At 35.9% G+C, this 288358-nt stretch overlaps 1 protein-coding gene, 1 long non-coding RNA gene and 1 pseudogene across 4 annotated transcripts; 1 reads left to right on the forward strand and 2 right to left on the reverse strand.

The window, feature by feature from the left end:
* Positions 1-10109: 10109 nt before the first annotated feature.
* Positions 10110-211957, reverse strand: LOC106979725 (uncharacterized). Of its 2 annotated transcripts, none has more exons than XR_008295483.1 (8): positions 211814-211957; positions 206676-206902; positions 123224-123269; positions 120757-120808; positions 116388-116487; positions 23602-23797; positions 18536-18669; positions 10110-15383 (listed from the first exon to the last, which is right to left on the reverse strand). It is a non-coding gene; the product is annotated as an uncharacterized LOC106979725 (long non-coding RNA). The 2 variants fall into 2 exon arrangements; XR_008295484.1 differs by lacking the exon at positions 211814-211957 and adding an exon at positions 211551-211806.
* Positions 211433-242201, forward strand: WDR75 (WD repeat domain 75). Of its 2 annotated transcripts, XM_015077656.3 has the most exons (22): positions 211433-211652; positions 217437-217566; positions 217779-217941; positions 220335-220400; positions 221276-221366; positions 224496-224620; positions 226178-226248; positions 227475-227594; positions 228100-228188; positions 230103-230261; positions 231063-231122; positions 231208-231323; positions 232363-232538; positions 233681-233838; positions 234226-234406; positions 235235-235329; positions 236144-236239; positions 236797-236966; positions 237500-237559; positions 240420-240566; positions 240889-240980; positions 241864-242201. In XM_015077656.3, the coding sequence occupies exons 3-22, from the start codon at positions 217930-217932 to the stop codon at positions 242066-242068; spliced, it is 2289 nt and encodes a 762-aa protein (XP_014933142.1). In that variant the 5' UTR covers positions 211433-211652; positions 217437-217566; positions 217779-217929; the 3' UTR covers positions 242069-242201. The 2 variants fall into 2 exon arrangements, with proteins under 2 accessions (XP_014933142.1, XP_014933141.1); XM_015077655.3 differs by lacking the exons at positions 211433-211652; positions 217779-217941 and adding an exon at positions 211967-212096.
* Positions 242202-264466: 22265 nt separating this feature from the next.
* LOC113595074 (lysine-specific demethylase 3A-like) lies at positions 264467-266391 on the reverse strand (annotated as a pseudogene).
* Between the last annotated feature and the right edge of the window lie 21967 nt (positions 266392-288358).

A 288358-nucleotide genomic window follows, 5' to 3' on the forward strand; every position in this document is an offset into this window, starting at 1 on the left:
GTACTAATTTTCACATCTTCCATCACTAAAAGTCATTACATACTATCTCAAAATGAATTTCAGAACAAAAGGGCATCTCACTTCTAGGTAGGAAGTAGAAAGCTAACAAGTGCATTGCTCCCATTCTAATAATAAATAAAAGCCAGATAACCTTCACAATCATAGTTTTCTTTAACCCAACAGAAGCCTGAGGTTACAGGGCAGCCAAGCAGGCAGCATTCCAACACTATGAAAAGAAGATGGGGTTGTAACACAAATTGAAGAAGAAAGAGATAATGGGCAAAAGTAATGCTTGGGGAGAGAGTGGATGAGAGTTTCTCCAAAACAATAAAATATATTAAAAATATTGATTCAAGAAACTCAGAGAACACCAAGCAGGATAAATACCAAAGAGGAAAAACAAGACACCTAGCTATATTACATTCAAGCTTCTGAAAACCAAAGGTAAAAGAGAAAATACTTAAGGCAACTAGACTAAAAACACAGAAGACAATAGAATATCATTTTTAAAGTAGTGAAAGAAATAAAAAATTCTTTACCTAGTATAAACATCTTTCAAAATAAAAAAGAAATAAAGATCTTTTTTTAGACAAACAACAACTGATAATTCATTACTGGAAGCCCATTACTGGAAGCCCTACACTATAAGAAAAGTTAAAAAGAATTATTCAAGCAAAGCAATAGAATAGAAATATTGTGTGGGTCCACACAAAGAAATAAATATCTCTGGAAAAGGTTAAAATAAAAGTAAATACAGAAGATATTTTAGTATTGTTTTTTACTCTAAAATACAACTGAATGTCTAAAGCAACAAAAATAGCAATTATAACATATGAAAAAGTAAACTATATGATAAAATAGTATAAAAATGGGAATGAGAGAGTGGAATTATAGTGTTGTAAAGTTTAACACTGCATGTGAAGGTTGACTTTGATTCAAAAATGTATATTATAAACCCTAGAGCAACCACTAGCAAAGTATTAAAAAGAGGTATTATTCATAAGTTCATAATGGAGATAAAATGGAATCATACAAAATATTATAATCCAAAAGCAAACTAGACATAGCTAAGGAGAGAATTTGTGAATTGGAAGACATAATTTAAGAAAATATCCAGAATGCAACATAAAAAAAACATAAAATAAGAAAAATAAAAGGGACATTAAGAGGTATAGAGGTTAGGGGAACCTGGGTGGCTCACTTGGTTTAGCATCTGACTCTCTTTTATTTTAAATATTTATTTATTTTTGAGAGAGAGAGAGAGAGAGAGAGAGAGAGAGCGCGCACAAGTGGGAGAAGGCTGAGAGAGAGGGAGACACAGAATCCGAAGTAGGCTCCAGGCTCTGAGCTGTCTGCACAGAGCCCAGGATGGGGCTTAAACTCACAAACCATGTGATCATGATCTGAGCTGAAGTTGGATGCTTAACTGACTGAGCCACCCAGGCGCCCCAAGCATCGGACTCTTGATATAGTCTAAAGTCATGATCCCAGGGTATGCGATCAAGCCCCACCTAGGGCTCTGTGCTAAGCATGGAGCCTGCTTAAGATGCTCTCTGTCTCTCTGTCTCTCTGTCTCTCTCTTTCTCTCTCCCTCTGCCCCTCCCCCACTCATGCATGCTCTTTATCTCAAATTAAAAAAAAAAAAAAGGATATACATGTTAGAGTAAGAAACTATAACATATATCTAATTAAAATTCCAAAAGAAGAAAATCAAGAAAATGGGAAAGGGGCAAGAGTTTAAAAAGATAATGGCTAATAATTTTCAAAATTGAAAATTAACCTGATCCTTAAAGTTAGAAAATGTTAAATAAATAAATAAATAGATAGATAAATAAATAGATAAATAAATAAATAAAGGAAAAGAAAAGAAAAACTGAAGCACATTATATTAAAACAGCAGCACACCAAAGACAAAATACTATAAAGGCAGCATTAGAAAAAGAAAGGCAAATAACTGTGAAAGGAACAATAAATAAACTAAAAGCTGCTTTCTCTACAATATAAGGAACCAGAAGTCAGTGTAGTTACTTTAGGAATACACTTTAGGGAGAAAACAAAAGTTATCTCAGAAAAGAAGTCTGAGATGCAAGCAAAGAAAATTTTATATGTATGGGAAAATCTAAACAATTATTCACCATATAAAACAATTTCTAAAAAGTCAGATGGGTTAATAAAAATAAATCAAAACGAAAACTGTATATACCTGCTGGGATTGGGAAGTAAAGCATTTTAAGCTCCTGGTTTAGTTGGTAAGAAGTTAAAAATATTAATTTTAGATTATTAATTTTAATGTGTGTGAAAATATCTAGGATAACAATTAAAAGAGGAAATAAATTAATGTATAAAATACATTATAATTGGGGATGGAGGATTAAAATGTGAATAAAAACTAAACTCTATTAACCTCTTCCCTGAAAAAGCAAGAATGGAAAAAACAGAAAAAGTAGGGTAATCAGAAGAATAAAATGCAATGTTAAAAATTAAGTTGTAGTAAATGTAAATAAACTGAATTATGCAGTTAAAAGCTATACGTTATCAGACTGGGTCATGAGGAAAGGTAGGGTTTGAATAAAGGGGAAAGAGGTGAGAAAAATAAGTGCAAGGAAAGTGTGGAGGATGGAATAACTTTGACTTAGTCAAGAGGCAATAAGTGAACTGGCCAGAACTAGGCAGAGGTTTCATATTCAGAAGCAGGAGAAGTTAATTTTTCCAGGTTTAGAATTCATGTGGTAGAAAAGAGAGCTGCTGAGCAAAATAAAGAAATGATACAAGTAGTATATAAGCATGTAGCATAAATGAAGGAGATAGATTAGAATATGAGATTCCACCATTCACTTTGAGGAATGATTCGCTTTAAGGAAGATTCACTGTGGGCATAATGAATTTGAGAATCATTAAAATCATTATCTTTGTTGGACAATTTGGCCAGAAGTATGAATGAGAATGAGGATAAGGGAATTTGGGATCAGAGACATAATGGTCATTCATTAACCTTTCCTAGAGAACAATTTCAATAACTCATATTTCACTGCTTGTTATACTTAAATTTACCAATGTTTAAATAAAATCATTTACTCTTTAAAGAGTTTTGTTTAAGAGCTCAGTTGTTTCCAGAACCATAGTATTACAGATACACTCTAAGCTTCTCATCTGCTAAATATTTTTTTCTCCAGTAGCATGGAAATATGTTAAAATGCTAAGAAAGAAATTTAAGTTCAGTAACTTTGCACCAGTACAAATAAAGTATAAATCTGAAATGGAGTTTTTAAAGTATATTTTGGAAACAAGAGAAAAGATGTCCTTCAAACATACATACAAGTCAAGGAAATAAAATGAGGATATATCATGACTATAATATAATTATTCTGCCTTATTTTTTTGCACCCTCCCAAATCTAAAAGTGGCATTGCTTTCAAGTTCTAACCAAAGGAGAAAAAAAAAAAAGAATGAACTTAAGTACAACGTAGTCAAGAACCAAACACCAGAACTCTAACTTACAATCAACACACCCATCCCATAAATACAGGAGAAACTCTGGTGGCACAGTAGAATTACAGGGAGCAGACCAGTATTTGCTTTGGCAGATGTGGGGTCTGTGCAAATAGGAACACAGCTGTATGAGGAGTATTTTAGTGTTTCTAAAACTGCTGAATCAGACATAAAAGAATATCCAAAGTTGCAATGTATCAGCAAGTTTAGAGAACAGAGTGCCATTCTGAGTATTTTTTTTTTAATTTTTGTAGATTAAGTGACCTACATTAAGCATTTTGTCACCATGTCAGTCGTAACATAGTACTTCCAGGTTCAATATTGAGGGCCACACCTTACATGACTATAGTTCTTGTTCCAAGTTAGATATGTTACTATTTGCCACAAATGTAGCACAGGCAAACTTCAGAAGAGCTGGTGATCTTTTAACCTAAGAGAGACTTAACTGAATGCATAATCAGTTACATATGTCTGAGAATTTTAATAAAAGTGAAATATCTCACGTTGAAATTCTGAAGAGCAATGATGGAAAATTATTGAGAATAGAATTGGAGAACTTGGTCCACAGCTCTCCCTGTCAACCTTAATTCCACATAAACATTATTTCTCCAATTTAATAATTTATGCTATTTTATGGAGAAGTTTAGGTCTTTAGCATTTCAAAATGGAAATAAAAAAAAGAAGTACCTTTTCATTTACCAAGCAGGGCTTTGCCCAAAGACATTTGCTGAGTGAATAATGACCAAATGGTCCCTTAGTGCTTTACTTGTCCCATTTTTGGAAATCTTTAGGACTTCTTTCTGGACTAATTAACCACAACCTATTACACCTTACCTTGTTTCTAAATTACATGTTCATGTGTGTCTGACTTCCCTACTGATTCAGTTTTAGACCTATTTGCACTTCAGTAATTGTCGAATTGGCTTAAACTTACTTTCAAATTATCAAATCCATTTAATCTTTAAACTTGAATCTCAGCACCCTAGAATATTTCCCTACTTTATTTTTCCCTTTATATTTCGCGTCCCAATACTATTTTCTTTAATGAACATTTCACAAAGACTACAAATAGACTTCAAAAGACTTCATCCTGTGGGCTGACTCCTGATTGATGGATAGTGACCACCTGGAACATTTTTCTAGGAAAAGCTTTAGGACAAATCTCTGCATTAAGCAGGAAATAATATTGCGCTGGGTTAATTATGTCTGCTAGGACTCGGAATGGTGGGGTGAAAGTGATAGAATACTTGCCATTCATTTTCTTTTTTTATGGAAATCAGTTTCCTTTTTATTGAATTATGTTTGACATAAAACATATAAATTTAAGGTATGCATGTTGACTTGATAAATTTACAAATTTTAATATGATTACCTTTGTAGTGATAGTTAGCACCTCCATCACAACACATAATTGCCATTTCTTTTTATGGTGGGAATAACCAAGATCTAGTCTCTTACCAAGTTTAATGACTACAATACAATATCGTTGTCCATATGCTGTATATACTATGCATTGGAGTTCCAGGACTTATCTGATTACTAGTTGCAAATTTGAACCTTTAAACAATATCTCTCCTTTTCCCTCACACCCTGGACCATGGTGACCATCATGTTACTTTAGGTTTTTGTGAGTTTAGCTCCTTTATACTCCATATATAAGTGATGTCATGTAGTATTTGTCTTTCATTGCCTGACGTATCTCACTTTGCATAATGTCTTCAAGGTTTATCCATGTTGTCACAGATTGAAGAATTTCCTTCTATTTCATGTATTCTTTTTAAAATTTATCTTGTTTTTATCTTGTACTTTAATTCCAGTATAGTTCACATATAGTGTTAGTTCCAGGTGTAAAATAATACCTATTCAACAATGCCATGCATCACCCAGCGCTTATCATGACAAGTGCACTCCTTAATCCCCATCACCTATTTCACCCATCCTCCTACCCACCTCCCCTCTGGTGACCATCAGTTTGTTTGTTCTCAATAGTTATGAGTCTGTTCTTGGCTTATCTCTCATTACATCTTTCTCTCTCTCTCTCTTTTTTCCTTTGCTCATTTGTTTTGTTTCCTAAATTCCACATAGAAGTGAAATCATATGGTATTTGTCTTTCTCTGACTGACTTATTCACTTAGCATTATTCTCTATAGCTCCATCCATGCCATTGCACATGGCAAGATTTCATTCTTTTTTTTGGCTGAATAATATTCCATACACACACACACACACACACACACACACACACACACACACCACATCTTCCAATATATATTCCAATATATATGGAATATATGTATATATATACCACAATCTTTATTCATTCATCTGTTGACAGACACTTGGGCTGATAGACCATAATTTGGCTATTATAGACAATGCTTCTATAAACACAGAGGTGCATGTATCCCTTTGAATTAGTGTTCTTGTATTTTTTGGGTAAATACCCAGAAGGGCAATTCCTGGATTATAGGGTAGTTCTATTTTTAACTTTTTGAGGAAACTCACAGGAAGCTTGAGATCCCTGCCTTGGACAAATAGCTTTTTCTATTTCCTATTTTCTATTTCTGTTTTCTATTTCCTATTTTGTTAGCCAAAAGAGAAGAAAGCTATTTTTAAGTCAAAATATCTGAATTAATAAAAGTACAACTCTTTTGTGTTTAGTTTATACCAGTCAGCACCATGCTTTGCATGGATCATCTCCTTTAGCACAAACAATTCTAGAAGGAAAACCTACTTCCATATTTACCATCATCATCTCTAATTTAGAAATGATGAAATTGAGTTTGGGGATGTTAAGTAATGTGCTCAGAGCCTCAGCACAGTGAATAGCAGAGAAAAGTTATGAAACCCAGGAAATCTAATTCCAAATCCTATATTCTTAATTACTATGAGGGCTATGTCTCTAAATGAGAAAATAGGCCATCTCTAAGTCTTACTAAAATTATTGAACTGAATATTAATGTTTAGAAACAGCACAGTATTTGGCCTTGGGTTAGATTCCTATGTCCATGTTGTACTTATGACCTAACCCCATCTCTATGAGCCATTCTTGCCTGTGTGTAAAATGGATATAACGTTCCCTAAATGGTGAAGTAATTATAAAGATTAGTAAAATAATTGCATTATAAGATATTTGACCAATAGTAGATGTCAATAATTATTGGCTGTCTACACTCCTATTTTAATTTCCTATAATTCCTGTAAGTGATCAGATCATAAGGGTTTTTTTAAAAAGGGATATGTAATTTACTAGAGAAGCAAAAGTAACGAACATTCTTAACTATGAATTTGTGTAACACACCAGAATCAAGATATCACATAAAGAAAAACTGGTGGAGTTTTTAAGTAACTACAGGACCAAACTCATACTACCCTGTCAAAATCCTTATTTCCTAAAATGATCTGTTTCAAGTAGAAGAGCAATTACTCCCCTCCCCTGCTACAAACTACTCTTAGCCTCTCCTAAGTCTACAAAAAAAACTTTTAAAATGATTATTAGGTGTGTATGTCACACCATGGCCTAGGAGTGGAGGAACTGAGTATGGAGTGGGAGAAGATAAGAGGAGATATGTGGAGATAATGGGCCCCTGACATCACTGATTAGGAATAGAGAAAGAGATGATTCAAGTGAGTTCAGGCTCATTGATGGACCCCATAAGATGGACAAGTGGTTAGAAATATGTCAAAGTCAGGTTATATGACTATAACCACACAAAAGATGGCAAGAGCAAGAATATCCTACCTCAACCCAAATGCTGAAAGGAGCCTCAGGGGAGTAAATTCAACAAAGGAGGACAAGTACAGCACTCAGAATCTTAAGGACATACAACACTCAGATTGCACAGAGAACACAAGTGGATTCACAGTGGGTGTATATGCCCTCCAGGACAGCTACATTCAGAGGCAGAAATAGTAGTTGTCTGTACATTGTGATTTGAGGGGAAATAAGAAGTTTCTTCTCCAAAAATATATCTTGTGATGAATAAAAGTCCTTTGAGCTAAGGAGTAGTTCCTTGTTAACTGAAGTGTTAGAGCCAAGCCTGAATACCATTGAAAAGGAAGGAAAATCCACTAACCTTTGTCATTTACAACACACCTGAAACAGTATTTGCCCAGCATATTCACCCTGACAGCAATTTTGTGGAAGTTGTTAGAGATTAATAAAATGTGGGAGGTGGAGAGGGGAAGAGCTGCCACAGGGGCCCACACAGCTTTGAAAGGTGACATTAGATGGCTTTGATAAGAATGTCACCTACTTGTAAAGTTTGTAGAATTATTTTCAACTATATTGTGAGTAGCAATTCACATATGAAACTTGGAAGCCTAAATTAAGATTCCTTGATTGGAAATATTCAAGATAATTTTTACACATAGTTTAATTTATACTTTTAAAAGTAGCAAAAGTGATTTTGTAAACATAACATTGGATTTGTGCAATTAAGGACTGAAAAATTGGCCATGTGTGCTCCTACAAGATTGGAGTATATTTAAAAGAAACTAGCAACACCATTGCAGATCAAACAAAAACTTAGTTTTCTTCTGTAGTAGATGTTAAAATGGAATCAAACAAGGGTACATGTATGACTTTTCAAACTTAAACAAGAGAATATAGGGGTGCCTGGGGGGCTCAGTTGGTTAAGTGTCTGACTTTGGCTCCGGTCAGGAACTCACAGTCTGTGAGTTTGACCCCGGCGTCGGGCTCTGTGCTGAAAGCCCAGAGCCTGAAGCCTGCTCCAGATTCTGTGTCTCCCTCTCTCTCTGCCCCTCCCCTACTCACGTTCTGTCTTTCTCTGTCTCTCAAAAATAAACATTAAAAATTAAAAAAAAAAGAATGTAGACTAGAGTTGTGAAGTTATATTTTGAAAAATTGGCTATATTTTCTAATTGGTTTCTGCAACCCCTATTGTTAACTTTAAGTATACAAAGTATTTTTGCATCATTGAAACACATCTTCAAAATTAGGCCAATAGTAACTCAGGGAAAAAAATTAATAAACATTTCAGCTTCCATTCTGTTAAACTTAAACCACAAAGAGCTTGCTCTGTGCTATGGGCTGAATGTCTGTATTACCCCCAAATTCATATGTTAAAATCCTAATCCCTATTTATTTATTTATTTATTTACCCTGAGCAATTTTATTTTATTTTCTTTTTTTATGCTACTACTGGGTATTTTATTATTATTAGTCCCATTACAATACCCTTTGCATTGATGCAACTATTTTCCCTCTCTTATAAATACATTGTGACATAAATCTAGGTCAGTTTCATCCTAGTGCCATAAATCAACAATGTATTTTAAAATACTAAGTAAAATGCATGACAAATTGAGACATAATAGAATTATCCCTATGTAAACACAAATTGATTATCAACAGACTTACAAAAGGTTAAGTAAATCCAATAATAAGCAACTTGTTGACTATCAAATGATTTTTGTAATTACAAAACATTTGATTTCTCAAAAAATTGTTTCATAACATTTTAATCTAATGATCATTCTGTTTTTAATTTTAAAATAATAAAGCCTCTCCATATATCAAAAATAATTTTAATATATGAACTTCATACTCATTTGACATGTAATTACTTTGATTAATACATTAAAACTAAAATAAATGTAGCACCTACACTAATTCAATTTATTTATTTTATTTTATTTTTTTAATTTACATCCAAATTAGTTAGCGTATAGTGCAACAATGATTTCAGGAGTAGATTCCTTAATGCCCCTTACCCATTTAGCCCATCCCCCCTCCCCACCTCCTCCAGTAACCCTCTATCTGTTCTCCATATTTATGAGTCTCTTATGCTTGTCCCCCTCCCTGTTTTTTATATTATTTTTGCTTCCTTTCCCTTATGTTCATCTGTTTTGTAATTTAAAGTCCTCATATGAGTGAAGTCATATGATACTTGTCTTTCTCTGACTGACTCATTTCACTTAGCATAATACCCTCCAGTTCCATCCAAGTAGTTGCAAATGGCAAGATTTTATTCTTTTCGATTGCCGAGTAATACTCCATTGTGTGTGTGTATATATATACACCACATCTTCTTTATCCAGTCATCCATCGATGGACATTTGGGCTCTTTCCATACTTTGGCTATTGTTGATAGTGCTGCTATAAACATGGGGGTGCATGTGTCCCTTCGAAACAGCACACCTGTATCCCTTGGATAAATACCTAGTAGTGCAATTGCTGGGTCGTAGGGTAGTTCTATTTTTAGGTTTTTGAGGAACCTCCATACTGTTTTCCAGAGTGGCTGCACCAGCTTGCATTCCCATCTTAATCCCTTTTTAAAAGGTATCACTAGTTGGAGCTTTGGGGAGGTGTTTAAATCATGAGGGTAGAACTCTCATGAATGGAACCTCCTTAGTAAAGAACCTCCAAGGGTGCCTGGGTGGCTCAGTCAGTCAAACACAGATTCTTGCTTTCTGCTCAGGCCATGATTTCATGGTCCTGGGATCGAGCCCTGTATCAGGCTCAGCATGGAGCCTGCTTGGGATTTTTTCTCTTTCCCTCTCTCTCTGCCCCTCCCCCGCTCATGTTGTCTGTCTGTCTGTCTCTTTTTCAAAATAAATAAATAAACTTAAAAAAAAGAGAGAGAGAGCCTCTAGAGAGATCCTTAGTCCCTTCCATCATGTGAGGATACAATGAGAAGTCTGCAATGCAGAGGAGGGCTTTCCCCAGAACCTGACCATGCTAGCACCCTGAACTTGGACTTCCATCTTCCAAAGCTGTGAGAAATAAAGGTCTGTTGTTTATAACCACCAAATTTGTGGTATTCTGTAATAGTAGCCCAAACAGACTGAGACATGCAGTTATTTTACAGTTTCAATGAATCTGCTTTACTGACCTTCAACAGTCATACAACTTTTTTTTTTCAAGTTTCCAGTAGGTGCCAGTTTCTGGTCTAAGCGCTAAGATTACAAAGATCAATAAGCTGCCCACAGGAAGCGCACATTCTAGCAGCTTAGAAAAGCTGATAAATAAGTATAATAGAAGGAAATAAGTGCCCTGGGTCACTGCTTTTTCTGGCCAAATTTCTTGAACAAGTTCTCTACATTAGCTGTCTTCACTTTCACTTCCTCATTCTTTGCTCTACTCTGTGCAGCAGGACCACCTTCCCACTGAAGAGGGTCCCCCTGTGATCACTAAGTCCCATGCAGAAGTCCACATGTTACCTTATCAAACCCTGGGAGCATTCAACACTGTTGCTACTCCATTTGTTTACAATTTTTCCTGTTTCTGTTTTTACTCCTGCTTCTCTGATCACTCTCTCCTTTTGGTGTCATTTTCCCTCTCTCAACCTTTACTTGTTGCAGTTATTAAAAACTTAACTATCACCTTCTTTTCTTTACTCTCCTCTCTCTCCAAAATCTTAATTGGAATGTGTATGCTAGAGAGTCTCAATATACTTTTCTCTTACTTTTGAGCTATACACTCATTTATACAACAGTTCTCTTAATTCTCCTCTTGGTTGTTTTAAAGGAGTGTCAAACTCAGCTTATCTGAAACCAAATCCATTAGTGTTCTCCTCCAATCCACCCTTCTTTTCCTACTTATTTTCAATACCAGTTCAAAAGCCACTTCCTCAGGAAATTCCATGCAGCAGAGACCAAGGGCATTTGGTTCACCATGTATGCACAATGCTTTGCATAATATCTGTAACATAATAAGGGATTAATGCATACTTGATTTGAATGAATGGACAATCTATGGGAGTACAGAGGAATCAGTCATTAATTTTATCTGGAAGTCAGTTTGATGGAACAGTTTACTCTTGAAGAATGAACAGGATTTTGTCAAAATATAAAGGAAGCAGAAGAGGCAACAGAAGTAAAACAATGGAAGTATTAAATGTTTCAGGAGAATGAACTGAGGACTATAGAGCAAAGGGCATGGGAAGCAGGGACTAGAAATTAGGAGGTGGGGTGGGGGTAGTCAGTCATAACGGAGGAGAGGGAAGATTAGAAAAAGTGATGAAAAAAGTAGATTGTGACCAGAGTATGAAGAGTCTGAACTTCATCCCACAGTCAATGAGGACCCACTGGGGATTTCCAAGCTGAGGAGGAGAGACGATCTGTGTTTAAGAAAGCATACTGTATTGGTTATTAAGCTATTGATACTCATCTCCAATCCATCCATCTATACTTTGTTCTAGAATGCTAATGCTGAGACTGCAAATCACTGTCTTGCCAGCTGTTTCTGTTAGAATCTGCCAGTAGGGGACTGGAAAGGGACACTAGAAGACTCGTAAAAGGGAAAGTGAACTCTCTCCTTCCTGTTTGCTTCGTATTTCTGTCAGAGTCGCCCTGCCATGGTACTTGGGCTTCTTGTGGCCTTCCCAAAGCCAGTCTTTTCAGGCCCCCATGGAGGTACCAGTAACTTCCAGGCACTGCCCGTTCCCCCAAGTCTGAGTTTCCATCCATAAAGCCATTCCTCTAATTTTCTAGTTTCTGAATACTCCAGCCTCATGTCTCTTTCTGTCTTCTAATAACTTATTGTTCAATATGTCTCCAATTGTCCACATGTGGCTTCTGTTGTTCTTACTGGACCCTGATTGACATAAACACTTCCCTATGGGTTGCAAAATACAGTGATAAGAACCAAAGTTAGAAGACCAATTAAAAAACAATTTTAATATTCTAGATAAGAGATAAAGTAAATCAAAAAAGCTGGGAGAAGTGAAGATGATGATGAAAATAATAGTCAACATTTATGGAGCACTTACAATACACCAAGCACTGTGTATATACACAATCCCTATGATATAAGATACTATACTTATTTCCATTTTATAGACAAGAAAACTGTGAGGTTTTAAGTAACAGGCACCAGGGCACACAGATACTAATGGTGGAGACAGGATTTAAACCCCAGTCTTCTGGTTCCAAAGTCTTTCCTTTTAACAACTAAAAAGGGATTGAATTCTTGAATTCAAGGAATCATAGAGAGGGAGAAGTGAAAAAAAATTAAATTCAAAGACATACTTTGGTGACTGGGTGGATGATAAAACTATTAATGATAATGGAAATTTTTTTTAAATATCAAGTTTGGGTACCTGGTATGAATAATTAATTCAGTTTTGAATATTTTGAATTAAAGGAGCCTGTGGGACATGTGAGGAGTGATGTCAGTTGAAAGCTGAATTTGAGTCAGATCATTTAAATGGTTGACATAAAGATACAAATTTCAGAGCTCTCAGAACAGAGTTCTTAGAACAAAGATAAAGTCATGAAAGCAGATGGTAATGCCTGCTCTGAAAGGGAGACTACAGAAAGAGAGTGAGCAGAGTTTTCGAGCTGTTAAGTATAAATCCTATGGCTCTTTTTTCTACATAAAGCATAGCAAACAGTCTTCAGAAGAAATATATATTAAGCAGTGAAATGGAGACACAGAGAATGAAAGGAAATATATGTGCTATGACACAGAAGAAAAGTATGAAACTATTCAAGAGGTTTTTTTTTCTTTGAAAGGAAACATGAAGCAGAGGGAAAAGGGAGATAAAGACAGTTCAGAACAAAATGCTTTAGTTCCTACACTAAAATGCAGGATCCCCTAGATTGATCTTAAGCCTTAGAATGATTTGGCGGCAGAAACTAGGATGACATCAGCAAACCAATCCTCAGCCGAGTAGAATGAGTCACATTTTTGTCTGTTTCCACTTGATTAAAATATTTTACATTTGTTGAGCTTGAAAAAAAAGGACAGAGGAAGCCATTGAAAGTGGAAAACTGAAAGTCCAAATATGGTTTGTTTCTGACTCACCAAAATTGCAGCATCATAGGAACTAACTTTGACTTAAACGGACTTTAACAAAAACAAAACAAGCCAAAAAAAAAAAAAAAAAACCCTCTATTCAAGAAATAATTCCCCAAATCACATAAAAGTGTTATATGGTTTTCTTTAACTTTTAACTTAATACCAAACAGAGAAAACCTTAAAAAGTATAATCTTCTGTAATTTTTTTAAATATAGATATCAACTGTAGAAAAAAGGGGTAATATTTAAATATCATCTGGTCTTTATAACTTATCTTGGTCAGTTTAGTATAAACACTTAGTTGGGAGGATTCAAATATACCTAAACATTTGCTTCTGTGGAACAGAGCAGGCAGGAAAAGCAGAGTAAAGAAGTGGGAACAGATTTGCTTCTCTACAGGGATTCATGCCAAATAATCTGCAAACAATCCATTTCCTGGCAAATGTCTGCTAACTAGTTTGCTCATGATTTTTTTTTTTTTACTATAGTTGCTAATACTGACCTTCAGATCTTTTAACAACAAGAAAGATTTAGAATTAGTCAGAATTCACTTGGAAAGAAATCATTGCTGCTGACTTCAGGCAGTTATTTTTCTATTGTAAGGCCCAAATTTTGTAAGTGAAAGAAGTCTTTAAATTATAAGGCACTGAATAAACCTTAGTTATTATTTATTTAATACACTAGAGCATGTAGAGATCATCTATGAATGGGAACAACACTTTGGTATCATTTCATATTAAGACAATAGGCTGTTTCCAAGACTTCATTGTTCTTTGCCCTGTAGTGACATTAGTTAAATATTTTTCATCAGTAAAACTTATTAAATTCTTCAACAACCAGTAGGCAGGTCTCTCTAAATATAACCAAAAACCACAAAGAAAAAATACTGAGACATTGATTCAGCTAAAGTTCAAAACTATATTATTTCAAAATAAATTTAGATGACAAGTGCCACACCATTACAAATTATTATTACTGTTGTTGTTGTTGTTGTTACCATAAGTTGTGATAGACAAAGAATTAAGATTGACATTTTAAGAAGAGTTCTTACATATCATTAAGAAAAAGGCAGACTCCAGTAAAAAAAAAGGGGGGGGGGCAAAACTATGAATAGGCAAACTACAAAAAAAAAGGCCAATAATAAATAAATACATATGAAAATAATTATCAGGCTTACTAAAAATCAAGTAATGAAAAGTTAAAAACAGTAAGCTACCATTCTCATGTCATACTGACAAAGATTAAAAATTAAAATACCCAGGGGGATTCTGGGAAAATGACAAAAGTAGAAACAGTACAGTTTTTAGGTCTTCCAGGAAACCTGCCCAAAAATGGAAGGAAGAGCAAAACTAAAACCCATTGACTACATTTACAACAAAATTAGATGGCTAATATCCAAATGTATGGGGACAAACCACCAACAGCCTCAAACCTGCATGGGATAGAAAGTGGTGCACAAGAAAGTCAAGGGAAGCCAAGAGGCATCTGATTACTTGAGAGACAAGATAATCCCCAAATAGTTGCCAGCAAATATTCACTGAAAAATCCAGTACCCTGATTTGAGATCAATTGCTTGGAGGGGGAGGTGGCACAGTGAGAGTGATCCACCCAGGTGGATAGGATTATTTTGTTACTGACATTGTTTAGAATTGCCAGTGGAGGCTGATAACATAAAGCAGATCATCACTCAGTAGTTTAGTTTTTAAAAATTCTCTATAGACAATGTGACCCCTTTGAGTCAAGCCACTAATCTCTACTGGCTGTTGTTAGATTCATTCATCAGTTCACTAACTCACTTATTCATGCAGTATTCTTTTCTCTAGGTTATAGAACATGAGAATTCAAAGATACAAAAACTATCTGCTGCCTTCAGATCTCAACATCTAGATGTAAACAAACAAAAAATATTATATTGTTACTAGTGCTAGAGATTGTATATTCACTAGGATGTATTAATAAGATTAAATAAGTCATATTACAGAGTAGCTAGCAGGATTCTAAAGAAAAAATAGCATAATAAAATGGTCAAGATCACAAACTGGGGTCAAGCAACTCTAAATTCTATTCTGGACATTTGTACTCACTAGCTGTGTGAAATTGGGCTTCTGGGCTTTCTCAGTCTCCATTCCTTCAAACAGAGAAAATAGAAATACCACCTCAGAATGTTATTAGGGAATAAATAAGCTCAGTAATACTCTGAGCCCTTAGCATTGTTTCTGACGTATTATGTATATTCAAAAAATGTACATATTTTTATTATTGAATAGATCTAATAAAATCTAAACTTGTTGGAGAAAAAGGTATGGACCAAGCCATGAATATTTAATTGATCAGTGAGGACCAACATTAAGAAATTGCAAAAGTTTACTTTGAAAGAACACTAAAAAGAAAGGGGAGGGGGGGAGGCAAGAGTAAATTTCCATGTGACAATATTGTAATGGGCCTGCCTCCTTTAATAAAAAAAAATAATAATAATTCTTTTTTTTAAACTATAAAGCTTCTTCTTTTTTTAAATGTTTATGTATTTATTTTGAGAGAGAGAGAGAGCACGTGCACATGAGTGGGGGAGGGATAGAGAGAGAAGGAGAGAGAATCCCAACCAGGCTCCATGCCATCAGCCCCTGCGGAGGGGCTCAATCCCACAGTTCGTGGGATCATGATCTGAGCCAAAATCAGACATTTAACCAACTGAGCCACCCAGGTGCCCTGAATTTAATAAAATAATTATTTAAAAAATTAACACTGGTTCATTATTTAAGAATGAAGATTCATTAGTTACAAATAATATTGAATAGCTCCCTACAGTCTTTGCATTTATTTACTTCCTGAAAAAAGACGGGCATCAGCATCTTATTGTCATAGAAAAATATCAACTGTGGAGGTCAGAAATTCCTTAAAGAGGATCAGGTCTGTAATCAGTGTAAACAAGTTGAGTATATTTACTCTTCTGAATTCTTGCATGTGCCCTAACAATGTGTGCACATAATCATATCTTTTCAAAATCTCAAAAACATAAGATATTATAACTGTAATCAATTAAGGTCACTTTCCATGCTGACTTCTTTGTCACACTTTCCCTTATGATCCAGTAGTGTTGGAGCAGCCATAGGCATACTGAGAATTCAACAAAGGAGTTGAGTTGGGGATACATTTATTGTTGATTTAGTGGGATATATTTATTTTTTCACAGTCCCTTCCACATATAGTTAAGATATTGCTAGCAGACCCAGTATAGGGATGACTTCCAGAAATACTCCTGCCCATTGTGCTCACAGGCCCAGCAATTAACACAAAGGCTCAGGGCTAGAATATATATGTTAACATGAACATGTCCTATGGTGCCTTGCAATGAAATAGTGGAGAAAATATAAGCTTTGAAATGCATGAAAGCAGAAAGTAGTCTGAAAAATTCTTCCAATCATCAGCTGTGTACAAGTGAGTTGAACTATCAGTTTGGTATATTTTTCACAATTATTAGTTATACCAAAATTCACATATAACAAGAAGGAAGTATCCTAGTAGAAGCCAAAAACATTAACTTAAAAAGATTGGTTAAAGCTCAGTCAGAAAACTCCTATATACATGGCATTTGTCTGGTTTTTAAATTCATATTTACTATTATTTCTTTTCTCATTTTAAGCAAATATTAATTTGCATACCAAATTTGTATTTGTAATTTCATACTGTTTTTCTTATAGAAGCCTTCTCTCAAATTGAGTAAGAATCTGGAGGTACCTCTGTGTAAGGGCAAAAATGAACTGGATGAATAAAAGCATCATATTCATGATGACTTAGGTAGGAAGGCAGAGATTACACTGTAAAACATTAGGATATAACATATAAAACAGAATTATAGATACCAGAGTTGTTCATATCATGTTAGTTAGAGCTATAAGTGAACCAGCAGAAGTATAGTTTATATTTTTTAGGATAAGGTAATTGGTTGGTTACACAAGACTTGGCTTGGAATCCAGGTTGAACTACAATGCAAGCCTCACAGCACCTTGGCCAAGCAACCAGGGATGCTGTGGAGCCAGGGTCAGCTTTACAAGCTGTGTAGGTGCAATAGAAGTGCCCTGTGCTTGTTCATTACTCCACTGTCATCTCCTTGAACTTCTTAGTAAGTTTTGAATAAAGTGGTCCACATTTTCATTTTGCATTGAGCCCTGAAAATTATGTGGTCAGTTGTCTGTAGAATACACATGGCCCATCACAACAGTCCATGTGGGGCTGAAATAGTAGACTTTTAATGTCTGCCTGGCTGTCGTGAGTTGTGGCCTTCTATAAGAAGGACATGACATCAGGTAAGGAGACACTCTGCAATGGAGGCCCACCCTGAAGGAGTTGATAGCTGGGCAACAGTCTCCTGGAGGGGGACATAGGTAGCCTATTTTCATGTCCATTATTGGCCCAAAGCCCATTTACTCGATGTTGTATTCAGATCTTACTGCAAGCACTTTAAAGATAACTTAAGTTGCCCAATTTTCTCCTTCCTCATTCTAAGTATGAGTCTAAGCCATTTTTCAAACTCTTAATAACTTAGAAAATTTTTCACTGAAATTTATTTCTTAGTGAGAAGAAAATTCTTTAGTGAGAGAACTCATTATTTTAAATGCATTTTAAATTTACAACTTTAACATAAATTCAGTGCACTAAAAAAAAAAAAAGACAAGTACTAATTTTCTACTGGGGTTTAATATGCCAACTGGTCCCACTTTAACCAATAGAGACAATTTTAAGTGTCTGTCTTTTTAAATAAAACTTCACTTAGGGACACTTGGGTGGCTCAGTCAGTGAAGCATCTGACTTCGGTTCAGGTCGTGATCTCTGGGTTCTTGAGTTTAAGCCCTGTGTCGGGCTTTGTGCTGACAGCTCAGAGCCTGGAGTCTGCTTTGGACTCTGTGTCTCCTCTCCTGGCCCCTCCCCTGCTGGCGCTCTGTCTATCTCAAAAATAAATAAGCATTAAAAAAATTTTTTTAACTTCACTTAGCTATACTTTCCAAGTAGACTATCCAGATAAGGCCATATTTTAGGAAAATTTTAAATTCAGGGGATTCTTGAAACACATCAGTAATCCCAGTTATAAATTAGAAAATAAAACACAGGTATCTACACTATATGAAGTAAAAGACCCAATGTAAATAATATTTAGCATCCCAATGTTAATTCTGATGCTCTGTGGTATGTAAGCAAGATCATAAGCATGAAGGTCATCACCAACCTTTCCCACCCCTCTTACCCCACTCTTTTTACCCCATAGCAATATTTTTTTTAACTTACAGTTCATATTTGCTATTTTCATTGCCTATCTCCTCCCTCTACAAAAAGCTCTATGAGATCAGGGTTTTTTTGCCAATTTTGTCCTCCGTTGTATCTCCAGTACAAAGAAGAGTGGCTGACCAACAATCAGTACTCTAAAATAAATTGTTGAAAGAATGAATAAATGAGTACATAGTAATTTATAAAAACCTTCCTAAAATTGTAATTAAAAATATAAAGTCCATAAATCCACATTTACACAATTAACAAAGGCAAAGTGCTATTACACTATAGCTCAGCAGAAATCAAATGGAGATGGTAAAGTAATACTCAAACTCTTAAACACTCCAAATTATAAAAAGTTACAGCATAAACCAGTTTGAAGTTCAGTTTGTGGATGATTATGCTTTTGGTGCTGTCTAAAAGTTATCTTAAATAGCTGAGAGACATTATTCTGATTCTTTTTTTTAAATAGAGAAAAATTTAGGGTATAGTATCTGGTACTAGTAATTAAGCTTGGTTTATATTTTGTCAATCAGGATATAATTAAGATTTTACCATTCACAGAGACATGGAAAACTTAAATCCTCAGGGTAGGAAGTGACAGCAAGGAAAGAAATGTTAAAAAGGAAATAATACTGCTAAGATTAACACTGAAAGCACATGTTTGGTATGAAGCCAAATCCAAACATTATAACTTCTTTTTTTTTTTTAAATGTTTATTTATTTATTTTGAGACAGAGTGTGTGAGTGCATGTGAGCAGGGGAGGGGCAGAGACAGAGGGAGAACAAGGCTCCCTGCCAGCAGCACAAAGTCTGGCTGGCATGGGGCTTAATCCCACAAACTGTAATCATGACCTGAGCTGAAATCAAGATTCAGACGTTCAACCAACAGAGCACCCCTAACTTCTTTATGAAAAGATACTGTTTTTAACAGTATTAGTATTATACTGTTATATATATATATATATATATATATATATATATATATATATATACTATATATATGTATATAGTTATATATGGAAGTATATATAGAAGTATTATAACTTCTTTATGAAAAGATACTGTTTTTAAAAATCCTAATTACTTAACATATAGTGTAGTATTGGTTTCAGGAGTAGAATTTAGTGATTTATCACTTACATGTAAAACCTGGTATTCATCCCAACATGTGCCCTCCTTAATGCCCATCACCCATTTAGCCCATCCCCCCATCCACCTCCCTTCCATAACCCTCAGTTTGTTCTCTGTATTTAAGAGTTTCTTATAGCGGCTGCCTCCCTCTTTGTTTTTATCTTATTTTTTCCTTACCTCTTCTATGTTCATCTGTTTTGTTTCTTAAATACCACATATAAGTGAAATTATATGATGTATTTATCATTTATATTTATTTACTACTTATTATTTGTCTTTCTCTGACTAATTTCACTTAGCATAATACACCCTAGTTCATCCAAATTGTTGCAAATGGCAAGGTTTCATTCTTTTTGATTGGCAAGTAATATTCCATTGTATATACATATATGTACCGCATCTTCCTTATCCATTCAACAATAGCCAAATTATGGAAAGAGCCCGATGTCCATCAACTGATGAATGGGTACAAAAAGATAATTATTTAAGAAATGTAAACAGATAAGCTTACATATATGTTACTAAAAAAAAAAGAAGGCACATGGAATTTAGACACGAGCTCCTCTTAACTCTTGTAGACCAGGTTTCCCATTTAATAGATTAAAAAAAATTCATTCACTTTTGTCTTTCTCTTCTCTCCTCATCTGCTCCTCTATGGCAACAAGAGTGAAGAACAGTTCATGGCAATGTTATAAAAGTTGAACTAAAATGTGACAAAGTAATGACGCTAGACAAAAAAGTGCATCCTGGAGAAGACCTCAGCAGCCTAGCTCCATGTGCACCATGTGTCTACCATAACCTTACTGTCTACAGAATGGAATTGTCTATAATGAAGGTCTATTCAAGATCAAATTGAAAAGCATTTAGCTTCTGATAAATGAATGTGTTCATGAGACAGTTACACCACACAGAGTCCATTCTAAGTTATATCTCTGAAGCCTTACAAAAAAATTCTAGGGCATGACTAAAATTAAACAATTAAAATAATGCTTAACTATTTCAATTGATCCAGGTAAATTGGTATCATTTTGTTGTCACTTAAATTTCCTCCTATTCTCAAACAGATTTTAGCTAGTAAATTCAGCTGAGTGTGCTTTGGAGTTTAAGCCATATGTCTTCATATGTTAGTGTATATCAAAATTACCTGAGATGACTGATAAAAATGGAAATTCTTAGGCCCCTTTCCCAAAGACTAGTCCCAAGGACTAGGGCTTTGGTCCATATACTAAGAAACATTGGAACAGATACCTGTAAATTTCAAGCTTTTGCTAGAGTTTTGTGGGAGTTTCTAACACTGTTATGTGAAACAGACAAGGAACACTTGGATAAAAATATTATCGAGTATTATTTTTCATAATATATTCTCTAATACATCTAGGTCAATACAAAATATTTTATATCTCCTACCAGTTGTATCCTCCTCTCCAGGAAAAGTGCCAGTTCAAGTTTGTTCTCCTACAAAATCAAAAGAAACATCTGTGTACTGGTAAATGCCAGAACAGAAATGACTGGGTAATTTCCTTCTTGGGCTACCAAACAGACCGATCCTGGGCACTTGAAAAAGCACTTAAGGGCTTGACTCTGGGCCATTAGACTTTGGCCAAGGCAAACCTGTCTGCTTTCCTCCACAGAAGGGGCAGTTGTGTTTGCAGTTTAGGAAAGGAAATCACTGATGCCCAGTAGAAAGCCTCCCAGAATTAAGTGGTACGGCTCTGCCGCAGGCTGAATGCAGAACATCACTGAACATATGAAAAACAGATCTCAGGGCAAGAGTCAGTCACACTGGTCCTGAGAGTGACTTCACATGAGGTTGTTCTAGTCTCCTGTGCTGAGAAATTCTCATTCACTCAACACAAGTGTTCCCAGGATGTATGTCACAATAACCCATGGATAACACTCAAGAACTATAAATAAATTAATTCTACAGTTCCATCAAAAAGGACAAATATCTGGGTTTTATCTAAGTGAAACCAGCTAAAAATGTGCTCCTGTATGAATTAGTTTTATACTAAAATATCTTACTAGCTTATGTGCATTAGGAAATAAATTTCCCCAAATGACTTAGTACATAAGAAACCTCAGCCAAAACAACTTCCAAATGAAGCCGTGTCAGAAAAGGCACCTCTCTCATCCAAATTTAAAGTTTTTTTCCTTATCCAGACTATTTCACACACAAGATTTAGTGCAAAAAACTATATGTTTGAACAGTATTATATGCATATAACCAGGCTGGCCTACATTTGCCTAATCCATAGTCCTGTTTTTCAAAATTCAAATTTGGGTCTTCAATCACTGGGTTTCTGGGAATAGTAGACCAATCTAGGCAGTCAGAAGGTCAAAATTAAGCCAGGAAATCTAAGAAAAGCTAATCAGGTTGTAATGATATGTACATGTTCCCCTAAAGACATGTATTGGAATATTCATAGCAAAATGATTATTTATAGCCAAAAATCAGTAACCACCCAAATGTGTACCAAAAACAAAATGGATAAATTTGTGGTTATAATCACATAGCAATGAGAATGAATGATCTATAATTATGGAAAATTATGCAAAAATAAGCATAATGCTGAGCAAAAAACCAATATTATGTTGTTGGTACATACTGTATATTTCTATTTATATAACACTCAGAAAAAATTAATCTATGGTATATCAGAACAATGGTTAATTTGAGGGAAGAGTAAAGATACTGATTGGGTGTTGGCAAAGGGGGGATTTCTGGGTTGTTCACAAGACTCTTTAATTATTAGGGTGCTAACTACATGCGTTTTTTGAGAAAATATATGTACACTTTTCTGCATATAATACTCCCATAAAAAGTTTATTAAAAATCCTATGAGATTGGGGGCGCCTGGGTGGCGCAGTCGGTTAAGCGTCCGACTTCAGCCAGGTCACGATCTCGCGGTCCGTGAGTTCAAGCCCCGCATCAGGCTCTGGGCTGATGGCTCGGAGCCTGGAGCCTGTTTCCGATTCTGTGTCTCCCTCTCTCTCTGCCCCTCCCCCGTTCATGCTCTGTCTCTCTCTGTCCCAAAAATAAATAAAAACGTTGAAAAAAAATTTTTTTTTTAAAAATCCTATGAGATTGGGATACTTCTGAGGAAAATTACATGAAAGTGAATTATAAGTGAGAGTCAAGAGCAAGGAAAGGTGGTGCCAAGGAGAGCTAAGAGAGAAAAGGAAGACGGTGGAAGAACTATCTCATAAAGTAACTGCCAGTCTCCTGAAGGGGGAAGATATGGGGATTGAGAATAAAATGTAAACCAAAATGCTTACAGAACATCAAAGATCAAACCAAAAACCAGTTTTTCCCTTAATGAGAAAATACAAAAATCAAATGTATTCAAGAAAAATAAATGGCACTGGGTTCTCCAACTCACAGTTAAAAATATAGAGTTCCCTAGCTCATACAATGTAATCTCCCCAGAAATCAGTTGTCCTCTTAATTTAGATGAGATAGATAAAATATACAATGGGAGATAGATAAAATATAACAGAAGGATCATTTTTATAAAACTAAGAAATATAAGCTTGAAGCATGAGCTACTTTAAGCATAATGTGAACTTGATAAATCAAAACCATCGATGCGCCCAAAAACCATATCTGGAAGTGAGACAATTTTAGAGATGTGGGAAAATATTTACAAATTATTTGAAAAGCAAAGAGTTAATATAGTCAATTTGCTAGGAATTTTTACAAACCACAAAACAAATGTTAACAGAAAAGCAAAGGACACAGACATATCACAAAAGAATACAAGTAAATGAAAAGTCAGTCAATCTCAGTGTGTATCAAAACAATTATAGCATTTTGAAATCACAAAACTGACAAAAATTCTTATAAATATTAATGACCAGGGTTGATATAATAAAGAAATATGATGGAGATATTTATGCTAAAACCTCTTGGAGGACAATTAAGCTGAATCAAAACACTTGACTGTACCTACCAGCAGCTCAAGTCTGATCCCCAGCTATCTTCACAGAAAATCGGGAAGAGGTAGTTGTGTGGGAACAGGGACAACAGGACTTCAGGATCCAAGTTAGGAAGCTTGCTGGGCTGCTGTAAGGTATAGCAGATAAAGGAACAGGTGGCTCGACTTCCAGGACCTTTGCTATGACAGGAGCTGTTTCACAAGGAGGAGGCTAGAAATGAAGAAAAATATTCATGACAATCTGACCCGACAGGACCAGCTGCAAAATAACAAAAATCTCTTTCATCTTAAAAATAATTTCTAATATTATTTCAATCTAAAAAACCCTTACTATATCTTAATTATCACAGACTCTCAGGGAGATCCATATTTGAATTTGGCAAAACACCAATTGTATTCTCTTTTAATTATTTTTCTAGAAGATAAAGCTGTTATTTTTTTCTTATTTACAACAAAAGGAATATGAGGAGTGTTTTGAAACTGCTTGTTTTTAAACAAAAAAAAATACTTTTCAACTATGAAAAATAAAAATAACTTTAAAAACAGAACCAGAACAACAGCAAAAACAAATTACAACAAAAACCCCTCCACCTATAATGTATGTTCCAAGTTGGACACTGAATTTTGAGGATTTTCTGAGTTTTCTTCTATTTTTATGTTCTTGTATTGTTTTTTCCTATTGTTTTCTACTTCTCGAACAACGACCGACCAAGGTAAGCTACACAAGTGTGACAATTACCATGTACTGTCGCTGGCTCCCGGGCATGGGCTCTGGAGTTAAACTTCCTGCTTCCCTTCCCAGTTCTTCTACTAATAAGCTGCATAATTTGGGGCAAGTTAAATATGTTCTCTGTGAATATGTTTCCTCTTCTATAAAATTGGGAAAATATGAGTAACATATCCACAATGTTTTTTTGTGAAAATTAAATATCACTGTCTAAAGACTCAGGATAACTGTTGATGCAGTACAAGTGCTCAATAAATAGTGTCTATCATTACATCTTTATCTCTTAACTGTTTCCTTCAATACAGATAAAAAGCACAGAGCATGATTTGTTGGCAATCACATTCTCAAGTACTCAAACCATAAAAGCCTCTGTGGGTAACAAGAACAAGTACTAAACAGAGGAATGACAGAGGAGTAATGACAGCAATTTGGTGGCATAGGATGCCACAGACCCTCTTTCCTCCGACAGAATCACTGATTCAACAATATGCAGACCAATTCCCTTTATGAGAAATCCAGACAGGTAATAGGATCCTGCTCCCCAGGAGAGCACACAGCCACACTGAAGCTGGTGGGAAAATTCACGGCACTGTCTTGCCATGATCCCTCTCCCTGGCACAACATCACACAATGGAGAGGAAATTCCTACCTCCTGGCTTCTCCTTGGGAAGGAAAAGAGAAGAGCAGACCATACATACATCTAACATTCTGTGCTTATAGTTATTAATATTGTACTTCTCACTTAAAAATTTAAGAGGGTGTATTTCATGTTATGTGCTTTTTACCACAATGATGATGATAAATAATAATAATGATAATAATAATAATTCTACCAGAGATAAAGAAATAATAATTTTACCAGAAAGAATAGGAACCTAAGAGGATGGAGGAAAGAAAGAGAGAGGAGAGCCTCTTCTGAAAGAAAACCTCACAAAAACTTGAAATGCTCATCCACACGCAACATTTTTGATCCCCTCTCTAAAAAATGTTCACTTTGTGGAAAAAACACATTTACAAGGGATGCCTGGGTAGCTCAATAGGTTAAGTATCTGACTCTTGACTTTGACTCCGGTTATGATCTCACACTTTGTGAGTTTGAGCCCTACATCAGACTCTGCACTGGCAGTGAGGAGTCTGCTTGAGATTCTCTCTTTTTTTCTCTCTCTACCCCTCCTTGCTTTCCCTCTCAAAAATCAATAAATAAACATTAAAAAAAATCTATGAAATTGTGTTTAAGATAGCCATGCACTCATTAATGTGGATGCCTATTATGTGCATACACAACTGGCTTGACTCCCTAGCTACCTGAAATGAGTCTTCCATTTTGTTTGATAACATCTTTTTTCAATTTTTTATTACGATAAAATGCACATAACATTAAATTCACCATCTCAACCATCTTTTTTTTAATTTTATTTAATTTACATCCAAATTATTTAGCATATAGTGCAACAATGATTTCAAGAGTAGATTCATTAGTGCCCATGACCCATTTAGCCCATCCCCCCTCCCACAACCCCTCCAGTAACCCTCTGTTTGTTCTCCATATTTAAGAGTCTCTTATGTTTTGTCCCTCTCCCTGTTTTTATATTATTTTTGCTTCCCTTCCCTTATGTTCATCTGTTCTATGTCTTAAAGTCCTCATATGAGTGAAGTCATATTTGTCTTTCTCTAATTTGTATGCTGTTTCGAAGGGACGCAAGTACCCCAATGTTTATAGCAGCATTAACAACAATAGCCAAAGTATGGAAAGAGCCCAAATGTCCATCGATGGATGAATGGATAAAGAAGATGTGGCATATATATACAATGGAGTATTACTCAGCCATCAAAAAGAATGAAATCTTGCCATTTGCAACTACCTGGATGGAACTAGAAGGTACTATGCTCACCATGTCAACCATCTTTAAATGTACAGTTATGTGGTATTAAGTATATTCATAATGTTGTGAAATCATTACCACCATCCATCTCCATAGCCTTTTTCATCTTGTAAAACTGAAATGCTATGTCCATTAAACAATAACTCTTCTTTCCCCTCTCCCACCAGCCCCTGGCAACCACATTACACTTTCTGTCTCTAGGATTTTGACTGCGTTTAAGTATCTCATCTAAGTAGAATCATGCAGTATTTGTCTTTTTTTGACTGGCTTACATCACTTACCATAATGTCCTCCAGGTTCATCCATGTTGTAGCATATATCAGCATTTCTTTTTTTTAAAGGCTGAATAATATTCCTCTGTATGTACAATACCACATTTTGCTTTTCCATTTTGCTTGTCCATAGATGGACACTTGGGTTGCTTCCACGTTTTAGCTATTATGAATAATACAGAAATAAACATGGATGTACAAATATCTCTTTGATACTGGGTTTTCAGTTATTTTGGTTATATCCCTGGAAGTGGAACTGCTGGATCATATGGTAATTCTATTTTTAACTTTTTGAGGAACCACTTACTGTTTTCCATAGTGGCTAGACCAGATTACATTCCCACTAATACAGCACAAGCATTCCAATTTCTCCACATCCTCAAGAACATTTTTTATTTTGTTTTTTTTATAGTAGCCATCATATTGGGTTTGTAGGATGGTATGTCATTGTAGTTTTGATTTGCATTTCCCTAATGATGAGGGATATTGAGTGTCTTTTCATGAACTTCTTGGCCATTTGTATATCTTTTTTGGAGAAATGTCTATTCAAGCCCATCTTTGAATTGGGTTGTTTGGGGTTTTTTTGTTGTTGTTGTTGCTGAGTTTTAGGAATTCTTTCTAAATTCCAGATATTAATCCCTTACTAGATACATGATCTTCATATATTTTCTCCACTTCTTTGGGTTGCCTTTTTACTCTGTTTTACTCTGTTGACATTTTTTGGTGCACAAAAATCTTCAGTTTGCTTGAAGTCCAATTTGTCTTTTTTTTTTTTTCATTTGTTGCCTGTCCCTTTTTTGTCAGATCCAAGAAATCATTGTCAAATCCAATGTCATGCAGCTTTTGCCCTATGTTTTGCCCTAGGAGTTTTATAGCTTTAGGTCTTAAACTTAGGTACTTGATTCATTTCAAGTTAATTTTTGTATATCATACAAGGTAAGGGTCTAACTTCATTTTCTTGCATGTGGGCACCCAGTTTTCTCAGCACCATTTGTGCAAAAGACTGCCCTTTCTCCAGTGAATGGTCTTGGCACTCTGGTTAAAAATCATTTAACCACATATGGAAGGGTTTATTTCTGGGCTCTCTATTCTATTGCATTGATCTGTATGTTTGTCTTTATGCCAGTGCCACATTGCTTTGATAAATAGTTGATCTGAAATGGAAGGAAGAGTTAAGTGACAGAGATTTGGTTCAAGGATATGCTATTGACTGACATAAGAAAGAGATGATTCTTAATTATCATGTGCCTGTCCAAAAAAAGTACTAATTTACTCCAACTTGCATCTTAAAGCAAGGGCCTATGATAAAAGAGTGAGTAAATATCAAAACTCAAATAACTATAAATTTTATAGATTTTCAATAAATCACTATATATATATAGTCTTTATAGATTTTCAATGATATATATATACCATTCAAAATGCAAGGCATTAGAGACATTGTTGTCGACAGCTTCAGCAGTGATGGAAGACAGAGCCAGTGGCTTTGGTAGCAGTAAAAAAAGATGGGGATGATTCACCTATCAGTGCCCTCAACATCGGACACAGGCAACAGATCACATGTAGACCGCAGCAAATCAGTAGTAAAATCATGATGTAGCTGTAAGCACTCAACTCCAGAGAGCAATAAAAACTCTTGCATGCATCCACAGCAATATCTTGAATGAGCATGAATGACAAAATTCCCTGTTGGGAACACAGGAAACATTATCACAATGAAGTAAGGCAGGAAAAAAAAATAGGTGATTCTCTTGCAGTTGATTGGAGGCTTTGTGTCTGAAGTAGAGAGGAAAAAATATCTGAAGAACAATAGGAGTCAATGGTGAAAGAGCGCTGGCATTTCTAAAGAATGGATGGGTTTGATTTGTATTTCCCTGATGATGAGTGATGTTGAGCATTTTTTCATGTGTCTGTTAGCCATCTGGATGTCTTCTTTGGAGAAATGCCTGTTTATGTCTTCTGCCCATTTCTTAACTGGATTATTTGCTTTTTGGGTATTGAGTTTGATAAGTTCTTTATAGATTTTGGACACTAGCCCTTTATCTGATATGTCATTTGCAAATATCACCTCCCATTCTGCTGGCTGCCTTTTGGTTTCGTTGATTGTTTTCTTCATTGTGCAGATGGTTTTTATCTTAATGAAGTCTCTAGTTCATTTTTGCTTTCATTTCCCTTGCCTCCAGAGACATCTAGTAAGAATTTGCGACAGCCGAGGTCAAAGAGGTTGCTGCCTGTGTTCTCCTCTAGGATTTTGATGGTTTCCTGTCTCACATTTAGGTCTTTCATCCATTTTGAATTTATTTTTGTGTATGGTATAAGAAAGTGGTCCAGTTTTCCCAACAACATTTGTTGAAGACACTGTCTTTTTCCCTATTAGATATTCTTTCCTGCTTTGTTGAAGATGAGTTGATTATGTAGTTGTGGGTCCATTTCTGGGTCCTCTATTCTGTTCCATTGATCTATGTGTCTGTTTTTGTGCCAGTACATATTGTCTTGATTACTACAGCTTTATAATACAGCTTATAGTCTGGAATTGTGATGCCTCCCACTTTGTTTTTCTTTTTCAACATTACTTTAGCTATTTGGGGTCTTTTCTGATTCCATACAAATTTTAAGATTGTTTGTTCTGGCTCTGTGAAAAATGCTGGTGATATTTTGATAGGGATTGCACTGAATATGTGGATTGCTTTGGGTAGTATAGACATTTTAACAATGTTTATTCTTCCAATCCATGAACAGGGATTTTTTTTCCATTTGTTTGAGTCCTCTTCAATTTCTTTCATAAGTGTTCTACAGTTTTCAGAGTACATCTCTTCTACCTCTTTGGTTAGATTTATTCCTAGGTATCTTATGGTTTTTGGTGCAATTGGAAATGGGATCTATTCCTTGATTTCTCTTTCTGTTGCTTCATTATTGGTGTATAGAAATGCAACAGAATGAGATATGACCTCACAGCAGTCACAATGGCTAAAATTAACAACTCAGGAAACAACAGATGTTGGTGAGGATGCAGAGAAAGGGGAAACTTTTTACACTGTTGGTGGGAATGCAAACTAGTGTAGCCACTCTGGAAAACAGTGTGTAGGTTCCTCAAAAAGTTAAAGATAGAGCTACCCTACGACCAGCAATTGCACTACTAGGTATTTGCCCAAAGGATACAAAAATACAGATTTGAAGGCATACATACACCCTGATGTTTATAGCAGCAAAATCAACAATAGCCAAGTTATGGAAAGAAACCCAATGTCCATCAACTGACGAATGGATAAAGAAGATGTGGTATATATTCATACAATGAAATATTACTCAGCCATCAAATCTTACCATTTGTAACAATGTAAATGGAACTAGAGTGTATCATGCTAAGTGAAATAAGTCAGTCAGAGAAAGACAAATAGCATATGATTTCACTCACATGTGGAAATTAAGAAATAAAACAGCTGAACACAGGGGAAGGGAAGGAAAAACAAAATAAGATAAAAAACAAAGCGGGAGGCAAACCCAAGAGACTTAACTATAGAGAACAAACAGAGGGTTGCTTGAGGGGAGGTGGGTGATGGGATGGGCTAAATGGAGATGGACATTAAAGAGGGCACTAAGTGGGATGAGCACTGGGTGTTATATACAAGTGATGAATTACTAAATTCTACTCCTGAAACCGATACTACACTATATGTTAACTAACTTGAATTTAAATAAAATCTTGGAAGGAAAAAATACAGAATGGATGGGATCACACCTGAAAAAAATGCATTCTATTGTGTGACTATAATTGAGAATGAGTTTATGCCTCAAAACTGCTATGGCTTGGGAATACTGATGTATCAATAATATTTAAGAGAATAAGCAGATAGATTTCTGGTACACCAAATTTGCTATTTCAGAATTTTCTCCAAAAAAGGCAAGAAATTTTAGTCTAAAGAAAATATGTAGAAACAATAGTCTCCAAATCAAAGATATATATAATCATTATACTGAGGGTACAAATTATTGTTTTCCTGTTGGTATCTGTACCTGTATTCTTACTGCCTTCATTTTGTTTCCAGGTAATTAGAGGCTGAGATCTAGGAAAGATAAAGTGTTTAAAATGCTTCCACTTAAGAATGTTATTGCTACATTCTAAAGCAAAACTACATGTAGTCACAAGTTAAACAGAGATGGTTAAAAATGAGACGTTAACATTTCTAAATTGTGCTGCTGCTTGTCAATGAATATAAACATTAAATAGTCAACAAGATTTGAGACTTAAGAACTATGAGAAGTAGAAATGAGAAAAGCATATGGAAATAGATGCCTTGGAGTCTTTAAACATAACTCTGCTACTACAGCATTACTTTTGTATTCAGAAAATAAAATCTAAGACTATATTTGTTATATAATATTTCTGCTCTTAATCTTTCTATCTCTATCAGTGCAGAGCCTGCTTGGGATCCTCTCTCTCCTCTCTCTGCCTCTCCTTTCTCAAAATATATAAATAAATAAACAAAAAGATTCTGTTTTATTTCTGATTCTGTGCTATTTTCTTTCTTTTCTCTCTTTTATTTTATGGTCTATTTTTCTATGATACCTATTCTCAGGATATTGTAAGTTGTGAATTCTGTTTTTAGTTCCATTAGTGTTTACTTTTGTATCTTTTAATGACATAAGGGTATAGTTGACAGCTTAACAGGTTCAGTAATTAAATAAATTCTATTTATTACCTCTGAAGAAATTATTAAATTATTATTAAATTAAATTATTAAATTTAATAATATTTATTTATTTAATATAATAATATAATATATTATAATATATATATATAATATATATTATATTATATTATATATTATATCATATTATATTATATTAATTATATTATATTATATATTATATTATATTAATATAATAAATATAATAATATTTATTTATTTAATATTTAATAATAATTATTAAATTACATACTTTCTTTTTTGCACCTCTCTACACACACCCTGGTTTTTGCTTTTATGCTCTGGGATTTTGAAATCACAAAAAATTGTCACATTTAAAAAAATTATTTAAAATTATAATACATATTATTCAAGGGATTACATTTATCTTTTATAATTCTACTTATGATAATAATTAGACTCAATTAAATGCTTAAATAGACTCAAAACCCACTACCACTCCCTTCATACCATGGACTTGCCATTCGACAATTCTTTTTTTTTCCCCCCTAACTAGCTGAATTGAGTGTTTAGATGGAGATTTTGGTATGATAGATATGTAAGTAATGTATTTCTGAGCCTTTGGATACATAAGAAAATTTTTTGTTGCATTTATATGGGAATAATAGCTTGGTGAAACATAGAATTCTTGAATCACTCACTCTTTCGTAAAATTCTGGTAAATCATGCCCCGTGTATTCTGAGAATATAGCAGAGAGGTAAACAGCACAGTACCAATAATATATATACATATTATATATATGTATTATATATATATATAATATATATATATATATATAATTTGTCTCTGCTAATTACTTGTTATGTGATATTTAAAAATTACATAACCTTTTCTTTGTATTCTAAATCTGTGTTCTCATCTGTAAAATGGGACTATTATCTCTCAGGTCAGATGTAAGAAATTAATGACATGTACTGTATTAGTGCTATCTAATAGAGACATAACATGAGCCACATGTTATAAATTTAAATTTTCTAGCACTCACATTTAAAGGGGAAAAACAAAAAAATATATTAAATTTGGGGCGCCTGGGTGGCTCAGTCCATTAAGCGTCTGACTTCGGCTCAAGTCATGATCTCACAGATCGTGAGTTTGAGACCCACGTCAGGCTCTGTGCTGACAGCTCAGAGCCTGGAGCCTGCTTCACATTCTGTGTCTCCCTCTCTCTCTGCCCCTTCCCTGCTCATGCTGTGTCTCTGTCTCAAAAATAAACATTAAAAAATATATATTAAATTTAAAAATATATTTACTTAACCCAGTATATTCAATAATACATTGTCATTTCAATATGTAAACAATATAAAAATATCAATGGGATATTGCATTATTTTTATACTAAGTCTTCAAAATGTGGTGTATATTTTGTACTTATACCTTATAGCTAAACATATAGCATATATAAAATTTGGACATGCCACATTTCAAGTGCTCAGTGAGCACATGTATCTAGTGGCTATCATACTGAAGAATATAGAGCAATATAATGCAACTCATTAGAATACCTGGTATAAACATTCAATAAATTATATATATTTTTATTGTCTTAATATTATAAAGAAGTTTTATTTATTTTATTTTACTCAGAAAACTCTTTTACTTGCTTTCTAAATAACTTGTTTCTTCTGCCTAAATATATGCAGGAGTCTACTTTTTTAGCTTAAAAACTTTCTAAGTAAAGTCTTTATTGAAATATAATACAGAAAAGAGCACAAATTATAAGTGTTGACCCAAAGGATATTTACACAGTGAACATGTAACTACCACTGAAATCAATAAACAAAACAGTATCAATATCTCAGAAGCTCCCCTATAATAGTTATAACTTCCCAGGTGGCTTCAATCACTATGATGTCTAATTTTACCTATTACTAAACTTTATACAAATAGAAACATATGATGTCTATCCTTTTATGTCTGGTTTCTCTTGCTCAGCATTATGTTTCATACATATTGTTGCATGAGAGTTTGGATTATAATTCTTTATTATATAGTATTCCATTGTATGAATATACATTTATTTATGCATTCTTCCATTCTACTGTTGATACACTTTTGAATTAAATCCACTTTGAAGCTTGTGCAAAAACAACCAACTATAGCAGGACTGACTGTCATCCTTAGACTGGATTGCACACACTGTTGGCCCTTAGCCGGTAGCTGAGAACTTGCATTTGGAAAGGGTTCCTGCCACCCTAATTTTAAAAGGGTCATTGTATCTAGACTGTTTATAAAAACAATATGGTTTATGTGAACATTGCTTTCCTTCTGGAAGACTGGCATTCTGGTGCATGCCATGTAAAGGCTGCATACTTGACCAGCCCCAACAAAAACCTGAAGTACTGACCTCTACAGAGGTTCCCTGGTAGACAGCATTTCACAGATGTTATTTATACCTTCTTATTGGAATAATTAAGCATGTCCTGTGTGACTCCATTGGGATAGAATTCTGGAAGCTTTTCAGGCTTCCTCAGGACTTTGCTCCATAAGCTTTGCCCTGTGCTGATTTTGCCTTGCTTTGTTACCCTTTTGCTACAAGAAATTATGCTGTGAACATGACTTTAGGCTTGTTGAGTCCTGTGAGTCCTCTAGTGAATCATCAAACTTGGGGGTTGGTCTTGGCAATCCCTGACACAGGGCTATTACAAATAGCACTACTACGATAATCTTGGCCATTCCTTTTGGTAAGCATATGTTGAATATATATATATACAAAGGAATGAAATTGTTGGATCATAGGATATATATTCAGCTTTACTAAATACTGAAAAGTAGGTTTCCAAAGTGGTTATACCAATTCACACTCCTATCAATAGTTTATGAGAGTTCTAGTTACTCCACATCCTGTCCGACACTTGGTATTTTCAGTTTAGACAATTTGGTGACTGCAAAGGGACCTATCATTTTGGTTTTAATTTGCAATTTCCTTGATGACTAACAAAAGTTGAGCACCTTTTCATGTTTATAGGCTTCTTGTATGTCCTTCATTGTGATGTGTCTGTTCAAGGTCTTTGCAATTTTTCTACTGTGTTGTCTCACTTTTTCTTATTTTGTAGGCATTCTTCATGTATTCCATAAATAAGACATTTATTATTTATATATGCATGTGTGTATATTTATAATATGACAAATATCTTCTCCCACCCACTCTCTTAATGTTATAATAAGCAGACGTTCCTAACTTTAGTTTAATTTATCAATTTTCCCTTTATATCTAGCAGTTTGTGTGTCTTATTTAAAAAATATTTACTACTCCCAAAGTCATAAAGATGTCCTCCTATTCTTCTTCGAAATAATTTACTCCTTTAACTCTTACATTTAAGTCCACAATTCACTAGAAATGATTCTTTGTAAGTGTTGAGGTTTTTCTTTTTTCTTAAAGTCCAATAACATCGCCAGGATTGATTCACAATTCATTACTATTTATTTTTTCTGTAATAAGTTGTACGCTTTTGATCGTTTACATCAGTTCAAGAAAGTTTTTCTTTGGGGCACCTGAGTAGGTCAGTCAGTCAAGTGTCCAACTCTTGACTTTGGCTCAGGTCTCATGCTCCGTGGGTTCAAGCCCCACATTGGGCTCTGCACTGGTAGAATGGAGCCTGCTTGGGATTCCCTCTCTCTCTTCCTCTCTCTCTGCCCCTCCCCACACATGTTCATGATCTCTTTCAAAACGAATAAACTTAAATTTTTTTTTCTTTGTAATTATATTCCTAGATATTTTACTGTTCCATTTCTTCTGTCTTTCCTCTGGTAACACTATTGCTTCCCATTCCAATATGCTCTATTTGTGATAATTTCTCTAAAAATTATGTTATCCTTCTGTTTCATTCTCTTTTATTTTCTTTCAACTTTATCTCTTATTTTATAGAGTTCACAAAAGAGGATGAGAGTAAGATCATAGAAATGTTTACCACTACCACACAATAGCAGCAAACAAGGCACATGGGCTCGAGAAGTGAAATAGAAGTCAATATTATAGTAAAAAAAAGCTTTTTTAATTACATATAAAATAACACACATAATAAGTAGCACAGAATTCAAAGGAGTGAGGAATCACATTGGCCCAGTGTTAAAAAGGAATGTACCCCAGAGAAGTTGATGAGTTTGAGGACATGATAATAAGAACATTACTGTGGGAAGAACCAAACTATGTATAATAGCTGGTATTTTAGTTATCTTGGTAATATATCTAACCACTATGGACCATACAAATTTGCAATGACAAAGTGTGTATTTTTAATAATGAACCAAAGTCTATATTTTTATTTGGCACAAATTTTCCATTTGTTCATGGAAGTTTATGAAAGTCAAAAAATAATAATTAAATGTGACAAAGAAAGTATAATTCTACATTTGATGGGCTTTTGATTTCCTTGGCACTGAATATCTCAAGGTCTAGTTATGAATCAAATAAATGTAAATGTCATCATGTTATTTAAGATTAGGTGTTAGAGCTATTAGATCCATTCTGAAGCTTTCATTGAGCCAAATGAAAATAAGAACTGACCTTAGTCAAGCTTTTCACTGAAATTAAATATCCTCATCATAACTAAAATTATCAATGGGATTCAGGAAGAAAATATACTCTTTGCAAGCTATTATCTTCTGCATTCAAAAGAGTTGAAACATATATGCATGTAATAAAAGTTCATGCTAATTTTACAGAATATTTCCAGTTATACTTCTTTTCTGCTTGAGAATTTGCACTGTTCCAATATCATTAGATCTTTTCAGCTGCTCTGTCATAAACATGATTTTTTTTCCTTGTGCTAATGTTTCAAAATGCAAATAAGGTAGCCAGAAGAACATGTCCAAAGGTGTCTTACTGAGCATTACCATCTCGATGAGTTAATTGCTGGCCAGGAACTGGGCCTCCCATTTTGCAGCTTCACAGACCTGATTTTTCTTGTACATTGACAATGAATCATACACCTGAAGTATGAATTCAAAGTTCAAATGGATACATATTCAGTGAGAAATAAGATTCTAAACAGAACTAGAATATTTGTATCTCTTGCTAGGAAAATGTACGCAAGAAACCAAACATAATTAGAGATCACTTTTTTAAAAATTAACTACTTAGAAAAATTAAATATTTGCTAGATACTGCTGAAAGTAGCATTATGTATCCTTTAGCAACAGAGATCAAAAGTTCAAATGCCCTAGGGTTCAGGAAGTTAATATCCATTAGCAAAGGGATCCCAAATGAAGACTGCTGAATTGAAGGACTGCAGGACTTTGACAAAAGCGTTACCAGATACTCACGTCTAGTTGTTCACTGTAATGAGGGAGTATAGATCCAGAGTTGACAGATATTCTGGTTTTTAAATTTTTTTTCCAGTTTAATTGAGAAATAATTGACATACATCACTGTATAAATTTAAGACACGTGGCATAATGGTTTTACATATATCGTGAAAATGATTTCCACAATAGGTTCAAATAACATCAATCTTCTCATATATTGATACAATAAAAAGAAAAGAAAGAAGAAAAAAAGAGAGGAAAAACTTTTTTCTTCTTGGAATGAGTACTCAGGATTTATTCTCTTAACAACTCTCCTATATATCATACAGCAGTGTTAGCTACAGTCATCAGTTACATTGCATCCCTTGTACTTATTTATCTTATAACTGGAAGTTTCTGCCTCTTAACAACCTTCCTCCAATTCCCCCTACCCCTCTCCCCACCTCTGGTAACCACAAGTTTGTTTTTGTTTTTGTGTTTAGACTCCACATATAAGTGAGATCACACAGTATTTTGTCTTTCTCTGTCTGACTTATGTCACTTAGCATAATGCCTTCAAGGTCCATCCATGTAGTTGCAAATGACAGGATTTTCTCATTTTTTTATGACTCAATATTTCAGAGGGTGTGTGTGTGTGTGTGTGTGTGTGTGTGTGTACGCACAACTTCTTTATCCAATCACTCATTGATAGACACTAAATTGTTTCCATGTTTTGGCGATTATATACAATGCTGCTATGAACATGGGCATGCAGATACCTTTTCAAGTTAGTGTTTTCATTATTTTGAAAATATTCCCAGAAGTGAAATTGCTGAATCATATTGTAGTTCTATTTTTAATTTTTTGAGAATTCTCCATACTGTCTTCCATAGTGGCTACACCAATTTACAAACCCACCAATAATGAACATTCCTTTTCTCCACATCCACACCAGCATTTGTTGTCTCTAGTCTATTTGACAATGGTCATTCTAACAGGCATGAGGTGATATCTCTTTGTGGCTTTCATTTGCATTTCCCTAATGACAAGTGGTGTCATTTTGATTTTTAGTTTTATGCCATAGTGGTTAGAGAAGATATTTGGTACGATTTCAATCTTCTCGAATTTGATAAGACTTGTTTTATGGCCTAATATTTAGTCTAACCTAGAAAATGTTCCATGTGTGCTTGAGAAGATTTTGCATTGTGAAGTTGCTGGAAAGAATGTTCTGTAGTCTATCAGATCCATTTGGTCTACAGCATGGTTCAAATCTATTGTTTCCTTATTGATTCTGTATCAGATGATCTATCCATTGTGGAGAGTGGGGTATTAAAGTCGCCAATAATTATTGTATTACCATTTATTTTTCCTTTTACCTCTCTTATTTTTTGCTTTATATATTTAGGTACTCCAATGTTAAGTGTGTAAATGTTTACAATTGTTATCTCTTCTTGATGCATTGACCCCTTTATCATGATATAATTAGCTTGTCTCTTTTTTACCATTTTTAATTTATTTATTTATTTTTTATTTATTTATTTATTTATTTTTGTAAATATATATTTTTTTATTTTTTTTTTAATATATGAAATTTATTGTCAAATTGGTTTCCATACAACACCCAGTGCTCATCCCAAAAGGTGCCCTCCTCAATACCCATCACCCACCCTCCCCTCCCTCCCACCCCCCATCAACCCTCAGTTTGTTCTCAGTTTTTAACAGTCTCTTATGCTTTGGCTCTCTCCCACTCTAACCTCTTTTTTTTTTTGTTCTTTTTTCCTCCCCCTCCCCCATGGGTTCCTGTTAAGTTTCTCAGGATCCACATAAGAGTGAAACCATATGGTATCTGTCTTTCTCTGTATGGCTTATTTCACTTAGCATCACACTCTCCAGTTCCATCCACGTTGCTACAAAAGGCCATATTTCATTTTTTCTCATTGCCACGTAGTACTCCATTGTGTATATAAACCACAATTTCTTTATCCATTCATCAGTTGATGGACATTTAGGTTCTTTCCATAATTTGGCTAATGTTGAGAGTGCTGCTATAAACATTGGGGTACAAGTGCCCCTATGCATCAGTACTCCTGTATCCCTTGGATAAATTCCTAGCAGTGCTATTGCTGGGTCATAGGGTAGGTCTATTTTTAATTTTCTGAGGAACCTCCACACTGCTTTCCAGAGCGGCTGCACCAATTTGCATTCCCACCAACAGTGCAAGAGGGTTCCCGTTTCTCCACATCCTCTCTAGCATCTATAGTCTCCTAATTTGTTCATTTTGGCCACTCTGACTGGCGTGAGGTGATACCTGAGTGTGGTTTTGATTTGTATTTCCCTGATAAGGAGCTACGCTGAACATCTTTTCATGTGCCTGTTGGCCATCCGGATGTCTTCTTTAGAGAAGTGTCTATTCATGTTTTCTGCCCATTTCTTCACTGGGTTATTTGTTTTTCAGGTGTGGAGTTTGGTGAGCTCTTTATAGATTTTGGATACTAGCCCTTTGTCCGATATGTCATTTGCAAATATCTTTTCCCATTCCGTTGGTTGCCTTTTAGTTTTGTTGGTTGTTTCCTTTGCTGTGCAGAAGCTTTTTATCTTCATAAGGTCCCAGTAATTCACTTTTGCTTTTAATTCCCTTGCCTTTGGGGATGTGTCGAGTAAGAGATTGCTACGGCTGAGGTCAGAGAGGTCTTTTCCTGCTTTCTCCTCTAAGGTTTTGATGGTTTCCTGTCTCACATTCAGGTCCTTTATCCATTTTGAGTTTATTTTTTGTGAATGGTGTGAGAAAGTGGTCTAGTTTCAACCTTCTGCATGTTGCTGTCCAGTTCTCCCAGCACCATTTGTTAAAGAGGCTATCTTTTTTCCATTGGATGTTCCTTCCTGCTTTGTCAAAGATGAGTTGGCCATACGTTTGTGGGTCTAGTTCTGGGGTTTCTATTCTATTCCATTGGTCTATGTGTCTGTTTTTGTGCCAATACCATGCTGTCTTGATGATGACAGCTTTGTAGTAGAGGCTAAAGTGTGGGATTGTGATGCCTCCTGCTTTGGTCTTCTTCTTCAAAATTACTTTGGCTATTCGGGGCCTTTTGTGGTTCCATATGAATTTTAGGATTGCTTGTTCTAGTTTCGAGAAGAATGCTGGTGCAATTTTGATTGGGATTGCATTGAATGTGTAGATAGCTTTGGGTAGTATTGACATTTTGACAATATTTATTTTTCCAATCCATGAGCAGGGAATGTCTTTCCATTTCTTTAAATCTTCTTCAATTACCTTCATAAGCTTTCTATAGTTTTCAGCATACAGATCCTTTACGTCTTTGGTTAGATTTATTCCTAGGTATTTTATGCTTCTTGGTGCAATTGTGAATGGGATCAGTCTCTTTATTTGTCTTTCTGTTGCTTCATTGTTAGTGTATAAGAATGCAACTGATTTCTGTACATTGATTTTGTATCCTGCAACTTTGCTGAATTCATGTATCAATTCTAGCAGACTTTTGGTGGAGTCTATCGGATTTTCCATGTATAATATCAAGTCATCTGCAAAAAGCGAAAGCTTGACTTCATCTTTGCCAATTTTGATGCCTTTGATATCCTTTTGTTGTCTGATTGCTGATGCTAGCACTTCCAGCACTATGTTAAACAACAGCGGTGAGAGTGGGTATCCCTGTCGTGTTCCTGATCTCAGGGAAAAAGCTCTCAGTTTTTCCCCGTTGAGGATGATGTTAGCTGTGGGCTTTTCATAAATGGCTTTGATGATCTTTAAGTATGTTCCTTCTATCCCGACTTTCTCAAGGGTTTTTATTAAGAAAGGGTGCTGGATTTTGTCAAAGGCCTTTTCTGCATCGATTGACAGGATCATATGGTTCTTCTCTTTTTTTTTTTGTTAATGTGATGTATCACGTTGATTGATTTGCGAATGTTGAACCAGCCCTGCATCCCAGGAATGAATCCCACTTGATCATGGTGAATAATTCTTTTTATATGCTGTTGAATTCGATTTGCTAGTATCTTATTGAGAATTTTTGCATCCATATTCATCAGGGATATTGGCCTGTAGTTCTCTTTTTTTACTGGGTCTCTGTCTGGTTTAGGAATCAAAGTAATACTGGCTTCATAGAATGAGTCTGGAAGTTTTCCTTCCCTTTCTATTTCTTGGAATAGCTTGAGAAGGATAGGCATTATCTCTGCTTTAAACGTCTGGTAGAACTCCCCTGGGAAGCCATCTGGTCCTGGACTCTTATTTGTTGGGAGATTTTTGATAACCGATTCAATTTCTTCGCTGGTTATGGGTCTGTTCAAGCTTTCTATTTCCTCCTGATTGAGTTTTGGAAGAGTGTGGGTGTTCAGGAATTTGTCCATTTCTTCCAGGTTGTCCAATTTGTTGGCATATAATTTTTCATAGTATTCCCTGATAATTGTATCTCTGAGGGATTGGTTGTAATAATTCCATTTTCATTCATGATTTTATCTATTTGGGTCATCTCCCTTTTCTTTTTGAGAAGCCTGGCTAGAGGTTTGTCAATTTTGTTTATTTTTTCAAAAAACCAACTCTTGGTTTCGTTGGTCTGCTCTACAGTTTTTTTAGATTCTATATTGTTTATTTCTGCTCTGATCTTTATTATTTCTCTTCTTCTGCTGGGTTTAGGCTGCCTTTGCTGTTCTGCTTCTATTTCCTTTAGGTGTGCTGTTAGATTTTGTATTTGGGATTTTTCTTGTTTCTTGAGATAGGCCTGGATTGCAATGTATTTTCCTCTCAGGACTGCCTTCGCTGCGTCCCAAAGCGTTTGGATTGTTGTATTTTCATTTTCGTTTGTTTCCATATATTTTTGAATTTCTTCTCTAATTGCCTGGTTGACCCACTCATTCGTTAGTAGGGTGTTCTTTAACCTCCATGCTTTTGGAGGTTTTCCAGACATTTTTCTGTGGTTGATTTCAAGCTTCATAGCATTGTGGTCTGAAAGTATGCATGGTATAATTTCAATTCTTGTAAACTTATGAAAGGCTGTTTTGTGACCCACTATATGATCTATCTTGGAGAATGTTCCATGTGCACTCGAGAAGAAAGTATATTCTGTTGCTTTGGGATGCAGAGTTCTAAATATATCCGTCAAGTCCATCTGATCCAATGTCTCACTCAGGGCCCTTGTTTCTTTATTGACCGTGTGTCTAGATGATCTATCCATTTCTGTAAGTGGGGTGTTAAAGTCCCCTGCAATTACCACATTCTTATCAATAAGGTTGCTTATGTTTATGAGTAGTTGTTTTATATATTTGGGGGCTCCGGTATTCGGCGCATAGACATTTATAATTGTTAGCTCTTCCTGATGGATAGACCCTGTAACTATTATATAATGTCCTTCTTCATCTCTGGTTACAGCCTTTAATTTAAAGTCTAGTTTGTCTGATATAAGTATGGCTACTCCAGCTTTCTTTTGGCTTCCAGTAGCATGATAAATAGTTCTCCATCCCCTCACTCTCAATCTAAAGGTGTCCTCAGGTCTAAAATGAGTCTCTTGTAGACAGCAAATAGATGGGTCTTGTTTTTTTATCCATTCTGATACCCTATGTCTTTTGGTTGGCGCATTTAATCCATTTACATTCAGTGTTATTATACAAAGATACGGGTTTAGAGTCATTGTGATGTCTGTATGTTTTATGCTTGTAGTGATGTCTCTGGTACTTTGTCTCACAGGGTCCCCCTTAGGATCTCTTGTAGGGCTGGTTTAGTGGTGACAAATTCCTTCAGTTTTTGTTTGTTTGGGAAGACCTTTATCTCTCCTTCTATTCTAAATGACAGACTTGCTGGATAAAGGATTCTTGGCTGCATATTTTTTCTGTCTAGCACTCTGAAAATCTCGTGCCAATTCTTTCTGGCCTGCCAAGTTTCAAAAGAGAGATCAGTCACGAGTCTTATAGGTCTCCCTTTATATGTGAGGGCACGTTTACCCCTTGCTGCTTTCAGAATTTTCTCTTTATCCTTGTATTTTGCCAGTTTCACTATGATATGTCATGCAGAATATCGATTCAAGTTACGTCTGAAGGGAGTTCTCTGTGCCTCTTGGATTTCAATGCCTTTTTCCTTCCCCAGTTCAGGGAAGTTCTCAGCTATTATTTCTTCAAGTACCCCTTCAGCACCTTTCCCTCTCTCTTCCTCCTCTGGGATACCAATTATGCGTATATTATTTCTTTTTAGTGTATCACGTAGTTCTCTAATTTTCCCCTCATACTCCTGGATTTTTTATCTCTCTTTTTCTCAGCTTCCTCTTTTTCCATAACTTTATCTTCTAGTTCACCTATTCTCTCCTCTGCCTCTTCAATCCGAGCCGTGGTGGTTTCCATTTTGTTTTGCATTTCATTTAAAGAGTTTTTCAGCTCCTCATAACTGTTCCTTAGTCCCTTGATCTCTGTAGCAAGAGATTCTCTGCTGTCCTCTATACTGTTTTCAAGCCCAGCGATTAATTTTATGACTATTATTCTAAATTCACTTTCTGTTATATTATTTAAATCCTTTTTGATCAGCTCATTAGCTGTTGTTATTTCCTGGAGATTCTTCTGAGGGGAATTCTTCCGCTTGGTCATTTTGTATAGTCCCTGGAGTGGTGAGGACCTGCAGGGCACTTCCCCTGTGCTGTGGTGTATAACTGGAGTTGGTGGGCGGGGCCGCAGTCCGACCTGATGTCTGCGCCCAGCCCACTGCTGGGGCCACAGTCAGACTGGTGTGTGCCTTCTCCTCCCCTCTCCTAGGGGCGGGATTCACTGTGGGGTGGCGTGGCCTGTCTGGGCTACTTGCACACTGCCAGGCTTGTGATGCTGGGGATCTGGCGTATTAGCTGGGGTGGGTCGGCAAGGTGCACAGGGGCAGGAGGCGCAGGCTTAGCTCGCTTCTCCTTAGGTGATCCACTTCAGGAGGGGCCCTGTGGCAGTGGGCAGCAGATCCACTGCCGGAGGTTTGGCTCCGCAGAAGCACAGAGTTGGGTGTTTGCGCGGAGCGAGCAAGTTCCCTGGCAGGAACCGGTTCCCTTTGGGATTTTGGCTGGGGGATGGGCGGGGGAGATGGCGCTGGCGAGCGCCTTTGTTCCCCACCGAACTTAGCTCTGTCGTCTGGGGGCTCAGCAGCTCTTCCTCCCTTTGTCCTCCAGCCTTCCCGCTTTCTGAGCAGAGCTGTTAACTTAGGATCTCCCAGACGCTAAGTCGAGCTTGCTGTCGGAACCCACTCCTGTCTGTCCGGCCCCTCCGCTTTTGCAAGCTAGACTCGGGGGCTCTGCTCGGCCGGAGGGCCGCCCCTCCGCCCTGGCTCCCTCCCGCCAGTCCGTGGAGCGCACCGCCTCGCCGCCCTTCCTACCCTCTTCCGTGGGCCTCTCGTCTGCACTTGGCTCCGGAGACTCCGTACTGCTAATCCTCTGGCGGTTTTCTGGGTTATTTAGGCAGGTGTAGGTGGAATCTAAGTGATCAGCAGGACGCGCGGTGAGCCCAGCGTCCTCCTACGCCGCCATCTTCCCTCTAGTCTATATCTACCATTTTTAATTTAAACTATTTTGTCTGCTATAAGCATAGGTACTCCCTGCTTTTTTTTTTTTTTTTGGTTGCCATTTGCTTAAAGTGTCTTTTTCATCTTTTCATTCTGTCTATGAGTGTCTCTAAGGCTAAAATGAGTCTCTTACAGGCAGCATATTGTTGGATCTCTTTTTGATGTTGTTTTTTGTTTGGTTGTTTGTTTTACCCTTAAGTCATTCTATGCCTTTTGATTGGAGAATTTAATCCATTTATGCATAACATAATTTTAAATAGGTAAGGACTTACTACTGTTATTTTTTTTATTGTTTTCTAGTTGTTTTGTAGATCCATTTTTCCTTGTTTCTTATCCTACTATCTGTTTTCTGTTTTGATGTCTTTTGGTATCAGTATGCTTTCACTTTATTGTGTTCTTTTGTGTAATTAGTAATTACACAAAATCTGGTAGTACCAGATTTTCCCTTGTGATTTCCATGAAGCTTACATAAAATATCTTAAACTTATAACACCCTATTTTAAACTGGTAACAACTTAAATTCAGTAGAATTATATACTTGACACTTTCACTACTCTTCCTCTCATATTTGTTATTGTTGCTACAATTTATATGCTTTTTATATTGTGTAACTAATAACAGATTATGTATTTGTGTTATTTTTGTTACATTCTTTTTCTTAACTTTTAAACTGAAGTTGTGAGTTATGCACCACTATTTCTATATTGCAGTCTAATTATGACTATGTATTACAATTATCAGTGAGATTTTTGCTACCTTTTTGTGTTTTTATGATGCTAATTGGCATTCTTTTACTTACACTCAAAAACTCCCTTTAGCATTTCTTGTAAGGCAGATCTTGTAGTAATGAACTCCCACAGGCCTTCTTCACTCTTTTTCATTCTCTTCTCTCTCTCTTTTTTTCCTGCTCCTCTTACTGGATAATTTCCAATTTCTAATTTCCAGGGTCACTGACTCTTCCACATGGTCAAGTCTACTTTTGAAACTCTATTGAATAACACATAAACATTAGTGACATACGATAGGGGATTAATGGATCAATGAATCAGTCAATAAATCTGTGGAGGAAAAATATAAGACATCAAAATATGCTCAGAAATACACATCATGAACAAACCCATGTTCATTAAATTTTGATTTTCCTATCCATTGGTACGTGTTCCCTAAAACTGGACTTCAAACTTCCAACTCTAGTCACGTATTGTTTTATCATCAAAACCAAAATACAGTTGATCCTTGAATAACACAGGTTTGAATTGTGCAACTCCACTGACACATAGATTCTTTCCCCACAAATACAGCACAGTACTGTAATGCATTTTGTCTTCTATATGATTTTCTTAAAGCATTTTCTTTTCTTTAGCTTACTTTATTATAAGAATACAATATGTAATACATATAACATTTAAAATATGTGTTAATTGTCTATGTTATTAGTAAGGCTTCCAGTCAATAGTAGGCTATCAGTAGTTTCGTTTTTGGATAGCCAAAAGTTATATGCAGATTTTCAACTACATGAGGCTGGGGTGGGCAGACAGTGCCCCTAACCCCCGTGTTGTTCAAGGATCAACTGTAGCTTGACACTCAGACAAAAAAGATCCATTAATCCCTCATTGTATACTAAAATTGTTTTATATAACTTTAATTTTCATTCTTCAACCTTCTGTAATGTTCACTGGTGCCTTATTTTCTTCTACATCAAATATAATCATCACCTCACCCCACCATATATCCTCATTTATCTCTGACACAAGTGACAGAAGAACACAGTTCTTGAAACTGAAGCTTCAAGAGGGGCATTGTCTTGCCCAAGGCTATATAATCAGCAGCAGCAGCAGCAGCAGCAGCAACAGCAGCAGATCTAGGGTTCAAATACAGCTCTAGCCAGCACCAAGCCCTCCGTCTTTTCACTGTATCCCTCACAGACAAATATACCCTATTGGATCCTACTTTACTGTGATCACTTCTAACTGAAACCCTATCTGTTCGCATTGTACCCATCCTTTATGTCCAATTCAAATTTTGCTGCCTTCCATTTAAATATACATATTTTTTGTGATAAACATCATTACTATAATGCTGAAAATGTCAGATTGAAATATGTTAACTTTAAAATATGCTTTCAAAAATAAAATATAAAGTAGAAAATTTGAAAACCATACAGCAGGTTGAACTTCATGGTGGAAAGAATAAACAATGGATAAGGGAAGGGGTTGCAGAGAGGAAACTGCCAGATGATACTGCAGAAGCTGAAAAAGTAAGACACAGACCTCTCAGTTCCCAGCAGCTTTCAGATATAGGATGGAGCACCCTGGCCAGTCCAAATCCCTCCAACCTTATACTCATGGTGTCCAAGACTAAATGGAGACACCAAAATAGATGAGCCAAGGGTCTCATGATATGAGACCCTGCCCTGTTTTGATGGAGGATACAGGATCAATTCATAGGAATGCAGTGAGCCCCTGAATGGATCAGGAAGATATAACCACTCAGGAAGAAAAGGGCAAAGAAAAAAGCAAACTAGGAATACTAAAGCCAAGTGAGTGATGATCAATCCTTTTCCATTTGATAAAAGGATGGAGGGCAGAAGAATACCAGAAGCTTACAGGAAGGAGAGGAAAGTGAGGTAGATATATCAGAGAATAAACATAGCCTTATTTGATAGGCCAGATTTAACTTCATTAGATTTTAAGGGGGAAAACAGGAAGGTAGAAAGAAAAGGAAAGAAAGAAAGAAAGAAGAGGAAATGAAAACAGCAAAAGGGAAAGGCAGAAGGAAGCAAGGAAAAAAGAAAGGATGGAAGAAAGAAGGAGAAGATATTTGTCTTTTGCAATTATGTTCAATCTAGCAAAAATCTAGCATCAAACTGTGGGATTTATGACTATGGTTTCTTATAATTTATAAAAATTCCAGGTTTCATGAGAGTAGCATCCATGCCTCTTTTTTTTCTATTCAAATAATTCAATAGACCACAACAGAAACACAACAGAACAATATTTTATAAAAGAACTACTTCCTTGCTATCACTCACTCTAGGCACACAAACTTAATTGCAACAATTAGATAAATTTAATACATGGAAGAGATGCTTTAGGTAAAAACTAAATTGATTATTTGAGATGATGAAGCTCAAACTATGGTATGCATACTATATGTGTTTTACTCTAAAGTTAATTTAAGCATATTTAAAATTTCTTAAATTAAATAATATACTGTTGGGATCCAATATGAACTTCCATCTTCCTCCTCACCAATCAAGACAGTTTCAACTTTTAGCCAAGACAGAATTTTCTTTAGGAGGTCTAAAGAGAATGCCTCTTCCTGGGTTTCCCGAACACCTCCTCTGTGTGACAACTCTGTCCTGTGCAATATGGACCTTGCAGAATGCCATTTGTGCCACTAAACTTGATTTTTTAGTCTCAGACATTCTTTAAGACATTTCTGAAACTTAAATCTTTATCAGTTGATCTCTTACATTAGCTTTGTCCAAAAATATAGTGTCCAGAAGACTTGTGCATTTTCCCTAATTTCTCCACAGATGAATTCTTTCTCTTATTATTCTTTCCTTTGACTTCCTTCCATTGGTATGTTTTTTATCCTTCATATTCTTAATTGCAGTGTGGTAATGGGACATTTTTAGAGTTAATCTTGCTTGGAAGAACAGTTTACCATTTGGGTAGAGTTAGAGTTGAAACATGTTTTCCATATCATTACCATTACAACTTGTGTTTAGTATGATTCTTCTAACTGGAGAAGCTGTGGTATGTGCTGTTGAACCATTTCATGGCTAATATTATGGAAATCACAAAAGCATTTTGCCTGTGATGAAAATGAATTATATTTTAACAAAAAGAGATTTGTTGATATTGTCAATTTTACTCATGGACCATTATAAATATTTATGATAATATATTTGGTTATTTTAAACAGACATATGGAAAAAATCAATCTTCCTAGGAAAATAAAGTATATTATATGAAATTTTCCAACGATTCACAAATAATGGAAAAACCTAGTTCTACTCCAGAAATATAATTCAAATTATGACAGGTCACACATCAGTTAATTTCTCATTAGTTCTAGTTTGATATCTTTATTTCATAGAATAATTTATCAAAAGAGTTGTCCCAGCTATGTCAAAACTAAGGCTGGGAATTGTAGCAAATAAAATTGGTGACATCCTCAATAGCACTTAGCTAATCTTCCTTGACCACATGAGACTAGGGAACCACATAGAAAGAAACTGAATCTGTCCACATTTGGGCTTTGGTTATATGTAGACGTGTGATATACTGCAATGTGGGGATAGGTAAATGTAACTAAAGCCAAATAATAGGCTGATAGTGAGGCTCTCCTAAAAGAAAAATCATTAAGTGTGGAATATGGAATATATCGAATATGGAATAGAGAATATGGAATAATGGAAAAAAGCATAAATGGAGAATAATTTCAGTCCAGTGGGCCAGATTTAGCAAAATATCTTCTTAGTAAAAGATACTGGTGGTTGAAGATAGAGCCTAAAGAGATATTTGAAGAAATCAGATCCAGCCTTCCGGACTGGAAAGTGCTACCTGCGGTCCTTGAGAAAGAGAAGACTATGGGGTAACTGTGAAACAACTCTATTGCTTCCTACCCAAAGAACTTCAAGCCAACTTTTCTGAGGAATAATAATTGCCCTTCCACTTGTAAACAAAACAAAAAGCAAGACTGAGATGAAGGAAATGTTTCTCTGCTGGTCAAATAAAAGAGGTCACTCTTGATCTAACACAGGTCAAATAGTGAGAAGGTTCAAACACAGGTAGCAGAGAAGCTGGTTGTCTTTGAACCTTAACAAGGGATCTGGGCAGGTCATGGTTCCAGTGCAGATAGGTCAAGATTATGCTGACAACATCAAAGATGGTACAAGAAGCATCAAAGTGAAGAGCAGAGTATTGGACAACAGCCCAGAGAGTTGGCATGTACAAAGGTAAAGGTGGAGGACTATGAAGTGAATTAAAGAAGAGGTAAGAAATTAACCTTTCCTTGGGAAATCCCAGAGAGCCAAATAAAAGACAGAGAACCATTTGACAGCTGGGGACTGTTTACCCAGCAGTCTTATTTAGTGTTCGTAAATCAGTGGGTAATGATTTAAAGGGGCTGTGTACCCCATCCTCTCTCCCCAAAGAGGTTCTGTGGTTAAATAGGATTGTGAAATATGCTCCCATACCCCCCTTCCAGATTCATAATACATATTAGAGTCTGAAAAGCTCTGCTGTAGAGAAACCCAAAATGATCAATGATCAATGTATCTGCCTATAGGGAATCCTTTTTTTTTCAACATCTCTATTGTCACACTGACGTTTACATGGCACATTAGTTTAGAAAGGCTAGTTCAATTTTTTTTTTTAGTTTCTAAACTAACACAACATAGCATATAACCCAATGCATTGAACAATGATAAGTTCTAAAGATATATTTATTTGATGAATGTTCAAAACCTTTAAAATCAATACATATTCTTACTTTCTAGGAGTAAAATTAACTGTTATAATTCATTTGGAAATATTCCCCAAATAATTTAGCTGCACTTAAAAAAAACATTAGTTTTAGTTAGTTGTTACTATTAGCTCCCTAACATTATAAAAAGGGAATGTATATATTTAATCTACAAAATGTCACAGTTTTTATCCTAATAGCATGTGCTTTTATCAATGTCCAAATTAGTAGTTTTCATTCCCAGGATACAGCTTTGTATGTCATAATTTATGTTTGTACAATAAAGTCTGACATTTCAGAGAAATTTCCTTTATCTACATGTTTTAAAAAATTGGAGAAGAAACAGATGTTGAATTGTGATACATATTTCAAACTATTTCAAAAATATTTGGCAGCAAGTGCTGGAGCACTAATGGAAGAACAGCTCTGTATAAATGGTGAGTTTATTTTGCATGCACTTTTCCTGAAAGAAAAACTAATTTGAAATGAGACAAAGGAGAAATATTAATGTGTATTATATAAACATTTATTAATATGGAAAACAACTTTTAGAGAATATTGTATTTCATCATAATTTTCAGTCTCTATAAAACCATATAGATCTACTCATACATGTAATATATTGAAAATATTTCAAGTACTTTCCTCTTACTATAATCTGTGATTTAAAAAATTAATCCTGATGATTTTACCCATCCTTTCTACCTTTTAATTTCTACTACAGCTTTTAAACTAACACTTTCTTGAGAAAATAGACTAATCCATTATCCACTACTCTTCTACAATAATTTCTGAGAAATTCTTGTGGTTGAGTAACAATTCAAGTTCCTGTGCATATCTGGTCACTTTGCATAATATGGTCAAGCTATGTTTCCACATCATTAAAATACCTTTAAAGTATTGTTAGACTTCTTTGGTAGATAGATTAAAAGATTAGTCCACTAAAAAGAAGGTTATTATAATATTTCAAAGGATCTGGGGGGGGAATGCATTAGTTGGCTTAATTCAAAATTTGCAGTGAATGTTTTTAACCATTTGTCACAGGGGTAGCCAATTCTGTAGTTTTCTTTGGCATACCAAGAAAGATTATACCAAAACACAGTTCTGGGGATGAAGTTAGCAATATATAGGATAGACATGCATTATATCAGATTATTTTTTCCTTTGCTAAAATCCTCTCTGAGGGCCGCTGAAATGCAATACCATTGGTAACACTAGTTGCAATCATATACCAAAATAGTGAAAATTCAGAGACTGTCTACATGTCACATCAAAAGAAGGTAGCAGTTTTAAAGAAATGAACCTGTCGTTAATGCAAAGTTTATATTCTTTTCCAGTTGGCTTTGAACTTTAAGCTTTCCTATATATGCTATGGCCAAATTCCAGCAACTTGCTAATTTATAACTAAGGAGTAGATTGGTTATAGTTTCCTATGGTAATTCAGGATCCAAAATTTCTGTATTTAAAAATAATCCAGAATTTATTAGGTGTTTTAGCATACTTGAAGTACAATAGTTATCTTTGTCATTTTATTACAGAATTCCAAATAAAGGTTTTAAAAGCAGTCCTTTTATCTATGGTCACTTTAGATTAGATACTCCTGCTTAATTATTTAATTAAAAATAAAATATTCAAAGAACAAAGACACCACTCAGTCACAGATCTCAGCTGGATTAAGTGTTCTTATCCATATATCATTCCATGTACATGGGTATGGTTGTAAAGTGGAGGAAAGAATAGCATATTTGACATCTGGTCTACAGCTAAGCTATACCTTCCAAATAAAATACACATTATATGAAAAGGATAAACAATATTCAAGATCCTTAAGGTTGTAGGGGACTAGAACAGCAGCTCCCATGTATTTTAAGGCTTACTGTATAAAGAATACCATTCCTACAGCTTTACATATATTAACTCATTTAATTAACAAGACAAACCTATGAAGTTAGTACTGTATTATCCCATTTTATAGATGGTGACTAAAGCATAGAGTGATTAAGTAACTGCTAAGATCTTGCAGTTGGTAAATAGAGGAAGCATGGTTAAAACTCAGCCAATTTGACTTCATAATCCATGCTCTTTATCAAGTAATGAAGTTTAATAAGGCTCTTTTGCATTTCTAGAGACAAATATTTTAGCCAGTTGCTCCAAATGTTCTATGTTCAACCAATTTGGGGTCACTTTAGCTAGAATCTTCAAAAGAGTGTCTAAACTTACTGATGTGATTTCCTGCAACCCCTTCCCTCTCCTACTTGAAAATTCATCTTAGTGCACTACTATTTTCTCTATTTTCTTCCTTCATCTAAGGAATAAATATGCCTATTCCTTTCCAAAACTAATTAAAGGTTCCACTTTAGTGCGCTTAATTTCATTCCCTACCATACCCTATAAATTATCTTGGTGCAGAAGTATCCCCATACTACTTACTGCACGCTATTTCTTCCCTCACCCAAGACTAACATATTCACATCCCTAGTTGCCTCAACCCTACTCCACTCCAGAGCCATCATCCCATCTTCACTCCTTTACCTCTTGCAATTTTTATTTTAATTTAAAAAGGGTGGCTAAACCAGTCACCATAATTTAGTCAGAGACCAAAAAGAAATCAAAATATGCATTGTTCAATTGCTTTGGTGTAAAGAGATCAAGACTTGGATCCAAAAATCTATCCTGGTTAATGGTGTGGATTCTTGGCATCAATAAGTTTCAAAATGTGAGCGATAACACCTATCTCATTGGGTTCCTGTGAGAATTACATGTGATCAAGTGTGAAAATACCTCTCAAACTCATCTTGGAACACAATAGATAATCACGAAATATTTGCTGAATATGAATTATGATGGTTATAGTAATAAAGTTAGAAATTATCCTTTATTAACAAACGAAGAAAGAGATCAGAATGGATAAAAAGGGAGAGAGCACATTTGTGTGAAGGAGAGAGACAGAGGTCAAAATGGAGAAAGAGAGAACAAGATTGTATAAGCACTAATTCCAAGGAGATGCTCTGGAATTCATTTTATAGAGCCACCTACTGTGTTCCGGCAGTGTTCTTGGCACCTGGGATTCATCAGTGAACTAAGCAGAAAAAACATCTTTCTACTGTCTAATTTTGCCTACTCCAACAAATTAATCCTTCTAAAGAGCCACCATGATGGGTTCTTTCCTTGTTTGAAAGTCTTCAGCAGTTCTTCATTGTCTATTTGAATAAAGTTCAAACCCCTTAGTCTTGTCACTCAGTGTCTTTTTTATTTTTATTTTTGAACTTCAATCTATTTTTTCCATCTATTTCTTACTATTTTAACTTTTCCCATATGTGAATTCTCAGGAGACTTAAGAAACAGTATTTTGAAGGGACTCTAGAGCTCCTTTAGAGTTTCAGAGTTGAAGATATTTGAGTATGACTAGGATATTTGAGAGGCTTGAGGAGAGGGTGGAGTTGCAGATGATGGGGCTGTGAAGAAAAACCGGACTAGGGCTCGATTATAAAGGAAATGACACTAAGAAGTCTGAGCTTGCTCTTAAAGGCAACCAGACATTATCCGTTTAACAAAGGAGTGATATGATCAAGTCTGTATTCTTCAAAGGTAATTCTGGAGGCAATGTTAGAGTAAACTTGAAGAGGAGAGGTCTAGTGGCATGGAAGAAAGCTGACAGTATTACAGTAATGATGAGAGGTGGCGATAGCTAAATAAGGCAGTGGAGCTGAAGTGGAGTGAAGGATCTCATTCCTAAGAAACCTTTCAGTTATTACCAATGAGTTTCACAAAGAGGTTTAATGGTTATGTGCCTCTGGAGTCAGACTTCCTTTGTCCCAGTCCTGTCTTTCCCGCTTACTGTCTGATTTACGTCATTTCCTTATATCCTTTTTTCTCATCTGTAAAGTGTAAATAATCACAATGTCTACCTCCAAAGATGCTGTGAGAATTAAATTCAATTATCTATGCCAAGTATTGGCATTGTGACTGGGTAATTAAGTGTTCTATAAATGTTAGCTATAAAATTATATCCCTAAAATGTGGAAAATCAGATGCATCATTCAGACTTTAGGTCTCCCTCCCAGCTTTGTGTGTCTTCAAATTTGTTAAATGTTCCTTATATTCTACACATACTGCATTTTTAACCTCTGGTGGATCACACTTCCATCTGCCCAAATCCAAGCTAATACCACAGTCCACAGTTTAGTCACCTTTAAAATTCCCAGAACTTAATAAGGTTTGAATTAAATTTGATCAAAGTTCTCTAAAAACCTTACCAAAGAAGCCCCTGAACTTCCATAGGACTTTGAGTCATCCTGAACCTTACCACATACAATCTTGCATTTGAGGGCTTGCTGTATATAACTCATCTCCCCTCACTACTCCACGAATCACTTCCCCACTGCAATTCTTCTGGTGCTTTACCCCTGATCGGAGTTTATACCTGATCAGAATTCTTAGAAGAATAAATCCAATGCATAACTATTTATTGAATCACTCACTCATGCAGTGAGAAATAATTCAAATGAAAGCCACCAAATAGATTATAAATTTCTTATTGCCATAAACTGACTGTCCTTGTAGTCAATAATAACCTTTCATGTGTCATCGCCGTGGAACCTGTTGCTAGGAAGTAATCTGAAAGGTGCTCATTAAGTAATCTTGAGTTCATACAATTTGGTCTTCTGTTGATTGCCCTTGAATATTTTATTATTCTCACAAAGTCTTTCCAACAAGTGAAACTTAAATCTTCTCAATTAAGATAATTTTAAGTTTTAAGCATATGCTGTGCTATAATTTAACAGAGATGATAGTTGTTTATCCTGGTTGGGTCACATTACATTTCATCCTGTGGGCAGGCATCTAAATGTTTCGCAAATAGCAGTTATGAGGGGTGTAAATATTGGTTGGCTTATACTTAGTTTAGAAACTCAAGGTTTCTATGGCCAATGATTTAAACCGATATCACTGTTCCACTAAAAGATCTTGGGCAAGGCTTTATAATGTCTTGGGAGGGCAGCCAGGCAAACACATGTGTCCTCCAGATTTCCAAGCCTGAGACTGAGAAGGGAAAAAAACCTGCCTGAGCACGCGCAGGGCAGACCGCATCCTCATGGCCACTTCTCCTGGCCTCCGGTGTTGTGTTCCTGCCTGGGCCCTTGACAACACTCCCACACTAACGGCTGCCACTCGAGGCCCTGTGTGACATATAACATTTCCCCTGAAATTACACTGACATTACAGAATCAGGCTACCTCTGCTTGTCACCAGACGCCAAAAGACAGTATTTCACTGCATTAAAAGCAAATGCTGCTGAGGGATGCCAGGAAAAATGTGAACCTCTGGCCAATTTGGGAAGTAAACCAACTCACAGATTCTTGCTTAACCTAGCAACAAAACTCCTATCATTTGCAAGCATCAGGACATGCTTCTTTCATTCTAAAGGCATCATAATCATTCTGTACCTTATGAACTCTATCCTGCTACCCGCAACAGCTGTTATGCTTATTAATAAACTATACAAAGAAAGCATTTGCACACTCCATTTTACTTCCCTTCCCAAGGAATAAACTTAAAGTCATAGAAGGTAAAAGTGATATGTCATTCCCCCTTCCGCCAATAGAAAATAGGCTGGCCAGGTTCTTTCCCACATTATCAGAACGATGTGCTCTGATCCAAACACTTTGGTTGATATGAGTCTAAGAATCCAAACATAAATTTCAAATGCTGATTAGGTGAATATGTGATTAAGTTAATTTAAAAATAGTTAAAATCCAAAATATTAAAAGTCTAGTTCAAATACAAATTCCATGTGAGTCAAAAATTTGCACTCCCCAATTAATTATTAAAACAGTCAAATTTGTGTAGTCATTTGACATTCTTTCCAGTGTGCAATAAAATTTATAGGGTAATTTTAATGCCATCTGTACTCTTACTTTTTCTCCACCTTCTTTTCCCCAACCCCAACTCCCAAAATCTCTGTTCTGAAACCCACTATTATTTGGACAAATGTTTGAAAAATGATAATATTTTCACAAAACAAACTAAATTTATGCTGCCCATGATATAATAATTCTTTGTGCATCAAAACGGTCACTGTCAAATACATATTTTATTTTTTTTTAATTTTGACATGATTCAATTTGATAAAAAGTTATTGATTCTTACAGGCTGTTTCCAATGTTAGACACTTTATACAATAAAATAAGCTCCCTCAAAGACTATAATCTAATTGGTAAAATAGCTATAAAAATATGTACTTATAACATGTGGGGGGGGAATGATGTAAGAACTAAAGTGAATTGCAAACATGTTGCAAGAGCAAAGTAGGAGAAACTATTCATCTTGTTGAGGGAAATCAGATAATGTTTCATAAAGGAAGTGGCACTCAAGCACCTTGAAACATGAGACTGTGATAGAAAAGAACTGGCAGAATATTTTATTCTCTGGAACATCAGCCTTAAAAGTACAAGGAGGATGAAGGGACTGACAGATAATGTGGAGTGGACAGAGTATATGGAGGGTTGGAAGAGGGAGGTGGGGTTTTATAGGTGATTAGAGAATGGTTTTGACCTTCAGCATTTACTTATTTATTTATTTACTATACACTCGGATGTATCTAGTGCATGTCTGCTATATCCCAAGCAGACCACTTGGTACTGAGGGTTCATTCAGTGAGCGTTAAAATTCAGTCCACACCTTCCTGTCTAGAAAATCTGGAAGGCATATTTAAAATTTTTTTGTTTCATTTTTGAAGGCAACAAGAAGCTTCAGAAGGTCTTTGTGGAAACAGTAAATGAGACTGTATTGCGAGAGCACTCTATGGTAACATGTTACATAGATTGGAGGGACAAAAGATTGAAAGTGGGAAGATGGGTTTGTCTTGAGGGACACTTATTTCCCTCCTGTCTACAGAATGAGACAGAATGAGGGCAAACAGCAGTACTATCCAAGGCTCCTCTTCTCACAGTGAGGTAGAAAAATGACTAACCAAACTGATGAATTTCAAAGGATAAACAAGGCATAGAGCCGTGAGCATTTCTCTTCCTGCCCTCTTGGGAGAGCTTCAGAGAACTTATGCTCCCCTCAGGTTCTCCAGGCTTCCAGTTATCCACACTTAAATGCAACTGGGTGGGTAAGGCTGGCTAATTCAGGACTTTTAATTAGGAAAGTAAATTTGGAGATCTTTCCAAATCAACACAGTGCCATCAATATTTTTTGCATACTTTTTTGAATGTATCATATCCACTATTATTGGAATTTAAATTACTTATAAATGTTTCTGTTACAAACAATACTGCAGTTGGTGAAATGCACATTACTCATGTTACACACCTTTGAGTTTATCTTTAGGATAAGTACCCAGAATCAAAGGTTATCTACAGTCATAATTTTAGTAGACATTGCTAAATTGTCCTTCATAGGAGCTGCACTAATTTAGGTACAGCAACATATGAAAGAACCAATTTGCCCCCACCATGTTTACCAAAATATTATTTAGATTTTTATGCAAGGTTCCTTCATTTTTAGATGATGTCTCGTATAGACCATTTTTTAATTGTGGCACACTGAAATTTTTCATTTTTGCTATATTTGCTATTTCATTTTGCTATTTTTGCTATTTCCATCATATGATGCTTGTAAACTTAAATAATCCATGAGATTCTGATATACAAAAACTGTGCAAACATCAAGGTTTGTGAGTTCCTTTGATTATTTGATTTTAATGTTTTATTATGTCATTTATCTCATAATATACAGAAAACATTATCTAACTCTCAATGTAATGAAATTTAATTCTAGCATATGACCATAAAACAGATTTTGCTTTTTGAACTGGAATTTGAAATACAAAAATATCTGTATCCTATTTAGATTTAGTGTTTATTACCACAGGTACAGTAATTAATGTCATCATTGTCAATTAAACACTTTAAACATGCATGATATGTAGGTAAATGGATCAGATCTTAGGAATAGAGAGAAAAGTAAGATAATGGCTGCCCCTGCCAGTTAACAATTATCATAAAATATATTTTTAAAACAATTCTTCCAGGTATAATATAACCTCAAATGGAGATGTATATATTTTATCTTACCCATTTAAGTCTTTTTAGCTATAAGCGTACTACATCACTTTTTTTAGTTTATTTATTTTGAGAGACAGACAGAGTGAGCAGGGGAAGGACAGAGAGAGAGGGAGAGAGAGAGGATACCAAGCAGGCTCCACACTCAGTGTGAAGTCCAACGTAGGGTTTGAACTCATGAACCATGAGATCATGTTCTGAGCCCAAACCAAGAGTTGGATGCTGAACTGACTAAGCCACCCAGGTGCCCCTACAATATCTCTTCTAAAATACACCTAATCCCTTTTGTTGTGAAATAAGCATATTTAAGTTTATTGTAAAAATAAGTTCTGTTTGGTTAATTCCTGTCATTTCTGCTGTGAATTTAATTTCTGTCAATGTTAAGAGTATAGTTCCAGATGATTAAACAGATAATACCACAAACTTCGGCAGAGTGACCATCTGCCCCATATTTTCTTCCACTGTTCCACAAAAACTAAAATATTTGGGCCAATAACTACCCTAATGGTATCTAATTCTGTGGCCAAAATAATTCATTGTATTGTTGCTTTTTCTCTATAATTTTAAATTATCATCATTTTCTGAACAGATATCTTGACTAATAACACCCTATCATCTTATTGGGAATAGAAGATAATAACTAATTCAGTAAAAAATGAAAGTGTCCAATTTTTGTTTAACATAGTAATTCTGGGCCCAGTACTGCTTAAAGAGCAATATGGAGTTTCTTAATTAAATCCTATCTGCAAGTGGAAGATTGTAAGGGGAGGCGATATGTGTTTGAGTTTGTGTGCAAAATGGGAGGCATGCAATATTAAAAGGATTCTTTTTCTTTCATATTGGGATTTTATTTCTCTCACCTGAAAGAAGGACAGGGAACTGCAGCAGCTCAGAAAATATCCTGGTGGTTAGGGGGGCAAGAATGGTGACACAAGAAGAACATACAGGAGAATGGATGTTAACCTCCGCCCCGACAGCCAAATGCGTCTAGGCAAATTACCTGCCAAACCTCCATCTGTTTGTTCAACTGAAAAGGCTGACCATATGGTCTCTAAGATCCCTTCCTGGTCCAATATTCTAGTGATGTTCTGATAATTTCAACCTTATCCAACCATGACTCTCACCATCAAAACACAGCAGATTAGAGAAGTAAAGCTTATCTGAGTAGGAAATCTGAGTAGGAAAGTAGTGAATTGTGACTGCTTTTACACACATCAGTCAAGTAATCTGTAATGAACCCGTGGTCCATTTTAGCTGAGAAATGGCTTTGGTGGCAGAACAGTTGCTATTCAAAGAAAAATTTCCTTCTCAAAATGTGAAAAAATATATAACTGAAAGTGGTAAGCCATTCTAAGATTTTCCATTTATAAAGTCCTAGAGTAATATTCATTCAAGTCTAATTTTCCAAGGTTATTTTTAACTTCACACAGTAAAAATGTGATTGTTCTCCTTCACTATGGCAACCATATGTCACTAATGTTCCAAGGCAGTCTCAATTCCGATCATTTTGTTCCAAATTTAGACCAAGCTTTAGACTTTTATCTCTTTTTTAAGTGTAGGGAATATGATTACTCATATACTTAATTACTCCCTTTTTGTGTCTTTCTTCCCTGATTATAATAAAAAAAACTTGACATGAGAAGACTAGACTAAGAGATCCAGATTTTCATATTTCATATCTTTGCACTTGGCTGATGCCTACACAGACTGATGTAGTGACTAAAGAGGCTGGATGGACCCTGACATAAGATTTACCCTTTAGGTAGACACAGATATTGGGAGATATTTGGCTATAGTAACTGACCACATAGAGTTAAGAAGCCTGGGAAGGAAGGCAAAGTCAGGACTGCTCTATTGTTGATGACATTTACAAATGGAGATATTAGGGTCCTTAACAGAAAAAAGAAGCCAAATAAGTTTAGGTAGCTAAACAAACTGGTAGTTGTCTTCTAGGCAGAATATACAAGGCCCAAAGAACCTTGGCAACTGGGCTGAGATCCCAGTTACTACTAAAAATCCACACAGGGAGGAGATAGATAAGGGCAAAGTGGGTTATCAAGTTCCAAAGGAAACACCCAATATTAGGCACAAGGACATATGGAAGTAAGTAAAGTGTTTATTTCTTTAATTTTATTTTATATTGCCCATAGATATGATATTGCATCCTTAAATCCAGCATACATCTCTAAAATATAAGTTATTTATAAATTTTGTTGTATTACAGGCCTCTTTGAGAAACTGCTGAAAGGTACAATGTCAGGAAAAAAATACATACACATATGATGTCTTATGGAAATTTCAGGGGATTCACAGCTTCTTAGAAAGTTACCCACAGACTTCAATTTTAAACCTTTAGCATAGAGAGTTGTGACTTTGTTGGGTGATCTAGGAGTGCAGTGACCAGCAAATACCAAGTCTAACAGATAGCTAAGGCTATTTAGATAGACTACTGACCAGTGAGGATGTCCCAGTTTCTAGAATTAGGAGAATAATTAAGAGTCAGCTTCCATGGGAAGCTAATGCTATTTATTACCACCATCTGAGTGCCCTATTTGGTTTAGAAAGTGGAGCAAAGCTGACTTGTGATGTGAAAATCAGTGGACCCAGCTAATGGGAGCTGAGTCTAACAAAGGTTGAAAAATAAGGTCTCCAATGAGGTTGAGGCAATCAAAGAATCTGCTGCCTGTGGACCATGCCTGTGGACACAGACAAAAATAGTGGTATTTTAAGGGTCAGACTTGAATAGTAAAGGTCAGAGGACAGGGTTCTGCTAATGGTTTTGGCAAAAGGTAAAAGGAAGGAAGGAAGGAAGGAAGGAAGGAAGGAAGGAAGGAAGGAAGGAAGGAAGGAAGGAAGGAAGGAAGGGAGGGAGGAAGGGAGGGAGAAAGAAAGATGGTGACCAGATGTTCTCCATTTAAAATCTGTAAAAGGGAAATTACATTACAGTAGGAGGAATTCAGGTTATATAAAAGGAAAATCTTCCATCCAATGAACTTTGTAAAGCATTAGATCTAGTAACTGATGAACACTGTTATTCTCCTTCCATGAAATGTTAAAAAATAGAACAGATATTTGTGTGTTTTCAGTGATTTGACAATAAGGTTGTCAGAAACAAGTGATCTGGTCAGACATATTCAACATATTCAAACTCTCTGAAAGACTGGCACATCTATATTTGACATTTATTTGACAATTTTTATAATTACTTCTGAAATCCATTGAATTCCTCTTCTCTGACAGTTCACCCAAACCTTTCTATCCAGAATTTTGAGGATAAAATTATGCTTAATATAATTCAGTCAACATAATCACACAGAATCCATTCATCATCTTCAGTATTCCTATTAATTCAAATTAGTACACATTAATAAAAATTAATAGCTAAAATATCAAAATACAGCAGTCCAGTTATAACTTTTGAAGTTCCATTTTTAAGCAAAATAACTCTCATATCTACATATGCATATATGTGGAAAATAGTATCTTAAGTAAAGTACACTCTGGAAAACTATGCAGAAAATAATGGAAAAGTAAATACAAAAGAAATTCTGGAAAGACTGTTAGAAAAGTAATGAGATTTACAGATTGACCAAAAAAACCACGAAACCTCCAAAGGATAGTTGACATTTGGTCAGTCAGTCAGAAAAGAGAATTGGCTGCTGGTCAGGAGAAAATGTGACTCATAAAAATCTATCTCCTTCATCATACAATGCATAGGAAGCAGACGTCCTGCTAGCTAGTTTTTGGTCTTAATTCTAAGAGACAGTAACTACTTTATATATTCGGCTTTGTGACCAAGCTTAGATTTCCTATTCTTTCAACTTGTGATATACATAGCTCAGACTCACACAGAATTTGGGGTAAACTGTCACAATCCTCCCATCCATTCACACCATCCTTTATTTTGGCCAATTGCTGAAGCAAAATTGCCATGTCTACCACCTCCAGCTGAAGTTTGACTTTTTAGCCAAACATTAGGAAGCATAGTAGTGACTGCTATAGCAACAGACTAAACAGACAATCTAAAAGGCAGAGTTAGAGGAAAAGGTAAGCAATTCCAAATACAGAGAGGTATGAAAGCAGTTAAAGAATTTTCAAACACAACCCCAAGGCATAACAAGTAAAAGAATCCACATCAGCTAATAGTATTCTTCATAAAAATGTAACTATTTTCTATCAGTTTTTGATAAAAATTGATATTTTTATCAATATTACCATCTAAGAATTTATTAAATGGTTTAATCTCAATTTCTAATGAACTACAAATTAAAGGAACAGTTTCAAAATAAGAATTCTAATCCAAATTCTAACTTTTTAAATAAGATTATATACAAATAATTTGAAATTATTCCATTCCTTTAAAGTTACTTCCAGCTAGCTTTCCAGTTGAAAAGGAAAATATTAGCAGCACCAAATGTAAGCCACAAAGGAAAAAAAAGATACCACCTGTGCAGACTCTACCTCCTTCAGTTTTTGTCTCTAAAAGTTTTTAGTTTCCTCAGTCCTTCCATTATTAACTCACACACACACACAACAAAAAACTCCTAGAACTAATAAGTGATAGGATATTTGCAGGATACAAAGTTAATATACAAAACTCAATTGTTTTCCCATGTACCAGCAATGATCAATGGATAAAATTAAAAACACAATACCATGTACATTAGCATCTCCCAAAATGAAATACTTTGGTAGAAATACTTTGGTAACAGAACATGTATAAGATCTGTATGAGGAAAACTGAAAACTGATGAATGAAAAAAAAAAAAAAAACAACTAAATAGAGATATATTGCATGGTCATAGATAGAAAAACTCAATATTATCAAAATATCACTTCTCCCAACTTGATCTATAAATTCCATGAAGTCCCAATCAAAACCCCAGCAAGTTTTTTTGAGGATATTGAGAAACTGCTTCTAAAGTTTACATGGAGGGCACCTTTTGGGATGAGCACTGGGTCTTGTATGGAAACCAATTTGACAATAAATTTCATATATTAAAAAAAAACAAATAAAAAATAAAATAAAATAAAATAAAATAAAATAAATAAATAAAGTTTACATGGAGGAGCAAAAGATTCACAATAGTCAACACAATATTGAAAGAGAAGAACAAAGGGTACTGATACTAGCTGATTTTAAGATTTACTATAAGGCTACAGTAATGAAAACAATGTGGTATTGGTGAAAAACTAGACAGAACAATGGAGCAGAATAGAGTCCAGAAATATATAGATAGATAGATATAGATTACATTGATATAGATAGATATAGATACAGATACAGATACAGATATATAGATATAGATATAGATATAGATATAGATATAGATACAGATATAGATACATAGATACAGATGATATAGAGCCAACTGATCTTTGACAAAGGAGCAAAGGCAATACAATAGAGAAAAGACAGACTTTTCGTTAAATGGTACTGGAACAATTAGACATCCATATGCAAAAAAATTAATCTAGAAACAGACCTCACATCCTTTACAAAAATTAATTCAATGTGGATCACAGACCTAAACGCAAAATTCAAAATTATAAAACTTCTAGAAGATAACATAGTAGAAAATCTAGATGATCTTGGGTTTGCTGATGACTTTTTAGATACAGCACCAAACATGTGATGCATGAAAGAAATAATTAATAAATTTAACTTCATTAAAATTAAAGATTTCCATTCTGTGAAATACACTGCTAATAGAATGAAAGGACAATCCACAAAAATAGAAAATATATGCAAAAAAAAATCTGATAAATAAAATACTATTACACATTCCTTCAAATGTATTATATAAAATCCATACCAAAAAAAATGTCATGGGACTATTTTCTCTATAACAAGTTAATTCTAAAATTCATACAAAATGATAAATAAGATGGGTTGTATTGGTTCAGCAAAAGACAAATGATGCAATGGAACAAAATTAAGAACCCAATGACAAATGCATGCATATATAAACACTTTACAGGGGCACCTGGGTGGCTCAGTAAGTGAAGCATCCAACTCTTGATTTTGGCTGTGGTCATGATCTCACGATTCCTGGGATCAAGCCCTGTCTTGGGCTCTGCACTGTCAGATACTCTCTCTCTCTCCCTCACTCTCTCTCTCTCTCTCTCTGCACCCTCTCCCTCAAAATAAATAAACTTAAAAAAAAAAAAAAAAAAAAAACAACTTTGCCAGGATCCTGGGTGGCTCAGTTGGTTAAGCATCCAACTTCAGCTCAGGTCCTGATCTCACGATTCATGATTCAAGCCCCGCATCAGGCTCTGTGCTGACTGCTCAGAATCTGAAACCTGCTTCAAATTCTGTGTCTTCCTCTCTCTCTGCCCTCCTCTGATCACACTCTGTCTCTCTCTCTCAAAAATAAATATACATCAAAAATATAAAAAAATAAAAATAAATAACTTTGCATATAAAATATGGAGCATTGCAAAGCAGTGAGGAAAAAGATGAACTATTTAATATGAATTGAGGATTTAAACAAGAAAAACATTTTTTAATTACAGAAAAATATAGAACATATTTCTGATTTCACTTTTTTTTTAATCAAACACAAAAATGTAAATCATAAGGATGACTGGGTGGCTCAGTGGGTTGAGCTTGATCTTGGTTTCAGCTCAGGTCATGATCTCATGGTTCCTGAGATTAAGCTCCATGTCAGGCTCTGCAGCACAGAGCCTGCTTGGATTCTCTCTCTCCCTCTCTCTCTGCCCCTCTCCTGGTCACATGCACACGCATGCTCTCTCTTTCTCTGTCTCTCAAAGTAAATAAATAAATTTAAATATATATATAAATCAATCAAAAAATTAATTATGAGAGTATGAGTGGGGAAGGGGGGGAGAGAGAGAGAGAGAGAGAGAGAGAGAGAAAGAGAGAGAAAATCTTAAGTAAGCTCCACACCCAGTGTAGAGCCTGATACAGGACTTGATCTCACACCCTGAGATCATGACCTGAGCCAAAATCAACAGTCCAATGCTTGATGACTAAGCCACCCAGGAGGATATATTTGAAAAGCATGTAACTGACAAAGGGTTTGTGTACTATAAAGTCTATACCAGGATACATGTACAAGAATGTTCCAAACCAGCAATAATTTAATAAGCCCAAATTCAGAAATAACTCAAATGCCCATTAATAGTAAAATGGATAAATAACTACTGGCATATCTATACAAAGTAATACTATGCAGTGGTGAAAGTGAAAAAACTACAACTATTTGCATTAGCATAGATAAATCTTAAAAATGTAAATTTAATAAAGGGAAGGTAGACTAAAAAGTACATTTACTATATGATTATATTTATAATAAGTTCAAAAACAGAAAAAAACTAAACTATTGTTTAGAGATACATAAATTAGTGGTATATTTATAAGAAAAGCAAGGAGATATATACAGTAAATATCAGAATAATCATTAACGCTAGAGGAAAGCAGGTTATAAGCAGGAATGTCCATGCTAAGGGTTTGAATATGATAAATATATATATAACCCAATAAAAAACAATCCTCAGACTCAAAAAGAAACAACAATAAAATTGAAATTCTGATTGTATGCCTCATAGTAGAGCCGAAAGAAGATCTTAAAAGCAATTGAAAAAAGACAGATGACCTAAAAAAAAAAGACCATTTCTCACAAGATAACATCTTCAAATTTCGGAGAAAAAATACTGTCTAAAAAGAATTCTTTACTTAGCTAAAATATTGTACAAGTTGAAGAGGGAAAGAAAGATTGCAGAAGTAGACCTAGTAGAAAAGTGATCTTCCATTTAAGCAATCACAGTTGTGGAGAGGAACATACTGAATTGGTACCAATTGTTTGAACATTTTGAGGGGCAGATAGATTCTTCAGGACAGTTATAAAGGGCCAAATGTTATTTTAAAAATCCCTGGTAGACTAACACCATGTATAAAGACTAATTCAAAATAAATCATAGATCTAAATGTAAGAACAAAAAAATAAAATTCTTAGAAGAAAGCAGAGGAGTAAATCTTGGTGACTTTGGATAGGCAATGGCTTCTTGTATGACACCAAAAGAATAATCAAAAGAAAATAATAGACCCCATTTCCAAATGAGGTCACATTCAAAGTATCAGGGAGTCAGGGCTTCAACAAATCTTTTTAAGACACAATTTGATCCACAGCAGATGTGAATAGACATTTCTCAAAAGAAGATATACAAAAGGCTGCTAAGTATATGAAAAGATGTTCAACATCATTAGCTATCAGGGAAATGAAAATCAAAACCACAATGAAATACCACTTCACATCCACTAACATGCCTAGAATCAAAAGATAATAGCAATTGTTACAATGAAGAATCCCTACAGCATAAAAGATAATAACAAATGCTGGCAAAGAAGTTGAAAAACTGAAATCTTCATATACTACCAGTAGGAATGTGAAATGATGCTGCCACTTTAAAAAACACTCTGACAGCTCTTCACAAAGTTAAACAGAGTTACCATATGACCCAGCAATTCCACTTGTAGGTATATAAATAGAACTGAAAACATATGTCCACATAAAAAATCTGTACACCAATATTTATACCTCCATTGTTAATAATAGCCAAAAGACGAAAACCACCCAAGTGTCCATCAACTGATGAGTGGATAAACATTTATATGGTAAGTCCATACAATAGAATATTATTCAGCCATAAAGAGAAATGAAGTACTGATATATGCTAGCACATGGATGAACCCTGCAAACTTTATGCTGAGTGAAAGAAACCCGACACAAAAAGACATATTCTAAAATTAAATACTATTACTGTTTGCATCTGTGAATATACTATAAAACAGTGAATTGTACACTTTAAAAGGTTGAATTTATAGTATATGACCTATAGCACAGTAAAACTGTTATAAAAAGAAAGAAACTAAAATATTGCCTCAAAAGAGTTTTCTGTCACGAGTCAAATGAAATATACAGATAACCTATGACCCAGCCATTCTACTCTTAGGTGTGTGTTTATAGTTTTTATCCAACAATTCTTGGGTGGTTACATAATAAAGTCTCTGAAAATGTTTATTATGGTGCAATATGTAGTCCTGGGGAGTTGGAGGCAACCTGCATGTCCATCAGTAGAAAAGTACAGGTAAAATACAGTAGATACATACTGTGTAGTATTAGGCAACCACTCAAATGAGACAGATTAGATGCACATATTTCAATGTTGCCATGTGAGGGAATCTCAACAATATGATGCTTGGACCAAAAGAAAGGGTATACACTCATTATTTAAAATTTATGCACAAAAATAATTCATTTTGCAGAAACATACAAATGAAAATATACACATTAAATGCATTTAAATGGTTGTCTAAGGGCTAAGGAATAAAATAAGAGTAATGTATATAGAAATAAAAGGGAATTAATTCCTATGTCATGTGCATATCATTTTAAAATAGCAATAAAATAAGAATGCCAGGGAACTGAGGAGCCACGATAGCAAATGCAGAGTAGAATGGAGATTGTTGCCCAAGGCTGGGCTTTTAGAAGTTCCTAGAGACATGATTCACATGAGCAGGCTGACTCCATTGAATGGACCAGCACTAATTAGAGCAAATATAGATAATGTATCTTACATTATATTTATGTTTACAGAAATGCTTTTAGGGTCAAGAATAAGGGATTTACTAAAAGTCATTTGGCTGACTATGAAAATGACTCTAGCAAATCAAACTCATCCTAAGAGTCTTGGCATATATATTTTAGTTGGTTTCATAGCTCAGTGCTTTTAATCAATCCGTTTGTTGTTGTTTTTTTAATATTTTCATATATATTACAATTCCTCCTATATTTTTTTTATTTACTAGCACAAAAATATATCTCCATATATTTAGGTTTCATTTGTCTCCCTACCTCCAAACTGACATTAAAAAAAATTCCACTATTTTTTTATATTCAGTAAATATTCAGATAGACTTCTGGTTTATTTTTTCCCACACCCTTTGGGTCACAGAGGTGGTTTTTTTTTCTTTTATCATTTAAAACGGAAGTTCTTCATTACTATGGTCTTTTCATTTACTCAGTCTTATGAGAACCAAACTAAAAATTCTAAGAAAATTGTCATTATTTCCACAAGAACAAAAGTTATCATTTCACTTCTTAGATATAACATTCTCTTCTCTTTGAATAAAACTTCATTTTGTTGCCTAAAATTGTCAGTTCCAGCACCATTTCTCTGGCTTACTGAATATGTGGCAGAAGTTTAAATTATTTCCAGACCTCATGCTATTTTTATGTTAGTCATCTGAGCAAATTCTATTCAACATACTCTTCACTTAGAAACAACTTTTCAGACAAACACCCTACCTCCAAATAGTAATAAGCAATGAGAATTACTGTGTCTGAGGTTCAGAGAAAATCCATGTCTGACAAGTATAGATTTACCTATTACTTAATGGTTTAAAATAAAAGAAATTTCTCAACTTTGAGTGAGCATATAGAAAACAATAGGCTTTTTTCTGGGAATAAACTTTAAAGAATACACAAAGTTCACTTTACCAGTTGGCCAAAAGATGAATCATCTCTTTTTAACAAACAAAACTTAGAGGGCACATACACGCAACTACTAGTGGCTACTTCGTATAAATTTAATTCACCATTAAAACAATACCATTTTGCACAGACCTATACATTAGGGAAGAAAACAATGTGTAGCTTTTGGTTAAGACAATTTTCTATACATGAGACTTGAGTGTTAGCAACTTCTGAGCAGTTGCTTAACCCCTTAGAGCCTTAGTAAAAGAAGGATATTAAATAAGATGATCACTCATGTCCCTAAAATTGTATAATTCTCTGAAACAAAAAGTCTAGCCTCATCTTAGTGGAATGAAATGAGAGATTCCAAACATTTGGTCGGTTACCAACTGCAATACTTAACCATTTTCATGATCAGGAAATTCTTCTTGAATAACCTAAATCTTAAGCCTTTCCAATAATTCTTTCTATAACGTGGCTAGGAAATAGATGATTACTTTCCCTTGTATGGAAAAAATTTAATTCCATACTAGAATAGAGCTAATAAATCACACCTCACATTTTCTTTTCCAGGCTGAATAGCCCCCAACTTTCCTTAAAAATTTCAATTTCCAACTATTTAATCATACAGTGGCTTTCCTGCGATTCTACTCCAAGTTTTCTAGATTTTAGCTATGGATCTCAAACCCAGACAACAAAATCCATAGAGGGTCTGAAAAGAGCTGAGTGTAATTCTCTACCAGTTGTGGACATGGACAAGCAGCACAGATATTCAGGACCACCAATTTTGTGAAATGATTATAACCTGCTTTTGGCCAAGAATGCCAGTGTAAATCACTGGGTGGTTCTCCTCTACCATCCACAAACCAGAAGAACGTACAAATAGCTTTACTTTACAGTATTCTATGGAATGATAGATTTCAAATTAGGTGGACCAGAACACTGGCTATTTTCTGATCTCAAACAATAGCAATGTGGACATGTGTTGTGCTTTTGTACTGAAGTCTCAGATAAAATTACCTTGCCATGATGAAAGGCAGTATGATGACAGAAAGTATAAAACGTTTTGAATGTGAGCTCTGATTCAAAATTGTATCACTTATTAGCACTTGACAGCCTATGTCCTTCCATAGGCTACCATTTAATTTCTCTGGGCCTTCGTTTCCTCAAACACCATTGAAAATACCAATATGTACCTCCTAGGATTGTTGTGAGATTTTAATAAGATAATTAAGGTATAATCCTGATGTATGTTACCCTCCTGTCCATTCAGGCTAACTCTGGCACAACACCAATACAAAATTAGAATTCTTGACAAGCATCAACAGGAAATCCATTTATAGCAAGCATATTATAATTTGAATATTTTTGCTGAAGATTTACAAGGTCTCAGGGGGTGCACATACATTTCATTCACTCATAGCTCTCTTTAATTTTCCCCAGATTTTGGCCACAAGGTCTGTTTTTTCCTAAAGTTCAGTCTTGCAGGTACCATCTCCTTTCTCTTGTATCATTGTCACCACTTTGACCGTCCTGCTCTTTGTTATTGTGAACAATTAGGCTCAGCCCAAGGTTCTGCATAAAAACATAGACCTTCCCCTAGAAAGTGCTCAGCAAATGACAGAAATCACTAGAGAATTATAGGTACCTGTTTTTCCTACTACAAAAGCAAAGGCCTTTCTTGATAAGGTGCTTGATGGCCACCTTCCTTCCTTCATTCATCTTTGTGGGAAACTGCAGTAAAGGGAGTTATTATGTCATGCCAAAAACTAAAAATAATAAATACTGAATCATGATAAGTATGTTAATCTCAAAAATACTGCTGTTTCCTGTTTTACAATTTATAGTTTCAAATATTTCTAGTGTCCATGGTCAACCACTGTAGTTAAAAAGTCAAAACCAAATGCATTGATACTCTTCTAAGCAAGAACTGGAGGTAGTGATTGAATAGGCATTATTATTTTTTTAAGCCTGTGTATAATTATTTTTATCTTACTTAACCCATGTCTTATCTCTAGTTATGGTATTCCAGTTTTGCTCTGCTAAATGAATTATTTCTAGAAGAATAGGCCTTGGCTGGGGAAGCTCTTCTAGGATTTAAATTTTTTTGGCTATAGTTAATCAAACTTTGACCACACAACAGTGGATTTTACTGAGGCTCTGAGCCAATTAACAGGAAAATAATATTTAAGACTACTTACTATTCCATTACAAATCTTTCTTACTTTTGCATAGAATTTATTTAATCATGTGACACTTGTTTTCTAAACTTCATAATTTTTAAATTATGTTAGCAAAGTATTTTTACTAGGATTATATTATTCTCATTAAAGAAACAAAATATTGGCTTCTAAATATCTGCAGCATATTTTTCTAATTCACCATTTAACAACTTTTTTCAAAATATTATTTATATAGTAAATTAATGAATATATAATAGTTGAAACATGGAATATTCCTTTAATTTTGTATATATTTTTTTTCAAATAAAAGAGAATGCTTTCTTTAAAAATTTCAACCTCTTGGAATTAATGCTACTGCTCATAATTTAGAGGCAAATCTTACAGATTACCATTAATTTGCTTTGCATTATATTTTAAGCCTTTCCTTCTAAATACCACCAACTAATCTATTAACTGCACGTATGTAAGACTACAGAAAGCTTTTTTATTTCTAAAAAATAATATTATTTTTAATTACTTACAATAAGCCAACATGATAGACCAGTTGATTTAGTACTTGTATTAGGTTGAGCCTTATGAAATTGACACTTTTTAGGTAAAAAATGCCCAAATATCACCAATTTCCTACAGCTCAAACTAATAATTATCTTTCTGGCCCAGAAGAAAAATACTGACACATATTCCTTCCTATTGGTCACACATTAAGCCACTAGGAAATTGTGGTTATCTGTCATATGCACTACACAGACAGCTTAGGATTTCAAATTTTTATCTCAAACAAAACCAACTTTTGTATTTCTTTTCTCCAAATTAAGCAGTCCGCATGTTAAAGGCAGAGTTGAAGTTGGCCAAGTTTGGGAACTTTTATTCATTGCATGTAATGATCACCACACACTATTTAATGCCATGTATTTCCTGGATTTTGTCTGCTGAGATGTCTTACCCACTGGCTTACTCATGGTAAACTGTTTCCTTTGAGGTTAAGGACATAGAAAAACCTGGGAAATTTTTTCTGATTTCACCAATGACATCAGACTTCCAAGATACTGCTAAATATGTACTAGATTTTAAAAGTGAATGTTCACCATATTGCATACAATTATTGTCTTATTGCCACATTTAAATTCTGCTTAGGAATTGCTCACTTATGAGTCATATTACACAAGTTTTAGTCACTTAAGGCTCTTAGCATTTTAGAAAAGTATATATAAAAATATATTTAAACAGAAGTTGGCATGTTTTTATATTATTTCTGGAAAATAGCATCATAATTTAGATTTAATATATTTTAAAAATACAAGATTTATTTTTCCTATGCAATAATATATTCACTTATTTCCTACTTTTTGGTAGTTTTCCAATATTTTTTAGTTATTTCCATTACTTCTGTTATTTTGAACTTCCCATTCAATTGCCTAAATCATGTCTAAAAATTCAATTCTTAATTTGGTTGCATTTTAATTTTCATATTTTTCTAATGTAGAAAACGTGTATTTCATGAATGCAGATCATTAAGGGGTTGAAAACCCAGGGGCTGGGTTAATTATTACCTGTGAATTTAAATCAATCATCATAAATCCTTGCCCCTCTCTATGTCCCATAAAAGCAAAACATTACAGACATTACAAAGGCCTACCTAGCCATTTTTCCTAGACTTAAGAATCACAGGGCAGAGTCCTTTGCAGGCTATAGTTTGGGAAGACACTAGGTTTCAGAAACAAGAAAAGCCTTGCTAGCCTCAAGGTATACACAAATCCTATGGAAACAATATATGTTAAAATAAAACCAAAGTAGATCACCCTGTATTGTAATTACATATAGTTAATCACAGATCCAGCATCTTCATCACAGGCTTATTTAAAATATTTTTAAAAATTGGCCAGTTGTCAGTGTCTATTTATTACTTTACCAAATACATTGGAGAAAACAATGGTGATTTTCCAGTCCCCACTGGCAGTATTTGAGTAGGGGTTAGGAAATTTCTTTCCCCTATAGGGAAAATCAGAATATTTTTAGGTTTCCAAAGTGAATGAGTCTTAGGGAGGTCCAAGTAACATTCCCCGGAAACACTACTTTTACTGCTAAAAATAGGGAGTTTCCTCCAGGAATATAAATCACCCCCACTCCCAATACGCTAGCAGCAGACACCTGAGAGATGTTCAAATGAGAGCAAGAAATCATAGAAACTGTAGATATGTACTGTGGTGCAGTCAGTACTAGCCATAATGCCAGAAGAGACAGGGTACAGTCAGTGCAGGAGATAAAGCCAAACTGATCAGTGTATCCAGGGTGTTCAATATGAAAAATAATCTATATGAAAAAGTACATAATTAAGTCTGTGGTCATGGGGCTAAAGCAGGATCCCCTGGTAAAACAGGAGACATGATTTCCAATCCTAGTGGTTCAAACAAAAAGATAATCAGTACTGAGAATGAGCGATGAGCACACAAGGGAAATTAAGCACTACAGGGCCCAGTGTATCACCTTCAACAACGTAGTGTAGCAAACAAAGCCTGGGTCTAAAATTATGCTTGAATCAAAGTAGATGACTTACTTGAAGCTAAGTGGAAGTATCTGAGAAACCCTGCCGCCAACTGGTAAGTCTTGGCTTGAAATTTTTGACCAGAACCACATGACACAGAGGAATAAGGGATGACTCAAAGGTGAATTAGGACCTTGACTATAGACAACCATGCCTACATAGATGTAAATGCTTAGAAGAGAAACTCACTTTAAGCTAAATATAAAGAATTATATTTATTCCTAAGTTAGTTGTTGGACAGAATTTACCTTAGGCGTTTTTTCAAATAATCCTTTGATGTGATTTCAAGTTATCTCTTAGATATTATAACTTGATAATCTGAAGGTTGTTATACACATAGCCAGGAATTGCTGTGCAAATGACATCCTTACGGTTAGAGAAATGTTAGTTCCAGAAATGTGACCCAAACAGGAAAAACTTGGGGTGACTAGATATTATGAGGAACATAAAGTTTACATACATGTGTGTGCACAAATATTTGTATTTCAGTTAAAGTTCTGCTTAATAAATAGGAAAGTATCTTAGAAAATATTTTCTGCCACATTTTTAAATCACAATTGATTGTGTCTTTATTGTATTCTTCCCATTTGTAAGCTGAATTAGATATTCTCCTCCTGGCCAGATACTGGGGCAAGAATAGCTAAAGTTAGAAAAAAAAAAAAATTTAAGTTCCCATGAAGAATCAAATACTTTTTTAATTTCTGGAAAATTAATTAACAAAGTCATTTCTCAGTGACAGTAGAGTTTTCCACCTTGGCTTTTATTCAGGAAATTTTCCTGGAGGATAGCAGATGGCATTACCTTTTTGTTTGGTTAATAATTAAAGAGAACATACAGGTCTGTCAAAATAATTTATTGTATATCAACAACCTGCAAAGCACACTTCTGGGGAGAAATAGAAAATAAAACATTAGAGGGCATGAGCCCTGATTTCAAACAGCTTTTAGAAATTTTTCTTTGCTTTCACTCTTAAAATGCATTATAAAGGATCTCTTGCAGGGTTTTTCTTATATATCATTTGGCATATTCTGAGCTCTTTCAGTCTGAAGTCTTCCATTTTTCTTCAGTTCTTAAAAATCCTATGTTATTATTTCTTGAAATACTTTTATTTCTTTTTAAAATTTTTCTCTTTTTCTGGAACTGCTATTAGATACTGATACTTCTTTTAATTCTCCATATTTCTTAACTATTTTCTCAATCTATCACATTTTCCCATTCTAATGCCTTCTAGGAGAGTGTATTGACCTTAAATTTAAAATCATTAATGAGCTTTTGAGCTGAATCTTTTCCTTGTAGTTCAATTTAATGCATTATCTTAATAATCATGTGTTCATAGCCATCACCTCCAACTGGTTCCTCTCCATAAGAGTCTGTTTCTGCCTCATGTTTTATTATACTCCCTTAGCTCTCAGAAAAAATTTTTATGCTTATTTTAAATTCTTCTGTTTAATTTGTCCTTCTTTTGAAATGTGTTATTCCATATACTTACAACATTAAGGAGATGGGAGTAACTTACGTTCAATGCATCACTGAAGGAAAACAGTGGTAGGAAGATAAAAAGAAATAAAAAATGAAAAAAAAACCCAGACATACACTACTATATAAAGGAAAAATGACACAGATTGGAGAGAAGAGGGTAAGCTTTCAAAATAAAAGGAAAAACAAGCAAATAAGATAAAAGTAAAAAACACAGATTCCTAGACAACAGTGAAGAGAAATATCTAAAGACTTAAATGACAGATTCTTTTAAAAAACAAACATATAATAATGGATAGGAAAATAGAACCATTTTGAATAGGTTGACATATATAAGAGTTGGCTACTGTCAAATCTTTAGTATGTGTAGTTAAGATATAATGAATATAGCACTTTTGTAAGGAAGTCAGAAAGCCACAAACACTTTTAGACCAGATATCAAAACCTAATTTTTAAAAGGCTAATAAAAACAAAATTTTAAAGATAAGGATTTGTTATTTTTGTAGCTAGTGTTTTGTAAGATAGTTTATTAAAAAGAGTTTATAAAAATTGCTGAATTGAAGTATAAGTATATAAGTATCAGGTACAAATATAAGTATCAGGTACAATATGTCTAAAGTATTTCACAAGCAGAGTAAGAAGTTGGAAAGATACCACTGGGAAAGAGAAAAGTTTCAAGTTTTCAAGTTTCAAACTTATGTAATGCAAAAGGGTTTATTCAAATGGAAAGTTAAAATTAGTTCTTTTTAATTTAAACTTATCATCCCAACATAGATTTCCTTTTTCCCTGGAATTTCATGAGCCATGTATTCTTCCCTACAATAATTTAAAGAATTCTTTTCAACATTTTTGCAGCATTTATTTTGAGATAGTATAACTACCTGTTGGGATCATTCTTGTAGGTATAGGTGCTGTTGCTTCCTACTATGCTTGAAATTACTGTGCAAACTCTATTCTTCATGTAATTATTTTAAAATCAATTTTGGGTTTTATTTGTCAAAAATTCAGAAATGGCAAAATTAAAACCACCAAAGCAATCAATAGTAGTGAGTAAGAGTTTATTTGTCATATAAGAAAAGTTCCCAAACCAGGAGCTCTCAAATTTAAAAGTGATATGAAACTCAGGCATGGTATCACAGGATGACTTAAGGAGCGAAAATCAGGAAGTTGTTTAACCATTACAGTGATTTACTAGGACTATGGAGTTTTCCAGGTAGCTGGGGATTGGCTAACCGTGATTATCTTATACCATGTTTAGGGAGACAACTTAAGTTTCTTTTATGTTTATCAGGGCATTTATAAGAAATAAACTAAGTTAAGTTTCTCTTACATTCATAAAATAAGTTAGATTTGGTTTTGCTTACATGGCTTTAATGGTTATGTCTGCTGAGGGGATTTGCAAGTCTGGTCTCCATTTCAAGTCAATTTTAACAATTTCTTACACTTTTTGCTTAATATCAGATAGTATACAATAAGAATTAACATTATACAGGTATTCAACAATAAACTATAAAAGAAGAAAATAAGAGATCTGGAATATGGTTTGTTTCAGAGAATTTTTCTAATCCATTCCAGCCCCCAAATGAATTTCTTGACAATTTATTTCAATTATTTCTGCATTGTCAGGATAGAGTATATACATTTTACATTTGGGCAAATATCGTGAAATATTTCTTATCTGTTTGATAAATTAAAGCTCACAGTCTGAAGGATTTCTATGTATCTGTAGGGATAAAATCCAAGCAATTACCCAGCAATAAATCAATTTTCAGTCAAAAAGAAGGAAATAATTGACTTTGAATCGATCTGCAGCTTCCCACTCAAGAAAGCACAAGATTATAATTTATTAACCAATAATTCTAACACTATTTAATAAGTATACAATTTTTTCTTGTTGGAATGTATAAAAGTGAATTTAAAACAATGTATATGTACATCTTATAATAAATTAGCTTTATAATAACCTTGAATATTTATTATATCACTTAACCTTATAAAACCCCTGTGAGATTGCCAGCATGGATATTTTTATTATTATTGCTTTGATTCTATAAATAAAAACTAATGAGTTCAACTAAATCAGCAGACATGTTCATTTCATAAAACTGATATAAAGTGGAACTGTACATCTAAACATAAATTGAACTGAAAGCCAAACTAGTTCATCATATTCAGTAATAGTAAAAGGAGCTTTATGCATCAAACCACTGACCTAAAATGCCACATGGTTATGAATAACTAGGAAAGAACTACAGCTGGGCAGCCTACCTCATGTAAAATTGCAATGAATGGCATGGTTTACATGAGTAAATACTTTGAGTTTACTGGATATTTAGCAGACAGTGTCTCAAAAAATCAGACTCTCCAAGTAGTGACTAAAGGATAAAAATGTGGTTTTCACCAACCCATCTTTATGTTTGTTTAATGAGGCAAAGAATCTCAGTCCCATATTAATTTTTTGATTACCAACTACACTGAATGATCAGAATGGCTGCCAGTAATATCATCTCTAAGAACAATTAAATTCAGCTGTCTACAAAAAAACTTATTCATTCAACGAATATTTACTGAGTGTGTACTATATCTATGGAGATACAGCAATGTACAAAACAAAGCTCCTGGTTTTGGGAACTTAGATTCCTCTGAAAAGATCAAACAATAAAGAAACTACTAAGTAAGTAAGTGCCATTAAAAAGAATAAAGAAGGTGAAGGGGTGATCAGGGGTGATTTGGGCAGACACCTGAAGGGAGTGAGGGAATGAGGTTGAGGATATACATGTGAAAAGAGTTTCCTAAGCAGAGTATCAGCAACTAACTGCAGAGGCTCTGAGTGTGCCTGGCATATAAAAATGGAAATCCTTCTCTCATCAGGCCAAGTGAGGCAATGGGACAAGGCTGGCAAGTGGAGGACAGTAATGAGAGATGGTTGACTAGAGCATCTGGAAGGAATCTGTGTATTAAAATTTCATAAGTTGCCAAGGGATCAAAAAGGAGCAAGGTCTAAAACACAGAATATCACAGCAGAGAGCAGTGAGTCTCTAAGCATATGTAGTCAAGGTACAAAATGTTGAAAATGGTAAGGGTAGGTTCTCACTTAGCCTCAGTCCTTTAAACATGCACATCTCATCCACACATCACCAGTCAGACCTCAGGAACTTCCGGAATATGAACTGCCCCCTGCCACCACTACCATAACCAAGGGGAAGTAATATATGTTGAGAATAACATTCAGATATATGTCAGAAATCCAACTGCAATGTCTTATCAAAAAAAAAATTTTGCTTCCCTCACTTTCAAATTTAGAGGTTAGCAGTCTTGTGCCAATGTATCAACAACATAGAATCATCAGCATCTTCCATTACTTCAGGGTTATGAGATGGTTATTCCATATCCAGCAACCCCCATCCCAAAGAGGTTCAACTCCCCACAAATCCTCAGTTAATTCTTCAAAAATACCCGTTAAACTTTCATTTCTCACTCAGTGGCCATAACTGTGTTAGCTGCAAGGGAGTCTGGGAGTTAGTTTTTATAGAGACACCTAATGCTACCTCCAACAATGTTGGAATATGAAGCGTTGAGGGGTTATGATACAAACAACCATAATTCAGAAGTCAAGTAAAGGAAAGATCCACATTCTACTTAATCAGCAAGTAGACCCACTAGGGCCAGTGACAAATCAAGTGTTCTTTGACCTAAAAATCCTTTGCATATCAGCAGTAGGAAGTGGGACCCCACAATGTGAACATATTAACATTGCCATTATTAATAATCAAAAGGTGAAAATGAAATAAATAAAGATAAAATAAAACTTGATAACATATAATTCTCTACCTCCATACTAGCTCTTTATTCAGCTCTGGAAATATATAGATTTGATAATGTATTTAAAATATTTATGTGTTTCTCTGGAATGTTAGTGCAAAGATAAAATGATACTAAACATTTCAAAAAAAAGCATGATATTATAAAACAAATATAAATGTTGGTAATATAAGAATCAGCAATTCCACTCCTAATCCTTCTGGTTTCTTGTCTGATATAGTCACTGCCAACTATTGCACTTGTAATATAAAAATAATAAAACTATGACCAGAGCAAAGAAAATTATTAGACAGAGAAGCTAGTAGAAGGCATATATTAACTCTAAGAAATGTCACATAACAGAATGTAAAATTCTGTTTGTTTTTATCTATACAGAAATCTATATAGAAATAAGATGGATTGATTTCTAGCACATTATTTGTACACATGTTGCCTTCCACTCTTGAGTTATATGTCTGACTATGTGGATCCTTGATTCCTCTATCCTACATCAGTGATTTTGCTATCTGAGTGGGATACGGAGACAAAAGACGTTAGTACATGTGGGCAGGATCAAAGTAAATTGCTTGATTCAGAAGAGTTTTTGTGTTTGATGATCTTTGAATACTTTTAAAAGATCTAAATCATAGAATAAATACAAAATTGCTATTAGATACTACAAATAATATGCATCATATTTTCTGTTAAAATCAATCTGAAGAGGGGCGCCTGGGTGGCTCGGTCAGTTAAGTGTCGGACTTCGGCTCAGGTCATGATCTCGTGGTACGTTGAGTTCGAGCCCCACGTCGGGCTCTGTGCTGACAGCTCAGAGCCTGGAGCCTGTTTCAGATTCTGTGTCTCCCTCTCTCTCTGCCCCTCCCCTGTTCATGGTCTGTCTCTCTCTGTCTCAAAAATAAATAAACGTTAAAAAAATTTTTTTTAATTAAAAAATAAAATAAAATCAATCTGAAGAGAAACAACTAAAAATCTATGATGGTTATTGAACAAATCAAGCATATATAGTTTTCTACATCCTAAAGTATAAAACTGAGAAATAATATTCAAGGGCTGCCTATTCAACTTCACCAGTGTATATATTTGCCTCCTATGTCATCAAAATAGTTAAGGGTTTTTAGTTAAATGCAAGGAAGTAAAGAGCTATGGAACCTTTGTGTAGAGAAATATACTACTAACATTTAAAAAGTAAATCCGGACTTGTTTGAAAATGAAGAGGAAGGAAAGAAGATCAGAAGGAAGGAGAAGGATGGAAAGGAGAGAAAAAAATAGGGAAGAGAGAGAGGAAAAGAGAAAGGGAACCAGAAAAGTAAAAGGAAGATAAGAGAAAGCAAAGCAAAGCAGAGAAAATTCAAAGAAAGGAAAAAAATTAGTCTATGAAGTTTTTGAAAGAGCAAAATGTGGGCCGAACTTAATCCCCATGTTCCTCCTCCAAGAACCCATAACCTCAGACTAATCCTGAGACAAACACACAAATATCAATGGAAGGATTCTACAAATTCCTGACCAGTACTCCTCAAAACTGTCAAGATTATCAGAAATAAGAAAAATCTGAGGAACTGTCACAGATAAGAGGAACCTAAGAAAACATGATGACTACACATAAAGTACCCTAAGTGAGATCTGGAACAGAAAAAAAAAAAAAGATATTACATAAAAACTAAGGAAATCTGAATAAAGTATGGACTTTACTTAATAATAATGTATCAATATTGGTATCAATATTGGTTCATTAATTGTGCCCAATCTGCCAAAGTAATGTAAAATATTAACACTATGGGAAATTAGGTGTGGGAATATGGAAGCTCTCCATATTATCTTCATATTTTTTTCTGTAAATAAAATAGGACTATCCTAAAATTAAGTTTATTTCTAAAAATTTGGGCTTGAAAATCATTCTAGCAACTTCAAAACTTAACCATATGAATCCAAAGTCAGTCACTAATCTGAACCATATTCACCATTAATCTAGAAAAATGTTCTAAAATTACATGTTACAAAGAATAATGCTGCTTAGCTTAACTTAGTGAGAACCGGAATCCTTAGAATATATGGTGCTCTTCCAGTTCTCTCAGGATAAACATCTTCAGCCAACAGGTTGGTTTTTCCTCATTAGGCTCCTCTTTTCAAACAGAAAAGAGTGAAATTGTCATGGGTAGCACAGGAAATATATAGATCTCCATCATGATGTCCATCACCTTAAATCTAAACACTGACGACTGTGGATGTTTTTAAAACGTGAAGCATAACAATTGCTACCTCTGGGGTCAGGAAGACCTGACTGGCTATTCACTGTCTCTGTTTCATTGAACAATTTACTTAAACTGTTCTCATCTCTTTTCCCAGTTTTAAAATAGATATAATAATACAACTCACCTCATAGGCTCGTTATATGATTTACACGGAAGAATGTATGGAAATCATTTAGCACAGAAATTGACACATAGTTAGCTCTCAAAAAAGATCAGCCAGGTTTTTAATTTCTTCAGAACTTGTCCTCACTTGTTGTGGCAGTCACTAGCACTATTTGCCAAATATTTCTGGGTCTACCTCCATTCAAGGCATTTGATGAGTTACTCTTTGTGATCCTCTTTTGGTTTGGAGGGCATGAGACATTCTGAGATGCATGTCTCTTCTAAGTCAATGGGAGATCCTGCAGATGTCCTTCCCTTTGGCAAGGGGACCACTCATGGTCAGGCAGATATCTGACTACTCTGTCACCCTCGGCCTCTGACTAATATCAATCAGTAAAGCTCTACTGTGTGACCCACAATGGACACACAGTAGAAGTAAACCTTCCAGGTCCTAAGCCACTCAGATTTGATAAGCATAACCTAGCTTGTCCTGCCTAACATACGTTCTCAAGATTAGTAACAAGTTTCTTATAACCTACAATTCAAATTAATATGTCATGTTGAAACAGGCTTTTATACAGACCTGGCTCTGTTAACAGAATAGGTAAAAATACCAAGAATGCCTCATACAAAGAGAATGAAGTATTTCTTGTGTTAGATAAAAACAGAACTCTTTAAGCACTGTAAAAGAGGGAAAGGAAATACTTACTGAATAGATTTACCACAGTTTTCTCTGACCCAAGGATCTTATCAAAACTCACTCGATGTTCAAAGGTTTTTTTCAAAGTAGAAATAGTAATAAATTCTTTGGAAGAGTCTTTTAATTCTATTTTTTTGAGTGTTCCTAATCAATGACCACTTTTTTTTGTTTTAATGTGGCAGCCAAATACAGCTGATTCTTGCAAACCGAGGGATTGACAAGAAGAATATAAGGCATGCTTGAGTAACAAAAACTTTACCAGGGTGTTTTATTGTTCAGAGATGGGAGTTGTTCTTGTTAATTTTGTTTATGAAGCCACTTCCTCTATGATATCCATATTGACACTTCTGAGGTAGCCTCCAGTTTACTATTGTGTAAACATACACATGTGTGTGTGTGAGAGAGAAAAACAGAGACAGATAATGAGAGAGCACAAGTGGGAAGAGTTCTTCTGAAACTATATCCTTCAAGGAGAGAGAAAAATTGAAACACAGAGCAAGGCCTGGTAAACCCCTCTGCTGACTGCTATGCTTGAATATGAACATCTGTCTTCTGAAATAGGCCACCGACAAAAATTCGCACTGTTCCCCCTAATGCTAGAGCACATGTCAAAATTTCCCCAAGGTTTGAAAAATCACAACTGTATTTTACTTATTATAGTCTGGGACCCATCCACGCCTGAACACTGCTTGTAATTCCAGGTCCTGCACCTCTAGAGAGAGTTAAAACAATTTGAAAAGATCTCTTGAGTTCTAATAACCTACATTCATAGTGCAGTTTCTCATGTGTATCATTTCAATTGGTGCTCACAAAAATCCTAGAAGATAGGGAAGGCAAGAAATATTATCTTCATTTTATAGAAAGAAAAGCTGAAATTGAGATAAAATAATTCTCAGAAGGTCACATACCACAACTACAAGGCAGGACTAGAATGCACCTGGGTAATCTAACATGACATCATCCCACTAGCAATAATGCTTCCAACCAAGCACAGCGTCAAAGACATAGTTTCAGAGTTAGTGGTAAAAGCGGTCTCTTAAAGTAAAAGGGGAAAGATTTTTAAAGATAAAGTGTCCCTGGGGAAATTCCTTTGATGAATTAGAATGTCCTTTAGAGGTTAATTTCTTTATTATAATATTTTTTAAAACTTTTCTCTTATTAAGTATAACCAGAGAATCTTTCTGTGAAGCAAATGAATGGCCAGCTGAGGCATGAACATTTCTGATTGAACAGATCATTTAATTAGGACATCACCCATTTCCTCAAGGAACACCAGATGAACACATTTTGTATCAGTATCATAATACTCCATAACATCTCACTGGCATATGTTTCAATACTACCTTATTTCCCCAGGCAGCCATTTATTTAATTTAATTACACTTCAAGATTTAGTACCTGGATTCTTTGGGTGGCCTAAAGGTGCCTCCACAGAAGCTCACATGTGGTAAAACAAATGACTGAGGACAGAGAGAGCACTTAAATGGCACAGGCTGGTCAGATTGCACAGTTTGGCACTGCATTTAGTAAATTATAGTCAAGCAGCTTTTAGTTGCATCCTAACTGTCCATTTTCAGATGGTACTTTTGCCAAACACCAGATCACTAGGGCTCATTAAAAAGCTCAAATAGCACATTCAAATTTGGAACTATAGGTCTTATTTATTTCTAGTTTTTCAGCTGGCAGACATGAAAAGCACTTTTGAGCAGCAAAAAAAGATGAAGAAATAACTTACAGTGAATGGAAAATGTTAGGAAAGCGAGGGCTAGACAATCCTATGAGTCACTACTGAGATATCTAAAGGCATAGGGATTCCAGTCCACTCATTAAAGTGTGGGCTGAAATGTTGCTTTATTTTTCAAGAATTTCCATGGGAGGCACTTGGAGGGAAAAACAGGCGGTGGTCACACTTGACTACAGCCAGAAAAGGCGTATCTTGAGAGTGGTGAGACACTGGCACAACCTGAAGACACTCCAGAACACAGACAAGATTTCTACTTTTAAATGATTTTAAGAGTCTTTATAGTACTATTTCAAAAGTGAACACAATGTTTAAAAAGAATTGTTCTAAATGAATGCACGTAGCTTCTAAAATTATTTTTAATTTACTTCTGGGTTCATAAATACAACATAGAGTTAGTTTTGTCTAATGTTTAAAATCTCATCAGGGTGCCTGGGTGGCTCAGTCAATTAAGCATCCAACTTCGGCTCAGGTCATGATCTCACAGTTGGTGGGTTCGAGACCCCTGTTGGGCTCTGTGCTGACAGCTCAGAGCCTGGAGCCTGCTTTAGATTCTGTGTCTCCCTCTCCCTCTGCCCCTCCCCTACTTTTTCTCTGTTAAACCTTCCAAAGTTTTAAAATAATAAAATAGGGGTGCCTGGGTGGCTCAGTCAGTTGGGCATCTGACTTTGGCTCAGGTCATGATCTCATGGTTCGTGAGTTAGAGCCCTAATTGGGTTCTGTGCTGACAGTTCAGAGCCTGGAGCCTGCTTCAGATTCTGTCTCCTCCTCTCTCTGCCCCTCCCCCACTCATGCTCTGTCTCTCTGTATCTCAAAGATAAATAAACATTTAAAAAAAACATTTAAAATATAATAAAATAAAATCTCAGAATGCCTATTTCTAGCAAAGGAAAAAAATAAGACAAGAACTAATTTTAGATTCAAAGTTTTCTTTGTAGGAAGAAATTGTCATCTACTATTTTTTCACAACAGGAACAAAACGAAGAATAAAGCTGAGAAAAAAATGTTACCTTGTAGATATTAATGTAGAGTGAATACTATAATACTTATTACCTACTTCCTAGAAAAAAAATTAGTTTATGCCTTTGAGACAATCTGCCTAAGTTTGAGAAGTGTCAGTTCCATCCCTGAGCATCCATGGTAGCCAGGAATTAGAACACAGTGCAATCCCAGCTCTCTCACTTATCAGCTGAAAGTTTCAGTGTCTTCTGTAAAGGTGAAAAAAATAATAGTACCTAATTCAGGGAGTTATTGTGAATTTAATTAAATAACATCAGCAAAGTACTTGGCACATAATAAATGGTACTTGCTACTATCATTAAATTTTTAAGAAATATTTTTCCACAAAAAGTTAAAGAACAGCTGAATACATAATGTTATTTGCCTTTCTAGTTTTGTTAGTGACCACTGAGATTCGGTACAGATGTGTCACAAGCACACTGAACACAGGACCAGTGACTCAAGTAAGGATAAAGGGAGTGCTGGGGGAGATATAATGATGTATATGTGTGGAAAAGCCCCACTTTCAGGCCTCTCTTCCATTCTGCTTGACAAGTATTTGATGAACTCCCACTCCTCCAACAGATTCCTTATGCCCACCTTCAAAAACTACTCTCGATGATAGGAAATGATTTGCACACACAGAACAATGAAATATATGATTAGATGCTAAAATCAGTGGTATCATAAAGGTTATAAAGTGGATATTAAACAAATCATGTCAATTTATAAGATTTAGAGCCATACACGTGCAAAGCCAGCTGCAAATTCATATATATATGTATATATATGATGATTAATCTTAACATATCTCCAAATTCCATACTCTACTAATCTGCAAAAAAAAAAAAAGTAAAATTCCAACAACTTTTGGACATCTAGTTTACTTATGATTTCTAAATTAAACTGGAAATCCACTAACTTGGGTTTCATCTATCTGAATTTTAAATGTAATTTACCTAATTATTTCTCAAACATATCAAAGATAAAAAAAATTATGATTGTCTCACCTGTATGAGATCAAGCCATTCAAGGATTTTTAAAATTGTGTATTATACACGTGCAAGAGCGAAGAGCAAAGGCAGTGTTCAACAGATGTCAACATCTCCATAGAAAAAAGATCAGAAAAGAAAGTATGCCCCCTGGTGTTTATGGAATGAACAGATGTCCAACAGTTTCTGAACAGGAGTCATAGCTGAGAAAAAATTGATTTGCTTCCCTCTGATTTTCTAGATCTTGATTCCAGCATGTTGTAACAAGTTTATGACCATGCATATGTAACTAAAGCTATTGCAGACAAGTCCAGTCCTTGCCTCTCTCCTCTGCAAAATACAGAGGTGTTAGATTGTTTATCTGCTTGTGCTGATCTTCCTACTGAAATTTTTAGTACCTGAAAGTAAAAGAAAATGTGTTTTCCTCAGTATGATTATGTAGTTATTAAAAATCTCTATATGCAAGATCAAACAGTCAATAATAAAACTCTCTGGGGGTAAAGTCAAAGGAATTATATTGAATTGTCATCATTCCTTCAGCCGTTAGCCCCAATCAGAAACCACAGTAAATCACCATTAAGAATCTTAGTGAGTTGATAGGAACTCCAGCACTTAGAAACTGCCTCTTGACCTACTTGTTTCATATAGTTCTATTAGCTCACAAATACTTTTGACATTAATCATTCACAGCCATTTTTGCTACATGATCTTAAGGATTCAAGGCACAGTTATAATTAAAAAGCAGTATAATACAGCGGTTCTGAGCACAGACCCTGGGGCCCAGACTGCTTGATTTCAGCCAGCTGTACCGATGACCAATTAGTTGCACAAGCTTTGGATAGTTTATGTCTTTGCCTCCCTTCTCTCACCCATAAAATTGGGATCATATTTAGAGCTACCTCATGAGATTATATATACCAATATATAATAGAACTGTGCCTAGATCATAGTATTACTATACAAGAGATTACCAGCATCAACATTATTTGTTATTTTATCACTATTTATTTCTTCACTTTAGTCTCATGTATTGCTATAATGCTTTATACAAAATAAGGTTTTGAGGTTGGAGTAATTTAAAATGTACTAGAGCATCCAGAAATAATTAAATGTGTGTCGAAGAAAATAATACAATTTTCCTGACATATACAAAAGAAATCTTAAGGAAATTGAGTCATACCATGTTTATGATATGGAAAAAGAATATTATAATGATGTAGTGTCAACATAAATATTTTCATTTAAAAGTAACAATAAATCTAATTAAAGCTGACTTTAAAACGTAATGAGAACTTGGTGGATCTCAAACTAAAAAAATCCAGACATATCAAATGAAGTCTGATCCAGTGGTCCAACAATAACATAACATATAAATTCTTTCTATCTCAGTTCTTTGCCTATATCTTCCATCCAAAGCCACAAGTATGGGCTTCTTTCCCCAGCATCCCCTGGGAGTACTGAGATTCCCTGTAATTGGATTACTTAGGTGACTAGCCCACCATCCATGTGACAAGAAAGATGGAATGTACTGATCAGCTCATCTTCCCTGAAATACTATGGGTCTCTAAATGAAGAAAAAGGTCTGATGGAAATGGGGTAGGTGGGAAACATACTTTAAGAGGACACACAGCAAACACTGATCCACATAAAATTAATTTGTAGGGAAATGGAATACAATTAAAATTCCAATGTGGTTTTGGAGGGTCTTTTAAGAATTTTAATCAGTAAGGGGTGCCTGGACAGCTCAGTCAATTAAGCTTCCGACTTCAGCTGTCATAATCTCACAGTCATGGGTTTGAGACGCGTCAGGCTCTGTACCGACAGCATGGAGCCTGGAGCCTGGAGCCTGGAGCCTGCTTTGGATTCTGTGGCTCCCTCTCTCTGCCTCTCCCCAACTCGCACTGTCTCTGTCTCTCAAAAATAAAAAATGTTTTAAAAAGTTTTAGAAAAAAATAATCAAAGAAATTAAACTTCTAAGAGATCAATTAAAACAATAAAAATGTACAAGCAAATTGGTAAATGATTTAAATGTATACTTCATAATAAAAGAATATGAATAATTAACAAGAAAACATTGTAAATCTCATAAATTAGCAAAGAAATAAATATTAAAGCAATGAAGTATAGCCTTTAAGGCATAAAAATAGGAAAAATTAAAATATATGTAACAATATCTTAGTCAGTTTGGTCTACTATAAAGGAGTGCCATAGACTGGATGGCTTATAAACAACAGAAATTTATTTCTCACAGTTTAGGATGTTGGAAGTCTGAGATCAGAAGCTAACATGGCCAAGTTCAGGCAAGAGCCCTCTTTCTTCCAGGTTGTAGACTGCAGACTTCTTATATCCTCGCATAGTGGAAAGAGAGTAAGCTAGCTCCCTGGACTCTCATAAGGGCACTAATCTCATTCATGAGGGCTCCATCCTCATGACCTAATTACTGCCCACAGGCCCCTCTTCCAACCATATTCTGGATTGAATTTCAATATATGAATGGGGGACATTTAGTTCATAATAATTGGCATACAATAAGGAAGTATTGTCAATACATACATAACAAAATTATATTGATTAAATTTCCTACAGAAAATAGTTAACAATCTCTCTCAAAAATCTCAAATATATTTTAGTCTTTTGACACAATAATTTCTATTTTAAGACTCTATCCTAATGATGTTATTTAAAAACACAAAGATTTATACATGAAAACATTCAATGTACAATTATCAAATAAAAATAAAACAATAAAAATTGTTCTATAATAAGGGAACTAGAGAATAAATTAAGGCTCTATCAATACTAAGCAACCTTTTATGCAAAAGCTCCAACCTTTTATGCAACAGCTAAATATACATATAAGGAATATCTACAGGTGTGAGAAAATTCTAAAATTTGAGAGAAAAAAACAGTATACAAAATGTGTGTGTGTGTGTGTGTGTGTGTGTGTGTGTAATCTCACTGAAGGAAATTGGGGAAAATTAAACAAAAATTATTAATGAAATCCCTGGCTGTAATACAGGTGCCTTTATTTTCTTATTTATAAAAACTTTCTACAGTACCTATTTTAAAATGATATAATGAAATCAAAAGCAATCAATGTATTAGAAAACCTTTCATTTGCAGTTAGATTATTATGCGTTATTTGCAAAATAATCCTTTTATAAAGAAAACATTTAATCATTAATCTATATTATGTATAAATTCCTATTTTCATGTATCAGGTTTGTTTACAATGATGTACATTTGCAAAATACAGTAAGGAAGTATGTTTTGGTCATTATTAATCCCAGAAAAAAAAAATGACCAAAAACAAGTTCCTCAAAATACTTCCCAAATACAATCCATAGTCCTTTACTAGTTTTAACATTACTTTTTGGTCACGTTTATAATGCTAAAGAAATAAAAATTGTTAAAAAATGAGTTCTGTAATTGAGGAATTGGAGATAACTACCAGCTAAATACTGAGGCCTTTTTGCATAACAGAAATAATGTGCATCAGATTTTTATTCTAAAATAATATATAATATTAATGTAATAATACTAATGTGTAGTATTCAGATTTGAACAAGTTGAACATGTATCAGTGTATCTTCTAGAATTTCCAACATCCCATTTGAATATTTTGAGAACTAGCATTGAGTCTAGTGCTCAAAGGATTTGGACTGAATAAATGAATTTGAGATTCCATCTTCTAGATAGTTATTGAAAACACACACAGATGCACACACTTTATTATACATAGGACACCTCAAATCCCTTTTAGAAGGAGGTATGCTAGAAGGAATGAGTACATGGATATTATTAAACCTCAAAACCAGGGAAAATGTCTTTGCATATAAGGACCCTTGGTTGAATTAGGCAGGCCATGAAAAATGTGCAAATTCATAGATAATGGCATCGTTGTAGATTCTAAAGTACTGGACTTCATCCTTGATGATAAGCACATTTTAGTAAATAAAAAGTGTTTCTAAATTTTATATGCTGTTCTTCTTTTATGCTGATAAAATACATTATGTCAAAGAAACATGCAATTAAACTTTCAAAATATTTAATGAAGTCACTTAAGAACTCTCATTTAAAGGAAGGCATAACTGTTGTTGGGAATGCAAATTGGTGCACCCACTCTGGAAAACAGTGTGGAGGTTCCTCAAAAAATTAAAAATAGACCTACCCTATGACCCAGCAGTAGCACTGCTAGGAATTTACCCAAGGGATACAGGAGGGCTGATGCAGAGGGGCACTTGTACCCCAATGTTTATAGCAGCACTCTCAACAACAGCCAAATTATGGAAAGAACCTAAATGTCCATCAACTGATGAATGGAGAAAGAAATTGTGGTTTATATACACAATGGAGTACTACGTGGCAATGAGAAAGAATGAAATATGGCCCTTTGTAGCAACATGAATGGAACTGGAGAGTGTTATGCTAAGTGAAATAAGCCATACAGAGAAAGACAGATACCATATGGTTTCACTCTTATGTGGATCCTGAGAAACTTAACAGAAACCCATGGGGGAGGGGAAGGAAAAAAAAAAAGAGGTTAGAGTGGAAGAAAGCCAAAGCATAAGAGACTCTTAAAAACTGAGAACAAACTGAGGGTTGATGGGGGGTGGGAGGGAGAGGAGGGTGGGTGATGGGTATTGAGGAGGGCACCTTTTGGGATGAGCACTGGGTGTCGTCTGGAAACCAATTTGACAATAAACTTCATATATTGAAAAATAAAAAATAAAGGAAGGCATAGTGATTCTTAACTAAATTCCATGGATTGAGTCCATAAATCTGAATAAACATTTTGATTTCACACACTTTGGATATAGATAGTCTTCTCTCTGAAAGGTTTAAAGAAATGCAAGTGTCCTAGTGGTTATCTTTGTACTCACTCGAGACAGAAGACTGGAAGATTTAAGTTTCCAATCAGAGGAATTAGCTCTGGTCTCTGGATCAGAAAAACTAGCTCTATACTCTTAACTACATTCTAGCAGTAAATAGAAAGCAGTTTTTCTCATTTTGCCACACATGCTATTTCAAACATTCATTAATTCCTACAACTGCTTAAGAACAAAATGACAAAATCCATAAAATTTTGAATTCATTTTCATTTTCTGTTTTAATTTCTTATACTTGAAATCTATTATTTCATTCCTGGCATCTTCCCCCCATAACTGTATTATTACATTTGATTAAAATTAAATTTAAATTTAATGATGGATAAACTCTTTCAGAGTAGCTGTTATTCTCATTCTAGAAATACTTCAGACATACCATTCAATGTGATTATAAGCCACATTCACAAAGAAACTCACTTGGAAATTGTGTCTCATTGTGTGGACAAGGTCATTTCTCTTCATCATAGCTTGAATTTTCATATCTTGGTAAAATTTTCCTCATTCTGTACTACGGATAAGTTTTCTGTTTTTTTCCCCCTCTATGAACAATTAATGATTTTTGGTTTAAAAAGAGAGCTTGCTATATCCTATAATGTTTTGTTTCAAATCTTGGATTATATAAAATAGTATTTTTAATAATATTTATAAAAGAAAACACAAAGTATTCTAGTATCTTAAAGAATGATGGCTTTCACCTTAATTTCAATTTCAATTATTTTTCTAGATAAATCTATAACACAGATTTTTATTTTTATCTAATAAATAAATAAAATTTTATTTAATAAATGCTTATTTTTACTACTATATTTTTATCCAAGGGCCTTAAAATGCCCAAAGAATTCTCCTAATTTGACTGATACATAAATAATTATTGACAACTGACAATAATTGACAATTGTTAAATGACAATTATTATCCCATTTTGAAAGAAGCAACTATAGCCAGGTTCAATTTTGACAGCTGATTACATCTACTCAGCATTAGCCCTATGTTTTCTGGCTTCCAGATAAATTTCATGAACAATACCCTAAGTGAAACTAAATTCTAGTCTTTTTTAAAAAAATTTTTTAATGTTTATGTTTTGAGAGAGAGAGAGAGAGACAGAGACAGAAAGTTCAAGCTGGGGAGGGGCAGAGAGAGGGAGACACAGAATCTGAAGCAGGCTCCAGGCTCTAAGCTGTCACCACAGAGCCTGATGCAGGGCTCAAACTCATGAACTGTGAGGTCATGACCTCAGGTGAAGTTGGACGCTGAACCAACTGAGCCACCCAGACACCCTGAAACTAAATTCTAGTCTTAAACCTGTGGTTTAAGCATTTAATCTCGGAGTCTTAACTTCCTCAACAATACAAGGAAGAGACCTAACTAGACTATTTTAAATACTTGTTTTCGGTTCTAAAATAATATGATCCCAATATGAAAATCCAGTCATATTACCACAAAAATTGCTTTTCTCTGGTTTAAGTCATTTCATTGAAATAAACCTCTAAAACATTTCACTAGGTAGAATCTGAGTTTGCTGTTGTTGTTATTGTTGTTATTGTTGCTTTGTTTTGTTTCATTCTTTCTGTCTTAGATTGGTTTTTAGCTTAATCAAATTAATCAAGTAATCAATTTCTTCTTTTCCTTCCCCATTTCTACTATTTTTTGTTATAGGTCTATTTCCATTCTTAATAGTTACCCTGAAAAACCTTCACTTATCTATCTAGGAAAAATCATCAACATCTTTATCCATATGCAATACACAAGAACTATAAAATATGGGGCACCTGGGTGACTCAGTTGGTTAAGCCTCCAACTTTGGCTGAGGTCAGATCTCACAGCTTGTGAGTTTGAACCCCATATCAGGCTCTGTGCTGGCAGCTCAGAGCCTGGAGCCTGCTTCAAATTCCGTGTCTCCCTCTCTCTCTGCCCCTCCCCTGCTCACATTCTGTGTCTCTCTCTCAAAAATAAATAAACATTAAAAAAATTTTTTTTTAAAAAGAACTATAAAACAGTTAGTTCTGAACTCTTTTGCCATCTTCCATGTTATTTTTATCTGGTATTTTAGTTCTACCTTGTTTTTAAGCTCTCCAAAATGTAACCACTTTACACAGTTAATTATTTAGGTTAACCCACATCTTTATTGCCTATTTGTCTCCATTTGCTTCATTCATTCCCTTCTTCCTTCTAGGTTGTCATCTAATAATTCTTTCCTCAGTAATCTGTGGGAAGTATCCCCCCAATTCTTATTTATCTCAAAATGTCTTTATTTTGTCCCCCACACTTGAATGATTGTTCCTTCACACTTTGTCCATAGTAGTCCTTCTCTCTGCTAGCTTTTAAGATTTTTTTGCCCTTTGTATTCTACAATTTCATTCTGATATTTCTAGGTGAGTATTTTATTTTATTTTATTTTATTTTATTTTGATAGCTTGTCTTCTTTACCTCTGGTTCTCAGCCAATAACTTATTGTACTATAGCTATTTTTTCATTTTCCCTATTTTCACCACTGAGATTCCCATCAGATATACATTTAACATCTATGTTCTATCCTTTATATCTATTGACTGTGTTTTATTATTTTCTATCTCTTAATTTCTCTGTGCTATAGTCTAGATGATTCTCTCAGGTTTCCACAAATTCTCTCCTGAACTATGTCTCTTTATATATTATTCTATTTTCTTATGTTTTATTTCATACTGTCCTCTTACTTCATTGTGGATTCTGCTCCACCTTTATCTTTTTTAACAATTTAACTACACTTAAGGATGCATTGAGATTGTTTATTATTTTCTATTGTTGAGAGTGCTAATCTTCCTGTTTGCTATGCCTGCTTACTCTCCCTCACAGTGGTTCATTTGCTAATGTAGTTTATGATTTTTAATTTCTTCAGTGGGTCTGTGTTTTCCACAGAGTCCTCTATTTCTTGAGTTGTCCTGACAGATCAATTTTATACTTTTTTTGCTCACAGAACACACTAGATTTTAATAGTTTTTGACTGGTTTTTATTCCAATTTCTCAGCCTGTATTTCCCATACCATTCAGGAAATATTCATTGTAACCCCATTTGGAACAGACCCAGGGTTTCAGTTTCTCACTAGTATCTTTTTTTTTCCACTTGAAGCCCAAAACAGAGAGCAAATTATTAGGCTGCCTCCCAAGGTCTGTGTTTCTAGTTCCATTTTTGCAAGCAGACCACTACTTTAAAGCACTGAGTACTCAATACCAGCTCCCCAGTTCATGTGGATCAAATGACATGGCTCTCATCCTTCTATGGGTATTAAATTCTCATCCCAAAGAGCCTATATCAAACGTAACACCCTTGTGAGCTTTCATTGTCCCAGCTACCATTTGGCACTCTGTCTTTATTTCTCTCACTTCCTGGCACTTGTAGATTACCTTTTCTCTCATTGACAATACTGTATTTTAAATTATTTTAAATGTAGCCTCAAATTATTCAAGAAAATTATTTTTCTAAAATAGTTTTTTGATAATATTTTCAGATCATGATCTGCATTGGTTTAGTTCATCATGTTCTATAAGTATTAAAATATAAACCTAAAGACATACACCTATGTCTTTGACCTATTGTGTCAAATAGCACTTCCACAAGAAACAACTACTTTAGTGGTTAGAAGAGTGAAGATGAATCACAAATTCAAGTATTAGGATGGGGCCACCTGGGTGGCTCAGCCGGTTGAGTGTCTAACTTGATTTCAGCTCAGGTCATGGGGTTGTGAGGTGGAGACCTGTATAGGGCTGTGCACTGACAGTGTGGAACCTGCTTGAAATTTTCTCTTGCTCTCTCTCTCTCAAATTAAATAAATAAACATTCAAAAAAATATTTGGTTGTTTTATATATATATATATATATATATATATATATATATATATATATCTCCTTAGTCTCCAAATCATACTAAATAGGTTTGTATGAAATGGAAAGTTAGAGAGGTCTAATCAAAGAATGAATTAAGACAGTACATGCTACTATAAGACAAAGAGTTACAAGATCATAAAACTTACTGAGATGAGAAAAAACAAGGCAGGCACACTGATAAAGATATCATAATAACTCAGGTGACAAATAACTGGAATTTGGATAATTAATTTGGTAGCAAAGACGGAGAGGAAACACTGTATCCAAGAGATGTCATGCAGGAGGAAGCAAAAGCAGCATTTGTCAAGGTGCTGGGATTTGTGGAGAAAAGAGTGAAGAAATGCCTCCAGGGTAATGAATTTCTAAAAATGCCAAGAATGCAATTCAGATTCTATGAAGTTACAATATCCCACAAAACTCATATGTGAAAAAATGTAGTTTATTTTCTTTTAATTTAATTTTTTGACTCTGAGGCCCCATGCTGCCAAATGTAAAAACCTAATTGAGTCACCTTATAGTAAATGTAATCCACCTGAGTGATTTTCAGTTACCTCAGTTTAAAATGCAATCATAGGGGCGCCTAGGTGGCGCAGTCGGTTAAGCGTCCGACTTCAGCCAGGTCACGATCTCGCGGTCCGTGAGTCCCAGCCCCGCGTTGGGCTCTGGGCTGATGGCTCGGAGCCTGGAGCCTGTTTCCGATTCTGTGTCTCCCTCTCTCTCTGCCCCTCCCCCGTTCATGCTCTGTCTCTCTCTGTCCCAAAAATAAATACACGTTGAAAAAAAAATAAATAAATAAAATGCAATCATAGTCTCTTTGTCTCCATTTCCTCTTCCCTGAGGCTGATGCTATCTTCCAGGAATGTGTATAAAATCCATGCCATAATAATTCTTAGGTTCTCAGTTCTATCCCTTGTCCTCAGGGCCTCCTCTGAAAGGTCCAAGTCCTACCATGACCTCAGGTGGCAGAGGAAAGATCTTGCATCCTGCTGAAACTTTATGGTTCCTGCTGGAACTTTATGGGTGAGTGCAGTGTTTGCTGTTCCCCTTACCATTTTTGTGAAGTTGCAACCATTATTGACCCAAGTGGGACAAGACCCTTTTGTTCTCTTATCCTTGACACATGGTGAGGAACATAAGCCAGGTTCAATGACTGCCCTCTTTCCTCTTCTTTACCCCCAAAATATTCCTTATCCCCAATCAGGAGATTTCTCTGACCACAGGACTGTGCTACATATAGAGGGTACAGAGCTTATCTGTGGTTTGCCACTGCCATTCAAAACATCCCTTCATGCCACTTAGGAGAATCTGGTATCTTTGTTTGCTGTCCATGTCCTACAACAACATTACCCTCCTTCCCCCTGTACAAATGATGGCTCTATTTCCCTCTTTTTTTTTTTTAAATTTTTTTTTTCAACGTTTATTTATCTTTGGGACAGAGAGAGACAGAGCATGAACAGGGGAGGGGCAGAGAGAGAGGGAGACACAGAATCGGAAACAGGCTCCAGGCTCCGAGCCATCAGCCCAGAGCCCGACGCGGGGCTCAAACTCACGGACCGTGAGATCGTGACCTGGCTGAAGTCGGACGCTTAACCGACTGCGCCACCCAGGCGCCCCTCTATTTCCCTCTTTGAACAGAGATGGAGAATGGGGTTAGAACTTTGGGTAAGAAAGCACATCGGTAGTTTCACTTATTCTATCACATAGGATTTCCCAAGGTGCAGAAGGAACTGAATAAATGGAAATATATTTAAAGAAAGACAAAGAGATGTATTATAACCAGAACATGTTGAGTCATCTCTCACAAGACAGAAAATTTAAACTTGGCAAAGGCAAAGAAGGTGTAAATAGAAACTAAAATTAGAAGCCAAAACTATTTACTAAAAGAAAAGAAAAATCCCCAGGAAATAGTAAGGAAAAAAGACAAAAAATAATAATAATAAAAACAAATGTAATAATTCCTTTGATGAATAATAAAAATTAAAGAGGTCACGGAAGAAATTAAAAGTGGAAAGAAGTTTATTAGTCAAACATAAAAAAGGTTTCTAAAAACTCCAATAAATTACATTCCATAGTACAAAAGTTTTGTACTAAAATAACTATTTTCAAATTAATATTTATCAGTTACAATGCTTTTGGCTGCAAGTAACAGAAACCCTGTCTTTTTATTTTTGAGAGAGAGCTAGTGCTCATGAGTGAGAGAGAGGTGGGGGGGAGGGAGAGTAGGGAGAGAGGGGGAGGGGGAGAGAGAGAGAGAGAGAGAGAGAGAGAGAGAGAGAGAGAGAATATCCCATGCAGGCTACATGCTCAATATGGAGCCAGATGTGGGGCTCAATCCCACAACCCTAGGATCATGACCTGAGCCAAAATTGAGAGTTGTACGCTCAACCAACTGAGGCAGACAGGCACCCTAACAGCAACCATGTCTTAAGATAGTTTAAATGTTAAGGAAATAATTATTATCTCTCATCAGGAGGTCTAGAGGCTCTGTGGATCTCAGGATAGGACTTCATTGGACCTCTGGACTCCCTACTGTGCCAATCATTACTCTTTTCATGGCTAAACTTTATCTTCAAAGGCTTAGGTTCTTTCTATTTCTCCACTCTTCTTTATTCTTGGTTTTATTTTCAGGCTAGTGCACTGCTGGTTATATACAATCTCAAAAAATGGAGAAGAAAATAGAGAATGTCCCTTCCTGTAGTGTAAGATGTAAAGAAACTTACATCTCCCAAAAGACCCCATCAGTTCTCAACTTATTCCTCCTGGTGTGGAACCACCAACTTTTGAGCTGGGACAAGGGCAGTCAGGGTCCCAGCATTCTCAACAATGACACACACATGGAAGAACCTCCAACTCATGAGCTGGAGGCAGGAGGAAGAAGACACCCCCCCACACACACACACCTCTCAGCCATGGTCATCAAGAATTTACCCTCATCAAGCAGCTGGGGTCAGGATAAGAAATGGTAAAGTTAACCCCACTTTTAATTCCCTCTCTGTCATTGGTTTCTTATCTATTTTCCCTCACAACATCTCTCAATTAACTTTTCTGTCAGTTGCATTTCTCTTAAAATCCTATATCCCCATCTTCACACCTACATAATAACAACTAACATTACAGTGTGTTCACTCTGTGCTAGACAACTAAACATATCATATTATTGTTGTTTAGTATTCACACAACTCTTCAAGATACTTTGTGTTCTTATCTCATTTTACAGATGAGAAAACAGCACAGAGAGGTTAGGTAGCACTCCCAAACTCACAAAGCTAATAAGAGACTATTAACGTCTAAAATCAATCCACTATACTACCCTTCTCAAAAATAATCCTATAATATTGCAAAGTTGGATTTAGTTCATTAATTACAAATGGACAAAAGGACAAATGTAAAACAGAAACATGTTGGAAAACAAGACTTAAAATAATGATACCATTTAACTAATTTGTCTTTTTAATTTTCAATATTTTTTCCATAATGAAAAGTAAGCCTCTTTGATTAGGTTATGATTAGCTTTTTGCCACAGCAGAATACATAGGCTATCTTAAGTATATAGTTCTTGCCCTTCATTTTTATTTGGGAGTATATTTGCAGAGTAGGGGTGGAAAGAGGTTGTTTGGTCTGAAGAGTTTCAAGCTTCATTTTTTATATTAATAGGTTAGGATGAAATTTATATTCCATTTTATTTTTTGTAAGATGATGGTAATATCAAGAGGAGAAAACTTCAGTATATTTTAACAGTGTAAGGTGACTCTTGGGATCAAATCCATGAAACATATCTTAAAAACATATGAGAAACATCTGTATTTTTAGCATAAAATGGGGACTCCTTAAATAATAATACAGAGTGTCATTATTTAAAAACACAGGTGTCTGGGGCTCTCCGGGAAGCTCCAATTTCTCAGAGGCTGCCCGCTTTCCCATCTGTATTCCTTCGGAATCATTAATGCAAACTGGCATCTCCTAGATGTGTCTATTTCAAAAACTGATTCATGGAGACTTGCCTTTGAACTCACACAACTGACAATTTATTTGTTATTTGATGAAGAAAATCAAGACTTTTTTTATACTATGTAAGATGTTCTTTTAAACATTCTTCATAGAAGTCTAATACCATATAAAACCACAATCACAAAAATGCCATTCATGTCGTTGATTGTAACTTAATACCCAAAGTCTTAAAATTCTTACTTTTTCCAGAAGCTGAAGTGTAAAAGAGGTGGCCTCTCAGTGCACATCTCTCCCATTATTTCTCTATTCTATTTGCCAATACAATGAAATATATTTTATCAAATGAAGACCACTGCAATCTCTAACAGTTGGAATATAAACATGAAATCACTTGTTTTTTCAATCACTGGTTTCAATAATGCTTTGTCAAATCTCTTTTTCCCATCCCATGGTATCATACTTAGTAGATTCCATAATTTTCTAGTCATTTTTGGTTATAAAATTAAGTCCAATATAAAACTTCAAGCTCAAACTCAATCTAAATCTCATCAAACCCAAGCATGAGAATGTATCTGGACTGCTGGGGTAGTGATAGGGTAGGGACTAAAGGGAAATCTATACATCCCTATTCTCCTTTTGTTGCCCTTTTCCTTCAAGGCCTACCTCCTTCACTTGTAAGCATTGGGAGAAGGGAAAGGGAGAGGAGCAAGTGCCTCTTTATTTAACTGGCTGCTATTCTAGCCTTCTCTGTATTGGCTGGGCATTGATGCCCTATGGATAGCAGCCATCCAAATGCTTAACTCTCCTGGGAAGGGTGTACAAGTTCTTGGAAAATCTTAAGAGGGCCTCTTAAACTACAGTTCTCTGATAAAATAGGATAAGCTGCAGGTCAGCCTCATTTTCCAATCCCAACTGCTTTCCCTGGCAATTCATCCACCACCTCTTCCTGTTGGGACCTCCCTCTCTAGCAAGAAGCCCTATAGTGTGAGTGCCTTAGCTCAGGCTGCTATAACAAACACCATAGACTGTGTGGCTTGAACAACAAACATTTATTTCTCACAGTTCTGGAAGCTAGAAGTCTAAGATCAGGGTACTAGCACCATTGGGTTCTTGGTGAGGGCCCTCTTCCTGTCCATGTCATCACAAGGCCTTTCCTTGGCATGTGCATATACACAGAAATCTTGTGCCTCTGCCTTTTTTTATAAGAGGATGGGGGCATTAATCTCATCATGGGAGCTCTACCCTCATGACTTCATCTAAACCCAATTACCTCAAAAATCAAATATGATCGCTGGGGATTAGGGTTTCAACATACAAATCTTGGGAGGGACCCAAACATTCAGTCCATATTAGTGAGCAAGCAGGCCTAAGCTTGCTTGCCTTCCTTGTTATACACCTGGTCTCATCTTTACACCAGATAATAAGAATACAGGTTCTTTTCATTCTGCAAACAATCTCTCATTGTGTTTTTCCTTTGTGCAATAGGCCAAGAAATAGACTAGCAAGTTTGCTGGCTAAGCAGACATCCAATCAAGAAACACAATGCCAACTGGTAAGAACTCCCATTCTTTATGAGCGATTCTCTTGGAGCACTTTTACTCCCATTTTGGCCTTAGAAAAGAAAGCATCTCTATTCTTCCCCAAGGAGGGGAAAGAGTGAAGCCTCTCATATAATAACTATATTCATGATGACTCCTGTCTCCCCAGTCTAACCATTTCACATAAAAAGGAGGGAGGTGGGGATGGCTGATGCAAAAGTGTTAGTTCTGACATTTATTTATTTATTCCCAGCTCTGAAGGGGAGTGTTAATAATTCCTTCTTGGGGCAGTTCTCTTTAAATTGTTTAAATTTAAGCCTCAGATTTTTCATCCCTGACCTTAGACACTGAACATAGAATTGCCACTGAGTATCCTGTTGCAGAAACAAAATTTCACATTTTTAATGTTACTCCATAGCTTTTGGCTACCATTTTCTGAAGTTTTTTGTTTTTTGTGTTCTTTTTCTCTAAAAGTAGTCAGGAAAATATCATACTGAACCCATGGTTATTTGCATAGAATTAATAGTTGGAATTTTCTAGATTAATACCCAAGAAGGTATATCTTTAAGCTAAAGTTTTAAGCTAAAGTTCTAAAATAATTAGTTTTTAATATTCACTTTGATATGTAATTCCATTAGTTTTCAAAACATAATAATTTGGAAACTCCATTAGTTCACTAATGTCCTCAAATTGCTTTGAGGTAATCACTTAAGCTCATGCTGCATTTTTGTCAGGCAGAGATAGCATCAAGTTTAGGAAATCTCTGTATCCTGAACCCATGAGCCCACATTGATATACATCTCAATTCTATCTAATCTGCACGGATGAACTGCCAAAACTTGATATTAACATTCTGCCTATTACTTGTAGAACAAACATATTTCAGCATTTTAGGAGTGCGTTTCACAAATGGCACAATATAGTTTTTGGCTATTAAATATGATGAGCTCATAATAAATATTGCTTGAAGATACCTACATGTTATAAGGAAGGCATCATTTTCACTGACAAATAACTCATGCTTGGGAAGATAGCAATGCCTTCTGAAATTATCAGTCTGATCTAAACTCCAAGTCAGTCCTTGTGCTTCCATATTCTATTGAAGTACATGCTTAAGCAAAAACTTAATAAAAAGTGGCTCTTAATCAAGAAGTTCTTTCTGAACATAGATCCAACTACATGACATCTTAGGGGAAAAAAAAGGAACACCCAGAATTTTTAAGGACTAACTGTGGGAGCAAGGTAGAACTAGAGAATTATATAAGGATGTCCTCTATGGCCTTTACAGTTCATCATACATAAGGATATATTGACAACAGTTCTCATGGAAAACTATAGGATTACCCTGTACTTCAAATCCCTCCATGGGGTGCACAAATCTTCAAGTTAGATAACCCTTAAGTATTGTTATACAAAGATACTTGAAGCAAGTAAGGTCAAGGTTCTGATGCTTTAATAATACCACTCACAATCTTCTGACTTAAAATACATATTCCTTGCTACGTTATATGTTATACTTCCTTTACAGTTTGTCTTTTTTCTCTGCATGCAAATATGTGTGGAAATATATTTCTGCACATTTCTGTCTTTTCTTCTGTGGCTGGATATTTTTAAAAATCTACTGTCTACATTCTCAGAAGACAGTCAGAAACTACATAAGAGCCTATTCATCTAGAGATGTCATAAAATTAAGAAACTTTGAATGTTCCCAGATTTTCTTTATTTTCTCCACTCTATTTAGAGGTATAGAAATAAAATAGCTTCTTCATTAGCCAACTTGGAGAAATAAAAATAACTCTGTTTGGGAGCAAGAAATAAAAAGAGAATAAATGTATTTCACTTTTCAGTCAGTCCCTAGAGGAGAAGAACCCCCCAAAAATAAGGTTATGACCTTCCTCAGAGAAAAGAAGTAGACATGTCTCCAGGAGCCATAGCAAGAAGAAGGGAGATCTCTGAAAAGAGGTTAAATCTCAGAAGCAGTGATTGGGTTAATGGTATATGCCTAAGATGGTTCTAGAACACACAAAGTAAATCCAAATGGAAACAGGCATATGTTTTGGTGTCAGACATGTTGTGGGGGTGGGGGGGGTCATCTTTGTGATGCCACCATAAAGACTACAAAGGTGACTTTGGAGAAGTCATATATTCTTTCTAAACACTATTTCCTTTCCAGGAAAATGGGCACCTCAAAGGATTTTTTATGAGGATGAAAAAAGATAATCACTTTTTTAACTTTATTTATTCTGAGAGAAAGAGAAAGAGAGCATGCCCACGTGGAGGAGGGGCAAAGAGAGAAGCAAGGGCATAGAGAGAGTCCCAAGTAGGCTCTTCACTGTCAGCATGGAGCCTGAAGCAGGGCTCAAACTCATAAACCATGAGATTATTACCTGAGCCAAAATCAAGTCAGACACTTAACCAACTCAAGCATCCAGGTGCCCCTAAAAAAGATAATCTGTGAGAGCATCTAGCTCAATGTTTAGAACATTAAATGCTCGTGGAATAAAAGACAAACATAAATGTGACACTATTAATTACACTGGAATAATAACATGCTTAAAATACACCTTTTAATGCCCTACCCAGCTCATGGGGCCTGTTTAAATAACATATTATCTCCTAGAATTAGGATCATTAAAGACTTGAGAAATAAGAATCCCTGTAGTTTTATATTTGAAGTTATAACATTTTTATGTCTTTATTTATGTTTATATTCTAAAGAAAAGAAATTGACTAATTATTTGTATTATTTCTTTTTTTAATATATATATATTATTTTTTTGCGAGAGAGAGAAAAAAAAACATGCATGAGTGGGAGAGGGGCAGAGAGAAAGAGAGAGAGAGAGAATCTCAAGCATGCTCAACACTGTCAGCTCACAGCCTGATGCGGGGCTCAATTCCATGAACCATAAGATCATGACTGGAGGCAAAATCAAGAGTCAGACACTTAACCAACTGAGCTACCCAGGATGTTTAACCAAGGACGCCACCTCATCATCTGTAATATTTCTAAAAGTGCAGTAAATAACAATGGATTTATATATCTACTAGAGATTGCTGAAATTATATCAACTATCACTTTATATCAAAGACTGTCACTGAAGAAATAACATGGTTAATTTGGTTAACAATCTGGTTTTACTGTAGAAGTAACCTAGACAGAAATTCTTTGAGATTTAATTTATTCATTAAGGCTAAATATAACATTCTTCAAATTCAGAAGAAACAAAACATAAGGTATTCTCCATAAGATATTTATTTTATTGCATCTTTTTTTCATGAAAAATCTAAGAAAATGCCTAAAAGTACATGGAGAAGGTATTTCTGGAGGAAAGAGTTTTATGCTGTATGTAACCCATAGAAAGCATTTGTCTGTATCTAAATCACAGAAAATTAGAAACTAAAACACAAATAAGATTTTGTTTCTATATATGACAAAACTTATATTGTGATTGAACTAAAATTGAAGTTTATGACATTATGTTCCACTGATTGAGAAAATTATTTTATTTGAATAAAGTTTGGTACTAAATTCTTCACCTAACCTGGTAATTTTATAATGGACTTCCTATTTCCCTATATCCTAAACTTTAGAGTCCACTGAAAATCCACTTTAATTTAATTTAGTTAGTTGCTATTAATTAACAGCATATTTTAGAGGTATTTGCCTATTCAAATGATTAAATGTTGAAATTGCCCAGGGACTTTACCATAATCACGATTATAAGATTTAAACTTTTGCACTGAAATCTCCCAAAATATTATATACTATTATTTAGAACTTTAAAGTTTCCCTAAAGTCAATAGAAACCATTTTCATACCAGCATTTTAGGATAATGAGCAACACGTAATGATACCAAAAGTCTTAGCTTCAGGAGCCAGCAACCCACTCAACATCCTTATCTATTTCATCTCAAGAAACACATAAAATACCAAATGATTTCACTAAAATCTAAAACAGCACAAATCAACAACAACAATAACAACAAAAGAGAAATAGACTCATAAATACAGAAAAAAAAATGGTGGTTGCTAAAGAGAAGGAGATGAGGAAATGGATGAAATAGATGACAGGGATTAAGAGCTATAAGCTTCCAGTTATAAAATAAATCAGAGGGATGAAAAATACAACAAAGGATATATAGTCAATAATATTGTAATAATTTTTATGGTGACAGAAATATGATATGTACAGTTATAACTACACTTACTGGTGAGCATTTCAAAATCTATTAATTGTCAAATCACTGTTTTATACTTGAAACTAATAATATTATTTATAATAATATATGCAAACTATACATCAATTACTAAGAAAAGTGAAAGAAAAGAAAAAGAAAGGGAAGGGAAGGGAAGGAAGAAAGAAAGAAAGAAAAAGGAAGAAAAGAAGGGGAAATTTAGTACACAAAACAAAAACAAAACTAATAAATTCCTATCACTGCACATTTTTAACACTCTGGTTGCCAAGGTATATGCCAGGTACTATATAACAAACAATAAAAAAAAAAAATCTCTCAGCAGTCTAGGACCAATACATGATTGGAGTGGGGCGGGGGGTCTTTTTAGTTTTGGTGTTATTGTTTTGTCATGCTAAATCCAATGTGTATATTTCTGGTTGGGTAACTCTTCAGGACATCTTTCCTTCAAGCAGTGTCTTAGTGATCAGAATTCTTTTCATCTTGTGATAAGACCATATTCCAGACCCTTCCTTAGAAAGGGTCTTTCTGCCAGATCCTCTGCATTTAACCAGCTCACAAGCGTAGAGAAAGCATGTGGAAATTTGAAGAGGTTTTGGAGGCCAAACCTAGAACTGGCATATATTCATTCATACTCTATTGACCAGAACTAGTCATACACTCCCACCCAGACACAAGGTGATTGGAAGAAAAGAGCATTTCTCTATGACTAGAAAGAAAAGAAAGTTCTTTGAACTCACTGCCATTTCTGTGCCTTACCATGCACAAAAATAAAAACAACGGTCTTACTATTCTTGTTTCTTAATAAAAGGAAGCAGAGAAGTTTGTCAGGCAAAAGAAACATTTCCCTATTTTAACATTTATTTATTTTTGAGAGACAGAGAGAGAGCATGAGTGGGGGCCAGAGAGAGAAGGAGACACAGAATCCAAAGTAGGCTCCAGGCTATGAGCTGTCAGCACAGAACCCGACACGGGGCTTGAACCCACGAACAGTGAGATCATGACCTGAGCCAAAGTTGGACGCTCAACCAACTGAGCCAGGTGCCCCAGAAACATTTCCCTATTAATAAATTATTTTTTAAAGGGATGTATCAAGTGATTGTTTACACATGGAATAATGGATGGTGGTTTTCCAGAAAATATAAAGAGTATTTATAATCTTATTTTTATTAGCCTTTATATGAAGTCCAAGGTATATTATTTTTAAAAAAAGAACTTGTGAAGTCATTTCTGCAGAATGGTACACTAATCTGCATGGTGTTCTATAGTAATTAAAATGCCACAGAGTTCAAGTCATTAATATTATTTTGTGGATAGTATATACCTACTGGCAAAGTCTCAAATATCAATTTTCCTAGCTAGAATTTTAGTAGGAATGAGATTTTTAAGTGATTTTGATTATTCTAGCATTATTTTCTCCATATAAATTATAAGAAATATTCATTTGGTTTTGATGTTATTTCATGTTATTGCTTTTAAATATATTTTGTTCTTTGATAGCAATAAAAAATGACACATATAGACTACTTCCTGTATTTCAGGTAATATTATAAACATTTTTCATGTACTATTAGGTCCTAAGATTGAACCAAGATTGTGTAGTTCAAGAAGCCACATTCTTAATGACTAGCAATGACTCTTAATAATATTCTTGACTTTAAAGAACATATAAAATTTTTCAATAATTTGTTTCTACGTATTACCAAATTTTCCAAACCATTTAATCTGCCAGTTTGATTACTTAAGCCAAGAACCCATTTTCACCCACATTGATGGAGGGGGGAAAGTATATATAAAACCCAAAAGTAGGTAATCCAAAACTTAGGTGACTTTAAGTTAATGAGAATCATTTCTATGTTTAAAGTGCAGACCCAGTAAAATTACATTAGAGGTACACTTATTTGCAGGTGACAAAAGCAGTTGTGTGTCAACATGCAAAACGTCTCAAACTGAAATTTAAAAATTGTAAAATTGATTAGCTGGTGTCCAAGAGTATCTGATTGACCAAGATATAGGAGAGTAAGTGTGATTGTAATTCTAATGAAATAAAAACATAAGCACTCACTCGTCCCTAACAAATGTTTTCTCTTTAGTATTAAATTTAGAAGTGTTTTGTAACTCAGAGCTCCTGAATTCTCTAGACCAATGCATGATACACAGAACTGAGATACCATCATGTTGTTTCTTTTTCTAGACTATATATCTGACCCACAGTAGTGCACTTGTGTCTGCAACCACTGATATGAGCAGTCCCAGCCAGGGCTGAATTCAAACTGCATTAATATTTCATCTCATCCCAGTGTCTGAAAGGAGAGTTGGTGCAAAACTAACTTATAAAATGAAGTTAAAGTATAAATAAATATATTGGAGGTTGAATTGTGTCACACACACCCCCGCCCCCCACCATCCTGCCCATGTTGAAGTCCTAACCCCCAGGAACTCAAGAATGTGACCTTTTTGGAGAAAGGATCTTTACAAAGGTAATTACAGTGAGTAAAATGTGGGCTTTAACCCAATTAGTTAGTATCCTTATAAAAAGGAGGAATTTGCTCACAGAAGTAGTCATATAGGGAGAATGCCATGTGAACATACTGATGATCATCTACAAGACAGAGAGGAACAGATCCTTCCCTCACAGCCTTCAGAAGGTACTAATCCTGTCGACACCTTGATCTTGGACTTCCAGCCTCTGACCTGTGAGACAATAAATTTCTGCTGTTTAAGTCACCCAGTTTGTGGTACTTTGTCACTGCAGCCCTAGCAAACTAATATAAGGGCAAAAAAATACCAATTAAGTTTCCCTCACCAGTAGTGTCAACCTATGTGACACTACTTATGGCCTAATCAAAATGTTTAGGGAGTTCCCCTGTCTCGACTACCTATTTTTACTAAATTCTCCACTTCTCTCACTATCTTCTGGCCTTTGATTTCTATGTCGGTCTTGAATTAGTTGATTCCCTCTGTACACCTCCTTCTTCTAGTTATTTAATTCAATTTTTCAAAAGGAGGATTAATTGTCATGAGCTTATCAAATCGGCCCAACAAGAAGCTCTTTAAACTTATTCTACACCACAGCATATTCTTTCTAAAGTTTTTCTTTCTCTATTAACTTCTTCAAGTAATAGTACCTAACAGGTAAATGATATTTTGATGAAGTTATTTTGACAAGGTGTTATTTTAAAGTAGCTAAAAATCAAACCATTAAATTTTTACCACCTACTTTTACTTTCAATTAATTTGTGAAACAAATATCACTCTATCTCCTCCCCCAATCCTAGGAGATGGGATTGAAGAGAAGCCAAAGACAGTGAAGTTTGGGGGCATCTGTGTATTCAGCCTCTTTGAATGGGCTGGAATTTTGACAGAGCTGCTTTAGCTGCTGACAAGCAAACCTCTGTCAGAATCAGAATGCTGCCTCCAAATACACAAGCTGCACCAGACTATGATTCATTTATTCATCATTATACATCTGTGTTCCTCAAATAAAAGTATGCAAATCCCCAACATATGATTTACTGTGCCAAGAGATGCTCAAGAGCAAAGCTAGACATGACATAGCTCCTTCAGGTGTCTATTTTAATCATATTTGAGAATAAAATAACTGTACCTATTATTGTCTTTATATTAAGATAAAAATGAATATGGCATGAAATAAAATGAAAATTACATAAACTTTTCAATTAAAACATGACATGAAGAAAAGCCTGCACCTCATTACTCCTCTCTTACTCCCTACCATCCATGTTTCTTCTTTTTTGTCTTTAGTGGTCCTTCAACAGAAATGTTTGAAAAGCACTGCCGTAAACAATTACATACCTCTCCAACACACACATGCATCTTCTTTCACATGTTTTCCACCTACTTAGCACTTAATCATTCGTATGTATAAGTTTGTGTGTGTGATCTGCAATGATTTTTCCTAAATTATTTACTCTTATACATTTGCATATATTTGAGAGTTTCAAGTTTATCCCACTGAAAGATTAAAAGAAAAGAAATGAAAATACAACCTAAGAATGGGAGAAGATATTTGCAAATAACATATCTGATAAAGAGTTAGTGTCCAAAATATATAAAGAAAACTTATAAAACTCAACACCCAAAAATGAATAATCTAATTAAAACATGGGCAGAGGACATGAATAGACATTTTTCCAAAGAAGACATACAGATAACAGACACTTTAAAAGAGGTACAACATCACTGATCATTAGAGAAATACAAATCAAAACTACAATGAGATACCACCTCACCCCTGTCAGAAATACAACAATACAAGAAACAACATGTGTAGGCAAGGATGTGGAGAAAGGGGGATCCTCTTAAACTGCTGGGAATGCAAAATGGTGCAATCACTCTGGAAAACAGTATGGGGGTTCCTCAGAAAGTTAAAAATAAAACCACCCTATGATCCAGCAATGGCACTAAAATGTTTTTACCCCAAAGAATACAAAAACCTTAATTCAAATGGATACATGCACCCCAATGTTTATAGCAGCATTATCTACAATAGCCAAACTATGGAAACAGCCAAACCTCCATCAACTGATGAGTGGAAAAAGAAAATGTGATATAGATAGACAGATAGATAGATAGATAGATAGATAGATAGATAGATAGATAGACAGACATGAATATATATAGATACATATATATATGTTAATATTACTTAGCCATAAAAACGAATGAAATCTTGCAATCTGCACAACATGGATGGACCTGGAAAGTATTATGCTAAGCAAATAAAGTCAATCAAAGAGAGACAAATACCATGTGATTTCATTCATAGGTGGAATTTAAAAAACAAAACAAATAAATAGAGTGGGAAAAAAGAGAGAGCGCGGCAAAGCAAGAAACAGACCCTTAACTATAAAGAAGAAACTGTTACCAAAATATATAAAAAAACTTATAAACTCAACACCCAAAAATTAACAATCCCATTAAAACATGGGCAGAAGACATGAATAGATATTTTTCTAATAGTTAACAGAAGAGAGGTGAGTGGGGAGATGGGTAAATTCGTTGATGGGGATTAGGGAGTGCACTTGCTGTGATGAGAACTGGATTTTCTTTTCTTTTTTTTTTTTGATATAAAGAATAGAATTTATTGATTCATCACTTACATATAATACCCAGTGCCCATCCCAATAAGTGCACTCCTTAATATGCATCACCCATTTAGCTCATCCCCCCACTCACCTCCCCTCCATCAACCTCAGTTTGTTCTCTGGAGTTAAGAGTCTCTTATAGTTTATCTCCCCCTTTATTTTTATCTCATTTTTCCTTCCCTTCACCTATGTTCATTTATTGGAGCACTGGATTTTCTACGAAAGTGTTGAATCACTATACTGTACATTTGAAACTATTATTACACTGTGTGTTAACTAACTGGAATTTAAATAAGAACTTTAAAAAAAAGCAATTAGAGCAAGTCAAAATTTACAAAGCATCATTAAGCTTAAAAAGCAGGTTGCAAGGGCCACCTGGCTGGCTCAGTCAGTGAAGTATGCAACTCTAGATCTCGAAGTTGTGAGTTTGAGCCCCGTGCTGGACATAGAGATTACTTTAAAATAAAACCTTTAGGCAGAGGAGTTAAGATGGTGGAGTAGTAGGGGAACCCTATACTTTCCTCGTCCCTCAAACACATCCAGAAAAATATCAAATCATTGTGAACAGCCAAAAAACAATATGAGGACTGAGAGAACAAACCGCACATCGAGAGGGAGACAAATGGCCAGATGGTGGAAAGTAGGAGCTTCAGAGTTGATTGGAAGAAGAACTGCAGATGCTGTGGAGAGGAAGAGCCCTGATCACAGACAGAGGAGCAAGAGAGAAAGAGAGGAGAGGGAAAGACTGAAAGCAGTGCACAGGGGATTGCACAAGAAAAACTCTTCCCCAAAAACGTTAGGCAAAGGAGAGGGGCTGACTATCGCAAGTTTTTATAAGCAGTAAAGCTCAAATTGTAGCTTTAGAAGTCTACACCATTGCTGGGGTTGTGTCTGGTGGGCTTAGTGGTGATGGGGCTGGGGTTGTGTCTGGTGGGCTTACTATGATGAAGGAGGGCAGATCCCAGGAATGGACAGTGTGCTCTTAGGATCTCCTGGGTCACATGGGGAGAAACAGTTCACCTTCTTGGAGTGTATTTGGGAGAGGTGGCACGGTCTCTCAGGGGACAAAAAAGAAGGGGATGTCATTGAGTGGTCCTTTTAATTAGCATAAAAGCAGAGGCACCTAGTGAAAGGAGCTAACCTAGAAGCCAGCTTTACACTCCACTTTACTGCATACTCAGCCCCACACAATCATGCAACTACTCTTCTGGGACAAACTGGCACTCTCCACAGTGTAGTGAGACACCCCCCCCCAGAGAATTAGCTTGGGTCTAAGCCCTGCCTGGTCCCTAAAATTTGGAACTTTGAAACCCAGTCACACACCTGAAATAAAATACAGGAGTACTGTACCACCAGAGAGCTGGATGGCTCAGACACAGAAAGGATGAAGGCAAGGTTCTGACAGAAGCCTGGGACAGAGAGGGGAGATTGTTCACTCTTCTGTGAGGGCTTCCTGAATGGTGGTGGGTGCAAACTCCCCTCTCAGGGGATGAGACAGTGGGATGACACCATTTTCCCCTTGCCCATCAGCATAGACTTCAGTGATCAATAAAGCACCCCCAATGGAGGCTGGAGTGGCTTGCACCAAGCCCTATCACTGCACCCTGCAGGTGCATCTTTACAAGGGCAAGTCTGCCTGAGAACCAGTGCAGCAGGCTTCTCCCAGAGAAGATGAGCACAAACCCCCAACATGTACCAAGTCTACTGATCATAAAGTGCTGGTCCAGGGAAAATAGAATCTAGCCTTTTCTAACAAGCAGACCAAAACACACCTAGTTAGAATGCACCACACACTAGAACAGGTCCAAACACTCCAGGCAAGGAGAAGCTCTACAGAGTACTGATCTGAGGGAAAGAGCAGCCAAAACACAGTAGCTGGGTGAACACAGCATACACCATAAAATCTTCTTGAAGTGCCAGGCCCTGGACAGTGTATGACCTCTTCTTAACATGGCCATTACTCTCGGGAGCAGGAAACATAACAGGCTCTCCTAAAATACACAGAAGACAGAGACCTGGACAAAATACCAAGACAGGGGAATCCATACAAACAAAAGAGAACTGGAAGATGTTGCAGCCAGGAATCTAATCAGAATAGATATAAGTAATAACTCCGAACCAGAATTTAAAACAACAATCATAAGGAAACAATCTGGGCTTGAGAAAATCATAGAAGACACTAAAGAATCCCTTTCTGTGGAGATAAGAGACCTAAAAACTAGTTAGTCCTAAACAAACAAAAAAAAAAATGCTATTAACTGAGATCCAAAACTGACTAGTTGCAATGACAATGACGATGGACAAAGCAGACGAACAAATCAGAGATACAGAAGATAAAATTATGGAAAATAATGAAGCTGAAAAGAAGAGGGAAAGAAAAGTATTAGATAATGAGTGTAGACTGAGGGAACTCAGGGACTCCATAAAGCATAATAACATTTATGTCAACAGAGTCCCAGTAGAAGAGAGGGGGGAAGGGGCAGAGGTTTATTTAAGCAAATTATAGCTAAAAACTTCCCTAATCTGGGGAAGAAAACAGTCATCCACAATCAGGAAGTACAGAGAATCCCCATCAAATTCGACAAAAGCCAGCCAATGCTAAGACATATCATAGTACAAATTGCAAAATAAAGAGCAAAGGAAAGAATCCTGAAAGTAGCAAGGGAAAATAAATCCTTAACCTACAAGGGAGGATGAATCAGGTCAGCAGCAGATCTCTCTACAAAAACCTGGCAGGTCAGAAGGCAAGTAGCATGATATATTGAACACGATGAAGAGAAAAAATATGCAGCCAAGAATATTTTATCCAACAAGGCTGTCATTCAGAACAGAAGGAGAGGTAAAGACTTTCCCAGATAAAAACTAAAGGAATTTGTGACCACTACACCAGCCCTACAAGAAATATTAAAAGGAACTCTTTAAATGGGAAAGACCAAAAGCAACAAAGACTGGAAAAGAACACAGAAAATCTCTCAGAAACAGCAACTCTACAGGTAATACAATGACACTAAATTCTTATCTACCAATAATTACTCTGATTATACATGGACTAAATTCTCGCATCGAAAGATACAGGGTATCAGAATTGATTTTAAAAAAATGAGACTCATTTTAGACCTAAAGACACCTCCATATTGAAAGTGAGGGGATGGAGAACGATCTATCATGCTAAGGGACATCAAAAGAAAGCCACAGCTATATCAGACAAACTAGATTTTAAACCAAAGACTGTAACAAGAGATGAAAAAGGGTATTATATCATAAGTAAGGGGTCTATCCAACAAGAAAATCTAACAATTGTAAATATTTATGCCCCCAATTTGAAATAACTCAAATAGATAAATCAATAACAAACATAAAGAAACTCATTGATAATAATACAATAATAGCAGGGGGCTTTCACACCCCACTTACAGCAATGGATAGATCATCTAAGCAGAAAATCAACAAGAAAACAATGGCTTTGAATGACACACTGGACTTAACAGACACGTTCAGAATATTCATCCTAAAGCAACAGAATGCACATTTTTTTCGAGGGCACATGGAACATTCTCCAGAATAGATCACACACTGGGTCATAAATCAGACCTCAACAAGTACAAAAAGATTGAGATCATACCATGCATAATTTCAGACCACAATACTATGAAACTTGAAGTCAGTCACAAGAAAAAATTTGGAAAACCCACAAATACATGGAGGTTAAAGAACATTCTACTAAATAATGAATGGGTTAACCAGGAAATTAAAGAAGAAAATTTAAAATATAGGGAAGAAAATAAAAATGACAACATGACAGTCCAAAACCTCTGAGATACAGCAAAAGTGGTCATAAGAGGGAAGTATATAGCAATACATGTCTACCTGATAAGGAAGAAAAGTTTCAAATACACAACCTAACCTTACACCTAAAGGAGCTAGAAAAGGAATAGCAAATAAAGCCTAAAGCCTTCAGAAGAAGGAAAATAATAAAGATTAGAGGAGAAATAAACATTATAGAAACAGACAAATAACAAAAAACAAACAAACAAAAAAACAGTAGAACAGATCAACAACACTAAGAGCTGGTTCTTTGAAAGAATTAATAAAGTTGATAAACCCCTAGCCAGACTTATCAAAAAGAGAAGACCCAAATAAATAAAAGCATAAATGAAAGAGGAGAGATCGTAACTAACACCACAGAAACACCAACAATTATAAGAGAATATTATGAAAAATTATATGCCAAAAAACTGAGCAATCTGGAAGAAAGGGACAAATTCCTAGAAATTCACAAACTACCAAAACTGAAACAGGAAGAAGTAGAAAATTTCAACAGATCCATAAACACGAAATTGAATCAAAAATCCCCCAACAAAAAAATGACCAGAGCCATATGTCTTTCCAGGGTAATTCTACCAGACATTTAAAGAAGAGTTAAAACCTATCTTCTCAAATTGTTCCAAAAAATAGAAATGGAAGGAAAACTTCCAAACTCATTCTACAAGGCCAGCATTACCTTGATTCTAAAACCAGACAAAGACCCCACTAAAAAGTAGAATTACAGGCCAATACCCCTAATGAACATGGATGCAAAAATTCTCAACAAGATACTAGCAAGTCTAATCTAACAATACTTTAAAGAATTATTCACTATCAAGTGGGATTTATTCCTGGGTTACAGGGTGGTTCAATATTTGCAAATCAATCAGTGTGACATACAGTAACATAAGAAAGGATAAGAACCTCTCAGTAGGTGCAGAAAAAGAATCTGACAAAATACAGCACTCATTCTTGACAAAAAACCCGAACAAAGTACGGCTAGAGGGAACATACATCAACAGCCACATATGAAAGACTCACAACTATTATCATCCTCAATGGGGAAAAACTTAAAGCTTTTCCTCTATAGTCATGAGTAAGACTGGATGTCCATTTTCACCATTGTTATTTAACACAGTACTGGAAATCCTAGCCTCAACAATCAGACAACAAAAAGAAATAAAAGGCATCCAAAGTAGCAAGGAAGAAGTCAAACTTTCACTCTTGGCAGTTGGCATGATACTCTATATAGAATACTCAAAAGACTTTACCAAAATATTGCCAGAACAAAGTCATAGGATGTAAAATCAACACACAGAAATCTGTTGCAATTCTATACGCCAATAATGAAATAGCAGAAAAAAAAAAAAATCAAGGAATCTATCCTATTTACAATTGCACCAAAAACAGTAAGATACCTAGGAATAAACCAAACCATAGATGTAAAAGATCTGTACTCTGAAAATTATAGAGCACTTAGAAAAGAAGTTGAAAAGGACACAGAAATGGAAAAATATCCCATGCTCATGGATTGGAAGAACAAACATTGTTAAAATGTCTATACTACCCAAAGCAATCTACACATTTAACATACTCCCTATCAAAATACCATCAGTTGGGGCGCCTGGGTGGCGCAGTCGGTTAAGCGTCCGACTTCAGCCAGGTCACGATCTCGCGGTCCGTGAGTTCAAGCCCCGAGTCAGGCTCTGGGCTGATGGCTCGGAGCCTGGAGCCTGTTTCCGATTCTGTGTCTCCCTCTCTCTCTGCCCCTCCCCCGTTCATGCTCTGTCTCTCTCTGTCCCAAAAATAAATAAAAACGTTGAAAAAAAATTTTTTTCAAAATACCATCAGCATTTCACAGAGCTAGAAAAAACAATCCTAAAATTTGTATGGAACCACAAAAGACCCTGAATAGCCAAAGCAATCCTGAAAAAGAAAACCAAAGTTGGAGGCATTACAATTCTGGACTTCAAGCTATATTACAAAGCTGTAGTCATCAAGATAGTATAGTACTGGCACAAAGCAGACACATAGATCAATGGAACATACTAGAAAACCAAGCAATGGACCCACAACTATATGGTCAACTAATCTTCAACAAAGCAGGAAAGAATGTCCAATGGAAAAGACAATCTCTTCAACAAATGTTGAGAAAACTGGACAGTAACATATAGAATGAAACTGGACCACTTCCTTACACCATACACAAAAATTAGTTCAGAATAGATGAAATACCTATATGTGATATAGGAAACCATCAAAATCCTAGAGAAGCACAGGCAGCAACCTCTTTGTCCTTGGCCTAGCAAGTTCTTACTAGACATATCTCTGGAGGCAAGGGAAATAAAAGCAAAAATGAATTATTGGGACTTCATGAAGATAAAAAGCTTCTTCTGTACAGCAAAGGAAACAATCAACAAAAGTAAAGGCAGTCTTTGGAATGGGAGAAAATATTTGCAAATTACATATCTGACAAAGGGTCAGTATCCAAAATCTATAAAAAATTTATCAAACTCAACACCCAAAAAACAAAGAACCCAGTTAAGAAATGGGCAAAAGACATGAACAGACATTTTTCCAAAGAAGACATTAAGATGACTAACAGACAAATGAAAAGATGCTCAACATCATTCATCATCAGGGAAATACAAATGAAAACCACAATGAGATACCACCCACACCTGTCAGAATTACTAAAATTAACAACACCAGAAACAACAGGTGTTGGTGAGGATGTGGAGAAATGGGAACCCTCTTATAGTGTTGGTGGGAATGCAAACTGGTGCAGCCACTGTGGAAAACAGTATGCAGTTTCCTCAAAAAGTTAAAAATAGATTTACCCCACGACCCAGTGATGGCAGTACCAGTACATTTTTTAATATGTAAAAAAATTTGAAGAGATACTTCATAAAGCAAGACATAGAGATGGTCAAAAAACACACAAAAAGTTCCTCAACATCATTAGTAATCAGAGAAATGCAAAAAAAAAAAAAAACCACAAAAAACATAATGTACTAATGTTTCAATCTCGCTTGAGAGGTTAAAACAAAAAGACTAATAATACTAAAGATGACAAGGATATGGAACTCCATTCATTGCTGGTAAGATTGTAAAATTGTATAATCAACTGTTTGGCAATTTCTTATAAAATCTTATGATGCAGGAATCCCATTCCTAGGTATTTACCTAAGGGATATTAAAACGTACATTACAAAATGACTTTTACATCCCTATTTATAATAGCCAAAATTGGGAACAGCGTAAATGTTTATCATCAAAAGAACTGACAGTGGTATATACTTATACAATGGAATACTACTGAGCAGTTTAAAGGAATGAACAACTTAAACACACAATTTGGATGAATCTTAAAAACATGCTGAGCCAAAGAAGCCAAACCCAAGAAAGTATATACTCTATGATTCAGCTTTTATGAAGTCCAAGAACATGCAAGACCAATCCCTGCTGTTTCTAATGTGTGGAGGAGAGGGGTGGTGGAAGAATGACTAGAAGGGTCACATGGGAACTTTCTAGGTTATGGAAATGTTCTACATAATGATTTGGGTGGTGACTGCACAGTTGTGTACAATAATCAAAACCTTTTGAACCTCTGCTTTAAAAACTAAATAAAAATAGAAAAAATCTGTAAACAATAAATTGAGAAATTATTCACACTCAAAGAATTTATGATTGGGTATTCTTTTTTCTGGCCCACTTTTTGGTCCATTCTTAACATTGATAGCTATGTTCATCAGATATGCATTTGTGTCTATATTTCTCCAAATTCAAGCACTAATATTTAAACTAGATTAAATGACCCCAGTGCATTCAGACACACCACACTTAGAAATACCCTTTTCTGACAGAATTATGAAGTGCTTTTTGACATGTTTTTTTAATTAAAAGAAAACGTATGTCTTCAATTACCAGTACTATAAGCTTTCAAAATTGTGGGAGTAATCCAAACTACTTCCTTCAAAGACAACTGAATTAAACATACTCACAGAGGAAGCATAGATTAGGATCATTATTTGTATTTCTTTTAAGAGACCAGAAGAACAGAAGGGGTTACAATCTTGTCATTCTATGCAAGTCTTCTGTTCTAATATATCAAAAACTTGATAAACCAAGGTCATGAAGGACAGCTGAATAGGAATCAAAGTAAACAGTGTACCTTGTGGCCAACAGAGCCTGCCAATATGAGATTAGAACTCTCCATCCTAGCAAGAAAACGTTTTGGAAAGTTCCTTACAACATTTTATGACTCACTGATATTCCCAGAGGTTCCTGTTTCCATCCTGCAGTAGACAGTGTTTGAAGACGTGCAGTTCTCATCAACTGTTGTTCTTAGGCAACTTGGCTGAAAGGTCTGTTTAAAAAACATTTGTTGGAAAGATGATATGTTTGGATGTTTTAATTTTTTTAACCAAAATTCCAGATTTTAAATCTAGTTTAACTCTTAATTCAACATTGACTTAAAGAATAGCCTAAGAAGACTTATTATGTTACATAATATGTATTACGAACTCAGCAATTTTCCCACTTGAAAACTCCCAAACCAGGGGGTACATATTGTTGGCACAGTCCCCCTTGCAGATCTTTCCAAACTGCCTCCAGATCCCTGGCTCTGTATTCAATAGTTCTGGCTCTGATCTTGGCCACCCAGTTCAGTACCTCACCTTGGCTTCTGCTTTGACCAACACTGCCAAAACACCTCCCAGCCCACCAGGACTTGATTCCTGGCTATTCTCCACTTTTGTCTAATCCCAGTTCTCTCTTTCCACTCTAAATATTGAATATCATTCCTGGGGTACATTTTCTCCTCATATTCATCTAGCCCTATTCCACTCTACTTACAGACAGAACTCCAAGGCCTATCCTCCACTCCTAGACAGTTCCCCTACTCTTTCCTTTTCTACTCCCTAAAGTCCTGAATAATAAACCACCTGGTTCTTAACAGTTCCCATCATCTACATATGATGTTATTTGTTTTCCTGAAAATAACTATAAAGATACAGACATGAGAGAAAATATAATATTATAAAATATTTTGGCATCTTCCCAATAAAACTTATTTAATAGAAATGTAAATGGAAGAACTGATCTCTTTTGACTCCTTAAATGACTCATTACTGCTCTATTCCCTAGCCCAGTGCTCCATCTCTCTTATACTCCTGTCATTTCCCTCACACACGCTTTCTTTGGCAAAGTCATTCCTCTCCCAGATTCCACACCCAACCCTGTCTTGATTCTGTAATGGCTCAGACTCTCCACAGATGCAGTAAACTGGGTCCAGCCCAGACGCATGTTTAGTTTGACTTACACAGCATTTAATTTTTTTTCAGTTAGTTGGCAATATTTAAAAATTGGAAGAATAAGCCTAAAAGTAGAGATTTCAAAAAAAAAATTAAAATGGAATATTGAAGAGATATTTGCACTCCCAAGTTCATTGCACCATTATTTACAATAGCCAAGATAAGGAAACAACCTAGGTGTCCATCAACAGATGAGTGGATAAAGATGTGAGATATAGATAGATATAGATGATATAGAGATAGAAACAAAGATACATCTACACACACACACACACACACACACACACACACACACACACCATGGAATATTATTCAGCCATGAGAAAGAAGTAAATCCTGCCATTTGTGACAACACAGATGGACCTTGGGGACATTATGCTAAGTGAAATAAGCCAGACAGAGAAAGACGAATACTGCATCACTTATATGTAAAATCCAGGGGTGGGGGATTCAAATTCATAGAAACAGAGACTAGAAAATTTGTTGCCAGATAAAACATAGTGATTAAAGTTGATAACATTTATACAATTGAAATTTGCAAATAGATTTGAACTTAAAAGTTCTCACCAAAAAAAGAAAAAAAGATAAATACATGAAGCAATGGTATGTTAATTAACTAGATGGGGAGGGGATCTTTTCACAACATATATGTATATCAATTCACCACAATGTACACTTTAAATATCTAACAATTGTCCATGCCAATCTTATCCCAATAAAGTTGAAAATTTTTAAAATTAGGTGTTGTTTGTTCAAGTTCAAGGGTCAGAAAACTATAGTTTCAAATTTGTGCTCATACATAAAGTTTTATTACAACATGAGCATTTTTCATCTGTTTATGTCTTATTTATGGCTACTTCTGTGCTACAACAGCAGAGTTGAGTAATGGGACCGAGACCATGTGGCCAATAATATTTCAAATACCAAAGCCAAAAATATTTAGTCTGCCCCTTTACAGAAACCATTTGCAAACTTCTGTTCAAGATGGTTCTCACCAGTGGATGCTCCACCCACAGAAATTCTAATATTATTAGTCTGCAGTGGGTGCCGGTGACTGATACCCAGGGATTCTGATGTCATTGTTCTGCAGTAGGTACTGACATTGGTATTTTCAAACTCCCAGACAATTCTGATTTGCATACAGGTTTGTGAACCCCTTGTTTAGTTAATCTAGATGCCTTCACCAGTCTATTATTCTTGTCTCTTTCTCTGGGAGTACATATTTCCTCTGTTTAAATAGAAAAAGACTATCTTCTATCCACCTTCACAAGTGTTCTGAACAATCCAAAACAGCCCTTTGTATCATCAGAAATATATCTTGTAGATAATAGCTTAGTGCTTTTTAAAATACATAATATTATCCTCAGTTTGAAGGTGGAGAAATTGAAACTCAAAAATGTGAAGAGCCTTTCCTAATTTCTTTTCTTTTAATTATTTTTAGTAATCTCTACACCCAACATGGGGCTCAAACTCACAAAGCTGAGATCAAGAGTCACATACTCCTTGGACTGAATGAGCCAGGTACCCCGTAGTTTAGTGTTTTTTAAAAACAGATTTGGGCTACAGCACAGACCTATCAAATAAAAGCCTCCAAGAGGCAATAATTTTTAAAGCTCCCCAGATGATTCTGATAAGGAAGTAGACTTGAGAGCAACTACTCAGTTTTGAAGAGGTCATTCGTATAGCTACATTCATTGGAAGCTTAACTAGGGTTAGAATGTCCATAATAGCCTTCATTCTTCAGGGTGTCTCTGTGACGTCTGATCATTCAGATGTCTAACTTGAATATCTTTAAAGCATGGCAATTAGGATGCAAAAGGTAAAGACAAGAAAGCTGCAAGCCCCTTGGGGCCTGCACTAAGAAATCTCAGAATGTTACTTCTGCCAAACTCTGTTGGCTAAAGCAAGTCAAAAGTCCAGTGCACATTCAAGAAGAGGGGAAAGAGCCTCCCTCTCTTTATGTGAGAAGCAGCATACATGTACAGGAAGATGAGATATTGATGGCATTCATCTTTGGAGACTACCAAAAGAAACTAGTAAGGGAGAAAAGCAAAGCAATGGTAACAGTCAAGCATTAGGATTGTGGTCTGAGTAAAAGAAAAGTATAAAACAAGAAAAGAAGTATGAACAATGGAGTATCAGGCAGGAATGTTTCTCAAAGAAATATTTTAACTAAGGGAGCTGTTTTAAATAAGGCATTTAAACTGAGATATTTGAAATGAGGTTGTTGGGCTTTCAAAAAAATTTAACTATATGAAGAAAGTGAACAAGAAGTGAAGCATTCCAAATAGGGGTAAGATTTGAAATACAGAGATATGGAACATGATAATAACAAAAGCTGCAAGTGCTTTGGTATGGATGGAACAAAGCTATTTGTGGATGGAGTGGCTTTCCAGCAAACAGATGTACAGTGGAGATTATGAAAGAGGTCTAGGTTAGAGACACGGATTTGGGAATCTTGAGATTCCCAGAAATTATGGTAGAAGGTCAGAAAGTGAGACAAAATGGGGTCATGTGGGGGAGAAAATATAATGAGAAGGGCACAAGACCAAGAACAGAGATCTGGAGGTCACTGATATCTGAGATCCTACATAGGAGATGTGAGAACTAGCAATAGGAAACAGAGAACAACTTAGTAGAGAAATATCTAGGAAGAAAGGGAGAGTTTTCAGGAAGGATAGTGGTGGTCAACAATGTCAATTGCAACAGAAAGTGGGTCAAGACAAAAGCAGGAAAGTGTTTATTGGATTGGGTGATATGTAGGTCATTGGCGAATTCAAAGACTGTTTCAACAGAAAAGGAGCAGAACCTACATTGTAGGGGGTTTAATAGAAAAGAATTGAGGAAGTAGAATAAGTTAATGTAGCCCAATTTATGCAAGCACTGCTGTGAACAGAAAGAGGGGATGTTGACAGATCTAAAACAGTCAAAATGATACTAATACCCAGACACATGTACATTAGTACATATTAATAAGTGTACATTAATACATATTAATAATAGCACATATTAATTAAGTAGTACATATTCACTGAATGTGAATGAATGAATAAACATGTAGTATAAAGAAGTAATTGACTTTCATAGAAAGCAACAACTTCTTTAATTATCTCTTCCAAATTAAAGTTCTCAGCATGGCACATTAATGTAACTATGATTAGTCCAAAGAAACCCTGGATTATTACATTATTTATGTTCATTGCTTACCAAATGCTAACAAATCCTGGCACTGGATATATGTTAAATCATGAGCAACTAAAGGCAGCTTGAGGCAAAAGAAAGAAAACTAGATTGAGTTCTGCTTTAGGTTTCTAACAACTCACTTGTATGACCTTAAGGAAGCCCCTTCATCTCTCCAAGGCCTTGGTTTGCTTTCTGTAAAATGAAGTATAAATTAGATCACGGATAGAAAACAGGCATCAAGTGATTTTAGTAATTGTAAAACCTAACTAGAACCCCATAGGCAAAAATTTTGAGATGAGAAATTACTAACAATGTTCACATCAGTTTTCGCTTTGATCCTATCAATAGGTATATACACATTTCACAAAACATATTCCATATCAAGTAGTCAAAATAATCACATACATATCTCATGCTGAAGACTCAAATCAGGGAAGCATTTTTTAAATATAAATCAGAAACACAATGCAATGGGATGGTTGGGTGGCTCAGTCAGTTAAGCAACCAGCTCAGGTATGATCTCACAGTTCGTGAGACCAAGCCCAGTGTTAGTCTCTGCACTAACAGCGTGAAGCCAGCCTGGCATTCTCTCTCTCTCCCTCTCTCTCTGCCCCTTCCCACTTGCACGCTCACTCTCACTCTCAAAATAAATAAATAAACTTTAAAGTCAGGGGCACTGGGTGGCTACAGTCAGTTAAGCATCCGACTTCAGCTCAGGTTAGGATTTCACGGTTTGTGAGTTGAAACCCCACATCAGGCTCTGTGCTGACATCTCAGAGCCTGGAGCCTGCTTCCAATTCTGTCTCTCTCTCTCTCTCTGTCTCTCTCTCTCTCTGTCTCTCTCTCTCTCTGCCCTTCCCCTGCTTGTTTCTGTTTTTTGTTTCTCTCTCTCTCTCTCTCTCTCTCTCTCTCTCTCTCTCTCATAAATAAATAAATAAATAGTAAAAAAAAAAACAACAATGCAATGAATTTGCCTCTTGCTTTTTTCCTACTTTTCACATTAAATATAATTTGAAATATATATGACTAGAGAGAGAGAAGAGAGAGAGATTTTACAAGTTAAGAAAATAGAAACCCACACTTAACAGAGGGAACTTATTGGAGGGAATTGGTTCTGCAGGTGTTAAGATGGCTGCATATGCAAAAATAGGACACTCAGTGAACAGCCACAATGCCTGAGGTTAAAGTACCAAAGGGAAAAGATGGAGAAAACCAGAACCTAGAAGCTACAAGATCAAGGCCCCAGAGTGGATGCTTTAAAAAAGGGACTTGGGCCGGCTGTTGCTGGAACTTCTAAGGGAACACAATGAGACTTGTTCTAGAAGTGCCAAAAGCATCTGGAGGCTGGAGTCACTTCCATAGCTGGGGCCACCAGCAGAATCTCAGGAGAACTGCCATTTTGGAATTGAGGCCAAGAAGAATGGTACAAATTTTAAAACCGTAAAAGTCTATACCCTCTCTCATTATATAGAAAGCCCACTCTCCAATACCTTCCAGACCCACTCTAAAACCTCCAAGAATCTGGCAAGAAAACCTGAGGAATGAAATTTGCAGGGTCCTAGTACCACAGAATAGAGTCAAAAAGGAGGACCTGAAACTGAGAGACAATAGGCAGACAACTGGCACAAATTATTTACTCAGAAAAGTGAAAGTTGACTGCATCATAGTTAACAGCAAAAAAATTAATGTTGAAGAAAGTACCTTAGAGAATGTAAGAATTCTGGAAATTTATACATGAACTCAGGAAATCTATACATGAATAAATAAGCATGTCCTAGCAGAAAAAAAAGAAAGCTGTTCTATGCTTAGGAAATGACACACAGAAAGAGGAAAGAAACAAAGACAATTTGAGCCTCGAGGAAAAGATCCCTATTTTAAAAAGGCAAATGACATTAGAATGAGAATCATAATCATAATATTAAAAGTTCTATGTAGTTAAATTGGGCCCCAGGGGTAAGAAATTGGCCCTCACATTAGTGCTACAGACCATCGTGAAATGTCCCACAAGACACTGCTGCCTAACACTTAGGATTCTGGGGCTCATAGGCTCAGAGCAAACACTGCTCAAGAAGTGCCCTAAAGTTAAGATGGACCAACAGTGACATCTGCTGCCATGGGCTTATTTTTAAAAGGGCCAATTTCAACATTTTAAAATTAAGTCTCCTGCCAAACCACTGGACTTCTGCTGCGATGAGTCAGCACTTCTGGAACTCCTGTTTGTCCTCTGTGCTATTAGAAGATTGTCTAAGTGAATGCAGAACATGGGAAAATGAGAGAATATTTGAAAATGTAACTAAAACAAACAAAAAACAGTGGGGGTGGAGGCATAAGTGATGAGAAAAGAGACTTTGCATTGTCTTTTCTCATCCTGTTTTTCCTTTGGCTAAGGAAGTCCAAATTAATTTTGTAGTTGTTAGCAAGCATGAGCATGTTCTCAGTAAAAAGGATTAATTTAACTGCTGCCAGCTTCAGAGGATTCAAACCCAAAATTTCAGCATAATATAACAGACCAGAAAAAAAAAAAAAGTCAAATGATCAAAGAAGATGTGGAAAATGTTTAGAGTTAGTCTTCCTTAGGAAACTTCTTCTATTTATCTAATTGTTTACCTTGATTATACCTCCTTCAACATCTGCTGACCCTCGGGCTTCTTTTCTGAAAGCCAATAGAACAGAAAGTTTGAATCAAACACCATGGCTTTTAAAAAAATACATATAATCACTAGTGTAAAGTGGTCAGTAGGGTTCATTTATATAAACCAGTAGATATCAATTAAAAAAAAAATCATGGGTTAATTTATTTGCTTGAGAAAAAATGGCAAGTGATAATGAGTCTCGGCTCTGGTTATTATGAAAGAAGGTGCACAAGTCTGACCAATATTGCAATGAAAGAGATCTGAATTAACAGTTCTGACTTTAGTACAGGTTCTGACCACTCACTAAATGCATACCGCCTTGAGGAAATCATGTAACTTCTCTAGGCCTCAGGTTTCTCTCCTATAATATGAAAGGATTGGACTCTATGAGGGATGAAAAAACAGTTTCAACTCATTTTTCTTCTTTGGTTACCTGGCATTGGCTACTTATAAGTAATCCTAGAGCTGCACGCAGAAACAATGAAAAAGTTACTGACCCATTAGCAGGGCCACATGGAGTGGCAGCATGCATGTCACATATATACCAAGCTCAGAAAGATTATTTCTCCCAGGATTTTTTGCAGCTTTAAATTCTATTAGCTGTCATTTTTAGTGCCTACTATGTATCAGCTACACAAGACACTCAACAGGATCATTTACAACCTTCATCATATTTTAAAGACAAGGAAGGAAACTTGGAAATACTACATAATTTTCTCAAAGCTACACAACATAGCTTGACTCTATTATTAACATATATCCCAACATTCTCTATTGTAAATAAAATCTTGACTTTCATATTTTGAATCACATCCCTTAGTCCTTTTGAAACAGAAAAGGTATATAATAACATCATTGTGTCTTGCCTGATGATACCTTAATGCACCTATATTCCTACAAAAGAAAGAACAAAGGTTTGACATCAAATTGGGCTAGACCACATAAAATGAAAGGTTAAGGCAGGAGCTTTGAGGAGAATGGGCCCAAGAAAATTCTTTCTTCCGCAGACTAGGAAGGATTGTTTTTGAAAATTAAAAGTGACAGGGGCGCCTGGGTGGCTCAGTCGTTTAAGCGTCCCACTTCGGCTCAGGTCATGATCTCACAGTTCGTGGGTTCGAGCTCCATGTCAGGCTCTGTACTGACAGCTCAGAGCCTGGAGTCTGCTTCTGAATCTGTGTCTCCCTGTCTCTCTGCCCCTCCCCTGCTTGTGCTCTCTCTCTCTTTCTCTCAAAAATAAAATAAAACATTAAAAATAATTTTTTTAAGTTACAAAGGAAGAATCAATAACTAAACCTCATGTTCAACTTTCAAGCAAATAGAATTCTAAGCAAAATCAGAGGGATACAGAATCCAGAATTGAAAAGAACTGTAAAAACAACACAACTGTGCTGCATCACGGGTCTACATAGACAACTTAATCGGTATGGTACTCAGGGATGTACTAGCTGCATGTCAGTGCTTGATAGACACACTTTGATGATGCAGTTTACAAATAATTCAGAAAATAGATTCCTGATAAGAGATACTTTTTGAAGCTTCTTTAATTTGATGCAGTATTTAGGACATTTCTTAGGCTATAATGTCCCGGTGTAGGAGAAAGCAAGACACTATAATTTTCAGTTAGAACAAACTCTTCCCATCAAATAACAGAATCTTCAGAAGTCTTTGAAAGTGGTATCACAAAATTGGTCTATCTTGACTAATTACAGAATTACATACTGATGCTTTCAGAATATATACTCAGAAACTCACAGCTGCCTTTGGAAAATCACCCAACAATATGGATTAGTAAAAAAAAAGTTTTAAGAAACCCAAATGCAAGAATGTACTCACTGGAGAAAAATGATTAGCAGCTAGATTGGATTTTATATCAAAGTACCTCATGGTCTCTGATTAGCTGACTGATACATTCATGTTATAAACATCTATTCTTTACTTATTATGAATTTGGCACTTTGACAGTCACCAAGAGTAGTTTACAAAATAAAATACTCCTAACTTTGAGGAGTAAACACCTAGTTGGAGACAGATAAATAAATAAATTAAAATGCAAAGTGACAAGTAAATCAACTGGTTTATGTTTGAAATACACACATATTACATGAAAGTGAAGTAATTAAATTTCCTTCATGAGATCAGAGATGGATCAGAAAGTGATCAGACAAGGGCGCCTGGGTGGCTTGGTCGATTAAGCCTCCAACTTCGGCTCAGGTCATGATCTCACGGTCCGTGAGTTCGAGCCCTGCGTCGGGCTCTGTGCTGACAGCTCAGAGCCTGGAGCCTGTTTCAGATTCTGTGTCTCCCTCTCTCTCTGCTCCTCCCTGTTCATGCTCTGTCTCTCTCTGTCTCAAAAATAAATAAATGTTAAAAAAAATTTTTTTTTTAAAAAAGAAAGTGATCAGACAGATAACAGGGCTGAACTGAAAATCAATCCGTTTCTTAGAACACAAGTAACTTGCATGTTATTTGCATGACATTAAGATAGTAAAAATATGTTAAACCAAAGCCAGATTCTTATACTGGCCTCGTTCATATATAAGATAGCTCTGAAAAAAGTACAATCCATAACCACATGGGGAAAATGCTACTGGTATAATTATATAAAGAAAAGTGTTGCATTATTTTCCATCCCTGCTATTATGAGGTAATAAACAGCACTCCAAAGTGTGAGCACCCATCATGGCATCATGCACTTAGAAAATTAACACAAGAAAAGTCCTACAAAGAGTGTTATTTCACATGTGCTCTGTGACTAATTCTGTTTGTGGAATGAACTGAGCCGTGGTCATAGGTCACATTCAGCCAGCCAAGAGAATGTTTCCAGAGTGTAATTGTTCTGGGCATCAAGGCACTTTACAGCATGTTCCCATTGCTTTTTGATAGTTTGTGGCCAGGAGACTGCTGAGAAAATATTATTCACCCAAATTAGACTGGACTAGTCAACCGCCTGGTTATTACATCTCCATGTCAGCACAAGCCAGGTCGGCAACCAAACTTACCAGATGTTTCTAATTTCTCTACCTTCTGAACTACATGTTGGGTTTTTTTTTTCTGACTTTGAAGTATTTCAAACAAAGGACTTTCTGTAATGTCTCAGGAAACTTACAAGATTAAAATCCTGGTTAATATCAGAATAAGAGTCCTGCCCTCCTGCCACTGCCACATTGATGAGTCTTCCTCCTTGCTACACACTACTTGTGAGAATCTCTCAACAGAGTTTTTGGCTCTGGGAGTCTCATTCACTGATTTCCATCTGGCTAACAAACAGAAAAACATCACTGAATTCTACATATGCTCTGTTGCTGTCTTACCTAACACAAAGGCTACTTCATATTAAGGCCCACTGTTAATAAAAATGATCAAGGCACATATTTTTCAAACTAGCAATTGCATTTCTAGAAAATTACCCAATGATTTTCATACATGTTCACAAGGAAGCATACATAAGGATACACACTACAGCATGGTTTTTAAGACTGGGAACTTGGAAATCACCTAAGCATCTATCAGTGGGGGATTGATAGAATATTTTATGCTATATTCACACAAGAAATAATATTTAGCACTTAAAATAACTAGGAATGTCTTCATAAACAATAATAATAAATCCCCATAATAATTGTTAGGTGAAAAGATAATATGAATAACTAGGGCCATTGTATGTTTGTATGTATATATATATATATACATATTATATATAATATGTATGTATATATATACATATTATATATAATATATGTATATATAATGTATACATATATATTAGCACGATATATACTATGTAACTTTACACCTTTTTATAACTTTTTGTATATTTTCTGTTTTTAAAGTTTTTATTTTAATTTCAGTTAGTTAACATACAGTGTTCTATTAGTTTCAGGTGTACAATAGAGTGATTCAACATTTCAACACATTACTCAGTGTTCATCAATATAAATGTACTCTTTAATCCCCATCACCTATTCACCCATCCCCCCCCCACCCACTTCCCCTCTGGCAACCATCAGTTTCTTCTCTATAGTTAACAGTCTGTTTCTTGGTTTATCTCTGTCTCTTTTTTTCCCCTTTGCTTCTTTGTTTTATTTCTTAAATTCCACATATAAGCGATCATATGGTATTTGTCTTTCTCTGGCTGACATATTTCACTTAGCATTCTCTATCTCCATCCATGTTATTGTAAATAGCAAGATTTCATTCTTTTTTATAGATGAATAATATTCCATTGTATATATGTACCACATCTTTTTCCATCAATAAGTGGACACTTGGGCTGCTTCCATAGTTTAGCTATTGTAATTAATGTTGCCATAAACATAAGAGTGCATGTATCTTTGGGTTAATGTTTTTGTATTCTTTAGGTAAGTACCCAGGAGTGTGGTTGCTGAATTGTAGGGTAGTTCTACTTTTAACTTTTTGAGGAACCTCCCAACTGTTTTCCACAGTGGCTGTACCAGTTTGCATTCCCACCAACAGTGCAAGAGGACTCCTTTATCTCCACAGCCTTGCCTGCACCTGTTGTTTCTTGTGTTGTTAATCACACTGACAAGTGTGAGGTGATACCTCATTGTGGTTGTGACTTGCATTTCCCTGATAATAAGTGATAGTGATATGTCTGTTGGCCATCTATATGTCTTCTTTGGAAAAATGTCTATTCATGTCTTCTGCCAATTTTTTAATTGGATCATTTGTTTTTCAGGTGGTGAGTTTCATAAGTTGTTTATGTATTTTGAATACTAACCCTTTATCAGATATGTCATTTACAAATATCTTCTCCCATTCCATAGGTTGCCTTTTAATTTTGGTGATTATTCCCTTTGCTGGGCAGAAGCTTTTTATTTTGATATAGTCCCAATAGTTCATTTTTGCTTTGTTTTCTTTGCCTCAGAAGACATATCTAGAAAAATGTTGCTATGGCTGATGACAGAGACGTTACTGCCTGTGTTCTCTTCTAGTATATTTTAGTTTCAGGTCTCACATTTAGGTCTTTCATCCATTTTCAATTTATTCTTCTGTAAGAAAGTGGTCCAGTTTCAGGTTTTTGCATGTTGCTGTCCAGTTTTCCCAAAACCATTTGTTGAAGAAACTGTCTTTTTCCCATTGGATATTCTTTGCTTCTTTGTCAAAGATGAATTGACCATATAGCTGTGGGTCCATTTCTAGGTTTTATACTCTGTTCTATTGATCTTTGTGTCTGTTTTTGTGCTGGTACCATACTGTTTTGCTAACTACACCTTTGTAATATGACTTGAAGTCTAGAATTGTGATGCCTCCGGCTTTGCTTTTCTTTTTCAGGATTGCTTTGGCTATGTAAAGCCTTGTGTGGTTCCATGCAAATTTTAGGATGGTTTGTTCTACTTCGGTGAAAACTGCTGTTGGTATTTTGATGGATATTACATTATATGTGTAAATTACTTTAGGTAGTATAGACATTTTAACAATATTTGTTCTTCCAATCCATGAGTATAGAATGTCTTTCTTCAATTTCTTTGTGTCATCTTCAATTTCCTTCATCATTTTATAATTTTCAGCGTACAGGTATTTTACCTCTTTGGTTAGGTTTATTCCTAGGTATCTTATTGTTTTCGTTGCAATTATAATTCCTGTTTTTTTTTCTTAAAAAAGGGAATTATTTTCCTAATTTCTCTTTCTGCTGCTTCGTTATTGGTGTATAGAAATGCAACAGATTTCTGTAACTTGATTTTGTAACCTGAAACTTTACTGAATTCATTTACCAGTTCTAGCAGTTTTTTGGTGGAGTCATTCAGGTTTTCTATATACAGTATAATGTCACCTACAAATAGTGAAAGTTTTATTTCTTCTTTACTGATTAGGATGCTTTATATTTCTTTTTGTTGTCTGATTGCTGGGCTAGGACTTCCAGTACTATCTTGAACAAATGAGAGTGGACATCCTTGTCTTGTTCCTGACCTTCGGTGAAAAACTGAGAGTTGATAATTAAGGATGATGTTAGTTTTTCATATATGGCCTTTATTATGTTGAGGTATGTTCCCACTAAACCTACTTTGTTGAGGGTTTGTGTCATAAATGGATGTTGTTCTTTGTCAAATGCTTATTCTGTGTCTATTGAAGTGATCATATAGTTTTTATTCTTTCTCTTATTGATGTGATATATCATGTTGATTGATTTGTGAATATTGAATCACATTTATACCCTGGGAATAAATTCCACTTGATCATGGTGAATGATTTTTTTTTGATATGTTGGATTCATTTTGTTGTTTTGTTTTTTGTTTTGTTTTGAGGATTTTTGCATCTATGTTCATCAGAGATATTGGTCTGTAGTTCTTTTTTTGTGTGTGGTATATTTATCTGATTTTGGTATCACGGTAATGCTGGCCTCAGAGAATGAATTTGGAAATATTCTTTCCTTTTCTATTTTTTGGAATAGTTGAAGAATGGGCATTAATTTTTCTTTATATTTTTGATAGAATTTCCTGTGAAGCTGTCTGGTCATGGACTTTTGTTGGGAGTTGTTGATTACTGATTCATTTTCTTTACTGGTTATCAGTCTGTTCGAATTTTCTATTCCTTCTTGTTTCCATTTTGGTAGTTTATATGTTTCTAGGAATTTATCCATTCCTTCTAGATTGTCCAATTTGTTGGCATATAGTTTTTCATAATATTATCTTATTTGTATTTGTGTGATATTGGTTGTTATTTCTCCTCTCTACTTGTGATTTTATTTATTTGAGTCATTTCTCCTTTTTTTCCTGATAAATCTAGCTAGAGGTTTATCAATTTTGTTGATTTTTTCAAGGAACCAGATCCTGGTCTCATTGATCTGTTCTACTGGGGTTTTTTGGTGTCTGTACCATTTATTTCTGCTCTAATCTTTATTATTTCCTTCCTTCTGCTGATTTTAGGTTTTGTATGCTGTTCTTTTTCTAGTTCCTTTAGGTCTAAGGCTAGGTTATTTGAAGGTTTCTTTTTTTTTCTTCTTCAGATAGACGTGTATTGCTATAAACTTCCCTCTTAGAATTGCTTTTGCTGCATCCCAAAGATTTTGGATTGTTGTGTTTTCATTTTCATTTGTCTCCATGTGTTTTTTTTTTAATTTCTTCTTTGATTTCTTGGTTGACCCATTCATTGTTCGGTAGCATGTTATTTACTCTCCATATATCTGTGCTCTTTCTAGATTGCTTCTTGTGGTTGATTTGTAGTTTTATTGTACTATGGTGAGAAAAGATGCATAGCATAACTTTGTTTTTTGGGTTTTTTTTCCCAAGACTTTATTTAAATTCCAGTTAGTCAACATACAATTTAATATTAGTTTCAGGTGTAGACTTTAGTTATTCATCACTTATATACAACACCCAGTGCTCATTACAACAACTGCCCTTCTTTTTTTTTTAATATGAAATTTATTGGCAGATTGGTTTCTATTCAACACCCAGTGCTCATCCCAACAGGTGCCCTCCTCAATACCTCAATACCTCCCCTCCCTCTCACCCCCCATCAACCCTCAGTTTGTTCTCAGTTTTTAAGAGTCTCTTATGCTTTGGCTCCCTCCCCCTCTAACCTTTTTTTTCCTTCCCCTCCCCCATGGTCTTCTGTTAAGTTTCTCAGGATCCACATAAGAGTGAAAACATTGGTATCTGTCTTTCTCTGCATGACTTATTTCACTTAGCATAACACTCTCCAGTTCCATCCACGTTGCTACAAAAGGCCATATTTCATTTTTTCTCATTGCCAAGTATTCCATTGTGTATATAAACCACAATTTCTTTATCCATTCATCAGTTGATGGACATTTAGGGTCTTTCCATAATATGGCTATTGTTGAAAATGCTACTATAAACATTGGGGTCCAAGTACTATGCACCAGCACTCCTGTATCCCTTGGGTAAATTCCTAGCAGTGCCATTGCTGGGTCATAGGGTAGATCTATTTTTAATTTTTTGAGGAATCTCCACACTGTTTTCCAGAGCGGCTGCACCAATTTGCATTCCCACCAACAGTGCAAGAGGGTTCCCGTTTCTCCACATCCTCTCCAGCATCTATAGTCTCCTGATTTGTTCATTTTAGCCACTCTGACTGGCACGAGGTGGCATCAGAGTGTGGTTTTGATTTGTATTTCCCTGATGAGGAGTGACGTTGAGCATCTTTTCATGTGTCTGTTGGCCATGTGGATGTCTTCTTCAGAGAAGTGTCTATTCATGTTTTCTGCCCATTTCTTCACTGGATTATTTGTCCTTCTTAACACCAATCACTTATTTAACTCATCCCCCTGCCCACCTCCCCTCCAATAAGCACGGTATGACTCTGATCTTTTTTAGTTTGTTGAGATTTATTTTGTGGCCTTATATGTGATCTACTCCAGAGAATATCCATGTGCACTTGAAAAGAATGTGGATTCTGCTTTTTTAGGATGGAACATTCTGAATATATCTGCTAAGTCCCTCTGCTCCAGTGTGTCATTCAAAGCCACTGTTTCCTGGGCACCTGGGTGGCTCAGTCAGTTAAGCATCTGACTTTGGCTCAGGTCATAATCTCATGGCACATGAGTTCGACTCCCACATCAGGTGAGCTCCAGCCCCACTTACCACTTCAGGTAAGCTCGAGCCCCACTTCGGATAAACACAAGCCCTACTTCAGGTGAGGCCCACTTTCTCTCTCTCTATCTCTCTCTCTCTCTCTCTGCCCTTTGCTCACTTGTGCCCTCCCTCTCTCAAAAAAATCCAGTTTCCTTGTTGATTTTCTGTTTGGATGATCTATCCATTGATGCAAGTGGGGATTAAAGTCCCCTACTATTATTGCCAATTAGGTTCTTTATGTTTGTTATTAACTGTTTTATGTATTTGGGTGCTCCCATGTTGGGCATATTTACAATTGTTGTGTCTTCTTGTTGGATTGTCCCCTTAATGATTATATAGAGTTCTTCTTTGTCTACTGTTACAGTCTTTGTTTTAAAGTTTATTTTGGGGGTGCTTGGGTGGCTCAGTCAGTTGAGCATCCGACTTCAGCTCAGGTCATAATCTCACAGCTCGTGAGTTCAAGCCCCACGTTGGACTCTGTGCTGGCGGCTCAGAGCCTGGAGCCTGCTTCAGATTCTGCTTCAGATCCCTCTCTCTCTGCCTCTAACCCACTCGCATTCTGTCTCTGTCTCTCTCAAAAATAAACATTAAAAAATTTTTAAAAATAAATAAAGTTTATTTTGTCTGATGTAAGTATTTCTTTCCAGCTTTCTTTTCACATTCATTTGCATGATAAATGTTTCTTTATCCCTTTACTTTCAAGCTGCAGGTGTCTTTAAGTCTAAAATGAGTCTCTTATAGGTAGTATATTAATAGGTATTGATTTTTTTTTATCTACTCTGTCACCCTATATCTTTTGATTGGAGCATTTAGTCCATTTACGCTAAAGTAATTGTTGATGGATATGTATTTATCACCATTTTAATATTTGTTTTATAGTTGTTTCCGAAGATTTCCTATGACCCATTCTTGTCTGTCTTCCTTTCATGGTTTGCTGGTTTCCTTTAGTGATACATATGAATTTCTTTCTCTTTATTCTTTGCATATTTATTAGTGGCTTTTGATTTGTGGTTACCATTTGGTTTGTATATAACATCTTCCCCATATAGCAATCTATATTATATTGATTGTTGTTTAAGCTTGAACTTTATTCCCTTCCTCCCCACATTTTAGGTAAATGGTATTATACTTTCCAGCCTTTTATTTTGTGAGTTCCTTGACTTATTTTTTTACAGAAATATTTATTTTATTGTTTTTGTGTTTCTTACCTTCATATTGTCACTTTTCATCTCTCCTTTCCAAAGAGTCCCCTCTAATATTTCTTGCAGAGCTTGTTTATTGGTCATGAACTCCTTAGTTTTTGTTTGTCTTGGAAACTCTTTATCTCTCCTTCCATTCTGAATGATAGACTTGCTGGATAGAATATTCTTGGCTACAGATTTTTTGTATTCAGCACTTTGAATATATCATGTCACTTCTTTCTAGCTTAGAAAGTTTCTGCTGAAAAACCAATGATAGCCTTATGGGGTTTCCTTTGTATGTTACTGTCTTCTTTGGTCTTGCTGCTTTAAATTTTTTTTTATTTATCATTATATTTTGCCAATTTAATTACAATATGTCTTGGTGTGGATCTGCTTTTGTTGAATTGTTGGGTGTTCTCTGTGCCTTCTGGATCTGGATATCTGTCTCCTTCCCCAGATTAGGAAAGTTTTCAGCTATTATTTCTTCAACTAAATTTTCTATCTCCCTTTCTCTCTCTTCCTTTTCTGGGACTCCAATAATATGAATGTTATTATGTTTGATGGAATCACTGAATTCCTGAAGTCTATTCTCATTTTGCATAATTCTTTTTTTCTCTCTTTTGTTCAGCTTATTTACTTTCCATTATTCTGTCTTCTAGGTCATTAATTTGTTCCTCTGCTTTCAGCCTGCTGTTCATTCCACCAAGCATGCTTCTTATTTCATATATTAAACCCTTTAGTTCTGGTATGTTCTTATGTCTGTGTTAAGGGTCTCACTGATGCCTTCCACTCTTCTCTGAAATCTAGTGAGTATCTCTATGATCATTACTTTAAATTCTCTATCAGGAAAGTTAATTACAGGTTTCTGTCCTGTTCATACATTTGGGGCAAATTTACCTATTTTCTCATTTTTCTAAGTCTCTGTGCCTGCTTTTGTTTGTTAGGAAAGTCAACTATGTCTCCTGTTCTTGAGGGTAATGGCCTTACAAAAAACAGGTCCTGTAATGCCCTGCCATTTAGTGTCCCCTACTCCCCAGGGTCTAGCGCTTCTGGGAATGTCTCCAATGTGGGCTCCATGTCCTCTGTTGTTGTGTCCTGGCAATTTTATCCTTTAGGCTCTACAGAGGCTCTCCTTGCCTGTGTTGGAGGCAGTGTTTGGTCCCTGGCCTGAATATGGGAAGATTTAACTATGTGTACTATGCTTATGAAATGAAACTTATTTCCACTGCCCCTAGAACCAAGGCCCTTAAAACTCCTGGGTCAAGAGATGTGGTGTGGGCAGGGGTTTAGGCTGCTTCTGGGGAAAGGCTCTGCCATGCTGGAATGGAGGCAAGCATGGCTGGGAAAGGCAACTCCAATGGAGCAGAGAGAGGCAGGGCTTCGTGTAAGCAATTCTGGGTAGCCAGAATTGGCACTTTGCCAGTTCCCACAGATGGCTCTGTGTTTATGCTGAGGAGTGGAGGAGGAAAATGGTCACCTCAAGTTCCTTTGCTATTGGAGGGGTCTCTCCATGAATGCTGCCTCTCTGGGACAGCTCTGGGATGAACAAATAACTTCCTTATTCTGTGCCCCAGGTGCTCTTCAGATCGCTGTTTCCATGCCAGTCTTGCTGACCTTTAAAACTACAGTCTTTAGGCCCCACTGGTTGCAAATACCCACAAAATTTGGCCCCTCTCACTTTCCAACCCAACTTCTTTGGGGATTCATTTTCCCCATGCACTACTCTGTTTGATAGTCTGTTTCTTGTTCTTCTCCACGACCATGGCTTCCTCCCCACTGCACTGGTCATGATCCATTTCTCTCCCAAATCACATCTCCACATTTCCTACCTTCTTTAATGTGGCTTATTCTCTACTTTTAGTTGTGGAGTTTGTTCTCTCAGTCTTCAGGTTGATTTCTGAGGTATTTAGGATGATTTGGTAGTTATCTAGTTGTATTTGAGGAACAAGGCAAGCCTAGGGTCCTCCTACTCCACCACCATCTTCCCTGTACTATGTAACTTTTTATAGCTTTTAAATTTTAATTTATTGCCACGTGCAAGTATTGCTTACTCAAATATTAAATACATTTGGTGAAAATAAAGTAAAATCAAAATAAAAAATGAGGCCTTGAGGAAACTAAACATAAGAATTAATGGAAAAGGTACATGGTGGAAAGAAGGAGGAAAGAAGGTGAAAAAAATTGTGAGAACTCTATCTTCCAAAAACATGGAAGGATCTCTTAGATTGGCCTATCTCAGTTCTGATTCTTTGCAACCACTCATGAGTGGCATTTGACACTTGACTGTGGACTCTCCTCTTCTGTGAACTGCTTTGCCCTGACTCCTCACATGGTTTTCAGTGACTCCTCCTAGGCAGTTCATGTCCCTTCTCCCTGAGATTCTCCTTCAAGGCTTTGGCTGTGGACATTTAACACAGCTTAGTGACTAGTCCTCAATACTTCAGATACTCCCTTGATGACATATTTCACTCACATTTTGTTCTTGGATGATTCACACAATTATACCTCCAACATTTGTCTCCCTGAGGTCATTTGTCTCTTGTCTTCCCTTTCTCTTTTTCATCTCATTGCCTTCCAATGTGTACTCATTCTGATTGCCTACAATTTCCACCAGTTGTAATTTATTTTTTTAATGTTTACTTATTTATTTTTGAGAGAGAGTGAGCACAAGCAGGGGAGGGTCAGAGAGAGAGGGAAACACAGAATCTGAAGCAGGCTCCAGGCTCCAAGCTGTCAGCACAGAGCCAATGGGGAGCTCGAACCCACAAACTATGATCATGAGATCATGACCTGAGCCAAAGTCAGACACTTAACTGACTGAGCCACCCAGGCACTCTTCCATCAGTTGTAATTTAAACACTGAATGATATCTTCCCCAATCTCTCCTGCTTCCCTGTTTATATATATATGTATATATATATATATATATATATATATATATATATATGTGCATATATATACATACACACACACACACACACACACACACACACACTGCTTTCAAAACTAAATGTCATATTCCTCAAAGTTAAGAAGATTTTTACAGTATTCTTAGTATCCATCCCTCCTTTCATCCTTCCTCCAGCCAACAATAGTGTTCTATACCAGATTCTTACCCAATAAATTCTTATTGAATATTATATATTTATGAATAAACCATTTATTCCCTCCTTATATAACCACCAGATTAAATATATAATTCAGTATACATAATAGAATATAAAATTTTTATTTGTGAGTTATTGGTTTATTTATTTATAATCTAAATTGTTCCACAATGAATTTGAGACAGACAGTTAGAATCATTTGTTTACATGTGTCCTCTCACTAGACCAAGCTTTTTAAGGCTAGGGCCTATGTGTTACTCTTTTCATATTGCTAGCGACTGACTCCCACTAGGAGCTTATAATAATTCTTTATTGAAAGAGTGAATATAAAAAACAAAAAGAAGATACATGTTCACAAATTTTCAAAAAAACCTATTTTAACATTTAGTAAATTAATCCTAAGAAATGGTTTGTGTTCATATGAGATAAAATGGATCTATCACTATTGTAGCATGGATGAATGAAGCCTACAAATTCAGATATGCCGTAAATGCAAATGTGTCTCCCACTAACCCACTGTTGGTATTATGAATCTGTAAGGTAGGTTGGAAAGTACAACTTGAGTCTTTTTTAAGATTCTTCCTATTCTCCAGGGTTGCATTGAGGTTTAAAAATAGGAATGGATCTTGTAGTGTTAAGGACCAGGGGAGATGAGAAAGTAATATGGCCCTCAAGTCACTTCTCATGTAGAGATTACCACTGAGAAGTCCATCATGTAAAAGCATTATGGTCTTTCAGGTGCAGTTTCATTACCCTTCTTGAAGCATAGGAATATGTCCACAAAGATTTCCATTCCCCATCTGCTAAAAGTCTCATGGAGTATTGCCTGATAGCATCTTTTCAAACTCCACTCCCTCAAGGTCATTGCCAGGAAGCAGAATGGAACCCTCAGATCTCTAAAATACCATAAACTTTCTAGGCTTTCTCTTCCCTGCCCAACCTATTTCTTTCTAGTCTCAAGCAATTCTCCCTTCAAATATCCAGCCAAGACACTTTCCTTTACATTTATGTCTACTTTATTTTACCAATTGCACAAATGCTTCCTCTATTATGAGGTTTAGATTTCTAAAACAAAAACCAAGTTTTATACTTCCACCTAGCCACATCCTCCACCACTTCCCCTGAGATAATGAGCCCAGAAACAAATACTTACTTGAATAGGGGAAGGAAAAGAGAAAAATATAACATGAAGCTTAAAAACTAGGTTGCCCTATCAGTATATTATCCCATTCTGTTTTTCTCAGATCTTCCTATCATTTGTCATTATCATTACACTCATATAATATAACTCCTTTCAGAGCACTTATCATCTCAAATTTGGGTCACAACAGCCTCAAGTCTTGAATTCACCTAGGCTTCCACCATCCCTTCCCTCTGCAAAAGCATTTAGTATGCCTCTGCATAATCTTCTGTTATCTGTTGCAGGAAGCATAACTTCTATGAATTTGAAATTTTTGCATTTAAGTTATTTCAACCCAACTTATTTCCACCTAAATCCAAGCACTCAATCTCTTTTCCAAAAAAAAAAAACAAAAACAAAAACAAAAAACAACAACAAAAAACAATCCTGCTATTGCTTCCCTTATGCTTACATACTCACTTCATGTTTATTTAGCTCACATTGTTTATCTCATCTTAAATGCTCTTAACCATTTTCTCATCTTATATAAACTTTATCCAACTTTTAGAACCAACTCTGGATTCATTACCACAGCCCAGTCTTTCAGCACTTCTCTTATGAACAGTAGTTTCATCATAGAATGTACATTGCCCAATTTGACATTTAGTTATGTATTTTTTAATTTATTTATTTAAATTCAAGTTAGCTAACATACAGTGTAGTATTGGTTTCAGAGGTTGACCCAGTGATTTATCACATATAATACCCAGTGTCCATCCCAACAAGTGGCCTCCTTAATGCCCATCACCCATTTAGCCCATCTTCCTACCCACCTCCACTTCAGTTTGTTCTCTGTATTTAAGAGTCTCTTATGGTTTGTCTCCCTCTCTGTTTTTATTTTTTTTCCTTCTCTTCCCCTATGTTCATCTGCTGTGTTTCTGAAATTTCACATATGAATGAAATCACATAGTATTTTTCTTTCTCTGCCTGACTTATTTTGCTTGGCATAATACACTCTAGTTCCATCCACATTCTGCAAATGGCAAGATTTCACTCTTTTTGATCACCAAATAGTATTCCATTATATATATCATTATATATAATACACACACACACACACACACACACATACACACACACAAATATACACTTCTTTATCCATTCATCGGTCAATGAACATTTGGGCATTTGGGGTCTTTTCATAATTTGGCTATTTTTGATGATGCTGCTATAAACAATGGGGTGCATGTGCTCCTTTGAATCAGCATTTTTGTACCCTTTGGATAATACCTATCAGTGCAACTGCTGGGTTGTAGGGTAGTTCTATTTTTAACTTTTTGAGGAACCTCTGTACCATTTTCCAGAGTGGCTGCACCAGTTTGCATTCCCACCAACAGTGCAAAAGTGTTCCCCTTTCTCTGCATAGTCACATCTGTTGTTTCCTGGATTGTTAATTTTAACCATTCTAACAGGTATGAGGTGATATCTCATGGTGGCTTTGACTGTATTTCTCTGATGATGAGTGATGTTTAGCATTTTTTCATGTCTGATAGCCATCTGGACGTCTTCTTTGGAAAAGTGTTTATTGATGTCTTCTGCCCATTTCTTCACTGGGTTATTTGTTTTTTGGGTGTTGAGTTTGATAAGTTCTTTATAGATTTAAGATATTAAGCCTTTATCCAATATGTCATTTGCAAATATCTTCTCCTATTCCATCAGTTGCCTTTTAGTTTTGTTGATTGTTTTCTTAGCTGTGCAGAAGCTTTTTATCTTGATGAGGTCCCAATCGCTCATTTTTGCTTTTATTTCCTTTGCTTCCGGAGACATGTCTAGTAAGAAGTTGCTATGGCCAAAATCAAAGAGGTTTCTGCCATTTTTATTATGTGTTTTCTTAATTACACCTTAATTATTTCACATATTTTGTTCTCTTTCCCTCCACTAACAGCAAGGACTCTGAAAACAGGAATATATCTTCTTATCTCCTTCATGATCCCTGAGACAGAATCTGACTTGTAATAAACACCAAATCAATATCTGTGTGGTGAGATGATCATGTGAATTACTTACCAGTGTGGTCCCTCCCAACCTCTGCCTACTCCCACTACCCCCAACATTCACACATACACACTTCCTTCTAACTGACATCCCTCCTCAAATCAGGGATCAGTGAAATAATACTATACTTACCCTCAGAACACGGTTATTCTAGCAGAAATGCAGAAAGAACAAATAAAGGATGAAATAAATTCTCAGTTCTTGACGTTAAAAATAAAGTTTTAAAGCCCACAAAGAAACAACAAAAAGTCAGAAACTCTACAATATAAAACATAATATAAATGCTTTAACCAATGAAGGATGAAGAAATTAGCTTTCCCATTCAAGAAGAAGCTTCTTTTTTTTTTTTACATTTATTCATTTTTGAGAGACAGAAAGACAAAGTATGAGTGGGGGAGGAGCAGAAAGAGAGGGAGACACAGAATCGGAAGGAGGCTCCAGGCTCTGAGCCGTCAGCACAGAGCCCAACATGGGGCTTGAACTCACAAACCATGGGATCATGACCGAAGACGAAGTCGGACACTTAACCAATTGAGCTACCCAGGCGCCCCTCAAGAAGAAACTTGTAAAAAGAATAATAGAGTAAGATGTTTATGTGAGTCTCTTAGAATGGACTCCACCCTCTATTATTACCACTGCAAGTAAGTGTAAATAGATCTCTAATATATTTAAGTACTGAAAGCTTATTCTGTCTTTCCTATCTGTTGATAAAGGAAGAAGCATGCTATCAGACTCCAAATAAGCAGTGGCATGAGAGAACAGAAATGATTTTACGCATAGTTGGAGGACATAAGAAGTTCAAGAAGTATGGAGGGCTTTAAGCTAAATGAGTAAAACATTTTCGCTTTCAAAAAGAGGACAGGCAGAGAGAGAATAAGTCCACTACATGTACTGAAAAATTACTAAATTAAGCTTTCTGCTTCTAGATAGACTGGATGTTCAAAAGAAAGCTTAGGTTGAATTACAAAAAAATAAACACAGTTACATTACACTGCCTGAGAAATATCATACTATATTTTTTTGACTAAGTGATTAATTTGTTGATTAATGGATTCATAATAAAATAACAAAAGTTTGAGTTCACCTCAAAAGTTGAAGACACAATTTCTAAATTTTCCTAAGTCCATTTTAAGAAATCTGTTAAAATAGTCATAAAATTTAAATAATAATATAATCTCATGGATTACAAAAAAGAAAAAGCTTCAAGAAAAAAACTTCCTCAGAAAATACAATGCTAATTAATAAAGTTCAATTTCATGCCTATAACTATAACAGATGAGAAAAAGAAAATAATGTGATCACATAACATAAATATCATTAACAGGATAATAATATATTAGATCATATTTTTAAGGCATTTCTCAGTTTTCTTATACAGGCTAGGATGCATAGAACACAGGCCAATGAGGGGTGCCTACATGGCTTAGTCAGTTGAGCGTCTGACTCTTGATTTTGGCTTAGATCATGATCTCACGGTCCTAAGAATGAACCCCATATTAGGCTCTGCGCTGAGCATGGAGCCTGCTTGGGATTCTCTTTCTTATCTTCTGCTCCTCTCATGCTAGCATGCATGCACTGTCTCAAAAAAAAAAAAAATACAGGCAAATAAGAAGACAATGATTTCAAGACTACAAATCACAAATTTACCATCTTGAGTCTTTTCACAAAGCTATCAATCACCACCAATCACAGAGCTTGGAAAGTAAGAATATTAACCTATATAGTCTTTAGGTAATCACATAATGAGTTTCTAAGGCCACAAGGCTGTTGAAGAAGAGTGTAGAGTGTTATAAATGTTGCAAGCCAACAAAAAGTGTTCAACTTATGCCTTAAATAAAGAGACCACTTTCTCTCTGCCTATAATTTTTCTCCTAATTTTACCAACAGTATTCTGTCAACCCAGTACACTAAAGCCATGATGATGGGAAAATATCGGTCATTTGTTTCCTTCTTACATTCTATGAGTTATTAACCAAGAGCAGAGCTGGATGATTAACTACTTGTCTTAGTGCAAAATGTTCCAGTTGTGTCTTCACTGCCAGAATTTTTTTTTTCATTTTTGATTTATAACTTTCCTGGCAAGCATATTATTAACTTTACATCTCTGCAGTTAACTGCCAAATGTGAACAATAAGTTATTCAACATATCAGCTTTCCTATTCTGAGTAAGACTCATTTCTACTTGGTGAGGAAATATCCAATGGAAAGTGCTAACTAGTAGTAGGAAAATACTCCATGTTTTTAAATTAAGAATCCAAACTCATATCCAGGCCAATAATTAAATGTTATAAGCCTGGTTTAGGTAAATTTTCACTTCAAATATTCTTGAGAATGTTTTCAGTCTCACTCACTGAATAATGTTTAAGTCCCATTTTTAAGTATAAACTTAAAATCACTAAAAAAGGAAAACAAAAATTAAGTTCTTATACCATGTATAATCTTTGAAGGAATATGTATTCCTCCAAAACAGATGGAAGGAAATTATTTCACCTCATTTAACACTGATTTTAAATGGTAGCCCAAAGACCATGCAGAAGCCTCAACTGAGGCAGATGCTTGCTAGAAAATGCTGCCCTCCTGGGGTGCCTGGGTGGCTTAGTAGGTTAAAGCCTCCCACTTCAGCTCAGGTCATGATCTCATAGTTCATGAGTTCGAGTCCCATATCGGGCTCTATGCTGACAGTTCAGAGGCTGGAGCCTGCTTCAGATTCTGTGTCTCCCTCTCTATCAACAAACATTAAAAACGTTTTATGCATGTGCACACGTGTTCTCTCTCTCCATCAATAAACATTAAAAAAAAAAAGAAAGAAAGAAAAAGAAAATGCCACCCTCCTCAGATTTGCCTCCTATCTCCTTTCCGGTCTAACACAGAATATCTATGACCAAATGTTAGCATAAACTGACCTGAGAATTGCTCTCAATGCTAGTGAGAAAAGGGATTTTTTTACGAAAGCTGCTATAAAGTCCTGCTAATGTGAACCTGTAGGAAGCAGGACAGCATGCCTGGAAGTGGCTCTTGAAGATTCTGAGCCAGAAGGGGATATGAATTTAAAGCTGGATCAGAGAAAGTTTGTTGATATGGGGGCACTCTCTGTGGTTCAGGACTTAATGCCCTGGCAACTTCTGATATGCTGCTGGATGGCTGTTGCAAGCTTGGGGAAAATGTGGCTTTCTTTTCAATACATTTAAGATGTTAGAACTGTCCTAGTAGAGTACTGAGGACAGGAAGCAAATGTCCCAGACAAATGAACATGCTACAATGATTCTATTACATAAGACTTGAGAATCTACCAGCTGAATTTCCCTGGAAGGGGTTGGGGAACATTTCATTAACTATGGTGATAAGGAATGCACTGGAGACAGAAATGCCACAATTACTGAGAATTTTAGTAATGGCTGTCCTCTGCAAGCTGAAGTTGATGACAGGACATGCTGTTATTAAACATGGCTCCCTAATATCAATGAGGATGATAGGATTCCAGAATAGCAGAGGCAGCTGGCAGCACTTAATTGTCAGAGGAAAGGTACATGTAATAACTATAATTGGCAGCATGGTGAAATGACATCTGGGGCACCCTGACCCACAGAGAACTATCATGATGACTAATAGACCATGGTTCCTACGAGCAAAACAAATAGTAACAAAGGAGTTTCTTGAGATGAGGGATATTTAGAAGACAGATGGATAACTGGATAGGCTGGTAGGAGGTAGGTAGGTAGATAGACAGACACATAGACACACAGAGAGATAGATGAAAGACAGATTCAAGAGAGATCAAGAATGGATGAACAGAAGGATGATATCAACTTCCTTGATGGAAAATTGCAATCTTTCACCTACATTCCATACTGAGTCAGTTCTTAGACAAGAACTCATCAATTAAAGGAGAGGTCATATCTCTCTAAGGAAAGACCCTAAAATACCAGAGCAATTGATGGTAGTGGTTCCCTCAGTCCTTCCCCACAGTGACTTAGGGTCATTTATCAAATAACTACGTTGAGGAAAGGGGAACCAGGGTCTTTTGATGGCTACTGAATTCAGGATCTAAAATCACTCTGATAACAGAGACCGCACTACAACACCCCACATCAGGTAAGATAGGAAATCAAGAACAATAATGTATTCTAGGTGGAATGACAGAGTTTAGAGCCAAACTCAAAGACTTATAAATACAGGGATGGTGTTTCCCATTAGGAATCCATTTAATTCACCAGTCTGGTCATAAAAAATCAAATGGACCAAGGCAGATGACAGTATAATCCATAATTTAATTAAATACGAGTCCCAATTTCAACTTTTTTTTGCTAAATGTGGTATTTTTACAGGTCAACGTGGCCTCAAGTATGTGTTATGGAGCTACTGATCTTGTGGATACCCATCAGGAAGGTACTAAAAGCAGTTCTCATACATCTGAAATTAATAACCACTATACACTTATGGTATCACCCAGGGATATGTTGAATCACCTTTCTTCTGTCACTGCATAGTCCTAAGGGACCTTGATCATCTAGACATTCCATAGAACATATCACTGGTGCAATATATGGATAACTTGATAAATAGAACTGGTGAGCAGAAAATGGCAAGCACTCTGAATGTCCTAATAACACACACAAGCTCCTAAAAATGGGCTATGGATACTACAAAGACCTAAGGGCTTGATATATCAGTCAAGTATTTAGAGGTCCAGTGGTCTGGTGCATGCTATAACATCCTTTTCAAGGTAAAGGGCAAATTATTGCACCTTTCACTTCCTACCACTTAGAAAGAAGTATAGCACTTGGAGGCCTTTGAGAATATTGTTTCAATCCACTTATCAAATGACTTAAAAGAGAGTTCTGTAGTAAATATAGACCAAAGTACAAACCACCCTGCCACTTGGGCCACACATCCCACCAGGCCCCATAGTACTAAACAAATTTATATTTATATACGTAATTAACATTGTGTAGAATCTCTGTCAAGACCCAATATGAGAGTCGCAGCACAGACCCCTAAGGTTCTAGGTCAAAGTCATGCTATCTACAGTAGAAAATTGTATCCTATTTAAAAATCAGCACCTAGCATGCTCTTGGACTATGGTAGAAAATAAATGTGTGACCACTGGAAACCAAGTGACCATCAAGCATAGCTGCCCATAATGAACCAGATGCTGTTAGACCTGAGAAAGTTATAAGGTTTAACTGGCCCCAGAAACAATACATTTTTTTAAGTTTATATATTTATTTTCAGAGGGCATGGAAGGGCAGAGAGAGAGACAGAGAGAGAGAGACAGAGACAGAGAGAGGGAATCCCAAGCAGGCTCCACGCTGTCAGTGCAGAGCCTGACACAGGGCTCAATCTCACAAACTGTGAGATCATGACCTGAGCTGAAACCAAGAGTCAGACACTTAACCAACTGAGCTACCCAGGCACCCCAACAACACATTTTTCAAGATCAGTGCCATCCAGGTATCTCCAGCACAGAACCAAGGAAATCTAAAAGACACAAGTAAGCTTCACGATCGGGTTGATCATGTACCAGTAACTCACCATTTTCTTATACCTATGGGCCTATGGGACAGTTTCTTACAACCAGCTGACAGAGAAAAAAAAAACCCTTAACTGGTTCATGGATGGTCTACTAGATATGTTGAGGCAAGATGAAAGTAGACTACTGAAGCCCAACTCAAGGGGAGACCTGAAAGACAGCAGTGAGTAGAGATTCTCTGAATGGGCAAAACTTGAAGCAGTGCAGCTGGTCATCCAATTTTTCTGAAAAAAAATTAAATAACTGGCTGAAGATAAGAATATATATAATCACATAGACAGTGGAAAATGATTTGGCCTGGTGGGTCAGAGGCTAGGAAAGAGCAAGATTAGAAGATCAGAGATAAGAAAGTCTTAGAAAGAAATGTATAGATGAGCCTGTGGGAATGAGCACAAAATTTGAGCATCCTTGAAACACACTGAATGCCCCTGAGAAAGCACAAATTACAGAAAACATACTAAACAACCGGGTAAACACGATGATTTATCCAGTGGCTGTCTGCCAGCTTCTGTACTTAGACACCTTAGTACTTGCTCAATGGGCCCAAGAATACAATAGTGATGCTGGAAGAGATGGAGCCTATACATGGACTCAATCCCCAACCAAAGCTCATCTGGGTAGTGCTTCTGCTGAATATATATAGTAATTTTAGCAACAGATACAAAAACTGAGACCTTGTTAAGATCATTCTTCAAGATCAACAATCTTCTCGATGGGAAGTCAATAATATAGGCTCTCCTTGATGACTCTTTTCACCAAGAAAGGGTAATGACTTGTTCTCACCAAGATTTACAAGTATTTTAGGTACGGACTTTCTTTTCCTACCTGCCCTATCTCAGCAAACATAACTACCCTAAGGCTCACAAAGAATATGACTTAGTAACATGGAATTCCATATAAAATTGCTTTGAACCAGGGAAACCATCCAACAGCAAAGGATGTGCAACAGTGAGCACATAACCATGAGATCAACTGGCCAAAAGAATTGTATTATCCATAAGCTATCAGTTTGGTAGAATGTTAGAATGGGAACTTGAAAGGTATAGCTAAGGTACAAGCCAGGAGGTAACACTCTGTATGTTTGGGACACTCTCTTTCACGATACTATATATACCCGAAACCAAATTACCATTAATGTTTTCTGGATTCAGTAACTACATTTTAGAAGTAGGAGTGGCTCTTAAGGTCATTCCCAGGTAAGTTCTTAAGGAATTTTGTGTTTCTTGTCCCAACAAATCTAGGCTTTTAGGTCTAATGTTCCAGATTCCCAGAAGAAGGATGCTTTTGCCAAGGGACCAATTTATGAGTCTCACTAAAATGAAAGCTACAATTGTCAAAATTGGGATCCTTGTGCTGATAGACAAGTAGGCAGAAAAAAAGATTATCATACCAGTAGGGGTAATTGATCCTTATCATAATGAGGAAGTAAAGATGATGCTAGAAAGTTGGGGAAGGGAGGAATGTATTTGACACTAAGTTGATCCACTGTCATATCTATTAGTATTTATTTCACTGCCCAATAATAACTGTAAAAAGATAATTAAAGCAACCATGTTATATTATAAGGACATGGTACCCAGAGGTTCAAATTTCTGGCCAAACCACTAGAATAGCAGAGGTTCTAGCCAGAGTGAGAAGAATCTAAAATGGATGGTAGAGGAAGAAACGATAAACATCAATGATAAACAAATTATAGCTCATCTCATTAAATACCTGCTGCAAATTTTCCTCCAGAAATTGTGACCACTCAAAATATAGAAGAAGCCATTGCACGATGGATTGATCTTTCTGTGTGAACTAAATGAATCTCAGCAGAGGAAGGGATGGACAATAGTGGACACAACTGATGTTTTACCTAGATCTCACTTACAGGTTTTGTGAGTCTATCCTTTAGACTCTGTATGCTCTGTTTCCTTTTGGGTAGATTTAACTAATTCAGAAGATTTCCCTTTGGCTACTGGAGAAGTTTCAACTGCACTCTCAAAGAACAAGAAATGCCTGGAAATTTACACCCTACTGGAGCAGCCCATAGCCAACGAATAATTGGTGTGGGAATATAAAAGCCCAGCTTCCTTCTCAAGGTGGGACAATTTCTGAAGTCTTATTTGTGCTCCAGCTCTCCCCACAGCATCATGCAAGGGCTAGGACTTTGCCTAAAATCTCATCTTTGCTTAGCTTCATACTTTCCCGTTTTCCATTCTACTAGTCATATTTAGTGAATATTTTCATAGTAAATCCCTGGCTTCTTCTGGGTAACCAAACTTAAGACACAAGGCCTTAGATGGTTTTCCATACAAAGGTCCATGCTGAAAACACCCTGGGGGAAATTAAGCAAACAAAAAAGAGAAAATAATCAGGAATTTTTTCAAGTGATATGGAAAATAAATGTAACAAAATATCTTGATAAAATGAACAGTTGTCATAAAAATCCTACCAAAAAAGCAAAATATAAAGTCTATCTATAAAAATCTAGAAGGAAAATTTTGGTCATATGATTAGGTTTTGGAAAGAAATTAAGGGATTAGAGAGTACGGCACAGGGCTTGTCTTGTTATAGGGAATATGCAGATATTAATAAATTCCATTAATCAAACAGGAGTAAATAAGCATGAGTAGGACTTTTAAGAAAAAGGCAATCACTATAAAAAATAGAATGTATTGGGCGCCTGGGTGGCTCAGTCGGTTAAGCGGCCGACTTGGGCTCAGGTCATGATCTCGCAGTCCGTGAGTTCAAGCCCCGCGTCAGGATCTGTGCTGACAGCTCAGAGCCTGAAGCCTGTTTCAGATTCTGTGTCTCCCTCTCTCTGACCCTCCCCCGTTCATACTCTGTCTCTCTCTGTCTCAAAAATAAACGTTAAAAAAATTAAAAAAAAATAGAATGTATTACTTTTAGCATGCAGAAGAAAAAGTGGAGGAAAAAGAAAGAGAAAGAAAATATGTGAAAAATATATGGGGCACCTGTGTGGCTCAAACAGTTAACTGTCAGACTTCAGTTCAGGTCATGACCTCACAGTTCAGGAGTTCGAGCCCCACCTCAGGCTCTGTGCTGACAGCTCAAAGCCTAGAGCCTGCTTCACATTTGGTGTCTCCCTCTCTCTCTGCTCCTTCCCTGCTCACGCTCTCTCTGTCTCTCTCAAAAACAAGTAAACATGTAAAAAAATTTTTCAAAAACATGAAAAATATAAAATAAAGTGAAAGAACTAGTTCTTAATGTAACAGTAATTTCAATAAATTTGAATAAATTAAACTTACTCATAAAAGAAAAAGATTCTCAGGTTGGATCACAAAATAAGATCCCACTACATACTGGCCATAAAAGACAGTCTTTTTTTTTTTTTAATGTTTATTTATTTTTGAGAGAGAGAGAAAAGACACAGAATGCAAGTGGGGGGAGGGGCAGAGAGAGGAAGACACAGAATCTAAGCAGGCTATAGGCTCTAAGCTGTCAGCACAGAGCCCCACGCGGGGCTCAAACTTGCAAATCACCAGATCATGACCTGAGCTAAAGTCTGAAGCTTAACCAACTGAGCCACACAGGCACCCCTGAAAGATAGTCTTAAAAGGCATGGAAAGCTGAAAATAAAACAGAATCCAAAAAAGCTGTGGCAGTAATGTTAATATTGGATACATAAGAATTTGAAGTACAAAGATCATAAAGAAAAAGGACATTATATTCTTATTAAAAAAAACAATAAAGAATATACATCCACCAAAAACATGGGATATATATTTTTTTATAAATATTCACTCAAATTATGCCAAGAAACAATAAACACAAGTGCAGGAAGAAGTAGATAAATTCAACAGTTAAAAAGATTGTAATACAACTTTCTCAGAAATTGTAAATCAAACAGATAAAAAAAGGAGTAGAAATATTGAAAACCCAAACAATACAATTATATATAAAACACATCAAACTCTACATGCGAAAAACAGAGAAAACATTTTATTTTCAAACACCCATAACTGTATGAAAATACAGCATGTGCTGGGCTACAAAGAAAGACTCTCAATAACTCCAAAAGACCAATATCGTATAGATTTTCTTTTACTATAATGCAAGAAAATTATGTTAATTTTGCTATTAATTAGTTAATTAAATTATAAGCCATATTGCTTAAAAATAAATTCAGCTCAACAAATTGGAAATAGAGCAACAGAAAATTCACACACAAAAAGAATATAGTAAACAAAAACAGAAGATAGTTCTTTGAAAAGTATTTTAATAATATAAAAATTCTAATAAGACTGATAAGAATAAAAAGGGATCGAACACAAAAAAATACAAAATGAAAAAGGGAAGTAATTATAGACGTAATATTTTCTTAATAATAAAGCAGTTTTTGGACAGCTCTATGCTAATAAGTTTTAAAGCCTAGAGGAAATGCATAATTTCTAAGAGAGTATTAAATACCAAGGCGCATAAAAAGAAATAGAAAACTTAAATAGAATAAATACTAAAGAAATGTTAAGTGGTAATCAAAAAAATGAATAGTCAAAGTCTATAAAATGGCAGCTTTTTCTCCTCCCCCTTAAAACTAACTTTTTTCACACTTTTTTTTTTCATTTCCTTTCATCATTTTCTAGGACCTCCAAAAATTTTTTAAATATTATTAGTAATAATAAAATCATTGTCTTCTCACCTATATTAAAAGTAATACATAAGTTTCTCCATTAAGCATAATATTTGCCAAAGGTGTTTAGTATATAACCTTTATCAAGTCCAGGAAGTTTCTTTCTTCTAGGTTTCTAACAGTTTTTAACCATAAATATTTTCTGAACTTTATCAAATTTTCTCCATATATAATTAAAGTTATTATATATTTCTGCTCCTTAGTCAATTAGTGTTGTAAATTACTCTTATAGATTTTTCTGATGCTGGTGTCCTCACATTCCTAGAATAAACACTATTTGATTATGATGTATTTTTTACTCAAGTTATTTATGAATTAATTATGAAGTTTTCCTATATTATTTATTTTTGAAATAATAATTTCAATTATGTGATCACCCATCTAGAAAAATATATATTATCAACAGCCTCTTGGGAATAATAACAGATTTCAAAATATTATCAAATATAAGATCAACTTCATCTCCATTGGAGCTTCTTTTTTTCCCCCAGTTTTATTGAGATAAAATTGGCATACAGCACTGTACAAGTTCATGATTTGACTTCACAATTTCTCTTCAGTTGTGGGTGGCATTGGGATCTGGCTCAGGAGAACTAGAATTGGTGATCCATTTAGTGTGAGGTTAGTAGACTATATTTGTAGTTCACATCCAGTTCTACAATCTACTGTGCTGACCCAACTGTCACTGTGAGAGAAAGACATACACAGTGTCCTGTATCTCCCAACAGAAAATAGTACATAAAGGGAGAAAAGACCTTAAATGTGCAAACCCAGAAATTCACCTAGGGGAAATTCTTCTAATCATATTTATAAAATTGTAACAGAAGGATCCAGCTCTCCCCAAAGCCTAGACAAAACAGAAGTAATCTATCAGGAATATACTAATAAAGCAACTAATACAGTTATAAAGGCACTAAACATATTCCCGTTTTGGGGATTTTGTGAAATAGTATTTATCAGAATTCCTGGGTTTATAGGACAAACGGATAAACTCACAGTTACTGGTGCAGCTACAGGTATTTGTTCTTACCTATATTTATACAGTCTTTAATCCATGAAAGAAAAGTTTGGGGTGCCTGGGTGGCTCAGTCAGTTAACCATCTGACTTTAGCTCAGGTCATGATCTCAGAGTTCGTAAGTATGAGCCCCATGTGGTGAGTCCGAGCCCCAGGTGTCAGGGCTCTCTGTTGTCAGTGCAGAGCCTGCTACAAATCCTCAGTCCTCCTCTCTGTCTGCCCCTCCTCCAACTGTGCTCTTGCTCTCTCTCAAAAATAAAAACATTTTTAAAAAGAAAAAAAAGAAATAAAAAAAGAAAAAAACTTTATAAAAGTGTACCCTTGGATTCTTGTGAGTCCTTCATTTATTTTACCTTGTGTAGCACCAACCCCAGAAGTCCCTTCTAATGATAATGATTGAAATGATAAATGTAAAGCACTTATAGCACACTGCCTTACATAAATAAGTATTCAGAATATAACAGCCATGATTATTAACATTGCTCTCCAACAAAGTCCTACTTCAACAAGGTCCATTAATATTGTCTTGTGATGTATATCAATTCTCTTTTGCTTCTATGTACTATTATTATCTATAGCAATGGTTCTCAGCAAAGAGCTATTTTGCCCCCCAGGGGCACTGGGCAGCGTATGAAGACATTTTTGGTTGTTACAACTAGGGAGAGATACCAGAGATCTCTGGTAATTAGAAACCAAGGGTTCTGTTTACCAACCAACACCAACCCAGAACAGCCCCTCACAACAAACATTTATCCAACCATAAAAGCCAATAGTGCCAAGGTTGAGAATTCTGGTCTATAGCTCTCTTTCTGCTTAATTACCATCATAGTCCCCAAGTACCAAGGACAGAACTTTATGTATGTGTGTGTGTGTGCTTATTCAATCTGTAAGACAGACTGGAAATTTCTCTAGTGTTACTAAAGGGCCACCCCTCTCTATAGCTTCTCTTTTTGGTAAGCAGACTGAAGATGGGCCACTTCCTTTTGCTGTTGTTCCCATCTCCAAGTGCTGGTTACATGCAAGTGATCAAGGACTGGGAACTTCAAGCTGTTATCCCAGCTCTTCTAGAGGTTTGCCCATCTTCCTGATTATGTCCTTGTCATAGATTTCCTTAAATCAGGCAAGTCATGGGGCGCCTGGGTGGCGCAGTCGGTTAAGCGTCCGACTTCAGCCAGGTCACGATCTTGCGGTCCATGAGTTCGAGCCCTGCGTCAGGCTCTCAGCTGATGGCTCAGAGCCTGGAGCCTGTTTCCGATTCTGTGTCTCCCTCTCTCTCTGCCCCTCCCCCGTTCATGCTCTGTCTCTCTCTGTCCCCAAAAAAATAAATAAACGTTGAAAAAAATTAAAAAAAAAATCAGGCAAGTCATGCTTTTCCTCTCCATGGTCCTTCTCACATCCTTAGAATGGGATTGGTCAGTCCTTCTACCAGAAACTTTTGTAAGGGGTATAAGCATTGGCACACAATCCCATTTTATTTCATTAGTAAATGTAGAGCATAGAAAAACTACTGTGATAACTTATATACTCAGTAATGTACACAGAAATTCTCCCTCACTCCTGCTCTTCAGAGAAAACTAGATAAAACTATATTCCAAAGACATTCTTGAGGTCCTTTTCCTCAGTGCAGGCTCAGAAAAACTCGTACAACTCAGAGCCCATGACCACATCTGATACTTTCCTCTTAAAGTGATCAGTGGTCCCAGTTTGCCAGGACAGTCCCAGGTTGGCACTGAAAATCTCATGTTCTGGGAAATACCTCCATCCCAGAAAAACCAGGACAGTTGGTCACTTAATTCCTACTCAAGTGCTTCTTGGCATATACAACAGCCTCATTAAAATAATTTTGTGATAAAGCAAAATTCCATATTGACTTCCATGCTAGATTAAATTTGATTACTTCATTGGAGTATAACTCCAGGACATTATTTCTCCCAGACATACTTCAGTCCCATTCCTATATTGCTGGTGCTGTCACACCACTGCCCTAGGACCACTCCCTATGCTAAGAGGCCACTCTCCACTGGTACAAAATGGACAAGACAGACTCAGTTGCTTCACCCAAAAAGCTTCTTCCTCAGAGCTTAGCTCCAAGACCAGTATCTTATTTAATAGAAATAGCAATTTAAAAACTCTATCTATAATGGTGACCCTTCAATGCTGTCATAGCTGCTAGTAATCCAACCTATTGCTCTGATTTGCCAGGATCAAGTCCTTCAGATATGTTTCAGTCATCTTCACAAAGCAGTAGAATTAGTATTACCCACCAAGACCCTTAAATTACTGAAAATCATCAGCCATCTGTTTTTATGACAGTCTTTACCTGGATAGGACCCACTTCTAAGCAATCTGGATTTTAATGGATTTTAGCTTTTAAGTCAAACATCTTCCTTTATGACACATTTATTTTCTAATTCATCTATCTTCAAATATCTATTATAAAACCCCCTTTTATCCCCATTCCAGCTTACATAAACAAATAACAAATATTTGTATTTGTTTTCTATTGTTTCATAGCAACTCCGTGAATTGGATAGCTTAGTTATTGTCCACTTTTATAAATGAGAAAATCTATTAGAGATCGAAAGAAAAAAAGATAAACAAGCTCCTTTTGAGGATATATAATTGTGTTATCTTTGTATTTGCAGTCCAAAAACACATCTTAAATGTACTTGTTTTATTCAACAACTCTGAGTTATTAAGGTATCTCATTTGCAATGAAAACACCCTTACTGAAAACTATCAATCCATGTCAACAGCCTTTGGCTGAGTGGCAACTACAAGTGCTGATATATATCACACGGCACAACATACACCATACAGCATATGTTTAAGAAAATCTCTAGTTTTCTGAGAAAAAAAATACTACAATTATAGTGGATTTCATCACCAAAAACACCAATCACATGTAAGCAAATGCCAACATCATTTAGCAGTTAAATTCCTGTTAATATGCTTTCCTGTATGCATTACCTAACAGTGAAATCAACATATTTACTGCAAGAGAATTTTTAACAACCTACTACATAAAATCACCAGTATGATATGTCCAACAAAATTTATTGTGTGGTATTAATTTGGAATAATGCCACAACTTGCTATAATAGTCTTTATACAACAGCATAAATGCTGAAAGGACCTGTATGAGTTTATACCTAAAGGAAAGTCATTAATCTTTTTTTGCCACAACTGAGACTTTCTTCTCTAATAGATGATGCAATTTCTATGTCCTATCCATTTGTGGGGAGGGCATCATAAATTAGCTCTCCCAGGCACCACAATTAATTGTCTTATTCAGGTGATAACAAGGAAAAAGGAAAGGACTGTTCTTGGAGTTCTTGGAGTTCTAAGTAACTCCTCTTAAAGTTATTTTAAAGTTATTCTCTCACTAATGAATAAAAGTTGTTAATCTACAACAATCTACTGCAACATTGGAATAGAAAGGATTTTTCCTTTGTACTATGAGAACATGCCTCTATGTTACAAACAACAAAATAATAACACCAATATTTTACAACACCAAAATAACAATAATAATAACACAAATATTTTATTTAGACAACAAACTAAAGTCCAGAATGTAAAATGCAGGTTCAACTAAAAGAAGACAGTTAATGTGATTTAAGTTAGAACATGTGTCACTAATGCTCAAATATAATATTATAGACATATGTTTTGAACTTCCCTAACCTATTTTATCTCTAAAAACTGTCAAATTCTTTTTTTTAAGTTTATTTTGAAAGAGAGAGAGAGAGAGAGCGCAGAGCAGGGGCAGAGAGAGGGAGAGAGAGAGAATCCCAAGCAGGCTCCACAGTGTCAGCATGGAACCTGATGCAGAGCTCAAACCCACAAACCATGAGATCGTGACCTGAGCCTAAGTGGACACTTTAACCAATCGAGCCACCCAGACACCACTCTTTGGATCAATATCAGTATCCTCTAATGATATATTTGTCTGACACTAATACATCAATGACAACTTTCTTTTAGTTGGGATTTGCTTATTTTTTCCATTCTTTAAATTTTCAAACTTTTTGTAGCCCTTTCCTTTAGATGTATATTTCGTGTAGAGAATATAGCTGATTTTATTTTCATTTTTCAATCTGGTAATCTCTGCCTTTGAACTGGGAGAATTTGGTACATTTGTTTTGGTTGTGATTACTCAAACTTCTTTCTAAAAGCTTTTAAAATATCTGTACATTCTTATTTTTAAATAGTTTATTAACTGATTACCTAATAACTATGAATTTCATTTGTTATAATAGGAAGATGTTGGCACCAAAAAAGATAGGAACTACCGCTTTATGATAATGTGCCTAAATGAACTCTTGGTCATTTCTAAGGAAACTATGTATTTCCAAAACAAACTTTCCAAATATGTTTGTGATAGTTCTATGAGCATTACCTAACACTGAAGTCAACAAGTCAACAAAAAACAGGGCAACAGAAGTGAACTGAAGTGAACCAAGTCAATGTTTGATTGATTTTCCATTATTTCCATTATTTCCATTATTTCTGCTTGCATTATGGGAACTAACGTGTTAATACATAGCTAACCTATACTATGCACTCAATTATTCCTCATTCATTGATAAAAGACATAAACTTCATGTGTCGATATCCTGTATTAGCTTCACCTATAAATTTACCAGACTAGTAATAATAATAAAAGTTAACACATACAGCACATACTATATGCCAGGCATTGCTCTCTGTATTTTCCATATTTTGGCTCATTTAATTCAGCAAGTCAGTTATCTTGCCATAACAAACATCAAATGACTTCCTATTATTTTTAATTCTTTCCATTATCAGAAATTTTGAATTCTCTACTCTCTACCTTTAATTGTACTTTCATCTCTCTCCTTCTTTACCCATGGCTGGGTTTTTTTCCCATTTTTAGTAAAGGCAGTGTTATGGATTGAATGTTTGTGCCCCCCCCCCTTCAACTTCATATGTTGAATTCCTAACCCTTAATGTAATGTTATATTGGGTCTTTGGGAGCTAATTAGATCACAAAGGTGAAACCCCCATAAACAAGATTAGTGTCCGTATCATACGGACCCCAGAGAGCTTTCTCTTCCTTCCACCATGTAAAGACACAGCAAGAAAATGGCTGCTTATGAACTAGGAAGTAGGCCCTCAGCAGGCACCAAATCTGCCAGGGCCTTGATCTTGGACTTCCCAGGCTCCAGAACTGTGAAAAATGAATGTCTGTTGTTTATAAGCCCCTCAGTACATGGTATTTTGTTACAGCAACCCAAACTGATTAAGACAAGCAGTGTGGTAAAGCTGAAAGAGCAATGGAATCTGGAGTAAGAGAAATATATTTTGAATCCCTCTTCTTAAGCCTGTTGATGTCATGGTAGCCCTAAACTAATTCACACCCTACTTCATCTATAGGATACAAACAACATCTCCTTTATACAGTTATTGTAATAATTAAATGAAATAATATATGAAAGTAGAAGACATTCAATGCGTATTAGTTCTTTCCTCACCGTCACATTTATAGTTTAAAGCCAACAGAATTATATAAGTCTTACTCTAACAACATAAACTTTTAGTCTGCAATTAAATAAAGCATTTTCAAAAACATCTCTGCCCACTGCTCAATCTAAAATAAAACACACTTATGTACAACATACACATACACACTCAATGCACACAATCCATACATACACACGACTGGCACACAAAATGTAGACATAATATACACACACTCACACCCATCACTCATACAACATACACCTATAATACATACAACATAACACATACATAATAAATAGCCTATTTATACAAACACACATACTCACACACACAAATCTATATACCTAAATCATACTTCATTTCCTTCATAGCATTTATTCAGTGACGGGAATTATACAATCGATTGAATTACTTATTAAATACCTGTGTTCAGTAGAATGTATGCACTAATGGAAAGGAGAAGCAGTTCAGCTATAGGTCCTTTAAAAAAAACTAATTGTGACGTGGAAATGTATAATTCATTGATTAAAAAAAATGAGGGGTGCCTGGGGAGGCTCAGTCAATTAAGCATAGAACTTCTGCTCAGATCATGATCTCCCAGTTCTTGAGTTCCAGCCCCCCACATTGGGCTCTCTGCTGTCAGTGTGGAGCCCACTTCAGATCCTGTCTCCCGCTCTTTGTCCCTCCCCACTTGGGGGCATGCACATGTGCTATTTCTTTCAAAAATAAACATTAAAAAACATTTTTAATATGAAATTTATTGTCAGATTGGTTTCCATACAACACCCAGTGCTCATCCCAACAGGTGTCCTCCTTAATGCCCATCACCCACTTTCCCCTCCCTCCCACCCCCCATCAACCCTCAGTTTATTCTCAGTTTTTAAGAGTCTCTTATGGGTTTGGCTCCCTCCCTAACTTTTTTTTTTTCCTTCCCCTCCCCCATGGTCTTCTGTTAAGTTAAAAAACATTTTTTTAAGTGAATACTTACTTTAGGCCTAAAAGCAGAGGGGCAAAAGAGTGAGGAAGAAAAAGCTTCTGTTCTCTTAACACTTATATTCTGATAGGCTTTAATATTTATGTTCTTAGAAAATTCAATTATATATTCACTCTTTAGTTACTTAAACATCAATATTGAATAAAGTTCATTGTCCTTTTAAGGATGGACACAGGATTTCAATAAAAAAGAATAAAATGGAAACAGGCTCCACTATATGCTAGAGTTTGAAGTCACTGGACAAGTTACTTACCCTCTAAGTGCCAGGTTTTTACAACTATAAATGGAGAATCCTAATCCTACTCCACAGAAATGGTGCAATGGTTAAATTAATTGGTGGAAAACAGGAAAACACCTAGAACAGAGTGAAATGTTCAGTATACATTCACAAAGACTTACTATAGTTTATAATTTTCTGAGATTGGTAGTACAGGATGGTTACTATGGCACTAATTTTAACCATTAACAGAGTACTTACTTTCAATTCAGTAAAATGTTTAAAACTGATTCAGGATTAGCTAAAATCCATATATTATAAATAATATACAATTATTTCATGGATATATCTCAAGGTCATGTATGTCCATTTTTTTCAAACTTTTTAAAATACTTTTATCCAGTTTGCATACTATATATAAATAAAACATTGAAAATGGAGAAAAGTCTATCTTGTACTATTTGTTTATACGTATATGAGAAAATTCTGTAATTATTTAAGAAGCTATAAATGGCAGTATCTCTGCAAGTGGATTAGCAGGAGGATTTTTCACTTTTTATTTTAAGGTCTTCTGTATTGTTTAAGGGTTTCACAAAGAGCATGTATCACTCACATCATTAGCAAAACAGTAAATACAGATTTTTCCAAAAATAAAATCATTATAAAATGGAATATATCCCTTTTTTTTTAACTCTGATTAAGCATTTTTGCATCAGTGGATATATTTTAAAATCACATTTTAAAGAACATGACATGTTGATTTATTACTTCATTTTATGTTTGCAGACTTCATTATACTTATATAAACAAGGTTTATTTCTTGAATACTTTCATGAACTCACTCCCTCATATTTGATGTTAGGACTATTCCAGAGGGTGAATTTTGCAAGCCAATCAGTTTGTACCAAAGGCAATGACTTCATATTTTGGGAAAGTTGACATGTTTTAAAAAACAGTTTTTCATATGCTACACTTGGCACTAACTTCAGAATGCCCTAGATTGTTCTGGATCATTTCATGGCAAAATTAATTTCTACATTACCTCACTCCCTCCCCAGAGGTAGCCCTTTTTTTCTGCTCAAGCTAAGCAGACATTAATATCTCAGCAGGGAAAATATGACTCTTTCAATTTTCATAATAGCCTTTTCAGTCCCAAGCATTACAGTGTTGCTTACAGTTACTGCTTGATAACTACAAAAGGTTCTTTCCAGTTCAAACATTTATTGATCATCTTACTGATTATCAACCTGGGTTAACCTCAAAAGTTACAAAGATACCTAGGTATTCTCTGCGGTCCAAATATCCATCAACTAAGAAAGATATCTAAAAAGAATTTCAGTATGAGCACTGAGGACTAAGACCCACAAAGAATAGGAAACTCTCTCATTTCTACTTTTCAAAACAAGCATGCATTCTTCCATTGAAATTGATATTTTTGTCTTATAAGTTCCTCCTGAGTAAAATCCCTTTACACTTTTCTTTGTGCCAGGCTTTCTAGATGGCTACAAATAATCAAACTCAAAGTAATATTATGAATGACATCAATAAGAAGTGTATGGGAAGAAATATGGCAGGGACATATACTTATGATCTCAGAATCATGTGAAACTAACTTCAATATGAGAAGCTTAAATCCTAAAAGAACACAAAAAGAACATAGCTAATGGGGACAGGGGGAGAAAAGATAGGAAAGAGATAAAATATATATATATATATATATATATATATATATATATATAAAGTTAATCAGTTCTACTATTCCTGTATCCTGTAAGCAAAAGTATCTCCAACTCAGGAAATGCATTTAATCCCCCATGTGCCTAAGGCCCTGGCATAGCTTCTAGATGCCCATTTTGAACTTCTTTCTTTTTAAGCAATGGGACAATGTGCTGTTTTGCTGTGAAAACACACGTGACAGAACTTATCCTTGAAGCCAATTTCATTTGTGTTCAAAAAAACACCCTATAAAGGAATGAGAAGCAGCATGCATAAACCCCTATCTGAGAAAACAGTCATGGAAGAAGTATCTGGTCAAAGGACAACTGTGAATTGAGAAAGAATATTTGACTATAAAGTATAATATGAAAAATGAAATGACACTTGGTATAGTGCATGCGTGACAAGGCACTGAGTAGGGCACAGATTTTGCTAAATATTAAATTAATAAATTATTTTTCACATATATTTTTCTGTCCTAGGACAATCTCACAGTTTAGATTTCTTGAGGGGAAAAGATTCAGATTCCTATGTGCTGATGTTCCTGTGGTCTAATTTTACCCTTTTTTAAAGATCACTCTTAGAAAGAAATTGACCATGACCTCAAAATAATCTTTATTGAATTTTAATTTATCGTATTTTTTAAATGACTGCTAGAGATCAGTTTTATGGAAAAACTGGAAAGCCACACTTACAGAGCATGTATTTTTTTTAAGTTTATTTACTTATTTTGAGAGAGAGAGTACATGAGCAGGGGAGGGGCAGAGAGAGAATCCCAAGCAGGCTCTGAGCTCTCAATGAAGAGCCCCACATGGAACTCGAACCCATGAACCATGAGATCATGAGCCAAAATCAAGAGTACGATGCTCAACCAACTGAGCCACCCAGGCACCCCAGAACATGTATTGTTAATGGAAGCATTGCTTAAAAAAATTATCAAAGATCCACTTTTTCCTTAGTATTATATGAAGAGCACCAAATTAAAGGATAGCTGGAGCTTTTAAAGAATTTTTACAAAGAATTTTTGTTGTGCTTAAAAGCATTGCAACTCAAAAATCTTCTAAGATGAATATTTAGTACTCAATAAAATATGTATTCTCCAAATTTAAAATGGGCATTTGGGTTAAGCTATGGGTGAGCTAAGGAAGCTATGAATAAATAAATAAATAAATATAAACATATAAATCACCAATGTATAACAGATTACAAATTGTCCTTTCACACTATTGATTTGTTTAAAAATACTTTCCAAACAAAGGAGAATGAAGCACCTTAATCTTCAATAATGTTAACAGGAAATATGACTGCTTAGGAGATTTACTTGTCAAATATGCTCTGAACAAAGTGTAAAGAAAATATTATATACCAAAATGTAAGTTTACCCCAAATATTTATAAATATATACATGTGTATTCACCTATATTAAGTACATGAATCGAAAACAATTCAAATGTAAGCTAATACAAATGGGAAACAGGCATTTAGAAGGCCTGTATTTACTTAAGAATGAGTCTACTTGGGGCGCCTGGGTGGCTCTGTCAGTTAAGCATCCGGCTTCGGCTCAGGTCATGATCTCATAGTTCATGGGTTTGAGCCCTGCGTCGGGTTCTGTGCTGACAGCTCAGAGCCTGGAGCCTGCTTCAGATTCTGTGTCTCCTCCTCTCTCTCTGCCCCTCCCCCACTCATGTTCTGTCTCTCTCTATCTCTCAAGAATAAATAAACTTAAAAAAAAAAAGAATGAGTCTGCAGAAGTACAAAATGTAATTACTGAGATATTTTAAATGAACATAAAAATTATTGAACAAACTGCTTATTATTTATTTCTACACCAATCTGCTTTACCAGATAGCATTACTTCATAACTATATTTTGCTTAGATAGGTTGAAGACCCCATTTTTATTTACTGAGCAGTAATGTGTAGAGATTATCAATAATTTATTGATTTTATGATTATTTTCTTACCTTCAAAAATGGAATAATGGCTTCTTCTGTCAACTAGTTTGATGTCTGTGTTTTGTTTATGTGTGTTTTACACTGTTTATCAATGTTTAAATCCTTATAGAGAGAATTCTAATTTCTCAAGTTAGTCTGGGTTTTAGGGCAATAGGGAAGTTTGTCCAGTGCAGTATTATCTATTATTACAGTAGACTTACAGATCTGGAATTAGTCTCATAGCTAATTGGTCAAAGATCTTAGTAGGTCCAAAGTAGTTAATAAATATCACAACTTAATAAAAATTATGATATTTGAAAATAATCAGGTATCTGGAATTCAGAAGGAGCGACTAAAAAGGAAAAAGTAGTTTTATTCTGCATGACCCTTTCTACTAGCATGTTAACAAAGTTCTAAGATTAGCAGAGATCAGAACAGCAGAAAGAAATCTACTCGTCCTGGGGAAGCTTTCAACTCAGCCCAAACTCCAGCTCAGCTCTCACTCTTCTTGTCTTTCACAGGGAGAATAAAATCTCTGCTCTTTTCTATCTTTCTGGTACGCAGGATGACTTCATGCATCTAGCTTTTCCACAGTGTGTGTAAGCAAAGGCTGCTTTTTATGGCCTTAATAAAATATTATACTTTATTTTGTTCCTTGATTCCCTTTTATTGAATACTTGAATTTTTATACTTATAATCTTTGCATTTTATACTATTGGTTAATACTGGTATTTGATCACCTTCTAAGACTTTCCATTTTAAACTCTAGTTTTCTTTATGTATTTATCCTTTTCTAGCCTCACTATCAACAATGAAAAACTTATGTAATTATTCCATCACCAAATACATCATATCTTCCATAGTTTACCCAGCATAAGTTCTAAGAAGATGAGGCCTCTAGGCTACTACAGTTGGCTAACTTTTTATCATATTCTTGGTATGTTTTAAAAACAAAATAGAATGTATTTGTGGCATAAATAGCGAAATCTTAACCTGGCCCCAGGTTAAGTGCAATAACCAAGAACAACAAAAATATGGCTGCAACTCTCCTCTTTTGGCACATAGAAGATTTGCTAATCAATTATAGTATTCTTTCCCTCTGCACCCAGATGCAATCTCAGAATCTTTTTCAAAACAATGCTCCAGGCAACCAGGAACATTAAGTACATTTGTATTCTCGGGTATAGAAAAGTTAATATAATTTTGAGTTTATGTATCTATGCAATCATGAAAAATCCTAAATTTAGTAGTTGTCAGTTTAAATGGAATAAATATTGGAATAAGTATTCCACCTTTCCTTTGATAATCGTTAACACAGGCAAAGCACATACATCCACTTGTAATATGTGAAATAATAAGTGTTCGTCCATGAGTAAGACAAAGGCATTATGTCCACAACTTTACAAGCTGTGCAAAGGTCCAATCCCAGTATTAGAGAACAGGTAGAAAAGACTCTAAATTTCTTAAATAGTGATTAATATTATTATTGTGTTAAAATTATGAAATTAATTAATACATACCTCATCAATTAAGTGTATGAATAATTAAATGACTAAAATTTATCTTACAGGGCAAAGTCCAAACACTTTAGCTGCATCTGCCCCTACTTTCTACCATGTGCCAACCAGAACATATGCTACATTCCAACTACGCTGGACTATACTCAAGCACAGTATGGCTTTTCACATCACCAGACATTGGAAAGTCATTTCTTTTGCCTTCCATGCCCTTCCTTCCTCTGCTTTACAATTCCTACTTGTCAAGACCCAAGGAAAAACTGGCTTTTCTGAAGCCTTCTCTCAACTTGGGCATGTCAATCATTGTCACCCCAATGTTCCTGGAGCACCATGTACAGACTTAGTTGCTCTCACTAGGTCATAATACTATTATTGATCTCCCATAAATGACGAACACGATCCCCAAAGACAAGAAACACTGGTGTTTTCATGTCTGTGTCCCATTTCTTCAACTGTAATTATACAAAGTAGAAACTCCATAAATATATTTTGAATGAATAAATGAACATTTGAACCAATTATACATTAACATGAAATGAATCCAGGTTTTACCAAGAGCCTTTCTTAGGTTCACACTAATCTTGCTACGCCATTATGAAATTCTTAACTATGCTATTTTTGCAAGTCTGATTCATGAGTGAGAACCTTGCAGCTTCTGTATTTACCCATCCTAATCTCTCCATTCTTTCCTCCTTCCCCATCCCTAAAAGGAGTTGTGAATACTACAGTGATTTTATTTGAAAGGAAAAGAATCATGCATCATTATAGAGTAAACACATTAGATACATGATTTTTTTTCTTTTGTGAACCATTTATTTAATAATTTGTATTGAGTAAATGTGCTGAATTATTCTGAGAGGACTGAATTGTGATTATGAGTCACAGTGGACCCACTTTTTAAAGGCATAAGTGGCACCCAACAGTTGGGCATATCCTTTTCTTTCAAGAGGTATCTAAGTTAATCTTGAACATAAATTATCTACTTATAATATATTATAACATAAGTTCTCCTCCTTTATTATGATTCTCTCTTTGAAGAATATTATTTTCTGATCATTGTGATGAAGGAAATCTTCCCCTCCTTTACTCCAATATGCCCAGTTCCAAAATTGATTTCTTTTTTAATGTACATATATTTATATCCTACTGTTTATATAAAATATGTGATACAGTTTACAGCAAAATCCACATATAATAAATACAATTAGAAATAGAAACTTGTTGGGGCACCTGGGAGGCTCAGCCAGTTGAGTGTCTCACTCTTGGTTTTGGCTCAGGTTATGATCTCTCAGCCGTGAGACTCCACACTGTGCTTGGCATGGAGCCTGCTTAAGATTCTCTCTCTCTCCCTCTGTCCCTCTCCCCTACTCTCTCTCTCTCTCTCTCTCTCCCTCTCAAGTAAAAGTTTAAAAAAATAAATAGAAAATTGTTGCCATGTAATAGATGAATTAAATATAAAATTCTTTAAAAAAAATTTTTTTAATGTTTACTTATTTTTGAGACAGAGACAGACAGAGCGCTAGCAGGGGAGGGGCAAAGAGAGAGGAGACATAGAATCTGAAACAGGCTCCAGGCTCTGAACTGTCAGCACAGAGCCTGATGTGGGGCTCAAACCCACGAACCACAAGATCATGACCTGAGCTGAAGTCAGACACATAACCAACTGAGTCACCCAGGTGCCCCTTAAATAGAAAATTCTTAAGAACAACTTAGATTCTGTCATTTAGTTTAAATTCTGGTTTTTAGTTGCCTGAAAAACAAGGTAAAAATGAAATACAGAATGAGTAATAAGCTCAAAATGGATTAAAGACCTAAATGTGAGACCTGAAACTATAAAAATCCTAGAAGATGGCACTGGCAGTAATTTCTCTGACATTGGCATAGCAACACTTTTCTAGATATGTCTTCTGAAGCAAGGGAAGTAAAAGCAAAAATAAATGATTGGGACGGTATCAAAATAAAAAGCTTCTGCACGGTTAAGGAAACAATCAACAAAACTAAAAAGCATCCTACTGAATGGGAGAAGATATTTTCAAATAACATATCTGATTAAGAGCTAGTATCCAAAATATATAAAGAACTGATACAACTCAACAGCCAAAAACCAAATAATCCAATTTTAATAATGGCAGAAGATATGAACACATTTCTCCAAAGACATACAGGTGGCCTACAGATACATGAAAAGATGCTCGACATCACTCATCATAGGGAAAATGAAAATCAAAACTACAATGAGATATCACTTTACACCAATCAGAATGGCTAAAATCAAAAACACAAGAGAAAACAGGTTTGGTGATAAAGTGGAGAACGGGGAACCCTCGTGCACTTTTGGTGGGAATGCAAACTGGTAGAGTCACTGTGGAAAACAGTATGGAGGTTCCTCAAAAAGTTTAAAATAGACTCTTTCATGATCCAGTAATCACAGTACTGGGTATTTACCCAAAAACACTAATTCAAAGGGATACACATACCCCCTATGTTTATTGCAGCATTAATTACAATAGCCAAGATATGGAAGCAGCCCAAGTGTCCGCTGACTGAACATGTAAAGAAGATGTGGTGTACACACACACACACACACACACACACACACACACACACCAGAATATTATTCAGCCATAAAACGGAATGAAATCTTGCCATTTGCAACATAGATGGAGCTAGAGAGTATAATGCTAAGCAAAATAAGTCAGAGAAAAACAATACCATATGATTTCACTCATATGTGAAATTTAAGAAACAAACAAAACAAAACAAACAAAAAGGGGAAAAGAGGAAGAGAGAAACAAACCAAGAAACAAACTCTTAATTATAGAGAACAAACTTATGGTTCCCAGAGGAGAGGTGGGGAGAATGAGGGAAATAGGTACTGGGGATTAAGGAATGCACTTGTCACGATGAGCACTGGGTGATGTAAGAAATTGCTGAATCACTGTATTGTACACCTGAAACTAATGTAACACTGTATGTTAACTATACTAGAAATATATAATACAATGTAATGTAATATAACATAACATATAACATAACATAATATACTATAATATATAGAATGAATAATCTAATTCTTATTTAAAAGGGAAAAAAGCTAACATGGCAGATACAAAGAGGAAGGAGATATTTCTGACAATGAATTCTAAAACAAAGTTCTCGCCGAAACTTTTATACGTGAAAGATGAAACACTGAGTAAAAAGTGAACATTCCCCTCAACAATTATATTTATAATTTTCTGGAAATTATATAGAAATATGTTTGGAAAATTATGTGGAAATTATATGGAAATATTTTCTGGAAGAGTTCTATGACTATTATTTATTTTATTATATTTTATAGGCATATTTTTAAAACAAAACTCAGAGAAGATGATTACACATCAGGCTAAGTCAGTATGGTCCAAAAATAATCTTCTCACAGTCCAATTTCTCCAGAGACAGTTGTCAGACAATTTAAGAAGTGGTTCTTAATTCTATGTGACCTTTGAACCCTTTTAAGAATCACTTGAATACTACAGACCTCTCAGGACACTAATACACATGCATACCAGTGTTGTATACAATTTGAGGGAGTTCACTGACCCCTTGGAGCCCATCCATAATTCCCAAGGACTATAGATGAATTACCCAGTTTTTAAACAATTTTTCATACATATAAACTTCAGATTTAACATTTTTGATAAAAGAGAAGTAAATGATCCAAGGCTGCAGTTTCACTGAAATTCCTAAAATTAAATTCCTATTTAATCTGAATGACTGAAACCCCCAGGGCAAAATTCCTTCCTCTGATGATAATAACTTTTTTTATACTAACAGTATACTTATCTGCCACAGCAATGTCACTTTCATTTTCTGCAGGTATTTTTTTATGGCTAGATGAAAGGGGACCCTTAGCCTCTGGTAAATGAACTGTCAGATCATAATGTTGACATCTCATTATTAAAGGTCACAGACAGGCAAAGTAAAAGGTACTTAAAGAAAAACAACATTTCTTCAAAGGTATTTGGGAGTTACTCCAGCTCAAGAAAAGGTATCTGACACTGAGTATTTTTTATGTCCTTAGTTCTTTATAGACATTGCTTCATTTAATTTTCATAATAATTACGCATTATCATATTATAAACATGAAGAAACAAACCTCTGAAATGTTAAATAACTTGTCCAAGGTTTCATACTAAGTGACAAAACCAAATTTCATTCTGAGGCTCATAACTCCAAGCTTATATATGTTCTAGTACACCATGTTGACAATCAACTCCTTGCGTGGCACGCTAGTGTTGGAAGGAGTTGACAAAGCTATAACCTCAGAGACCTCTTCTATAATTCTTCCCAGAAAAGTAAGTAAGAACGAAGGTTTTGTATGAAATTAAATCACTGACATTATTAAGATTCTTCCCTAATTGGAATTACCCATCTACTTCCTCAGTGGTCATTTATTTAACCTGACTTGTTCAATATACACTGGTTGTTTATGGATTTTAGAATATGTAACTCCTCTTAAAGGGAAGGATAACATGGTGAAAGAAAGTCTCAGCAGTTAAAAATGCTATTCCCATAGCTGGTGGTTATCTTTATTGCAAGGAATTTGGTCTGTGAGTTCTCAGAATCATTCACACAAAATATTTTAAGAATGTCAGTGATAAATGGAATGGGATAATGGGGTCTATCTAGGTAGATGAGCTGTTCCAGAACCTACCACTGTGAAATAGAGCATCTAATCTCCCGTATTTGGAATGTGGATTGTGCTTAAGTTCAAAACTGTCACCCAAAACTTTTCCTTCTTACTTTAAATTAACTAAAAAGTAAAAATAGTAAATAAGTAAATAGAAATTTAAAAATAACAATAGTAAACTGTTTTAACCTACATAATATTTTTTAAATAAGCTGAATAAAAAATAGATGTAAAGGTTTAAAGCTAAAACTAGAATTGAAACATAACAGTATAAAATGACCAAACATACTACAAAAAATAAATATAAAAGTGTAAGAGAAATTTGACTGTTTTTATCCCTAATTTTTAAGTGAAAAAGCATTATGGAATAGACAATTTTAAAAGCTAGAATTTTAAAATAATAAAAGCATAATTAATATAGATCTTGTTATAATTTATACATGTATTTATGCCATCTGATCATTTTTCTATATTAAATATGGGATTTAAAAAAAATGAATCCACCATTTTAGGAAGAGAATAAAATGAGTCACCTATAGATAACCTAATTAAGAAATTAAGCTAGCCTCAAGACATTTCACCAGCAAACTTTAATGCCAGAAAAGAATAGAGTGACATCTACAAAGTTCTTGAGGTAAAAGTATGACCCAAGTATTTTATAATACTCTGCCAAATGAACTGCCAGATGATAAAGTTTATAATTTGTAGCACAAACTCAAAGGATACAACATCTCTAAGTACTGTTCTTTTTTTCCTCCCAGCTCTATGGAGGTATAATTGACAACTAAGATTGTAAAGGGTATAATGTGATGATTTGATATATGTATACATTGTGAAATGATTACAACAATCAAGTTGGCTAACACATCCATTCAAATACACAATATAATATTATTAGCTATAGTCACCATGCTGTACATTAGATCCTCAGACTTATTCATTTTATAACTGAAAGTCTGTACCCTTCATCCAACATCTCCCCATTTCCCACACTCCCACTCCTTGGCAACCACCATTATATTCTCTGTTTCTATGAATTTGATTTTTTTTGGATGCCACATATAAGTGAGATCATATAGTATTTATCTTTCTCTTCTGGCCTATCTCATTTAGTATAATGCCCCCCACATTCATCCATGTTCATCCATGTTGTCACAAATGGGAAGATGATCTTCTTCTTCTTCTTTTCTCTTCTTTTTCTTTTTTTTTTTTTTTGGCTGAATAGTCCTTTGTGTATATATACCACATCTTCCTTATCCATTCATCCATTGATGAACACTTAGGTTGCTTCCATATCCTGGCTACTGTGGATAATGCTGCAATGACATGGGACTGCAGATATCTCTTCAAGATACTGATTTAATTTCCACTGGATATATGCCTAGAAGTGGGATTGCTAGATTATATGAGAGTCCTAATTTTAATTTTTTAAGGAACTTCCACACTGTTTTCCATAATGGCTATGCCAATTTACATTCCCACCAATAATGCACAAACTCATTTTCTGCAAAGCCAGTATTACCTTAATTCCAAAACCCAGCAAAGACCCCAAGCTCATTCTACAAGGCCAGCATTACCTTGATTCCAAAACCAGACAAAGACCCCACTAAAAAGGAGAACTACAGACCAATTTCCCTAATGAACATGGATGCAAAAATTCTCAACAAGACACTAGCCAACTGGAGCCAACAATACATTAAAAGAACTATTCACTATGATCAAGTGGGATTTATTCCTGGGATGCAGGGATGGTTCAAAATCTGCAAATCAATCAATGTGATACATCACATTAACAAAAGAAAGAATAAGAACCACATGCTCCTCTCAATAGATGCACAGAAGAATTTGACAAAATACAGCATCCTTTCTTGATAAAAATCCTCAAGAAAGTAGGGATAGAAGGAACATACCTCAAGATCATAAAAGCCATGTATGAAAGACCCACCACTAATATCATCCTCAATGGGGAAAAACTGAGAGCTTTCCCCCTAAGGTCAGGAACACAAGTATGTCCATCACAGTGTCTCATCATTGTTACTCAACATAGTGTCGCAAGTCCTAGCCTCAGCAATCAGACAACACAAAGAAATAAAAGGCATCCAAATCAGCAAGGAGGAAGTCAAACTTTCACTCTTTGCAGACAACATAATACTCTATGTGGAAAACACAAAAGATTCCACAAAAAACTGCTAGAAGTGATCCATGAATTCAGCAAAGTCACAGGATATAAAATCAATGCACAGAAATCGGTGGCATTTCTATATACCAATAATGAAGCAGCAGAAAGAGAAATCAAGGAATTGATTCCATTTACAATTGCACCAAAAACCTAGGAATAAACCTAAACAAAGAGGTGAAAAGTCTGTACACTGAAAACTATAGAAAGCTTATGAAAGAAATTGAAGAACACACAAAAAAATGGAAAAACATGCCATGCTCATGGATTGGAAGAACAAGCATTGTTAAAATGTATAAAATGTGTAAAATGTTGGGGCACCTGGGTGGCTCAGTCGGCTTAGCGTCCGACTTTGGCTCAGGTCATGATCTCGCAGTTTGTGAGTTCGAGCCCCGCATCAGGCTCTGTGCTGACAGCTCAGAGCCTGGAACCTGCTTCAGATTCTGTGTCTCCCTCTCTCTCTCTCTGTCCCTCCCCTGCTCGTGCTCTATCACTCTCTGTCTCTCAATAATAAATAGATGTTAAAAAAAATACTAACAAAAATAAAATAAAATGTGTAAAATGTTACACATCTATTATAATTCAAATAACTACTTAACAATAAATGTTCCCAATAATTTAAACTTCTCTTTTAATAAAAGAAATAAACAGCTATTACATGCCTAATTATTGTCAGGGCAGCAATAAACTTAAGGTGGTATAAAGCTGAATGCTTTTGTATTAAAGCCAAAGAATTCCCCTTTTAGACAGTCATAAAAAAATAATAGCCAGTGTTTACACAAGTGGCTAAAGATCACGATATCAAAATTCATCTTTGTCATACAGTTAATTCTACTTATACTTTTTCTGATTTCTATGTATAGGTGGTCATAAACAATATAGAAAAACATTTTGGTGTATACATATCTTCTATCCAGCCGTCTAACTAAATTCTCATTCTATAACTTGTACATTTTCACTCGAATGAACTTGTCATGGGTGTCTATATTTGTTTTCTAGGGCTGTTTTAACAAAAAAACCACAGTCCAAGTGGCTTAATTCCAAAGAAATTTCTTTTTTCACAGTTTTGAAAACCGGAAGTCCCAGATCAACATGTTGACAGGTTTGTATTCTCCTGAGGCCTCTTTCCTTGGCTTGCAGGAGAAAACCAAGCTTTCTCACCGTGCCCTCACATGGTCATCTGTATTGTCTGTGTCCTAGTCCTAATCTCCTCTTCTTATAAGGACACCAGTCATAGTGAATTAGGGTTCAACTGTTATGAGCTTATTATAACCTTATTTACTTCTTTTGTTTCTCTGAATATGATCAACTATATTGGGGGTTAAGATTTCAACATATGAGTTTGGGGATGGGGAAGGGGATGAGGGGACACATTTCAGTCCAAAACAATTTCTTAGGATATAAAGATGTATCATAGACAAGAAAAAGAAAAATCATTTTGTTTTCTTTTCCATTATTTTTTCATTTTCTTCCTATTGCATTTTAGAAAACTTCTAAAATAATGTTGAATAATAATAAAGACGTGGTCATCTCTGACCTTTTTCTAATTGTAACAGAAATTTATTTAATGTTTCATCATTTAGAACAATATTTGCTATTTACTTCTGACAGTCTTATCTTAATTAAGCATATTCTGCTATTCTTATTGCACTTAGCCTTTAATAAGTAACTGCTATCTTCTATTCAAAATTTTCAGCATCTATTGATATAATTATACAGCTTTCTTCTTTAATTGGTAAATGTAAACAATTAAACTCCTCGGTTTCTGATACTGAAATAAACTTGCATCCTGGGATGAGTTTTACTTAGTCATGATGTATTATTCTTTGGAGGCATTATAGTATTCTGTTTGCCAATATTCTCTTTAGAATTTTTCATTCAACAAAACTTAAAATTCACATGAACTTTGATTCAATAATCCCACTTGTGGGACTCTTGCCCATAGAAAAGAAAGATAATTCCCAACAGGTTAAGATGTTTACGCTTAAAGATGTTACTTAGCAAATATTAAATATCACAGTTTAAAGTAGAAAAAAGGTTTTTAAAAGTTATCCCATAAAGTTTTTCTTTTTTTAATTTCATCTACTGATTACATAGATGGCCTTCTCATCATATTATAATACTGGTAATTTTACATAAAGATTGGATTGTAACTGATGCAGAGAGAAGGAGGGGGGCAAAGGGATGGATTTTTTTAATGTTTACAAATTAAATCTCAGCAGCCTAATCAGAACCCAATAGTCCGATTCTAAAATTCACATGAAAAATAAATGACATGGGAATGCCCAAAAAATTTTTAAAACAAGTTTGGAGGCTTAATCTAATTTCAAGACTTACAGCAATCATAACAGCATAGTGTTGGTTGAAGGATAAATTTATGGTCAGTGGAACAGAATATAAAGTTCTTAAACAGGGCCACACATGCGGTTAATGGATTTTTGACCATGGTGCCAAGGAAACTCAAGAGAGAAAAGAAAGGCTTTTGTACAAATAGTGCCAGAATAACTGAATATACACATGGAAAAAATTAACCCCATTCCTTACATAAGATGATACAAAAGTATAATTTAAAATGTACATAGTTCTAACATAAAAGCTAAATCTATACAATTTCCAAAAGAACACACAGAGAAAAATAATAAATAAGAGAATGGGTAAACAAACTAATATATTCAGAATATATAATATTACTCAGAATTAAAAATATTAATCAAGCAGCATGGATGAAACTCATTTTTGAATGAAAACTAATGAAACTCATTAGGCTGAGAAAAAGGAACCAGACTAAAGAGTACTAACTACATGAGCCCATTTGTGTGAAAGTTAGAACAGACTAACCTAATATATAGTGGAAGAAAGTGGGACAGTTGTTGCTTGGGCCAGGAGTAGGGTGGTGCTGGAGGGGTCAGAAAATGTGGTTGGTAACATAGGAAGAGTAGAAAAAGGGAAAAGCAAAGAGAAGACCATAACCCCCATCTTTTCCCCAACTTCCTACTTGTGTATTGCTGATTCTGAGAGAGGAACAGAGCCATACATACAAAACAGAATCAAAATTTTAATTAGTACAGGAGTTTGGACATTTTAATTACTAAACTTCAACTCTGCTCTTTGACTTGAAGTAACCAGAGAACAATCTCCAGAAATGTTATGTTATGGGGTCTGAGTTTTCTTCCAAGGGAAGAACTGCATAGAATATACTTAAGTGGAGCATAAATTATAAAAATCAAGTCCCTTGATGCGTGCAGGGAGCGACTTGAAAAAAAAGCTTCAGAAAAATGGACCATACACACACTTTTGCTGTTATTTGCAGCAAATAAAAATGTGTGTCTAACATCACTGAGGTATTGTTTTCAGGGTGTAAAAACAATAATGGAGAGCTAATCAAAAGCCAGTTGATGCTAATGTGAAAAAGGAAAGTGTTGAGCATAGTTTAAAGCTCCAGAGTTGAAAGACCAGAGATGCCTTTTGGAAAAGAAGACCAAGACCAGGAGAATCAAGTTTTCAACATATGGTTAGTACATCTGATCCCACAAAGGGCCTCATACTGAACAGGCAATGGACAATGTTAAGATCCCTGAAAGGAGTTTTAAAGACAATATTCATCTAAGCAGGGAAATCCCATGAATAAAGAGGCATCTGGGAAAGTCTGTTTTTGCTCTACTATGAGAGACAGAAATCTCAGGAAAGGTCATTGGAAAGTAGGGAGACCTCTAAGGAGGCTGCCGCAGAAGTCTGACAAATAATGGAAATGTGCCGAAACTCTAACATGGAAAGCTAGAAGGAGCCTTGGAGAGCTTCTAGGCCAACATTCTCTTCTTGCAGCCAAGCAAGCAAAACAGGTTCATAAAATGTAACTGACATAAAAACTCAGATGTGCAGCAAAACCAAAGTTCTTTATTTTGTCTAAAACCAATCTGTTTCCTGTGTCTCCACCTAATACCTAGCAGATTTAAATATAGACATATTAGAGACATAAATATAAACAGAGAGATCTCCAGTACATTCTGGTCATTACCCTCCAAGTAATGCTCAAGTAATGTTCTCTCAGTTGAATAAAAACCCTGTCTTACGGGAGCCCCTTCCTGCCCAACCTCCAGTAAAGTCACAACCATTTTAGGTGTTGTATTCTCCTGGTATTGGAGTAAAGGGGCCTTCAGCCTCATGCCAGTCCTTGGACTGGCGTGTGTTGGTCTCTGAATTGAGGTCCCCTGGCCTCCTAGTTACTGTTTGCCCCATTGGCTTCTGTTGTTGCAATTTATTACCTGCAAATTTATGGTCCATTCTTTTGGCTCAGACTTTGTTCCCAGAAGAAATTGGCCTCTTCCTTTAGCCAACTCAGCTTTTTCTCCATTCTTACTGGCTTCAAACTCCTGGTTACCCTGCAGCCTTCACCCAGTGCCCTGACCTGATGGCCTTTTCTCAACCCCTGCCATGAGGTCACCTCACCTATCTCTCATGTTAGTGTCCAAACCCCTCCCTTCCCCACATTGGCTAGGGTCTTTCCCCCAACCCCCAATCCTCTCCCTGAGTCCCAGTTAGGGTAGTAAGAAAAGAGCCATATGACACTGACATCCCATCAACTTCCCAAACATCCCTTCAACCCAGGCTAAAGCCAAGAGAGGGAAAAACAGAACACATATTTCATTGGTTCCATATTCTGCCTCTTGGCTATCACTTCTGTCCACCAATCCTCATGCCAAAAAGGAGGTTAGCTCTCCTCTTATTTCTTGAACTTCATCCCCCTCTTCTCTCTGACCCAAGTCTATTACCCCTTAGAGAAATTAGGGATTTCTTCACTAAGCAGTAATGACAAGAAATACATTATACCTAAAGAGCTTGGGCTAACCCTAATATAACAAATGCACTTAAAAGGTTAAGAATTCCTAATTCCTCCAAAGCTTTCAAATATGCTTTCAAACCTATTCTCTTAATAATTTATCAAGTATGTGCCTTCTATTAACCAAAGAAAATCGCAAGGCCATCCCATATTCAAAGGATAGGGAAATAGAATCTACTCCTTAGTGGGAGAAATTATAAAATATTGTAACCAAATATTTCAAGCCACAACAGGGGAATAAGAGCTTTCCAAAGCTCCACCTAACATCATCTATTGGTATATCATTTTCCGCCCCTAGCTACAAGAAAGGCGAGAAAATGAAATCTTTCTGCTAGACCCATGGTTGTCTAAAATAAAAACAGAGTTCTGATAGTAGAAACAGAGATAGAGAAGGGATCTGGAAGGCAAGCAACCAGCATTCTCTACCACATTAACTACCTCCCAAGGTTATATGAGTTTTTCTGAGTCTGTGTCCTTAATCCTTAAATAAATATTACCCCAAAGTAACATCTGTTTTCATTCTATGTTGCCAAATAGGTGCTTAATAAGTTTAAACATCTTTTCTCCAAATAACTGAAATCCCCTGATATGTCCAGCACTGTGAGATGTTAGAGAGCCCTCCCCACTAAGGGATTACAATTGGTGAATAAGATGGGCTGGTAAAGACCTAGGAAGTAATACAGCATTTACACATGTATACACAGAGCACTGAGGGAGCTCAGACAAGGTACAGGATTGATCTTCAAAGCTCATTCCTGACTCTTTCTAGTAGAGCATTTAAAAAAATCAGCATTTACTCATTCAACTTGTGCCAGTTTCTGTTCTAGACACTGAGACACAGCATTAAAGATGACTGCCCTGGAAGACAGTATCATGAAGCCATTATTGTTATATACAAATAAAGAGTGGCCTGGCAGGGAGTGCTAGAGGGAGCATCATGGAAGTGTGGTGGGGTGGTCAAGGAAGGCATCTTTAAGGAGGTGACCTTTGATGAGAACTAAACAATGGGAAGAAGCCAGGTATGTGCAGATCTGCCTTCCAGGTCCAGAGAACAGTCGGTACAACAGTCCTGAGTTGGAAGCTTGCTATGAACAGAAACAGGGCCAATGTGACTGGTATGCAGTGTGAGAGAAAAAGATCTATGGGGGATGACAATGGATACATAGGCAAGCATGTACTTGTAGGTCATGATGAATGGTTGGATTTTTGTACTAAATGCAATGGAAAGTCATTAGATTTTAAAGCAGAAATAGGGTAGAATACAATTTATGTTTTTAAAATATCATGTGTAAAAAATAAACTGTAGGCAAATAGGATGAAAGGAGAAGGGAAATAAAATTAGGAACTAAGAGCTTACTGCATTCACAAACTAAAAGAGTATTATGCTCCTTTTATTTTCATAACATTAAGCGATAGTAATGCTGAGCACAGAATAGTACTTGAGTCCATCCAGTATATTTCCTCTCTCCCATTCATTCATTCTCTCATTCATTCATTCTGCAAATATTTTCTAAGTCCCTCTTATGTTATAGGTACTGATACTAACCAGCACAGCCTAAGGTCATCCCCAGTGCTTTAGGCAATTCCTCTGATTCCAGGAAATGCTAATGGAAAAACCACTGAACAATTCCTAACATCCTATATCAGGCTATCTTGAGTAACTATGATTAAATATTGTAAATCAGATATCTTCTTGTTCTAAAATTCTATGTTTCTATGACAGTACTACATTATTTTAGGAATTTTTAATAAATTACTTTGAAGAAGTAAGATTCAGAGAGAAATACGAAGACACAAATATGGGGACACATTTTATTCATTATACTAAAAAAACCTTCTTTTTATGGACAAATGATAAAGATTCCAGAAATTTTTTCCAAGACCTTTTTTACCTTATTCCTCAGAGAATTTATCTGCTCTAGTGTCTATAATGCTCAAATCCAAACTGTCAGTCCAATCTTTAGTGTAGAATCACTCTATAAATTTTAAATTGGAAAAATGTAATTTGGCTTTACAACTATACATATGATCTGTTTGAAATTTGTAAAGGGGCTATGACATTATTGCTTATTCCTGTTATATTTTCAGAAGAAGAAAATACAGTCATCTAGAGCTCCTAATCCCTACACCTCAACCATACACCATATCATAATTAATAACTGATCACTGATGAAAACAAATGCTATTCCAATCCAAACTAAGTATCACTACAATGAGAGATCTTAACTTCTAATGACCTGCTAGTATTAATGAGTTATAGTAAATCTAAATATATCCAGAGACTGGAAGGAAGACATTACTGCATCAAGCAGTAAGATCCTAACAAGGCATTTTGTCCTTTAGTAAATTTCATAAAACGTGGAAACATTATGAAGTATTTTGAATTGGAAAAACACATTAGTCAATGGAGGCACACTGGTCTATCATTCTAATGAACAAGATGACTGAGCCCTGGAACAGACACAAATTCTAATAAACCTCCTGGATCTGTAGGGCCTGTCCCAAATCCAGTAAGTCCAGGCTATAACATTGCCTAAGTAAAGCAGATTATAAAATAGGTCCCCAAAGGATGATTCTGTGTAACTCTAGACTCACCCCAAGCCCAGGAGCTCACCAGCACACATCAGAACCGCATATACCCAGATGATTCAGACCTTTGAAACAAGATAGGCATGGTCACACCAGAACATATCTATGTGGCATGACTCAAGAGTCACCAAAAATGTTTGCAAGGACAAAAACAGGCCTAATAAATAAAATATTTATTTTTAAGAAATAAAGCCATAATGATTGAAACTACCAAAGGTTAGTAAAATTTCTTCAGGATCAAAGAGTAAAGGTAAACTTGACTGCTCACACATCCTATGCAGAAAAAGGCCCCAAAAGAATGGAACAGACCAAGTTAGAATTAATGTGAATCAAATCAAATCTGGCTGCTGATGCCCACCTAACAAGGCATGGCCAGTGGGGTTGGGAGGGAGGGAGGAAAATGGTTATAGAGTAAGGGCTACACACAGAGATAAGCCAGGAATAAAATGTTGGGATAAGAAGCTATATAAACACAGTGGCTGCCCTGCTCTCAACTATCATAAAGAACACATAGTATAGACAATGCTCACCTATGTTCCAGGTTGTTTAATGATCTTAATAATGAGTTCCCAACTGCAGCCTTCACTTTACAATGTAACCAAATACAAGAAAATTAAACATCAAAGGTAAGAATAGGTAGTCAGTACTTAGAAGCCATTTCCCTGATTTACTTAGCAAATTGAGCCACTTATACCAAATTAGCAAGGCATGAGTAATTTATTTTTGGAATTCATTAAAATTGAACTATTTTCATTCTCTGAAATTGTCACCTTGGGATAAGATTCCTGCTATAATAATTGGAGCTAGTTTCTTAAAATAATAAAGTTTTCCTTTAAGTCATCAGTTTTGTTTAGTTTAAATGCAAGGTTATTAAAGTTGGCTTAAAAGGAAAGTCATTAGGGAAATTAGTGGTTGTTGTTTTCAAAGACTTTTAAAAATCACTTATTTTTGAAAGGTATCCAAAGCAATAACACTCCTTTGAAAGTAACAAATGCTCTGAAACTCAAATTTGGCTAGATCTTCTGAGATGGCATTGAGATTTAGATTAGAAATCAATCCTGTTACCTCAACAGGATAGGATACCCCCTAACCCTTTGTTCTATGAACAACATCTAATAGACATAGGGAATTCAGTTTAGTATTGGAGCTGCATAGGCTCCTGGGCTATATGGAAACAAGAATTGTGGAGAACATCTCTGACTTATGGCTATGGTTCCACCTACTGCTGGCAAACTTAAAATGAGAACCCACTGCTCCTAGTAAATAAAATAAATTAATTTGCTAGTTCCTCAGGCAAAGGCTGATTGTAGACACAAAAAAACAGAACCAGGGTGAACAACATGATAATATGAACAAAATAGCAAGATAGTGACTCAGAGCAGGTGATTTACAAAGTGTAATTTACTCTCCATTCCCTTTTAGGAATAGGAACCAATTATCTGCTATATTACATATACTCTTCTCAGAGAGCATCCACCTGATTTTCCTCCGTTAGTATAAAGAACAGAGTTGTTAGTTCTGAAAAGATGAATTTATAAAGCCTTTTTAGGTATACTCATTAAGTGTCTTCTTATTTCTGGAATATAAACGGAAGAATATTAAAACTTGCTTGAAAAAAGATTTGGATCACAATAGTTCATTCTACATTCTACATTCTTCATGCTAAATTGTTTAATTTGTTGCCATTGATGTTGTTGCTAATTAGCCACTAGTTCTTTTGATTTAAATGGATATGTTTTCCTTATATCAATTATGCATCTCAGTATGACATCATATTGAAATAGTGTTCCCAGTAGGAACTAGTCTATGTAAGTTATTAATGTTTAGCTGAGATATTAGTTTATCCTTTATTAAAATATCTCTTTACCATGTTAATACATGATAATACTCCTTTATTCTCACTATTTTAAAAATAAAATAATGTGCTAAGCGAAATAAGTCAGTCAGAGAAAGACAAGTGCCATATGATTTCACTCATATGTGGAATTTGAGCAAATTTAATATTGAAATGTATAGAACTATTTTTACTTGTATGCATCCAGTTATAAAGTATCTTGAAATTTTAGACACTGAACTTAATTCAACAACTCAAAATTCCACATAAATCTGGAAAGGAAAACTATGGGATATCAAAAGCCACCAATGCGGCTAAGAACCTAAGAACAGATATCTTTACACTTTGTTGATAGGACTTGGATTCAACCAGAACAACTGGGAGTATGTGTTCAACATCAAGAAATACTTCCTCAAAAATGTCATACTGACTTTGACCTTATCCTCTACAAGAGCAGTTATGTCTCCTGTGCTCCTAATTGTCCCAAACTTTCACATTCATATCAAATGATTATCTGTCACTTTTCCCTCATTCTTAAAACAAAATCAGACTTTTACATTTCCCTACCTCTAGCAGTAAAGAATATGCCTTCCATCTTCATCTGACTTTATAGGAAAAATGTGCTTCCACATCCCCTGACTTAAAGAAGCAAATCATTCTACCTATTACCAGTAGAAATGGCTTCCCTCCATCAATCACTCCCATATTATAAACAGCTTGGACTCAGCCTTGCAGCAGAGTGGAAGGAAGAAGGGGTAAGACAGAATAAGAATTCACTGCAGTTGTCCTAGGAGTCATGGGCTCAGCAATCACGCTCACCTCATGGCCCAAGATGTAGGCGATCCTTTGAAGGACCACCTATTTTCTAACCCTGCTCGGAAGCGTTGTTCAGCGTCTTCTCTTTGGATTTAGTTTAGTGATGAATTATCCAATCACCTGAGCAGCTTAAGTAGCTACTCTGACGGTACTGTCACCAGACAAGGAGAATTAATCAAAGAGATGCCACATCTATCTGTAAAAGGAAAAATCTGTATACTAGTTACCTCCAGTTTGCCCCCTGAGTCATATCTTACTACTCCTGATTACTGCACAGAATTCTGACAAATGAAAAACTTTACTGTAAGAGTAGATTAAAATAAACTCATTGCCAATTTGCTTCTTAAATTAGCAGAGCCAATTTAACATTCTATGTGTGCCCCTGGAACTCATAGTCTTCCCTCTTTCTGACTTTTTTAAAATCGCCAAATCCTTTACAGAAAAAACGCAAAAAGAAGCTTGGTTCCAGCTGTGACTTCATTCCATATGTCTAAAGATACTACACGTGTCCAGGCTTAGGCCTGGTAACTTCTATATTTATTCTTCAGTTCAACACTTTAAAAAGAAATTAACTATAAAATAAAACTAATAACTAATGGGACTAGACCATGTCTCATTTCATAGTAGCTGGAAATTTTCATATTTTAAGAGTTTTGACACATTCCTGTTTCATTTTTTAATATTACCGTCAGCCCAAATGCTTGTTAAAACTAGAGAAACCTATCCTTCTACAATCTAACTAACATCTCTACTTATATTTTACAAGACTCTAATTTCTTCTCTTAGAGAGAATGTGAGTCATTGTCAAAGCACTATCTGTATAATGTATGATGGTTGATGGGATGGGTTCATGATTTGAGGAATGCTGTTTGTAACAGAGAGATTTAAAGTTGGATTCTCCTAGACAACAGTGATACAAACTCTTTCCTAATCAACAAAAAACATAGTTATAAAGTGATAACTAGATTTTTCAATAACTACTTTTTATCCCTCCATTCTTGCAGTTTCTCTTTGCTCTGCTATTCCTAGAATGCCAAAAGAAGTGAACTTTAAAGAGCCTTTCCTTTATGCCAAAATCCTCTCAGTGTTTCTCAGTTACAGTGGCAAGACATTAACATCTGGCTTTTCAAGGCATGCAGGGCCTTCACACACTAGCTCCCAGATGCCTCTCTGCTGTTAATGCCTTAAAGACATACTGTCCATTTACATTTTTTTTTAACGTTTGTTTATTTTGAGACAGAGAGAGACAGAGCATGAACAGGGGAGGGTCAGAGACAGAGGGAGACACAGAACCTGAAACAGGCTCCAGGCTCTGAGCTGTCAGCACAGAGCCCGACGCGGGGCTCGAACTCACGGACAGTGAGATCCTGACCTGAGCTGAAGTTGGACGCTTAACCAACTGAGCCACCCAGGCGCCCCCATACTGTCCATTTAATTTTCACACCTTCTCAACCATTTTTATGCTTTATCATCCTTCATAGGCATTTTCCTCTGCTCAACTGTGTTAATCAGCCTAAATCAGGCCTTCCTCTGGCACACCTCCTAATTACAAGTTACCATGGCAACCAACCCTCTACAATTACGTACTAGTTATTATTGTGGTTTCTTTTCAAAGATCTACCCCTCCAGCAGAAAAGTTAAGTTGTACCTGGATGAGACTGACCTTAACCTAGTTAGAGTAGGTAATGTGCTGTGCGAGAGTAAGACATGATATGACTAAGGAATATCAGGAAGATTCTGGAAAAAAAAAAGTATCCCTTTACAATTCTTCATGCAAAGGTTCCCTTTTAAAATATGAATATTCTTGGAAGAGTTATGCTATGGACTGAATATCTGTGTCCCTTCCAAACTTCATATGTTGAAAATCCTATTTGCCTTTGTGATGGTATTCAGAGATGGAGCCACTGGGAAGTAATTAGGTCAAAGGGTGGATGGAGCCCTCATAATGGGATTAGTTCCCTAATAAGAAGAGACACAAGACAGCTTGGTTCCTCTCTCTGGTCTCTGCCATGTGAAGATACAATGAGAGAATGACCATCTGCAAACAGGAAGAGGGACTTCCCCCAAGAATTTGACCATGTTGGCACTCTGATCTAGGACTTTAGCCTCTTGAACTTTGAGACATAAATGTTGTCTAAGCCACACAGTTTATGGTATTCTGTTAGAACAGCCGAAAATAACCTAGATGGGTTAATTCAGCAAACTATTCACATGACAGAGTCAGAGATTTATAAAATATTTTAAAATTTATAAAATATTTTCATCTCTGTAGGAGAATAGGAGGCAAGATGGAGTAGGAAAAAGGTGTGCAATAAAATGAAGTGAAGCTCACTGAAGGCTAATTCTACCTAATTAAAAACTGTCCCTGTCCCAGAGATTCACATTTTGCTCAAAGCAAAATAAATATTCTAAACTAGATTGAATAATAACTAGTCTTGATTTACACATTTTAATTGTTCATTTTAGGTCTGTCTTTCCATGAGATGGTTTTTAGCAGTTCCAGAATTTGTGTTATTTTCTTAAGAGTACAATGATCATTATTAAAACTTCCACAAAGCTCTTTGGATAAAAAAAGATACCAGAGAAATGTCTGAGTCACTATAAGCATAATCTTCTAAAAAGAATTTCAAAGTCAATAAAATTACTCCCAGATGATGCTACAAGAATAATTTAATTAAAAATAATTTTTTTAGTATTTATTTATTTTTGAGAGAGAGACAGAGAGACAGAGTGAGAGTGGGGGAGGGGCAGAGAGAGAGGGAGACGCAGAATCCGAAGCAGGCTCCAGGCTCTGAGCTGTCTGCACAGAGCACAAGGCAGGGCTCGAACTCATGAACCGTGAGGTCATGACCTGAGCCAAAGTTGGATGTTTAACTGACTTAGCCACCCAGGCGCCCCAAGAATAATTTAACTAAAAGCTGAGAAACTGTCAAAAAGTGCCTACAATTTTGAAAAGTTCTGTGTCATACTTTATTGCACACTTTTTAAATGGTTTAAACATTTTAAACATTTAAAATGGTTTCATACTTATCATGATCCTTGGAACAAGGATAATTTTTTACATTATGAATTGAAATAAATGAAACAAAATTTATAAAGAAAACCACAGGGTAGATATATGCTGGAAAGCAACATCTACCAAGATCACATCACAATTTACAGGCCAAATTTTAATCTCTCCTTTTCCATTTTATAAAACCACCTCTATGCATACACTTGGAATCCAAAACAAAACAAAAAATAATGAACTTCAATAAACTCCACAAGCTCTCCTTTTATTTTTTACCTTAGAAATTCCAGATACAACTTGGAATTTTTTGTCACTACTACATTATTTTAGTTAACAATCTTAGGAAAACATAGCTGATAGTTCACATTTCTAAATGAAATTTGGAGCAAAGACAGCATAGAAAGCCAAACATAAGAAGCTACTGGCTGATTTCACAATTTTGCATGTTAAGTGGTATCTACTTTGTTTTTTGTTTTGTTGATATTTAGAATACACCATTTACAGAGAATATATATAAAGTACTAGATCAGAATCAAAATCAGAATATAAAGTACTAGATCAGAATCAAAATATTTGAGATATTTTCTTAATGATAAATGAGCTGGATGAAAAGCTGAAGTGTATGATCTCAGACAAATTATTGTCTCAAACTTTCATTCCCAGTTTGTTCCCTCTTAAAATTTTTTCCTTGAGTACCCCCAGGGTACATGCAGTCAATTTGGAAACCACTGATATAGAGGAAAGAAATGGGCTTTAAAGATACTTCAGGTCCTGGCTCTGTCACTTGTGAGCATGAGCAAGAATTACCCAATTTCCCCTCATAGGACTAAAAATTCCTGTCATAAAAGTATTGTTAAGAATAGGACAACTTTTTGAGGAACTTCCACACTGTTTTTCTAGAGTGGTTGCACCAGTGAAAGAGAGTTCCCATTTCCCCACACCCTCACCAACACCTGTTGTTTCTTGCGTTTTTATTTTAGCCATTCTGACAGATGTGAGGTAATATCTCATTGTAGTTTTTATTTGTATTTCCCTGATGGTGAGTGATGTTGAGCATCTTTTCATGTGTCTGTTGGCCATCTGCAGGTCTTCTTTGGAAGAATGTCATTCATGTCTTCTGCTCATTTTTTAGTTGGATTATTCATTTTTTTGGGTGCTGAGTTGTACAAATTCTTTATATATTTTGGATACTAACCCTTTATCAGATATATCATTTGCAAATATCTTCTCCCATTCCATAGGCTGTCTTTTAGTTTTGTTGATTATTTCCTTTGCTGTGCAGAAGCTTTTTATTTTGACAAAGTCTCAATAATTTATTTTTGCTTTTGTTTCCCCTGCTTTAAATTCCCAGGAAGGAATTTAAATAAAAATGTAAAAAAATAAATAAATAAATAAGACAATTATGTAAATGTTCCTAGCATAGATCCTGGTGTCTAGAAGACAGTCACTAAACATTAGTTCTCTTCCTTTTTAATTCAATTATTCAACAAAACTTTGTTGATCAGTTATAAATACTGGTGCCAGATGCTGGGAATACAAAGACAGCTAAGACACCATGTTCCATTCAAGATCATAGTTTAACAGGGGAGACACATATTGGCAATATGGTTGGAATATTTCAATACTTCAGACTTATTTATCCAGTCAACTAGTTATTATGTGAGCTATACATATCAGACATTCTACTTAGTATTAGAAATTTAAAGGCAAAACTTAATCCCATTTGGAAGGCTTTCAATCATTGATTCTATTTAATATCTAGAAGGATTCATATTTTCTCTTTCATTCATGTCAGTTTTGTTAGGTTGAGTTTTTAAGTAACTTGTTTATCTAAGCTTTTTAATGTATTAGCCTAATTTGGCTTATAATATTTCCTTCCCACCATTTAATGTCTGTAAGATCAGTGGTGATGTCCCCCATTTTCATTTCAATATTGGACATTTGTGCCTTCTTTCTTTTTTCCTTGATTAATCACATTGAAGTTTTATCCATTTTATTGGTCTTTTATAAAAATCAAATTTAGGCTTCTTAATTTGCTCTATTACATATTTTTTCTATTTCCTTAATTTCTACTCTTATCCTCATTATGTCTTTTATTTTTAGTTTGAGTTTAATTTGCTACTTAATGATTTTAAGATGAAGTATTGATTTTTAGCCTTTATCCTATAATAAATTTATTGAAGACCATGAATTCTCCTCTAAGCAGGACTTAAGCTGCATTCCACAAATTTTAATATGTTATATTTTCATTAGCATTCAGTTTGAAATATTTTCTAATCTCTATGGCAATTCTTCTCTAAACCCAGGGATTTATTCAGTATGGTATTTATTAATTTCCAAACACTTGGAAATTTTCTAGTTGAAATTTAGTCATTGATTTCTAGAATAATTAAATTGTACTCACTGAACATATTCTGATGTTAAATCTCATTAAATGTGTTGAGACTTGCTTTGTAGCCAAGCACATGGGAAATATTTTATATTAAGTATTCTGCAGTTGCAGGGTGCAAGTTTATATGTGTGCTAAATATTTATATATTACATAATGTTTGTTATTATTCAAATTTTCTGTATTCTTCTACATCTGCTCAAACTAGCATTTATTTAAAGAGGTTATAAGTCTCCCACTTTGATATGGTTTTTTCCATATTTACATTTAGTAAAAGCAATGTTTGCTTTCTATATTTTGAAGGTGTTTCATTAGACACATATAATTTTAAATTATATCTTTCTAAAAGATTGACACCTATTATCTATATCTCCTTTTACATTTACAATGTGTTTACAATGTTACGTTTACAACATTTTACGTTTCTTGCTTTGGAGTCTATACCAACTTTCTTTTGATTGCTGTTCCCATGAGGTATCTTCCATAATCCTTTTTCATTTAAACTTTCTGTGTGCTTATATTCAACCGTGAGTATCAGAACAGAGTGTAGTTGGGACTTGTTTTTGTATCAAGTCTTATAATATTTGCCTTGAAATTGTTATATTTCATCTCTTTACATTTCATGTTAAATAACTGATCTTTTGGGATTCAATCTTCCAAATTAGTATTGTTTTCTTTCCTGCACTATTTTCAATTAATTATGTAGTTTTTATTATTTCATTTCCTCCTTTCTATTAGGTAAACATTCTTTTTACTATTAAAGTTTACTGTACAGGGTGGCTCAGTTGGTTAAGTGTCTAACTTCAGCTCAGGTCACGATCTCACAACTCTTGAGTTCAAGCCCCACGCTGGGCTCTACAGCACAGAGCCTGGGGCCTGCTTCTGATTCTGTGTCTTCCTCTCTGCTCCTCTTCCACTTGCGTTCTCTCCCTCTCACAAAAATAAACAAACATTTTTTAAAAAATTTTTAAGTTTACTCTACAACTAGAACATGCATCCTTGATTCTTTTAAGTCTAACAGTATATATTCCATTTTGTGCTCTTTTTGTTACATATTTTAAAACCAGCAGGATAGTAGCATTGATTAATGCAATCAATACCATTTGGATGCATCCATGTATTTACTCTTTCCATAGGTTTTCATTCCTTTTTGCATTTTCACACTTCCAGGTAGAAATATTTTCCTTCTATGTGAAGTACTTCATTACTATTTCTTTCAGTACAGATCTTCTGAAGATAAGTTCTTTCAGTTTTTGTTTACCTAAAAATATTTACTTCATCCTCCTCTTTGAAGGTTATTATTTTATAGGATAGAATTTTTGTGGCTGATATACATTATATTACACATTTCTTTGCATTAAATTATAATCATACTATCTTCTGTCTTCCATTGTTTCTCTTCTATTGAAAAGTCAACTGTAAGACATTGTGCTCATTTGACAAAGAAACCTCTCCTAGTCTGATTTAATTTTTGGCTATGATTTTCAGCAGTTTTACTATGATTTGTTTAGATATGTTTTTTTCCCTTCCATATTTATCCTGCTCAGAATACACAGTACTTCTAGAATATATGACTTGACTTCTTTAATAAGTTTTGAAAATTTCTCAGTTATTATCTCCTCAAATATTGTTTCTGCCCCTTCTCTTTCTTTTTACAGAACTTCAATTACACATATGTCAGACCTCTGCACATTATCTCATGCCTCTTACATTCTTTTCTACATTTTCTATTCTTTTGTTTCTGTGATTCTGTCAGAACATTTTCTTATTTTCCATATACCAAATTACTAATTCTCTCTTTAGTTGTACCAAATATGCTAGTAAGGTACCCAATAAGTTCTTAATTTCAGATATTTAGAGTTCTAGAATTTCTATTTGACTTTTTTACAGTTCGCAGTTTTCTGCCAAAATTCTTCTGCCTTGACTATTAATCATAGTTATTTTAAAATCTGGGAACATCAGCACCTGGACCTCCTGAGAGCATATTTCTATCATCCTTTGTCTGGGTCATTTATTTTACTTCTGTATGAGTGGATTAGGTTTTTATTGGATGAAGAACACTGCAGATTTTAAGACTGTAAATATAATCTGAAGATCTGAGTGATGTTATCTTCCTCCAGATAATCTACTTTTGCTTTTGTTAAGCATCAAGGCCAAGAGAAGTCTGCTTTAATCCAAATTAGAGATCAATATGATTTGAAACTGGCCTTCAGTTCCTGGCCTTCAAGGCTAGTAAATTTCTGATTTACCCTTATTCTAGGAAGCAGCCTTTGAAGGTCCCACCTGAAAAGGTAGCCTATTTAATGGAGTCTACCCCCCTTGACAAATCCTCAACTCCAATTTTTATTCCTCTACCTCCATAATACTCAAAGAAGCTTCCCTCAGCTTCTCAGCATTTCAACCACTGGTTTCGCTTTTGAGATCTACAATTTCCTTGAAGGTGAAAGTATCAAATCCTGGGCTCATTTTTATTTTTTCCATCTTCTTTCAGATCTTGGCTTAGAAATACTAGTAGCTATCTAATGCCTTCATAGAGATCTTTTCTTTTTCATATTTTATCCAGACTTTATAATCATCCTCAACAGAACCGGTTTTAAGCAACCCAGTCTACAATTGACAATAATGAAACTCTCTGGCCCATGCTCTTTTTAACTTCATTTTTTTTTTATCTATTGGCTTTTGGCTACTCTCTTCTACATTATATCACTTAAATTTGCAATCTTAAAAAAATATTTCCAGCCAGACTATTGGTGCATTCACACGAGTCTCAGGTAGCTCTGAAAGTCTATATCAGGAATGCAATCTGGAGGGAAAAAAAGGATAAAGAAAAAAAAAAAAAAACATAATCCAGCAAAAATGCTCCAGCATCCAGGATATTGTAAATGTTGACATATACTCAAGTTATCCCCCCGCCCCTAGTTTTTACTTTCTTAGCATATCCATTGTTGTGGGAATTCTGGGTGATCCACCTGTTACTAGACTCTAGTGTTCTGGGGTTATGGTGGCTAGGAGAAGCCAAAGCTACCACTTACTAGTTTGACATAACTGGAAAGCAGATATTTCCACTTGAACTATTCCACAATTAATTAAAACAAAATAATTAACACTGGAATGAGTACTATGTTTACCTCCATGCTCAACAACCATTGTTCAAGGGAAACAGAAAAACAGCCCTATAAATAGATGGTATAAGCATAAAGTAAGGTTTATTAGAAAGTAAACTTACAACTGGAGAAAACATCAGATTGCACAAGATACCAAGAGTGTTAATAATCCTACAGAACAGAGCAACTGGACTGGGCAGAGCTACGTTCATCCTGTAAAGAACCCTGCCCATGTATCACTGTCAAGTGGTATGGGTGCAAGATAAACTTCAGGTGGATTATTCATCAATGGGAGCTTCCTGGGTGAAAGGATGTTTAAAGAAAAGAGGGCATATGCAGCTCAAATAAAGTATTAGTTATTAGAAACATAGCAGGTGTCAGTGAAAGATCTTGTTATGCTCACTGAACAAGCATGCTCCTGCTGAACCAAGTTTTTGCAAAGCCACCAAAAGGGAGAAGAGAGAGCCACCAGGGTAATTTCCAGAACAAACCAAGGCAAGATTTAGCTTTTCTCAGTTTTAGCCCTAGTCCTACCATTATGTGCATTGTTCAGACACTTGGCTCCCATGGGTCTCCATCTCCTCTTCAGTGCACTAGAGATAATAATAGAGACTTGATAAATTTAATTCCAGCTATGGTATTAGGACACTGTTTTCTAATTCCTCACAAAGTGTGGCCAGGCTCAAGCTTTGCATAACACAATTTGCTCTTACTCTAATCTACTTAGATCAGTGGGTTCTCAGCCTTAGCTGCACATCAGAATCACTAAGATGTCAATTTTCACTTTTATTACAAACTAGGTCAAACATATAAGTAATTAGAAGAGTACATGAACGCTCATGTATCCATTACCAGACTTCAATAATTATCAATATTTGGCCATTCTTATTTTGTCCGTATCTTCAGCCTCTCCACACTCCATCCCCATTTAATTATCATTATTCTTAACAGTTTTAAGGTACAATTTAACATACATTAAAGTACAAAAATCTTAGAAGTACAATTTTGATAAATGAGTACAACCATATAATTCACATCCCTACCACCAGATAGAATATTTATTTCCACCTTCCCAGAAAGTTCTCACATTTGGAACTGATTTTGAACTTCATATAAATGGAAACATACAGTTTGATTTATTTTGCCCAGCTTTGTTTGCTTAACATAAAAGCACAGAATTAATGTTTTTTAAGATACATTCCAATGTATATTTTGTGGAAACAACACATTTCACAAATAAAATGAAGAAATGGTAGACTCCATCTCTGAGATAGTAACATCTCAGACACTACTAAAAGTTGACTAATATCCAACAGAAATATCCAAGGCCACCCAAAAGCGAATATTGCTAAAATCTGAAAAATCAGTTTCAGTGCATATTTCCTGCCACCAATTATAGTCTTATCCTTGCACTTCACTTCAGTCTAAATGTTTATTTTTTTTTTTTGAGAGAGAGAGAGAGCACATGTGAAAGCAGCAGAGGGGCAGAGAGAGGGAAACAGAGGATCTGAAGCAGGCTGTGCACTGACAGCAGTGAGTCCACGTGGGGCTCAAACTCACGAACCACAAGATCATGACCCAAGCCGAAGTCAGACACTCAACTGACTGAGCTAGGTGCCCCAGCACTTCAGTCTAAAATCAAGTTCTTTCCCCTGCCAAACCCCACCAGGAAATGTACTCCTTGAGGGTCTTGGGAGATAATATCTATATGGAAAAAGGTTTGTAACTAAACATGATTGACCCAGCTCTCACCTACAGCCATGTGTCTAGGAAAAATGAAAACTGGCTTAGACTGGACTACTTATATCTTAAAAGCACCTTGGGCATGGTATTCTTCAGATACAAGAAAGAGTTATTAATTTGTTAATACATCTAAAGTGTGGGAAATTCAGAAATGGTGCAGGCAAGACCTTAACAATGTTCACACAAGAGCCCGAGATAAATCATCACAAACGCAAGAAAGATAGAGCTATAATTTATATGGGTTGAAGAAACTGGAAGGATCATTTCCTATAAACTCTAAAGGGAAAGTACTGTAATTGGCTTGCCTGTTACAACCCAAATATCTGTGGACATGTATTAATTTGTACTGTTTGTGCTGGCCAAGTTCTTCCCAAGCAGGAAATGCATTTGAAAATGTGTCAATGGCTATACCTTAAGAAGGTGTTTTAAGATTATACCAAATTTTCAAGAAAATAATGTTTTTCAACCATTTTTGCTTCAAGTAAGTGTTCAAACTCCGTTCTATAAAAGTTTTCTTAAAAAATGTTAGTTAGAAGGTAAACAGTTGTAGGAAGTACATGGTAAGAAGAAACTGCAAAGTTTTTAAATCCTTTGCCTTGAGTCTGGAAAGTGTAAGAGTAAGGAGGAGGTGGAAGGAAATGTTTACATCTCTCGAAACATAGCTACAGCTGTTTTGCATCAAAGGAAATGTTTTTAAAATGTGCTAAAAGCTAGCTCAAAGTAGCTAAAAAGAGATTCACTACACATTGAAAGGGATGTCCACCTTCTCGAAACTTAGTTTTGTAAACTATTGTTACTTGGCATTGTATTTATGTGATCATGATCTAACATTTTAATCGCAAAAGATAAGACTGTTTTTGAAAAATCCAAAAGCCTCCAAGAGCTCAGCAGCTGTGGATGATTAAGAATGTAAATAGGCTCAAGAGACTGATTCCATTTCCAGGTTCTCTGTTTATGAATCACCTACCCAGAGACATAATTTTAATGGCAACAGAATTTCTTTCTAAAGCAACAAATAAATTCACTTTTGGAAACACTGCAGCAAGACACTTCTTTAACTAGTACTGTTGTACTGAACAAAATCAGACTCCATTTTCTTTGCTTTAAGACATTTGTAACAGTTGGCACGTCAGAAAATGAGAGATTCTCTGTTTTTCATTTTCTAGGAAAAGAAAAATATTAAGGTTGTATTTCCAGTCACACTTAAACTTCAGATCTTGTTATGGCACATGAAAGATCTTTCACCGAGGATGGGTACAGTATTTTCGATGGTGAAACTAGAGTGCATTACTTAAGGCTGATCAAGCCAAGATTCAGTGGAGTGGTTCTATTAACCTGGGCTGTTAACCTGTTAATCTTGACCCTGATTCATGTGCTTGATTTACAGTTCAAGATGAAATCCACTCTGACGTCTGTGTTGTAAAAAACTGTGCTGTGTTCGTCAGCCAGTTATTTAGCACAAGAGGCCCACTCCAAGTCAGAAAGCCATTATTCTTTCTGAGTGAAAGACAATGGGAAGCAAATGCAAATCTAAAGAGAAATAATACTAAGTTATCTGAAGTAGGAGGCTATACCTGAAGCTGAAGCTAAAGGTAATTAAATCTCATTGACATTAATACCCTGCTCATTACAAACCACAGAACTTGGATATATGCAGTTTTGCTTTTTGCCTCTCCGATGGTGTGATGTTGAAAATGTGTCGATAGCACTGCTATGTAAACAGACTTGGAATACTACATTCAGACTTTTAAAAACATCTGTGTCTATCAAAACATCAAGTTATACACCTTAAATATATATAATTTTTGTTAATTATATCCCAATAAAGGTGTTTTAAAAAAAAATTTCTGTGACTCCTAATTCTTAATTCTGGTTTGAAGACCACAGCATATAAATTATAAAAAGGAAAGCAACACAGAGAATAAAACTCAGTGAATATGGTGACCTTTGATGGTCATTCTTTAATTGGAATATAATATAAATGTATCAAATAAATACATTTTACAGCTTAAACTTACACAATGTTATGTCAATTAAATCTCAAAAAAATTTTAAAAATAAATTGGAATATAATAAAAATTTAAATACCATGATTCATACATACTAGTTTATCTTTTTATCACTAGCCTTACTTTAAATACCCTTACATTTTATTGATTTCCATAAATCCACTCAATGCTGGGACATATGCCCTAGTCAATCAGAAATGCAAGTCTAATTGCTCAATTAGGATTGTCCTACAACATTGTGTAAGGAATTCAAAGAAACGAGGAATTTTTTTTTTTTTACTTCTCCTCAATATGTTGTCTGACAAGTCCTAGAAATAAGAGTTAGATTCTACTTCTAACTGGGAGGTGAGGTGAGAAACCTTAAGAAATTATGAAAAATTCAGATTGAAATTACCACTTAAATCCTTACTTTTCAGATTTACTTCATCTGAAAAACAGAACGTGGATGGAACTAGAGTGTGTTATGCTAAGAGAAGTCAGCCAGAGAAAGACAGATACTGTATGATTTCACTCACATGTGGAATTTAAGAAAGAAAACAGATGAACATAGGGGAAGGGAAGGAAAAATAAAATAAAAACAGAGAGGGAGGCAAACTATAAATACAGAGAACACACTGAAGGTTGCTGGAGGGGAGGTAGATGGGGAGATGGGTTGAATGGGGGATGGGCATTAAGGACTGAACTTGGGATGTGCACTGGGTGTTATATGTAAGTGATGAATCACTGGGTTCTACTCCTGAAACCAATACTACATCGTATGTTAACTAACTTAAATTTAAATAAATAAAATTCAAAAATAAAAAGAGAATTATCTTAATGCAAAAAATAAAAAGCACAATCTTTATAACACCCCTTTATAAGACTGAATTTATTTGTGACAAAATTATTAGTGAATTTTTTTTTCAAGTGGCTTTCATAAATGAAATTACTGAAGCTTTACAATTTATTTATGAAATCACTCAAGCAGACCAGAAAACCTGAAGAATGTCATGTTAGTTTTCTATCCACTCCCTAACTGCACTTTGCTGAGAACTTTAAAATGGAAAGCTAAGTACTAAGAATTTGTTTGTTTTAGAATTATAATTCAGGCTGAAAAAATAAAGGAGTTAAATGTCAGCATTAAATGGAAGAAAGCAATATGAATGCTTTTTTCTTCATTTAGAAGTATGTTTTATTCTGATACAATAGAAAGATGGGATATATAAAATACTCTGAAACATCCAACAACATTTTTTTAAACATCCACATTTGCCCCAACAAATAGCATCAGTCATTTCCATGTAAATAAGACCATGGTAGCAGGACCAAAAGATGTATGATTTGAGAATAAAACAAATACTAAAATCAAAAGTAGAAAAATTTAACTTATTTTTATAAAATAGGATTATCAAAAAAACCTACAGCTAATGAAACCCTTTCATCAGTGATCCTAAAAACTAGAGTAAACAACATGGAATTTATTTTTTGAACATGAATTTCTCCATATATACTTTGAACTTGGGTTTTACTTTCTAAGGAAAATATTGTCCATTCTTTGTGAGGAAAACTCTGTTTGTTACATTTAATACATAAATTAAATGATTCCTGTTATATGTAACATATACAAGAGCTATCTTTTAGCTAAGTTGCCCATTAATAAAGGCCAAATTACCAATATTAATTACCAATACAGCATTATAATTATACATCTGCATAATTTTTCACTTAAACTTTGCTTCTTAATCTAGTAGCTAAATATCATGAATTTGAATGATTAAATATAAAGACAAATTCAAGGAGACTTTTGGGTTTATGTAACAAAATTATGTGAATTACATGGAATTGCATAAATTTTACTCAATTGATGTATTTTACTGATGCGTGTAGAAGGTAACTCACTAACTTTAAGAACATCAGCTCATTATGATATCTATCTAAACTTTTACTATACAGAAAAAGGTCACATACTACCACCCTGAAGTAACATAAATCAAAACATTATTATGAATCAAGAACATATTATAAATTATGTATCAAAAATTTAAAACTATAATCACTAGTTTTTAATTTAAAAAAAGATTTTACATTTATATTTCCAAACCGTTCGACCTAATTCTGGCCTCACCCTGTCTTTCCATTCTCATTACCTAATTACCACATCCCCCACCCCAGTATCTGAAGAAAACCATAACAGAGTCCAGGTTCCACAAACCCACCCTATAATGCTCATATCATTCTGCTGCCTAGAAAATCTGCCTTCCCTTTCACTGCTAAGAGAAATTCTCCTCCATCATTCAATGCCTAGCTCCAATATTATCTCCTCTGTAAAGTCTTCTTTAGTTCCCCAGAATTGTGGGTTGGCTCTTCTGTGCTGCCAGAGACTTTTAATTGTGCGTCTTTCTTTAACACCAGGATCTGTCTTTAAGGCTAGCATGGTACCTGGGGTAGGCCCTTAACAAATATCTTTGAAAAAAGAAAAGGAGAAAGGGGAAGAGGAAGGAAATAAGATACAAAGAAAGTAAAGAAAAGTCAGATACTACTTCCAGTAACTCTACTTTTGGGGTTTTTTTTGTTTTTGTTTGTTTGTTTGTTTTTCTGGAAATTTTTGGAATCACCAAGTGTGTGACTTGAACTCTATGAACTATTATCAACATAATTCAGTTTGGGAAGACTTTCAAATATGGTACATTAATATCTCAAAACATAGTAATAAGGTACATAGGTGTTGCAAAACATCTGCCTTTATTACTGCTAATCTTTAGGAAAATCACAGTTTAGAGTTATTATTTAAATCACAGTATCAGTAAGATCTAGTTTGGTTTGTACTGTTAGAGTGAATAGCTTCCTAATTAAAGAAGAGTTAAACAAAGCTTACAGAGAAGGAAATAGAATCATACGGTTATTAAAGAAGGACTTTAAAGCAGATTCTAACATTTATTTGGGGCAATTGTTTCCCAGGAATGAATTTCTACACACTAATGGGGTCAAAGACACTACATGATTCCCTAGAGGCCCTTTTCTATTCAAAAGAGCTTTCAAAATAAAGTAGGGGTAGAATAAGAGGCAAGGAAACTATTCCTTCGTGCACCAAATGCATTCTCAGAGTACTAACATCTGTTTCAGTTTACATACTTTGAGAATGACTTTATACATGGAATTAAACTTAGGCAACATGCCTAAGAAGCCTGTCTGCAAAAGAACTACATGTACCATCAACAGCTGGAATTTGTATAGGTCCACATTCTACACAGTCTAATATCCTGGGAGTCACCAATGACTCCAGTCTCAAAACCTAAAGGTCAAAGAACAGTCCCTAATGCTCATGAAGATTTTATAATAGAGAGGGATAAGAAAGTAAAGGAATTTGATTCTAAAACAACATGGCATGTTAGATTTTAAAGAGATGTTTTTGTAAATAAAGAAAAAGATACAAAAAGCTTTTTGAATTTTTTAAGATTAAGAAATGCTTATTCAATAACATTTCCCTAGTCTTATTAGGCATTAAAAATCTTTTTCCTGTGCTAATAGGACAATTATAATTTCTCATAGACTGAAGTAGAATACAAAACCTGTAAAATTAATGATGTTCCTTTGCTGCCACCATGTGGTATATCTGTATCTTTGCAGTCATAGTTTGAAGTTTGTAAATAATAACTTTTATACCTAGTTCTGAAGTCTTCATCATCAGCTCAAACCGCTGGTATGCAAATATTATCAAAGTTTTAGGAACATAGGGTCGGTTCACAGATAATTTACATACTAATTTATCATCAACCAATAAGTAGGAACTATTTTCTCACAATGTAGGAAGCACTGAATTATGATACCTGGCAGAACAGTATATTGTCTTGATCACAAAAAAGCACACATCTGTTAACATCAAAAAACACTGACAAACCTCTGAAAACTATCAATAATTGGTGAAAGAAACTGAAGACAACATAAACAAATGGGGAAACATTTCATACTCATGGATTAGAAGAGTATAGTTAAACTGTCCATACTATCCAAAGTAATCCACAGATTTATTCCATCCCTTATCAAAATACCAACCACATATTTCACAGTACTACAACAAACAATACTAAAATTTGTATGGAACCACAAAAGACCCAAATAGCCAAAGCAATCTTGAGAAAAAAGAATAAAACTGTATCACAATCCCAGATTTCAAAATATACTATAAAGCAGGAGTAATCAAAGCAGTATGGTACTGGCACAAAAATAAACATACAGACAAATGAAACAGAACAGAGACCCCAGAAATAAATCCACACTTATATAGTCAATTTGACAAATGAGGCAAAAATATATAATGAAGAAAAGACAGTCTCTTCAATAAATGGTGCTGGGAAAACTGGACAGATATATGCAAAAGAATGAAAGTGGACCATTTTCTAATACCATACAAAAAATAAACTCAAAATGGATTAAAGACCTAAATGTGAGACCTGAAACCATAAAAATCCTGGAAAAGAATGCAGGCGGTAATTTCTTTGACACTGCCTGTAGCAACATTTTTCTAAATATATCTTCTAGGTCAAGGGAAACAAAAGCAAAAATTAACTATTGGGACTACACCAAAATAAAAAGGTTTTGCACAGCAAATGAAACCATCAACAAAACAAAAAGGCAACCTACTGAATTGCAGAAGATATATTCAAATGATATATCCAATCAGGGGTTAATATCCAAAATATATAAAGAGGTTATACAACTCAATACTTAAAAAAAAAAAAGCAATCTGATTAAAAAATGAGTAAAGGGTATGAGTATTTTTCCAAAGACATACAGATGGCCAACAGACACATGAAAAGATACTCAACATCACCAATCATCACAGGCAAATCAAAACCACAATGAGATGTCATCTAACACCTCTCAGAATGGCTATTAACAAAAAGATAAGAAATAACAAGTATTGGCAAGAATGTGGAGAAAAAGGAACCCTTGAGCACTGTTGGTGGGAATGTAAATTAGTACAGCCACTGTGAAAATCAGTATGGAGGTTCCCCCAAAATATATATATGATCCAGTAATTTCGCTATTGGGCATTTACCCAAAGAAAATGAAAATGCTAATTCAAAAAGATATATGCACCCTTATGTTTATTGCAGTATTATTTATAATAGCCAAGACAAGGAAGCAACCTAAGTATTCATCAATAGATAAATGGATAAAGAAGATGTGGTGTGTATGAACGTATATATATGTATATATGTATGTGTATATATACACATATACATGTGTGTATGTATGTATATATATATATATATGAACATTACCCAGCCATAAAAAAAGTATGAGATCTTGCCATTTGCAATGACAAGAATGGAACTAGAGTGTATTATGCTAAGCGAAATAAGTCAATCAAATACCATATGATTTCACTCATGTGGAATTTAGGCAACAAAACAGATGGACATATGAGAAGGGGGAAAAAAAGAGAGAGAAGCAGACCATAACAGACTCGTAACGACAGAGAACAAACAGGGTTGGTGGAAGGAGGCTGGGGGGAGGAGGGTGGGTTAAATGGGTGATGGGCATTAAGGAGGGTACTTGTTATGATGAACACTGGGTATCATGTGTAGGTGATGAATCACTACATTCTACTCTTGGACCCAATATTATACTATATGTTGACTAACTAGAATTTAAATAAAAATTTGGAAGCAAAGAGAGAGAAGAGAGAGAGAGCAAACCAAAAAACAGACTCTTAGCTATAGAGAACAAACTGATGGTTACCAGAAGGAAGGTGGGTCGGGGATTGGGTTAAATAAGTGATGGTGATTATGGAGTGCACTTTGATGAGCACCAAGTGATGTGTGGAAGTATTAAAACACTATATTATACACCCGAAACTTATATTACACTGTATACCAACTAACTGGAATTTAAATCAAAACTTAAAAATAGGGACACCTGGGAGGCTCAACTGGTTAAGCATCCAGCTTCCAGTCAGGTCATGATTTCATGGTTCGCGAGTTTGAGCCCCACATCAAGGTCTCTGCTGTCAGCACAGAGCCTGCTTCAGATCCTCTGTCCCCACCTCTGTCTGCCCCTTCCCCCCAAAAAATAAACATTTAAAAAAAGCTTAAAAATTAAAATTAAAAATGTAAAAGAATACTAAGTTTGGCAATAGGTATTCTATTTCTTGTCATGTTTTGAAAGTACTAATATACTTCACTTAAATATAAAAACAACTCGTCTCTAACCTTATAGTAGGCCCATAGACCAAATTAAGATATTCTTCTCTGATATCTCTTCTACACACAAATGACCTCACTATAACTTGCAGCTTCAGAATCCAAATCCCTGTGGCCTTCAGTTTCAACTTTTGTATCCCAAATTCCTATGTGGGAGAATCTGATTGGCTCCTTAGTTCAGATACCCTCTCCAATTGTCTGTGTCTTAAAGGGATATCTCTGAGGCAGTAGTTTCCAAAGAGTGTCACTTATAAGATGATGCCTGGGGGTATGAGATTTAAAAATTATAACTTCAATTTACCTTTATTATTTATCTCATCCTCATCTCATCTGGCAAGAAGCTTCCCTGCTTAAAAGCCAAATGTCCCACAAGAGACAATATTTCTTGCACCAAACCCATACGCATTACTTCAGAGTTCACAGGAGGGACATGCTCAATTACAAGATTGAACACACTCAGAGGAGCATAAAGCGACCTCATCAGGTATGTATGGTTCATTTATGGTTCCTCCTTAACCAGATGCAATTTATTAATCAGGGGTCATTTTACCATAAGTAATATTGCCTGTAATATAATTGATATCCTATCTTTATATGGTTTCCAGTAGGACAGAGATAGAAAGTTAACTAAAGGTCACATTACTACGGTAGAAGAAGTCAAGGTTTTATTAATCCTTTGCCCACACTCCTCACAACGGGTCCTTTAATGTACTTAACTGGGATTGACAGATTTGATCTGAAGCTCCTCTCAAACAAGGAAACCACAGGCCAGAGAGTCTTAGTGGAATTAGGCACCCTCCTCTCTCCTGCACCACACCCACCTCCTAAATCTCCGGTCCAAAAATGCTCAGGGGACATATTGATTGCCCAGATATATCTCAATGTGCATGGGACTCTTAAGACCCATAGGAAAGAAATTTATCCCTATCTACATACAAATTGATTGAGATATAGATACTCATCTGATGGAATGATAAAAAGAAGGGGTATAGAACAAAAAAAAGGCCACATTACAAGGAGATTCAATTGCACCCCTGAGAGAAAAGATCCCCAGGACTAATAAATATTTTAGGACCTGAGAGTCAGGAGATCATTGGTTTCCAGTACTGTTTCAAACTGTTCTTAACTGCATGCCTATTCATCCTCCAAAAGTGCTTGTGTAGTGAAACGAAAGGATACATTGCTGCAGGTTCATATAATGCTCTTAGGGATGACTGAAAGCATAGGAGAAGACTGTTCCCTACTGGTTGGAGACACAGGCAAACATCGATAGAGCAGCTATATTGCTGGCAGAGGCTCCAGTCATAGGAATCCCAACACCTATATGTACCTCGACAAAAAGTAACCTCACCAGGAACACACAAACTAGTGAGACCAAAACATTCCATAAAGGGAAGGAAAACTTGGAAAAGAGGACACTTCCTTTGTGTGAATATATATGCTTGAGGACTGTATTTTATAGAGATGACTATTATGTCTCCTGTCTTTTCTACAATATGATGGTACGGCTTCTTCCTTTGAAAAGTCAGTCAACTTCCCCTTTAGTTGAAACTAGGCAGCCTTGTGACTGCTTTCAAGTCTCCAACTCTAATAATGGATTCAATCTATTTCCTTGAAGTTCTAACAGTTTTTGCCTCACATATTTCGATGCTCTGGTGTTAGGCACATACACATTAAAGACTGTTGTCTTCTGGGAGAATTGACCCATTTATCATGATGTAATGCCCCTTTCTTGCTTGTAATTTTCCTTGCTCTGAAGTCTGCTTTGTCTGAAATTAATATAGTTCCTCCAGCTTTCTTCAAAAAGGTGTTAGCATAGCGTATCTTTCTTTACTTTTAATCTGTGTCTTTACATTTAAAATAAATCTCTTATAGAAAACATATAGGTGGGTCTTCTTTTTTTAATCCACTCTGATATTCTGTTTTTAATTGGTGTATTTAAGACCATTGATGTTTAAAGTGATTATTGTTATAGCTGAATTAATAGCTACCATAAATTTTTCAGTTTTCTATGTTTCCCTTGTTCTGTTTCTTTTTCTTCCATTTCCTGCCTTCTCGTTTCAATTAAACATTTTAACTGTCTTAGCGTATCAATTCTATATATGTGTATGTATATACATATATATATATGACTATTTTAGTGGCTGTCCTTGAGTTTGCAATATACATTTACGACTAATACATGTCCACCTTCAAATAACACAATACCAGTTCACAGGTAGTGCAAATACTTTAAAACAGAATATCCCTAATACCTCCTGCCCTTTCCACCCTCATGACATTGTTGTCATTTAGTTCATTTATTCATATGTTATAATCATCCAATAATTGTTGCTATTACTATGTTGAACTGTTGTCTGTTAATAAGAAAAATGAAAGATTTTCTATTTCCTTAATTTATTCCTCCTCTAACACTCCTTTTCTTTATTTAGAGCTGATTCTATCTCATTGTCCTACTTTCTAAAGAACTTCTTTTAACATTTCTTGCAGGACAGGTCTATTGGAGATAAATTTCCTCAGTTTTTGTCTGAGAAAGTCTTTCTTCTTCACTTTTGAAAGATAATTTTACTGAATAGGAACTCTAAGCTAGTGATTTTTGCTTTCAACATTTTATATATTCCACTCCACTCTCTTCTTGCTTTCATCATTTCTCAAGAGAAGCCCAATGTAATTCTTATCCTTTGTTCTATAGCTAATGTGGTGTGCATTTTTTTCCCCTTTGGCTTCTTTCAATATCTTCTCTCTGTCCTTAATTTTCCACAGTTTGAATATGATATGTTTAGGCATAAATTTTTGGTACTTATCCAGTCTGGTATCCTTCCAGCTCCCTGGATCTCTTATTTGGTGTCTATCATTAATTCTGAAAACTTCTCAATCATTATTACTCCAAATAGTTCTTCTTTTTCTATGGCTCTTTCTTCTCCTTCTGGTATTACCATTATACACACAGTTATACCTTTCGTAACTGCATCACAGTTCTTAGATATTCTATTCTATCTTTGCATTATTTTTTCTCTTTACATTTCATCATTGGAAATTTCTACTGACATTTCTTCAAGCTCACTGATTCTTTCTTCAGCAGTGTCCAATCTATTAATGATCATATCAGACATTCTTCAACTTCTATTACAGTATTTTTTTATTGCTAGAATTTCCTTCTGATTCTTTCTCAGAGTTTCTAGCTCTCTGTTTACACTACATATGTGTCCTTGCATGTTATCCACTTTTTCCATTACAGCCCTTAGCATATAGTTGTTTTAATTTCCAGTCTGATAATTCCAACATCTCTGCCATCTCTGTGTCTGTTTTTAATGCTTCCACCATTCCTTCAAACTAGTTTTTGTCTTTTAATATGCTTCATAATTTTGTTGAAAGACATGATGCACTGGGTAAAAGAAACTGAGGTAAATAGGCTTAAAAAGGTTTTGTGTTTATCTAGCTAGGAGTTTGGCTGTAGTTATTGTTTGTAGCAGCTTTAGTTAAGCCGTATTTATGGCTTTGGTAGCTTTAGCTGTTATTTAGCTTTAGGTGTCAGAGGGTAACATATCCTATGGTATTCTTATTTTTGTCTCCCTTCCTGTATTTGGGTTTCCCTTTGTCTTCAGACTTCCCTAGAGATTTATCCTTATACAGGATCTGAGTCATGCAGTTACTTCAGTTATATACCCATTTTATTATACAGGAGAGCTATTGATGTGGTGGTAAAGTGTGAGGGAGGGGAAGTTTCTACAGTGATATGATCAGATCCCAGTCTTTTAGTGAATCTATTCCCCTACATTGTAACCTTCAGGAGTGCTTCTCAGATTTTTCCATCTTAAGTGAGACAAGAAGGCTAGAGAGAATAGAGTTGAGTAGTTGCGTTCCCCCTGGTCAGTGGGAATCCAGTAAAATCCCAATCAGTTAGGCTCTGGTAAGATAGCTATCAAGGGCAGGACTTGTCAAGAAGGAGAGAATGCTCTGGGCCTATTTTAAAAAAGTGTCCTGGACACATGAGGGACTTTTCGTCTCCCATCTTCACTGTAAGAATCTGGTAGAGTTCCTGAAGGCAAAACACATGAAAGTGTGAGGTATTTCTAAGACTACGCTCCCATGTGTGTGTTTTTTTTTAACTCTTAAACTTGTCCACACTGATCCTCCAATAATTTGTCAATTACCGTTCACATTTTTTTTCTAGTACTGGCTCCAGCAGTGATTACTGCTCTTGGGCATCTGTTCTAATATGTCATGATTCTCTCTATCTACCTATATTCAGTTTTGAGAGCAGGGGCAGTACTTTTTCCTGTAACCTCAATTCTTTGAAGGATCTAAGAAGAGTTGCTGATTTTTGGTTGGTTCAGCTTTTTCTTACTGTGAGGATGAGAGTAATGACTTCTAAGCTCCTTACATGCTGAATTATGACTACTTTGATACAGCAGTGGGGATCCTTAGGACTTCTGATACTAGGTCATAAAAAGTCATGAAGCTATTGATGATTTCCTTGAGATTCTCTCTGCAGGATGTCAGCCATCATGTAAAAATTTCAACTACCCTGACACTGCACATTGGAGAGGCTAGGTTATCTAGATTGATAACCCCAGCTAAGTTTGCAGCTGACAGCCACCATCAACTTGCCAACTATGAGTAAGTCATTTTGGATGTCCAGTCAAATCAACCCTTCAAAAGACTGCAGCCCAGCAATGTAAGATTACAGCTGTATAACAGACACCAAGTGAAAAGTGCCTAGTCAACCCTTTCCTGAATTCGCCACCCACCAAATCTGTGAGCAAAATTAAACCGTTTGTTTTATGCCACTATGTTTTGGGGTAATTTGTTACATAGTAGTAATATGAGAACAGACTTTTGAAATACTATTATACATGTGACAATTTATCTTCAGTGTGTCATACTCTTTTACCATGGAATTGATGAAGAGCAAATTAACTAAATGACTTCAATTTTTATGGAGTTTGTTCAAAGAAACTCTAAGTTTGGTCTAAAACTACTTACAACAACCCAATCCCTAATTAATCCCTGGGTCTCTGAATGAATGTATACCAACATGAAATAAGCCACAGAAAATATATAGCCCCTCTAAAGAGCAGTCTGCTAAATGCCCACCTCAGATGTAGCAATGGAGAACAATGAACAAGGTAGATCTTACCATACGCAGAACCAGAGACTATAAGAATTAGTTTGAACCTCACTCAGGTCAAGAAACTTGAATCAAGTATAAACCAAACATATAGGAATAAGGGAGACGTTTACAAGTATAGGGGCTTTCTGAGAAACGCAGTGCCTAGGATGTGTGTGTCAGATAAACCTCAAGGTTACTTAAGAGTTCTTAATAAAACAAAACAAAAAAATTGTTATAGCTATACCTTTTGAAAGACTTGACTAATTATAGAAACTTGTCACTGAATAAGAAATGTCCCTAAAGGGTCTGTTGACTGAAATATCAAGAGTTTGTAGGTATTCAGTCATGTGACCAGAAATAACAAGTAAGACCCAGCCTAGAGAGACAATGACAATTACATTATGACTTGTTCCTGAAAGTGAATTAAGATGTCATCAATTATAAGATTCCATTGACTGTAAGACATATCTCAATCAGAGATCTGAAAATGTTTCTTAAACTTCATGAAATATTTCAATGGTTTCAGATACAGAGTTACTACCCATAATCTAATTTAAGCAACTGGTTTCTCTCACAGTCTCAAAGGGAGGGGCTGGAGAAAGACCTGTAGTTTGGCCCAATCTAACTGATAAATATTAATTTTCTGCCTTTCTGCTGTCTTCTGTCATTAACCACTTAGAGAAATGAATCTAGCTTTTCCATGTCTTTCCCTCTCAGCATTCAGTTGACCTAAATTTTATCTGCGTTAATCTTTTTCTTACAGAACCTTGCTTAAGGCTGCAAAATACAGCCAATACTCTCCTACCGCTTGACTTAGTATTATTGCCTTGGTAAATACATAGTCTGATTCTCAAGTAAGAGTTTAACCAAATTTAAAAATGCTCTGAAGTTTATTGTCCACTGTGAAATATCTACTGATCATTGTAGCATTAGTTTTATAAAACTATTATTATTGGATAAAAGCTCCTCTACTAGAGAAACTCTAACTGCACCATTTTATCCCTGATTATAAATGCTTGACTCTTACTTTCTTTTTTTCAGTAAGTTCTTTGAAGTAATAACTTTATTTCCTAATACCCTCCAAAGATGACCAATGACTTTGTTTTGTTTGTATTATGAACTCATGACTTCAACCATAACATGTTTCAATCCATTGCAATTATTATTTTTGATACTCAAATTGTCCCAACTCAGTGAGACCCTCTTCAAGTTGTTCCTGAGTCCATTTAACTCAACCTCAGTAGTCTTTGATAGCTCTCTTGCTTTCTGGTATGATAAGAAATCTTGTACATCTCTGTCAGCCATTTCTTCAAGGAGCTTTGTTTCCTTTTAGTAGAAAATGGAAGTTATAAGCCACATCCAGGCTTAGTAACAAAATGCATTTTTTAAAGTTTATTTATTTTTGAGAGAGAGGGGAGGGGAGGGGCAAAGACAGAATCCCAAGCAGGCTCTGCTCTGTCAGCACAGAGCCCAATGCAGGGCTTGACCTCATGAACCCATGAGATCATGTCCTGAGACGAAATCAGGTGCCCACCCCAACAAAATATGTTTTTATTTTATTTATTTTTTTTAAAGGTTTATTTATTTTTGAGACAGAGAGAGACAGAGCATGAAGGGGGGAGGGGCAGAGAGAGAAGGAGACACAGAATGGGAAGCAGGCTCCAGGCTCTGAGCCATCAGCCCAGAGCCTGACACAGGGCTCGAACTCACGGACCGCAAGATCGTGACCTGAGCTGAAGTCGGACGCTTAACCGACTGCGCCACCCAGGCGCCCCAAAATATGTTTTTAAAAACAAAATAAGTTGTAAGCCCATAATGATGCTTCCAATTCAAATTTAGATCTATCTTCAGATGTTTCTAATAGACACTCAAGGTAAATAACCAGTAAGTAAGGTCTAGACTGTCTCCAAACACGGCAGTACTTTTGTCTTTTAGCATTAGGATCAACTGGGAAGCTTCTATAACCCTAATGCCCAAAAAAAAAGATCTCAAATCAATAACCTAACTTTACACCTTAAGGAACTAAAAAGAAAGAAAAGAAGAGAAGAGAAGAGAAGAGAAGAGAAGAGAAGAGAAGAGAAGAGAAAAGAAAGCTAAAGTCAAAGACAGTTGGGAAAAGTAATAAAAGTTATAATAAAGATAAAATAGAATAGAGAGAAAAATCAATGAAACCGAAATTAGGTTCTTTAGAAAGATCAACAAAATGTTTCATTGACAAATGTTTAGGCAGACTAAAAAAAGAGAGAGAGAGAGAGAGAGAGAGAGATGATGCAAATAACTAAGATCAGAAATAAAAGTGGGGACATTACCACCAGTCTTACAGAAATAAAAAAAAAATTAGAATGGTATGAACAATTATAAGCAAATAAACTAGGTAACCTAGATGAAATGAGGAAATTCCTGCAAAGTTATGAATTACCAAAACTAACAGAAAAATAAATAGAATATTTCAATAGACCTATAACAAGTAGAGACTGAATCAGCAATCACAAACTTCCCAACAAAGAAAAGTCCAGGGTCAAATTATTTTACTGTTGAATTCTACCAAATATTTAAAAAAATTAAAACAAACCCTTCATAGCTGCCCCGAAAAAAATAGAAGATAAGGAAACAATTCCTAACTCATTCTATTAGGCCAACATTACTCTAATTCCAGAGCCAAAAACACCACAGAAAAGAAAACTATAGGCCAATATTCCTCATTAATGTAGTCATAAACACTCAGCAAACTAGAAATAGAAAGGAATTTCCTCAATAAGATAAAAGGAATTTATGAAAAACCCACAGCTAACAAGATGCTCAATAGTGAAAGACTGAAAACCTTCCCCCTCAGATCAGGAATAAGACAAGCATACCCACTTTCACCACAGCTATTCAGCATTGTATTAGAACTTTTAGTCAGATCAATCAGGTGAGAAAAAGAAACAAAAAGCATGCAAACTAGAAAAGATGACATGATATAATACATTTTAAAAAATCCTAAAGAATACACAACAAAAAACTATTAGATCTATAAATGAATTCAGCAAAGTTGCAGGATACAATATCAACACACAAAAATCCATTTTATTTCTATACACTAGCAATTGAGGGGGAATAAGAAGTGACTTAAAGGTAAAAAGTTTCCTTTTGGAGTGACAAAAACATTCTTGATACAGTGATAGTTCTGTAACATTGTGAATATACTAAATGTCACTAATAAAAACTTTATACTGTGTGTATTTCACCACACTTAAAAAAAAAAAAACAAAACCAACTCTGATGTCCAGGTGACACTGAAGACCAATTTCATCAGAATCTATGGAGGTTTCATTATTTTCTAAAGCACTCCAGGTACTTCTTATGTATAGCTTATATATAGTAATGAGAATTTAGTAAGAGATTAGTATGAATAGCTAGACTATCCCTTGGGGATATAACAGGCATAAAGTATTAACGCCAGGTACTTAAGTATAGAGTTTTGTGTAAGTTCATTTTTATGGGGATAGGGCTTCAGAGTCTACTGAAGAGCTTATTTTGCATAGCTGTCATTAAAATGTGCAATTATTTTAGCTTTATGAAGTTTTTCCCTATTGCTTTGTCTCTTAAATTGAGATCTGAGAGTTAAATTAGAATCTTCAAATTTTGAGATGTCATTTTGATAATCTGAGAAAAAAAATTATCAGTATAACAACAAAAGTTGTCTTTTACAGTGAAACTCCCCAGTTGAATTATATCTTAATTCTGTAAAAAAAAATAGAATATTATCTATGTTTCTAGTCTTCATACACACCCCCATTCTCCCTTCCTTCCTCCTAAACCGAGAGTCAGCATCACTCTTCTGGAAAGGACCAAACAGTAAATACTTTAGGTTTTTCATGACATACAATTTCTGTCACAACTACTCACCTTTGAAACTGTAGTGCAAGAGCAGCCATAGACAATATATTAACAAGGAGGCACGCCTGTGTTCCCAAAACTTTATTTTCAAGAGAGATGACAAGCCACATTTGGCCTACAGGCCACAGTTGGTTGAATGCCATCCTAAATGGTTATTCCATATCTTCTCTCTCCTCAAACCTCCAACAACTCCTTCCCAATCCTTATCTCAATTGATTGTCTTATTTGCTGTTTCACTGAAAAAATAGAAAGCAAACAAAAGAAAAATTTCAAATTCTCCCATAAATACATCTTCCCATCTACCTTCACCTTTATTTCTTTTCATTTCTATGGTTGAAGTGTCAGTGCTCCTGGCAAAGGCCAATCCCTCTACTTAAACACTAGATTCCATCCTTTCTCACCTATTTAAGAAGAGTTCCTGCAATTATTTGCTTACTTTCTTTGATTGTCAGTTTCTCTTTCTCCTATGTCTTTTCTATCAGCCTACTATCTGCTATATCTTTACCTTAGAAACAAAGAGAAAAAAAAAGTGTCTCTTGACCTCACTTTCCCTCTAGCTATTATCATGTTTCTTCCTTTCTCTGTACACCAAAACTCCTAGAAGTCCTACTATCTTTAATTTCACTTCTCTATTCTCTCCTGAACCCACTCAAATCAGATTTTCATTCCCAGCACTCCTATCAAGACTACTCTTATCAACACCCCCAGTGATTTCCATATTGCTAAGTGCAACAGTCAATTCTTTGTCTTCTAGCTATTTAACCTATCAGTCACAGTTGACAAAAAGATCAGTTCTACCTCTTTCTTCATTTGGCTTTCATGGCATCATACCTTCCTGGTTTTGTTCTTAAACTAGCCAATCTTTTTCATTTCCTCTTCATCTTCCTGATCCCTAAATATTAAAGTACCTCGGACTCAGTCCTTGGACCTCTTCCATTTTCTACCTACACACACTCCACTGGTGACCTCAGCCATCCTCATTGCCCCTCCATATAACCTATATCCAAATGACTCCCAAATTTATATCTCTGCACTAAATTCCAACGGGATATTCAGCTGCCTACTCAACATCTCCATTTCAATGTCTTATAAAAAACTCATACCTAGTTCCACACCCCCCTCCGCCCCCCACCCCGGCAAAAAAAAAAAATCTGTTCTCTCACAGTCTTTCCTTCACAGAACATAGTGATCTCAATATTCAAAATTCTCAGTTCTAACCTCTGGAGTCATCTGTTCTCCCATAGTCTTACATACAACATTTCATCCATCAGAAAACACTATTTGTTTTACCTTCAAAATATACCCAGAATGCAAACATTTCTCACCACTCTTACTGCCCGAGTCTAAGCCACCATTATCTCTCAACTGCACTATTTCAAGACACTCCTAGTAGGGCTTCAAGCTTCAAACCTTTTTTCCATACTGTGGGAGATGCAGGAGAGAAGCATCAAAGGAAAAGACTTCACATGGGAAGGGCTGGAGAAGGTGCAAGGCCTTAGGACATGTTTACATAGCACTGCAGCTGGCTTACAAGGAACGCCTAGAGCCATTAACAGTGTCCAAGGCCAGATCCTCCTTCACACCTGACCCTTCCTAGTGTTATAGAAACCAATTAACTCAAAATTCAAACTTGAAAAGCTAAACCATTAGATTGACCAACACACTTGCTTAGCTGACTTTATGCATGTAGTCTTTAGCAATTATCCTAATAAAAAGAAGCTTCATTCTAGGGTCGGGCCGGCCTCATTCCGACTCGAGTATGAGGACCTTCACTTAACTGCACTTTGTTCGCAGACTCATCTTTTGCGACTCCGGCCATACTCCCTGCAACATCTCACCAGTCTCTATGTACAAGAATCAGAGTAATTCTATTAAGAAGTTAACCTAGAGAATTTCAGCTCCTGTCAAACTGGAATTAGGGTACTCTACTCTATCTCTCCCACTAACTACAGCTAAAAATTCTAAACAAAATACAAAATAAACTAACAGCTGCCTCTGCAAGGTAAACACAAGTGGTAGGGTAGGAAGATGAGGACTCCAAGGAAGACCTAGTAGCAAGTAACAAGAAATGAAGCAGCTCTTTCTCCTACCCCCATTTGGGAGTAATGTCCCCTATGAGATGGAGCTCTTTTAATTCTCCTGGATCCACCCCAGATGAGATCCAATAATAAAGGTACAGTTACTCAGCAGCAATGACAATGGTGGAGAGAGGGAGATGGCCATATGGCCTCACATATCCTTTGCCCTCACCACCTAGCCTCAGTACAAGGCCTCACTGTGGAAAAGTATGCAATAAGGTGGGAGGAAAAAGCCTGTGCTTTCTAATCAGAACACCAAGAAGGAAAATCAAGGAAGCCCAAAAATATAGAATATCACAGAAGCAAGAGTTGGAGAGAGGTAACTTTTAAATCATTAATACTGGGCTCACTTCTGAGCTGTGCATGCATGAGACTACGCAGAATTAACATGGCCAAGGCTTGAAGGATTTTAATAGAATCCAGGATCTCTTAACATTACGTCTGAGATAAAATATGAAATTATTCAACACACAAAACCAAAACCAGAAAAATCTCAATAACTCTTAAAGGAAAGGCAATTAACAGGCACCAACACCAAGATGACCCAAATGTTGAAATTACTAGAAAAGACTTTAATTCAGTAATTATAACAATACTCCAAAAAAGTAGGCAATATGCTCTTAAAAGAAATGGAAAGATAGAAATTTTCATGGAAAAAATAGAGGCTGTAAAAAAGAATCAAATGTAAATTAATTCAGAATGGATCACAGACCTAAATATTAACTATAAAACATAAAATTCCTTGTATAAAACATAAGAGAAAATCGTCATGAGTGTGGAATAGGTAAGAAGGTCTTAGGTCCAACAATAAAAGTATGATCCAGAAAAGAAAAAAAACTGATAAACTGCACTTCATGCAAATTTAAAACTTTAGTACCATGAGAGACACTATTAACAGAATGAAAAGACAAGCCATAGTTCAGAAGAAAATATTCACAATTCACATATTTGACAAGGAAAGTGTATCCAAAATAAATAATCTCAAAACTCAACAGAAAGAAAACAACCACCCAATAAAGCAATGAGTAAAAGATAAAACCCCACATTACAATCTAAATTTCAAATAATGGATTACCTAGCCCTGGCTACCTTTCAATTGTTGCTAATTGCCTAACACCAAATAAAATTGCCTAACACCATTTCATCAGTCCTTTTCCCTCATGAGTTCTTAAGAAAACATACTATCTTATAACTCTCTCCTTATGTACCCCCCCCCAACTTGAGACTACAAAGTTAAATGTCTCCCCTTTTTTGGCTGCCATTAGTTATTCCCCCTAGCTTCCCCAATAACACATATCTCAGTTCCACAAAATATTCCTTCAAAATAAAAATGTAGATATCCTTCAATCCTATAATACTTAGTCTAGGAATCTCTCCTATAGCAATGCTGTCACAAATTCATGTTCTCTATGGCACTATTTGCCACTTTACAAAATGGAAATGACTATCCACCTTTGGGGAAATGCCTTAATCAATGATGGCACGTTTACTCTGTGGAATACTATGCAGTCACTAAAAAGGAGATAAAATCTGTATGCAGTGAAAAGCCTAGAGAGAGGGAAAAAAGAATTACGTAGTGCCTTGTACTGAAGAATAATGTGAAAGTATATGGATACCTAGAAAAATATCAAGAAGCATACACACCAAACTTTTAGCAGTGGAGAGATATTCGTGGGTGGGAGTGATCCTAATCATATTTCTGTACTGAATTATTTTACAGCAAAACTGTATTAACAATGAATTTTTAAAGTATTTTTTAACCTGCATAACTTTAACAAACATATTCATCAGGTTAAACCTAAACCTCCTCAGAGAAAACCATTTTCTCTCATATTAAAGTCTTATTTTCTTTATCACATAATCTGTCATTAATTTGTAAAACAATTTTACTGTCCCTCCCGTGGAAGGTTAACAGGACAGGGGTCCCATCTGTTTTGCACCGTCCCTCACAATAATTATTATTTGTCTCCAGAAAACTGATAAATTGTAACCTATCAAGAGGTAACACGTACAGGGCAGACCTGTTCCTGCTAAAATTAAGCTGTCAGGGGGCACCTGGGTGGCTCAGTCGGTTGAATGACTTTGGCTCGGGTCATGATCTCTGGGTTTGAGCCCCATGCCTCGCTCTGCGCTGACAGTGCAGAGCCTGGAACCTGCTTCAAATTCTGTGCCTCCCTCTCTCTCTCTCTCTGTCCCTCCCCCGCTCACAATCTCTCTCTCTCTCTCTCAAAAATAAAATAAGACATTTTTTAAAAAAGACATGTAAAAAAATAAATAAAAATAAGCTGTCAGTGGCTCTTCACTTAGTAGTGGTACAGTGCCGGCAAGGGGATTGATAAATGTGTACTTAATGAGTGAATAAAGTTAAGTGTACACCTAGTAGACCTGGACCACGAAGAGGATGTACATAGCGTTATAAAAAGGAATGGTGACAGAGGCCTAACCATGCTCCGAGTTCGGGGCCTCCTAACCTACAGGCAAGGTGGACTAATGGAAAAGCTAAAACCAAAGAAACAGGCACAAAAAAAAAAAAAAAAAAAAAAAAAAAAAACCGTAGCCAAACAGGGAGCAGCGGCGTCGGAACTTGGGCCGGAGTGGGAGGGAATGTCAGATCGGTGCGAGCAGCTCCACCCAACAGAAAAACGGATGCACCAGAATTCCGGAGCAGGAGCCAGGTGTCCAAAGGAAAAGGCAAGGCCTTCGGAGTTGCGGAGATTTTGTAGAGACCTATGCTACGCTCGGCGGAAAAGGAGAAAATGACGGCTAATGAAAGGGACAAACAGCTATGCAAATAGTAGAAAGCTACCTTTCCACCCAAGAACTAAGCTGAGCGGTGAAACCAGGTGGCACGAATATGTTGGCGTCATCTCGCAGCGCCCGAATCACTACCGAGAAAGGAAAGGCCTTGGTGAGTGGGAAAGGGAGGCCTTCTGGAGGTCACGTGATACACAATAGGCCACCCTTCCCTTCTGGCGAACGAAGTTGTAGGTAGAATCAAATTAACAGGCCAGAGAGAAACTTATTTGTACTAAGAGTTCAAAGATGTCTAATATAAATTCATTGTCTCACCTTTCCTACCTGTGTTGTAATTTAAAGTTGCCCCCAAAAAAGATGGCGGCACAGGCGCTGGGTCCTACCATAGAGACTGAGGCCTAGAGAAGCCCGTGCACGCCTTTTGTGGGCTGAGACTCGTGCCCTAGCGCCCGGCCTCCGTCAAGGAAGTTCGGGGCTTGCGGGCGGTCGTGAGTTCCTGCGTCTGCGCGAAGATGGTGGAGGAGGAGAGGGTCCGCGTGGTTCGTTGCGGCGGCAGCGAGTTGAACTTTAGGAGAGCTGTGTTCTCTGCGGATTCTAAGTATGGGGCCACCGCGCACTGTCAGCCGGGCTGAGGGACGTGAGTCCCCGGGGAGGGGGAGGAAAGAACTGTCAGGCCAGTCCGGACTCGCCAACCGGCGGTTCTGGGCTCTGGGAAGGGGGCGCGTGCGGGAGTCCCCAGGCCACGCGTAAGGGAACCGTTGCCTGAGTGCTGCTTAGAGGAGTGAGAAACCACTTAGTCCCGTGGCACTGCAGGCTGAGGCTTCTTTACAGGACAGTTTACCTGCAGGTGGTTGAGGGACCGGGGGCGGGCCCACGTGCCTGGAATCAGCTCCGCCGTGGGGCTGCGAGAAAGTCCGGGCAAAGATCTGTACATCACTGCCCTTGCAGTACTGCGAGGAGTGTTTTTTCGGAAAGAGTCGTGACTTTGAATTACTGAAAGATCAAAGATTTCCATTTTCTCCACACTCTTCTTTCCCCTAAAGATGTATTTTGGCAACCTTATTGCAACTATGCGTGATACTGATGTTAGAGTCTGTGCGGAATGATTACGTATGAAAGCCCTGGTGTCTATTCTCGGGACTTCAGTATAGCTGGAAACCAAACTACTCCCTGGGTTCAAAACCCGGTTCTTACATTGTGTGACCTTTGCAAGTTCTTTATCTTTGCCTCAGTAGTCTCATCCTAAAACAGGAATAATATTTTTGTAATCCAATTCCTAGGGTTGTTGAGAGGGTTAAGTGCTTTAATACATATAAATCAGGTAAAACAAGCCTGGTACTTAATGGCTCAGTGTGTGTCAGCTGTCATTGCTCTATTGTCAGTATAATTTACAAATGACATCTCGTAGAAAGAGGTTTTCAAATCATTTAAGGACAGAGTGACCCTTAGTTAATTACCCCTTTCTATCTTAGAAGAGTAACGGTAATATCTTAGGAAAGTTTGTATCCCCCACAGTGTCTTGCTTATGGGTGTATGATAGTTGTTGAATGCATGCATGACTGAAGGAGTTTTCATAAATAGCAGTAGAGGCAAGAAAAAAAAAAAGAAGAATCCTTGGTCTTTACATGAACGAGAGCTTTGTTGATATTCATCTTATAAATCAGGAAGAAACTGAGATTTCAAGGTGTCAAAGTTCTGCTTACAGCTAGGAATCCAGTTTCTTTTTCCAGTGTAGTGCTTCTACAACTTAGGATGAGATGCAGTATTTCATTTACCAAGTCCTACAATTCGTTTTTAAGTATTTGTCAGCTACGTATTATTTGTAACAAGCTGACATGATAAAAATTAAGATAATTTTAATATTGATCCTATTTTCAAGATTTTACAGTCTAGTGAGAAAAAAAATAATTAGTAACAGATGTTGCATACTATGGTTCCTTGGGAGTTACTAAAGAGAGAGTACTTCAGACTGGCGAGGATGGACAGGTTGCTGAGGAAATGACATTTAGGCTAGGCCTAAATAGGTGAATGGTATTTTGACTAGAGGATATGGATGGATGGCATTCCAGATAGTGGGCACAGTATAAGCAAGAAGAGTAGAAACCTAAATATATTGAACAGACTGTGGTACAGTTAGCTCATATGACTAGTATATGAAGAGAGCTAGTGAGGTTGAAAAAGGAACGTGAAGCCAGTTCTTGGCTGTTTGGTCCAAAGAGACTATTTTTTTTATTCCCTAGATGGAGGGCGGTGGAAGGTAACATGATTGTGTTTCTTCAAGAATGTTAACCCGAAGACTATGCATAAAACTAAGTAATAAGTGGTGGAGAGTGGCAAGATCAGAGGTAGGTTGACTTAGCATACTTGAGGTACACAGATGGCATAGAGGAGGGAGTTATATGGTGAAAGTTTCCCTTCAGTAGTGGGACCTTGCAAGACTAATAGGAGTTTGTTCCACCACTGATATTGGGGGAAGGCATCCAGGCGAAGTGCGCAGCTTGAAGTTGCTGGGGTAGGGTGGGAGGAGTAGGTAGTGTGATGTGTGTAAAGTCAGTATAGTTTGTAGCATAAAGTATAGGGAAGTGGTGGGAGAAGAATCTGGAAGAGTACAGACCATGGCTTAAAAGGCTAATGCAGGCATTCAGACAAGAAATTACTTTGGCCTAAACCAAAATGATATTGAAGAGAATAGACAGTTTTGGAGTGAATCAGCACTTAGGATTAACGAGATAGCGAGTTCACTTTGGGACCTGTTGAGTTTAAAGTACCTATGAAATGACCAGGTGGACCTAATAAGTAGGTAGAAAATCAGTACTGAAGTTTGGGGAATTTGGTGAAGATTTAGATGTGGAGTGTTTGGGTTTTGTTTGTGTCTATATAAAAAGTAGTAATTAAAATCAGCTCTCTAGCAAATGAACAGGGTCATAATGAACTCATCAAGGTTTTGGATGTTATCTAAAAGGTACTACAGGTGTTGGCTAATTTATACAAAAAGGAATAAGGTAATTTTGTATTTTGCTTCAAGGAGGTCATCAAGAAAGCTGAGATAGTAAATAAGACTAGAATCGTGGAGTTTTATCTGTTTCCTCTTGGTCATGGGGTCCTCTTGGAACTAAGACAAAAACTCTGTTCTGCCTACTTGAGGGGGTTGTTTTAAGAGGCAAGTCGAGAGGTGGGTATACGTGAGAGTAGCTTGTATTCCTGTATCAGTTATTACTGACTCCCAGTCCAGCACTGTTTATATTACATCCTTTTAGCTCCTACAGTTACATGGTGCTAAGCATTAGGTTGCTAAGGTATAGAAAATTTAAAAAGTAGGTCATTCTTGTATTTTACATTCCTAAATTCCCACAAAGCTAGTGTCCAACTCTAAATACTCTTTTGCAGACCATTCTGTATATTGCTGTAATAATTTTCCTAAAGTGTTGCTATCATAACTCTCACCCTTATTCCTAGTCTTGCTCAGAACCCTATTAATCTTCTGTTGCCTTCCTTATCTACAGCTCTTTTCTCTGGCTTTCATGACTTTCCCTGATCTAGCTTGACTCTCCTTACCCAATTATTTCCTGACATAACCCATCATATACACTTTGTTAGGTCATTTCCTATCTCTTGTAGGTACTGTGTTAATTATTTCCCAGCTTATGTTTATGTTGGTATTCTTTTTCGTTCCCAGCTCTTAAATTATGCATCCTTTGGAGCCTCATTTAAATTCTGGTTCCTGTTTGAAAGCATCCCTAACTTCTTCATTTCAGTAAAGTTGAATCATATGTGGCAGGCATTGTGGTCTATGCTTTACATGCATTTCTGTCTGCAGGGTTTTAGGTATTCTGATTTTATGAAAGCATTTGAGTGTGCTAAGCATACTGTGTGTGCTAAGGGTGCATTTGCATGTGTTGTTTCCTTTAGTCCTCATAATAACCCTGTGAGAAACCATTACCTGCCTTTTACAGCAGAGAACAGTGATGTTTTAGAGAATTAAATTCTCCCAGCATTCAGCCCATATGTGGTAAAGCTGGCATTCAAACCCATTTGTTTGACTTCTTAAAACTGTGTCCTTTTTCTACCTACTGTATTTCTGTTGTTATTTATAATAAGTAAACACACCTTTCCTCCCCTCAAAGAGCTTACAGTCTAGTAGGGGAAGGCTTCAATATGCTGTGTGGTCAGTGCTCTTATAGCGCTAAGCCTACCCTCTTGTATAAGCACATTAAGAGTGGTGCTGCTCTAGAATGAGAAAATGCAGGAAGGCTTCACGTGTGCTGAATCTGTCTTAAGGAAGTAGTCAGAAAGAAAGTATTCTGTGTAGACAGCAATGTATACAAAAGCAGGGAGAGAGTGTTTCTTTTGGGGGCTTGCTTTCAAATTTAAAGCCATTCTCTGTGGAGGAGCAAGGAGAGAGGAAATTCCTTTTCTCTGGGGAAGCGTATCAGAATCAGGGAGTTTTCCTGGCACATAGTACCCTTCACCCACCACCATCTCAGGGAATGCCTAGCCAACCTTTTGGTGTAATGGGGTGTGTCTGTGGGGAGTGGGAGGGTAGTGGAGTTGTAAACCACTTGACTAGAGGACAGTTTTAAAATGACAAAGTAGCTCCACTTAGATCAGGTCAAATCACCAAAGGCCTTAGGAGTTTAGATCATATCCCAAAGGCAGTGGGAAAACATTGACAAACTGTAATTTAATTTTATCTTTAAAGAAGTAATGTCAAATTTGCAAAGTTAATCTGGTGTGAGTGGGAAAGATGAATTGAAGGGCCACACCTGGAGACTGTAAGAAGCCCTTAGGTCCAGGCTGGAGATGTTAAGACTGAATTAAGGTACTCATGGGAATGAAGAGGAGGATCCAGCCAGAGGGGTAACCATAAGTCTCAGATGTTTTGTTGCTTGAACTTGCTTAATCTTTTAGACAGTGAAACAAGTCATTTCATGATTGTCTCCTGGCACTTAGAATAATGCGTCCTGATTTCAGAGAGGTGAACATGTGAAAAAGCAGGTGTCTTAGAATTGATAAAATAGGGTAGTCGTGATCCTGGTCAGCATTAGAAGATTTACTCTTTTGTTATCTTGTAATTTTTTTTATTGGTTCATTTTATCCAGATAGTTTACAAAATCTCTGAGAATTGAGTGGGTTCTGTTCAACAAACTGGATTGCACATTGGGAATCAAAGATAAATTAAGGCATTTGCCCAATGGGAGCTTATGGCCTAATAAGGAAGGGGGATACATTTGTAAACAAGTAATGGCAACACAGTGTGAAAAGTAGTAGGATCAAGTCATGTAAGGTTGCTTTGGGAACACAGAGAAGAGATCTGGCCTGGGGATTCTGTGGTTTGTACCTTCTGTACTGCATGGAGAAACACCCTACTAGACATGTATAATGTTCTACGTAATAGGCACAGAACTGTTTTTATTTTGTAGAGACTAGAAGGTTTGTACTACTATACTACGAGCTCTGTTCTGTGGTTATATCCGTAATGAAAATTGTCAAATATTGCCCCCACTTAACTACTTTTAGTAATTTAGTAGCCTCTCCTATTTTGAAGAAAGCCACAAATCCAGAAAGACAAAAACAAAACTAACATTTCAGCAACAAGTGAAAGAACTGTCACAAAGTCTTTGTACTTTGCTATAAAAGAGGCCTTGCCAACTAGAGAGAGCTTTGACTTAGCGTTTGTAAGGTGGTATCCCCAGTGAACAATGAAGAGCAGGGGGGACATGGGAAGATGCTGTTAGAGTAATGGTGCGTGGTAAGTGAGAACATAGCACACAATTTTTAGTATGTAGTTCTTGAAACTGTTGGTTTTATTTTATTTTTTTTGAAACTGTTGGTTTTAAAAGAAACCTCTGTTGCAAGTGAAAAAGATTTTTCATGAACTATAAAAAAAAGATTATGCTGTATACAGAATACATGAAATTTATTTTTTTATTATTTCCAGGTATATCTTCTGTGTCTCTGGTGACTTTGTTAAAGTTCATAGCACAGCTACAGAAGAATGTGTACACATATTGCAAGGGCACAGAAATCTGGTGACTGGAATCCAACTCAACCCCAACAATCATCTACAGGTGTCAAATGATTTATAATTAAATGTAATATTGGCTTTGTTGTTACCAGAAAATTATGATTTGATTTTAGCTGGGAAACTTACCAAGTTACAATTAGAAAAATACATGCATCCCTTTTCAAAAGTTCGTATTGTGCCACTTCGTTTTTATAAAAAAAAAACAAACCAAAAAAAGATGAAAATCAAAAATAGCATTCCGTGTTTATTTTGCAGCAGGGTGATGTAGAGGCAGCACGCACCCCTGGCAGTGAGAGTGGCCCCACCAGGCTCCTTCCCCAGGAACTGCTCAGCATCAAGCTACCATAGCTTTAAGCTATGATCATCTGTGCTTTATCTCAATATATGTTGTACATCCATTAGCAAGATGAATCCCAAGGTATCAGAAAAGCTTAAGAGAGGTTATTCTTTGGATGTGGGAATGCTCAAAATTGTTTGTATAAATTAATGGTAATTGCTTCTTTGTTTTACACCATTTCCACCTTTCTATGAAAGATTTCATAGAAATACTCTACTTTCAGGTAGCAGCAGAAACCTGTATGTTGATTTTTTTGATTCAGGGTACTTTTTAACATTTTCAGTTATTAAAATAGGGTCACAGCCTAGATCTACATTGCCCATGCTGTATTCTGTAAAACCATTTATTCCAGAGAATGCTAATAGATGTTGCTTGAAAGAAAACATTCTTGGCTGTGTGAGTTACTGAAATTGAAGGTTAGGCACAGTTAGATAATTTCTTGGTTGTAAATCTTCTCAAATCCTTTTATATGCATTACAAATATCCAAAAAGGGTGCATACTGTTTGGTGTTTCTCAAGCGTAAGTGTCCTTAACCCCTTTGGTTTCTGGAACCCATTTTTCAAAATGCTGGCTAAGAGGTATTGATGTTTTAGATCTTTTCCTTTACAGATGAGGCTCTTTAGTGTTGGTGCAGATGTTATCTTAAGGCCAGTGCTGGACAAGAAGGATTAGTCAGTGGATGGACCAGTTAATTTCAGGGCAAACTTGGGAATCTAATTTAGTCCAGACCTTCCCACTCACCCCACAAAGCAGCTCAGAATTCAGAAATAATGTCATTTTAATTCTGTTCTTAAATTTCAGCAACCACTAAAGACATCTCAAAAATGGTTGACTCATGGTCTAGTTTGTTTTGTTTTTTTAATTATTTATTTTAGAGAGAGAGAGAAAGAGCATGAATGGGGAAGGGGCAGTGAGAGGGAGAGGGAGAGAGAGAATCCCAAGCAGGGTCCACACTGTCAGTGTAGAGCTCGATGCAGGGCTCAATCTCTCAAATGATGAGATCATGACCTGAGCTGAAATCAAGAGTTGGATGCTTAACTGACTGAGCTACCCAGGCACCCCTCTCTTGCTCTAGTTTTTGATCAAGTTCCATTTTTCTAGATTACTTACTGCCAACATGGAAGTTATTGCTTGATACAAGAATGGGTTTATTTGTATCGCCATTCACTGTGTTGTTATCACAAAGAAGTCGGGCCTAATGTAACAGGGATCTTTTCTTTCCAAAATTAAATGAGCTACTACATGAAAGTCAAAGTTAAGTAGCTTTTCTGCAGAGTGCAAGCACAGTTTACTTTCCTTGCTCTCCTCTGAGGGTTTAACAGAACAGTTCATTGTTATGTGTAGCACTTGAATGTTTTTCATAGCAGCAGTATCCTTTCATTAAAACTGGAATTTGTGAAGTCAGTATGACTACGTTTTGTAGCCAAACAAAAACCATGTATCATTGCATAAAAGATCTATTCACGTGAGTGAAAGTTAATAAAGTTAGAGAATGCTTTTATTGAAAGGTTTGGTTAAGGTGATGGGGAGTGCAGATTCTCTGGACTTCAGAGTCATAGGATTTGTGTGTTAACCCATTGTGTTTTGACACTGATTGTATGGTTGGTTGTTATGTTTTACTAATCCTTTTTCATGATCCTTTCTTTATATGTAGTAATTTTGATGTATATTTTCTACATGACATAATTCTTTTACTTGAATAGATGATACCATTTTCTGTTCTCTGATTCCATGTCCTCATTGGCAGAAATCTTGCCGCTTTCAGAAAACTTAAAATTCTTTATAAATGTTCTAAGTGATGTATTTTCGCCGTAATGGTGACAAGTAATCCAGTGTGGCCTTAGTAAAATTAAGTCCACTGGGACAAAGCTAAACATACATGCTAAACATACATTAAGGCCTTCTGGTGCTACCAAAGTGTGGTGCACAAATCAGTGCCACAAATGGTTGGTTACCATTCTGCAGTGAGATAAGTGTGGAAATTGAATGACCCAGAACTGTAGAGCACTGTGACATTGCCACAGCATTCGAGTGCATGATAACTTAATTGTATTTTACAAAAGTATTGGTCTTTAGTGTGTTGGATTTTTTTTTTTTTTTTAAAGAGGACATTCTCAGATCATTTGAGAAGCAGTCCTTTAATGTATGTAAGATGAAAGTGGTTTTGCTAATAAGAGAGGACTGGGCTCTAGACAAGCTCTTAAGTATTTTCGTAGCTCAAGAACTTACCATCTTCTTGAAGATAGAGGATTGACTTTTTCCCCCTCATTTTAATTAAAACTTGAAATTCCTTCACAGAGCTCTGATTAGGTTTTCTATTTAAAAAAAAAAAAAATAGGAGTAAGTGACTCTACCTCTTTAAAGCTAAGGATTTAATGAACAGAAAATGCCATCTGTATTGCTTAATTATTTGTTTAATATCTTAATGAAGTTGTATTTTGTAATAAATTCTGTACTATTTTTACCCTTTTAGTTGTATTCTTGTTCCTTTGATGGCACAGTTAAACTGTGGGACTATGTAGATGGCATTTTAATAAAGGTACGTGGATTGATCTTCCATTTTTATCCTTTGGAAAGGAATGGCAACATAATGTAATGACAGACACATTGTTTTTTTTTAGAAGGCCTAAGAGCCTTTTAAACAAGTTGTAAAAGTCACACCATAAAAGAAATTTGACTGTTTGAAAATTTTAAACTTTCCATGAAAAGATGAGTAATAAAATTGGAAGAAAATATTTACAAGAGATATTATCCCTAAAATACAGAAAATTCCCAAAATCAATAAGGAAAAACTAATAACTCAGTGGGAAAAAAATTGGCATAGGGTAAGACTATGTAACTCCCAGGAAAAAAAATAACAAATAGCCAGTAAATGTGGAGAGGTGTTTAATCTCATAAATAAAAAACGACACAGCATTTTTCCTTATCAGTTCCAAATTGGAGACTGCAAAAAAAAAACAAAAACACACTAGTAATAGGTAAAGTGCAGAGAAACAGATACTTTTATACATAATTAGAGTACAACTGGTAATGAAAAAATAACTTTACTCCAGCAATCTCACTTGTTAGGAATTTCTTGTTGAAATAACGACATGTATGTGTAGTTATTACAGCATTATTTACAGAAGAAAGAAATTTAATATGATCTTGAGGTCAGTTAAAATTTTATATTCATTCATTAGAATACCATAGTACCATTTAAAAGATTTATGTGGATCTATATGTATTAATTGAAAATGTATGCAACAAATACATATTGAGTATATTCTATACACCACATACTCTTCTGACGTTGGGATACAGCAGTGAGCAAAATGGGTTAAAAAAAAAAAAAAATCCCTGCCCTTTATGGAACCTAAGTTTGGGGGGTGGGGAGGACAGGTGATAAATATTATGGTGCTTTTTATCTTTCAGACTTTCGTAGTAGGGCTTAAACTTCATGCCCTCTTTACTCTACCCAGTGCTGAGGATTCTGTCTTTGTTATAATAAATAAAGAAAAACCAGGTATAGTATAATTAACTTATTTTGTTTTATATAGCATGGGTTTACTGTTTCCATAGTTTTTCAAAAGTTAACATCTTGGTTTTAGTCTGAAGTTAACAGTTTTTGGAGCTGGCATTTCAGTTCCTTCTGTTGTTATTGCATTTATTTTGGGGAAGCCTCATATAGTTGTAATAATAGACTGCAGAGCTCAGAGTTCAAAGCTGTGTTGCAGAGGTGGACTAGAGTTTATCTTTCTACTGAACTTAATGTCATTCTTAAGTATCTATAATTTTACCCATTATTGAACACCCCTTTGACCCTGAATCTGTTCAGAAATGGTATAGAAAACAGTTTGATATTAAGAGCTAATAGTGTGATTAAATTATTAATTACATTTTTATTATCATTGGAACATTATTTCATTGAAATTTCCATGTTTCAGAGCATTTTATGAATTTCTGGAATATCTTTAGTGGTCACAAATAATTACCCTATAGCAGAGAATTTGATACATCAGAACATTGACATGAGGGATATATCCAAAGAATTTTTCTAATATCAGAATTCAAGAAGATTGCTGCACCTCTGGTGTTCTCTCTAAAGTATAGCTGTATACAGAATTCAAAGATGAAAGCAGCTTTAAGGTAATTACTGAGCAGTCTGCTACACAGGCTCATGGCTCATTAGCTAAGTGAATCCTTTCCACGGTGTATCTTTGTTGTTTTTGGAGGGTGTTTTGAGGGGAGAATTGGTTTTGTGTGTTGTTTTGGCTGGGAGAAATTGGCAGATTGTTTTCTATCATGGACTTTTATTAAAACTGTGAAAGTTAAATCTGTTTTTAAGCTAAAAATCATTTAGTGAATGAAGACTGTTAATGATTAATATTTATCTGTCAAAAATGTGAAAGAATAAAAGCAGTAAGTTTAGTTATGTTAGCCCATAAACAACCTCTAAAGTATTCCAAAAAATGTTCTGGGAATGGCAACATTTCTTAAAATAATTAAGTCTCCTAGATGACTATTTTAGATAAAACTCTTCAGTATTTAAGCTCTGTCTTATAGAAAAGTGTGTGGATTCTTAAGGTGTATTCACATCCTTACTAAAAATGTAGGTTCCTAATCTCCCTAACTGACCATTGATTCACTAGTTGTGAGATTTAGTCTAGAAATCTACATTTTTATATTTCCCCGGGTGTTTATACTCATCACTCACAGTTGGTAACCACTCTGTATACTAACACTGTGATTGTCAATTGCAAGAGTAGTTGCTAATAGTTGTAGCAAAACTTGTTATCCGTATCAGTGAAATCAGCAGTTCTTAACACTGGCTGTACATTAGAATCACTGCAAAGAATTTAAAATTTTAAGATTCTCTGTGGTGGGGCCTGTTTACTTGAAAATTCCCTAGTTTAAGCCCAGTGTGCAAACCAGGGTAGAATACTGATCTAAAGTAAAGACCTTGGCATTCTGTTGAGATGGTCTGTTTTATTCTCTCCAACAGAATAGAATGTGGCACATAGTAGGTTTTCAGTTAGACATTAAATGAATAAATTACATATAGTCAAAAAATGATACTATAAAAGATGACGTGTAAATAATTTATTTTTAAACCAGAAGCACACTTCAATATGATTTATACAATTTCCTAACAGAGACTGGTTTTGCATTGTGGAACAAAGATGAAACAAATGACGAATATTAATTTAAATCTATTCTATGAAATGCTAGTTCAAGCCCGGTTCACAATTTTATCTAATAGCTAACTAGATTTTCATATTCTGAGTCCTCATGATACGGGCCAAGTACTGGAGAGTAACATTAATCCCACCATAAACAGAATTCCAATTAGATTATAGCATTTGGTTTACTCCAAAAGGCATCTGCTAGTCTGATCTAGCAGACAAATCAGTCATAAGATATAAGAAGGTGAAAGATGTTTTAGAGAAAAATATAGCAGGGGAGGGGAATAGGCAACATTGGAGAAATACCTAGTTAAATAAGTGGTCAGGGAAGGTTCTGAGAAGAATAAGCCGCATGGTCATATTGGAGAAGCATATTCTACAGCATTTCTGACATGTTTGAGGACTAGGAGGGAGGTTGGATTGGAGTAATCCAAGGAAGAATAGATAATATACAGCCTTGTATGCCATTGAAAGGACTTTGGTTTTTATTCTGAGTAGATAAAAAGCCATTGAGTTTTGAGCAGAAAAGTGAAATGTTGTTAATTGTAGTAGATTCACTGGCTTATTGAGAATAGACTAAAGGGGGACAAGGATAGAAGTGCAGGGTACAGTTAAGAGGTACCTCTTACCAGTTAGATGATAAGAAATGATTGAGTTCTGGGTATCTTTGGAAGAGACAGCCAACAAGATTTACTAATGGTTTGAATATGGGATATGAGAGAGAATTCAAAGATAACTCAAGGATTTTTAGTCTAAGCAACTTGGTAAATGGTGGTGCCACTTCCTGCAGTCGGCAGAGGGGAAGACTAAGTTAAAAAAAAAATCAAATGTACAGGGTTTGGGGATGTGAAGTTTGTGATGACTGAGAAGGCTAGAAGAATCAAGAGTTCAAAGCAAATACTAAACAGGCTGGAAAATGGGAAAATGGTAAATTGATGTGTTACAGAATTTCATATTCATTATAATGTCTGAGAGGATAAGGAAATAGCATACATAGTAAAATATAGCTATTTTTCCTTGTGAGTTTTTTAAAAATGGGATATAAAGAGAACAGCATGTCAATATTCTAGAAGAGATTTATCCTATAAATATGTGGCAAGCACATCGCATTTCTGAAAGCTCTCGGCTGGTTTGTTGCCTTTGGCTGCTCAGTTCAGTGATATACTATATCCATTGTAAAGGTCAGCCTAATACTTTGGAAGACAGAATGCACCAGTAAGCTAAATTGTTTTGTATTTCTATTTAGAGAGAGCATGTATGTATACGAGTTGTGAAATTAGACTGCCATTCAGAACTTGTATATTCAAATGAACAGTCCAGGGTGAAGGTACATTTTGTTCAAGATGGCCTAGAATTATTATCTTGGCATCAAATGTATCTAGAATACTAATTAACAGTTTCTTGTGAATAAGTGCACATGTTCATTTTCTCTAGAGAAGCTTTATATTAATATAGCTTCCTTTGGCTAGATGTATTTCAGCTGGTTTCAGTGAAACTGCCAAAATCATCAAGCCAGGAGATAGAAGCGAAGGAGCTCTCCTTTGTTTTGGATTATATAAACCAGTCACCCAAGTGCATTGCCTTTGGAAATGAGGTAAAATTTTAGTTTCCTATTTTGTACATAAAATCTCTTTTCAGCAGTGTTTGCTCTGAGCATTTTATATTCCAGTGATTGAATGTTGCCTTGAGTTACAGTATTTTTGTTAGCGAAGAAGTTTGTTCCGTTTTAGCATGTATTTTTGGTATAGAGTTTTTAGGATCCTTAATGTTGTGTATACCTATTGCTCTTGTAAATCCTCTAATTGTTCAAAAAATACCAATATTTTGGCATTTGTATTCTTTCTTAGCCTGCCTCATGTAAAAGCTACTCAAATCCTTTCATTTTGGACTGTGTCTTTAGAAAATTATGCCTTCCTGTCCATAATCAGTGTGCCCAGTATAGAAAATTTGCAAGTTAAAAATAAAGTGGAGAAATTAAATCTTACCAGTGATATTTGGGGAATGTCTTTCTAGACTTTTTCCTAAACATTCATAAAATAATTTTTCTCAAACTGAGTTAGGATCGGAAGACTCTACCTTTTTTTCACCTGACATTGCAGCATGAATGTATACTTAAATGTTCATCAGAAATAATAACTCTGTTATGTTTATACCATGATTTATTTCACCTTTCCCTATTACTAACCACTTTTTTATTTTAAAATCAAGTACCACCAAAAACCCCTAGATGACATTGTGGTGGCATGTTTCTATAATCTAAGTTTATAGCATTATTTTGGCATTGTTCTGAAAAGGTTTAATTTCTTATGGTAGAGAAAACGCCGTAATGTTAAAGACTGACAGTACGGAGCATTGGGAATATATGGAACAAAGATAAACATCTGTCCTTACCATGAGCCAGAAGTTACACTCCTTGGTAGAGAAATGAGAACATGACCATAAAATGACCTGTACAAGAATGATTAGTATTCATAGTAGCTCCAAAGTGGAAACCCTAATGTTCATCAAGAGAATAAATAATTTGTGATATGTATTAATTTATTGGAATTCTGCTTCATAATAATAGAAATGAATGACACAGAAAAGAGCATGAATGAATCTCAAAAGGGTGATTTTGAACTAGAGTTCAGACACAAAAGTATATACTGCACCATTCTGTTTATATGATGTTCTGGAACAGACAGAGAGGTAAACTGTGGTGATAGAAATCCCTGGTTGCTGGCAGGGGCAGCACCATTGGGAAATGACTAAAAAGAGGAGCAAGGAAGCATTTTTGAGGTGAAGAAAATGTTCTAAATCTTGATTTCTTGATTGTGGTGGTGGTGGTGGTTACATGGATATATACATGTCAGACATTGCATTGTATTGTGTGTAAATTATGCCTTAATGGGAAAATTTCAAGTCATTATTCTTAAAGCTAGAGAGTTTAGTTTTCAGATATAGTACCTAAGTTTGTCTTTTAATTTTCTATGATTATTCTAACAGGAGTATCCTTTCCATAGCTACCTATATCATTTTATATTGATATACTCAATCTGCAAAAAAAAAAAAAAAAAAAATTGTTAATTGTGTTAACTTTTGTGATGAGAACGTTTCTTCTTAAAGAGTGTTGCCTATTTTTGTGAATGTTATCTTCTCTTTGAAATACCAGGGGGAATATGTTGCTGCAGTACGGGACTTTTACTTGTCTGTTTATTTTTTCAAAAAGAAAACAACATCAAGGTAAGAATTCCTTTTTGATCATTTTATTTACTCAAATTTGTTGCAATTTTATTTCATCTTCATACCTGTGATCCAGAGTTGTGTCTAGTTTCCTGTTGCAAGTGATTGTGAAACCACTAGATTTAGAAGTAGAGTTTTTAACACAACAATGCATGTGGTTGAGAGAATCAATCATTAGTCACAAACACCTAGGGAGCTTTGTCCAGCCAAAACTCCTTGTCCCCTTAGATTCTGGTGTTCATACACGATGTCAAAATTGGATGTAGTTGGAAAAGGCTACCCCAGGTGGTGATGCTTATTGGCCAGTTTTGGGGCTTTGGAGTAAATATAGGCTTTGAGATACCTGGGTTTAAAATGAGTCAGGGGCGCCTGGGTGGCTCAGTCGGTTAAGCATCTGACTTCAGCTCAGGTCACGATCTCGTGGTCTGTGAGTTCGAGCCCCGCGTCAGGCTCTGGGCTGATGGCTCGGAGCCTGGAGCCTGCTTCCGATTCTGTGTCTCCCACTCTCTCTCTGCCCCTCCCCCTTTCATGCTCTGTCTCTCTCTGTCCCAAAAATAAATAAATGTTAAAAAAAATAAAAAATAAATAAAAAAAAAATGAGTCAAATTTAGTTTCTGCAATCTCACTGTACCTCAAATTAGCATATATTTAAAATAGGCATAATACCTATCTAACAGAGTTGTAAAGATGAATAAAATAACATATTTAAGGAGACTAGCGCGAAGCACACATAGTGACTCCTCAAGTGACACTCCCCTCTTCCCTTTTACCCTGTCAGGATTAACATTTGTTTTTCTTTGCAGTATAATAAGGATCCTGATACCTTTGGATACATTAGCCAGTTGTCACAGATATAATTTATTAGGCTTGTTCATACCTAATGTTAAAACTTAGCTTCAATTGACAAGAAATTTGAACAAACTTGGCTCGAGCAAAAGCCACTGAGAAGACTATCTTGGCTTTATTTCAAAGTCAGTGGCCTCTGTAGCCAAGTTATGGTAGAATATTAGTCATGTGAAGTTTATACTGCGTAAGTGTTTGCAAATTTGTGGTTCTTAGACACGGTATATATTTTTTTTAATCCTGTATTTGTATTCAGTGAGTTTTGAGAATTCTCCAGTTTGGTTGATAAGGGACAAACTCCCCCCACCCCCCCCTTTTTTTTTTTTTAACTACATCACCACTTACCAAGAAACTTTAATAAGGGACACTTTTTTTTCTTCTAGGTTTACTTTATCATCATCAAGAAATAAGAAACATGCTAAGAACAATTTCACATGTGTAGCATGTCACCCAAAGGAAGATTGCATAGCAACTGGTCACAAGGATGGCAAAATTCGTCTTTGGTCAGTTGACTCAGTGAAGAGTATGGTGAATGTATATATTATATTAGTCCTGCACAACAGAGCTATCCCTGGGTTCAGGAAAAAGGATAATACCGAAAAGCCATTACTGGTGATAGAGATTAGGCTTTGCTGGTACCCTCTTTCTTGTATTACTGTGCTCTTCATTGCATAGACTTACTATTTTAAAATTTGTAACCTTGAGCTTGTAGGAGGAGTTAATTCCATTTTGTCTCTGATTGCTTTATTGAGGAGAACTTTTTTATCAAGCTTTGAGTGAAAAGGAAAGACTAACAAGAGCATATACCTAATAGGACACCATGATGATCTATTGTTTGTAGAAGTGACTCAGGTTAGAGAAAATGTAATTTTTACACATTGAGACCTACAAGTTTAATAATATAATTTATTATTTTTGGCATATATTATGTGCATTATATTTGGCATGCCATTACTTTCCTGACTTAATGCCTTTGGTGAAAGTAACAATTTTGGTTTTCTCCAATAGGAGGAATTTTGATGATGATAAGAAATACACATACACATGTTTACATTGGCACCATGATATGGTTATGGATTTGGCTTTTTCAGTGACAGGTAAGTGCAAAATAATTAAAATAATCTTTTGAAGTATGTGGATCCGTATTCACTGCATTTATAGTTTGAAAGGTGTAGAATTGCCTGCACCAGAGGAATCGTAAACACTCTCTCACCCCTGTGGTTTGAGCTTTTTTCAGCACAATACCATTTATTTTAGGTTTCAGAGCCCATCAGAGTATCAAAGTGTATACCTATGATAAAGTCCTTGTTGTTAACGAAAGAACCTATTTAAATCATATTAGTTGTTTAAAATGTATGACTGCAAGGTTAAGTGCTTGTTCATAAGAATAGCTGTAGTTTATCAGAGCAAATGATTATGCTAGTGCTTTACATGCACTACCTCATTTAATTCTTAAAGCCATGACATAGGCATTGTCTTTCTCCTTTTGCACGTAAAGGAAGTGAGATTTGTAGTTGAGAACTAACTTGCCTAAGGTCACACAGGTGGTAAGTGGGATTTGGACCTATGTCTCATTCAAAAATTTATGTTTTCAAATATTGGATGAGTTGTAGCTCATTTACACAAACTCTCATGTAGCTAAAATGGAACACAAGGTCTGAATTATTTAAAATTGTGAATGTGAATGAGGCGATCTACTAGGGTGGAATGTGTGTGTGCATATGTATGTCATGTTCCAGGCAGTGTCATTTCTTCTGCCCTTCATCCTCACTTCTATTTTCTTTGCTGTGGCCTCTACCCTAATCTGGGCCAAGACCGGTTGATACTTACTGTCACCGACTTTTCTTTATTTTGTTACCTTGTCCATCTTGTCTGCCACCTCTCACAGCAGTTAGCAGTCACAGCTATCTGTGGTGGCTTTACTTAAGCCTTGGAACATTTAGGATTAGCCTTTTCAGATGGGTCTTGGGGAAGAAGGAGTAGTTCGGCTAGTTGGCACTCAAAGGGAAGAAAAGAATACAGGGCACCCTACCCTGCACCAAGGCTTTGATGTAGGCAGCTAACCTAGGCTTATTAGAGAGTTGAATTCTTGTTTTTATATTATAAGCCACGTGACTATTTCTAAGAATAGTTAAAATGGTATATGGTTGTCAGTAAAATGTCAGCATTGATCCTGTATATGTATAAGAGAATTAATAGAAAAAGAAAATTAGTTGCCTGTGTAAATGAGCTACAACTTCTAGTTGCTTTGAGAACAGGTTATAAGTTCAGGCAAATATGAACAGTATAAACTGGGCTGGTGCTTTGCACCCAGTCACGCTGTGTGTGAGCACTGAAGTTGCTGAGAAATTTTATCATGGGTGTAGAAGTTTATTTACTTTTTCTACATCTATTAAGCTACTCATGATTATTCTCTTTATCCCATAGTAGGAATTGATTACATTTATTTCTCAAGTGTTAAAATAATCTCACATTTTTACAATAAACTCAACTTTGCAATATTATTATCCTCTTAACATATCCTTGGATTCAGCTTGCTGATATTTTTGTTGGGGAATTTTCATCGGTCATGAAATTGGCTTGTAATTTTCTTAAAATTTATTAGTTTTAGTAAAGGGTTATGCTGTTCTTGTAAACAAGTCGAGAAATGTTCTCTTTTTTATTACCTGGAAGAACATAAAATTGGTTTATTTCCTAAATGTTTGGAAAATTTTGTCATTGAAGCTGTCTGGCCCTAGATGATGTTTGTTTCATTTATTTTTTCTCATTGGCAGAAGAACTGGTCAGCAACAAACGAGTCAGATATTGTTGGAAAGGAAAATCCTAGGATCAGTGATTATTAAGTGTGTTATCTTAAGTTTATTAAAAGCTAGGAAGACACTTGTTTGCATATCTTTAAAAATAGTGTATTTCTCTAACATGGTAAGGAAATTTTAAACGTTGATTATATTTTTCTTTCGATTTTTTCCCCCCAAACACTTCACTTTTCATTTCTGTGGGTGGATGAGAAGGCACCAGTCTGCTGAGTGGTGGTCGTGAATCTGTCCTTGTAGAGTGGCGCGATGCAACAGAGAAGAATAAGGAGTTCCTCCCCCGTTTAGGAGCTACTATTGAACACATTTCAGTCTCACCAGCAGGGGATTTGTTCTGTACTTCTCACTCTGATAATAGTAAGTCTGAATTTGTTGTGAGGAGATGGGGTTGTATAATGCCTAAATTATAACTCTAGGGATGGAAAATAAGAGATCTAATTAAGAGTAGCATAGGATTTAACGAGGATTTTTTTCTTCCATTCTTCCTGTTTTCTCTACCCCCTTTTTGACTATGCCACCAGAATCCAACATTTTCAGGATCATTTTTATGAAAATGTAGAGCTAGGTGTATTTGGTTCTTGTTGTACTGCTTCTATTTCGAAACCTTTACATGTGAGATGATGTGGGCATAGAAAGTGAGCATCTGTGCTTTCACAGATGTAATGACATTTTCAAAAAATGCTCATGTGGCCACTCTGCGTTAAGAGTCCTGTGCGTTCTGACGGGGGTGGCGCAGTCTCGTACGCCTCCAAAACTTTTTGCGCATTCTCTTACTATGGAGCCTAAATGTAGATCTCAGAGCTCACTGCCTCCTTTCCCTTCAAAAAACATAACTGTGAACAATCTATTAGTGCCGTGACTCGTTTCAAGGTAAATTGTGTCTTTTAGGGTAAGTTTCTGAATTAACACTTGATATATTCATATGCACAACTGATACAACTTAAAGCCTCCAGAAAAACTCCTTCTCCCCAACTCTAGTATTTTAGCTAAATCACAAAATAAATTCTTGACTTTCTAATAATACTCTGAGTAAATTGAACTTACCAGTTGTTTCGTATTCTGGTGTATTTTAGAATGACATAAATTCAATTGATTTTTTTTTCCTTGAAGTTCTGACCAATCTATGATTTTTTATTTATTTATTTTATTTATCCACAGAAATAATAGTCATTCACAGAAACCTTGAGGCTTCCGCAGTAATTCAAGGCCTAGTGAAAGGTATTGTAAAACCCAATGGGTCTGCACATTTTCGAAGTGTGAATATTTGTATGAGTTTAACTGTTATTTGTCACTTCTTTTGCAGACAGTAATATCTTCACCGGTTTGATGGTTGATCCCAGAACTAAAGCTTTGGTTTTAAATGGAAAACCTGGCCATTTGCAGTTTTATTCTCTCCAGCATGATAAGCAGTTGTACAATGTAAGATTTTGATCCATTAATTAGCCTTAAATCTAATGAAAGTTTCCAACAGCATCACTAGGGTCAAGTAACTTATTTAGTAGCTTCTAAAAAAAGACTCTGTGCCTTTGTTTACTTGAACATTATCAGTACTATCTGTGGTTACTTAGTTGAATTGTTTACAGCATGATTCTAATGAGGCCATGGTTGCAAATTAAATCTACATGTAAGTCAGCTCTTATGCTGGCTCCGTATTTTTGTTTCAGACTGCATTCTAACTATCTGTCACACACATCTGTGCCTTTGAGTCACAAGAATACAGAAATAAGAATATGAGGGTTGTAAATACAAATATGTCTCTGTGGTAAAGTGTCATAAAATTTTTGGTGTAAAAAGGGATGCTTATTAATCCTGATAAACACAATCCAGACTCCCTACTTCTTTGTGCCCCACGGTACGCTTTATAGATTTAACATAATGGCTATACACTTGATCTGTATCACTCCCCTGCCTTTAAACCCTTTAAAGAAAGGAAATTTATTTCTTTGTACATTTCCAGTACAGTGCCTGGAAATAATAGTTACTTGATCCATATTTAGTAAATAGACAAGGGAATGGGATAAAAGAAACAACCATACATAAAATTCTGTCTACTTATAACGTTGCTGTCTTTCTTCACTTCCTAAAAATTGTAGGTTTTATTTTTGCTCTTCTCATTTTTAATGATACAGAATTTAACCTTGGGGTTTTATGTAAAGCTCTTTGTTTATAGAAACAAGAGACAAGCATTATCAACTAAAGGTTCTGTTGTACCATGTGAATGGGTCAGTCATCACTAAAGTTTAAGGTCATTGGAGAATAATAATAATGCTATTGAACTGGTGCTATATAATGTCCTTAATAATGGCAGTTTTGGTATCCATAACTAATAAATATTTCCTTTTTTTCCTTTAAAAACCTGTTACTAAAGATTCTGGAAATTATCTGTAATTCCTTGAAAACTTGAACATGTATGTGTTTACATTAATAAACATTTTGGATTCTTTTTTTAACCCTTCAGTTAGATATTATACAGCAAGAATATATCAATGATTATGGTCTGATCCAAATCGAGCTAACAAAGGCTGCATTTGGCTGCTATGGTAACTGGCTTGCAACAGTGGAACAACGTCAGGAAAAGGAAACAGAGCTTGAATTGCAAATGAAACTGTGGATGTATAATAAGAAAACACAAGGGTAATACTACCTCTGTGGCTATTTCAGAATGGAAGATATTTGACTTTTTATTTTATGGTTTCATTTGTCTTTAAAATGTTTCATTTTGATAAATTTTAGATTTAGAGAAATGAGAGAGATGTTATTCTCCAAATAAAGCCTTTAAGCTTTCTGCTTTGAGAAAGTATTGGTGTCCTCCAAGTTTTAATGTCCTCTCAATGCATAAATGAAGAAACATGAAAAAGTGACACCACAAGGACATAGTACCTAATTTCAAGCAGATCCAAAATTAGAACCCAAATTTCTTAGTTCCTTTGCTCTTTCATTAACATTATGCTACCTTCTTCGGAAATAATGGCAGTGGTAGGCAGCAGAAGTGTATTGTAGTATAACGTGCGTGTTTTGATTAGATGGGTTCACTAGTTTCATACGTTGATTATAGTAGCCATTTATCAAGTCCTTGATGTGTGCCAAGAATTAGGCTTAGTGCTTTTGTCCTACCGATCTTCACAGAAAGACTCTAAGATAAACTTATTTTCTACATTTTACAGGTGAGGAAACAGGCCCGGAGGGATTAATAGATTGTCACTAGTCATGCTTCTTATAACATGGACTTTTAAAAAATCACAAGACAGTTTTCTCCTGATGTTCTTTTAAGTACACTGTGCTAGCACAGATTATCTTTCATTCATAGCAGCACCCTGTCAAGCTGGAAACAGGCTTTGAAAAAGTATTTTCTATGACTGTAAATATTGAATACTGACCAGGGAAGTTTGAATAGGTAGTTCTCTTTCTGTATTTTCTTGCCACAAGTAGGGGCTTTCATAGCCGTTCCATTGTTTGCTTATTCTCTCAAAGGTAGATAGTAAGGCATCTGAGTTCTGTACAGTTTTCTTGCAGTTAATACAGTAGGCTCTCACCATAAGTTGACTGTATACATAATCATCTCTATATCGTGTAAGTTACATGAAGACAAAGATGTGTTAGAAATCTTTATATCTTGAGGCCATTAGAGATAGAACACTCAGTTGTCTGTCTAGATGATAATTGTCAGTTGCCCATTCCTAAAGATGCTCTTATAAGATGTACCATAAGAAATTCTTACATGACAGTATATATCATATTGTTCTGATGTAAAAATAAATTGATTTCCTTTCTGTTAGGTTTGTTCTTAATACAAAGGTTAACATGCCACATGAAGACCACATCACAGCTGTCTGTTTCTGTAATGCAGAAAAATTTGAAAACCCCACCTTGGTTACATCTAGTAAAGATGGTCACTTCAAAGTATGGATATTAACAGATGATTCTGATATATACAGTAAGTTAATTAAATAAGGTATATCAATGCATAATTTAAAAAATGTTTTAAAATATTTCTCTTTCATAAATTGTATCCATTCTGGAAGAACATTTTCTACCTTATTTAATGCTGTGGGTCTTGATTAATTAAGTGCTGATTGTTTTTGTTAGGGTACAGTTAAAAAAAAAAAAAAGGCAGTTCCTTCACTGTTCCACTAGAGGGAGGTCAGGATCTCCAGGAATGGGCATAAATTTCAAACCAATCAATGCTTTGTAGCATTTCTAAAGTTTCAGGGAGGTGGTTTTTTTGTTGTGCTTCTTTTATAATCCTTATTGCTTATAACTACCTTAAAGTATTATCTAGCATTTATACCATTTCTGAATTATATGATCTATGTTTTCACAGAAAAAGCCGTTGGCTGGACTTGTGACTTTGTGGGTAGTTATCACAAATACCAAGCAACTAACTGTTGTTTCTCTGAAGATGGCTCTTTACTAGCAGTCAGTTTTGAGGAAATAGTTACAATATGGGATTCAGAGACATGGGAACTTAAATGTACATTCTGTCAACGAGCTGGGAAAATAAGGTAAATAATTTGGGGAGTATATCATTTTTTTTTTCTTTAACTTAAATGGGTCTTTCCACATAAACATTATTGGTAATTTATGCTTCTGCTAAAGGTAGTCTGTGGGTCAGTGAGAGTCAGCAGCAAACCAAAGTGGTGGGAAGCTAAAAATTCTGGGTATGTGAACCATTTGCTGTGATTTTACCCCTTTCTGAAATCCAGATTAACATTTAACTCTTGACCTACAGAAATTTTTTCTTTATAATAAATACTTTTCATGGTTGTGCTACATAATGGAAGCTGATAACCCTCAGTGGATCCAAACAATGCTTATCTTCTGTTTTCCCATAAAAACAATGTCGTACTGAAACTTTGTTGCATCTAAGAAGGGCAGAAGAAAAAGCATCAGTTATCTGCGATTTTACTTCAGGCAACTGGCATTTGAGGACAGACTTGCAGATGGCTAACAAAATAGTTTTTAATTCCCAACATATTTTGCTTTGTAAAACATCCTTCAGAATTCATATTGTTTCTTCCTCTACGTTAAACAAGCATAAAAAAGGGTTTTGTTAAATACCTTTGTACATTTCACATGTTGTCTATAGTATGTGTCAATTATACTGTGCAGCATATTAGAGAAAAAAATTGATCATAAACCTGTTTGTAAAGAAAAGAGCTAAGTAAACCTTTCCTTTTGCTCTCTTTAGCCCCTTTTTTCTGCAGGATAGTTGTAAACAAAAATATGTGTCTATCTAAAATTCTGCATTGTGTAAAATTATACTAGAAGTCTGCAATCTCAAACTCGGTGTGCTGGAACTGACAGATAACTTCCTTGTGGTTTTAATATAGGCACCTTTGCTTTGGGAGATTGACTTGTTCAAAGTATCTTCTTGGTGCTACTGAAAATGGCATTCTTTGCTGTTGGAATCTGCTCAGTTGTGCATGTAAGATCTTGTTTTACTATAAAGTGATTTGGCAAAGCATATAATAAGTGGCCATCAAACTTCGGCATTTTAGGACTTCTGGGTCGTATCTTCGTGTCTCTATCCAGAGAGTATATAATTTGTCACATGTCATGTGATATCACCAAATTTTGGAGGGCTAGGCCTATAATAGACATACATTATTTATAAACTGCCTAGTTGGCCATAAATTGATTTCCATTATCCTGGCCTTTCTCTACTATGTATAATTTTCTGTTGCCTTCCATGATATCTGTCCTCATAACAATTTGAGGAATGTTTCTGCTAATTTGTAATGTGCATTATCCCTGACAGTATCCCTGACAGCTTTAATTTGTACCCTTTCACAAGCCTCCTAGTAAGTGTGGACTTACTTATTTTTACTCATTTCATTCATTGGTATTTTACTCAGTTGAGTATGTTTGGAAGGCATGGTGGTTGCTTAGTAATGAGCATATGTGATAGTCTCTTTTTATATTCTCTACAGTGATTCTGGTTAACATTTTGCCCACGTTTAGCAGCTATGGTAAAGCACTGAAATAATAACCATGTCATAGTATGTGGAAGGAGTACTTTGTTTTTCCACTTCCTGCCCCTAGCTTTAGTGCAGCCTTCCACAGACATTTTCAGTTTGTTTCCATGTGTTATTTGGAAATATAAAATCCCTCTTCTTAAGAATAATAGAATTGATTGTCCCAGTAAAAATTGAGTATGTACTTTAAATAACAGGCTTAAAAAAAGCTTTTGGTAAATCTCAGAAGTAAATTGCTCTTTTTCTGCTCCCCCCCTTCCCCAGTGGAATGGAGTGCAAAATTAAATGTTAGAGTTATGGAACCTGATCCTAATTCAGAGAATATTGCTGCAATCTCTCGGTCTTCAGTGGGTTCAGACTGTAAGTACACACCATACTTTGATAACACGAGTAAATCTCTTACCAAAATTTTCTTTTTAACGTCTTTAATATAATTTGAGTTAGACTTGCCTTTAAATCCAATGTTTGTTTTAGGCCATTTGGCCTGAGGTGTGCTATTGCCCTTTCTTGAGTTAAAGTTTCTTGAGTTAAAGTTTCTTGATTTTGCCCCTCTGAAGCATTTCAGGAAGCTTTAATCATTCTTCCTCTATCCTCTTGAAACACTTCTACAGATCCCTATTCTAGTACCTACAACAAAATAGTGCAATAATATCTTGGTGTCTGCCTTCTGCAGTAGGACCTGGTCTCTGGAACGGGGATTCTTCTTCCTCTTTTTTTATCTTCATATCCTCATTCCTAACCTTCTTGGCACGTAGCAGGCACCCAGTAGATATTTGTTGAATCAGAGCCTAAAATAATCATGACCTGGGCCATTTACTCAATGGGGTAAGTCCCAGGATTAGTGTGATCTGCCAACCTGAGGCTGGAACTGACCTTTGCCGGCAAAATGTTATTGTCTGTTTGTTTTTTCCCTCTAGTGTTTGTATTTAAACCTAGTGAGCCAAGGCCATTGTATATTCAAAAGAATATCTCCAGAGAGGAAGTCCAGTGGGGAGTGTTTGTTCCACGAGATGTCCCTGAATCATTCACCTCAGATGCTTACCAATGGCTGAACAGATCCCAGTTTTACTTCCTAACAAAATCACAGGTAACCATCCCACCTCAAAAAGGGAACCACTTTATATATATAATTTTCATCTGATTTGATATTTGAGAGTAATAGCCCATAACTGGTGGAACAGTTTCATTAAAAGATTACTTCCCAAAAGAAGGAATCCATTATGCTTCACACAGCAGTCTTATTAGTGTAAGTATATTAGCACCACTTTACCCCGTACCTTTGAGATTCTTCTAAGTAGTGTCTGTATTATCTCCATGACTGTGGAAAGGCAGAAGACAACTAAAATCCTTTGAATGGTAGCTATTAGTGTGGTTGATATATATATTTTTTAAATACAAGTGTGGCTTCTGGTTGATCCATCAGTTGAATTCTATTTCATTACTAGTCAGTTCTTAAATAAGATTTCTCAGAACAATCTTAACTGTCACAGCAGTTTGTCACTAAATATGTTTGAAGTTTTCTATTTGGGCAGATAAACATATCAAGATGAAATATTGACCTCATTTTTTAACTCTACAACAAATTTTTATTTAGCTTTTGCATCATTAATCTCTTTTCAGAGTTTATTGACATTCAGTACAAAGTCTCCAGAAGAGAAACTCACACCAACAAGCAAACAGGTATGTTTTAGCCACTAATGGTGCAGAGTACATTGCCTCCCTACACAGATAACCTTATCTGTTTGAATTCAGCTATGAGAAGAATGTTTCACCTGCCCTAATGTGGAATTAAACATATACTTGTAAGCTACTTGGCCTCTTTTGAGATTATATTTACTTTACAAATTAAAACTATGTTTTAGAAATATCAAAAATATATGCTTGTGATTTAAAGAGTCAAATAGCTATACAAGACTCTCAGGAAAACTTGTTAACATCACTGCCATCACCCACAAAGATCATCACTTTCTACTCTTCTAGCTGGAGTTTTTATTTGCCTCTCTATCTCTAAGAAACATGTCTATGTTACTAATTCTTTATTTTTCAGATTAAGTTATTATCTCTTAACCGATCAAGTTGTTACTCTTTTTCACACCACCAGTTCCCTCATGTACATAACATACACACCTTTCCTGTTCCCCAGTTTTCTCAGTATAGACAAATCAGGTCAGTATTCATTATAACCAATAGCAGTTCACAGCTGAGTCATGTAGTAACCAACAGATTATTTTTCTTTTATTTGCAACTTTGTTTTCTCTAGGGTTAATGATTATCTTCTTATTTGTATAGTTTTCTATTTGCTCAAGTTGTATAAATACTCTGTCAGAATTTTCAGATATATTAAGTATTCTTTCAAATCTTGAGTATTTCCCAGGAGCCTGTGATTTGCTTCAATCTGGACTGATTGCTCTATAAACTTATAAACTTGCTACACAGTAGTTGTCATAGGATCTACATTCACCATCATCTGGGGAATCATTTTACCTCTAGTAGATCTTATAACTTTCCCCTTTGGTCACCCCTTTGCTTTGATGAAGCACATTCTGTTAGTGCGTGGGAGGCAAATTTAAGACCTTGGATGTTTGGGAATGTTTCTGTTCTCTCCCACTTGAGTGGTTGGTTGAGTTATAAAGTAATAGGTTGAAAATCATTTTCTCTTAGAGCTTTGGCGGTATTGTCCTATTTTATAGCTTTGGGTGTTACTGGAAGTCTAATACCATTCTTATTCCTATTCCTTTGTCTGTAAACTAGCTTTGTTTTCCTCTGAAAACTCCTTGAATTTGTTCAACAATTTATTGTTGAATATCTATAGGCCAGGAACTGTTCTAGATGATTGGAGTACACCAGTAAGCAAAACACTCAAGTCTCTAAACTTAATGGTGTTTACACTCTAGCAGCAAGATACAACAAGCATGAAATAAGTAAAATATGTAGTACTTTAAGAAGTGGTAAGAGGGTGCTGGGGTGGCTCAGTCAGTTTGGTGTCCAACTCTTGATTCCAGCTCAGCTTATGGTCCCAGGGTCGTGGGATCGAGCCCCACATCAGGCTCTCCTCTGAACATGGAGCCTACTTAAGAGTCTCTTTCTCTCTCTCTACCTCTCCCCCCCCCCCGCCATTAAAAAAAAGCGATAATTATGGATGGAGGAAAAGAGGAAATGGGTGTGGGGTGCAGCTTGCCATTTTATGTAGGGCAAAGTAGGGCTTGATGAATAAGAGACTTTGGCTTTTCCTCCAAGTAAAATGTGGAACCCCATGGAGAGTTCTGTTTTTTTTGATGTTTTTTATTTTTGAGAGAGAGAACCTTGGAGAGAGAGGGAGACAAGAGATCCAAAGCTGGATCTGCACTGTTTGCGCAGTTTGATGCAGAACTCAAACTCCTGAACCTTGAGATCATGACCTGAGCAAAGTCAGATTCTTAACCAACAGAGCCACTCAGGTTCCCCGCCCCTTCAAGAGTTTTAATCCAAGAAATGACTAAGAAAGAATTCCTTCTTTGCCTTCAGTTTGTCTATTTGTTACTTAGTGCTGGACCTTCTCGAATGGTGCTTTAATATTCTTATTTTTTTACCTGTTTTCTTTCTACTTTCAGGGAGATTGCTTCATCTTTATCATCTTATCTGCTTTTTTCTCTTTCGCATACTCCCACATCCTTCATATGTGTGTTTTCCATCTGTTTTGGTGTCTTTCATTTCAGAGGTTTTCATCAGAGTCTGATGATTTCTTGGCTGTTTTTATTTAAAAGTGATCAAAAAAGTCATTTGGAAGGTCTTTGCCTAAGTAGAACTTCTCTGCTGGCCTCCGCCATCTGGCTATTTTTGAGAAAGTCTCCAAAGTCATTATTTTTAGGTCTTTTTATGATTGCCCAGATAAAATTCTTCTAAGTTCTTGCCTAGAGGATATCAACCTGGAAGCACGTTCTGTGAAGTATAACTGCCTGCAGCTGTGACGACACTGCCACCAGCCCCCACCAGGCAGTTCAGTTTAAAGTCACACTTTTGTTCCACTCTCCCAAGAATGTACTTCCAGCCCTCTGCTGGGGCTCAAAAGAAGATCTAGGAATCTGAGTCCTCTCTAAGCAGACATTCAGCCTGGCTCCCTGGTTATTTGTTAGCACCAATTCCTGGGCCTTTGCAGGATTCCACAATATAAATCAGAATGCTTCCCAGCCAGCTTAGGATTCTTTCTCAGGTCTACTAAATTACTTATCACTCTTGAACCTGCTTTCCACCTTCCAACATGTTATTTACCCATTTTCTTTCTCCTGTGGGTTTATGTCCTTTTGAAAACCCATTTGCTGTCATTTGTCATTGGGGGAGAAGCAGTGGTATGTATTTTGTTCTGTCAAGTGTCCACTGTTAGCTTTTCCCATAGTAAGTGGGCTGCTAGACCTCAGTTGCTTTACCTATAAAGTGTAAGAATCATGCTAGTTTTTAAAGTTCTTTCCATCCTTGACATTTTACGACTCTGTAGTACTTTTTTATGGAGTCAAAGGCAATTCTTTTTATTGAAGAAATTTCCCTTTGTCTTAAATCTTTATAGCTACTAGCAGAAGAAAGTCTTCCAACAACCCCATTTTATTTCATATTGGGAAAGCACAGGGAACAGCAGGATGAAAAAATAAATGAAGCTTTCGAGAGTGAACTGGTACAACTACCCTTAACAGAAAATATACCTGCGATTAGTGAGGTAAGTGATTCACAACATGAAACAGATTAAATACATTAAAGCACCTTATAGTTTTTATACAGTTTATAACATAATTTTTGAATAATTATTTGTATACTGTGCAGTTTTAATACCTAAACCAAATAACATAAATTTGCAATTCCAGATTATTGTGGTCTGACCTGACAGGAGGGGAGAGATTATTGTTCGCTTAAGTATAGGAAGGCGGGAATAAATTTTTTTTTTGGTTTGGTTTTTCTGTGGAGAAACCCTGTTACATTCAGCTGGTGGCATTAAATCATTTTAAATGAAACTCTATTTTTCTTGTTTTTTTTTACTCTAGCTTCTTCATACTCCAGCCCATGTATTGCCATCTGCTTCCTTCCTGTGCTCCAAGTTTGTAAGCTCATTGCTGCTGTCTAAGGAGACCAAGAGGTAAAGCAGTTTTTAAAATATGTTTAGATATTGTTTTGGGAAACAAAATGGTTATGTTAGCCTTTATTAGAATGTTCTTTCACTTTGAGGCTTCAACATGTGTGGGTTAGGACACTGACCTGCACAGTCAAAAATCTGTTTGTAACTTTTGACTCCTATAAAACTTAACTACTAATGCCTACTGGTGCTTGGAAGTCTTACCAATAACAGTCAATTAACACACATTTTATGTGTTGTATACTGTATTCTTACAGTAAGATAAGCCAGAGAAAAGAAATTAGGAAAATCATAAGAGAGAATACATTTGCAGTATTGTACTGATTAAAAAAAAAATCCATGTGTAAATGGATCTGCAGTCCAAACCCATGTTGTCCAAGGGTCAACTGTATTTCTCTTTATTTAAGCTTTAACATGTAGTTAAAGGATATATGACGATTAAGCCAAGTAAATAAAATACATTGAAAATAATTTTCAGGAAGACCTCATGTGTGTACGGTTTAAGGATTTGATCTATGATTAAAAATTACACACCTGTTTTTTATAATAACCCGTAATTTATTAAAAAAAAAATTTCATGTTTGAAAGAGAGCAGGGGAGGCATAGAGAGAGAGAACCCCGAGCAGGCTATGTGCTGTCAGTGTAGAACCCAACATGGTGCTCAGTCTCATGAACCGTGAGATAATGACCTAAGCCTAAGAGTCAGATGCTTAACTAACTGAGCCACCCAGGCGCCCTAACCCATCATTTTTAAAGTGCACTTAATAAGGTTTTTCTTTTACTTTCCCTGTATGGTTATATTTCTACATAGGTGTCTTAAATTAGAAACTTATTGTTTAGTAAGAAAAATGTTTAAATTGTTTGTTTTATTCTGTTGTAATTAAAGTGGTGAAGAAATTCCTGAAGATGTAGATATGGAAGAAGGAAAAGAAAGTGATGATTCAGATGAAGAAAATGATTTTACTGAAAAGATCCAGGATACAAATAACACAGACTTGGGAGAAGACCTTCTACATCAGTTGTCAAAATCTGAAGAAAAAGAACTAAGAAAATTCAGGAAAGTAGACTACAGCTGGATAACTGTCCTTTGAGCCTTGGAGGTGGGGGAAGGTTCTTGCACTTTGTGTTTTTTTATTGTACATTGATACTCCAAAAACATCTAATGTTCTTTCTCTTCTTAAAATATTAAATATGAACAGGATTTACTTTTTAAATAACTGGTAATTCAAAGCTGTCTTTGCATCATTCTTAATGTTCCTGGGTGCATTCACATAGACACCATCTCCTTTTTATTTTGAGTAACATCAGCCTTAAAAAAAGGTAGTTTTCTCACAGGTGATTATAGCATTTGTCCCCTTATTTGCAATTTGAAGATATAAATAGTCGAAAATCAAAAGATTTTGTTGATGATACTATTGTTAAATTTAACATCAAAACTCATTTGATAATCAAATAGGACCTGAACAGATGTGATGTTTCTGTAGTCCTGCTTCATACCTTTTGGTGTATTTATTTCTCATAGAGAAATGTGGAGCAATTATTTGATTATGTGGTGTTCCACAGACCCCACTAAGGGTATTAAATAATATGGGCTGCCTACAATCTGAAAAATTCTAAATTCAAATCATTTGGCTCTGAGCCTTTTGACTAAAAGCTTATCTACTCACAATTTTTAGGAAAGCCTTGGAAAATAAGAGCTGATATTACTTTGTCAGTGTTTTGGCTATGTGTAGTGAGTCAAAGAACAACTACCTTTTTTCTGTTTTGTTTTTTTTTTAGTGTTTGTTTATTCTTGCGAGAGAGACAGAGCATGAGCGGGAGAGGGGCAGAGAGAGAGAGGAAAACACAGAATCCAAAGCAGGCCCCAGGCTCTGAGCTGTCAGCACAGAGCCTGACGTGGGGCTCAAATTCACAAACTGTGAAATCATGACCTGAAGTCAGACGCTTAGCCAACTGAGCCACCCAGGTGCCCTAAGAACAACTACTTTTTAACCAAAAGTCCCACTGCTGATAGAGGAGAATGCAAGTCTCTGTTTTATATTAAAGTACTGAAGTGGCTACTTCCTAACCATTTAGCATTTGGAGTTTTCCCAGTCTATCCCTATTAAATTGACATTAAAAAATTAACACACAAAAACAGTAAAATACACAGCTCTCCAGTCCAAGACCATGACATAGGATGACCCGGAACTCCACTTCTCCACAGACACACCAAATCTATACATATTTCTGGTGCAACTCCTGAGGACTAACTGAACAGCTTCTGCACAACAAAAGATAAACCACATACACAACAGCCAAAGAGACAGAGACACAGTAATGGAGAGAACATCTACTCCCCACACTGCAAACTGCAGTGGAGGAATAGTACTGAGGAATTGCATGCAAACAGTTTTGTCTGCCCTGGAGCACAGGAAAAAAGCCATGGTTTAAAAGAGCAACTAGAATGGAAAGTGTTCAGCCCTAGAACTCTGTCAACCAGTAGGAGAGCTGCTGCCCTCACTCCAAGTGAGGGCTTGGTGAGTGTCATGGTTTATATTCTCCCTCCATATTGATAGCATGGATGGGAGCAAAGTCAGAGCACCCTAACCAGCTTAGCACTTTAATGAGTCCCAGATCCATAGCCCCCATCACCTCCAGTTATCCCACCAAGGTGGCCCCAGTGTGATACTGAATACCCCTGGTCAGTACTCCTGTAGCTGCAGGCATCTTGCCAAGGTGACACAGGTACAAAGTACTTGGAACACTCCAGGCCCAGCCATCCCACCAGGGCATCCCCAGCCCATGCCAAAGTCAACAGGCATTCACAGTTTACACAAAAGATGACCATACACAGGACCATTGCTTAAGTTTAGAAGTAGCTGATCCACTTAATTCATAGAAACAAACACAAAATGAAGCAAAATGAGACAGTGGAATATGATCCAAATGAAAGAACAAGATGAAACCTCAGAGAAGTGAAATAGTGATAGGCAATAATCTGATAGAATTTGAAGTAATGATCATAAAGATGCTCACCAGACTGGAGAGAAGAGTGGAAGAACTCAGAACTTCAACAAAGAGAAAATCCAGAAAACCAATTCGATTTGAATGCATTAACTAAAATGAAAAATAGATGGAATTAACAGATTAGCAAATGCAGAACAGATCAGCCATCTGGAAGACAGGCTAATGGAAAGCACTCAAGCTAAACAGGAAAAAAAAATTACAAAATGAGGATAGGTTAAGGAACATGTTGGACAACATCAAACCAAAAACATTCACATTCTTGGGGCCCCAGAAGAGAAAGAGAAAACTTATTTGAAGAAACAATAGCTGAAAACTCCCTAACCTGAAGAAGTCTGGTTCAGGAAGCACAAAGAGTTCCAAATAAAATGAATCCAAAGAGGTCCATACCAAGACACATAATTAAAATGTGAAAGATTAAAGCAGAATTTTAAAAGCAGTGAGAGAGAAGCAAATAGTTAAGTACAAGGGAAACCCCATAAGGATAAAAGCTGATTTTTCAGAAACTGCAGCTCAGAAGGGAGTGGCATGCCATAATTAAAGTGCTGAAAGGGAAAAAAACCTAAAACCAAGTATACTCTACCTAGGGAGGCTATTCAAAATAGGAGAGGTGTAAAAAACAAAATTCTAGTAAAAGTTCAAGGAATTCATCACCACTAAACAGGCCTTAAATGTTAAGGGGTGCCTGCATAGCTAAGTGACTCTTGATTTTGGTTCAGGTCATGATCTCACAGCCATAAGGTCAGGCTCTGCGCTGAGCATGGAGTCTGCTTGGGATTCTCTCTGCCCCTCTCCTGCTCACACATGCACTCTCTCAAAATAAATATTTTTTTAAATGTTAAAGGGACTCCTTTAAGTGAAAAAGAACATAATTAGAAATAGGAAAATCAGGAATAAAGATATAAAATATACATAAAACATGGAGTAAAAATGTTCTTCTAGAATGTGTTTGAACTTAAGTGATTATCAACTTAATGTAGACTGCTATATATTTAGGATGTTATAGATGAACCTCATAGTAACCACAAACCCAAAACCTGTAATAGACACAAAAAAGTGGAACGCCAACCATAACACTAAAAATCATCAATCACAAGGAAACAAGCAGGAGAAGAAAGGAAGAAGTACTAAGAAAACCAGAAAACAACAATGACAATAAGTACATACCTATTAATTACTTTAAATGGTCTAAATTTGTCAATCCAAATACAGGGTTGGGGTGGGGGGGACATATTTATGTGTTACCTGCAAGAGACTTCTATCAAACCTAAGGATATACACAGACCAAAAGTGAATAGGTAGAAAAATACTTCATGCAAATGGAAATAAAAAAATAAAACTGGGGTAGCAATATTTATATCGGACAAAGTAGACTTTAAAACAAAGACTATGACAAGAGACAAGGACATTACCTAATGATAAAAGGATCAATCCAACAAAAGATACAACACTTGTAAATATGCACCCAACACTGGAGCAACTAAATACGTAAAGCAAATAACAGACATAAATGGAGAAATTGACAGCAATAAAAGAGTAGGGAATATTAACACCCCAGTTACATCAATGGATAGTTCATCCAGGCAGAAAATCAATAAGGAAATGGTGTCTTTGAACATGTTAGACCAAATGGATATAACAGATACGTACAGAACATACCATCCAAAAACATCAGAACATTATTTTTTAATTTTTTTTTAACGTGTATTTTTGAGACAGAGACAGAACATGAATGGGGGAGGGTCAGAGAGAGAGGGAGACACAGACTCTGAAACAGGCTTCAGGCTCTGAGCAGTCAGCAGAGAGCCTGACATGGGGCTTGAACTCACAGACTGCGAGATCATGACCTGAGCGGAAGTCGGACGCTTAACTGAGCCACCCAGGCGCCCCAGAACATATTATTTTCAAGTGCACTTAGAACATTCTCCAGGATAGTTCACATGTTAGGCCACAAAACAACACTTTAATCAATTTAAGTTTGGAGTCCTGTAACACACCTTTTCCAACCACAATGGTAAACTAAAAATCCTCCCCCCGCCAAAGAAAAAAATAAATAAACTAAAAAACAGACATGGAAGCTAAACACGTTTCTAAATAACCAATGGATTAATGAGGAAATCAGAAAGTACAAGGGAGGCAAGTGAAAATGAAAACAACTGTCCAAAATCCTTGGGACACAGTGAAAGTTCGAAGGGAAATTTACAGCAATACAGACCTACCTCAAAAAAAAAAAATCTCAATCTATCCTTATACCTAAAGGAAGTAGAAAAACAAAGTGTAGTAGAAAACAGGAAATAATGATCAAAGCAGAAATACATGAAATACAACAAAATAGAAAATACCAATGAAACCAAGAGCTGATTCAGAATATAAAATTGATAAACCTTTAACCAGACTCCTCAAGAAAAAAAGAGGACCAGCAACACCACAAAAATACAAAGGATTATAAGAGACTACTGTGAAAAGTTATATGCCAATAAATCAGACAATCTAGAAGAAATGAATTCCTAGAACCAATTTTCCAAAATTGAATCAGGAAGAAATAGAAAACCTGAAACCTAATTACTAGTTACAAATTGAATTTGTAACCAGAAAGCTTCCAAAAAAGTCCAGGGTTCCAAAATGAATTTACCAAGCATTTAAAGAGCAGTTAACGTCTATTCTCAAACCATTCCAAAGAGAAGAGGAAAGAAAGATTCCAGAATAATTCTCCAAGGTCATCATTATCCTGATACCAAAACCAGACAAAGACATTACAAAAAGAAAGCTATACGCCAACATCTCTGATGAACATAGTTGCAGAAATTCTCAACAAAATATTAGCAAACTTGATTTAAAATGCATTAAGAGTATTCACCACAATTGAGTTTATGGCCGATGTAAGGAAAATTCAGTATTCACAAATCAATCAATGGGATACAACACATTATCAAAATGAAGGATAAAAATATCTCCATAGTTGCAGAAAAAGTATTTGACAAAATTCAACATCCATTCATGAAATATCTCAACAAAGTGGGTATGGAGGGAACATACCTAAACATAATTAAGGCCATATATGGAAAACAGTGAAGATCATACTCTAGTGAAAAACAGCTTTTTTCCTAAGAACAGGAATAAGACAAGGATGTCCACTCTCACCACTTTTATTCAACATTGTATTAGAAGTCCTAGCCACAGCAACCAGACAAGAAAAAGAAAAGGCATTCAAATGGGTAAGGAAGAGGTTAAACTATCACTATTTGCAGATGACACAGTACTATGCATAGAACCTAAAGACTCCACCACAAAACTTTTAGAAATAATAAATGAATTTAGTAATGTTGCAGGATAAAAAATACACATATATCAGCTGTGTTTTATACACTACCAATAAAGTAGCAGAAAGAACTTGAGAAAACAATCCCATTTACAGTTGCACCAAAAATAATAAAATTCCTAGGAATAAACTAACCAAGGAGGTGAAAGACCTGTACTCTGAAAACTATAAAACACTTATGAAAGAGATTGAAGACAACACAAATAAATGGAAAGACATTCCATGCACATGGAATAGCAGAATATTAAAATGTGCACGTTATCCAAAGCAATCTACAGATTTAATCCAGTCCCTATCAAAGTACCAACAGCATTTTTCACAGAATTTGACTAAATGATAAGATTTATATGGAAGCTCAAGAGACCCCAAATAGCCAAAACAATCTTGAAAAAGAACACATGGAGGTATCACATTCCCAGATTTCAAGATATACTACAAAGCTGTAATAATCAAAACAATATGGAACTGGCACAAAAATAAGACACATAGATCAATGGAACAGAGTAGAGAGCCCAGAAAAAAAAACCCATGATTATATGGCCAATTAATCTATAACAAAGGAGGCAAGAATATACATATTGTTGCCAGAGGGAAGGAGGTTGGGGGAATGGGTGAAGGGGAGTGGGAGATACATGCTTTTAGTTATAGAATAAGTCATGATGAGGATAAAAGGTGCCACTTAGGGAATATAATCACTGATACTGTAAGGTTTGTATGGTGACAGATGATTGCTTATGGTGAGCATAAGGTAATGTATAGAGTTGTCACATCACCATGTTATTCCCTTGAAACTAATGTAGCATTACGTGTCGTCAGAACAGTCAAGTAGACAAATTATAAGAGCACATTTCGAAGAATGTTAACAGAATTGCTATAAATGGCTTTTTAGTGTGTTTGAATCAGTATCCAAGTAAGGCCTATACAGTTTTTTTAACTAACAGCTAGATTGAGATATAACTCATACACTATACAACTTATTTAAAGTGTACATTCGGGAGTTTTTTAGAATATTCACAGGGTTGTACACCATCACCACAATTTCAGAACATTTTCATCCCAAAACTCGGTACATTAGCAATCACTTCCCATTTCTCCCAACCTACCCGACCCCACACCCTTGGCAACCATTAATACTTCTGTGTTTATAGACTTGTATATCTGGACATTTCATATAAATGGAATCCTATCATATATGTGGTCTTTCTTGGCTGATTTCTTCCATTTAGCATTCATGCCATAGCATTTTTTTCATTTTTTTCATTTTTCATTTTTCATTTTTTTCATTTCACCTGGGTATATACCCAAGGGTGGAATTGCTAGGTTACTCGGTAAGCCTGTGTTTAACTTTTTGAAGAATCACAAGACTCACAAATCTATTTTATATTATTTACATTCTGTGGAGCATTCATTCTTCCATAATCTAGTCCATTGAATTTAGGTCCATTTGCAGGGTTAATTTTGAGGTCAGATTTTGAGGTTTATTCTGATCCCAGGAGGATTCTTTTTAGCTGTCTCTTTTCCTGATTCTCGTAAACTATTTGGTTTATGTTTTAGTTTATTGCACTCATGGAGCTACTTACAAGCCCTCTTTTAATTGTGTACCACCAAAATCTCCATTGTTTGCAGGGACACCCTTAGACTTGAACTTTACTCAAATAGTGTCAGAGCTCTCTATTCTTATGGACTGCCTTTTGTAGACACAATGGCCTCTTCTCTCATAGTGACACCCTGCTTTACAAACTGGGAGAGACAATAACCTTGACTTTGCTTATCTCTGGAACCTGCCCAAAGCAAGCTGGGGTAAAGATGACCAGGATTCCAGGATTCCCAGCCTGCTCTCCAGCCTAGGGAATGGGACATATTGGCATAGTTACAAATAAATTTATTATTTTGCTATATTCAGACACTAACATGGTACTTCCAAGTTTAAGAAATACTTATTTTTGCAGTTATATATAAAAGATTCCAGAGTTTCAAATCAAATAAAGTAAATTTGGAACACGTATTTTAAAAATAATGATTATACAATCTGAATAGTTGGTTTGTAAGTGTGGATTTCATTACTTTTTCTAAAAAGTTGATCACTCTAACACTAAAACATGACAACACTGTTGTGAATAATTATTCTAATTAATCCTCCTCTAATATTAAAAAAAAAAGTTTATTTTTCCAAGGCATTTCTACAAATAAAAGGAAAATGGCCACTCTAGTCATTAAAATCTGGACCTACCCAGCAGATTTATAGTTCTGGCCCTTAGGGTTTTTTCCCCCCACACAGAAAACTAGTGAACTGATAAAGTGAACTGACATAAAGATTATTCACATTCTCTCCTCCCTCATTGTATCTAATTTATCTGTCCAGCATGAACCCATTACTTGGTGCTTTCATGAGAGCAGGAAGTAGACAATCTACACCCCACTGTGGGATGGACAACATGTTAACCACTTACTACATGCCACGCATTTCACACACATCACACTTTCTCCACGACAACTCCATATGTCAGGTAGTCACCCCAATTTGACAAATGAGGAAACTGACTCCAAAGACAGGAAGTAAGTTGTATCTAAATCACTGGCCTCTCAAGAAGTGGAGCAAAGACACAAACCCTTCCCCATCAAATCCCAAATCCTGTGCTCTTTCTAGAACAGTACATTGTGTCCCAGACACTTAAGACAGCTAGTTAGCATTACAAATGAATCTGTAACTTTGGAGGAATTGTGATAAGAAACCAACAGAATAGAGAGCTCAGATTTAGACTGTCCTAGCCCCAGACAAGAACTAGCTAGCTTGCTTTGTGACCTGGCTGAAGTCCTTTAATCTGAACTTTAGCTTCCTCATCTGTAAAATGAAGCACTCCCTCCCTATACAAATGGTTTTGATTATCTGACTAGTGCTATTATGTTCCAAATATAGGAAAAGTATATAAAATTTAGATATTGTATCACACAAGGTACTTGATTATATGCAAATTTTTAACGAAAAGTCTAAGCTAACTGAACACCTACATATTAATTAGAATAAGCTCATTGTTTTTTGATTTTTTTAAATGTTTGCTTACTTTTGAGAGAGAGACAGAGATGGAGCGTGAGCATGGGAGAGGCAGAGAGAGATAGAGACAGAATCTGAAGCAGGCTCCAGGCTCTGAGCTCTCAGCACAGAGCCTGACACGGGGCTTCAGCGCACAAACCATGAGACCATGACCCGAGCCTAGGTCGGATACTTAACCAACTGAGCCCCCCAGGCACCCTAGAATAAGCTCATTGTTATTGTGCTGGAACGATGTTCCTCTTTGTTGTTGTTTTCCTTCTCATAGACTAGCAACCAGTAAAGAAACTATAAAATACATTATAATGTTGTACTAATGTGTCTTAATTCCAGTTCTTTGTACTATGACTATAATGGAGTCTTTAACAGAAAGAAACCTATTATGTTAAGCATAACCATTTGGTTAAAATTAACTAAGGCACTGATTTTTCTATGAGGCTGCTTTATCTGAACTATAACTTCTGAAAATTGTGCTTTCTTCTGTTAGCTGCATTTCTTGGCAGCCATGAAAATGGCAAAATTGTCTTAACAACACCAAAGCCAAGATACTGTAACATCACACAATCCTAAATGAAAGAGTAAAAGATAAGACCCAGAAAGGACTTAGGATCCCAGGTAGATTACTTATCATTGAGATTAAGGAGAAATAAAAGTGAAGTGAAAGTAACTAGAAGTTGATAGTAGTATACCACAGAGGGGATAATGTGAGTAGAGTAGAATCGACCAGAGAGATGCAATCAATGACTAAACTGTTAAAATTGCTTTTGCTTTTCTAAAACCACGAGCAAACCACATATTCTCTGAATCACAGTTCCTTCATCTAAATTGCATAATTAAATAAAATTATCTCTTCCAGCTCTGATACTCTGTGACCACAAAACTAAGAGCCAGAGTGGTATATTACAGCACCCATTCCCACCGCATGCCCCCCAAATGCCAAGAATCTGATCTTACAAAGTTTGTGGTATCTGTATATAAATATATAGAGCTATAGCTATCTTAGTTTTGCATCTTCAGGCATAACATACCTCTGCCTTGGAAACTCCTTGAGAGATCAGAGCACTTAGTTCACAAAATGAAATAATCAGACATGAAAGTGCACCAGTTCCTCCCATTGTTGTGTGGAGTTTTGATAATCCTTGCTACACAGTGGTTGCCTACTTTAACGGAAGGACGAATATAAGTGCTCTGAAAACAATCACTTTAAATGTAAATATTGATATTATATTCTAGCTCACATAGGAAGGTAAATTTAAACTTCTTGTTTCCTCAGAAATGCCTGTTTGCAGTTCTGAAATATGAGTCCACTAGCCAATCTTTATCTGGTGAGCAGTATCTCATGCCAGAAAGATCATTGGTCTAGGAGTCAGAAGACTACTAGTTCCAGCCCTGCCTCTTTCTAGGTATGTGCTTGTATTAAGTTTATTTGAGGACCTAATTTTTTACCTGTAAAGTAAGAGGGCTGTGTTTCATTAGATGGTCCTCTAAGGCTTTTTCCCCCCCCTCTCAAATTATGCTCTCAAACATATCCAGAATTCTTTTAGTCCTACTCAAAAAAAAAAAAATATATATATATATATATATGTGTGTGTGTGTGTGTGTGTGTGTGGCTTTGCTGATTTAATTACAGCCTCCTTTGGTGCTAGAGACAAGAGCAAGCAAGCAGCTTAAAAGATTATTTCATTTCTGAATAAGAAAGAAGATCCTGTACCTACTTAGGCTTGAGATGCACTCGACCTGAATCTCTGCAGACCTTATCCAAGAGAACAGATTAGAATTAGAACTCCTTTTTTTAAATATATATATATATATAATTTTTATATTTTTATATATAATTTATTGTCAAATTAGCTAATATACAGTGTATACAGTGTGCTCCTAGCTTTGGGAGTAGATTCCCATGATTCATTGCTTACATACAATACCCAGTGCTCATCCCAACAAGTGCCCTCCTCAATGCCCATCACCCATTTTTCCCCTCTTCCCTGCGCCCCCCCTCAATCAACCCTCAGTTTGTACTCTGTATTTAAGAGTCTCAAGGGTTTGCCTCCCTCTCTGTTTGAAACTATTTCTTTCCCCTTCTCTTCCTCCATGGTCTTCTGTTAAGTTTCTCAAGTTCCACATATGAATGAAAACATATCTGTCTTTCTCTGACTGACTTATTTCACTTAGAATAATACCCTCCAGTTCCAACCACTTTGTTGCAAATGGCAGGATTTCATTCTTTCTCATTGCCAAGTAGTATTCCATTGTGTGTATAAACCACGATTTCTTTATCCATTCATCATCCATTGATGGACATTTGGGCTCTTTCCATAATTTGGCTATTGTTGAAAGTGCTGCTATAAACATTGGGGTACATGTACCCCTATGAATCAGCACTCCTGTATCCTTTGGATAAACAGAATTAGAGATCCTCATTAGTAATTTCCACAGAAACTGAACAAAAGTAAAAAATGGAATGAGGAAGCAGACTGTATGACACACAAGCAGCACCTATATTTGTTGAATGAAGGAGACCATAAGGTAAAGATGATGAAAAGGTAGGCTTACAGTTTTTGTCCTATCTAATCAAATCTATTTCCCAGGCTCCAAGTACTCCCAGAAATCAATGAGGAGTTATATATTCTGCAACATAGGCAACACAGTCCATGAATTTTAGTCTGTCAATGGGGTAGCTAGAAATTCAAGAAACTTGAATACAGATTGGGTTTTTCAATCTTAGAATATAGGGCTGCACTGGATATTTGAGGCTGCTCTCCACTCCCCACATTCCTCGGTACCAAGAGAAGGGGTTGGCTTACTTTGTGTTCCACACTGACAAAAACCATTGCTGCTTCATCCTTGTATACCAGCACATCCTTTGAGTTGATGAGGGACTAATTCTCACTCCCACCCTCTTGGTTTTATCCCATTCTTTCCAGTCTGCTTGGGACTTTACTTCAGCGATCATTACCCCTTACTCTTCTAATTTTCACTTTCTCCTTTCCCCTTGATAGGAACATGCTTACATGAAGTTCCTTCAACCTTTAAAACAAAATCCCACAGCTTACATGGTATTACCTATGAATCTTGTTGGCATTCTTTTCCTTTCACCCCCAACTGTGTTTACTTACTTTTTCTCTTCTTATTTTGTTTTGTGTTAAGCCACATGTATTTCTGTAAGTGATATTAAATCTTTTCGGATACAGACCTGAATAAAGGACATGCAAATATTCATGTATCCTAACAGGTATCATATCCGACTTGTCAACCTAGATCTAGCAAAGTGAGCTCCAAATGAAAGTTTGAAAACTGAATGAGCAAATGAATATCTTCACTTATCAAGTAGCATGCAATTAAAACAACAAATTAAAGTGAGATTTTTGTTTTAGAACTGGCCTTTTTCTACAAAAATTGTGGATTGAAAGATCTCGGTTAACCTTATTTCTCTGGTAATCTGATCTTTCCAGTAACCAATTCTGAAACAAAAACCTTTCTCAGGCAGGCAGAGGGGAAGGTAGTGTGTGTGTGGCTGCAAACCGGTCTCAACAAGCAAAGATGGGAGTCTCACTGGAAATTAGGACCATCCGAATCTCCTGAGGCTCCACTCATCTCCCAGCCTCATAGGATCATTGTGAGCATTAAATACAATCATGTATGATAAAGCTCTTCACAAAAATATGTTTTTACATAAACGTTAAGCAAACTAGTTGGCAGATTTAGCCACTCTAGCTAAAATGTATTGCCTTGAAAGTAGAAGGATTTCACTTTCACTTAAAGATGAATCACAGCAAGACTCAGATCTATCCTGAGGCTGATTCTTGATGTTTATCTGATATAATACAAACATACTGTTTGATACAATACAAACATATTGTATCTGTTTTATAAATTGGTTCCTTTAAGACAAAGGAAAATACAAAGTATAAGCTCTAAAATGGAAAAGATTTGAATATCAGTAATAGAAACCACTCCTCCGATTCCTGAGCTATATGTAGCACAGAGTGAGGTCAAATTTTGACATGAATCCAATTTATGTCATGGAGGTCTAGATCTGCTTTTAGCATATCCCTTTTGCTCTTCCCAAAACACATATTCAAGATGAAAAGTAGAATCAGCAGCAAGCTTATAGGACTTTGGTGCATTGTGACTTACCATATAGTTTATTGTCCATAGTACCATTTATATGGTACTGCTGCAAAAAAATATTTAATCTAAATTCAACCATGAGAAAACAGACAAGTGCAAATTGAGGGACATTTTGCAAACCAACTGATGTGGAGTAAAAAAATGGCATTTTTGAATGAAAATAAAGTTAGGGAACTATTATAGACTAAAGGAGACAATAGACATAACAACTGATTGCAATGTGTTATCCTTGGTTGGATACTGGATTGGAGGAGAGGAAAAAGCCATCGAGGACATTTTGGAGACACCTGGGGAAATTTGCATATATACAAATTTTAGATATAGGATTATATCAATGTTAAACTTCTTGAAGGTGATAAGTGAATGTAGTCGTGCCCTTATTCTCAGAAAATATATGATGAAATATTTAGGTGTGAAGTGTGATATAAACCATTAAAAATTCACAGGTAATATAAATGTTTTGTTAAATAAAGATGCATAGATGGCTCAGTCGGTTAACTGCCCAACTCTTGATTTCGGCTCAGGTCATGATCTCACTGTTCGTGGGTTCGAGCCCTGCATCGGGCTCCATGCTGACAATGCGGGTCCTGCTTGGGATTCTGTCTCCCTCTCTCTCTGCCCCTCCCCTCGCAAAATAAATAAATAAACATTAAAAAATTAAAAATAATAAATAAATAAGGATGCATAGAGATGATAGTAGCAAATGTAGCAAAATGTTAACCACTGGTAAATCTAAGTAAAGGGTACATGGATATTTAATGCTCTCTTGCAAATTTTCTATAGGCTGAAGGTTTTCCAAATAAAAATTTTTTTAATTTCAAAAAATTTTATAAAAATTCTACTTCTGCCATCTCTATTGCTGCAGGACTAAGTGCTTTGCAACCTGTTTAGCTATCTGATGACAGTTTGTCATCAGAACTGCCCAGATTCCTCACCTGATATGCCTCTTGATGACTTCCTTCTTTCCTCCAAAACTATTAACTACCCTCAACTTTCCCAGCTACAACCTCCTCTCAAGCAATTTATCTAGCTTCAACTTTGATAACACCCCTCCTTGCTTATCCTCTTACTCTCTGCTCCTTTATCCTCCTTTGTGTTTATCTCGCCTTTCTATTCTATTGCCTTTGAACCAGTTTTTGTCCTCCAAGTTGAATGCTAAGATCTTTACCATTTCCTTGCCTCCTGCATTCAAGGCAGTAAGCACTCCTGCTCAAATGGTTCCCACTATGTGACATAATCTGTTCTGCCTTTCTACACTGTCTCCCCTATAATGAGGGAGATTTTTGGAATTCTCCAAAGCAGGAATTCCTGCTAACTTAATATACCTAAATCTATTTCACTCTTCTCTCCAGGGTATCCAATGTGTAACACTCCTCTCATCCCCCCAATTCATTATCTTGGTAGAAAATATCCTAGTGACTTTATAAGACAACCTAAAGAAAACGTTGAACATTACATTGAACACTACAAAATATACCAATATGTTCAGGTCCCTTAAATAAAGGAGCAGAGAGATGTATGACTGGCTATAGAGATCAAACTACCCAGAAAATATAACTTTAATTGGTATGTCCAATAATTGGGAGTATCTTGAACCAAGAATAATTGCTATTCCATATTTTGCCTTTGTCTCCTAACACTTTCAAAGGCCTCTTTTAATGGGAAATTAAGTCACCTTGAATATCTCTACATCTTTTGGAAGAACTCTAGCATGAGCAATCTGTATGCCAGTTACTAGGGGTCCATATTTCCAATTCAGGATGTTATGGAATCTACTGCCAGGATGCTCTTGGAGCGCAAAGAAAGTATAGCTCAACCCCTGACTCAGTCATAGTGGCTCTACTGAATTGCTTGAAAAACTCACTTAAACTTCCATGGCATCCATTTCCTCATCAGTAAAGTGGAAGGAGACTGTCATCTCTGAGGTGACTTCCAGCTCTGATAGTCCTTGACTGCAAGAGTACTATATAATATCTTTTGCAATTAAGATAGTAAAAATAATTTTAAAAGGTGTTTACTCATGATGGATTTTGACTAATCAAAATTGGTATGATTCATGTATGATTCATACATGAAGCATTATATCTGTTCTCAATTGAATTACTGTAATGAGAAAAAATGTCACTTTAAATCTATTTGTATAGCCATGTAATATAATGTTTGGGAGAATAGACTCTGGAAACAGAGGCCTTTGGCTGAAGTCCGTGACTCACCAGCTGTGTGACCCTGAGCCAATCTTACCCTCTCTTTAAGGACAATTTCCACTTGAATAAAGCAGGGATACTTTTTTTAAAAGATGGCAATATTTTGATAGCAATAATACATTGTTGAATATGTTAATAGACTAGGGAAGCCTTCTATGGTGTGCAGAATTCCTTATAAAATTAAGAAAGAAGCAAGATTTGACAACTATCTCTGCCCATGCCACAATGACACTGGCCCTGGTCCTGCTCTCTGGGTTTTTACATCTAGATGTGTGTCCATGTTTGGGGAAAGGGGGTGGAGGGACAGTCAGACATGAAACAACTCATTGCAGAAATAATTCCAATTTTCTTGAGGGCCCCACAGGTACAATAATGACTAAACAATGAGAATAATACCTACCATTTATTTAGGGCTCACCATGTGCCATCTAATCCTCACCTTAGGATTCAGTTACACATTCAAATGTAGTCTTGTTATCTCTCTTTTGCAGGTAGGACTGAGGCCCAGAAAGGTTAGGTGAGTTGCTTGGGGTCACAGTGCTAGTAAGTCACAGAATGGAGGTTTGAGATACATTTGAGGCTCCTAGAGCCAAATGGACCAGCACCCTTATCCACTGCAGTTCCCACAGCCAGCTAACACAGCACCCCTCTGGAGGGTCCTCCCTCTGACCAGGCTGGGTCGGCGCTGGGGCCTCTGTCTCTCCTAGCTAGCTGTGCTGTGGTCGAATGGTCGCTACCTCTGCCCCATCTCCACCCTATGGAGGCCCTTTGGTCTTCTTACCTCTTCTCAAACTTGTCACAGCCTTAGATGGTGTGCAAATCCTGGGCATCCTCCTGGCTCTTCCTAAGATAGTTCTTCTCTGGAGGACCTATTGCTGCTGGGGGGAGGAGCCTCCCTAGACCTGAGGGGACACATACCCAAATTTCCCTCTGGCCTCTGGAACTCCTCTACCCCTACCCAGGGGTGTAGCTCCTAGAAGAGCAGCAGATAAGTTACCAAAGAAACCTCATCTTCAAGTTTTGTGACCCCTCACTCCTGTGTCCTCTTTAACTTGTTACCACGTGCCTTCTGGGAGTGGAGATCTCTGGCCCTCCCCAGGTCCCAGCTGTGCTGTAATCTCCTACCCTTTCAATTCTCCCTCACTGCAGGCTCTGCCCCATACTCAAAGTTTTTTCCTAAACTAGGTGTGGGGCTGGATGAGACATATACAGTTCAGGCCACATCTTGCCCATCATTCCCCTGCACTAGAAATTCAGTATTATTTTATAATTATGCCAAAACCACTGGGTTTTAAATATTTATCTTTATTATTTCATGCTGAATATGCACATCAGGTATTCTGGATCAGAGACAGAGTTCATGTCAATTACCTTCCAGTGAATAATAAGTATACTAGCCTCACCCCCCTCCAAGGGTATCAAAAAGAGAGCAAAGTCAAATGTCTTACACAAATATCTGGATGCTCCATAGGTGAGTGGTGATGAAAAGTGTAGAATGCAGCTGTCTCCTGCCTTCCTGAAATATTCTTCTTAGAAATGTAATCAGTCTGAGTGAATAAAATATCTCTAAGGGCCATATGGCCCCATGTATCTTAGATTTTATGACCTAGAGGTGTTGCCAACGTCTGGGCTTCATACCTTATCTTCATATGGAGATAGATAGCACTGCCATCGGTTTATCTGCACACTGTGGCCTAACTTAGGGACCTGGTCTGTTGTGTAACCATTTGGCTCTCTCAGGGATATAAAAGAAATTTTATTATCATTTCAGATAAGAGCGATTAACCAGACAAATACATACAGATCTAATTCTTATGGTATGTGAAGAGTGCAAATAAGCTAGGGATTTCTACTGGAGCAAAACAAAATCCAGGGAAGTTTTATTTACCTGAAAAGACCCACAATGTTTTAATTATACCAAAAGTGCCTGGAAATTTCTGGTGCCCCAAAATTCATTTCACTTAAAAGGTTTTGGGTTTATACTCTGTGAAAAGGTAAGATGCAGTCCCTGTCCCTAAGTTGCAACGGTGCATATGGTCTATTTGCTATAGGCCAGTGGGATCTGAAACTGCAGTTTATAGTTTTAGAGCAGGCCCATCATCATCACATATAGGCAAGCTTCATGTGAAATAGAGAAGATTCTAACCAGATGTCCTGCCCCAGAACAACCACATACAAATTGCTGCCTCACTCTGTCAGTGCACACATCTGTTCTGAGGACATGTACTATTAATAGAGATTTACCTATCCAGACCCCTCTGCAGTTTACCAAATACAATGCCCATTGAATACCTCACTGGTATCTGTAACTATACAGTAGGCAGAAGGATGGTTAGTATAGGCCAAAAGAAGTTAAGTAACTTATTCAAAGTCATATGATGAATAAATGATACACTTAAATTCTAATTCATATTTTTATTACAAAGCCAGAATCCTTTTCACTAAATAAGTTCTGTATAAGTTTATGTAAGCACCCAATACTGCTGATGTCATGTCAATTATTGTAATAGTTGCTGTATCTTTCATTCAACTTCTTAGGATATGAGGATGTTAAAGATTCTTAAACCAGTCTAGTTGAAGAAATTGTGTAAGGATGCACTGAAGCCCCACTTGTTGCCATATGGCATAAACTGAATACTGGGAAATGGCAGCAGCAGGTAGGCTAATTGAGTACGTGACAATCTAAGATGACATTTTTTAATCTCTCCCATCCTCACCCCCAGAGCACCCAACAACCATTGATCTTTTTACTGTCTCCATAGTTTTTTCTTTTCCAGAATGTCATACAGTTGGAATCATACAGTATGTAGCCTTTTCAGATTGTCTCCTTTTACTTAGTAATATGTATGTAAGGTATCTCCATGCCTTATTATGGCTTGATAGTTCATTTATTTTTAGTGCTGAATACTATGCCATTGTCTGGGAATACCACAGTTTATTTATCTATTCACCTACTAAAGATATCTTGGTTGCTTCCACGTTTGGCAATTATGAATAAAGTTGTTATAAACATCTGTGTGCAGGTTTTGGGTAGACATAAGTTTTCAGCTCCTTTGGATAAATACCAAGGAGTTCAATTGCTTGATCATATGGTAAAAGTATGTTTAGTTTTGTAAGAAACTACCAAACTGACTTCCCAAAGTATCTGTACTATTTTGCATTCCCAGTAGTAATGAATGAGAGTTCTGTCATTCCACATCCTCACCAACATTTTGTGCTATCAGTATTCCAGATTTTAGCCACTCTGACAAGAATGCAGTGGTCTCTCATAGTTTTAGTTTGAATTTCCCTGATGACTTATTATGTGAAACATCTTTTCATATGCTTATCTTTCATCTGAATATCTTCTTTGATGAGGTGTCTGTTTAGGTTTTTGGCTCATTTTTTAATCAGGCTGTTTTCTTATGGTTGACTTTTAAGAGTTATTTTATATTTTGGATAACAGTCATTTATAAGATATGTCTTTTGCAAATATTTTGCTCCCAGACTATGGCTTTCTCATTCTCTTGGCATTGTCTTTCCCAGAGCATGAGTTTTTAATTTTAATAAAGTCTAATTTGTCAAATTTTTTTTTTATGGATTGTGCCTTTGGTGTTATATCTAAGTAGTCATTACTATACCCAAGGTCATCTAGGTTTTCACCTATGTGATCTTCTAGGAGTTTTATAGTTTGGCATTTCGCATTTAAGACTGTGATCTGTTTTGAGTTAATTTTGTGAAGGGTATAAGGTCTGTCTAGATTCATCTTTTTTGTATGTGGAAATCCAATTGTTCCAGCACCATTTGTCAAAAAGACTATCTCCTTTGTCAAGAATCAGCTAACATCTATTTTTTGGCTCTCTATTCTGTTCTACTGGTCTGTATGTCTGTTCTTTAACCAATATCACACAGTCTTAATGTAGCTTCTTTTTTTTTTAACGTTTATTTGTTTTTGAGACAGAGAAAGACAGAGCATGAACGGGGGAGGGTCAGAGAGAGGGAGACAGAGAATCCGAAACAGGCTCCAGGCTCCAAGCTGTCAGCACAGAGCCTGACGCGGGGCTCGAACTCACGGACTGTGAGATCGTGACCTGAGCCGAAGTCGGCCGCTCAACCGACTGAGCCACCCAGGCGTCCCTTAATGTAGCTTTATAGTAAGTCTTGAAGTTGGGTAGTGCCAATCCTCCAATTTTGTTTTCCTTGTATATTGTGTGGGCTATTCTGGATCATTGCCTCTCCATATACACGTTAGATTAAGGACGTTGATAATCACAAAATAACTAGCTGAGATTTTGACTGGGACTGCATTGAATTAACAGATCAAATTGAGAAGAATGCACTTCATAGCTTGTAATTTTCTTCATATAAATCTTGTGCATACTTTGTTACATTTATATCTAATTACTTCATTTTTTGAATACTAATATAAATGGTATTATATAAATTTGAAGTTACATTTCAAATTCAACTTGTCCTCTGCTGGTATATAGGAAAAGAGTTGACTTTTGTATATTAACCTTGGACAATGCAACCTTGCTATAATTGATTATTAGTTCCAAGAGTTTTTTGTTGATTCTTTCAGATCGTCTACATAGATAGTTATGTCATCTGTGAACAAAGGCAGTTTTATTTCTCCCTTTCCCATCTGTACATATTTCCTTTTCTTGTCATGTTGCATTTGCTAGAACTTCTAGTACAGTGTTGAAAAGGAATGGTTTAAGGGAACATCCTCATCCTTGCCTTGCACCTGATCTTAGTGGGAAAGTTTCAAGTTTCTCACCATTAAGCATGATGTTAGCTGTTGGGTGTTGTTGTTGTTGTTGTTGTTAGTTTTGGGTTTTTGGGTTTTTTTTTTTTTTTAGTATCCTTTATCAAGTTGAGGAAGGTTTCCCTAGTCCTAATTTACTGAGTTTATATCATTAATTAGTGTTAGATTTTGTCACATGCTTTTTCTGTATCTATTAATACAATCATTAGATCGTTCTTTTTTAACCTATTGATGTGATGGATTACATCAGTTGATTTTCTTTTTTAATATATGAAATTTATTGTCAAATTGGTTTCCATACAACACCCAGTGCTCATCCTAAAAGATTCCCTCTTCAATGCCCATCACCTACACTTCCCTCCCTCCCACCCCCCCCCCATCAACCCTCAGTTCTCAGTTTTTAAGAGTCGCTTATGCTTTGGCTCTCCATCAATTGATTTTCAAATGTTGAAACCACCTTGCATACCTGAGACAAATCTCACTTGGTGATGGTGTATAATTCTTTTTATACATCACTGGATTTGATTTGCTAATATTGTGTTGAAGATTTTTACCTCTATGTTCATGAGAGATATTCACCTGTAGTTTTATTTTCTTGCAATTTATTTGTTTCAGTGTTAGAGTAATGCTGGCCTCATAGAATTAGTTATGAAGTGTTCCCTCTGCTTCTCTCCTCTGAAAAAAATTGTAGAGAGTTGGTATAGTTTCTTCCCTAAATGTTTGGTAGAATACACAAATGTACTTGGTGCTTTCTGTTTTGGAAGTCTATTAACTACTGATTTCATTTCTTTAATTAATATAGGCCTATTTGCTTCATTTATTTCTTTTTGTGTGAGTTTTAGCAGATGATGCCTTTAAAGGAATTGATCCATTTAATCTAAGTTATCAAACTTGTAGGCATAGAGTTGTTCATACTATTTCTTGATTATCTCTTAATGTCTAAGGAATCTATAATGATTTCCTCTCTTTCATTTTTAATATCAGTTATTTGTGTCCTTTTTTATTAGCCTGACTAGAGGCTTATTAATTTCATTTATCATTCCAAAGAAACAGCTTTTGGTTTCATTAATTTTCTCTATTGATTTCCTGCTTTCCATTCATTGACTTCTGCTCTAATTCTTATTATTTCTTTTCTTCTTTTTACTTTGGATTTAATTTGCTCTTCTTTTTCTAGTTTAAGGTGGAAATTTAGAATACTGATTGTAGAAATTTCTTCTTTTCTAATATATATATTAATGCTGTATATATATTAATCCACTTTAAGTGCTGTTTTCACTGCATCCACGTATTTTGATAAATTGCATTTTCATTTTCATGTAGTTTAAAGTAATTTTAAATTTCTCCTGAGATATCTTCTTTGACCAGTGTGTTATTTAAGAGTATGTTGTTTAATTTCCACATGTTTGAAGATTTTCCTAATATTTTTCTGTTCTTGGTTTCTAGTTGACTCCATTGTGGTCTAAGAGAAGGTATTGTTTGATTTCTATTCTTTTAAGCTTGTTAAGGCGTGTTTTATACCCAGAATGTGGTCTACCTTGGTGAATGTTCCATGTGAGCCTAAGAAGAATATGTATTTTGCTATTTTGGATAAAGTGGTCAGTAGATGTTGATTATATTCAGTTGATTTATAATGCTGAGTTCAGCTATGTCCTTACTAATTTTTGCCTGCTGAATCTGTCCATTCTGACAGAGGGGTATTGAAGTCTCCAATCATGATAATGAATTAATTTATTTCTCTTTGCAAATATATTAGTTTTTACCTTACATGGTTTGATGCTACATTACTTTTAGCAAAGTTATTTTGCAAACTTTATTATATGAATAGTGCAAAACACTTAACACTTAAAGTCAGCAAAGCTTCATTTAAGTAAAAAATTTTATTTAAAAAAGATTATTGGGGTGCCTGGATGGCTCAGTCAGTTAAGCATCCAACTTTCGCTCAGGTCATGATCTCACAATTCGTGGGTTTGAGCCCTGCATTGGGCTCTGTGCTGACAGCTCAGAGCCTAGAGCCTGTTGAGGATTCTGTCTCCCTCTCTCTCTGCCCCTCTCCTTCCTGCTCATGCATGCTCTCTCTCTCTCTCCCTCAAAAATAAACATTTTAAAAAAAGTGTTGGCTACTAAAAAAAAAAAAAAAAGATTATTACCTCCCAGTTGATTGATTTCTACTATATAATGTCAATCTTATGCAATATAATAAAAACTCCATCATTAGCTGTTGATTTCCTCCATTGCTCTTTTGAATCTTAAAATGCAGAGGAGGGTTACTTAGACAAACATGAAAAAAATTCAACCCAGATAAACTGTGCAAAGTGATTCCTAATAGTTACAAATGCATTTTGTCTAAACTATCCAAATAAGTAGCTATGGGATAACCACAGGTATTGATCGAAAGCTGGTAAGGGGTTTTGCTTTTGCAGCTTGGTAAAAGCTCTGCACTTGTATACTAGGTAAGAAGTCACAGTTTAAGGATGCATGCTCTGTAAATATTCACTACATATACACATTTAGCATCTGCAAACACTACAGATATACATTATCAGTGTACCCTCAAAAGTCAGGCACAGTTTTTAAAAATGAAGTAACTTGATTCTTAACATCCCCAGGAATCCTTCCTGAAAAGTTTTGACAGCTACCAATAAATCATTTCCATTGTGCCAGGGTTACAGCATCCCTGGGGCCTTTAGGGTTTGTTGAAAATGGATTTGCTGGCTTTTAGTATAGCTACTGCATCTTTCACTGCATGGTAGATAACATCCTTCACCTATAATTTATCTTCATGATTGGTATGAGTCTGTGACAGATAACAGAATTCCTTAGTAAGCCAGAAACATTGTTTAACATGCTCTGAGAAACGAAATCATCAACCACTTGATACAGCTAAATAAGTTATGAACCTCATATGGAGTTCCTGTTGGGATAATTACCACATCTCTGAGAAACTTACAATTGCCCAGCCTTCAACTTCATACTCTTGATGAAGACGTTTTCTTAGTGACAGGTCTAAACACCAGATCTGATTAGTAAGAACTTGCTTTTCTGATAACTTTTAAAGAAATGCAATAACTTCTCTGTGTCTTTAGTGGTATGTATGTACCAGAAGATTCTTGGCTTCTCCTTTCCTTCAATAAATTGCTTTTTTATGAGTTCATGAAATTTTCTATCTTGGAAAGTTTTAAGGACTTCTCAGTCACTGTCCTTTTGAAATTTCCACATAGACCATGACACCAGCTGCAACAGATATGTCTCAGTAAAGATTATATTCCACATTTTTGATCTTCCAGAATAATTAGTCTACAAGCACCATACATCTTGGGACCCCAATCTGGCCAAAGTAGTTTGGTAGCCTAGAGGAAAAAATTCAGTTCACCATCTCACCTCGTGTACTCAAACAATGGAATGTTGGCCACCAGATCATCAAACCTGTAAGGCATTATATCTCTAAAATTTCTTCCTGGTAACCAGACCTTAAGTTTCAAAATCACTAATTCCTTTTCATTTTTCAAGAGATTTGGAACACCTTCAAGTACAATTCAAAAGTCTCCTTTTGTGACTTCAGTGATAATTTCATTTGTCCTTGCTATTGATTGAATGTGTCTCCCCCAAAATTCATTTATTAATTCTAACCCCCCAATGTGATATTTTGAAGTGGGGCCATTGGGAGGTGATTAGACTCTGTCCTTATGAATACATCAGTGCCCTTATAAAAGAGACCCCAGAAAGTTCCCTTGCCTCTATCCTGGGAAGACACAGCAAGAAGACAGTTGTCTATGAACCAAGAAGTGGCCCTCACCAGACACCAAATCTTTCAATACCTTGAACTTGGACTTTTCAGTCTCCAGAACCGTGATAAATAAATGTTTGCTTTTTAAGCTATCCAGTCTATGGTATTTTATTATAGCAGCCCAAATAGACTAAGATAGTCCTACAATTAACTAGATCAACTTACTGGTTACCAAACTCTTTGATGAGGGAGTAAAGTTTTCAAAATTCAGCCTTCAATTTATGATGCATCCAGACACCATTACTGGCTACCCTGTTTCCCGTACTCCTTGAAAACATTCCAGTTCCTCTTATTTTTGGGGTCCTGCAAGCACAGTAAGCAATTACCACACAGCCAGTAGTGAGGAGTTATCAGAATGTCATGCTTAGTATCAATCCTTGAGGTTCTTCCATAAATCAGAGAAGTCTTATTTTCTACCAAAGAAGGAAAGATATCAAGGATTTTTTATGCATTCTTTTGTCCATTTTGTCTTTGTTTTCTGTGTTGACCTTCCCTCTTGTTGAGTCTGCTGGCCAATGTAAAGGAAAAGTGCTGGTTGGACAGATCAGCTTTATGCTGTTGGCTGGCTCGGAGGCTGCACCCTTGCCCACAGCTGCTGCTTCCAAGACTGAGGGATTCTACAGAAGCATAACACTAAGAATGGGTTTTTCCTCTCATTAAAGGTGTCTGTTTAATGTCTTCTTCTGAGGCTAGCTTTGAAAAGAGCTTGAATTTACTGTTTTAACAAGGACAATTTGCCTCTATCCCACATTTGATCTTACAAAATGCACAGTCTCCAACATTATAAAGAACTTTTCCAAGACTGACCTGTGTAGGCATCAAGTTCCTTGCTTCATAGACCTGACTCTTCATTCATCCCAGCCGAGGAAAACCTTGTAGGTAGTACTCTATTGGCAATTTTTGCTTTTCATTTGGTAGCAATCCGCACATACTCCAAATTTACAGTGAGGATACACCCAGTGCAAGTTGAAGATGGTAGTGTTGCACACATCACATATTTCTTAAATACCTTTGGAGGCCCACCCACCAGCAACTCTGTAAGAGCTGTTCTTAGTGTGACTCCATGGTTGACACAGCTTCTTTTTAAGAAATAACAATTTGACATCGTGGTCCCCAGTTTTGGCCAGCACACGATATCCAAATCAGTCGCCACCACATTTTTGGTTAAAAGTAACCATCAGCTAATTGTTCATTGTTATTACAAACCTTCTTACAAAGAGGCAACACAGGAAAAACAAGCAAACAAAACTATACGCGCACGCGCGCACACACACACACACACACACACACACACACACCAGGTTCTAATAACTTAACAAATAAGGTTTCCTAAGGTTTATGTGAGGAGACTTGTGATCACATAGCTCCCTTTTCTTATTCATCACTTACCTCAGAGAAATAGTGACTAAGATGATGAAATTGACATTATTTCAGTGATAGTAGGTCAAGAATGACTTGGAAAGCAAGAAGGAAAAAATCCGACTAAATAATAAGTGTAGAGATAGATGGTTGTTGATGTTGGTCAACCACTAAGCCATGTCATCAGGAGCCTAGACTTTCTATTTGTTTGCTCCATCATGTGTAGCTAGCTGTTAGTTTTCCATCTTTGTGTTTTCAAATTATGGTCTCAAGATACCCACTGAAACTTCAAGCAAAGAAGAAAAGGGAAAGACCACTTTCAGCCCCTACAATGCCACCCTGACAAAAGCTTTCCTAAAAGCCCCCAGTAGTTGTTATATATTTCACTGGCTAAGACTGGGTCATTTGGCCACATTTAGCTCCATGCGAATCTGGAAAATTCTCTTGTATGGAAAAGGGCAACAGGATTAGCTTAGATTAATTATGATTAATCTTCTGGAGGTGGGCAGACTATATTATATACAGGCAGTGCCTGTATTATATTACATATTATATTTAATATGTGTGTATATAATTAATATATACATATTATATATGTATATATACATGTATATGTATATATTATATTTAATATGTATATAATTATATAATATTATATATATTATATACAGGCAGTGCCTATATTAGCCAGCTTTCACTGCGATAATATTCCATAATAAGCAACTCCCAAAATCTTAGTGGTTTATAAGAACAGGCATCTGTTCCTCACTTACTGCACGTAGGTCATCTGTAATTCTGCTGGGTTTGGCTGGGATCAACTAGGCTTGAATACAGACTGTGTGTGTTTTCATGTCTTCCCCATGCATATTCTTATTCTGGCACTACTGATGACCCTAGAATAGTCTCATAGCAAATGGTAGGTGTGCAAGAAGTCAGTTAAAAATCACAAAATCACACACATTTAGAGTCTCTGCTAATGTCATGTACAGTAACATTCCATTTGCCAAACAAATTCCCTGGCCAATTCCAACACAAACTGGGCAAGGATATATATTCTGCCCGCTCCAGTGGAAATTGCTACAAAGTCACATACCAAAAGGTTTAGATGTATAATTCTATTACAGAAAGGGAATGAAGGACTAGGAACAAAAATCTAATCTTTCCCTTCATTCCAAATAAACTGGGGCTCTGAGAGCGAGAGAGAAAGGAATAGCTAGTGAGTAGTCATCCAACAGTGCCTTCCACACTAGAACAATCAAAAGAACACTTAGAAACTTTTTTTGTTTAGTTAGCAGGAAGAGGAGGAAGTGATGAAATGGATGTGATACAGATTGCTTTCCTGGGCAGGGCTTTCTAGCTATAGTTTGACAGACAGTTGAATAGGCTGACATACACAATTTAACATCTCAAACTCTCAATTCCATAGGCTGTCAGCATTTGAATTCCTGCTAACAACAAACACCTGTGATGCAGTATGTGACATATTATAAAGTACTTACATGAATACTTTATCCCCCCGCACCCAACAAAACTATGAAGTTCTCCTCATTTTATAGCTGCGAGGTCAAGTAACCTAGGCAGCTGACTATAGATGACAGAACTATGATTGGAACCAAAATATGTCTGATTTCATTAACTCAGGCATCTACTACCTGCCAGGAACCATGCATAGTGCTGAAGATGCAGACCAGTGATACAGACACAGCCCCTGCCCTCCAGGACTTTATTCTTAGTCTCTAAGCTATACAGCCCAGTGGACATTTATTACATGTTAACTAAAAAATGAATCCATTATATATGTAGGTATGTATGTGTATATGTGTGTGTGTGTGTGTTATTTTTCAAATAAATATACTATATGCCAGGTACTCTGAGGGCTTTGCATGTCGGATACCAATGAACCATCATCAACTTTATGAAATAAGTACAGTTGTTCACCATTTTAAATATTAGGAAGCTGATATATGTAGAGGTTACCTTTGTCACACAACAGAAGTGAAGGAACAGGATTCGGACATGGGCAGTCTGGCTCTAGAGCTCATGTTCTCACAACACCATACACAGCCCATGACTAATACAGACTTACTTCAATATATTAATGCATAACTATAGCTTTTTCTGATGTATTTTCTCATTTAAAAATACTCATTATAGTTAGCCTGCACAGGTTAAATGAATCCCCATAATATTCATTTGGCTTTGAAAGTGAGAATGGACAAATTGTGTGAGTTGTTACAACCAGCAGGACTTAAAGCCTGGAATTATAAAACTCAGCAGGTGGCTCTGGGAGAGCCTAAGGGCATTAGGAAGCAGAGACCCCACCTATAAAGAAACAGCATAACAAACAGCTCTTGCAGATACAGCATAGAATCAGTAGGTTGAAAAATGCCTGGGGCATACAGGCGGGAGAGTGACTCACTCATCTCAAAGTGTGGCCTAGAGAGGCAAAGATCATGGAGAGACTCCACAATGAACAAAGGAGTTGGCAAGTGCCATCTCCGTAAACACAGGGCCACCTGTGGGAAACAGCACTGCAACAACACTTGCTACCTAACTTGCTTACACCAAGCCTGACCCTCATGCTTGGAAGGATCCACCCTTCCCAGTCACACTTGCCTCAGTCCCAGTGCTATGCTCCCCCTCCCCCAGAAGACGAGTGCAAACCCTCCAAAACCTCATCTCAGACTTGTGCATTTTATGAGACCTCAGTTCCAGAGGTGGTGGGTCTTATTTCACAAGCAGAACAGCACAAATCTTGTCAAAACATGCCCCATCCTTCCTGGGGACCAAACAATGGCCACAACAGGCAAAGAGAACCTGTCCAGACAACTAGACTGAAGGAAAAAGAGACCAAGACTCAACAGCAGAGCCCATGCAACACACATAGGAGGCACTCCCTGAAGCAGCAGGCCCTGGGGTACAGGGAACACTGCACTGCAGGGCATACAGGACCTCTTCTTCATAAGGCCGTTACCTTCAAGAGCAAGAAAGGTAGCTGATTTTCCTAAAACACAGAAACAGACACAGAGAGACAAAATGAGGAGACAGAGAAATACGTCCCCCCAAAAAAGAATAGGACCAAATCACAGCAAGAGACCTAAGCAAACAGATATAAGTAATATGCCTAATAGAGAATTTAAGGTAATGACCATAAACATACTCACTGGACTTGAGAAAAGAGGGGAGTACATCAGTGAAACCCTTAATAAATAGATAAAAAAGAACCAGTCAGATGAAAAACACAAGAAATGAAATTAAAAATACACTTGATGGTTTAAATAGCAGGCTAAAAGAGTAATGAAAAGTAACCAAGCTGAAAAAAATGAGAGGGAAAAAATTATGCAAATTGAGAATAGTCTTAGGGAACTCAGCGACTCCATCAAGCACAATAACATTCACTTTGTAGGGATCCCAGAAGAAGAAGAAGAGAGAAGGAGGGGCAGAAAAATTTTTTGAAGAAATAATAGCTGAAAACTTCCCTAATTTGGAGAAGGAACTAGATATCCAGATGCAGGAGGCAGAGATCTCCACTCCCCCACCAATCAACCCAAGGAAGTCCACAGCAAGACACATAGTAATTAAAATGGCAAAAAGTGGGGATAAAGAAAAAAATTTTAAAGCAGCAAGAAGAGGGAAGACAATTACATACTTATGGAGACATCCCATAAAAATATCAGTGGGTTTTTCAGCAGAAACTTTGCAGGCCAAGAGTGACAGGATCTATTCAAAGTGCTGAAAGGAAAAAAATCTGCAGCCAAGAGTAGTCTATCCAGCAAAGCAATCATTCAGAATAGAAGGAGAGATAGTTTTTCATACAAACAAAAGTTAAAGCAGTTCATGACCACTAAACCAGGCCTACATGAAATAGTAAAGAGGACTCTTTGAGTGGAAAGGAAAGAGAGTATGAAAAGTTAAAAAAAAATAGTAGTGGAAGTATTTCTGAAAAAATGAGTCAAGGTATTCATAAAATAAAAGGATGTAAAATATTATACCACATATCCAAAATGTGATGGGTAGAACCGTAAAGAATGGATTTAAACCTAAGCAACCATCACTTAATTTAGACTGCAATATGCAGAAGACAAGATGTTCTATACAAACCTAATGGTAACCACAAATCAAAAACCAGTAATAGATATCCAAAGAATAAAGAGAAAGAAATCCAAGTATAACATTAGGCAAGCAATAAACCATGAAAGACAGCAAGAAGGGATCAGAAAAAAACTACAAAAACAACCACAAAACAGGGGCACGTGAGTGGCTGTTGGTTAAGTGTCCAATTTCAGCTCAGGTCATGATCTCATGGTCCATGAGTTTGAACCCCATGTTGGGCTCTGTGCTGACAGCCCAGAGCCTGGAGCTTGCTTCAGATTCTGTGTCTCCCTCTCTCTCTGCCCCTCTCCCACTCATACTCTGTCTCTCAAAAATGAATAAATGTTTAAAAAATGAAAAAAACCCAACAACCACAAAACAAGTAATAAAATGGCAATAAATACATACCTATCAAAAATTACTTTGAATGTAAATGGACTAAATTCTCCAATAAAAAGACATGGGGTGTCAGAGTAGATAAAAATTAAGACCTATGTATATGCTGTCTACAAGAGACTCATTTTAGATCTAAAGCCACCTGCAGCTTGAAAGTAAGGGGATAGAGAAATATATATCATGTCAATGGATGTCTAAAGAAAGCTAGGGTAGCAATACTTATATTCCACAAAATAGACTTTAAAACAAAGATTATAATAGGTGACACAGAAGGACCCTATATAATAATAAAGGAGACAATCCAACAAGAGAATATAACAATTGTAAACATTTATGCAGCCAACATAGGTGCACCCAAATACATAAAACAGTTAATAACCAACGTAAAGGAACTAATCAATAGTAATACAATAATAGGGGACATTAACAGCCCACTTACATAGATGGACAGATAATCCAAACATTTCAACAAGGAAACAGTGGCTTTGAATGACACACTAAACCAGATGTATTTAACAGATGTATTCAGAACATTCCATACTAAAACAGAATACATATTCTTTTCAAGTGCACATGGAATGCTCTCAGGATAGATCACATATTAGCCCACAAAAACAAGCCTCAAAAATCAAGAATTGAAGTCATACCATACATATTTTCCAACCACAGCACTATGAAACTAGAATGACAAGAAAATATCTGGAAAGAGCACAAATACGTGGAGGATGAATATATGCTACAATACAATGAATGGGTCAATTAAGAAATCAAAAAATAAGTCAAAAAGTAATGGAAACAAATGGAAATGTGAACACAATGTTTCAAAGTCTTTGGGATGCAGCAAAGGCACTTCTAAGAGGGATGTTTGTAGCAATACAGGCCTACCTCAAGAAGCAAGAAAAATCTCAACTAAACTAAGACAACTAAACCTAACCTTACCTCCAACCTAACCTTACACCTAAAGGAGATAGAAAAGAAGAACAAAATCTAAAAACAACAGAAGGAAGGAAATAATAAAGATCAGAGCAGAAAGAAATGATGTAGAAAATAAGGAAACAATAGAAGAGATCAATATCAATAAAACCAGGAGCTGTTTCATTGAAAAGTCAACAAAATCTCATCAAAAGAGAGAGGGGTAGAGAGAGAGAGAACCCAAGTAAACAAAATCACAAAGAGGAGAAATAACAACCAACACCACAGAAATACAAACAATTCTAAGAGAATATTATGAAAAATTATATGCCAACAAATTGGACAACCTAGAAGAAGTGGATAAATTCCTAGAAACATATAACCTACCAAAACTTAAACAGGAAGGAATAGAAAATTTGAACAGACCAATAACCAGTAAAGAAATTGAATCAGTAATCAACAACTACCAACAAACTAAAAGTCCAGGACCAGATGGCTTCACAGGTGAATTCTACCAAACATTTTAAGAAGAGTTAACACCTATTCTTCTCAAAATTTTCCAAAAAATAAAAAAAGGAAGGAAAATTTCCAAATTCATTCTATGAAGCCACATTACCCTGATACCAAAACACCACATGAAAAAGGGAACTACAGACCAACATCTCTGATGAACATAGGTACAAAAACCTCAATGAAACACTAGCAAACCAAATCCAACAATACATTTAAAAAAATCATTCACCAAAATCAAATAGAATTCATCCCTAGGATGCAAGGTGGTTTGATATTTGCAAAAAAAAAAAATTTGGTACGTCCCATCAATAAGAGAAAGCATAAAAAACCATATGATCATTTCAATAGATGGAGAAAAAGCATTTGAAAAAGGACAATATCCATTCATGATAAAAACTCTTAAACAAGTTAGAGGAAATATACCTCAACATATTAAAGGCCTTATACAAAAAACCCACCACTAACATCATACTCAATGGTGAAAAACTGAGAATATTTCCCATAAGGTCAGGAAAAAGATGAGAATGTTTTCTCTCCACTTTTATTCAACATAGTACTGGAAGACCTAGCCACAGCAATCAGACAACAAAAAGAAATAAAAGGCAGCCAAACTTATAAGGAAGAAGTAAAACTTTCACTGTTTGCAGATGATATAATACTATATATAGAAAACCCTAAAGATTCCACAAAAAAACTACTAGAACTGATAAATGAATTCAGAAATGTCACAGAATACTAAATCAATGTACAGAAATCTTTTGCATTCCTATACACTAATAATGAAGAGCAGAAAGAGGAATTAAGAAAACAATTCCATTTACAATTTCACCAAGAGCAATAAAATATCTAGGGATAAACTTAGTTAAAGAGGTGGAAGACCTGTACTCTGAAAACTGTAAAACATTCATAAAAGAAATTCAACGCTACACAAAGAAATGGAAAGACATCCCATGCTCATGGATTAGAAGAAAAATATATGGCTAAAATGTTTATACTACCCACAGAAATCTACAGATTTAATGCAATCCCTACCAAAGTACCAACAGCATTTTTTTTTTTTGCAGAGCTAGAACAAACAATTCTAAAATTTGTATGGAACCACAAAAGACCCCAAATATCAAAAGCAATCTTGGAAAAGAAAAACAAAACTGGAGGTATTACTATTCTGGACTTCAAGTTATATTACAAAGTTGTAGTAATCAAAACAGTATGGTACTGGCATAAAAATAGACACATAGATTACTAGAACAGAATAGAAAACCCACAAATAAACTCACAATTATCTGGTAAATTAATTTTTCTGAAAGGAGGCAAGAATATACAATGGGAAAAAGATAGTTCCTTCAACAAATGGTGTTGGGAAAAATGGACAGCTACATGCAAAAGAGTGAAAGTGGGCCATTTTCTTATGCCACATACAAAAAGAAACTAAAAATGGATTAAGGACCCCATGTGAGACATGAAAACATAAAAATCCTGGAAGAGAGCACAGGGAGAAATTTCTCTGACATCAGCCGTTGCAACATTTTTCTTAATCTGTCTCCTGAGGCAAGGGGAATAAAAGCAAAAATAAACTATAGGGACTGCATCAAAATAAAAAGCTGCTGTACAGCAAAGAAACTGATCAACAAAACTAAAAGGCAACTTTCTGAATGGGAAAAGATATTTGCAAATGACATATCTGGAAAAGGGTTAGTATCCAAAATATACAAAGAACTTACATGATACAAAAAAATAAATAACCTAATTTAAAAATGGCAGAAGATGTGAACAGACATTCTCCAAAGAAGACATCCAGATGGCCAACAGACACATGAAAATATGCTCATCGTTAATGATAATCAGGGAAACACAAATCAAAACTATAATGAGATATCACTTCATAGCTGTCAGAATGACTAAAATAAAAAACCCAAGAAACAGCAAGTGTTGATGAGGATGCAGAGAAAAAGGAACCCTCTTCCACTGTTGGTGGGAATACAAACTGGTGCAGCCACTGTGGAAAAACAGTATGGAGGTTCCTCAAAAATTAAACATAGAACTACCATATGATCCTGTAATCACACTACTGGGTATTTACCCCCAAAATAAAAAGATGTTAATTCAAAAGGATACACACATCCCTATGTTTATTGCAGCATTATTTACAATAGCCAATCTATGGAAGCAGCCTAAGTGTTCATCAACTGATGAATGGACATAGTAGATGTGGTATGTAAGGGCGCCTGGGTGGTTCAGTCAATTAAGCGTCCTACTCTTGATTTTGGCTCAGGTCATGATCTCACGATTTGCAGGTTCAAGCCCCACAATGGACTCTGCACTGACAGCATGTAGCCTGCTTGGGATCCTCTCTCTCTGCCCTCTTCCCCCAGCTTGTGTTCTCTCTCTCTCTCTCAAAAAAAAATAAACATTAAAAAAGAAGATATAGATTATAATATATAAACATTAAAAAAGAATATATCTATTATATATATACACACACGCACACACACACACATACATAGAATAGAATATTATTCAGCCAAAAAAAAGAATGAAATCTTGCCATTTGCAACAACATGGATGGAGCTAGAGCATAATATTAAGTGAAATAAGTCAGCTAGAGAAAGACAAATACCATATGATTTCACTCACATGTGGAATTTAAGGAAAAAAATAAAAGATCAAAGGAAACAAAGAAAGAGGGACACAGAGAGAGGAACCAAGAAACAGACACTTAACTGTAGAGAACAAATGGATGGTTATCAGAGGGCTGTGGGTGGGAGCCTGAGTGAAATAATTAATGGGGATTTAAAGTACACTTATCATGAAGAGCACTGTATAATGTATAGAAATGTTAAATCACTATATTGTACACCTGAAACTAATGACACTGCATGTTAACTATATCAGAATTAAAATTAAAAACTTAATAAAAACTAATTTTAATCATATAAAGACCTATGAAACATTTTATGTTAAAAAGTGTTCCTCATGGGGCACCTGTGTCTCAGTAAGTTAAGCAGCCGACTTGGGGCTCAGGTCATGATCAGATCTTATGTCTCCCTCTCTCTTTGCCCCTCCCCTGCTCATATGTGGATGCGTACACGCGCGCTCTCTCTCTCTCTCTCAAAAATAAATAAGCATTTTTTTTAAGTGTTCTTCACACTTGACAAACTTGGGATTATGGGTCTGGCATTTTTAAAATCTAAAATTATAAACTAAGAGGGAAAATATTAAAATATAAAACAAGTGTCATGTCTTTTTCCTTAAAACTCAGACACTGGGTTTCAGTTATTCTTTTTTTTAATGGGTGTTTGATATTTACTTAATACTTCACAATCACTAGTCAATCATAGTACGTTCTAGGGATAATTGTGCACATTTTTATTCAAATCTCTCTGTGTGGAATGCTGGCAGCGCCACTGGAGAGGCCTGGTCCGCAGGCTTGGGCCACAGTTGCCACGGCTTCCACTCCAGGCCCTTCTGCTTAGCTGCAGTGAAGCCCCATGACCCTGCCAGGGGCCAGGGGACACTGCTGAGCCCGGGTGTCCACCATGCCACACCCCGGCACCCCTGCCTGCCCCCGTGGCCAGGCTGCCTCAGCCCAGTGTGCTGCAGCCTGCCGTGCCCAGCTGCCAGCCTTCCAACTCCAGAGCAAAATTTTCAGATTATACGACATGAATATAGTCATTATCAGAGGTGGAAACATTCTGAAGTCGTCCTTAATCAGAGTGAAGCTTGTACTTTAGAGACTCAGCCTGACTACTCAGCGTGCATACTGCCTAGTTCTTCTGAAGGTTCCTTCTGAAGAAGAACCAGCCCCCTGTACCCTTCTACAATTTGGAGTAACATGAAAGCATCTCTTAAAAGATTAGAAAGATCAAATTTGGGAGGGGTATGAACAAATCCTCTATACCAGTCTAGCAGAATATGAATCTTCTGTGAAATTCATACATGATCGATCACATTATGCAATGATATGGGATGAGGCCAACAAGCTATGTGTCCTGAAACTTTTTTGCATATCTGGGGACCAGGTTTGACCACAAGACATGCTATCACATTTCAGCTCCAGCTTTCCATCCTGACAACACATAAATGCTTCTTTAGGTCCATTTTTTACAACTTCAAAGGACCTTGAAACTGTCTGGTTGCCAGGGGCACCTGGGTGACTCAGTTGGTTGAGCAACCGACTTCGGCTCAGGTCATGATCTCATAGTTTGTGAGTTTGAGCCCCACGTCAGGCTCTGTGCTGAAGCTCAGAGCCTGGAGCCTGCTTTCAGATGCTGTGTCTCCCCCTCTCTCTACCCCTCCCCTGCTCACGCTCTGTGTCTCTCTGTCTCTCAATAATAAATAAACCTTAAAAAAAAAAAACTGTCTGGTTGCCCAAAGCATCTCTTTCTTTTCTCTTCATCTAATAAACAGCTGTGCCCTACTGGGTTAGATTTTCCAAACAAAAATACCTGAAGTAACAGTTTAGCAAAGTATGCCTTCAGTGGCAGTGTGTCAACAAGCACAGTTCTGTGTGTGTATGGGTATTTTATTTGTATTGTGCAGATGTTTTTTGAACTTAAGGATTCTGGCTGTGAATTTGATGCATGACCAGTTATGGTTAAAAACATCTGTTCGGTCTGCAGAAGATTATTAGTATTTTGTGACCATTGCCTGGTAACAGTGGATTGTTTTACGTGTAGGTATTATTTGTTAAATGCGGGAACTGTGGTCAGGTAGGGAACATGAATCATAAGCTAGGACAGACATTAGGTATGATTATGATGACATAGCAGAGGTCCCTGGTCCTAGGTCTCAGGTGCGTAGCAAGGGATTAGGACAAACTGGAAATGGGCCATTGGGTACCTGGACTTTGCCCAGCCATGTTAGAAAATTACTTTTGACTCCAACCCTTAACATACCCACGCGCAGTCTGCACTCACATAATTCACATGAAGAGCTCCCTGGACACTGAACCTCTAAAACGAAAAGTCTCCCCTGGAATAGAAGTATCAGACTTTGCTTGGGGACGACAGCTTACGTGAGCAACCGGCCAGGTCAGGCTCCAGCAGCATTGCTGCTTTGGAGGAACCACTTCACCCTTGTCTTAGTTATTACAAATAGAACTGGGACCCTTTGGTTAGGTTCCCCCAAATTCTTTTATGAAGTGTCCACATTCAACTGCTTGAGTTTTGTTTTAGCAACCCCCTTGCTCGAAGTTGCTTAGGGGCTATTTTTGACCTTGTTTCCAAATCTGAGGAACAGAAAGCAGCCTCTGTTTTGAGGAAGTGAAAGTTAAGTAAACATTTACTTTTTACTGTGGCTTGTTCAGGACCACATTTTACAAAATGCCTTGCTTCCTTTGTTAGTGTTTCTAGAAAGTAAAGTTCTACTAAAATAGGTTTAGTTGGAATATAGAGTATCTTTTTAAATACAGCTTATTTTGAAACACTGAGTTTAGTTCAAATACAAAAAAAAATGTTATAGGTAATCTTCCTGGTAAACACAGTTGCAAAACTCCTAAATAAAGCATTAGCAAATTTCACTGTCAGTACACAAAAAAATAACACTACATTATAATCAGTGGTGGATATAGGAATGCAAGGATTTTTCAACATTGGAAAATCTACTTATGGAAGTCATTGGCATGTAAATAATACTTAAATACTTGTTAGTAAAGAAGATTCCCTGGGAAAAAAGAAATTAGATAACAAAGAGTGATTCCCAGCAATGTGATCTCCAACATTTGAACCTTTATACAGAAGAGATCCCAAAGAAGCAGCCAATGAAATGGGGGTGAAGGTGGAAAAGAGGGATGTCTGGTATCAAGGTATCCAAGAGAAGAAGGCAGTTTCAAGTAAGAGAAGGATGAAGGATTGGCTGTTAATGCAGCACAATGACAGTCACTGGTTCTGTGATAAATACAGTGCCAGTGGATTCATGGAGAGAAGCTGCATTGGAATGGGTTAAGAGAAAATATAAAGTGAGGAAATGGAAATAGCTCTTTGAGGAAGAGTCTACATAGAAGAAAGGTTTGGTTTAGTATTTTGTTTTGTATTGATTGTTGTTGTTTAAGGATGGTAGATATTGAAACATATTTTATACCAAAGAAAATAATCAGTGAATAAAAGTTTGATGACGTGGCAGAGAAAAGATATTTATGGGAGCAATGCTTTCTCCCTCAGCCGTCAACACTTCGCCAAACTCCAACTCAGGTGAAGCTCAACTGTCTGCCATGCTCCTAAATTCAAGCAGCTAAAGATAGTGGGCGAAGCATACACAGCTGGTCTCACTTAAGATCTATGACCACAGATTTCAAAAGAGCACTTCACACTAACCAACAATCCTACTATATTTGCTTAATATGTCAGCTTCTCCTCTCTCCAAAATGACTACATCACACATTCTCCTCTCTCCAAAAACTTACTTATGTCTTTCTCCTCCTTCGCTTGTAGTTACTCACCTTGCCTCATACATCACATGGGAAAATAGAAACTTCTCGATAATGTTCTTTCATCTTCTCACCACCAAATCTCCCTGCTTTTGAGCACCTACCTTCTTCTGTATCTCTAAGGGGTGTGGACCCTTCTTTATTATAATAGTTAGGAAACCAGATGAAGGATAACTGCACTGTGAACCCAGAAAAATGTTGGCTTTCTTTGGGAGAAATAAATTGCTAAAATTATACACAATAAAATTTGATTAGAAATCATAGAAGAATTCCATCTCCTTGAAAAAACTAGATTTGCAAATTTGACCTGGGAAAATTGGATTTGGTAGTAATAATGCACCCTAATAAAGGTCAAATATGATGTGCCATCATCAGTAAAAATGTTCATTATGGAATTTACACACAAAAGCTGTCCCCCCAAAGAAAATCATTTTAGCAAAATAAAAATAAAGATGGAAAGTTAGTATGTTTTAACTCTGAAAATCAATTGTTAAACAAAATTCAACTGAGTAAATTTGAAATTCTAAGTGGCTTTATTCAACAATTCATGAGTTGGGGAGCATCCCATCTAGCAAGTGGAAAAGAGTTCTGAGGAGCTGAAATGAAAGGCTTTTATAGGCAGAGGACTGAAAGGGAAGTTTCTAATAAAAAGTTAATTGTTTCAGGCAAGATTGCCTTCCTTTTGGTGAAAGGCAGGGGTCTATCTTACAGATTACCTCACCAGTGCTGATCAGGTAATTCCACTTAACGGGTTAAAGGTCATATTCCCTGGAGAGGCTGAGATTACAATCAAATTAGATATTAAGTCTTGGTTTGCTGACGTGGGGCTGAGCACACAAGACTCCCTTTGGGGCCTGTTGTCTCTTCTTCTTTTTTTTTTTTTCAACACAATCAAGACTATAAATGGCCATTAAAGTGCTGATATTTAGAAACAAAGTCAAAACAATCTCATATAACAATATTGGGGAAAATTGCCCAACAGAGAGGTCAAAATATCCTTTTTTTTTAATGTATTCAGACAGAACAGTGGGGTCTACTCCCCATTGCTCAAGCTTAGTGTCTCCAAGCATAATTAGTTTGTCAACCCCATCCCTCCTGTACTACCACCACCACATTAATAGGTCTCCTTGGGCTAATCAATGCCCTAGGGCATTGCAAAGAGATATTTACAGTGGGCAGCAGTGCAGTGGGAGAAAGCAAAGACTGGTGGCATGGACTGGGCATTGTCATGCTGGATAACCAGCTGGTGAGAACATGGTACAGAGAAGGGACAGTTCTCCCAGAGTGCAGATTAGACAACGGACAGGCACAGGTCCTGAGTGCAGGCAATGTGAAGTTCTCTTTCATAAGAACTCTAAGCAGTTTTCTGGCTGGCAAGGTCTCTGATCCAATGTGAGTGTTGGCACCTCCCAACAGTCATTCATCAGACTCACTAACCTTACACCTTGGACCACAGTTTTTATGGACTCCTGATATTTTATTTTCCTTTCCTACTCCTCCCCTGGCTTCCCTCCTCTGCTCTCCTTTTGCCCTATAGACTTCTTCCATTTCTCTTATAACATCCTTTAATGTTCATTAGGAAGAACCTCAGTGTCTCCTTAAAAAACTCATTTCAAACCATTTATTGTTCTGCATTTAAAGAGCTTAGCAGTAGCCACTCCATCCTAACAACAAGTAAAAAGCTAAACACACTAAAAAAATTCATAACTCTTCCCAGGTTCATAAGGGAGGAGAGGACCCTGGGCAAATCTCTGTCTCCAGGATTGGAAAGACTGATAGGCAAACACAGAGTGTCATGGCTTACCAGGGCAGAAACTCACTTAGTGGAAACCACCTCAGGAACCAGGGTCAGAAAACTTGAACTGCACTTGACTTGATGGAGGCTCAGGGTATCCAGTTCTGAAAGTTAAGAACTACGGGGGATGTAATCCTAGTGGACCTCCGCAATTTTGTAGAATTGACCTCCAGGAGCTTGAGCAAGTTCCCGCAGTAAGGAGAAAAATCCCCACCGGCTTCTGGCTGGGAAGGAAAAAGGATCCATTTTGAGAGACCAGAGCAGTCTGTTCTTAATAAGGCCTGCCCTCAGGAGAAACTACTTAACCAGAGCCTAGCCTGCTGAATGGAGTATTATTAGAGCCCAACACACCTTGGGAAGGGAAATACCCAGTCCAGTCAGCACTTGGCCTTCCATGTAGGGGAAGGGAAATATGCGACACCAGCCCACTCTAGCCATCTTGTCCCACCTAAAGGGGGAGAAAGAAAAACTAAGAAAGACTTGTACCATTTAGAATCCAGAAGCATAGGCTCACTAAAAGACTGAGACCCGATCATATAACAATAAACTGCTTCCCCCCACACACATACCTCACTGCCACGTTACTAAAGGCCCATTTACAGCAGTTCCCTTTACCCAGTACATCAAATCCAGCTATCTCCCCCTGCAAAAAGTTACAATGCAAACTAAAAGCAAATTTAAAAACAGTACCTCCATAAGTATTCTAATAAATGAATGCATCATATTTTATTTATACAATCTCCCACCTATGTTTTTTAAGTTTTCCACTATCCTAAAACAATAAAAATCCTACACACATATAGTTATGTAATCAAATGATAATTTTCCTTAGAATATATTTCTAAAATTTATTTGTCAGAACATTGAAAATAATAGATCATCAGATAGTTTAATAAGCAACTCTAGCAAAGAAGGGAATTAGAGTATGGGGAGGTATGGGAAGAGGAGAAAGTGAGTCAGTTGAGGAAAATTTATGAATACATATTTTTCTTTTTTCTCCTCTTAAAATGTTTTATTTTTTGAATATAGTGTGAAAAGATACTTGGATTTCAAAGAATATATGTGTAAAAAAAATTCTGCCTCTCATATGTCTCCCAGATCCCAGTTCTCTCCCGGTTTCTTATTTATCCTTTTAAATATTAGGGTAAACCATACAAAACAGCCATTTTTGTAGATGCAACATGGTTTAGAGAAATGCAGTAGGGTTCCACCTTGTATTATCCAAATATATGATCCTAAAATACTCAGTGACTTTGTCATGTATATGAGGATGTTTTGCTATAAACTTCTTTCCTTAGTGGGAACAAAATACCTGAAAGTCAGATTTTAAAAATTAAGACTCCAAGGAATGTTAGATAAGTGGACTAGAGGAGGTCTTGGGCGTGGTGTTATTCATTTCCCTAAAATGAATAACAGTGTCCTTTAACTTGAAGAGGGAGCAACACTTTTGAAGTCTATAAATTACATAAACAAATGATAAGAAAATGTATTGTATGAAGAAAATCTCCTGCTAACAAAGCCCAATGATTTCCTACAGAATCCTGGAAAGCCCCGCCTCTGGCTGTATAGGCATGCAGGCTAGAGGGCGCTGTGGTCCAACCCTAACTTCTTGATTCTGTAGCCAGGATTGGGAATAAAATTCGCTAGAATAGTTTTTGCACCAATAAAAGACTATGGGTGAATAGTTTCTCTATTGTGACTTTACTTCCTGAGTAACTTTTCTCTAGAAAATCAAGAAGCAAGAACTAAGTCTTCTTAGCTGTATAATTAGAATATCTTTTCAAGGAAAATTCAGGTTACAGAACTGAAACAGACCTTACAAGATCATCTAGGTTCATGGTTCCTCCCAGGGAATCATATCAAGTCTCCCATGGCATTTTGGCTGGTCATTCAAGGGAAATAAAATGATTTTTTTAAAACTTTGAACCCAAGCCTTTGGACACTGTATGTAGCATTGGAAAGCGATCCTTCCTATATTTAGTTCGTCCAGCTTTTCTGAATTACTGCTCAATCACCTTCTCCCAAAAGACACCTCTTATTATTCTCCCCCAAAGTATGTCTGGAATCACTATATCCTGGTCAGCTCTCCTAACCCATTAATGCATATCCTCACTCCTGATCCCTAAAATTAATGTATCCTTGTACACAGTATTTATTCTGTCTATTCATGTATTGGGCTTATTCTGACCCTCTCTTGCTTTTCTGTTGTGCATGTGTTACTGTTTGTTTATAACTTAAAAGCATTAGGTTGAGTGTTTCAATGGGAAGATGTGTTCTTGTCAGATTAGAAAATTATGGTTGGGCTTCCATGCCAGACCACTAAAACCTTTTAATCTGTAACTTACTTGAACCATGATGCTGGTGGTCCTTTTTCAATTATACCTCCATTTCATTGAATAAGCGTGAATTGGAAACTTCTGATATGGTACTGATGTGGGACACCAGCAACAGAAGTTTCTCTTAACTTCAATAGGAAGCATGACCACTGTTATAGAGTCAAAAAGGATTGCTGGACATTGGTCTCAAGGTTCACTCACTGTATTTGAAACACCCCTGGTACTAAGAGTCCTCTTGTTTTATGTACAGTAGACATGTATTATTCTGAAAAAAAATAGTGTGTTGCAGATCTCAAGCTAATGAAAGAATGAAAATATGGCAAAATTGAAGTGGGAGCAGTTAGCTCACACAGTATTTAGTTTAGTCATGAAAGGGGCTGAAACAAAGTAAATTAGCCTACAAAGCACAGCCACCCCAAATGCATCTTTTTATTCAAGGGATAAGCTGAACAGGTATGCAGGGAACATTAGGGCAACAGAAAGAAGAAAACTAGCATTCTCAAGGTGGAAGTAAAAGAGTATGGGAAGAAATTTAAGAAGGAGAGGGTAGCAAAAGTAAACTAGGAGCCCTTAGTGGGGAGTGTGACCAGTTCCTACAGCCTTGTTAAGTGTGGTTTGTTCTGGTTCACTGTAAATGATTATGGTTCCTAAAAGCAGCAATGATGTGGCTGCTGTTTTACCAGTTTACATCACCCCATAAGTAAGAACATTTCTGGACAAGATTGAAGCCTCCAGCCTGACTTACATTCTCAGCTTTCTGTCAACTGCCTCTCAAATGCCTTATAAGATCTCCAGCAATGAGGCAAGTGAGGCAAGGTGGGGGTGGATCTGTGAAAATCCATCATCGCTAGTGGAAAACAAATTCCTGGTCCGGTGTCAATGAAGCAATCAAATCTTATTTGTAAGGAAAAGACAACAGTATTTATTGTGTGGACAATGGCTCATTAACATACAATTTTTTTCAGGGTATTACTCTGCCAGCTTATCAGTGGATATATTCACTGCACTAAGACAAATGTTCTAATGTGAGCAGAAAGTAAATACTGCCAGCAGTGATTTCTTCTCAGATGAGTCTTGCTGTATAGGTAGAATACGGAGGGTGATAGGGAAGTAGGGAGAATGGATTATGGAGTAAGTAGCAAATGTTTCCTCGTGGCTGGTTTACATAAAATTAAATGTAATTACCTGTTCTTCTGACTCACTGAAAGATTTCTCAGTCTAAGAGGCAAGGTCTGCCTCTGATATTCGAGGGAAGCCAAAAGGCTGCCTTTCTGATTACTTACCTTCCAGAATATCCACAATTCTCATAAAACATTTGTACAGATCATGTGAATGTAATAACGCATCATTAACTGTGGTCATATAATACAGAAAATTTATTTTCAATTGAGATTGAGGTGTTGTAATGGATGGTAAATGCTATGAAGAAAGGAAGGAGTATTAACATTATAGAATTAAAGGACATTTTCCTTAGTTGAATTCAGGACACATTGTGTCACACATACAGCTAACATATATGCATTTGTAGAAGTACCAAGTTTGAGTTCTTTGTTGGAAAAACATAAATGGCACAAAAGGGACTAAGATTTTTGAAGGCAGTTTCTCTTCATTGAAGGATTCTCCTCACAGAAGCCTCAACTGAACTCTTCCAGTCTTATTCTGAGACAAAAAGTACTATATGCTTCTTAAATATTACTGTATACTTCTGTGCCTCTTTCTTCCAGGGAAGAACTCAGATTACCATCAACCAGAATCAATCATGTTCTTCCTCCCCAGTATCTCATGTAAAGCCACACACTGGCATCCCCTCCGGAGATGTAACTGGAAACTTCCAATCCAACCATATGATTTCCCTCATAGTAAGAATCTATTTCTGGGCATCTAAAAATGGATCCAACAATGACAAGCTGACCAATTGTAGAGTCGGTTAAAAAAAAACAAAAAACTATCCTTGACCCAGTTGAAGCTAAGTGTTTAATATTTGACCATTTTTCCATTAGGAGGCAGATTACAAAAGCAACAAATCATTTGTTTGAACAAGTTTGACTTTTCAATAATTTATCAGTGGCAAAAAGAAATCTAACTTGTTATTTTCATCATTCAGTATACACACACTACAGATTATAGATTGGGACTTTAAAAAAGAATGACTACCTATAATGTAAATTCTGTTTACAAACTCTACCCTGCATACAACAGAATATATTTTTAGAGGTTCCATAGAAAGGAATGATTTCTCTAAATCACTGGCTATGGAACAAGGTGATTTTAGGGAAGAAATAATTGAGTAGAAATTTACAGAAAAAAAAGACTAAAGCTTTGTCCAGAATGATTCTGAATTAAAATCATCACACTTGCTTTCTTATAATTTTTTATCTACAGGAGCTATTCACAAAAACTTTCTAAATTTTAGACTATTGACTTTTCTTAGTAATATAACACTTTGTCCTATATTTAGACTAGAGAACTTTCATCAGTTATTTCAAAGCATTTAAACTTCTTTATGAGGCAACACCTGTCATATAATCTGCACTAGATGCTCCACTGAAAGCTGAAGGGGTCAGTCCCCAGCATGAGTTCACCAGGTTCGCTTTTCAGTAACACATTCCACTATAGTCAGGAGGTAAATAGGAAATAACTTTCTCAGTCTTGTAAATAAAGCCCATATAACTTGTTACAGTACGTTTTCCTATGATTAAAGATGTTATAGATTTTATAGATGCCATTTCAGTATAAGTGAATTAACCTTCCACATTTCATGAGTCCATTTTCAAGTCATCTATATGAAATCACATTATTTAATATGGAAAGAAATCGATTCCTTATTTTAGTTTCTTGAAGCAAATGTTTCAAATTTTCAGAAATTCATATACAAAATACAAAAGTTTTTGCTTTGTATTCCTTTCTATTCATGCAGAAAGAACCTAAATTAAAGAATCTAAAATGTTTGAGGATTTTTCTTTAAAAAGGAAATGTGTAGGGTTGCCTGGGTGGCTCAGTCGGTTAAGTATCCAACTCTTGATTTCAGCTCAGGTCATGATCCCATGGTTCATGGGATTGAGCCCTGTACCTGGCTCTGAGCCAATGGTGTGGAGCCTGTTTGGATCCTCTCTCTCTCTCTCTCTAACCCTCTGCTGCTGCTGCTGCTCTCTCTCTCTCTCCAAATAAATAAACATTAAAAACAGAAAGAAAGAAATATCTAGTTGCCAGTATTTACCCACCATGTAAAATCTCCATTTTTAAGATCCCTTTAGTTGCACTATCAGGGGATGTTTGGCAAGCAGTTTTGAAGCTCACAGTCCTAAAGTTCCCTGAACTGAGATATTTTGAAAATGCCTTTCTCCAATGACCCAGGCTGACGAATGTAAATGAGAAAATAATTGACCACACAGAATTGGCTACCAGGCTTCCTCTATCCTAAGATGCACTTTTTTCCACTTTAACTTTTCTGGAATCAAAATGTTTTTATATTAACGTGCTTGTATTTAACGTGCTTTTCCATGAACTGGGAGGTATTTGTTCGTTCGTTTGTTTCTATTAACCCTTCTGCTTTCAGAGAGAGTTGATGTGGCCTGGTACTGCTGGGGTCCTCAGGACCATGGCCTCCTGCAGGTTTTCTTCCTTTCCTGAAAGAGGAAAGAGGTTGTTTTCAAATTCCTGGTGAATCTTACAATCCATGGTGTCTGCACAAGTGCCTGCCTTTCCTTTTTTTTTTTTTTTTTTTTTTTTTTACTGAGACCCTACAGTGAATGTGTTAATTCCATTAACATAGTGACCCTAGAACCATGATCTAAATTTACAGTGCTCTTCACAGGGTGCCTGGGTGGCTCAGTCGGTTAAGCGTCCGACTTCAGCTCAGATCATGATCTCACGGTCCGTGAATCCGAGCCCCGCGTCCGGCTCTGGGCTGATGGCTCAGAGCCTGGAGCCTGCTTCCGATTCTGTGTCTCCCTCTCTCTGCCCCTTCCCTGTTCATGTGTGTCTCTCTCTGTCTCAAAAATAAATAAAATGTTAAAAAAAAATAAAAAATAAATAAAAAAATAAATTTGCAGTGCTCTTCAAATAAATACTTATGGAACCAAGAATTAAATTTTAACTGCCACCATGAAGCTTGCCTTAAGAGGAAGACATTTGATAAAAGTGTAAATTAGCCCAAGTTAAAGAGTCAGATTTTCTACACTGCAATTATTTTTCTGTTTTCAGTAGCAACTAAGCTGCTTATTCAGGACTAACAAACTTTGAATTCAGAAACGGACATCCAAATTTTTGTGCAACTAAATTTTTGTGCTGTGACCAGCAATAAAGGACCTGGCTGTAACTGCAAACCTAAATTATTATTATGTGCACTTCTTTTTTTATGCTGGAAAGTATAAGGATTTGCCCCACTTTAGGATGCCTAACCAGCTGTTATAATATGAGATTCTGCATCTAATAATTATTTTATATTTTGGATTTTATCTGAAATGATATACATATGGCTGGATAATATCATGAAAAAGTAATGATTCAAATAGATGAATAATAATTCATCTTTCCATAGATTTGAGGGTTTGTCCTATTACTTTGTAAACCCAGTGAACAATTTTCCAAGCACTATCATTAAAAGAAAGAAAGAAAGAAAGAAAGAAAGAAAGAAAGAAAGAAAGAAAGAAAGAAAGAAAGAGGAAGGGAGGGAGGGAGGAAGAAAGGAAGGAAAACATGGCCATTTGACAAAGACAGCTATATAATTCACATGACCCCCTTATAGTACAAGAAAAACTAATACAGATTGAGGTATTCTCCCAGATTAGGAGATCGATATGTAAGTGCCATAATATATGTTGTATGTGCTATATATGTAGCTACGATGCAAGCTACATCATTCTTGGATTATTGTTATTAACCCTAAAAGTCCAAATTCAGACTTGACCAAGTAAAAAGAAGCCATGATCAATTATCTAGTAGTGGGAAAAGACAGAACTTGGCACTGCAAAATCTGGAATGAAGTCCCTGCTTAGTCCCTTATTAGCTAAGAGAATTTGGGTTAGTAACTAATCCCTCTAAGCCTCATTTTCCACATCTGTCAGTTGAGAATAATTCGTTCTTTCAGAGGGTGTTTGGAGATTCAAATGACATATGAAAATGTGTATACTTTATAATTATAAAATGTTCTAAAAATGTTATTTTAAGACATTTTAACAATAAAAACTGAGACAATTTTTCTGGATGAGCAAATCTTTCAGGAAGTATTCAAATAGTCAGGAAAGATCACCAGAAATTGAACTTGGCACAATAAAGCATGAGGCAGTTCCAATCCATGCTTACATCTGGGGCC

The sequence above is a fragment of the Acinonyx jubatus genome, chromosome C1 (assembly GCF_027475565.1).
Source record: "Acinonyx jubatus isolate Ajub_Pintada_27869175 chromosome C1, VMU_Ajub_asm_v1.0, whole genome shotgun sequence".
NCBI lineage: Eukaryota > Metazoa > Chordata > Mammalia > Carnivora > Felidae > Acinonyx > Acinonyx jubatus.

What these genes read in the sequence shown, in the direction of transcription:
- WDR75 (XM_015077655.3), top strand. Translation starts at nt 212,011, where the DNA reads ATGGTGGAGGAGGAGAGGGTCCGCGTGGTTCGTTGCGGCGGCAGCGAG. An exon ending in CAACGAGCTGGGAAAATAAG is followed by an intron (nt 234,407 to 235,234) that starts GTAAATAATTTG and finishes GTTTTAATATAG; the next exon opens with GCACCTTTGCTTTGGGAGAT. An exon ending in GTCTTCAGTGGGTTCAGACT is followed by an intron (nt 236,240 to 236,796) that starts GTAAGTACACAC and finishes TTTTCCCTCTAG; the next exon opens with TGTTTGTATTTAAACCTAGT.